Here is a 224,836-nt window from a genome sequence, read left to right as displayed (position 1 = left end):
GACAGAGAAAGAATTGTTGCCAGCACTTCGAGCATGAGTTGCCGGCATGAGAAAAAAAAAATGAACTGAACTTCGACTAGGATCCTTGTGGAGCGCTCCAGACATCACATTTCATTAGGTCAATGCAGTGAGTCAGTGACTAATAACAGGAAACGCATCACCCATGCCACTAGTCCCTACTCATTCTCTAACAAAATCAAGTGGTGTTAAACATAATTAAATATAAAGAAAACGAGCCATTCCTCGGGCATCAGATACGATAGGGACCAATCGAATCACTCGCCCCCAGCTGATAGGTTACTCTAATCAATTTGCCAATGAAAAAGAACACTTTATCTTCATTTGCTTGAAACAATGTGTCGAAGGGCACACAAAGCACCCTTGTCCCTTATCAGTTGGTCATTATACAAAAATATATTATCAGTTGCAGTGAGCTTGCTTTTTGTCTTGACGACCTGCCATGATCTACCCTGTGTTATGTCATTTATGATGTCAATAAGTGCCCACAATAGATTATCTAATGCTGAGCATGAAAATCGGGGGACCAAAATCACTTACCATAATCACATGGCGCTGATTAGCATCGCGACTTCTAAGCTATTATAAGGTCCGGGAACAGTTTTAAAAAATGAAACTGCCTTTGTGAAAACTTAAATAGCTCACCCTTGCCACAATTTTCACGGGAAAGCACGCTCCTGGCAGCGAAGGGCTGCACTCCACAATCCGTTACATAACATCTGTCGGGGTAGCAGCAGGCTATATGGAGAGCCGCGGCTCCATTAGTTCATGCCCCCTGGCGTTTTCTCCCGGTCACACGAATGTCGAGTGACAGCGAGACCGGCCTGCAGGCGATACATTATGCACCAGCCATGATCCTCTCCGGAAAGCGAAGCTGGTCGCGTCACGTCTCGCGCCCCGCGACCTTTTAGAGTCGGCATACATCTTCATCATGGTCAGGCGACCGGGAGACTGGTCAGCTATTGGCCAGGGGTGGACGGTTCGGGGGACGCCGGACGGGTCGTCTATTGGTCAGGGGTGAACGGTTCGGGTGGTGGTCGTCTATTGGTCAGGCGACCGACAGGTGGTGGTCGTCTATTGGTCGGGCGACCGACAGGTGGTGGTCGTCTATGTATGGTCGGGCGACCGACAGGTGGTGGTCGTCTATTGGTCGGGCGACCGACAGGTGGTGGTGGTCGTCTATTGGTCGGGCGACCGACAGACGTCTATTGGTCGGGGGTGGACGGGTAGGTGGCAGTCAGCTGTTGGTCGGCGGTGGACAGGTCGGGATGTATTTGTTGGTCCGGTGACCGGCAGGTGGTGGTCGTCTATTGGTCGGCGGTGGACAGGTCGGGGTGGACAGCTGTTGGTCGGCGGTGGACGGGTCGGTGGACAGAGCAAATGTGGATGGGTTAGGGTAGATAGAGCAAATGCGTAATGCAGAGTAGACATGATTGTGTTCGACTTGAGTTCGGGTCAACCATTTGCTAAACACAGGAAACAACATCAATCTAAGCTTCTTAGCGATGCAGCTATTCAGCAAAACTTTCGATGCAACGTATGGGCTAATGCTTGAGCGTCACAATGAGCATTGCTGCCCAGTGTCCAGTATGTAATGCGTTTAGCCGTTTGGACTATGGTTTAGATGCGTAAATGACAAATACCTACATGACATGAAAATCAAATTCTGGCGTGTAGCACATGCATGAATATATCACGGCATGAAAAGTTATCCAGAAAAGTACAACTAACTCAAGCCAAGACCACGTGACCCAAAGTCATGATGCAAAGCAGTCTATCGGATCTGCATGTCGAAATCAAAAGGGATTACTGTAAAACTCCTAGTAATCCTCCATGACGTCATGACCAGAAATATATGTAATTGCATATTACATGTTTTGCATAATGTAGGGCCGTGGGTGGAAATTTTCAATTAAGTATTCAAGAGCCAACTACTTCACAACTTTTGTACGAAACGGGCACAACGGAAAATTTCCACTAAACAAGTCGCAAAATTGATCTGGGCCTCGGCAAGCATATCGCTGTTCCCAATTTAATGCACCATGTGAAACTCATTAATTTCCAAAGAGTTATATCAATCGATCATTTATCCCGCGCCCGGCTGGGGGTCCTGGATTTCCACGCCCTGCTGGGGGGGGGGGTGTTTGAACACCCCCCCCCTTCTAACTCGGCTCCTGGGCCACGTAGCGATACGCGAAAGGCGGCGTTCGAAAGAGCGTCAAAAATAATGAGGAAATCACTTCGGTCAATTTTTTGGTCAGGTCAAAGGTCAGGTCACCAGAGGTCATTGAAGGCAAAATTTCGCCGATTTCCAGGTCGAATGTCGAAAATTTCCAAGAAGCCAACGCATAACTCGGGAACCAATAGAGCTACAGCGCCGCGGAAAAGCGCATTCGATAGCCCTATTAACGCCCTTTCTGGTAATTTTCTCAGATTTGACCTAACGTCAACGGTTTTGCCTGCAGGGGGCAAAAACTGCAAAAATAGCCGATTTTTTCGGAAACAGTTTTTCGGCAATAACTTTTGACCCAAACCTTGTACGAGCATACTTTTAGCGGCATCGTGTTCCTCTCGTCAAGACGCATCGAATGAACTATAACTTGACCTTGAAAGGTCAACTTGAAAATTTGACCTCAGGTCAAGGTCATGACCTGACCGAAAGGGTCATGTTGCATATCAGTCGATCTGTATCGTCGAGCTGAACACATCTAAGGCGTTTTCATCGCTCTAGCATGCCTCTATCGAAAGTTATTTGCGAAAAACTGTTAGATACCATTCGTGACCTAAGATGACCTCAGGGCATAAGCAGGGGTCACGGACACCATTTTCATGTTCATGTGTCAAACACTTGTAATTCAGTGTTTGGGAGTGTTTATAATGTCTTTCGTCCAAAAGAGGCGCATTTCAATTTTCTCCCATTGACTTATAATGGGGAGGTCGCAAATTGACCTGACCTTAGGTCATCGATATCAAAATTCTAAAATAAACATTTTGTACATGCTATTGCTCTTAGCAATCGCTGAAAGTTTCAAAGCGATCGGTCACTCGGTGTAGCTATGACAGACATTGATACTTTTTATGAGGTGAGGTCACTTCAAGTGACCTGGTGACCTGACCTTGAATGACCTTGGTCTGAAATTTTCACAACATGTGTAGAATTGATGTATGATAAGGTGTCCCAAAAACGGCGGCACTCCGCGCCGCCGTTTTTGAGATATTCGCGAAAAACCACAAGGGGGTGTTCAACACCCCCCCCCCCCCAGCAGGGCGCGGGTTATTGGAACCCTGTGTCTTATACATACGTTATTACATATTCTAAGTGAAGCCAGTGTTTCGTCACCACTTCCTACTTGGGGGGGGGGGGAGGGGGCGTCAAAGCTCCTGTCGGCCCTGGTTCCAAGCAAATGAATAGGTACAGTGGAACAAAAAAAGGCATAAGAACACTCGTAAAAGACGATTTTTGGAAAGTGAAACATATTGCTGTTAACAATTAACAGTAACATTTTACTTTAATGCTTGACTTCAACCCAGTCAACTGATGCAAACATACGCCAATTTCAAATGCTACATTTCATCGGTTCAAAAGTTCGCAATAAATGAAAAATATTGCTAAATACTTAACTTCGTAGCGGTGAACCCCTTCTACATTCTTGGAAAAAATCGTGGTCTAACCGCCTGTAATTACGAGCGAGCGAGCGCAGCGAGCGAAGTGAGTCTTTTCAATATAACGGAAAAATCTCAGTATGAGCGGCCCGGCCCGGCCCGGCCCGGCCCGGCCCGGCCCGGCCTGTAACGCTTTTGAGAGGCTTATATCTCAGCAACCGCTGGACCGATTGGCCTGCGGTCTTTTTTTGTTGGGTAGCCCCATCCCTTCTACCCCGTAATTGACTACTTTTGATACATCTCAGTGACCGTCGTGGCACGTGCCACGTGAAAAGTCAAGGGTGTTCAAGCTGTTTTGCAAAAGTAGTGATTTTGAGAGGCTCATATCTCAGCAGCCGCTTGGGCGATTGACTTGCGGTAATTTTTGTGTAGGGTAGCAGCATCCCTTCTACCCAAAATAGGATACTCTCGATGCATGTGGGTCACCCCCAGTGCACGTGCAAAATACAACAATAAGAGGTGCCAAATTTGTTCCCATTTCAGTAACTCGGTAATTACTGGGGCGATTTCGCTGAAACTTGGCACACAGGTAGGCACCCACCGGGCAATGCATTCCCATGTTTGCGGTTAGGGTGCTACTGCACGTGCGCACGTGCAGGGGGCGTTTCCAGATCTCGAGAACAGCTGGACCGATTGCGCTCAAATTTGGTACACGGTTGGGGACCAGTTAGTAGGGTGCCGTGCAAAAGTCATTTTGGACCCCGTTTGCACGTGCGCACGTGCAGAATGCCGCTTCCAGATCTCAGGAACGGCTGGGCCGATTGCGTTCAAATTTGGCACACCGCTAGCGACCGGTTAGAAGGGTGCTTTGCGCAAGCCCGTTGGAAGCACCCTCTCGCCCTTCCGCACGTGCAGGGCTCACTATCTCGCTCGCTCGTTCTTCGCCCAAAAGGCGTTTTACTGGTAATTATAAATAAGCGTGCATAATTCGATTATCGATACTGTTATTACGAGCGAGCGAGCGCAGCGAGCGAAGTGAGTCTTTTCAATATAACGGAAAAATCTCAGTATGAGCGGCCCGGCCCGGCCTGTAACGCTTTTGAGAGGCTTATATCTCAGCAACCGCTGGACCGATTGGCCTGTGGTCTTTTTTGTTGGGTAGCCCCGTCCCTTCTACCCCGTAATTGACTACATTTGATACATCTCAGTGACCGTCGTGGCACGTGCCACGTGAAAAGTCAAGGGTGTTCAAGCTGTTTTGCAAAAGTAGTGTTTGATAGGCTCATATCTCAGCAGCCGCTTGGGCGATTGACTTGCGGTAATTTTTGTAGGGCAGCAGCATCCCTTCTACCCAAAATAGGATACTCTCGATGCATGTGGGTCACCCCCAGTGCACGTGCAAAATACAACAATAAGAGGTGCCAAAGTTGTTCCCATTTCAGTAACTCGGTAATTACTGGGACGATTTCGCTGAAACTTGGCATACAGGTAGGCACCCACCAGGCAATGCATTCCCATGTGTTACGGTTAGGGTGCTACTGCACGTGCGCACGTGCAGGGGGCGTTTCCAGATCTCGAGAACGGCTGGGCCGATTGCGCTCAAATTTGGTACACGGTTGGGGACCAGTTAGTAGGGTGCCGTGCAAAAGTCATTTTGGACCCCGTTTGCACGTGCGCACGTGCAGAATGCCGCTTCCAGATCTCAGGAACGGCTGGGCCGATTGCGTTCAAATTTGGCACACCGCTAGCGACCAGTTAGAAGGGTGCTTTGCGCAAGCCCGTTGGAAGCACCCTCTCGCCCTTCCGCACGTGCAGGGCTCACTATCTCGCTCGCTCGTTCTTCGCCCAAAAGGCGTTTTACTGATTGATAATAGATATTGTTATATCATCATAGTGCATTTCTCGCACTGAGTCCACAGTTTGAGCCTGGCACACGAACTTATATGGAAAGTAATATTGCACACTTCGCCTAATAATTCGATACCAACATTAATATCAATTAAAATTAAAATGTAATTTGTAAAATTCTGGAGTCCTATCAATGACGCATTGCGATCGCCCTTATCAGAATGTATTTCAAATTTCTAATAAATCGTATTCTCAGCAATGCCTTTCTCAAAATGAAATGTAACTAATTCTCGAAATGAAATGTCATTTCCCGAAGAATCACAGTCAGACACCATTCACTAAAAGCCTCTATTAGAGCAGCATGTTCGCTAAACGGTGCACGCTGTCGGCGGGAAAAACCTGTCTCCCAATGGACACGATCTTATCTTCCTTAGGGGAGCGGGACCGGTGGAGTCCCGGATCTCAGGCATGCTGTCGGCATAGCAGCCTCGCTTTGCCCGGCGGATGGCGACAGCGAGCGCTGGACAGTGGACAGTGGACAGTGGAGTGGACAGTGGACAGTGAAGGGCGAGCGTTGGACGGTGGGCTGTGGGCTGTGAGCGGTGGACGGTGGGCGGGGGCGTGGGCGGTTATGACAGGCGTGGTAACCGCCGAGATTCGTGGAACCCAGAATATTGCTCGGGACCAGACGGCAGACAACAAACAGCCCCGAGCAGTAACCCACCGGCGGAAAAAACGTGCCCGTGATGACGGGCAAAGCAAATGGAAGAACACCGTTTCTGCAGACCACATACCTACATATTTCACTAATAAATGAAGTTTGTACTTACAGAGGAAAACAGTTTTCATTAAACTATTTCCTTGAGTTTACAACTAACAAAATACTTGACAAGGAAAACTTTGTAAATTAACATTGAAATTGCAAGCTTTCTGTTGCAAAAAGACCAGAGACAGAGACAGAGACTAAGAGAGTAAGAAAGATAGATAGAGAGAGAGAGAGAGAGAGAGAGAGAGAGAGAGAGAGAGAGAGAGAGAGAGAGAGAGAGAGAGAGAGAGAGAGAGAGAGAGAGAGAGAGAGAGAAAGAGAGAGAGAGAGAGAGAGAGAGAGGAGAGAGAGAGAGAGAGAGAGAGAGAGAGAGAGAGAGAGAGACAGAGAGAGAGACAGAGAGAGAGACAGAGGGAGACAGACAGAGAGAGAGAGAGACAGACAGAGACAGAGACAGAGACAGAGACAGAGAAAGAGAAATAAAGAGAGAGAGAGAGAGAGAAAGAGAGGGAGTGAGAAAATATTATATTCAATGTCATTCTAGGATGCATGCATAATTACACATACATAACTTCAATCCAAATGACGGCGCCCCGGATACGAGGAATGGTCTTTATACATACACATGCAATTGTATTATATAATGACGATCACGTCGGAGCCTCTCCTCGTGATCCAGCCTACAGCACAGCGACTAACGGTTCAGCATTGAGTCATAGGACGGTACCAGGGAAGACAGCGAATGGCGGTCACCCTATGGAGAACAGCGTGCGTGTTAGCGACAGGCTGGCCGAAAAGCTGACATTCTCAGCCGTCAGACGAGCTGACATCCAAGCCGCTGGACCAGCTGACATTCTCAGCTGTCTTCCCAGCTGATATTTTCAGCCGTCCGACCAGTTGTCATTGTCAGCCATCTAACCGGCGGACATTTTCAGCCACCCGACCAGCAGACATCCTCAGCCGCTTGACCAGCGGACGTTATCTGCCCATCTGACATTCACAGCCCTCTGACCAGATGACATTCTCAGCTCTGTCTTTCCAGCTGATATTTTCAGCCGGCAGACCAGCTGACATTTTCCAACCAGCTGACATTTTCAGCCGCCCTACCCTCTGGGAAGTTGTCACAGCCCTCTCACTCTCAGCGACACGAGCTGCCGTCTCTCCCGGCAGAGCCAAGTGATGACGTTCGACGCGACTATTTCCATCGACAGGTGCTGGGCCGTGTCGGCGGCGACGCGGGCTGAATTGCCGCTCCAATATCAGTCGCAGCCAGCTGGGAAGCTCGCCGGACGATATTTTGTAGAATCAATCTGCCAGAATACCTTGGCAGCACAGCCGCTCTGGGATACTCTCACTTATTGAAGCATACAGGGGGCATTCGAGACGATTTGGCGGACAGATCCGGGATTGCGCTCCATACGTCATCTCTTGCGGATTTAACCCTCGCCCTGGCAGGGCATTTTCATAACACGGCCTGGCAGGGGGGGGGTCGATGCGACCCCCCCTCGCGATTGGCTCCTATGGCACCTAGAAACACCAAATTTGGTAGGTAGGTGGGCCCCCTGGAGTTCTCGCCCTGTGCAAATTTGGTTGCTCTAGGTCAATATTTAGGGGGGTTTTGGGGGGTATAAATGTAAAAATTTCGCTAAAAACAGGTCAAAAGTTTTTCGCTTATAACTTTTGATCTAATTAAGATAGAGCAAAAAGAAAAGCACCAGTGAACTCAGCACGTCAAGGCGCGTCGAATGATATACTTTTTAGCTTGCTTAAGTGTACTTAAAGTTTTTCTTAAATTTTAAGTAAACTTAAATTAATAACTTAAGTTCAAGTTAACCAAATTGCATCATATCGCATATCATTCGATTCGGCTGATCACCAGGAACACAATGATACCATTTTTTTTTAAGCTCTAGCGTCATTATGTGCCAAGTTATTGGCAAAAACGTCATTTGACCTCAGTTGACCTCATTTGACCTGACCCATGGATAAGTACACCAAACAAAGAAGCACCAAGTGACCTGCTGTTACGTACTGTGGTTTCAAAGCACAAAAGTGATAGAACGAAGCGGATATCTCCAGTATTTTCCGAATTTAGTATTTTCCCATAGGCTTAACATTACGACGTAATGACCTCTAACTGACCTCAGGTCAGTGACCTAAAAAAAACCGGAATATATGTTATACAACTCGGTGAACTTAGCACATCCTGAAAGTTTGAAGGAAATCAGTCCAAAACTGTGAGTTGGACAGGTGCAAAAAGAAAATTGAAATTTGACCATGACCTTGTACCGGTTTTTCTGACCTGGTGACCTGACCTAAGGTCACCCGGACCTGAAATTTTCAGGTCATATGTAAAAAGGTTGCCCCATAGGCTGTGCCAAATTTGGCGGCGCTGCGCGCCGCCGTTTTTACGCTATCTTCGAAAAACCTTAGGGGGGGTCGCATCGACCCCCCCCTGCCAGGGCGAGGGTTAAATATTCACTTTTATCGTCACCAGCGTAAGACCACAAAGAAACCTAATTCAATGGAACAGCGAGCCGCCACTCTAAATTTGGATGGCTCGCATGCAAAATTTCAGATAGCACAGTTTATTCTCGTCGCTCCACTATTTGGAGTAAGAGATAAGCGGTTACCAAGTAAGGCCGATGCGAGTTGAAATAAACCGCACCGTACATTGCTCTTTGAAATCGGAGTCGGAAGGAGACTAACATGGCTATGTAATTGTAACATTATGTATGTAATAATCAAGAAAGAAACTGGAAGAAGGTGCTGCAATTAAGATTGCTTCTGTGGAGCGAGCAAATAAACTTGAACACAGGTAACCGCAGCTGAGTACGCCAGAATTTCAGTTTTTTTTCCACCACATTCTCCTCCAAACCTTGGACATTGGCGTTGCGTCCCACTTCCAAAGGCATTTTATCGACCACCGAATCCGAGCGAAATGCACTTCCTCCCGGACATGAATTCCAATAATGCACCAACCAAGGAGACCCGGCGGCGTTTCCCAACAAACTTTGACTGCGCCGCTTTCGCCTTGCCAGGGTAAAGTCTGCATCGCGCCGGCGGCAGAGGGGTCATCGGAGTTCCTCATTCGCAGTCCGGTCCGCATACATCAGAGGGCGGCCGGGTGACCGCGCCCACCGTCGAGGACGTGACCCCCTGCCGGCCGGGTCAGTGCGCCGCGCGGCCGCCACTGAAGCTGACTCCGTCACCGGCTTCACAGGGCTGGGGGCTTTCAGCGCCAGTCACGGCACCTGTCCTGCAGCCGGGCACGCGGCGGCCGCAATGAAATGAAATTACTCGTCGGGAACTTGGTGGCGAAGGCGGCTGAGACAGGAAGTGAAGGTACGACTGAATAAGTTTTGAGCCTGCGATCAATGCCAGGGGTTATGGAATGTGACGGCTGCTGGACGTACATTGAACACAATGAACAGCGCTGCAGCTGCTGGGGATATACTGATAGACAGCGCGGCGGCTTTACGTTGAGTCTGCGGATGAGCAGCCATGCACAGCATCAAAGGGCAATGTAGTTATGTAATACAGGATGCTGTCAAGTCAAGAACTTAACGTTCTACGAATTATTCATACACGATATAGACTGAACTTTCTGAAAACTGCACCACCGATAGCTACATTAGCTCGCATTAGATAGCGCTCGATTAGTGAGACGACATAATCTGCCACCGATTCGGTCGACTACCTGCCTTTAAATTTGCGGAGCCGAACTCAGAATCGATCATGGTTAACATTTAGGCAGGCACTGCGCTGGCTCACAGCGGTTGCGCTTCCGTATGATGCAAACCATTCACAACCAACTTCAACACCGTGCAATTGCAAAATGCGCATTACACAATGCACATGTCAGCGGTGATTTAACCGATATAAGACAGATCAAGGATCCAGATCAAAAGAGTAGATAAAGGCATGAGCTTGAAAAGGATGGAGATCGGTCGGCTGAATCGTCACTGAATTTTTCCATTCAATTTTACCCTTATGTCAGCGCGGATACGGTCACAAAAGGTTGGATATGACCATATGACAATCGTTTATCATTAGCACTAAGCCAACGTTATTCAGACTTTAAAACCGTACGTTTGGCATCGTAACAGAGGGGTGGGACCTACGTCAGCGGTGAACATTAGACTGGTCCTCATTCGCTGACCTACCCCCCCCCCCCTCCTATGCGTTGCCCACTCACTGACCTGCCCGCCTTGATTCAGCCATGTCCCCACCCATGACCTGCCCCCTTTGGTTCGGTTCCCACTACCGATCTGCCCCCTTCGGTTCGGTCACCACTCACTGACCTGCCCGCCTTGGTGCTATTAGGACACCACCCACTGACCTGCCCCCTTGGTGCTATCAGGGTACCTTCACTGACCTGCCTGCCTTGGTTCGGTCGGCCGGCCACGTCTCCAGCAGACGGAGGAAATTGCGGTATACGCTGGAACCCATTGACAGTCAGAGCCACCCTGTGGAGAAAGAGAGACACAGGTCATCGCCACAATCAACAGCCACAGTCAGTGTCAACGTCACAGCACCGTCACAGTCAGCATCACAATTACAATCACCATCAACGATCAACAGTTACCATCACATGAGTCACAATCACTACCTATCAACGATCAACAATGACCATCGCCGTCACATGACAGTCAATTCATTGCCTCGTACGTCACCGTTAGGTAGTATCTCACAACCATAGGTGGAGCATTGTGCTGGACTGGGGGTGCTCGAGCTCTCCCAATTCCACCCCGGCTTGGCTTTGGAGCCGCAACAGACGGCAGAGGTCAAGGTCATCGCTAGGGAGGCGGTTGACTTGCTGCGCCCGAGCACCCCCAGTACGGCACAATAATGAATTATCCACCTATACTCACAGCTTCTGACGGTATTTAAGACCAACGACTTTCCACTATGAGCACTACCTATACACAAGGAAACCGGGCATGCAGTATCACATTGCATAATGCACATATCCATCGTCTGCACTTCGACACTGCAGCGACACCAGCTGTGCCTAGCGCCGGTCAGTGTCTATACTCGCACGAATAAGCAGAAGTGTCACTGAGTAGCAGATCAGTCCATAATATCGTCGATATTGGATATACAAATGACGTCTTCGCGCAAAAAGGCATTGAGTCATTATTTGAAAATGTAGCCAACCCGGTGCCGTAACTGTAATTGCACATATTGAATGAATACTGCCTTTGCGCAACCAAAACTGTCGACTTGTGCTTAAATGTCGTGGCATTTAAAGGTTACCCTTGAGAACTTCAGGTCTGCCACTGACACAGGAACACTTTCCAAGTCATTTACTGCCTAACATTTTAAACAAGGGAACAAGGCGTCTGCAGAAAGCACTATAAATTATAAAACACTAACTATATTGGCTTTTGTACAGCAAAAAATCTTCTACCATGCTGTTCCTGATGAACGGTGATGCAGTGAGGTTTAGCTCCAAAAAGTGAGTTCAATAGAGAGGCATCAGTTGTTTACGAGGTCGGCCATTTCATCATAAATCCCGTCTATAAGGAATGCCAGTTAGACTCCAAACCTTGGTGACCCGTGCGGAATTGATAACAAACTCAGCACCGGATAGCAGCTAGTTTACTGATGTTTACATGTCGCGACCCAGCAACATGATATCAGAAATCGGTTTGGAAGCCCTCAAAAGGTGGAATTGCATTATGCAAAAGCAGGTAATATTCAGATTACATGCAAGTGAATCAGGCATAACGGTGTTGACGGACACGAAGAGAGGAAAAAATGTCCCTCCAAGCTTCTAAAACACACTTATTCATAGAGTTCCAACTGAAGACTGCTTAGATAGAACTCAAGAACGAAAAAAGAGTTACACTTCTTGTTCTGCGAGATCACGTTAACCTAATCTTCCCAAGTCAAGTAGCATGCATAGAATTCGGAAGAACTGGCTGATTTTCTTTTTAATTACTATCTTGTGAATAAAATGCAATATCAGAAATCAGAATATGCTCTAGCCGAAGACGGACGCCAAAACCACGTGAAAGTTTGACGATTGTCAACATCCCAATGACATTGGGAACGGGTAGGCGGTCGTCGAGAGTGGCCCACTCCTCTACTACTTTCAATACCCCCAACAGAAGCAGGGTTTCTGTTCACTGCCCGATCCCCAGAGACGAGACACGAGGAAAGCAGCAGGTATTAACCTAGAGTCATACCCACTCGAAGGTAAGTTCTAGCTGTTCGAACAGACAGGATCAACGCACGCTCCCACTTGGCGCTATGGCAAACAAGAGAGTTGGCTTCATCAGGTTTTGTGGAATAGTCGATACTGGAATGGATGGGTTTTGAAGCTATACAGAACCGTGTGAAAAGGTTGCAAGTTCAATGTACCTATGCGGTATTTAGTTGTGAGACTTTCTCATTAAACTGTGTGGAACGTGTTTGATGGAGGAGCATTGAAAGGTTACAGACGAACAAGTTAGTGTTAGTGTTACAGACGAACAAGTTAGATGTAAAAGGAACTGCGGGCAATAAGGAATTACATATCTCAGTTAATTACAGTAGCGTTAGTGATTATCACGTTGTGAACTTAAGGGGAATATTGGCTTTCGCGTAAATTCGACGCACAAAATGGATGGCAAGTTAATGGGGTTTCGTGTTAGCAAAAGCCCAAAACAACTATCTGTAACCGTCTAAATGAAATCCTAAATGGTGGTAAGGATCAACGTTGACCACCGCTCTCCGCCTTCAAGAGTTGAAACAGCGGCGCTATGGCACCGCAGGCGGACTAATAAAACATTTGCGCAACCGATCGCTGCTCGAGATCTCATTAGTATGACGCCGGCCACTCAAAGGGACGGACGAACATCACCGGATGTAGCCCAGGTCACGGACAAAGTGACTCAATCCAGAGCTAGTCTGAACCAAAGTCACGTAACTCCAGGTGAAATGCCACTCAAACGAACTTCTCGAACTCAATAAGAAGTTTAGAGCTTGCGAAAATGTTCACAAAGTGAAGAAAACTCCACCAATTTCTCGGAAAATGTTCTCGCCTTTTCTCCACAAACAACACACAAATGGAATGAATTCCCTTAGCGGGTTATTCAAAGTTCAAACACACCATCAGTATCATTTTGTTCAAAGACTGCTAACTTCTAATATTATATTTTATTTTCTATAGCAACTGAGAAAAAAAAACAGCTTGGATCAGCTCCTTTGATTTCTTCAGAAAAAAAAAACAACTCGTGGTAACGATGTAATGGGCCATTTATAGTATAGCAGCATCACGGATAATGAAAAACAAATCACATTTAACAATCAAATATAACTAATTTAGCCCCTGTTCTTGCCTACTGTCACCAAAAGACCAAGCCACCACTTTAGGGCACTTGAGGTGACCTCAAAGGTCATCGGTTGACGTGTGACCTCAAAAAAGGGTAAATACCTTTCGTTGCATTTCATAACGGCGTGTACGCTTGCTTTTTTCCGCAAGGTCTGCCTCAATTAAGAACGGCATGGAAAGGAGGGTTCCACCCCTTCCCCCCCCCCCCAACTCGACCTGAAAGGTAGAATATAGAAAGCCCATAGGTCTGGCCAGGGGTGAGTTACACAATTTATATGTCAGGTCGGTGAAATAACGTCTAACGTTATATCTGAACCTCTGGAATTACCGCAACTTTGCAACGCTCTCTGTGCTATAGGATCTCTCCCAAGAGGGGTGCAATTTTTGGAAAGCACTCCCATATCCTTGTGGGTAATTGCTGTATCTCGAATTTATCATACCCATCACCTTGAGTCAGGTCAGCTTCGTGACATCCCTGTTATAATTCAATGATGGTATAATTATGCAAACAGCTTATTTAGCGCCCGAAATGATCTTATCCTATAAGATAGCCTATTTCATCTTCAGTGCATCAGGCACGTGCCATGGAACCTCTGTTGAAGGATTAGTATGGCCTTGGATTAGCCGACCCTGCCGCGATACGCACCGTACAATGTACACTCAGTAGGGGAAGCCGGGGGAAGCCCGGCATAGTAAGCTCTTTTTGATTTTTATTACATACCATACGTGCTGTATAAAATGTTGACATCCTGCTAGCTAGCTAAGTTCATTGGCCGTGTTTTCCCAAAAATTCGGTTTCGTGGAATAAGTATAAGGTTGAGAAAATCGAGTTTCAAAAAAGTGTTGATTTTTCTGGGGTAAGCCCGGCATAGGGGTAACGCCGGCCACCTCCCCAGCGCTTTACAACGAGTTGATGAAACCATTATGTGTTTTCCAAATATTAACGGAAAGTGAAATATTAAGGTACTAATTAGCTCTGGACATCTTAGAGTTTATGTCACTACTGGTATTTAAGCTAGCGTCTACTACATATACAGTACAGGTCGATGAAAATCGTGATGCAAAATTGACAAAAAATGTGTATTTCAAAATTCCTTAAAATTTATTTTTCTTTTTACCTTAATGCATCATATTGCATATCATTCGACTCGGCTGATGAAGAAGAACACAACGACACCATTTTTGAAGCTCTAGCTTCATTGTCTGTCGCGTTATCTGCAAAAACGTAGTTTGACCCTAGTTGACCTTAAGTGACATGACTGGCTTTGTCTATGATAACATGTTTATTTTCGAAATTTATCTTTGATCTAGGTGTAAACCAAACATGCTCAGTACCTATTATCTCATGGAAAACAGTGGTTTAGTGGCCATGCTCTCGGTTGGGGGTAAGCTTGGCCACTCGCCCGGGGTTACCCCAATGTGCTAATTTTTATTTTAGAACAGCGATATTCGAAAAAATGTCATACTTAAGCCAGCCTGCCTCGTCACCCCTCACTACAAACACTTAAACGGTCCTTACATAACATTCGTATAAATATTAGTACTGTATGGTATAACATTAACAGTGCAACACATCTCACTTTTTAGCTAAAAACCCTTAAAATATCATTTTTGCGCTATAACTTTAACAATATGCATTTTTTGTCGGCCTTAACTTTTTTGCTCGCGTTACCTTAGCTGCCACGCTGAAAGGACAAACAGTTGAGCATTTTATTGTGAATAATTTAGCCGGAAACGGGGTGGCCGGGCTTCCCCCGCGCCCGGGCTTCCCCCGGCTTCCCCTATAGTTATGCGCACGTTATGTGTGTGCGGCGCGATATGACATCGATATGTCGGTCATACTTCATCCTGTGACACCAAATTACGGACGAGAATGCTCGTTTGCATCAGACTCAGACTGCGCAGACTCAGTGACAAAACAACTTACACGAAGCATCGTAGCGAACAGCGTTTGATCAGCACATGATTAACCCGCGACCTGGTGGGGGGGGGCTATTTTTTGCCCCCCCCCCTCCAGACTTTTCGATATATCTCCAGAACCGCTGCGCCGATCGTCACCAAACTTTCAGTACCCTCCCGGACATCAATTTTACACATTGTGACCAAAATTTTTTTTCTAAAGGCTGTGATAGGTTGGCCGGAAATGACGTCAGAGTGACGTCATGTTCTGCCGTTTTCGACCCAAAGAAGGGTTTCGCGGGAAGAGCTGTCAGGCCTATAGCTTTGCAAATACAGAAAAATGATAAAGACATAAAAGCCGTAGATTGGACAGGGCTACAAAACTGCTATCTCGGATTTTTGATTTTTTTTGGATTTTGACCCCCAAAAATCAAAAAATAGATTTTTTGGATAAAATAATAGAAAAATCCAAAAAGTTTTTTGAATTTCGCAAAAACCGGAATATATGTGATAGTCCTTACCGCCTTCCATCCACATACCAAATTTGAGATTGATACCTCTTTTTTTGGCGAAGTTATAGCGAAAAAACTGTTCAAAATTGATGACGTCAAATTTTCAAACTCAATTTTTAGCAATTCTAGACCCCGTAGCGCAAAACAAAGACCACCATTAGACTCCCCGTGACAAGCTGCATCGAATCAATACCCATTTTATGCAAAACTATCAACTTAAAAATTTGACCTTTTTTGGCCTGACCTTGACCTGACCTTGACCTGAACTTCACCAGAAAGTGACCTAAGCCGTACCTGATAGTCTTATAACCAACACCATTGAGTTGGAAATGAAAAATTGGCCATAAAACATGCATCACACAACCTTAGTAAAGTTGGGCTCATGTGACCTGACCTGTGACCCTTGGTGACCTGACCTGTGACCTGACCTGGTATTGCCAGTGACCTCTAATAGCAACATATCTACTAGGCAACTGACGCCCTACCGCTGATTCTCGACAAAATGCGTTTTCCTCGGTGTTATAGCGCATTCCCTAGAAGACCCGTGAACGGTGAAACATTTCATCTTTGACCTGACCTGTGACGTCATCGGTGACCCCGAGGTCAATGAAATTTGGTTTCCTTCGACAAATTGGACAGGCCTTTCGAACGCCGTTTGAATTTTGCGGATCCGTCCAGTAGTTTCGGAGATACGAGGGGGGGGGGGGCAAAAAATAGCCCCCCCACCAGGTCGCGTTATAAACAGACCCCACCAGGGCGCGGGCTAGAAGACCCGTGAACGGTGAAACATTTCATCTTTGACCTGACCTGTGACGTCATCGGTGACCCCGAGGTCAATGAAATTTGGTTACCTTCGACAAATTGGACAGGCCTTTCGAACGCCGTTTGAATTTTGCGGATCCGTCCAGTAGTTTCGGAGATACGAGGGGGGGGGCAAAAAATAGCCCCCCCCCACCAGGTCGCGTTATAAACAGACCCCACGGCGCGGGTTAAAAATGTGCCGGCTTCTTTGATGTTGCCTTAGTAAAATCAGGACAAAATGGTATGCTTCAAAGCACTTTTGCTTGGATGGCTAGATTTTCGTCCTTTCTGTGCCTGTTTCTACGGTATCTTTTTTGCGGTCGGTCCTAGAAGTCCGTATCGATTCAAAGAGTAGGCATGTCAAAATTTGAGTCATTTACTTCTAAAACGTTCTGGACAATGACGAAAAACCGTCAGGAAGTGTTAACCCGCGCCCCGCTGGGCTATTCAGCCATACGCGCCCTGCGGGGGCGGGGGGCAGATTCTGCCCCCCTTTCTAAATTCCGAACCGATGGTCGTAGAAAGACGGGGAAAACGGCAATCGAAAGCTCTCAACAAGGCGGATCTTAAGAGCCCAATTTTTTTGCTTAAGTAGGTCAAGGGTCAGGTCAAGGTCAGGTCAAGGGTACAAAATGCAAGTTTCTACAGTATCGGCCTTGCACCGTAGTTGCCGAAGAATGGGCTGAGACTGATTGCCCAAAACGTGTTCTTAGACTACCAAGACAATATTCGTTGCATACAATGTCATTCAAAGGTCAAGGTCAAGGTCAAGGTCAGGTCAGGTCACCAAAAACAAAATATAGAAAAGGGCATGTGCGACATATGTTTTATGGGCCATTTTACTCATAGAATTCAATAGGCACACTCAATAAGTGATATGGACCACCTCTGGATGAATTTCAGGTCGAGGTCAGGTCAAGGTCAGGTCAAGTGAGGTCAAATTTAGAAGTTGGTTGTTAAGGCCTAAAAAGGTGTCTATCTGATGCAGTTTTTTTCACGGAGAATCGAATGGTGCTATTTTTGTTTCCGTACAAGGTCTAGAACTTAAAAAAACATTTCTTTCAAATTTTTTGTTTGTCGTGACTTCATAAAATTTTCAATAACTCCCACATTTTTGAACCGATTCTTCTGAAAATTGGTATGTAGGTGCACATAGACCACTTCTCTTACATATAATCCGTTTTTTTTCGATACACCCAAAATTTTGGATTTTATAATTATTTTCCCAAAAAAGTCAGTTTTTTTAAGAAAAAAAAATTGGTCCAAAATCCAAAATTTTCAAAAAACCGAGATAGCCATTTGATAGACAAAGCATAATCACGTGTAACCTTTTTGTTACGTCTTGATTCCTTTAAAAATGAAGATGTTAGCAGCGTATGAAATTTTGCCGTTTTTGAGGCGAAAATGGCGAACAAGACGTCACTAAAACGTCAATTTCTCAAAAAATGTCCGATGGATTTTGCTCAAATTTTCAGGGAACGTGTCAAATAGATGTATGATAAGGTACTGAAAGTTTGACGTCGCTGGCTTAACGCGTTTAGAAGTTATTGGCGAAAAACGGGAGGGGGCAGATTCTGCCCCCCCCCCAGCGGGGCGCGGGTTAACTACCACCACTGCACCCTCTCGGCGGGGAAGGGGGGGGGGTGATCAACCCCCCTCGCACGCCCACAGCCAGCATCATAAACAAGCACCAAGCATCACTATTCAACATGACCTATTAATGACACCATAGTGAAAGTGAAAGACTCGCCAAAAGTAGAATATTTGAGGGTCCACATTCTTACCGATATATCTGCTGATCAGTTATTAGCTTCCGGAACGAAAGGGCACTTTTAAAGAACATTATCCGGATATTCTGATATTGTTGTTAATAAACTGGAGTGCGAGACATTGCGCTCGTCCTGACATTCTTTAAAATACCTACATTATTTATTCAGACCGAAGCTCTGCCAATATCGCAGACAGATATTGATACTCGGCAATTGTAAGCTCACAAAGAAGGCCAATGATTGTAGCGAGCGTGATTGTCCTAGCAACAGAGAGGTAGCCTCAAAAGCTTTGGGAGCCTCAACACGGGCCAAATCTACCCGGATTTGCAGAAACCAGCAGTGGTCCCGAAACGGCAGGGTCATTTTAAAAACTCGCAGAACAATAACGCTGCAATTTTCAATGCCCAAGCGTAAGAAAGGGTAGGTACCTATAATCACGGTGTATGAAGAGTAGGTACGTGATGGCTATTATTATACCAAGTTGTCAAATCAAAACCATTGATGCCATAAATTGAAGTTACCATGTTAACCCGCGCGGGGCTGGGGGGGGGGGATAAATTTTACCCCCCCTCGCGAATTTTTGCGATATCTCAAAAACGGCCTTTTCTTACATCAATTTGACACGTTCCCTGAAAATTTGAGCGAAATCCGTCGGAAAATTTTTGAGAAATTGACGTTTTAGTGACGTCATGTTCGCCATTTTCGCCTCAAAAACGGCAAAAGTTCAAACGCCGCTAACATCTTCATTTTAAAAGGAATCAAGACGTAACAAAAAAGTTTATACGTAATTTTACTTTGTCTATCAAATGGCTATCTCGGTTTTTTGAAAATTTTGGATTTTGGCCTAATTTTTTTCAAAAAACTGACTTTTTTGGGAAAATCATTATAAAATCCAAAATTTTGAGTCTATCTAAAAGACCGGAATATATGTCAGAGAAGTGGTCTATGTGCACCTACATACCAAATTTTAGAAGAATCGGTTCAAAAATGTGGGAGTTATTCAAAATTTTATGACGTCACGACACACAATTTTTTTGAAAAAATGACTTTTTTGGAAGTTCTAGACCTCGTACGGAAACAAAAATAGCACCATTCGATTCGCCGTGAAAAACTGCATCAGATAGCCACCTTTTTAGGCCTTAACAACCAACTTCAAAATTTGACCTCACTTGACCTGACCTTGACCTGACCTCGACCTGAAATTCATCCAGAGGTGGTCCATATCACTTATTGAGTGTGCCTATTGAATTCTATGAGTAAAATGACCCATAAAACATGTGTCGCACATGCCCTTTTCTATATTTTGTTTTTTGGTGACCTGACCTGACCTGACCTGACCTTGACCTTGACCTCTGAATGATATTGTATGCAACGAATATTGTCTTGGTAGCCTAAGAACACGTTTTGGGCGATCAGTCTCAGTCCATGACTCCATTCTTCGGCAACTACGGTGCAAGGCCGATACTGTAGAAACTTGCAATTTGTACCCTTGACCTGACCTTGACCTTGACCTCAAACTTTAAATTAAGTACATGTTTTTAGTAGTTCGTGATGAGAGCTTTCAATTGGCGTTTGAATTTTCCAAATCGGACCATTAGTTCGGGAGATAACAGGGGGGGGGGTAAAATTTACCCCCCCCAGCCCCGCGCGTTCGGCTGGAGACCCCAGCCCCGCGCGGGTTAACTGTCATGACATGCGAGACATTAAACCCGAACGTGATATACCTTAGTGGATTAGACTGCTAATGACAGAATCGTCCATGATGATCCTGATCAATTATCAATCGCAAAACCACTTAGAAAACATTGCTACGGACCAATATAAAAGATACACAGTTGTTACAAGAGCGTGCTTTAATTCATTATATGACGACTGGCCAAAGGAGTGATCAACTCCTCCTCAACGCATCAAAAGATTCCACCGTGACTCAAATGCCTTCATCGAACGACCATCTGCCAATGGACAATACGAACCAGAGACGTAGCTGACATTTGGCGTCTCCAGCCACAAGAATACTACGAAAATTAGTGGCCCCACGGCGCCACTGTTTCTTGCTTCCAAATCCCTGCTTTGCTCCGGATGCACATATCAATTAACATTTTCAGTAGATAACGGGAACGCACTGGTCGTCTACGCCTAGATCGATGCGGCTCGGATCCGATCCTTCGAGGTCATCCGAGAACTTTCCTTACCCAAAAAATCAGCTAATGACAGAAAAGTAGAGACTATCTGTAGGTATCCAATCGCAGCAAAAAGAGTTATAAGGAAAGCAGGTATCCGCGATTATAAGTGTTCCCTAAACAAAATTGGTACCCCGATGAACGTACAAGTCAGAGCGATTGGCGAATCTCCTCCCAAATATTCCGACAATATACCCTGTTGTCGTGCTGTCCATTCAGGCTTCACCACTCCTCGTTCATCGCCTCCGAGGGGCGGCAGCCGGCCCAGCCTACTCTGGGGGCTCTAGGGAGCAACAGCGAACTCAGCTCGGTTGTCATAGCAATATCTCCATCCAATCCTCAAACGCTCAGAGGAACAAAGCACGGCGCTCTTTGAACTCGCAACTCAGCACAGAGCTCGCTAAATTATGGTGTCACGGCGCGGCAGAAAGCAATCCGTGCACGCCCAAAGTTCTTGAACTAATTCGGGCGCATTATTCACACAAGTCGATTCAAGATCAAGATAGCACCTCAATGATAGACTTAGGCGGTTGGCGACAGTTAGATACGAAATTACAACGACCTAAACCAAGGTCAAAATCCTATATCGATTACCAGAACGGTAATTCCGCTAGTCAGAAGAAGACATTACACACCAGATACAATTTAGAACGTAACAGTGTATTTCGTTTGCGCTTGGTCGCCCCTCTATGTCACTTCGAATGATTTAAGACCAGTAAGTAAAACGCGTTTTGGTCGAACAACAAGCGAGGGTAATGGTTGGACCGCCAAGTAGGGCAGGCCTTAGGATAATTTGACCCCCAAAATTTTGCGACTGTGTCCTAGCCACCACTTGTACCTACTACGCCAATGTTTGTCAAACTTTGTAGGCTTCATACAGGTTCCAACAAACTGTATGTATACCAAGGATTTCTATGCTTACCTATAGGTTACATGTGACCTACGAGGTAAGCCACGAGGGAATCTGAATCATGAACTAACCGTAAGATAAGTAAAGGAAATGTGAAAACAAATTTATCTTACAGTTTTGGGCAAACGTGCCGATACGTGCCGATACCACGGCAGATATTTTCAGAACCATTGCATCTTTTCTCATGCATAGGCAATAACTAAAGCGCAGCTGATCACCAGGTAGGGCAGTCACACGGGTCAGCTGAGGTCATGTGAGGTCATCAGCCGTGATTACGTTTACCAAAAACCCTCAATAAAATCTGTCGCCACGGATGGTCTCCATGTGTTTGTCTCGCCGAGACCCATCGACTCATATGCAAGAAGGCATGGTTGCGACAGTTCCCAGCAAGAACATCCTAAGTGTTATTTTTTTCGAAATTGAGATTTTTATACCATTCGACTCAGCTCGACGAGCTGAGTCGAATGGCATAAAAAACTCAATTTCGAAAAAAAATGACACTTAGGATGTCCTTGCTGGGAACTGTCGATTGGATCATAACGCGATCTTACACCAATTTCATAACATTGTCAGGTTTACTCACGATATTGTGTAGGTACACACCTCTTCCGCCGAACTAGGCTCTGGAACGGAAAGACAAAAACTTTTATACCTATGTCTGTAATTAGTCCGCATCTTGGCTAGGGGGAGGGGGGGGGGGCGTGAACACGATGCCAGTTAGATCGTTGACGTTGTCGTTCAAGTTTTTGTCAGTTATTGCATTAAGTCGTTTCCTAGTTCCCATGAAACGTCCTTTTCACGACTTGTTTTCTGGAGGCATCAAATTTGACAAGGACAAGGTCAAATCTGAGGACACGCAAGCGACTGTGTTGAAGAGCTATTAGGTAAATACAATTTCCGTAAAATGATCTGGATCTTAGTTTAGGAGTTATGGCCTATGATCAAATGTCTCCAAGAATATTAAAATCACTAGTTTGACTTGGATGAGTTCTGGTGACCTAACATTTGACCTGACATAAGCATTGCTTTGAATTCTGTCGTGCCTTTTAGACGCTTAATTGAATGTCGTTTACTGCGTATCGCTACGTGACCCAGGAGCCCAGTTAGAAGAGGCCTGAAAACGCCCTTCCCCGCTGCTCCATATGAACGACTGGACCATGGCAGTTCAGTTCAGTTCACAAGCTGAACTGAACTGAACTGAACCACCGTCCTAGCGCGATTTAACATATGAATGAGATTCCAGACTAGATCTCCAGCGCCGAAATCGAGTGTAAGTGAGTGGATTTATCGTGGGCACACGCACTGAGGCGGTCTCATGTCAATTATCAATGGGCTGATGTTAATTTCACCGCATCCCCGCGCTGAACCTCACTAGGTGGCCGCAGCGGCAGTTTCCCATACCCACAGGTGGCGCTATGTGGCACCGGGAGCTGAGCTGGAGAGCAGCTCCATCTAGGTTACAGGAACTATATCAGTCGACAGTCTCCTAGTCACTGCGATACTAATTCCATGGCATGTTTGTTTATGAGACTAAGGTCCACAATCATCTAAATTGTACACCATACACCACTTACACAAAAAGCTAGCGTGTCTTCCTTTATTTGCGCGTTAGCCATCAGTTATACCATATGCTTGCACACTCCGTAGAATGCTCACGGACATTTAACGGAACAGTGAATAAATGCCCAAAGCAAGCAAATACCAGATACTGTTTACGACTCATAATACGTATGACAAGTGTTTACAATATTCCACAGCCCACCCGCTAAACAATAATCAGTACCGTAAGGTGGGGCTATTTGAGACAGTGGGGCTATTTGAGACAGTATTTAGAATTGTTATAAAATAAAAACCGTTTGAAATTGATGCTTAATTTTTGCTCAGGCGATTTACCGCTCGATTCCACACCTTCCTGAGCAAAAATATCACATAAAATTCAAACGCTCTTCATTTTACAGCCATTTTAAAAACTGTCTCAAATAGCCCCACTTTACGGTAATAATGTAAAATACGACGAAGCCCCACAGAAATAAGGCATAATACACTGCGTGAGATAATGATATCACAACAACCTCACTCCTTTTGGAAGAAGAGCACTGGTAATATATGAAAGCACGCCCCAATAGCATACAATATATGAAAACCAAAGTATCGATCCCTGTCAAATAAACACTGCTGAGTAATGCTAAATTCATACACCAGCAAACCGCCATAGTCACCAACCAGCCTTGCCGTGGGGCCACTCTGTTCACTGTACGAACTGGTCACTGATCACTGCGTGATTCACCGGGTACTGCGTGAGTGCCTGTAGCTAGACACTCAGTTATTCAGACGGCACAGCCCAAGTGACGGCGAGGTCACTCCAGCACAGTCCTTATGACGACGGGCCACTCAGACAGTCACTCCAGTCCATGTGAGTGACGGTGAGGTCACTCAGACAGCACAGCCCACGTGCACCGGCTCACTCAGACCGCACAGCCCACGTAGCGCCGGTACTCGGTCAGGCACTGCTCCGGAACGGCCGGCGGCTGGCAGCTGACTGCCCTCTGGTACACCTCGCGGGCGGCGCGGCTGGTCATCGGCGCGGCCACCTCCCTGCTCGAGTCCATCTTCAGCTGGGAGAGCTGCAGGAACCGCACCGGCCGCTGAGAGGTGGCCCGCAGCGCCTCGGGCCGGGGCAGCGGTCCGCGGCAGCCGAGCCGGCCCAGACCTGCGTGGCGCCGGTACACGCTGAGGTCCTGTTTCTGCGGCGGTCTCTGCTCGATGCCGTACTGGTCCCGTGCGGTGCTCAGCAGGGTGGCCAGGGTGAGCGGCGGCCGGGGCGGCGGTACGGCCGGCGCCGCGCCCGCCGCGGCCACCACCGGGCTGTCCTCGGACGAGTCCGAGCCCTCCGACAGACTCGAGTCGCCGTTGGCCTGCGCGGAGGACGGCGGCGTCTTGGCGGCGCCCTCGGGAGCCAGCGGCTGGCGCCGGGTGCGCACCGCAAACGGCGACTCGTCCACGAACATAGACGGCATGTAGTCCTTCACCGAGTGGATGACGTTGAAGTCGAAGCTCTCCGGGAAGCTGGTGAGCTCGTGCGGCCGGTATTGCTCGCGGTAGAGGTCGGTGCGCCCGTCGCCGGCCGCCACGCGCACCACGCTGCTGCAGCGCTTGTCGCGCTCGATGGCGGCGGCGGGCAGGTGGCGCATGACGCGGTCGTCCCACCACTGGGTGGGCCGGCAGCGGCCGGGCCGCCGGTCGGCCGGGTCATGGTGCAGCTGGTAGTCGTTGGGTAGCTCCCAGAGCGCCGGCCGGCCCGGCCGCGGCACGAAGCAGCCCAGGAACAGGTTGATGGCGTTCTGTTTGTCGGCGTCGGTGACGGTGTTGCTGTAGTAGCGCTGCATGGTCTGCACGATGTCGTTACCCTGGCTGCCCCAGTTGGCCGTCTTGCGGTAGGTGCGAATCCGGTGCACGAGCTGGGAGCCGCCGTACTGGAGAGCCAGCAGGTCGCCGTGATCCTCGAACATATCCTCCAGGATCGACATGCAGTCCGTGTCGAACTCCAGCCGCGGAGACGGGATGGCACCCAGCGCGAATAGCTGGGCCGCCAGCGCCGCCTTGCCGATGGTGAACTGGGCCGTGTTGGTGCGGTCCAGACAGTCCACACAGTTTACCCGCACAATGCCGTGCTGCTGGAGGCCGACCCCGGGCGCGTCTCCCTGTGCCACCGGTGACGTGTGCCGGTAGCTGGTGTTGAGCGGCGGCTGCGACAGGAAGATGCCCGTCTCCTTCAGCGAGGCGTTGGCGATCTCAGTCAGTCGCTCCATGACACTCTCCCTCTCGAGTTTGTTGGCACGCGCCATGTCGAAGCTGATGTACCGCAGACGGAACGCCGGTGGTATAAACTGGTTCAGGTAGGCCACCGAGCGACTGAAGGCGCCATGCAGCAGAGACTCGTGCGAGCGCTTCTCCCTCTTCTTCACCAGATTGACGACGAAGACGGGCGCTCCGTAGCGCGCCAGCAGGTCGTTCATGTGTTTTCCGGCGGTGATGTGGCAGGGGTCGGACAGCTCCATCTGAATGGGAGGCTTCGGAATCCGACTGGTGTCCTGGTACCAGTGGCACGGCACCGAGCCGCGGATCTGCACGTGCGAGCTGAACATGCCGTGCTGCAGCGACGACACACAGGCGTCGTGTACGATCTGCTCCGTCTCCACCTCGTTGGCCACGTCGCCCTTGAAGCTGGCGCCGCGCTTCAGGAACCGAGTCCCCGCGTAGCGGCTGGAGCGGCGCGCCATCAGCGTCAGGAACAGGTGCCGGCCGTGCAGGTACAGGGTCGCCTGCTTGATGTAGCCGTGTGTGATGTAGATGCGCCACTCCCAGCCCATCTGGTGTTCGGCCGGCTCCAGCAGGTGGTTGTTCCACACGAAGCGGCGCTGCGGCTCTGCGCGCACGCCGACTGTCGGCGGCCGGGCGCCGGTCCTGTCCGCGCCCGCCACCAGGCTGCTCGGCGGCGCTGCGCTCACCTCGTAGTCAAAGTCGGTCTCCTCCAGGGGACCCTTGGTGGACGTGTGGACGAAGTCGGCGCCGAACACGGCGTTGATGTCCTCCGGACTGAGGCGCGGAGTGGCAGCGTTGTACTGTAGCGTGTGCGTCAGGTCGTAGCTGTAGCTGAAGTAGAAGTTGCTGCCCATGGCGACGCTCTGGAAGAGTTTGACGTAGCGCTGCTCTTCAGGACTGAGCCGTTTGCTCTGGTTCGGAATGTAGATCATCTTGGTGTCCTCAATCTTGTAGATGACGTGGGGTCCGATGACGGCCAGTCGGCGCCGCTGCGTCACCACGATGATGTAGTAGCCCTCGGTGAAGCGGACGAAGCCGACGATGCCGAACGCCGAGAGGCGCCTGACGAGGCCCTGAGCGTGCGCGCCGCCCGCGCGCAGTCGGTTGCCCTCGTCCAGGCTGCGCATAATGTCCCTGATCTCCGAGGCCGAGTACTCGAGGGCGTCGTCGACAATGTGCAGCTCTCGCGGCTCGGTGCGGTCCACCTTCAGCACGCGGAACCGGTCCTGCTCGGTGTTGGAGCCGATCACGAAGAACCGTGCCTTTGTTTCATATATACCGACTTTCTGTATGGGCGAAACGAGTGTTGCTACTTTGATGCTCTTCTTTTCATTCTCCGGTGGCTTGCTCGCTTTTCTTTCCTCCATTTTTCCTTCAAATAAACAAATTTTTGTCAAGCTTACCTCAATATTATTAGTTGATGATAATCAAATAGTTTAGTTCCACAAACAATCCATACAAATACCAACGCTGTAGGACGACTTTACCGTAAACGGTGTGTGTATCGTGCTCTTCAAACGTGACATATTTTACGGCGTGCACTACCGCGCACCAGTGGATATAATTTTGACTCACTCTGTTTATTCAGACTGAAATGGTAATCTCATGGTACCTAACATGAGTGGAAAATATATGCACATCCAACACTGGGCCTGAGGTAAGTGTATTGTTACAGGGAAATGCTGTCACTCAAAAGATGTGATGCAGCACAGCCAACCATTCCAGGAACCAAACAGATTATAATCTGTTTGGTACCTATAGGTACCTACCTATAATAAATAGACCATTCTGTAGTCAACTGTACCTTCCTAGGTAACTAGTAACTACTGTACTACTCTATCTATCTAATGGCTTATGCAAGGAAAATATAATTCAGCTACTCTTCCTGTCAACTATGCATGCCTGCTTTGATAATCAAGCATGTTAAAAAGTGACCAAATAAAAATGAACAAATTGAAAAATATTCATACCATAGGGCATCCATTCCCACTTATTAGTGTGATATCTGGCTGCACACAATTTACCAAGCTTGTGCGGCTAATGTCTTATGGTTACATAAATACCTTGACCTACTCCCAAATCTGGATTAAGGATGAGGCTTTGGACATTTAGTAAAGAATAACTGATATACAAAACTGAAAATAAAATTTGTGTGCCAAGAGGACCATATCCTAAACTGTCCTTACCATTCCATTGATGTTCTAGCATGTCAGAAGGCTGAATGCAGTGGAAGCCCTCCATTAATAATTTTTTGGCAACAGGGCATGAATGATGATGACTAGGATCAGGCCCTGGCCTGTATTATGCATGACTTGAGGAATCTGGCAGATGACAAGTGTCACATTTTAGCTTGTTCATTTTGATTTTAATTGCTAGGCTGCCTAACCAGCTTAAAACATTGATGGCCAGCAGATTCATGTTCAGTAGGGGTACCCATTTTTCCCGATTTCGGAAATTTGTGGGTGGGGGTGGTTTTTCCCATTATTTCGCGGCTTGTGATTTCAATGATGCCAAAAATATTAAAATCAAAGGTGGTTTAGGGGTCGCGAATTGAGATTGAAATTTGCGTATTTACCTAGAAATATGCCTATTTGACGCTGATAATAAATCGCACTAAAGGCAAAGTTTTTGTTTTGAAAGTCGGGTAGAGGGGTCATTGAGCGCTCATTTCCTCATCCAGATCGATGTGCTCCATCACGTGGTTCCGGTTAAATGCTTTACTAGCGATCATTACGATGTCGATATTGTAACATTTGGTGAAAAGCGCCGGGAATCCCGGCGACCAACAACAGGAGCAAAACATCCCGGCCCGGGATGTTTTGCCCCTGTTCTTGGTATCATTCTGGTCAGCGTGTAATCATTTTTGAAATTTTCTGCCTCTTGAAGGTCATGAGTTGTAATGGTGACCTTTGATGACCTGTGAGGTCAAATTAAGATGTGACCTTTCAGTTGCCACGTCTCTGTTCATGACAGGCTATTTGTGTCCATACAATTAAAGTTTGTGCAAATGAGCTCAGGATACATCTCACAGATCATGGCTTCGAATGGATTTCAAATCATGTAATTAAAAAACGATCGAACCATTTTGACCGTATGCTTCCACAAGAAACTCCGACCTGATCGCTCACGGCTACGATGTAATACACCTATGAGACAGGGTAGGATAAATCTGGGTGTTCTACCCAAAAATATCAACTTCTAATCCGAAAACAAACTCGAAAGCGGCGATTCTTTCCATGCCCACCAATCATATACTATTCCATTTCTTCAGTGGGGACAGATACACACCGTTCTTGTGTAAGAGTTTCCGATACAACTGCAGATCATTTACGAGTTCATATTCGACCACAGGCGACTAGCCATGCGCTGATACGTGCAAGGTTGATATGTGACGAAGACCTTTCACAGCTTCTTGCACAGATCACTTGTGATCTCAGGTACCTAGTTGGCGTCTGAGTTTGAAGAAACTAATGTAGCAGGAGATTTTCATCCTGCATGGGCCGTATGGTGGTACCAGGACGCATCATATGAGGGAGTGTGCGTGCAGAGACTGAAGACGAGGAGAACCAGGTCCGCCACCTAAGGTCCATGGCCCACCCACTGTGTCGGCCCCCAGGCAATGCCAGGAGTCAGTAAACGGTTCTACCTCGGAGTTGGCTGAGCCGTCTAGACTTTGGCACCTTCCTAATTTCCAGCTTTAGGCAATGACATCTTCATCTTCATCTTCATCTTCGTTTTGCTTCTGTATATCTATACCGAGATAAAAACAGCACTAAGCTATGCCGGTATGCATGAATGATGACCTTTGCCAATTTGCTAGCCGACCTCCCCGAGTCCCGGAGTTGCAGAGACGGTTGACGGATGAGGGAGACGGATGGCATTCGTCGACTTCAGTTCAACATCAGCTGAGGGTTTGGACTGAGCCTATAGAGTGCAGTGTAAGGTCCGTTATCGTGAAAGGATACTGCTGGCAGCGGCCGTCACCAGGCACTGGTTCCATGACATGCTATCTGCACCCGTCTCAAGTCATCAGCTGGTATAGAAGTGACACATGCCCAGAATTGGAGTCACGAGCAGTCGTGCACGCGTTCGGCCAGGCCAGTGCTGTCCGTCATAAGCAAAATTGCAAACATATTTCTTTCATAATGGGGCGAGGATGGAGTTTCGGTGTTACTGTCCTGTGATGTTCTTGGCCAGCTTCCTTTCCATATGCTCAAACGCACATGCTGTGTGCGGGTTTGGGTGTTTGTGGGGGAGGGGCAAAGCTAAACTCATACAGCAGCCACCCGACGGTGGTGTAAAGCTTGCGCCCCTCCCTCATCCGTCTCTGCAACTCCGGGACTCGGGGAGGTCGGCTAGCGAATTGGCAAAGGTTATCATTCATGCATACCGGCATAGCTTAGTGCTGTTTTTATCTCGGTATAGATATACAGAAGCAATTGATAACTTCTTTATCTACTTCATGCCATATTTCCGTTAAAATACGGCATGCGAGTTATATGGTTATACCGTAACGGTTTTTAATGCCCCTTCCACCCAAATTGTATCGATAGGTCAATGTTCATGTCCTGAGGATTGCTCATTTCCTTTGCTGAATGAGACGACTCATTGAAAATTAGGTGGTTCCAATGAGAAAGCCTCGATCGCTGATTTTAGCCCCCTGACTACATAGCCATTCGTTCTAAGAGTTGCGGTCTTGTGTAGGTGCTAATGACGGTCTAAGCCAGAGTGAGTGTAAATGAGCATATGCTGTTCATTGACCAAAATGATATTTTTGGTGCTCTCTTTTACCGCTGCACGTCGAATATACCTACAGGCTACAACTAAAGCAATGTTGCACGGTGTCTAACAGCCATTAATACCACTGGAACACGTTGGCTTTGCATATTTATAGTCGTTCAAATGAAGTCATTTTTCCACTAAAATTAAAACTCCAATGCAAGCTTGCGACCCATAAAAGTGATCTAATATCGTTACTTCTGTCACTGCTATAGATCCAGAACAGAGCAAATAATGATAGAATCGACCCCGACCTGTTGGCATGGTAACCTTGTCCCAACATAAAATAATGGTAATTTGGTCGATTTTCTGCTAAAATTGACATGTTCATTTTGAATTCGTGACCCCCCAAAATCGTTTGCCTTCGTTATTTTTGGCACAGATGGAATCAGAATAGACCAAATAATGGGAAAATTGACCCCAACTTGTTGGCATGGTAACCTTGTTCCAAAATTAAATAGTATTAATTTGGCCGATTTTTCGCTAAAATTGGCATTTTCAATTTGAATTCGCGACCCCTAGAAATGGTTTGATTTCGGTATTTTTGGCACAGATGGAATCAGAATAGACCAAATAATGGGAAAATCAACCCCCACCTAAAATTTGAAAAATTGACCCAAAAATGGGTACCCCTAATGTTCAGCTTCACACCCTGTTGCTCACTAGCAGATCCAGGTGACATTTGCCCAAATGCCCCATGTAACATTTGAATTGATTAAAATTAAAGTTTTGAAGAATAAAAAGAAAACTTAACTTTTAATAAGAAATTTTTGTTAAAAACTGCACATAGTGTATGAGGAATCAAAGTCCAAGTAGGTTAAATGAATTTGAAGATTTTTTGGGTACCTATGCCCCCAGAGAGTGATATGATGGCTTTACAGTATATAGAGAACTTCCCAGAACTGGATGGATCTGAATGGCCTTTCTGTTCAGATTCTGCCAGGCCCAAGCTGCAAAGCGGGGCATGTGCATGCCCAAGGTGTGCCCAGCTTGATGGGAGTGAACGCCTGGCAAGTAGGCTGTAGTGTAGGAGTGCACACCTGTCACCTGTGTCCACAATTTGCACGCCTGGCACGCAGCATTTCAAATTCAAGATTACACGCCCCACAGTCCACACTGCACATGCCACACAACATTGCTGCTATGATGAGCTACCTTCCATCATTCACACTGCTGTCATTTGATAATGGTACCTACTTTAAATTCTACTTTTACAACTTCCTTCAGAAATACTCGACAAGCACTGACGATCATAACATGTTAACAGCATGAAAATTAGTTACCATCGAATTATTACGTAACTTTACTTACCTTGGCTTTCAAAAGAAGTCGACAAACTCGTCAACTCGTCTGGAACTGGATTGCAATTGGGATCGTCGGGCTGTCTCAGTCTCAGTCTAAATCCGCCACGCAACCTCTTCGATGTGAACTGTTAACACTGTGAGGTGACTGTGAGGATCAAAGAGCGATCGACCGCGATCGACAAGATGCTCTGCGCTTCCGCTTGACGGCGCACGTGATGTGACACGATTTGGATTTGGGATTTGATTGGATTTGATTGGATTTGTCGCCCCAGGATTTGTCTGCTGCGCAAGTCCAAGCTTAAAACGATGCAATATAATAAAACGACCATTTTGTTGGCATTGGTTGCCCTTTTTTACTTTTACAAAATGTCTTTAAAACAAATCCATATTGAAATCAACAAATTTGTTAGGAAGATTACTTCACAAAATGATAATAAGCTAACATTTTATTTCGAAAGAGCATGTGAGCTTCATTCTTCAGAGCACATTACTTAGCAGTGTTTTAACAAATTGCGCCGTTTTAGACTCTTCCGCGCCAGAAATTATCGGCACCTTGATCTGGCGACGGGAAGTTTATTTGAATGGATTTTATATTTTGAAATCTTCCACGTGGTTTAGAAAGATTTTACCGATTTTACTGCAGCTTTAAATCAAAGGTAGGCACTGATTTTTCACTATGTCAGCGTCTAAAAATTTTGATCTTGACGATATGCACTTGTGACTACATGGCTAATGGCTGTCAAATGAAATGGCTGGAAGAGCGTCCCACCCAGTCTAGCTGCTAGCACCCTGGAACGCTCTGTCTGGTTGATATAGCATTGATCGGTAGATGTTCTAATGTTATATTAAAGTGGCTTAATTTTGCCAGAAATAGGCACTTATTTCCGGCCCATACCACGCTGAAATTTCAGCGCAAAATTGCTTGCGCCGAATTTTGGCGCAAGAAATTCGGCGCAAGAGGGCCTCACAGTCACAGGCGTCCAGCGTAGTGTATGGATGTTTTCCAGTCTGGATGGTCCATTGACATGTCTGGCGTAACAGTTTGATTGTGCCGTAATTCTGGCTCAGCATCCAGCGTAACTCAGCGCACCAAGCTATCTGCACAAGAATTTTTTATAAATTTAGCTCAAATATTTGAATGGACAGATTGACAGAGCCGTAGCCCACGCTAAGCAGAGCTTGTTGCATAGGCCTCGACCCCCACCATCCAGGGCATATTTTAAGGATTTTTCACTGCGTCCCAAAGGTGGCATAGGGCACACGCTTTGATCGGAAAGGGCACATTGCAAGCGAAATAGTATATAATGCAAGTGAGATAATGTACATACAGATACATTGTGTAGTGTGCTGGTGGAGGGGCACTGCAAGCGGGATATTGGGAGCGGGCTGTGATTGCTTTTGGCCAGTCTCGAAATTCGCCCAGTCGTAGTGCGTTCTTTATCCGCATTCAAAGGGCGGACCGGCGATTTAATGACATTTACATTGTTGTTAGTCACTCGTTTTCCTGAACGGCGTTGGGCGTGTTTGACCTCCCTTGACGCACCAAATTGTACCTATGCTTAGAGAATAAAAATGAATATGCACATGATTAAAATGTGATACATACCTACGTCTCTTCATGCGTTTTTCACCCTTATCAATCGATTCAAAATAGAAGTTGACGTGTGAAACATTGCCAATTTGCATTGAAGATACTATGTGTTTGAAAAAATTAGATGACGTAAGGTCAAACAGTTTACAGTACCCAAGTTGTGACAAGAAATCATCGGATTTTAAAGCTACATAAAAAATCCATCATAGATTAATGCTTTGGATGAACGGATGCTTTGGATGCTTCGGATTTCGCTTCCTTACTGCCTATCACGTAATATAACCCAAACTTTTCCCAATGGAAGTTCCTTTGTTTAATTATTATGCCCAGAAATGTGTCGATTTTGTGCCATTTCCGGGCGCTTTGGGGGGGGGGGGGAGCATGGCCCCGTGGCCCCCTCTATATCCTCCTATGGCCAGACGGCCATGACGGCCCTGATCTGACCGTATGCCATCAAATGTCAAACTTCGCAATGATGCGATATTTTTTTTCGGAAAACGTGCCGGTGTCTCAAAAACTATGATAGCTAGGAGGGCGCAATCGATAGGAGAAAAGCAATCGATATATCTTGAACAGCTCTTTCGTCAATATTTCGTCAGAATTGAGTTCAGATCAACGGTTAAGGCTCCATAGCCAAAAACGGGTAAAATTACAATTTTTGTCAATATAGGTTTCATGAAAAGCTTTTAAACTAAAAAAAGGTAGAGAATTTTCGTTTGCACGATCGTTCTTCTCTCATTTTTACCTCGAAATGTCAAGGTCAGAACTTGACCTCACATTAAGGTCATTTCGTGACCAAGATAGATCATGTCGCATATCAGTCGATGCGTTTCGATGAGGTACCTCAAAACAATGATACAATCCACTGTGCATGCAAAAGCCCTGTAGGGCCGGATTTTGGGCCAGACTCCGGGCCTGCGGGCTCCAACTTGACATCTCTAAACAGGACTTTAGGGAAGGGCAGGACACAGAGTCTGAGCCCTAAGGACAGGGCAGGCTCAGGCCATGAAGCTAAGATAAGACGGATACTTGAGGGCTGGGTAGGATGCAGGGTCCGAGGGCAAGGCAAGGCGCGGGTCTGAGGCTATCATTACACAAGGCCGGAGAGCAGTGTAAGACACAGGGCCTTAGAACACCTGATGATCAACACACCTGGTGGCAGGGCAACACGCAGGATCTCAGAGCAGGGCAAGAAATAGTACCTAAAGCCAAGGTAGAGCAAGACATAAGACACAGGTATGGCACAAGGCCCGAAACACCGCCCACGTCTTGTCATACCTTCGGGCCCCGAAGGTATGACAAGACGTGGGCGGTGTTTCACGGACGCTGCTATCAAATTCCGCGAGCTGACGTCATACTTGTGGTAGTGTTTGAGCAATGGGCCTGTTGATGTCTCCATGGAAACCCAATTTGACACGTGTAATAGCAGCGTGCTGCTATCACCGGTGAAACAGGGCCAGGGTATGGGGCCTGAGGGCAGTGCAAGGCTCAGGGCATGAAGGCAGAACAAAGCACGGGTTCTGAGGACAGGTAAGGGCACGGGGCATGAGGACGGGAAACGGCACGGGACCTGAGGGCGGGAGACACCACAGGGCCTGATGACAGGGCAGGGCACAGCGCCTGAGAGCGGGCATGGGACACGAGACCTTAGGGCAATGCAGAATACAGGGCTTGAGGGCAGAGTAGGAGACAGGGTCTCATGGCATGGGACGGCACAAGGCCTGACGACAGGGCAGAGCACAGCAACTTAGGGCGAGGCAGGGCACGGGCCTGAGGGCGATATAACGCATAAGGCTTAATGGCAGAATAGGGCACAGGGTCTAAGGGCAGGGCAATGCACATGAGGCCTGGAAGCAGAACATGACAGGACAGGGCCTGAGGCAGGGCAAGGCATTAGGCTCGAGGATGGGCGCGGGGCCGGGGCATGAGGACATGGGAAGGCACAAGGCCTGATGGCAGGGCAGGGCACAGTACCTGAAGACAAGGCAGCGGCACGGGGTCTGATGGCAGGACGTGTCACAAGGCTTGAGGGCAGAGAAGGGCAGGGGCCCCAAACTAGGGTAGGGCAGGGCACGGGGCCAAAAGACGGGAAGGCAGCGCATCAAATTTCCAGGCAGAATATATAAAGTATCGTGTTTGAGGGCAGGGCAGAGCGGGGCACAGGGCCTGAATGCAGAGCAGGGCACAGGGCCTGAAGAAAGGACAGGGCAAGGTACAAGACCTAAGGACAGGGCACTGGGCAGGGCACATATCTTAGGGGTATAGTAGGGAAGAACATAATAAGGTGTATGACCAAGGGTAGGGCAGGGCACAAGGACTGGAGAGGGCATGTATGTGCTTAGGTACATAGTAAATCAGGGCACAAAGCAATCGGAAAGCCAACATCTTTTACACAGTAAAAGACCGAGGCATATTACTTATTTTTGCTCGCACTTTTCGGCTGAAACCGTGGCATTTCAGTGTGGGACGCAGTGGTCCAAATTTCGCGAGGGCTACGTCCCAAAGGCAGGGGGCTGCGTCCCAAAATGGGACGCAGTCAGTATGTTAAAATATGCCCTGCCACCATCTGATCGCGCAATTCCGGGTAATGGGAGAATTTAGATGCCAAAGTTAACCCACTAATGCCGGAATTTTTATTTTTTGATTATTTAGTTGTCCTTAACAAATGTTAGCCACACGGGTCCCAGTAAGAAAACTGCAAGCTTAAAAAAATTGTTCCATCGGTTCTCAAGTTATAAGTATGGGTCATAAATGACTCAACCGGCATTGGCATAGTCACAAATAAGGAGTTATCACGAAAACCGATTTAGCTAGATACCTTATTGTGTATGCTGTATAGCGGTCTCAGCCAAACAATATTAAGAGGCACTGCATTGCAATGCTTTGCAACGTCTCATTGACGAGGCCGTTGGTGCCGCTGGCAGGCCTGTGGTGCCCCTGTTAGGCCTCTGGTGCTCCAGAGGGGACACCATAGGCCTGACGGGCCTGTGGTGTCCCTGGAAGGACTGTGGTGCCCCTGGGCCCTGACAAGCCTGAGGTGCCCCTGACAGACTTGTGGAGCCCCTGACAGGTCTGTGGTGCCATTGCTAGGTTTGTGGTGCCCCTGGCAGGCCTGTGGTGCCCCTGGCGGGCCTGTGGTGCTCCTGCTATGCCGCTGGTGCCCCTGGGTCCTGACAGGACTGTGGTGCCCCTGACAAGCCTGAAGTGCTCCCGACAGGCCCGTGGAGCCCTTTACAAGCCCAAGGTGCACGTGCGAGGCTGGAGGTGCCCCTGTGAGGTCGATGGTGCCCCTGGCAGGCCTCTGGCTGGTGCCCCTGGCAGGTCTGTGGTGCCCCCTGACAAACTTGTGGTGCTCTTGCTAGGCCGATGGTGCTCCTGCAGGCCTGTGGTGCCCCTAACAAGCCTGTGGTACCCCTGACAGGCCCGTGGTGCCCCTCGGCCGGCCGAGTCGCCGGCCCGCCCCGCGTCACGGCCCCGGACAACCGGTCCGCTCATGATATCCCAACATCGCAACACTAGGCCTGTGGTGCCCCTGATAGGTCGGTGGTGCCCACGGGTGCCAGGGGAGGTCATGAGTGACCCATATGACCCCCCCCCCCCCTTCCTTTGGATCCGCCACTGTGATCTGATCACAACCCCCAGAAATAAATAATCGTATAGGTAATCATCAATTGCTTCCCTTGTATTCAACATACGAGAAAATTGACAACACTATTGCCGGCTGGGTCATTTATGACCCAAGGACATTTATCGAGGAAAAAAGTTATCCGATGGCGACAAGAAGGGCAAAAATATACATCATGTCTTTTTCAGACAAATTTAGATGCCAGGTGGACGATCATTCAATAGATAGTAAAGTGCAAACATAACATAATATTACTTTTTGGGACGGCGCGCCATTGCCAGTGACCGGCGGCTGTGCAGTCCCGTCGTCTTTGGCTCCAGAAACCTCAGTGGACGAGCGCACACGAGTTTTATGCGGCTCCGACGCTCGTCGCTGAACTCACAAATCCAACTAAACACACGCACAAGTTCCTCAAAGTGCCACTTGCCTCCATTTAGAAGAAATGTTAAGATGTTGCTTTTGGGTCATATATGACCCAATCGGCATTAATGGGTTGTCGGTAATGGGCATTAATGGGTTGTCGGTAGCCAGCCACCGTTTCCTTTATTAAACTCTGGTGTTCGTCGTCCTTGCAAAACATGTGGGTGCTCCCTTACATTTCTGGGAAAGGGTCTTACAAAACTCAAAAGTGCTATTTTTCATATACAGCATCAAATTTCTGAATGAATTAGCGGAAGCTGCTCCACCAGGGAAAGTCACTACCTTTTATCAGTAACTGTGACTGTCCTGTCCTTCAGTGATGCACCAAGAAGTACTTGTTAGTTCTCTTCACTTAGTGACCAACCAGATTAAATAGGCACTTCTCTGTATCTGTTCATTGTGTTCCCGTCCCCCGTACAACGATCGACCTATCTCTATTCCTTGGCCTTTGCTTACCTCTGCTGTTTGCCTGTCCTCAGTGACCAGCCATGAATAGCATGCTGCCATCGCCGGGGTAAGGTATCCCCAGTATCGGCATTCATGTATAACAATGTACCTGTCTCCGTTCATCTGCTATAACTATCGCTTCTGTTATCTGCCGTCAGTGACCAGTCATGGACAACATGTTGCCGTCGCCGGGGTACAGTATCCCCAGTATCGGCACTCCACTCCACCAGCCAGACGATGACATGCAGATCCTACCACAGGCGTTACAGCAGCAACAGCAACAGGTGCAGGATGGTAGTGTGGTAGGATCCAGGCTATTAAATATATGCAGTAGAAGCTAAAACATAATAATGCCAGTAAGTAATACATGGGTTGCAATGGTTAATGGTGGGGCGTTCTCTCTTCAGCGCAGCCGCCTTTATGCCGCTTATTTCTGAATTAATATATGAAAATAGAAATATGAGGCGCAAAAACAACGTCTCACATTGATTTTGTTCCTTATCGCATGTCTCGTTAGCTTACAATTGCTGTCCCACTGTTGGTCTTAACTTTATTACCTTCTATTCGTCCTCGTTGAACCACGCTGTTCTGACATCCCTCCCCGCTACCCTCTGCCCGTCCCTCCCGCAGCAGCAGCAGCAGCAACAGCAGAGCCAGCAGCAGCAGCAGGGGCCGCAGCAGTCGCAGCAGCCGACGCCCACGGGGCTGGGTAACTTCACGCCGCACAGCCTGCTGCAGCCGCAGACGCCGATGATGTCTCCCTCGCTGCACCAGCTGCACGGCACGACGCCTTCGCACGGCGGCCACTCGAGCCACTTTAACCCGGCCACGCCGGGGCCCATGACGCCGCTCAACCCGGCCTCCAACGACCCGGGCATCGTGCCCCAGCTGCAGTGAGTGGGGAGTGTGTGTGTGGGGGGGGGGAGGGGGGAGGGGACTGTGGGGCGTAACGACCCGGGCATTGGAGCTGCGGCTGAGGCATCGTCCCCCAGCTGCAGTAAGTCAGGTGGGGGAGTGTTGGGCGTAACGACCCGGGCATCGTGCACCAGCTGCAGTGAGTCGGGAGCAACGACACGGGGAGTGTGAGACGTGCCCCAGGCTGTAAGTTACAGTGGGTCGGGTGGGGCCGGGGGTCTGTGAGGTGGGGGGGGGGGGGGGGCGTAACGGCCCGGGCATCTTGCCCCAACTGCAGTGAGTCGGTGGGGGAGGGGGTAACGACCTGGGCGTCTTGCCCAGCTGCAGTGAGTCGGTGGGGGAGGGGGTAACGACCTGGGCATCTTGCCCCAGCTGCAGCGACTCGGGCGATGCGTGACGACCCGGGCAGCGGAACTGTGGGATGTGAATTGTTACGTTACGGGGAGCCACGTGGGATGTAAAACATGGGGAGAAGAATTTACTCAACCACATATCGACCCTTAGAATATAAGAATTTCGACTTCGTCAGTAGCGTAGCGGCTTGAATTTTCGTGGGTCAATTGTCTTGTGTCTGCCAATCTTATGCCTGTGCATGTGTACTATGTGTGTCCCGTTTCTATCATGCTCTTCAATCTTACCACGTTACGTCCAAATTGCTTGTGTCACACATAAGTTGTCTGATCTGAGCCTTCACTGTCGTCAGGAACATCGTCTCCACCATTAACATGCTGTGCAAGCTGGACCTGCGCAAGATCGCCATGCAGGCGCGAAACGCCGAGTACAACCCGAAGCGGTTCGCCGCCGTTATTATGCGTATCCGAGAGCCCCGCACCACTGCGCTGATATTCAGCTCGGGGAAAATGGTGTGCACAGGGGCCAAGAGCGAGGATGACAGTCGACTGGCCGCCAGGAAATACGCGCGCATCATCCAGAAACTGGGCTTCGACGTGAGTCAGGGGGATGAGATAAGACGGGGTACTGGGGAGCTGAGCGAGGATTCAGGAATAGGGGCGTGGTAGTGAGGGTGCTGGGAATGTAAATGGGGCTGAGACCCCGGTAGTGCGGATGGGTGGCCGGGGAGTGGTTTTGCTTCGATGGATTAGAGGACTGTTGATACTAAAAATGTATTCCTTTTTTGGCAATCTATTAAATTTAGCGGTTTGGTGCGGTCCTCAATGGTATTTTATGATGATGAAAACCAGGGGTGCGGGGCCGGAGCCGCCGGAGCCGGCACATTTTGCCCGGAGCCGGAGCCGGAGCCGGAGCCGCCATGACATTTCACCCGGAGCCGGAGCCGATTTTTTCTTCTCCGGAGCCGGAGCCGTCTGAAATTTTTACGGCTCCGCATCGGCCCTGATGAAAACTAGCTATGCTGTTTGCGGCCCTTTAGCTTAAGTTGGCATTATTCGTCAGTTTATTTTATTTATCCACTAGCATGCCGAAGCGCCCTGTGTTTCTACCTCATTGTGATTTGTGTGTCGTTCTCCAGGCCAAGTTCGCCGACTTCAAGGTGCAGAACATGGTGGGCAGCTGCGACGTCAAGTTCCCGATCCGGTTGGAAGGTCTGGTGCTCACACACAACCAGTTCAGCAGGTGCGTACATAAATGGTGACGTAGTTCATGCGGTCTGTCTGTAGGTGGCGCATTTGCTGCTCTGTGTGACGTGGTAGCGGATAAAGCTTTTTAACACTAGACATTGCTGGCATGGTATTTTTGCCATTCTTCATATCATATGTTATTCTACAGTTTATCAGCAACGTGCATTTTTTGAACTCGGTTGAGATAGAGTTACGTTGTTAAATTTTTAACGATAATTATTTTTGCATCATTATGATTAGCAACAGTGAAATATTTTTCCGGCATATACTGGTCACTGGAATGCTTAAATTAAGCCGCATCACTTAAGAATTAAATCAGGACTTCAATTAATTATGCAGATGCCGTCAATTTTGCCGTAATAGTAACGCCGACATACTCATCTCTATTTATTTGCGTTATTTTACGTCGGCATCTCTGTAATGTCTTACTCCGGTAGACAGGGTAGACAGACCTAGCTTCATGTGAAACGTAATGCACTTGTGCAGGTGCATGTAGGTGGCAAAACTGTAACTGACTCAGCTGAAGCGCTCAGATAAGTGGCGATATCTCTGTGGCTGCCCATTTTCGGCCGACTGAGATATCTGGGCGGCAGTGCGCGGCTGCGGCCTTGGCCGGGTCGGAGGCTGACATCCGTCGTCGCCATAACAGACTGTATCTGTCTGCCGTACTTTGGTCAGAGATAGTGTGTGATAGGGCTTTAAAGGCCGCTGTGAGAGACAAGCCAGTGAGCCGACAATCTGCTGACGTTGACTTCAGGGTCCGTCGAAGGAGCGAACCTCTTGCCCCGATTATGCGTTGCGTCATTTGGATAACAGGGCTCAACTCAGGGAATGGATTGAATGGACTCGCGTGAATGGATTTGACATTTATTCCGGGATGTTATGTTACATGAGATAATGAAAGTTTATGTAATACATGATTTGAGGTTATATGCCTTCGCGGTTGATCCAGTTTATACATTTGATGGCAAATTTAATAACCCTCTTTGGTCGAGGAGCGGGCTGGTGTCTGACCCCTGCCTGACGGCTTTCTCGCGATTGATAGGAACGCGTTTTCAATAGAGAGCTAAAAATCACAGCTGACCTTCAATTCAAGCCGAATATTGACAACTACATTTTAAGGACAGGTTAGGTCACTGACCTATGACGTCACAGGTGAGATTCGTAGCATCGCAACGCCTTCGGTGCCAGATTATCTTTTGCGGGTAGATGAGACTTACTGGAAGGAGTACGTTTACGAGCATTCACAACTTATGATTGCTTTATCAGGGTCACAAGCTGATGTCAGTTCGCTCAGGTGACCTCGCCATTTCAATAAAGGAATTACGGAAGGTTATTTGGCGCCGGGATTGACCTAAAGTTATCTCAAGCACATTGCTTCGTGATTTCATACTTTCGGTCCTTGAAAGGTCCCTTGTAGGTGTTTTGTGTTTGTGTTTTCCATGATGAATTTTGTGTGACGTCATGCATAACGTCAATAAGGTCGCTTATTTGTCAGTTTTCGTCAAAACCCAAAGGGACTTAGCACTGCTAGTGTTCCGGGAAAATCACTAATAGACCCAGAAACTCCTGCCAAATCGAATGATACCTGAATGAATGAATGAATCGAATCAAATGATATCGACTGAATGCAATGTGACCCCTTGGACTATCTTAGTGACCTGGACTATTTTGACTTAACATTAACCTGACACCAATATCTTAAGTCGAACTTCCTCAAACGAAAAGTATATCATTCGATGCGCCTTAGCAAGACGAACACGATAGTGCCAAAGTCACAGCTCATTGACCATTTTTGGCAAAGTGTTGTTTTGCAAAATGTAATGGACCCCTACCATAGGGTCTTTAACACGACCCCAGGAGTCAAGCCCTCGTCCCGTAGGGCTATTGCGGGATCTTGTTCGTTATAGGGGACTTTGCCATACCCCTGCTATCTTCGGAATCACTTTGCTGATAATAAACATTACAATGGCCATTGACGGCCATCAGAAATCCCAAGGTAACCTCATTGACCTCATTGCTATCCCTGAGAGTGAGGTCACAGGTCAGTTTGAAGTGTTTTTGTTAACCTTTAGCAGTGGCAAATGTGGTATCCCGGCGATGAGACGTCTCCTTAGCACTCTTATCGATAGACAAGCATTGTCTCAACGATGCATACTTCTATACCAGCTGCCCTCTGCAGGTAGCGGCCCCTCCAACAGGCCAAGTCATTCTGATTGCTCCCCCAGTCCCGTTTTCTCTGCGACCATATAAGGTGGTCTGTGCCTTCAGCGCTTCTTACCTTTTATCTCCCACGTTTTCAGTTACGAGCCGGAGCTGTTCCCGGGCCTCATCTACCGAATGGTGCAGCCCAGGATCGTGCTACTCATCTTCGTCTCGGGGAAGGTGGTGCTAACAGGTAGGTCGATCGTCGTACCCCCGAAGACCCCAGGGGTGGGCGGTGGGACTTGGGCAAATGGGTGCGCCTTGCAGACAGCACTCAGCGGGTGTGTTATATGCGGGGATGAAGTAGGTGTATTGTGTCTGTGATAAACAATTTGTCGTCAGTTTAATGTTTGAATCGGTATTGCTTTTTATTGTAAGCAATCCGTCTAAATTTTGGGTGGAATTGATATGTTTTGCTCAGGTGTTGAACTTTCGAAAAGGTAGGACATGGAGTACAGGGTTTGATCTTACTCAAGCTTTAGAGCTTTCTTTTGACTAAGTTTCTGACTTCTGAAATGTAGTGTCGTTCCCGTCTCACCGACCACTAACCAGCTCTGCCCTCGCAGGAGATTCTCCCACTGTCGATTGACCCACTCCACCGCCGTCCTGCAGGTGCCAAGGTGCGTCAGCAGATCTACGACGCCTTCGACAACATCTACCCCATCTTACGGAGCTACAAGAAGCAGTAGCGGCCGGCGCGGACCGGTACCGCGGCCCGCCGTCCCGCTGCCAGGCGGCCAGCCTTCGGAGCGGGCGGCATGGCGGCGGTGCGGCCCGGTCTCGTTCGGCCAGAGTGTTCCAATCGACTGTGTGTTTCTATTGTATTTGTGCTCGCCGGCGCCACTGGGATGGCCCAAGTGTCACGTGACGTCCTGCGCAGTGTCCACCGTTACTGTGGGAGAGCCCGGAGTCAGGTCACGTGGGGATGGTCAAGATGTTATGTTTTTGATAAGCGGCTTTGTAAGTTGTCTGTCAGTTCAGGGCTGCGTATGGGGGTTGTCAGGTGAGGGCTGCCTGTTGAAAGCGCTACAGCGCCTCCTGGGAAAGGGAGCAGTCGTGGTGGTGGTCCCACCCAGCGCAATCGCTCCACTCACCGGGCCTTGAAAGTGACTACTTACCTCGCAGGCCACCCTGACAGTGTATAAAACATTATCGTGTCCGTGTACATAGGCGATCCTTTCGCCGGAAGGTCGTTTGACTGAATGTCTAAAACTGAATTTCGATATGTTTCGTTGTGCCCTGTTAAGCCTGGGATTGAGGTGCGACGCTTGTGTGGGTATGAAGCTGAACATGGAAAACAATGGTGGCGGGTCTCACAAGATGTCCTATTTTATTAGTTTCACAATTCAGTCTGTCCAGCACACGCCATCATCGGCCAATCAACGATTCTTTGATATTGTTCTTGGTTAGAATACAGTCACACGTGTCATTTGAAAGTGCTGCTTTTTTGTCGCAAGGGCGTGATAGATTGAAGTGCGGAGCTGTAGCGTTGTGCCACGTATCCTTAGAACCATGAGTGAAACTTTGAGCACCTTGGAGAGGGCTGAAATGTGTCGTCGTGGACTATTTCCTCGCGACTGTCAATTTCTGAAATCATTTTCTTGAAACAAGGGTCTTTTGATGTCAGTATGTTTCTTTAACCCCTTTCCTTCAAAGCTATTTGGCTGTCCGAGTGCACCCACAACTTTTGCAAATATATATGTAATGTGTGTGTGGCACAAAAGGGAAAACAGCAGTTTTCTTTCATTTACTCCTCAAATTTCTGCACGTCAGTTCTTAGCCTATTCGCAGAGCCGCAAACAACCTTGCTACATAGGCGGTGCCAGCAAGTCTTTCCGATAGTGAAGCCCGTGACTATCGAATGGTTGGATCTGTTGTGAATCTAGGACTGCAACTTACCGGATTAAGAGCTGCATTCTTGATTATACCTATGTCGATTTTAGGAGTCTTTTGCGACATTGTTATGGAAACTTTGTCCAGGGGTTTGCCGAATCGCGTCAGGCAATGTTCCGTAAAAGATTCACCACTCCATTCAATGCTATATCAAATTTCGTCTAAAAATGCATGGAACAAATATATGCTCGAAAAAAAAACTAAAATCTAAGGAGTTTTGGGGGTTGAATAAACATTGAGGACAGGTAACTACTGCTCACCAGCTTCTAATGCCAATGCCGCGCTACTGGATCCGCCAGGTATGTACTGGTAATGGTCACAAGCTGACGAGCTTCAGTTCCTCAGCCATTTTCTAATGATTGGAGCTGATGAGGAGATAAGACAGTTCACTCTCAATTTTTGATTTGCCAGCACGAACCCAAGCGATGCTTGTTTTCTACAACATAGGTATGTATTGTATTGCTCTTTGTCTTTAGGAAATGCGCTCAAGCATAATCAAATCTTATCGCTCAGTAATCCATCAAACACAATGGAAAGAAAAGAGATGAGTTTTTTTATAATGAAGGTTATCATTCTTTTATAAGCGCGGCACAAATAATTATATTACAGCCAAGGCATTATAGCAGACAATAGTGGCTATTTGCATGAAGCCTAGAAAACTGGCAGGTCTATTTATCGCCTTCTTGAAGTCTGTATGAGCGGCCTTGTTGTTACAAATGTTGCCTTTATTTTCCCTAAACACTTTTGTCTTGTTTTTAAACAAATTCATACGCATTGTACTTATAATATATTTCACAACGGTAAAATCCTGAGGTTTGTTTTAGAGGTGATCGCTTATATTACAAATTAGCTACTCTGACTTTTCTACTTTTATGAAGGCTATGGAACAGCTGATCAGACTCCAAAGTAATCTTATGGCACAAAATAAAGGTTATTTCAAGTAAATGCTCTTTATTTTGATGTTTTGTCATTCAAATTTTTTAATTTGATGTTACTAAACAGCAAATGACTTTCTTTAAATCGAATTTGAACATAAATTGCTCGTTTAATATTTAGTCATTATTACTTTTCTTACTACCACGAAACACATATGTTTCCCTCATACTCTCTCTCCTCACGCATCCCTCTCTCTCCCCGGTTGTCGTCGAGGGCGTGCGGCCTGGTGAAAATGATGGCTGTGGGATCCCTGGACGAAGAGATATTATCACCTGATTTTGTGGATCATACGAGAAGAATGTGTGGTCCTTATTTCAACTTCGTTTCAACTCCTCACAAAAACAGCACAGGTAAAAATGCTACTTTTTCCGGAAGGGCGTGGGGCTCGTGCGTGGCAGCCTGCTGCCAATCAGCTGATCGGGGGTCGGACATTTAACTCCATAGAAAAACACCGTCTTCTCGCAATGCTATTAGAACATTCAATTGGGACATGCAAGGATATGAAGTGTGTTTCCTCATCTGAAGGTACTGTAGGTATTTTTGTTTTCATGATGGGGTGTGGCATTATTTTTTTTTTCTGACAGTCATGGTGGGTGTGACAGGAACAATGACCTTTTGCTGAAAATGTTGCATTTGAGTAGCCTCTTCAGTTTAACAGGAAAACAAGTGCAGATGTTTCCCTTGATTAATATTGCTCAATATTTGCAGATAATACTGCATGAGTCTCATGCATGATATCCACCCACTCACTTGATGTTTGTCAAAGGAGCATAGATGACATTTATCAGTGGATCTGGCTGGTACTGTAATTCCCTAATTGCCCATATTTATCTTAATGTCAAATGTTGATATAATTCATCTTTTTCAGATGCTGTCCTACACTTCAAGATATTGGTGCCAAGTGCAGCTGCTGGTGCTATTATTGGCAAAGGGGGCGAAACAATTGCCCAGCTTCAAAAAGAAGCTGGTGCTAGAGTCAAAATGTCCAAAGCCAATGATTTCTACCCTGGTAAGTATTATATTATATTTGGATAGATTATCCTTATACTTGAGAGAAGACCTTCAGAATAGATTCCTTCTTTCATTCTTGCTCAGTGACCAGCAGTTCAATTTACTTTCATGAAAAAATGGATGTAATAATTGCCTCATGACAAGTATGGATGATGATTCAGTCAGTTAATCAACTTGAAGCTTTGCTGCAAGGTGTAAAGTATTTTAACAGTTTGTGTTTTAAATGTTGCACTGTTGAGTTCTTTTAGTGGTTCAACTTTTGCTGTAAGGTATGCTGTCAAGACAGGAGGTACCAATGTATAGCTGAAAAAAAAATGTTGCAAGAAAAGAAAGATTGTCTTTACTAAGTCATAAGATGACACTTTACTAAGTAATAAGATGACAGTGTTGAAAAACAGCATTTATGAGATAAAAACTGTTAATCCTAGATAGTTAAATTGTTTTTCCAAAGATATCTGCTACTCAAAACTGTAATATAATCATTGTAACAGTGTTGCTCTGTTCTACTTAGTGGATGTTTGGGTTTTGGTTGAAAAAGACATTGTATGGTTGCTGGGATTGAAACTATCTGGTTTATTTTGCTTTGTTGTTTAACTTCCCTGATGCATACAAAACAATGGCTCTGAAATGATTTGAGGTCTAGAATAAGTTTTTCATGAGTTGGTTGTGTATTACAATCTTTCAAAGGATGTAGGTATGTTTCTTATGGTAGATACATATTTGTCATCTGGTGACATTTAATCCTTGAACTGTTCAGATGTTCTGGAAAAGTAAAGTCAGGTTCTTGCCCAATTCCATAACCATGAAAATTTGGTAATTGAAGTAGGTACACACCACACAGCTACTTCCTCAAATCTTTGCTACTGCCCAGGTGATGTGACTCTCCATGCTGAAGCTTTCAGTGAGCTCCTGGAGCATGTCTCAGACTGTCCCCTGGTGCTGTCCACAGGAACCACTGAGCGTGTCTGCCTCATCACTGGCTCCCCTGAGGCAATTCTGCAGGTGCTGCAGTTCATCCAGGAGAAAATCAGAGAGAAACCAGATCCCAATGGAAAGCCAGCCATTGACTTTGATAATAAGATGATGGCAGAGAGAGACAAGCAGGTGAGATGCTACCTTTTTAAAGCTGTGCTTGAGACCTATGTATATTGCTGCGTGTTGTGCGGGCTCTTTTGTGGATCACATTATACTTTTTGCTATTTTAATCAATTGTGTTGCCTTATAACTGATAGGTTCCATTTAAAGATGGGTTCCATTTAAAACAAATTCAATTCTTGAGTGATAAAAATGTGACACATGATTTGTTGAGTATCAAGGGCAGATGACTTCTTAGTATGTTATAAACAGTTTGTATGACAAACATGCTGAGAAGTTGCTCAACCTTTCTGGAAACCTATCACTAGAGAGCTTACCTAAAGCTAACTGGTTGATTTTCATTACAAAGAGTAAGCTTTCCTAACGTTTGGTCCCAATCTTTTTCTGTCATATGACATGTGAAGTTACTTATAATATTAGGCCCATGAGGTTTGTATTCAGATGGCCCAGCTTCCAAGCAGCCCAAGTCAGCTTTAAAGCTCTGCTATCACCTGTCCTTTCCTAACTCTGATCCACATTTATAACGATGCCTCTGCTGAGGTATGATGTCTGATGTATAGCTGTTTTTGTGCTATCCAGCTATTGTTTCTTCCTATTTATCCTATTGGATATACCTCATTATTTATATTGTCTCATGCAGTCAACATGAGCCCAATTTGAACATGCGTTTTTTTTTAGAGAAATGTCTGATCATCAAATGCTTTTCTGGAAAGCCTATCAAATAATTTTCCAGTAACAAGATGTGCCTGTGCTTGTCATTACCCTGTTGTTGTCATGGATTGCACTGGCAACTAGACATTGATGAATTCAGCAATTCATCGCGTCTAAGACTTGGACGCGTCTAACTAGACGCGAAATGGAAGTTTCCACCCCTAGGGAGTCAAAAGGCTTCAAATTGTTTGTGAACCACAGCACAGGCTGCAGGCAAAGATAATGTTGAAGACATGTGAAAACAGTGACTCGTTTTCATCTGGAACATGAAAACACTCTTAACGCTTGGCGAGCATCGGAACTAAATAGTGTTCACTCTGCATCATTCTTTCATTTTGACAGATTTCACTGTCATCTGATATCGAAAATCTGGCATCGCTCCACTCATGTCACCCTGCATTCAGCAACAACAGCCCAGCTAAGCCAGCCCAATAATTATTCATTCATTCAAACACAATACCTGTCGGCACTGCGAGGAAGGTTATTGCCGTTCTATTTTTCGCGGTTTATGAACATAAGCGGCTCCGAACAATGACGGTCGTCAATTGTGCGATTTCCAGGTAAAGATTCTGGTGCCAAACAGTACTGCCGGTATGGTGATCGGCAAGGGCGGCAACTACATCAAGCAGATCAAGGAGGAGACGGGCGCCTACGTGCAGATCTCGCAGAAGGCCAAGGACCAGACCCTGGCCGAGCGGTGCATCACGGTTATCGGTGAGTACCGGTTGCGGCTGGATGGGGTGAGCTGACCCGGCCGTCACATTCTCTGGTACATTCACCGTGACCCGTGCCGCCCGGCGGTGACACCGACCCACCGACCGGCCGGGTCGCCGTCTTTTAAATCGCTCGGGGAGTGCCGGAACTGTCTGCCGTCGACACGCTGATGCCCCGGGCCGCGAGTCGGCTTCCGCTGAAACTGAGCCGCCGTGGTTACCGGAGCGCTCGCTCGGTCGTTCCGCGGGCTGGACGGTGTGTGTGTGGGGAATCCTGGCCAACGGTGGCGGTCGTGACGGCCCTGCGGGCTGCCTGTCGGTGTCCCCACCGCCACTGCAGCCGGCTCATGACGCACCGGTTCTCCTGGAAATGGGAGGCGGTCGGTAAATCGGAGGTGTGGTCAGCCGGCTGGTAACTGTGACGTGCATGGAAGGCCGGAGAGGATGTTACGTGGTATGAGCGTGTGTCTCCTTCGGCCGCTTCCGCCTCTCTAGCTGTATCCCGGATCGTGACATTTGTGATATTTGGTCACTTCGAAAATCACCGCTGGTTGACGTTTGGCATGGGTTTGACTTGAGCATGGCTACTCAGTGTGACTCCGTAATGCATTCGCCCGTGCCTCAACTAAGAACCAGTCTGAGCGACGTTTTAAACCCCAGCAACATGACAGGAGCTCAACTGGGACCGGTGTCAGCTGGGAAGGCGTGACCGCCAGTTGGGAATATCCGGTGCCGCGGCGCCGGCTCCGCCAGCTACCTGCCCATGCAGCGTGCGGGCCCGGTTTTTGTGCACGCGCTGCCGGTGCACGCTGAGGTGATATCGGCGCCGTGAGCTGCGCCGGTTATCGCCCCGTCCAGTTCCTGTCTGAAACTGCCGCGACCGCTCTGAGCAGGCAGTTTTTATGAGGCGCTGAACCCGTGACACTTTTTGTCGGCTTTTTGTGCGTTCGATCCTGTGGGTTACTACGGCGATGCGCAGTTCGTCAACTCTGCCGCTTTTGGCAGAGATCCAAGTGCGCCATACGTATCGTCCGAGCTGTGTCGCGTCCTTCAGGCGCCGCTCCCGCTGTCTCCGAGTCTGTTGCTCGGTCTCCGGCCGGCGCCGCTGCCGCACCTGGCTCGAGCCGCAGCTCACTCGCTCGACCGGCGAGCTGCGGCGCCGGCCGCCGCCGCTGCTGGCGGGGTCACTGGCCGGGGCTGGGCGGCACCGACCTCGACCGGCCGGCCGCGGCTTCAGTTAATGGCGAGACGCAGCGGCCGCCAGAGGCTGCCACCGAGACGCTGAACGGGATGCGGCGGAGATTGCACGGCGCCGCTGCTGACTGGCACGTGGCTTCCTCGGGCCGCGGCCGGGCCGGCCGGGCGGACGCCATTCTGCGTACCTCCGCCTGCATGGTGCGTGCATGGCACGCGGTGACGTCACGGACAGCTGAGCCGAGCCGTGCCAGAGGTGCTCGGCGCCGTCGGCCGCCCCGCCGCCCGGATACCGGGCGAGCCGCCGGCGGCGGTATTTGAGGAAAGCGGCCGTCGCGGTCGCCGGGCGCCGATTGCGATCAGCGGCGAGCGGATTGTTCCGGGCTGCAGCTGAGGGGTGATCGTGCCGCCCCGCCCCCGCCCCCGCCCCCGCTCGGTGCGGCGGCCCCATCCCCACCGACGAGCCCTCGTGGCGTCTGACGGCCGCGTGGCACAGGTGAAACCGTTTCGGCCAGCTGCGTCATCGTGCCCCGCCCTGCGCCGGTGGAAACCGAGATAGTATCTTCACTTGCCGGCTACAAAAACGCTGGGACGTTCGCATGAACTGGGCCTCGCTTGGCGTCAGCCGTCGAATTGCTGATGCCGTATATTTGTTGAGTAAACACGGCTGGTTGTCCGTTTTTCGCGGCCTGGATGCCCGGCTGGTGGAAGGGGCCCGTTTAGCGGCGGTGTCGGCTGGCTCGGCGCCGCCGCCGCCGCTGGCCGGTCGGTCGGTGGGCGGGGGCGGCGGCGGCGGCGGTCGGCTTCTCTCACCTCTGCCGCCGACCCTGTGCGGCGGCGCTCCATATTGATTGGATGGCCGAGTGACGCGGCCGCTATCATCGGCCCTCCGAGTGAGAGCACCGTACCGCCGCCGCCGGCCGGCCGCGCCGCGCCCCCACAACTCGAGTCCGCCGAGCCGTCACGGCTGCCGCGAACGAGCTGCTGTCTTATCCGGCGGCCGGCGGCCAGCGACGGCCATTTTGGTTTGTCAGTGGCAGAGGTGGCCGTCTATTTTGGGCACGCCGTGCCGGTGACATTTACAACATGTCACATCTGCGCACTGCCCCCGATGGTGTGTGCATGTGCTGCCCTTGATGTTTGGGGCCAATCCGGTGTGCCTTTGTGAATGTCGCGCCGCCCTGCTCGGTCAGTGTTGTCTGCCGAGCGGCGCGGTGGGAGGGGTGGGGCACACCGGCGCAGGTCGACCGCCGGCGCCCGACGAGCTCTGCCGCGGCTAAACTGTGCGGCTCCCCGGCGCTGGGTTAATGGGCGGGTCACGACCAGCCCGCGCCCGCTCATGAACCGCTCGTGATTCGGGCCGCACGGGCCTGAAAGGAACGCTCATCCGGGAGACTTTCTCTGCCGGATAAATTCATGCTCATAGTTGATTACATCTTGGTAACGGTCGACTCGGGAGGTATGCTTTGCAGATAAACGCTGTATATTCTGGACAGGGAGTTTGGTCGCTTTCTTTATGACCCTGAACAGCCTGAAGTTTATTTATTGATCGCTCGGAGTCGGCCAACTAATATAACATTTTTAATTTCGCCGACGGCTGCCTGCGTTCTCCCAATGGCTGAACGATGGATGCAGAATGTGGTTAGTCCGAGCTCCAAAGGTTAGCCTTGTGAAGCTGAACGGTTATCGGCTGTTTGCTCGGTTTTCTTGAAATGCTCGCGCAACTCTTGCTGTTTCGTCATTTCGCTAGACTGAGCGTCTGCGGACATTTTGTAACTCCTGCTATTCCATGCACCCACATCTACCACGGAAAGGTCAAGAGTGCCCTGCGGGACGCCATGCAAGAACAACTTATTGAACTGTCATTTCCGGCTTTCCAGGCTGTTAACCATGCATAAAAATGACATCTCGGTACAAGAAAACGACAGTTAACGGATTTCAGTTCACCTCGCATTTTGTGATGCATGGCGAGAAAAGGAAGGACCTCAGTCATCATTCCGTCCCTGCCATTTGCCACGATAAATTCATCCTCTCGCCATCACCGGTAGAGGACATTTGATGACACTACTATTCTCTGAGAGCCTGGCCGGCCCGCCCCGCCGCCGGCCGCGGCCATTTTTCCGTGGCCGATTGTTGCGGCCGATCGGCGGGTGACTCGCCAACTGGTGCCGGGGCCGGGGCCGGCTCTGGACGGCTGCGGCGCGCCGCTGGCACCTCGCCGGCCGCCGCCCTCCCGCGGGCTGCCCCCGACAGCTGGCGCCGCCGCAGCCACGGCCGAGACCGGGGTGAAATCCCCGCGCACCGCCCAGCTGAGCGGTGCGTGAGCCCCGCCGTCGGCCGCTCGGCTGACCTTCGACGCCGTTTAAAGTCCGCCCGCTCGGCCCGGATCGCGTCGGCAGGGCGGCGCGGCGGCGGCGGCGGCCGGCGGAGCTCAGGAAGGGTGGGTTTAGCTTGCGCAACCGTGGCCGTCGCGGCGTGCGGCCGGTCAGCTGACGGTACCAGTCAGCTGACTGAGCCGCCGCTCGACCTTGACCCTGCGGTTGTTCACCTTCGGACGCGGCGGTAGCGTCCGGCCTTAAATGGCCGTCCGGCACCGCTGGGCTATCGGTGGACCGGGCCGTGTCTGGGCCGTGTGCCGGCCGCTTACTGCACCGACCTGCATCGAACAGCGCTCCGCCGCGCCGGCCGACCGGCCCGTAATTAGGTGCGCCGCGCACGGACCGGCCGAGCCTCCGCCGCGGGCCCCGGCCGGACATCGAACCTCTCCGCCGGCTCATATGCGTCACTTAATGAGTTTCGGGGGATATAAGATCGATTTGGCATGGATTGCCGGAGCGGAGATGGTGGCAGCTTGGGCGGCGCCTGCTCGCCGTGCACAGTGACACCAGTGGAGCACTTTCTCCGGCCGGCGCTGCTGCCATCCTGTTCATGCCCAGGTCTCGCTCTCTCGCTCTCTCTCAGCCCCGCCCGTCTTTCCCAGTCTCTCTTTCTGTGCACGCTGCTTTCGCCGATCGCCATGCTCTCACTATCTCCCCCCCCCCCGACCCGGCCCTGCCCCGGGTGCGTTGTTTTCGTCTGTATGGTAATGCTGTGAGCATGTCATTAGTCACCATGATGGCTAAACGAAGTGATGCATTATACATATGATCAGTGAATGGTATATCTGACGGGCGGCCATTTTTTAAACCATCCGTCCCCGTCGTTCGCCACATACCTACCGGATTCCATACGTCACGAGGTACCTGCTCGGCATCCGGTGCGGTCCGTTTCCTGATGGGACAGCTCATGAGCCGCGCGGCGGCCATTGCCGTTCCGCTGGGTGTCCTTGGCCGTGGCCGGCGCCGGTGACGCCGCCGCCGGCCGGTCGGCGGGCTACAGCGGCGCGCCGACACCTGATGACGTCAGGATGGCGTCGGCCGACCCGTTTTGCGTCATCGGCCGCTCTCCTGGCCGTCGTCCGCGGCGGCGGAGGCTGCGCCGCCTTTGTTACGACCACGCCGTCTGTTGTGCCTGATATTGATTTGCCTGACTGGCTGGCCGCGCCTGGCCTGCTCTCCGGTCGGTCGGTGTGGTGGGCGAGATGGACATTTTTAGCGGCGATGATTGCGGGTCTATGACGTATAACGTCTGTTTTTGTGTGTTTGTAATGACTCATTTGATTCACTTATAGCTTACGCGATAATGAACATTGAGAGATGTAACCGAAAGCGACTTGTTGCTTTGCCTTTGCCACTAAAAAAAAAAAAATAGTGGGCTTTTTTAGTCCTTGTCAGTGCACGCTGCTCGATAGCATGACCTGACTGCTTACCTGACCCGATAACAGGAGAATGGTCTCTGAACTCTGACCCTTCCAGAATACATTGCTCATTGACCGGACCTGACCTGGTCTGACCTTGGGCTAGGTCACCACCCTATCAATGCACACATTGCTCAATCACCTGACCTGCCCTGACGTCTGTGCCCCTTGTGCCTACAGGTGAGCGCGAGGTCTCCCAGGCGGCCTGTATGATGATCCTGATGAAGGTGAGCGAGGACCCGCAGTCGGGTAGCTGCCTGAACGTCAGCTATGCAGACGTCAGCGGGCCGGTGGCCAACTTCAACCCGACCGGCTCGCCGTTCGCCGTCAGCAGCTCCGGATCGCCCAGCGGACAGAGCAACGGCAACGTCGACTACGAGAACTGTGAGCGAGACCGAGAGACTAGGGTAGAGGGGAATAGGGAGTGGTCGTGGCGGGAGTGTAACGTTGGGAGATAGGCATTGGGATCATTGATCTTTGGTGGGAGAGGCAGCTGAGGCAGTGAAACCGATAACGGTATGGGTAGGACCAGTTATCAATATTTAAAGAGTCGAAAAGATAATGCAGGATTTTTGCTGCCTTTGTGACAATGGGTTTGAATGCAGAAGTAAACTAGGGATGATCGTATGTATGACACTGACGCTGACCGAGACTGACTTGTGCTTTAGTCACCCTGAACCCAACTTGTCGCCGACCTCTCGAACCCATCGGGCACAATCAATAGATAACCGCGTATATCTGAGCTGAGTGGCTGCCTACGTGTCCCCATTCACCTGAATGACAAGTGCTTCATCTCATATTGGCTTTACCGTGGATCCAATTATCAGCCGACTGAATGTAAATTAGATCCACAGCGGCGTGAATCCCATGAGCTGAGCTCCAGGCACGAGCCGACCCTGCCAGTCGTTCTGCGTAGTGGGACGTGTTAAAATGCATGCCGGGCAGCCGTACGAGTGTTTCCCGTTTTCGCCGCTCCCTGAACACTGTTGGGGCAGTTTATGACCCAGGGGAACGCACTTATGCGAGAGAGCGTCGAATGGACCTGTGATGTGGACGAAGGTAGTTATATTTCAACGGATTGGACTATCTGTATCCTGTTTTGACTTAGTGTCATGAACTTTCTCGTACCAGAAGAGTCTGGTTGGGTCCCCTCCATTCGTAGACGGTTCCTGATTCCATGCTCCATCCAGTGCTGCCCTGCCCAGTGTGCGCTCCCTGTCCCACTCAGTGCGTGCTCCTTGTTCCGCCCAGTCTCCACCTGATGCCCATCTAGTGCGAGCTCTGTCACGCTTAGTATACGCTCCCCGCCCAACTGCGTCCTCTATGTCCCGCTCAGTGTACGCTTTCTCCCCCGCTCAGTATACGTTCCGTGTCCCGCCCAGCGCGAGCTCCCTGTCCCGCTCATTGTGAGCGCCCTGTCCCGCTCAGTATACGCTCCCTGTCCCGCCCAGCGCGAGCCCCCTATCCCGCTCAGCGCACGCTCCCTGCCCTGTTCTGCCGTGCCGCCCCGCTGCAGTGAGCGCCCTCTGACCTGTCGCGGTCGGCCCGTGTTTTCCTGCAGTCGTGGCCAACCCGACGGTGCTGGCCAACGGTCTTCAGCTGGAACTGCACCCGCTGCCGCACAACGGGACGGGACACCACCTGACGCCGCAGACGCTCGATCACATCCACAATACGCTCCGGAGCAGCGGCTACCCCGAACAGGTCAGAGGAGCGGAGAGGATAGAGGAGCGGAGAGGGACAAATGGATAGAGGGACGGGGCAGCGGCTATCCCGAACAGGTCAGAGGAGTGGAGAGGGATGGAGGGATAGAGAGATAGAGCAGCGGCTATCCCGAGCGGGGCAGAGGAGCGGAGAGGACAGAGGGATATAGGGACGGAGCAGCTTCTATGCCGAACAGGTGAGAGGGGCAGCGGAGGTAGACAGACGGGGCAGCGGCTATCCCGAACAGGTGAGAGACGCCATGGAAAGTAGTGGGACGGAGCAGCTTCCATAACGAACAGATGAGAGGGGCGGAGAGGGATAGGATAGAGCGAGAGAGGGAGGGAGCAGGGACTTCACAGATGAAAAGGTAAGATGGAAGGGGAGGACGGAAGGGTAGAGTGCGGCTCAATGTTTCCGGGGAAAGGGATGCTCAGGGTCGCAGAAGGGCACCCTGCTGATACGCGGGATGCGTGAAGGTAGATGTCGCAGATCAGACATATTGGGTGACCCAACATTGTAGTTTTTGCCTTTACACGGCAGAACGACAGCAAGGAGAACGCAGAGCCTAAGCTGAACAGGTCATGGCCATGGAAGATGCCGTCCCGAGATACGAGGAGCTTACATAGGAAAGGTTGAACGCTCTGGGGATTCCCAACCAGATAAGAGGTGAAATACTGTATAGCCGTAAGACGCTGACATGTTGGCAGAAAGCTGTACTTACAGCTGGACGCCCACAATAGAGCACAGTCAGCCGTCATTACCAATTCTCAGTCGGACGTTAGATGATGTAAAAGCCTGTTGGCAACGTGGGCTATGTCATTGGGAAGCCCCGTTTGCACTCACTCTGCCTCTGTCCGGTAATGCATTGTGGGCGGGTCGCGGCCGAATATGTCAGACCATGTCAACTCGGTGCATTGCAACCGGCTTTTGAGCTCTATCACAAGGGACGGCCGACTTCTAGCGTGTACTGTTTGAAGCCTGGCCGACCGAACCTAAACAGAACGCTCTAATGCGTCCCGCTCTGAGCTCAAAGATCGCGGCGAACACGGCCGAAATGCACGTGTCGCACGGTCCGAACACGGGCCGGATTCGGCACGGCGCCACATAATGAAAACGTCCATGTGGAGCATGTCAGTGTGCAGGGGCGTCGGTTCAACGGCACGGTAATCTGGCCGCCGGACAGGCCGGTTTAATTTGGGCGCCGTGTGTCCCCGTGCCGTGACAGGACTGATGGTGCGCCTGATGGCATTCGTGCCGCCGTGAGCGGGTCATGAAGTACTCCGGATCGGTTGCGCTGTTACCAACAGCGTCCACGGACGTTCTTAACGGTTACTGGTTTACAGTAAACATTTTGAAAAGTAACTTTTCAAAACACAAAACACAGATCCCATGCCATGCGGTAAACCCGGCTTGTTGGGTTGCATTGGTATCAATTTGGCATCAATCCTCCATGACTACGACGTCGTATGATGAGGTACCGAGAGCTGAATCTCTGCCTCTTATTCAAGGCTCGGTTCTGATTCACCTCGTCCGCCACGGCTTGAAGTGCCCCAGGCTGTCTGTATCAGTGCACCGGAGCGGCGGCTCCCGCCGGCCTGCGTTGCAGCTCACCTCAACCTTTCATGCAGCTCCGCAATAGCACAGCATGTGACGTCATCGTGGCAGCGCCGGCGGCTACAAAATTGTGCGGACAGTCTGAGATTGGCCGGTCGCTGAGCGCTGGCCGGCGGTGCTCTATTTTAATCGGCCGGCCGTCTCTCGCCGCCGGCGGCTGTGACGTACTCCCTGTGCCCGGGGCGTGGAGCGGAGAGGCGAGTCTGTGGCCCACGGTCCCACACCTGACCGGGCGGCGAGCCTCCGCACGAGCTGAGCCGAGCTGACTGAGGGTGGGTGGGGTGTGATGGCTGGTGTAAGGCTGGTTAGGTGGTGCCTGAGTGAATTCGGCGTAAAGATGCCGTGTTTTTATGGAGGCTAGTGTCGTGTTTTTGTGTGCCGGGCGCCGGGTGGTTGTTTTATTTAAACAGGCTGAGCTGGCACACGTGGGATCTGAGTGATGCTGGTATAAACTTGGGAATACTTGTGCTGAGCTTATGTTCACACTTCTTTGCATTGAGCTTGTGAGGTAAAATTATTATTATTAAATTGCTATTAATTATTATTAAATTAGGGCGCAAAATGACCTCGCAGTCGGCGCGCCCCTAACCCCCCAACAAACAAACAAAGAACAAATTTGCCGTGTGCAGGAGAGTTCGTTCTTCTAAGGTGCAGTAATCTCGTTTTGATTACACTCAGAAGTATCAGTGATTGCAGCAGCTTTTGAAACACTCACAGGTTGTGACGGAGGGAAGACGGCACTGTCCCCAAGACGGCACCTGACATTTTTTAAAAATCATAATGTGGGTAGCTTAGATACCATGTCAATAGTTGTGCCAGGTTTTTTATTTTATTACAATCGTGTTTAATTATTTGCTCGCATTGTCTCATACCTACGTGACCATTGCGAAAATGCGAAAATTTCCGTACTTATGGAGCGAGAAGGCATGGAGCCGACATGCGTGCAGCGTACGCCAATGAGGTTCTGATATTGCCCGTAATTTTTAGCTCGTCGCTGATCGCTAGCGTTAGTATCTGAGTGGAATCTTTTGGCTTTGGCAGTCCTTTCCCCCACATGTGATTTGCAAGTCCCTTTTCAAAGATGTGCTACCTCTGGTGATGCAAAGTGAGAAGTTTGCCGGAAAAGCAATTAACACATTGTAATGAAATTCTCTCGAAGAGTTCTCAACCCTTCACATGACATTGCTTCCGGCACTTACTGATTCTGATAGATTCTGACGAACCGTGAACTAACTAACTATTAGCATATCCTGTTTTAAATGTACACCGTGCCAGCGCGATGAGCTAAAGCCCGCAGGGCAATGGACATCCGCAACTAGTTTGAACTCTCTGTAACCTTTCGAATTTCGTTATGTGCACAAGTTTCATGTCCTGTAGGCAAATGTGTCGAAGCTGTTCAACCACATGGACTATGAAGGCCGGAGGCGTGGTGTGCTGCATGGTCTTTCCGAGGATGTTCTCAAGTATTTCTTGTTTGGGGTGACTGTGTCTTACTAACCTACATGAAACTTGTGTGGTTTGAGTGAACCCTCTCAGTGTGTGTAACTCCAGTTTAGTTGATGCGCTCGACTCATTCAACGGCAGAACTAGGAAGGTTGCCAGTCCCACCCTCTGTTTCTAGCTGCATCATGTAGGACGTAGGTGCTTAGACACTGCCCAACCGTATTGGCCCTACTTGGCGAACGACTATCAGATGGGTATCGACATGATTGATGTAAGATAACATCTATCATTAGTGTCATGTTAACCACTTTGTGATATCATTGGCGGTGATTCGGCGATCGGCCACTTGTACCCGTCTGCCGGCCTTGTCTGGAGTGATGACAAGACAGGCTGGCGATTATTTGCAATGGGGCACTCGTTTTGACCGCCGAGCTGCTTGTCAAGTCTAACGCAACGGAAGAGATTCTTTTTGCATTTATTCTGCTCTGCTTTTAGATCAATGCTGCTAATTTGAGTAACAGTCGGGGCTGTGGTGTTTATGTCGTGCTGCTCCAGTTTGCTGAATTGACCCTCTGAAATTATGTTCGGGACTATGAGATTATTGACTACGATATAATTTAGAGGAGACGTACGTGCCATTGTTGTATGCATGACAATCTTCGGTCATTTCAGTCCTAGAAATCTGCTCCTCAAGTCTGATAGTCAGATGAAAAGATTGCGATCCGTGATTCTCGCCGATCACGCTAAGTTGCATGATCCCAGAATCCGAACCGTTCTGCCCTCTGCATTCGTCGCTCTGACCGGTGCTGCCATCTGTGTTCTCAGGCCGCTAACGAGATAACGACTGCGATCGATACGCTGGCCATGTACGGTATTCTGGGCATCAGCGTGCCGGGCTCTCCGATTTCGCCGGGCCAGAGCTCGCTGCCCGTCTCTGGAAGCTATCCGCACCCCTCGAACGCGCTGATGGCCGGCCTCAATGTCTCCACCAGGTGAGCCACCGCCTGGACTTCACTCTGACTAGAGACTGTGAGGAAGAGAGTGAGATAGTGGGCGGTCCACCTTTGCACTCGTCCCAGACAGGGTAAGATACGGTCATGAGAGATTAGATGATTAAGATCTTAGGTAGGATTTAACGCCTCTGTCGGGCATGCTGCTTGTTATTGTGCGCTGTGTGTGGTTTGTGATGCATGTAGATATCAGTCTATGATAGATGAGTACACCACTGACGGTTGACTGGCTGTCAGTGGCAACGAGAATGGATGGCGCCACTTAGTTGATTGCCGGCTATGATATGCTCGTCTGGGCGGCGGGGCCGTGCTGTGGGCTGGCCCTCGCCTCTGCTGGTGCCCCCGGTATCTGACGCCGTGCCGTCTCCCCGACAGTGAGTCTTTGAACGGCAACTCCTCGCTGTACAGCCCGCTCTCGCCGATGGTGGCTCTGCCGTCGTCGGGCTCTCAGGGCGGCCCGCCCGGCTCGCCCGGCCGCAAACAGGACCCGTTCACGTCCACGGCGGCCGAGGCGTACGACCCGTTCCGCGGTCCGGCCGCACTCAGCCCACTGCCCGTCAATAACAACTCGTACGGGCTGGGTACGCAGTCGGGTGGCCTGGCCGGCCTGAGTAAGAGCCCGCCGCCGCCGGGCGTGCTGCAGTCGGCCATCATCAAACAGGCCGAGACGCCCGACGGACAGCACAAGGTCGACCTGGAGGTGAGCGACGCGACGGGGGAGGACTGAGGGAGGGGGACCGGGAGGCGGCAGTGTCAGGTAAGGGTATGGAACGGGGACGCTGGCTGATGGGAGTTAGCTCGCTTACGACCAGCACAGGTCATAAAATGAACTTTTTACATGGAGAATGCTGGATTTTAGAGCTTGGTCTCAGCAAAATCGAAGAAATAAGCATGTATGACGTCAAACCCATTTTCGCATGTAACTACTTTTTCATAACTTCTAAGCGCTCTCACTTGTGGTTGTGTCTATTGAGTCGATTGAGATCATCAATGAATCCGACATTGAGTCGATCGGTGGCTTTTTTGGATTCCACGTGGCCAAACCTGGATGACACCAAGTCAGGTCATAGCCCTGGGCGGAACGATGACTCCTTTGCCTCTAAAATCATCCACCCATCGGAGAGCGATATTCTGCTGGACCAGCAGACGGTCCTGTCGATCGATTCCGGCCGGTCCGGGCCGCCGATGGGCGTGCTGACTCGGTAGTCACCGCCGCTGGACTGTTGATTATATGAGGGAGCTGCGGCGACGCTGGGCCGGTAATAGGCTGCTCTGTGGTGTCGGGGTGTCTGTTTTACCGCGAGACTGGATGGTCGCTGATGCTGGTACTCGGGCGGACTTAGGATCGTGATGCTGGAGAGCAGACACAACAGCGGGGTGGTCACTCTGGGTTCTGCGCCGCCTGGCTCGAACCAATAAGGTCCGTGGTATTTAATTATTTGGTTCATAAATTTGCCGCGCCTCCAATGTTACGAAGCTCGGCCTTATTTTTAGATCCACAAAGCTGTTCATGCTAAGTATTAACCTTTACATTTATTCTTGTCAATGACAGTTTTCTGGGAATTTAGCTTTCTTTTTGCTCTTGACATTTCATTTCTGAAATAGTTACCTATTCTAAGGCCTGATAATCGTTCACCGTATGTTCAGTATCCATTTGTTCTTGTCGTTCACCGGTTATGATGCTGATTGCATCGGCCCAAACGTTATCGTGACGCCATGTCAACCTAAAACTGGTGTCCTTCTCAATCCATGATAGCAGGAATGAAGGTCTCGAAAATACATTTCGTAGCAAATGTTCTCTGAAGCTAGTTATTTCCTTTGCTTCCTCTATGTGACCTCTGACATATACCAAACTGTAGCCAACAATCATCCTCAGTCAGTTTGAGTGGAGTTACGGCCTGTCTCCTTTTCCTCTGAGCTCGGGAGCGTTGATTTATGCCGGTTATATGTCAGACTTAAATGTCAATTCCAGAAATCGACGCCCCGACCTTCCCGCCTACGCCATATATCAGCTCGGGTGGCGTTATTTATATCTTATTTAGGATACAGAGTGTGCATGGCGAGTTTATCGGCCGAATGTATCACCCATGTCTCATAGTTAAGGGAGTAGCGGTGCTCCAAATCGCTTGTTTCAGATGATACATCGTCTGATGTCGTTGTCTTCTTACTTGGATATTATAATTTTAACAGTGTTGTTTGGGGCGACGAGATATGCTCATGGTAAATAGGTCGCATTATCGCTAACTGTCCTGTTCCTTTTAGCACGTTGATCTCTTGCTAATCTCAGATTTACGAATCGTCATCGGACTTACGTTCCATGTCCATACCTCAGTCGGCACAGTCTTCTACAGCTTGTATAGTGCTTAGATCGCCGTTCTTTTGACTCGTCATTTGTAGGCGCTCGCTAGGTCCCAGGCTTGGTAATGGAATTAACGTTGTGCCTTCGTCGCATCGTCGCGGCATCGAATTACTGTTATTGTATTTGGCTCAGACGACCAGCATATCTTGTTTGGCTCCAAATGCGTAGTTATTGATCCCGACTAACTTCCTGAAAGGGACTTCTGCGCCCATATTATTCGCAATATGCGTTGATTAATGTTGATGCCCCAGTAGTCGTCGCTCAATTTCGCTATTTGGTTTTCAGATGTTTCTTGTCATCCTTTGATTACGTGGCCCTTTTTATATGGATAGTCCGTTTTCATAGCGTCCCGCTTTGCTGCATTGATTTTCACTCTTGTTATGGCGTTATAATTGTCGATCTGTGGATATTGTGTGCAGGGATGGGCCGATAACTGGAGCATGAGCTCGTGCATGTCTTTTAAACTGGTGTTGAATTTCTTACTTTTTGCTGCAGCCGTTTTTGTCTCTATTTTGGTCTACCGTGTCTCTTTTTCTGTCTTATGTGTCAGAGATAGTATCCGAGTGTGGTGTTGGTCTGGCATCTGTATCTGTGAGGTGTTAATTTATTGTGTGTTTCGGTATCCACCATCTCAGATTTACAACTGTAGCCTGTGTCTGTGTGCTGCGGCCGTGCGTCTGTCAGTGTTCTGACGGCTGCCCTCCACAGGTGGGCGAGTACATTATCGGCGCCATCCTGGGTCCGGCCGGACGCAACCTGCTCGAGATCCAGCACCTGAGCGGTGCCACCATCCAGATCTCCAAGAAAGGCATGTTCCGGCCGGGCACGCGCAACCGGATCGTGACGCTGCTGGGCTCGGCGCAGGCCATCAGCACCGCCCAGTACCTGGTCGAGCAGAAGATCAGCGAGGAGGAGGCCAAACGGGCGCGCCAAACGGCGCTGGTGGGCACGCCGCACTAGCGGCCGCCGCCGCCCGCCCCGCCCCGCCGCGCGGCGCCCGCCCGCCCGCTTTACACTCTCATCTGGCGGGCCGCCGCGCGCGCCGGCGGCGTCGCCTCATGCGCTGCGCAGCTGCCGGCTCGCCCTGCCGCGCCGGCGCGCCGGCCGGCCGGCCGGGCGGCCGCACGGGAGCATCCTGGGAGCGCCATCATGTTATCGCTCGCCACCCGCGCCCCGGCCGAGCCGGTCCCGACACACATACACACATAGACACACACAGAGGAGCGCGACGCGCCATAGCCGGAGCAGAGGGAGAGAGAGAGCGAGAGAGCGACCGGCGCCACGTCACGTGTTTGTGTTCCGTCTTCATTTAGGGTAGTTAAGCTAACGTTCAGAAGCGTTTAACTGTTGCTCGTTGCGTGCATTCTCACTACACATACATGCATACACATACCAGCATTACATACATACGCGTATATATGTAGGTGTTTAACTGGAATAGCGCTAACTATGGGCTATGAGGTGCTGTGGTGGGAGTGGTCTGCCCCTCACTGGTGCTGGGTCAGATCCGGGCAGGAACGCGCCGCCGCCGCGGCCCGGCCGGCCCGCCGCGCGCACCGCGCCGCCCGGCCGGCCGGCCCGCGGCCGCCGCTCGCCGTAGGCCGGCCCCCTAGTCATGGGTCGGCGGTCGCTCACGGGCTGCCCGTCCGCCGGCGCGTCGCGCGCCGCGCGCCGGCTCATCTTCAGTCGCTTTCTCACTCGGTCATTCATTCTGGGAGTGCGCGCGCGCGCAGTACCATGGCTCACTCATTACCAAACGTCTCAGGAACGGGTCGGCGCGCGCGCCGCCGCCGCCGCCGTCGCCACCGCTCTCTCATCTTCACCATCTGGAGTGCCGCCGCTGCCGTCGCGACGGACGCCTCTCCGCTGTAACCGCCCGACCTAGCCGCGCGCGCTGCCCGCTCCCTTCCCGCGCGCCGTGCATGCCCTGGCGAATGGTGGAGCGCCGCCGCCGCCGCCGCCGCCGCCCCCGCCGCGCCGAGAGCTATGCATAATGGTTTGAGTTGGTGTGTGGTAGGGAGGGAGGGAGGGACTGGGGGAGTGGGGAGGGAGGGTCTGTCTGTCCCAGTGCCTGAATCATGGTTGGCAGTAGAGACTGCAGATATCGTTACTATCGGGACTTGATTGTCGCCACATCCCTGCCGCCGGCGTGCCGCCCAAACTTATCTCTTCATTTTCAAGCCATGGGGTTTGTTGCAATACGTGTAGTCTAGCATCGCCGCGTGAAAATGAAGGGTCTCGTCCCGCGTTTTACCATAGAGATCGTGTATTACTGGAGCTTAGCCGGTCTTGCGAGGCCGCGGCAGTCTGGTGGATCAATTTGAGCTGCTTTGCTCACTGATGAACTCGTATTTTGTAACTTGTCAATGAACTATAGTCTAGAGATTTATTATTGATTGACCTCGGTCGTCCAAGTTCATTTCTTTTCGTTGAAAGAAGTGCATTTTTTAGTTTTTAAGCCTTATGACTTTTCGACTTTCAATTGTGTAAAGTTGACTATGAAGAGGCAGTTTCTTTAACGAGTTCTAGCAGTTTGAAAGCGGTGCTAAACGGATCCACCGAAGTTCTGCTCAAACCTCCTTTCACCATATCTGCGCGAATGCAGCTGCCGAGGGCTGGCTGCTCCAGGCATGCATGATCTCTATGCGTTTTACGACCAAAACCATTTTCAGGCGTGCCAGTCCCCCGTAAGTCATTTCCGCATCCATCTCGTTTCAAGTTGTTGCGTTGTTTTTTATGATTATTGTCGATTTCCTGGTCGGCGTACAGATGTTAACTGCGCATGCGCTTGCGCACGCGCAGCGGCGACCCCTGTGCTCGGAAGGCCGCGCGCGCGCGCCCGTATGCAAGTGGCCGGCCGCCGCTGCCCTGGGCGACATCACGTGACCGGCCGGCTGTGATGCGCCGGCCTCCTGGCTGTGGCCACGTGACTGGTGCGGCGCCGTCCTCGTGACTACAGCTACCTTCGGTGCGCGGCTCGGTAGGATGTCTATCATGTGTTGTATACCATTCATTATTTACATGGTGTAAGCGAAACTACAACGCACCGAATAAAGGGCTATCTTCCAGCTGTATCACTCCTGTGTTTGGGACTGAAGATTGAGTGGTGGAACCTGCGACGGGCTGAGATGGGTTGGGTCAACACCAGCGGAGACGACGACGAGACGGGAGATGGCTGAAGAGTCCAGCCAAAATAACTGCTGCTGTCACTGACCTGACATAAGATGACCAGACGTTAATCAGCGATAAGCAGCCTTAGCAAAGGTCCGCATGGAGTTCCACTTGTCTCCTGTGCGTATATGTGCGCTTGCATATGACCATAAACAGTGAAATCTATCAATCGAGATCGACGCATTACGGACGCCGGTGAAAACAGGGCGCCGGAGGGCATATTAGTCACGTGACATTTGGAACTGCTCCCGCTTCATGGGCCTTCTATATGCCAAACGTCACGTGTAAATTTCACGAACCTTGATCAAATCGCCCCAGGCGCCCTGTTTTCACCGTCGTCCCGCATTACGTGTGTAAATCTACAGCGATTGCCCCGCGCAGCTGCGGAAAGTCGCTTTTGTACGATACAGTACTTATGAGCCTGATCATAGATGGCGCTAGTGGTATACGCCTGAAGGTAGGCTGTGCCGCACGACCCGCAGCCGCCACGCCAGCCGTACCGAGCGCTGCCGCTGCTCACTGTGCGAGTTGGTACTCTTTGCAGGGAGAGGTGCACGTCATAGTCATATCTTTGAATAATCAGCAATAACATAGTCATCTTTTTAACCCTCGCCGGCCGAGGGGGGGGGGGGCGGGTGCCGCCCCCCCCATAGGGTTTTTTCATGATAGCTCCAAACACGCTGGCGATAGAGAGCTGAAACTTGGCATACTTGACCTTTGATCCAAGCCGGATCTTTTGACACCAACCGCATTTTTGGGTCAGGTCAGGTCACTGACCTATGACGTCATAAGTGAACCTCTGCACGGTCTTCAGATGTCGCAACTTCGCAACGCCCTCACTGCCAGAGGAGATGTCACAGGGAAATGAAACTTGCAGGATCTAGTATCCATTATGAGTCCCACAACTTGTATATCTCGGATTTTTCCTAAAGGTCATATGAGGTCAGGTCATTTTCGTGACCTCACCATTATAAGTCAATGGGGAAAAATTCAAACTGCTATTCTGGCGCCGGGAACGATCTCCAACTATCTCAAGCACACAGAATCGTGATTTGATGCACTCCTTGCAAGGTTAGATGCGTCACTTTTGCAATGTTGACCTTGTGTGACGTCATTTATGACGTCATCAAGGTCATATTAGTTTTTCGTCAATAACTCTTGATCAAATTGAGCTAGCGAGTCGAGAAAGCCACCAATGGACTCAGGAAGACCTGCCGAATCGAATGATATGCGACATGACCTCTTTCGACCAACTTCGTGACCTGGGGGTGCTGACCTGACCTTGACCTGAGGTCAACACCCCAAGTTGACCTGACCCGGACAAAAAGTATATCATTCGACGCGCCTGAGCGAGACGAACACGATGCTGCCAAAATCGGCGCTCTGTGGCCGTTTTTTGCGAAGTTATTCACCAAAAACTGAACCGTACCTTGGGGCACTTGACCTGACCTCAGAGGTCACCGGTTGACCTAGGACCTTAAAATCGGGTACCAATCTCTGCTTCTCGTAACGGCGCACACGCTCGTTTTTTCCGCGACGCGCTAGCTCCACCAGGGGCGAAACGGCGAGGGGGGGGTCGTACCCGCCCCCCCCCCTCGGCCGGCGCGTATGTAGAAAACCAATAGGTCCGGCGAGGGTTAACCCTAGAACGCCTAGGGGGGGGGGGGTTGTATCAACCCCCCCCTGAGGTTTTTTCGAAGTGCATGCTAAACGGCTTGTCGTAGCGGGCTGAAATTTTTAATAGGGGAGAGCGGGGAGAGTTGTATCATGTCCAAGTTGTATCAGGGCGAATTGTGCCAAACTTATCCAATGGATGGCGCTCGCGACACGACCAGCCGACGAGGTTTTCCGGGCGCCATCTTTCCCTGTTCTGTCTTGTGGCTGAGTGGACGCGTCTCGAGGTGAGAGCCGATTTTATGTTTTTTTAATGTCATTCTAAAAAAATAAGTTTCAAGAAAATGTGTGTTCTGGGCATTTAGATGTGCACGAATTTGAAAGATCTCCGTAGCGGTGGTGAGGGCAGGTTCTAAGGCTGCGTGAGTGAAAACGGATTTCTCCAGCTGTCCGCTGTTTTTTGAGCACGAGGATGTTTTTTCCAAGATGGCGGCTAGGTACATGTTGTATCAGAGCCGGGTGGGGTATGTTGTAACATGTATGTATGTATGTATGTATGTATGTATGTATGTATGGGTATGTTGCTTTTGATCGCGAAAGCTAAGCCCTGGCTCGCGTTTGTAGGTAGCTAGTCAATGCTCGTTCCATTTCGGCACAATGTGTTGGCTTCTTTGCTCTTAACGGGCCACTTTTGCGTCTAGTCTGTTGATGTTTCGTTCGGGTTGCATTGACCTAAGTTTGGTCTAATAAAGTGAAGCCTTTGAGCATACCTATACATTGTATTAACCCCATTTAATGTTGTTGTTATGTTCAAAGCCAGTAGCAAGCATAGGTACTCCCTGAAACGTGAAATAGTGATACAAATTACCCCACCATGTGATACAACTCACCCAAGTCATGGGGCAAGTTGTATCAAAAACATTGTTCTATTCGGGAGACCGTAGAAGAAAAACTGGTAGAGGTAGCGGAAAAGTTACTTTGCACAAAAAAGCAGAAGAATCAAGGAAGGGGAAAGTATGGAAATAATGAGTTTATCACGGATAGTTACGAGGTTATGGTTCTCGGAGTAAAAACTGATACAACCCACCCCACTCTCCCCTACCCTCTGGGGCAACCTTTGCGCATCTTTTGCCGAAAAAAAATTGATCGGGTCATGTCAGGTCACGGAGTTATGACGTCATAAGAGGTACAGCCTCCGTCCGACAGTTACCAAACGTGTGCGCCGAATCCCTAGGTTTTCTGCCGGTGATACCCACATTGTTTGATGGATCATGATGAAACTTCCCATGCATGTTGGGGCAAGCATTGGCTATCGTGTGGTGCAAGAAAATTGACCGGGTCAGGTCAGGTCACGGAGCTATGACGTCACAAGCAGTGGCGGATCCAAGATTTTCACTGGGGAGGGGCTGCAGGTCATAATTGGGCGCCACGCCCCGGATGGGCGCCATAGTCGCATCGTATTGGCGCTGAAATATTGGCGCCCAGTGGCCCTGACAAGAGGCGCCCAGGATCAGTATGTACAGTGACACCACACGATTGGAAATATCGGTGCGGAGCGTACTGAAACGACGTTATTCAACTGATTTTTGCATCCTAGTCCTAGTATGCGGCACTCCGATGAGTTGCGAATTGAAAATTGGCGCCACTGCGCCTTCGGCGCAGTGGCGCCAGTTTTCCTTGGGTGGGGGCTGCCAGCCCCCGCAGCCCCCCCCCCTGGATCCGCCACTGGTCACAAGAGGAACAGCGTCCGGTAGGGGAAGCCGGGGGAAGCCCGGCATAGTAAGCTCTTTTTCATTTTTATTACATACCATACGTGCTGTATGAAATATTGATATCCGGTTAGCTAGCTAAGTTCATTGGCCGTGTCTTCCCAAAAATTCGGTTTCGTGGACTAAATATAAGGTTGAGAAAATCGAGTTTTAAAAAAGTGTTGATTTTTCTGGGGTAAGCCCGGCATCGGGAAAATCGGGACCTGTTAGAACGTCGTGAAGTGTGGCTGCTATGGGGTTTTTCGGGGTGCTGATCACGAATATCATGTTAGTTTTGATCACAGATGATGTCTTCATGCATTTAGGCCAGGTCGGGTCAGGTCAGGTCAGGTCAACCAGTAAGGGTATTCGTAGTAGGTGGCAACCGCCTCTAACAGCTTCGTAACATGTTACGAAGGCACCAAAACTACTTCGTAAATGTTCATATGGTTGCTAAATTCGAACGCCGGCCACCTCCCCAGCGCTTTACAACGAGTTGATGAAACCATTATGTGTCTTCCAAATATGAACGGAAAGTGAAATATTAACACGCGCAGTGGAAGGGTTGCGAGTACTACGCCCAGTGGAAGGGGGGGCGGATGTCGCCCCCCCCCCTAAGATCTCAGCTCCCAGTGGAGCTAAAAGGACGAAATTTGGAGAGTAGGTGGGGGCCATGGGGAACTCTGTTGTGTGTGAATTTCATGACCCTAGGTCAATATCTTCAAGGTCAAATGAGGTCAAATGTGGTAAAATCTGCCATATTAACGACTTTTTTTTGCGTTTACACGCCAATAACTCAAAAAGTTACCGGCCGATTTCTTTAAATCTTTCACTATACGAAAGAACAAACATTTGTGAGTATGTATGGTGAATTTCTAGATAATCCAACAATAAATATGGCAGTTAGAAGCCTTCTAAGGGTAAGATGTCGCCGGCTGAAGCGGCATCGGCCGACGCGGGAAACGCGGCAATCACAATTTTGTGTTTACACACTCATAACTCAAGTTGTTACCGGCCGATTTTCAAAATTCTTTAACCATATGATTGCCTGTACATTTCTCAGTCTTCTCACCGAATTTGACGCGAATCTAATATAATCAGCGGTAAGGAGCGCGATGTAAAGACGGAACCATCCCGCCCCGGCACAGTCTACAATTCAGGCGGCGCGTAACGGCTAGCGCCGGCCGCCGCGCCGTCGCGCCGCCGCGGCGGCAGGATGTTTGACTTTACACCGCTATTACTAGAAAAGTTGTGAACCGATTTTCTTACTTCTTGCACGAGAAGATCCGCAATTCAATTCTGGACAGGTAGCCGAAATTTCACATTGATATTATGCTTGCGGCGCGAGTTATTGGCGAAAAACAGGAGGGGTGGGCGAAATCCGCCCCCCCTTCCACTGCGCGTGTTAGCCCCCCTCGCCCGTATTGGTGTTTTTCCAGCCGCGAACGTATAAGGGGGGGTCCGTTGGACCCCCCCCCCCTTGCCGTTTCGCTCCTGATCGAGCTAGAGCTTCGCGGAAAAAACGAGCGTGTTGCTCGTGACGAGAGGAAGCCGATGATACCCAATTTTAAGGTCCTAGGTCATTGGTTGACCTTGCAGGTCAGGTCAATGACCCAAAAGTCGGGAAAATCGGGACCTGTTAGAACGTCGTGAAGTGTGGCTGCTATGGGGTTTTTCGGGGTGCTGATCACGAATATCATGTTAGTTTTGATCACAGATGATGTCTTCATGCATTTAGGCCAGGTCGGGTCAGGTCAGGTCAGGTCAACCAGTAAGGGTATTCGTAGTAGGTGGCAACCGCCTCTAACAGCTTCGTAACATGTTACGAAGGCACCAAAACTACTTCGTAAATGTTCATATGGTTGCTAAATTCGAATTCAGCTCCAAAAACTGGTCTAGAAACATGTAAAACACGAAAAAGTGAACCGAGGTCATCAAAGGTCAATAACCTGACCTGACCTTCAGGTGACCTTGACACCCACCCTAATGCATGGGGGCAACATCATATCACATGTTTGAACGCTTGAAACCACGAAAAGACTGCAAACGCGCGGCTAATGCGAGCCGACATACGCCGAATCGCGATTCCGGCCAAATATGGTCTCGAAAAGTAGGTCACAGGTCAAAGGTCATTTGGGTCAGGGTCATGAAATTTTCAGGGTAGGTGTAAAATTGAATAACGCGAGGGTACTGAAAGTTTTGTCGCGATCGGCCGCTTTTTACGCGAGTTATTTGCGAAAAACCATGGGGGGGGGGGGTCCGTTCGACCCCCCCCTATACGGGCGAGGGGGTACTGATTAGCTCTGGACATCTTAGAGTTTATGTCACTACTGGTATTTTAGCTTGCGTCTACCACATATACAGTACAGGTCGATGAAAATCGTGATGCAAAATTGACAAAAAATGTGTGTTTCAAAATTCCTTAAAATTTATTTTTCTTTTTACCCTAATGCATCATATTGCATATCATTCGACTCGGCTGATGAAGAAGAACACAACGACACCATTTTTGAAGCTCTAGCTTCATTGTCTGTCGCGTTATCTGCAAAAACGTAGTTTGACCCTAGTTGACCTTAAGTGACATGACTGGCTTTGTCTATGATAGGGGAAGTTGGGGCAATGCCGGAGTTGGGGCAAAGCCGAAATTCGAGATATTTCGAAAACCGTACGACATGGGTGCCACCTGTCAGTGATGCTCTGAAACTTAAGTGACTACAACCAGTAAAACGCCTTTTGGGCGAAGAACGAGCGAGCGAGATAGTGAGCCCTGCACGTGCGGAAGGGCGAGAGGGTACTTCCAACGGGCTTGTTCAAAGCACCCTTCTAACCGGTCGCTAGCGGTGTGCCAAATTTGAACGCAATCGGCCCAGCCGTTCCTGAGATCTGGAAGCGGCATTCTGCACGTGCGCACGTGCAAACGGGGTCCAAACTGACTTTTGCACGGCACCCTACTAACCGGTCCCAAACCGTGTACCAAATTTGAGCGCAATCGGCCCAGCCGTTCTCGAGATCTGGAAACGCCCCCTGCACGTGCGCACGTGCAGTAGCACCCTAACAGCAACACATGGGAATGCATTGCCTGGGACGTCCTACCTGTATGCCAAGTTTCAGCGAAATCGCCCCAGTAATTACCGAGTTACTGAAATGGGAACAAATTTGGCACCTCTTATTGTTGTATTTTGCACGTGCACTGGGGGTGACCCACATACATCGAGAGTATCCTATTTTGGGTAGAAGGGATGCTGCTACCCTACAAAAATTACCGCAAGTCAATCGCCCAAGCGGCTGCTGAGATATGAGCCTCTCAAAATCACTACTTTTGCAAAACAGCTTGAACACCCTTGACTTTTCACGTGGCACGTGCCACGACGGTCACTGAGGTGTATCAAAAGTAGTCAATTACGGGGTAGAAGGGATGGGGCTACCCAACAAAAAAGACCGCAGGCCAATCGGTCCATCGGTTGCTGAAATATAAGCCTCTCAAAAGCGTTACAGGCCGGGCCGGGCCGGGCCGGGCCGGGCCGCTCATACTGAGATTTTTCCGTTATATTGAAACCAGTAAAACGCCTTTTGGGCGAAGAACGAGCGAGCGAGATAGTGAGCCCTGCACGTGCGGAAGGGCGAGAGGGTGCTTCCAACGGGCATGCGCAAAGCACCCTTCTAACTGGTCGCTAGCGGTGTGCCAAATTTGAACGCAATCGGCCCAGCCGTTCCTGAGATCTGGAAGCGGCATTCTGCACGTGCGCACGTGCAAACGGGGTCCAAAATGACTTTTGCACGGCACCCTACTAACTGGTCCCCAACCGTGTACCAAATTTGAGCGCAATCGGCCCAGCCGTTCTCGAGATCTGGAAACGCCCCCTGCACGTGCGCACGTGCAGTAGCACCCTAACCGCAACACATGGGAATGCATTGCCTGGTGGGTGCCTACCTGTATGCCAAGTTTCAGCGAAATCGCCCCAGTAATTACCGAGTTACGGAAATGGGAACAAATTTGGCACCTCTTATTGTTGTATTTTGCACGTGCACTGGGGGTGACCCACATGCATCGAGAGTATCCTAGTTTGGGTAGAAGGGATGCTGCTACCCTACAAAAATTACCGCAAGTCAATCGCTCAAGCGGCTGCTGTGATATGAGCCTCTCAAAATCACTACTTTTGCAAAACAGCTTGAACACCCTTGACTTTTCACGTGGCACGTGCCACGACGGTCACTGAGATGTATCAAAAGTAGTCAATTACGGGGTAGAAGGGATGGGGCTACCCAACAAAAAAGACCGCAGGCCAATCGGTCCAGCGGTTGCTGAGATATAAGCCTCTCAAAAGCGTTACAGGCCGGGCCGGGCCGGGCCGGGCCGGGCCGGGCCGGGCCGGGCCGGGCCGGGCCGCTCATACTGAGATTTTTCCGTTATATTGAAAAGACTCACTTCGCTCGCTGCGCTCGCTCGCTCGTAAAGACTCACTTCGCTCGCTGCGCTCGCTCGCTCGTAATTATCGCATGTTTGTTACGAGTCGTCATTCGGAACACTTCGGCCGTGAGGGCGCCAAGAGCGTTTTCAAGGTACGTTTCCCTTGTAGGTACTACATGCGCCTTTGAAGCTGCATTTCTTACTCATCATGCTACCGTTTGTCTGGCCAATTCGGTCATGTTATCTTCAGCATCTCTTTGCATAAGTGTGCTGCCTATTTGAAATTTATACAGCACGTTTATAAGTTATGGGCCTGCAAATGAAAGTATGGCTGGCTGGGGTAATGCCGAAAACGTGCAATTACGCACGTTAAAGCACGCTACGTCGACTTTGCTGCTGTAGAATAGCAACGCGTATTTTTAGTCACAAATTACACTTTCAACCCACACAACGGCCTGTTACCTATAAGGAATGATTTACCCGGCATTTTCTTATTATATCACACAATCATAACTTCCAGTGTGCACCAAGCGTCCTCAAGCTCAAACGCGTGTCAGCTTTGATGAATTCTGGATAAAGTTTGAGATAAAATGGCAAAACATCAATGTCGGCATTCCCCGTAGATCATTTCTCTCATTTTCGGCTTTCCCCGCAGTCCGGGGCAACGCCGAAAAAGTCACTTCTTTGATATTTTTAGTTTGTGCGCTTAACGGTATGCGATTTCATCAAATGCGCCTGGTATGTTTGAAAGGCGAAAGACTGGCCTCTCGAATGACGCCAACAAGAATAGCTTATGTTGTCTACCTTGCGTGCTACGGGCGTCAGAAAAAAAGTATTCGGCATTCCCCCAACTTCCCCTAACATGTTTATTTTCGAAATTTATCTTTGATCTAGGTGTAAACCAAACCTGCTCAGTACCTATTATCTCATGGAAAACAGTGGTTTAGTGGCATTGCTCTCGGTTGGGGGTAAGCTTGGCCACTCGCCCGGGGCTACCCCAATATGCTAATTTTTATTTAAGAACAGCGATGTTCGAAAAAATGTCATACTTAAGCCAGCCTGCCTCGTCACCCCTCCCTACAAAATACTTAAAGGGACCCTCCCACCTTAACATTAGATTTGAGTTGAGATAACCAAATTGGTGGCCATGGCCTGAAAATAACGGTTTGGGCACTCACAACATCGAAAAATGCTTTAATTCGGAGATATCGAATTTCAAACTTGCAGTTTTCGGATTCTAAGGGGCTAATGCATTGGTATGCCCCCTTAGAATTTGTGACGTCAGCGGAGATCTAACGATTTTAAATCTTTTACTAAAACGTTTGGTAGCACGCGGTGGTATATGCTGCTTTGCGCGCAACAAATGCCGCACTTTCAAATAAAGTCGCTAGGAACAGCGGAGATCCCAAAAAGTAAACAAAAGTAAAAGTCTAATATCTTGAAAACCGGTGAATATTTTTCGATGAAATTTGGTAGATATTCGTTTTTGCTCTTTCTGAACCGAGCGACATCACTTTCATGCCAATTCGTTAACTTTTTTGAAGGTGGGAGGGTCCCTTTAAACGGTCCTTACATAACATTCGTATAAATATTAGTACTGTATGGTATAACATTAACAGTGCAACATATCTCACTTTTTAGCTAAAAACCCTTAAAATATCATTTTTGCTCTATAACTTTAACAATATGCAATTTTTGTGAGCCCTAACTTTTTTGCTGGCGTTACCTTAGCTGCCACGCTGAAAGGACAAACAGTTGAGCATTTCATTGTGAGTAATTTAGCCGGAAACGGGGTGGGCGGGCTTCCCCCGCGCCCGGGCTTCCCCCGGCTTCCCTACTATTTTTGAAAAGCGCCCGAACCACTATTTTGCTAATTCTTGTCACCTCAATGGGAATATGCAGCAATATTAGCTTCTATAGGGAGCAAATGGACCTCCCAAATCCAAAAATACAATCAGATTTCAAAAATTTAAATTTTGATTTTTCGAATTTCTGCCGCCGACTGTGACCTTGCCGACTTCCGGCGCTCCCAACGCGCCATTTTTAGAGCTAGGGAAACGAAATACATACCAAACGATAGAGAATTGATCAAGGAACACGATAGTGAAGGTTTCAAGTCGATATCTCCCACCGTTTTGCCGCAATCGCCGCGGAAAGTTGAAAAAGTTTGATTTTTTTTCGGAAAATTTGACCTTTGACCGGTCATAAGTAGGTCAAATGTTGACCTAGGACCAAAAAATATACCACCAATCGCGAGGTCTCGTTGAGAGCAATCCGTTGGTTTTTTCCGCTAAGCTCTACGACCTTCCGTTTCGAAACGCCAGGGGGTCGTAACAACCCCCCCCCCTGGTCGTTCGTGTTATGAGAAATGGCCTGGTCGTGCGAGGGTTAACCCTAGAACGCCTAGGGGGGGTTGTATCAACCCCCCCCCCCTGAGGTTTTTTCGAAGTGCACGCTAAACGGCTTGTCGTAGCGGGCTGAAATTTTCAATACCCTCTGGGGCAACCTTTGCGCATCTTTTGCCGAAAAAAATTGATCGGGTCATGTCAGGTCACGGAGTTATGACGTCATAAGAGGTACAGCCTCCAAGCGAGAGTTACCAAACGTGTGCGCCGAATCCCTAGGTTTTCTGCCGGTGATACCCACATTGTTTGATGGATCATGATGAAACTTCCCATGCATGTTGGGGCAAGCATTGGCTATCGTGTGGTGCAAGAAAATTGACCGGGTCAGGTCAGGTCACGGAGCTATGACGTCACAAGAGGAACAGCGTCCGGTACTATTTTTGAAAGCGCCCGAACCACTATTTTGCTAATTCTTGTCACCTCAATGGGAATATGCAGCAATATTAGCTTCTATAGGGAGCAAATGGACCTCCCAAATCCAAAAATACAATCAGATTTCAAAAATTTAAATTTTGATTTTTCGAATTTCTGCCGCCGACTGTGACCTTGCCGACTTCCGGCGCTCCCAACGCGCCATTTTTAGAGCTAGGGAAACGAAATACATACCAAACGATAGAGAATTAATCAAGGAACACGATAGTGAAGGTTTCAAGTCGATACCTCCCACCGTTTTGCCGCAATCGCCGCGGAAAGTTGAAAAAGTTTGATTTTTTTTCGGAAAATTTGACCTTTGACCGGTCATAAGTAGGTCAAATGTTGACGTAGGACCAAAAAATATACCACCAATCGCGAGATCTCGTTGAGAGCAATCCGTTGGTTTTTTCCGCTAAGCTCTACGACCTTCCGTTTCGAAACGCCAGGGGGGGGGGGTCGTAACAACCCCCCCCCCTGGTCGTTCGTGTTATGAGAAATGGCCTGGTCGTGCGAGGGTTAACCCGCGAGTTGCTGGGGGGGGGGCGTTAAACGCCCCCACTTTTTTCGCCGGGCCATAGCATAAAAACGGCGCGCCGCAGGCGCGCCAAATTATGGGTACCTGTAGGGAATTAATTGAAGTTTATTGTGACGAAGTTTCAAAAAAATCGGTCGGAAAATTTTTGAGATATCGAGGTTTTAATGACGTCATGATTTCTGAGTTTTCGACCAAAAACGGCATATGTTCAAAAAATCATATAAAATCACAGAATAGACATATAGACATGCCGTAAACGCCATTAGACTGCCAATACCATGATCAATCAAATGGCTATCTTCGATTATTGATTATCGTTCCGCATTCTCCATGATCTTGAACTGAATCTTGGCAATTTTTCGTGACTACTTCACGACCATGATACATGCATTTCTTAAATTGAAGTTTTTGAGCCAAACACGTACACATATGATAAAATGAATGTCACCATCGTGTTCTACGCCCCAAATTACCTCTAAAACATGTGTCACAGGCTGCGAATATCAGTTTTGATTTTCGGGGATATGTGCCTACCCGGTTGACCTGACCTTGACCCTGACCTATGCTTGACTGACCCCTACATGGAGCTGACACTCTTGTAGGCCTTATATGATGGATTGTGCACCGTTTTGACAGAGTTTATGACGAGAGGCGCCCATTGCGAAGTCCTGAAGTCCATGCTACTGAAAGCCCGATTTCAGGTGTTTGACCTGACCTTGACCCGACCTGTGACCTCAAAATTCAACTTTAAAGTACTCATCTGAAGCGTCTCGTCGCGCTCTTTCGTTTGCGGCCTCGTGCGTTTCGCTGCGCCTATTGGTTCTCGAGTTATCGGCTGGGGGCGTTTAACGCCCCCCCCCCCCCCCAGCAAACGGTGGGTGGCGAAATACCCCAGCAACTGCCGGGTTAATACACACATCGTTCAAATCGCGGCATAGATAAATGATGAATGGGAAATGTTTATTAATTATCCAGACGACCTTCCCAATCCCACCCTTCAACGACATATCCGATATTTTGATGGTAATAACGATGGTTTTTGTGGGCTACTAGTCTACCTGGCAACTTATAGCTGCCGTTTTGATACAAACAAAACAAATCAGTCATCGAGAACTTGCATATAATCTAGATAGACTACCGTACCGCGCTGCCTGTGGCGCGTCCGAATCTGATCTGTAGCATCACACGGTAAAGCCGACACGCTTTGTGCCGGCTATACCGGCAACTAATAAAACCAGGCACGCACGCGGCATCAATCAACAGAGCCAAGCCTCGCTGCCACTGAACAGTCGTAAATCATGGAAACAAACTTCGGTCGGCGATCGGGCGCGACGGGCCTCGGTCGCATTTACACGCGGTGTCCGGTGTGGAATATCGAATCAGCCGCGCGCGATGAAGCGCCGTGAATGAGCCGCACGGCTCAAACATTGAACCGGCGGCAGACGCGCGGCACACGCGCGGCACACTCGGCGCGGCAACAGGGTGGTGAAACAGTAACAACGCGACTCGCTCCGCCCTGATCGAGAGCACACAGACACACACAGTCACACTCACAGAGGCACACACGCAGACTGGCGAAGCGGCCTGAGTCGCTGACCGAAGAATTCTCAGTCGACACGGGGTGGGACGGGCTGTCTAACTCAGCACACAGACAGAAGTGACCAGACCAACTCCAGCCGTTGTCCAGTGGCAGCGTAGAGCGTCCAGTTCTGGCGTCGCACGGACACGGGAGAGTAGCAGATTGTACCACTGAATCGGGACCGTCACAAGAGCTGCGAGTTGTACCATCAAATCGCGAGCCCGGTCGCTCGGCGGCCCTATTTCACACGCACTCACTCGCTGACGGAACGCTTCCGCCGTCTTATAATAAATAGCTCACACCGAATCTTTGTCAACACGCCACATTCTCACACCACTTATAATACCACTTCTCTTATTTGCGTGTGGGCCCGCGCTCACTGCGATTCAGCCCAGCCGGACGAAAGTCGATACAGCAGGCTTCGGCCACCGCAGAGGGGCCTCGCCGCAGGGTCTCAGGGCCCCGCTTCACTCTGCAGAGGTCTCGTGAGCGCACCGGGGGCCGACAGGGCCCGGCACTAGCACACCTGTTCCGGCGAGGAGTGGGCTCGGTCCGATCCGCCGCCGTTCCCCGCCCGTGACGACGAGAAACAGAGCTTCATCGTGAACGGGAACTTGCTGCCTGTGAGACCGAGGGAAGACAGGGAGGGAGCGTCAAATGCGGAAAACAATATGAAAAGCGGAAACGAGAAGCAGGGTGAGGATGTAAACAGCTGAAACAGGCCTGTTGAAATGTGCTGTCTAAAGTGGCCCTTGACGTTTCGGCCTAGAAACCTTCTCACAGAGATACGCTTCAGAATAGTTGAAGTTTCGCGCGCTAAATTGTCAATGAAGTAGCTAAACTATGTGTCGCCCGACTTTTGGCGCTTCCTCTGCCTGTCTCATTTGGCCGTTGACGAAGTTTTACTGCTCTATCAAAGGAATGTCCAAAGTTGGGTAAGCGATGTCTGAATAAACACAGTAATGGCGCATACAAGGCTTAACTCGAGTTTTCTGCGACATCGGCCGGTAAAATCAGTGCCCGGTCATCGGAAAAGTTGGACGTTAGTGAAGGACTCGGGATGGTTGGGATGTTGTGACGGCCAGTCTGCGTTGGGAGACTCACTGGAGCGCGGGATCGACTTGTGGTTAGAGACGACCAGAGCCTCCACTGCCTCCTCGGTGCTCCTGAACTCCACCAGGCCGGAGGAGCTCCGCTCGGCTGCGGCACAGCGAGAGAACACCGCGTCAAAACACTGAACGAACACAACGAGAGAACACCGCGTTAGAACACCGAGCATGCACGTCAGAACAATGTGCGAGTCGTGAGATCACCAGATACAACAGAACACCACGTTCTAGCACCGAACACAGTGGCAATGCACCAGACGCACCGCGACAGAGCACTGAATACATGCGGAAGATTCCCGGAACACATGAGGACAGAGCGCTTAGCACGTAGGGAACGGGCACCACTTCAGAGTTCGGGGGACAAATGGTCACGGCGCATATAGGGTAGGAAAATAGACAACACAGTGCAGGTGCACAGGCTCGTCGGGATCGTGGTTTCATCTGGTCTGCCGTTTATTTGGTCTGTGGTCCGTGGTCCCACCCCGTCTGTCTGCCCGGTTCCTGTGAGAGCCGACAGCTGAGTCCGACAGGGAGCGGGACCAGATCTCCCGGTCCGACAGCCGGCTGTCCGCCCCCGTTTGCCGTCGAGCTGGCGCAGTGCAGGAGCGCGTGACACGGAATCCCTTTCTCGCCTGGCCCACCCGTATTTGCGCACACTAAAAGCTCTCTCGTATCGGCACTGGGATGGCTAAACGAGTAAAGTGACTTTCGTCGAGCAATCATGACGTCCTTTCGAGGTACCTATTTGTGTAAATAATTATATTCATTCTGGTTACTGGTAAATGCTGCAGGCAAATTGTACGCAGTTCTGACCGGAGTCGTAACACACGAATGAGTTTATTTTCCCAACTTCCCAATATTGGCCGAAAAACGTACGTACCTACACCAATGACAGCAAGACTTGAAAGCTGCAGGTGCATTTGCAACTAAGGGCACGACCGAATCACCACCCTCTCGCATGATCTTGCATGATGTCATCAATATAATGCGTGCAAATATCCCTATTGAAACGTTCAGTAATTGATCATTCAGAAAACAAACATTTTCAAGTAGAGATAAACGCTTTAAGTGACCTGATTTTACAGCGCACTACGTAAATCCACGTTAACTTGTTTTGAATGAGGCTGTGGCAGCCGGCAGCAGAGAGATGCTGGCGACAGCCGCATTTTTCGTCCGGGTATTTGTCGCCCATCCAACAGGCAAAACATTCCTCTTGTGAGCCAGCGATACGACAAAAAGGTTTATTTAGTTTGCTGAGTGCAAACGAGTCCCAACGGCGCGATTTTCAGTGGACGCCAGCTGTCACAGAGCTGCCAGGCGAAGATCAATACGCTGATTAGCATTTTATTTGGAACTCGTGAACTGGACGAAAATGCCACCCGTGCCACTTTATGGAAGCGATCTCTATCGGGTCGCTATTTTCTTCCTTCCTCGCGCGGCACGCAACGGAATTGGCTGGAGCGCTGAACTACCCGGCGTATGGGAGGGCACATTACAAAGATGTGCCGTAATGAAATGACGAGGGTGTAAAACGCTGGGAGACCGTGCAGAACGGGTATCTAAAAGGCGGCTGTCGGAGCTGATAAACACTGCAAGGGCGCCTCTGACGACACCAACATAACCATTAAAACTTTGACGCGCACCTGGGAGCGAAATAATGTTTGATGAGCCTGGTCTTTCTAATTACTTCGACAACTACCGAAAAACTACGACCGTGAGCCTCCAGGTAGTCTGAGAGGAAACACGTAAGCAAACGAGTAAGCACGTTAGCATTATGAAATTAATAAGCAAAGAGCCAACTCTGGAAAAATAAACACATAATGCTAAGGGCGTGCGTCCACAATTAAATGGGTGATGACTTTGTTCTTATCAGCATCCAATAGCACTTACATATACGCGGAAGACCAGAATACGATTTCATGCAGATGAAATTTTGAGTCGAAAACGGTCACTTGTTCTGTTTTCGTCTCTGCTCACTTACCAGTTACCACCCATCAGTTACGACAGCACCACAATGCCGGATTTATCTGCGTCATGCAAGCGGTATCGCATTGAATCGGCACAGACATCGCACTGTTGACGTACTTTTCGAGGGGAAAATGTTGGCGGAGAGCGGGGTGGCCGCTCCGGCGGACTGGAAGATTTCCGTCAGCTCTGACGGCGCTAGCTGCGGCGGCATGTTGAAGAAATGCAACACCTGCAGGCGAGACGAGAAACAGGGTCAGTTGAGCTGCAGGACCTGACATCCAGAATATCTTTGTGGATATAGTAATTTACTAACAGTTGTAAAAAAGAGGCACACAATCAATAGCATCGACAGGGTAGCTTAGCGAGGCACCTGGGCCTGGAAACACCAATTCGTTCATTCGGTTTACATTTCTAAAATAAGAATCTGCACGCCTTTGCCTTCGTAGGAGTGGGACAATCGAAGTTCGGTTCTGGTGACATTAGAGGCCCGGTAGGTCACCGGGTCATCGACATGAGCCGATCACCGTCCGACTATGTTGATTTAATAAAGGGCAAGAGAACACGGTGTCTGGCACATCGCGGAAATTACGGGCGGTGTCATAGGGAGACGGTTGATATTTTCTCCGAACAACAGCCCCTTAAACATTGTCCGACTATAGGTAACAGTGTTTAACACTTTGTTTTAATGAAATTGTTCGACTATCACCGGAGAGTGAACGTCGCGTGATGCTTCACCATTCAGTAAACGCAATCGTCCATGCTTCTGTACCTATACCATTCCTTTAGCCATACCTATGGGTCTATAGCTTTTGGGAATCAAAGCATTTTCACAGGTCGGAAAGTTTAACATCTCTTCTCTTCCGAACACTTGAGAACCATTTTTACACTTGACCAATTGAGTTGTTAGTCAAGTGTGGGTAAGTTCTGCTCCAATAAAATAATACAGCTAAACACAGCCAAATGCAGTTGGTCCTGGTTTAATGTGAGAAACTAAGATGTTATGAATCAGTACACCGCCAGCAACAGAGTTCGAACAATGTAGGTTCTCTTACAGACGGTCTAGCGAACCCATTTCTAACATAATTAGCGATTGCATAGAGTGAGTGATCACCTTATGAATGGGAGTGACAGGTACTATGCTGATATATCGTGGTTGGAAATTATGACCACGTAAAACACTAACGATCATGCAAGCATAGCGACACCCTTCGATATCACCCATTCCACTTCTAGCCATTAGATTAGCCATTAGATTAGAGTAGTTGAATTAAAAGCAACAAAAAGCCTGTCTAGTTCCGTCAAATTCTCACCTTTGAGGGTGCCTGGATGCGGTTCTTGCTCGCCATTCCCGGGTTGAGGAATCGGTTGTTTTTGCAGCCGGTGAAGTCTTTGAAGCTGGGTGTTCCGTCGGGTAGTGAGTAGGGCTGCTGCACGTTGTTCAAAAACGCCTGTTTGCTGTACCTGGGTGGTGGCGATGCGTGGGTAATATCAATTCATCGGGTGCACTTTCAGCCCACCTACGGCACCATGGCGTAACCACAAGTCTATAGTTACCGTGAACCACCTAAAGGATCGTAAACAATGCCTTTTAGAGAACTCTTAGGAGCACAATACGGTTGGATATAACAGAAACCAAACCAGTAACTCGAATACCTTCGGGTGGGGCTGAAAACACTTTTTTACCGAGTAGACCCACAGTAAAACAAAAGTGCAGCTCACCCTAGTTGGAGTTTGCTGCCGAAAATGTTGATGTTGTTGAGGTTGCCGATTGCCCTTTCGACCGCCAGCGCGTCGCCTAGTTGAACCATTGCACACCCCTCCTTGGTCTTCAGGAATTTGATCTGCAATACGACGAGTTGGTAAACGTGAATTAATTTTAAAAGGAATTGCTTCGGATTCACATGCAACAAATTCAATTAGCTTGATTGACACTGTTACAAAGTACCATCCCCATTGCATGTGTGACTTCCCAAACGAAATGAAGAAATACGAGTAAACAACATAAAGGCAATATCAAATTAACGATGACAAGTTTTCGATGGACGAAGATCGATTGATGAATGATTTAGACATTGTTCAGCGAGACTGGCGACAATATCAACCGGGTCGTTGCAAAGCGAATGAGCCCATAAATTCCAATGTTCGCGCGGCTGTTCGATTAACTTCCATTACTCGCGCCGTTTTGCCATCCGGCTACGTTTCGCGCGAATTTCGCCGGACCTCGCTCCCGCCATTTATCGATAACGGGCGAGTATAAGCGGCCGGCGGTGCTATTTTTCGCGCGCGCCCACTCTCGGCGCCTCGCTGCAGCTTCGGCGCGTTAGATCGAGTCGTGTTTGCCGGCAGCGACCGATGGCCAGGAGCGGCCTCTTCGACAGGGAATCTGTCTCGCCGGCCGTCGCTCCGTCCGGCTTCGGCACACAGATCGATCGGAGCCGGCCGCGGTGAAATAGACCCGGCCCTGGCCAGACACGCCTCCGCCCCAGCCCCTGCGCTCGGTCCTCACTGCGGCGGCAAATTTAAAATAGATATCTCACCCGCGCTAAATGTTTGATAACCCTGTACTTCATCACTTTTACGTATTTGACAAACTTTTACCAACAAACAACCTCCAGCCCGACAGCAAACGCAGAAGCGTCGTCCTGGTTGCAGACTCCCCACCACTCCCCCCCCCCCCTCCCCGGAGCTGTCGGCTCGTCAACTCAGCCCCGCGGGGCCAACTTAATCCACCCGGCGAACAGGTGAAATATTAACGCACGGTACGAGCCGCCGCCGGCAACGGTAGCACGTGCCGTTGCGTCACAACGTCGCTCGTCTGTGGCCAAACGTGGCGCAGTGGGAGACGAGGCCCTGAACACAGCCCTGGACGCAGTTGCACGCCAGGGAGCCCGACTTTAATCAAGTCCCGCACCAGCACAGGTAATGAATGAGGCGCGCATTAAAACAAACGAGGCGAGTGAGATTGCTCCTATCCCCAGGTTAATAGCACAACGATTGGTGTGTTTGGTTACGCTCGCGAAAAACAAACAGCGTAGTAGGCTTTGAAAGCATAAAAAGAAAGTTTGTGAAAGGCAAGTTGCCACCGTAGCCCGATTCTTGATGCAGGTCTAGGTGGATATTTGACATGTCCCGTGTAACAATCAGCAGTAGGACGGTACGGATATGACAAGTATGGGTGAATTCAAACACGGCCTAAGCGGCCATAATTCTGAGACCACTTCGTACAACGAATTTAAAAGCAAAGCTCTTAATTGCCATACATCTCGCTTACAAAACATTTGACCGTTTTTCATGCAGCAGGAATTATCCTGCAAGGAAGCAGCGGACAAAAATCGTAGCCAGCACAGGAGATGCCTAAAGTTGATAGAACGCATCTACTTTCTACAGTCCGGTTTCGCCCTGACATCATTGTATAGTAAATCCTACCAACGAAACGTACCCGGATGACATTTCCGTAGAGGCAGAAGAGGTTGAAGAGCCTTTCGGCGTTCATCATGTCCTTGTTGAGGCCGTAGACCATGAGCACGGCTCCCTGCTGCGCCAGGCGGGGCGACGCCGGGGCCACGGCCGGCTGGGCGGCGAAGCTGGCCGCGGAGAGGGCAGCGCGGGCCGCAGGAGGGGAAGCCTGCAGGGCCAGCTCGGCCGGGTTGAATGTTGTGGCACCGACGGCGGGCGCCGCCAGCGCGGCGGCAAACCTGCCCAGGGACAGACTGCGGCCGGTTAGAGACGGACTGTGGCGGATCAGAGACAGACTGTGGCGGGTCAGAGACAGACTGTGGCGGGTCAGAGACAGACTGTGGCGGGTCAGAGACGTCAGACTGCGGTGGGTCAGAGACAGACTGCGGTGGGTCAGAGACAGACTGTGGCGGGTCAGAGACAGACTGTGGCGGGTCAGAGACAGACTGTGGCGGGTCAGAGATATAGACTGCTGACAAACTGCGGCGGGTCAGGTCAGAGACAGACTGCGGCGGGGAAGAGATAGACTTCAAACAGGGACATATGTATATAATTTCGTGCATCATTCTCTCCTATGTATCTTCTCTCTCTCTCTCTCTCTCTCTCTCTCTCTCTCTCTCTCTCTCTCTCTCTCTCTCTCCCTCTCTCTCTCACTCACTCTCTCTATCTCTCTCTCCCTCTCCCTCTCCCTCTCCCTCTCTCTCTCTCTCTCTCTCTCTCTCTCTCTCTCTCTCTCTCTTCTCCCGCTCTACCCCCATATCCGGCACGACTCCTCTGGTGATAACAAATCTCCCTCCCGCTCTCTCTCCCACCACAGTCACGCCGAGTCGTGGTCAGTGGCCTCTCCGCCTCTGCCTGGACGCCGCCCGCGGCACTGTGCACACTGCACGAGTGCACAGGCGGTGCACTAATGTATGCACGGGCGGGTCGGACGGTCAGTGACCTGAACGGAATTGCTCCTTACCTCTCTGCGACTGGTGTGGCACCGTATAGGGGTGAGCCGCGCACCGCCTCCAGACCTGAGGAGCAGAGAGGGAGGCGTCACTTACAGTCCAGGCGAACGGTGGGTTTAGAGACTTGATCACAGCCCCGCAGCTTTTCGAGGGTGATGGTGCTCGGCGACAGTGAGAGTTATGCGCATCTCAGTGTTCGCATACATTTGTGGCTCGTTCAATGTCGATGCTGTACCTGGAACTGTTTGCATAAAGGAGTGGTCTGAATACGACCTGACAACGGCGGAGCTCCGACACACCGATGAATATTCAGCAGAACAAAGCCGTCATTTGATTCGCGAGCAGGAGTGTCCTTGGACTCTACAGATCACAGGTGACCGAGGGAGACAATACCCTGGTATGTCATTTCAGAAGATCGTATACAGTGCGAAACAGGTAACTTTTACATGGCCATTTAAACATGATAGTACTATGTAGAATCGACCACAATATCTCCTTCTTAGCATATGAATTGCTCATGCAATGCTTCATAGCATGTTTTAATAAAACGTATGATGATGATAACTCTAAGCAATTTCGAGGACAGTGGCACCTACGCATGTTCTTCGGCATAAAGGCGCACCAAAGACTACCGGTGGAGTAATGGTCCTTCGCTAGTACTACGGGACCGTTAGGCGGTCTGGAAATTATATTGTTGTTAACTGAAGTGGTTCCCAGAGGCACTTAGCGTTGCAATTTGGAGCACAGCTGAGAGGAAAAGGCTTCATTTGAATGCGGGAGCGTTGAAAGGTCTCAGCAGCGGCATCACAGAACTTATGATGTGCGCTCGCTGACACAATAGGGCTCCAACGCAAAACGCTTGCGGCTCGACTAAGGTGTGCATTGCAATGTCCATTACATGTAACATACTAATTCAGCATGCAATAATTATGTGCTGTTCAGGATACGGTTGAATTTGCGGTGTTTAATATAAATAGAAGATTATCTGCCCAATTATGGGGAATCTAGCTACTTTTTCCAAAAATTGGGCACCTATTCGAAAAGTATTAGCACCAAGTGTGGAATAGTTACCCCGGCCGCGCCGGGGTAGGCTGAAAGTTACCCCGGCCACGGCCGGGGTGGCCGGGGCAGGTTCTCCACCCATGATTAGCACAACAAAAGATGTATGCATGTGACGAAATGGTGCCACGATTCTCAAACAATAAAAATGGACCTGTCTTTCTCTCGCCGCTCGATTAATACCTGAATCAAGTAGGATCAGAAGTTTGCTGACGACCAGCAATTCCCTTTGATTCGTCGCTCAAATTTGGCTCAGTGTGAGCTCCTTGTAGCTGCCGTCTCCTATAGAGCGACGTTCCCATATCTTACCAAATTGCTTACAAATCCCCTCCAATCCGGCTCTCATTCGGAGCTGCATCCAATCCCGGTAAACAGCGCTGGATAGGGCACTTGGCGCTCAAATGAACTCCCATCGGGCCGCCATCACACTCACATCTCCGTCCGGGCTCGAGAGCGTTCATGCGAACAATGGCACAAGAAAGCTCGTTAATCCCTCGCCGTCGGACCGATTACACTGTCCGGAACAACTTCAGAAAGAGCAGCCAGGAAAGTTAAATCGTTAACTTACGCGATACAGGTCCGGCACACAAACGGTCACCCTGCAGTTCGTGACATTTTCAGCCGGGTCCGCAGAAGTTAGGCTGCACCCGACGTGGAGCTCATAGAAAGACGCCGGTCTAGCTTTCGCTCGAACTGGTGAAACTTCCGTTCGGGTCCACATTGACAATCTCATCAGGCGCCAGATGACCGCCCTTTGGTGAAGTTCCCGCCTCTTCTGGAGGACTCCTGCCTCGAAAAGTGTTAGGTGCGCTGCTGGTCGCAGGTGATACCAAAGATGTGCTACCACAGGTGTCTGTGACTTCAAAAAGCATCTGTACCGTCCACAGTCACATGAGTCATGCACGTGAGGGGGTGGAAAGACACTGCTGTCTGGTCTGCTTATCTACTCGGGTGTAGCAAAGCCAATAAATGCCCGAAGCTCATATCACTTGAATTTGCGTGTGATATCACAAACACATTGGTGAAGCCCACTTTCTACTTATAACATTTTACCTGCGAGTGGTTAATGGATCGTGTATGCACTTTGGTAGTTCTGGAAATTGGTTGGCGTGCTCTGGTCTCATGTAGGACCGGCTGTCGTAAATATGGAAAATGTTGGGTTCAGTTCCTAGTTCGACCCCGCCATGTGGTCGGCGGTTAATATTTAATCAATTCCCCGTCCAGTGCTGTCGATTATGGATTATACCACAAAGACAAAGGCAAAGCTTTAGCTAAACAGCCCAAACCCTGGTGGCGACCCATCCGTGTCGATAAACGTAAAACACGCGCGTGGTGCTGTACGTCAATGACAAATGTCAGCGTGTGTTCCAACACGGCTGATGCTCTGGGGAACAGTCCGTTTCGATACTAACACGGCAGTTTGCGGCCGTGTTCCTGCTATCGATCGACCATCGCTCGGCTATCTCCGCTGTGAAATCCAGCCGCCGCTCTGTCGGCTAACAGCTTCTGTTCCGGATCAGACGTCGACCGAGGGCTAAATCCGACCCCGGTTTAGGTCGTCGCTGACGATGGGACGGGTTCTTTGGCTGGTTTGAGTACCGGAGGGGAGAGGGCTGGGGCGGCGCCAGTGATGCCCAAACGTCAGCACAATACGAATCGAATCGAAATCGAATCGAATCGAAATCGAATCGAATCGAAAGCACTGATGTCTCAATCAGCATCCCATCATTATCTCCATTACGCAGCATTATGCAATAGAAAACCAAGACCGGCGGTGCAATTATGATGTCCTCAGCTAAAAGAAGCAACGATATTAGTGGCAGCAGGATCTTTCCCAGTTGACACCACTGTTTCCCCCATCACTTCTCAACATATCACCTCCTAACCCGACGTCGACACTCACCCTTCCCCACGCACACCCTCGGGAGAAGCCGGCACGGGCCGAAACGCGGCGCGGCGCCACATCGGGACGCCAAACAAGCCATTAGTCGGTCATCGGCGACTTTTTGCGGCTGTCTCGGCCGGGTGGTTGCTGCGCACCGGCGGAGCACGACCCACTGCGCGGCTCAGAAGCTCCCGCTGAGCCGGGATCGGCTCGGTGGCGGCGACGCCCCGTTCCGGCGTCACTCCATTGGCAGAGGAACACGCATACCCGACGCACCTCGGGCGGGGACGAGGCGGTTGTTTGGCATAAATAACAGCCGCGGCGGTGGGCGGGGTTTATCGCGGGGTCTCGGGACTGTGCACAGGGCGGGATGTGTGCAAAAAAGTCAACGCTGCTAATAATGCGCTGAAAACGGGTGGGTCGACTAACATGAATCAATGTGGTTGAATATCAGGAAACTGAAGCCTTCTTTGTAGACTGAAGGCAAAATGACCCAAGATAATGTGATGTTACGAAAGTAGGTAATGACGTTTTGAAACTGAGACGCGGTGATAAAACGCACCACCTGCACAGCGAACATTTGAAGAAACCAACTGCAGTTAAAACGCCACAGCAAAAGCGAGCTTCTAAAGTCTAAACGAAGTCTAAATAGGTAGTCGCTTACTTATAAGCAGCGTCAACACAGGAAGCTAACGTTGAAGTGCCCTTTTAGCTATGCTCGGATTTGTTTTTATCAAAACTACAGATTGAACGCAATTCTCCGGTTTCCTTGACTACGGCACATTGACATGTCACTCAACATCCATTGTCCATATCGCCTTTCAGGCCTCCTTGATCACTCTTGTTATACAACCGACTATAACTGGGTTTCGATTCGTACAGGCCATGTCCGGGGCAGAGACAGTTCATTAGTGCCTTGATGTCCCGGTGACCCACTCAATCCATTACCGCGGCCGACACGGCTCACCGGTCACGTGATCGGCCGTCTCGGCTGCTGATTGGCTGTCGGTCACAGCGCAGGACAGTCTGAACGATTAATTGGTATAGTTGAAGTTAGCTCCCGGTGGGTAGCATTTGATGGATACAAGAATTGTCAGATGACCGTGAAGACTCAGATAATGACGTATGTCGTGTCTCATATCGGCTCAGCTACCAGATGTTCAGACCTTATTAATTCTTTTTTTTGCGTAATATATACCTAATAATAGGTATAACTTCATAATTTTGATCTAACAAAAAAGAAAAAAGGATTGCTTTACTTACAGAGATAAAGATTGCACTTATGATGTTTTAGATAAAATGTCTTCGTTTACCAATAGATGCCAGCCTACTGACAACATGTCAGGAAGTGTAGCATGGATAGCACAAATAAAATTATTTAAAGGCATAACGTAAGGAAATAAAGCGAGACGCTCAATTCGCATGTTTCTTGTTACACATGTCATCCATGTGCGCAGTCCGACCAGCGCACATGCCACGCAGATTCGTCTTCTGTGATAAAAAAACGGCCCGACAGCTTCAAAGGCGAATTGACAAAACATTTTTCACCTGTGCTCTCTTTCTACATACATCCTGCTACGATTGTATTGCCAATTTTATCCCCTTTACCTATTCTGGAACCCATGCCTCACCCGTCCATACTCCTGGAAACTAAATCTTGTGAGCAGGGATCCCCGAACTCACCGTAGGGCAGCGCGAAGCCGGGGAAGTGGGGCTCCTGCAGCAGCGGAGTCTTGGCCGCCAGCAGCTCCGGCTTGGCAGTGACACCTGTGGTGACACACGCACGGTCAGTCGGTGTCAGTGTGTCAGTGTCAGTGGCTGACACAGAGCCGTCACTGCCAGGTCAGCCGCTCATCCCAGTGTGACATGTCACAAACAAACAGCTTTAGACCGGCACAACACGGTAAATTACCCAAACAAACACTCCCAATGGTGAATTCACCTCCAACCTGCCCTCCAACCCATAACTCTGAGCCCTCAACTGTCAGTCACAAGTCCCAATCAACTCTGCTGCATTTATTCCGCACGGCGACTGAAACGACTGGCAGCAGGCGACATTAGAGAGCGACCCCAGCCCGTTAGCAGTCGCAAAAACAGGCCGGGTCGCGACCAAAATACGCCGGCTGGTGTCACGGGCGGTTTATGGTGTCGCTGATCACCGTCATCCTCATTAGCTATCTCTTTATGACGCCTGATGTGCAGCTGTCGCTTTGAGGGCAGGCGCCGCTTACCGACGACATCGGCGCGACTGTCGCGACGACAGATTCGCGCGACTGTCGCGGCGATGGACCTACGCGACTGTCGCGGCACTAAACGCCCCAGCTGTTCTTCGCCAAGGCTTGTGAGTGAGCAGCATAGGTTCAGCAGCCCCTTACTGCGTCGAATACGGAGATCAAAGTCACCTCCCGAAGGTAATCGATGGTTCGCGTGAAATGCAGAAGTCTCCATTAAAATCATTGTCAACTTATTGGAAACGTCTTGACAAATCGTAAGAATTTTCCGATGGCTTTTGTTCCCAGAACCCAGCCGTATTGTCATGCTAGAAAACATGTAATTATTATGCAGCCAATATTAAATTGTCGTGTCACAATATCCCCCGTAATTACCTTGTTAAGTTTCAAAGGCACTGATCGATCGTTTGACCCAGCAGCGAAGGATATGGGATCAGACGACATCAGCGTCGGGGCTAAATTGAAGCCACCAGGCCGATACAAGGTCGATGTCAAATAATTTTGTAAACCATTAAAACAAATGTGATGAAAATATACACCGATGCACGAGAAAAAAACCACCTTGTAGTTCATTACACGTTTCTGGGGAATCGTACAAGCTTTTCACTAAGTGGTCAAAAAACTATGATGCGTATCATCTAAAAAGCTGATGATGCTTTGGAGCTTGGGGACGTATGAGTGCCTCCATTTTTAGAGGTATGAGGTAGCATTATAATGGCGTATATACGTGATGTTCATTATGGAGTAAGCGTGACCGTTTTAATAATGGAGGTAATGATAAGGTAGCACGTTACAGGTTCAAAGATTATTTCTTATCGGGTCACCTTATACTGGGGCCAGAAGCCAGACTTGATGAGAAGACAGACAAAAAAGAAGTTTTATCACACAGAGAATAAATGCTTGGGGCATAATCCATCATGAACTTCTATCAATGATTTTCGGTGAGAAAACACATGCATTCCCGATTTTGTCACCAGCAGAGCATAAAATGACCTCCCAGCTTTCCCGTCATTCGAGTTGGCTGATTGGCGACCGAAGTCCGGTCGAACTTATTTCCATTCGCCATAAGATCACGTCGCGGCGCGGAGGCGCTCTTTCACTTTCGGCACGCCGCGTGTGGGCACGTGGCGAGGTCGGCGGCGGAATACAAATGGACGGAGCGCGGGGACCGGTACGGGCGCTCCAATTTGTCGCCGCGCTGCCGTCAGAACGTGTCCGAGTGGCCACCCGTGTGGGACGACCGTGCTCGAGCGGCCCGGACAGAGGACTAACTACTGTCGGGAACTGTTGGAGGAGAACGGGAAAAAATACAATGGCCCGCGGGGATGGGAGGAGAGCCACAGAGCGTGATGAATAGCCGGGGAACAGTTTCCAGCTCAGCGGACTTCGTGCCACGCTCAACTTTTGAATTTTGAACTTTATGAATGTTTGCATTAATTTTCTTACATAATGTGTAAAGAATAAAAAATAAAAGAGTGAATAAAACTGGACCATTCGCATTGAGACACACCACCTGCTTTCAAGAGTTTTTAACGATGTAGTTCAAAGAAACGAAATCTCTTAGGGTGTTTTTTTTTTCAAAATAAAATCCTCTAACATCGAACAACTCAGTTCCCTGCTACATACGTAAATACCCCAGAACTTTTGATCCCGTCTCACCCCTCCCGTTCCATCATGTCCCATCCTTTTCCGTGCCGCCCAAACGTCCCTCCAAACTGATGTCACACCCTTCCTGCCTCTCCCTTTCCGTGTATTCCTGCCACCCTCCACCCAGTCCCGTCCCGCCTTTTCCTGACCTCTCGTCCTATGCTGCCCCGCGCCATTCCGCCCTCGCGGCCTTGCCTCGTCCCTCCGGGTATAGGGAGGACCGGGGTCCCCTGGGACTGACATCAATACCAGCAGCACTGGGTGAATTTATCGGCTCTGACCCGCCGCTGGCCACAGGGTGTATAGGCCGGCATGGGCGGGGTAGAATAGACGAATACCGGGGCCAGCAGAGACCCAGAGACGCCCGTCTGAAACTTGCTAACTACCATAGCGGATAACTTATCCTTTTTGTGCTACCAATTCAAGCGTATTTCTGTCTATTCTATTGGCTTGGTGGTCATATCAACAACTTTCATGCACAAATTTCAGTCGACTTTCAGGTTGAATCGGTAGAGTCACTGTAAATTCATTGGGTTCCTGACGGTCGTGGTCAAGGAAGTCACACGTATGTATTTCAGTCATCTAGATTACTTCTGTCTGTGATGAAGCGCGGGTGCCTGTGATAAGGCGCTTGAAAAGTATACCTAGTGCAGGTCGTGTAGGTGGTGTTGAAGAATAACACATATATTCTCAAATGGACTGTAAGAAAATGAAATGTCCCTTGTATGTATGTACAGGTCTCGCGAGATTAAGCGGTAGGTTTTGCACTTTTACATTTCCGGTTATATCTCAGAAACTAATCGATCTACGATGAAGCCATTTTACACGATCATGGCCGGCTTGTTACCCAACAAGTCGATCGCATCTTCAACACTTAAAAGCTTAAGACGACGAAGATATAGCCTGAAGTACACTAAATTTTCTAGGTGCAAAACCTACCGATAAAAACCCGCGAGACCTGTACTTCGCTTCAGTAGCTAATAAACTGAAAGATGTGAAACGGCGCTTACAGCAGACAGACGCTCAACTGCACTTGTCACTTGAAGTTTTTCTCACACCACTGCTCAGAAAGACAGCGGTCGCTAAAGCTAGTTTTTAGCCTGAGTGCAGCTAACAGGATGTACCGAATTAGACACATTCTGTATCGAAACGATATTGCGTATTGTATAAATTTAAATGAAAAAATATCACAGTCTCTGTTTATTTGCGGTTAAGTATTTGTCAGTCAAGCATGTTTCGCAATCACAAAAATCATTAAAATATTTATTTAGAATGGGACCAAGTCGTATCCGCTATCAAAATAACGGCAATCATCAGTAAATATTGACCAGAGAATTTCCCGCCAGATTCCAGTGAGCTGACGACACCAAACTGTCAATCTGTCACCGGGAGCCCGGTAACCCGTCAACATCCTCTCTCGCTCACTTATCTTCCCGTCCCCCTGACCCTCCCTCCCCTCCCCCCAGGGCTGGCAGCCGGCGACCGACCTGTCGAGACGGGACAACGTAACCGGGCCGCACGCGTCACAGTACCCGGGGTCGCCAACAGGTGGCTCTGCCTGCAACACAGAGAGAAAGAGGGCGCTGGTGTCGCGGCGCGGCGGTGCACACTGGTCGGAAACGCTCCAGCGAGAGGCCAGCGGCCTTCCCGCAAAAGTTTTTTGCTTGTTATTCCACAACTAGTCAAGCAAACTTCATAAAACTTTGCATACCTTCTCTGTCATATGTAAGCTATCATTTGGATGTCAAGCACTAAATATATGACGTGCATCTGTTAAGTTATGACGTCATAATTGAGTATAATACAGGATCTAACACCACTTTAAGTCAACAAGGGAAATTGGGAGCTGCTATTCGGGCACCGGGAATGGTTTCATGCACTTCTTGCAAGGTCCAGTGCTTGACTTAAGCATTGTTGACTTTGCGTGACGTCATGTATGACGTCACTAAGGCCATATAAGTTTTTCGTCAATAACTCCTGATCAGATGGAGCTAGAGAGTCGGGAAAGCCACCATTGGACTCAGGAAGACCTGCCGAATCGAATGATATGCAATATGACCTCATTCAACCATTTTCGTGACCTGAGGGGCTCCGACCTGACCTTGACCCGAGGTTAACACCTTAAGTTGAGTTCACCCGAACACCAAGTATAGCATTCAACGCGCCTGAGCTAGACAAACACGATGATGCCAAAATCGCGGCAGTGCGACCATTTTTTGGTAAAGTAATTAACCTAAAACCGAACCCGTGCCTTGTGGCACTTACGTGACCTAAGAGGTCACTGGCTGACCTAAGACCTTAAAATCGGGTAGTACCTGATTTTTGCGTCTTATAACGGCACACAAGCTTTTTTCCGCGAGGCTCTAGCTCAATTAGAGGCGAAACGGCGAGGGAGTTGTACCAACCCTCCCCGGTCAATATAGAAAACCAATCGGTCCGGCCAGGGTTAAATACCGGAATTGTAATCTAATGTAACTAAAGACGACCCAAGGTAACCTGACGTCAGTGACAGGTGTCCTATATTTGCAGCGTCTTATATTCACGAAGGTTTCAATTTCCACTTTCTTCAGCCGAGTGATGGTTGTCAATAGCAAGGCTCTCTAAATGCAAGCCGTAATCGCCACGCAATATGTGGAAGGCTTTTGATGTCAATACATACATAAATGCATACATAAAACGCGCTTTTCACAAAATTCATAAACTCAAGCGCATCTGTTTTTAATGACCAGTCAACTACGCATGGATGCGTGCAGGCCACACAGGTCAGCGTAAGCCGGGCGCGGCGGCCGAGCCGAAACTGGGGCGGGGCGGGCGGTAGTTGGGTAGGAAGAGCGGCTCCTGCAAATTTTGCGCAAATATGCGCAGTTAGCTTTTATGTTGCCCTGGTGTGAATTTAAATCCTACTTCATCTCACAAAAAATCAGAGTGGAACTAGATGGGACTACCTGTTGTTTCCTTACCTAAACTTTGCAGTTATATTCCAGAATCACTGTAGGAGAGCCTTCATAAAAAAGCTATAGTACATCTTAGTTAGGGATTTAATATGCCAAAAATTTTGCACTGACCAGTCAGCAACTTCATAACGAACATTTTGATGCATAATATGTGGGATTTCAATTTGGTGTCTATCAGCAATAAGACTCTGAATATCCGGCTCAAGAAACCTCCTGCTCCGCGTCAGTTTCCGAGTTCTGGGATACCCCATCTTCGGGGGCTGATTACAGTTATTTTTGGTCACCCGGATTAGTTTTTTGACCTAAGTATAATAATTTGATCAATTTCAAATCGATCTATATAAAAAATAATCCGAAACTCCGGAATCGCCCGTGGCCTCTCGTGAGGGCGTTTCCGACCAGTGTGCGGTGACCCGCGGCGCCCGGTTGTGTCTCGATTGGGGGCGGAGGGGAGGGGGTCGTGTGCGCGTGTGGCCCGGTTATGTTGTCCATGTCTGCGTCTGCTGCGGCCACCTACAACAAAACCAGAGGAGGCGGGCAGATAGAAGAGAGACGAGACAGACAGAGACAGACAGAGACGGACAGAGACAGAGGTGAGCTGCGGTTCGGCAGAGCTCGTGTCGCAGCGGCCAGCCGACCCGCGGCCACAGGTTATATGTTGTTAGGCAAGACCGAGAGATTCACTGCCAGCCCGGCGCCAAAACGGCCGAGCTAGTATACCGACGTATGTGTCTCATATGAGCTGTCACACAGGCTATATACACATGCAGTGTTAAATGCTCTCGCCGTCTGTTTTATATTATATCATGTAGAGATGTTGGCATACAAATATAAAGTGCAATCGGTGATTGATGAACAAATAATTCAAATTTATCCAACGAATTTCACTTCCTACCTATCCGCACCAAATTCACATTCTGTGCTTTCGTAAAAGAAAATCCCCGCTAGGAACACTCTTGCCATTCTTTTGATGATTAAGAATTACTTATCTTAATGAGCCTTATCAATTAGTATTTTGCATAGATGAGCACGCAGTATTTCACACCTCGGAGGTGAAGGTATAGACTGCGTTCACTTTAAGCAAATACAAAAACAGTTGAAGTTAAAATCAATTGGATCTTTCAAACAAATTCAGCGACTAAATAAGATATTACTCGATGATAACATGCATAACACTCGCGTTGTATTTTACAATGGCGTAACTAGCATTAGACCAGCTTCATAAGAACGGAATGTCCTTTACAAGGTATAGGCATGGATGATATAACACTGGATTGGTGTCTCGTGGAAATTAACATTGGGATCCGCGACATTGGGATCAGGCCTGCCATCTAGCGAGAGAATTATCGTAAGTTAGGAGCAAGCCGAGTGAACGCCCATCTCTCAGCATTATGACACACGTGGGTGTGGTGTGTTAGTTGGCTTGAAGTGCATATTCCCACGAGTTGGAGGTAATCTTACTTGACCTGAGACGACAAAAAATGTCTTAAATGCTTGAAAGCCAAAAACGTCAAGCAGCCTTTAGGTAATAACGAAAATAAAATGCGTAAGACGCGGTGTGTATTTAAACGCCCAGTCCGATCGGCTTGTACGACCTTTTATGTGGTCACTTACTCACAAGGGTACAGCAGTTTAATATGTCATACATATTTGGTAGGCTTATTCCTTCTTCTCCGAATTTCGTCCGATTTTCTTCATCTTAGTTGATGTTACGGCACGTGCCACGTGCCAACTTAGGGGTGTCGAAATTGTTTCACATAAAGTAACTCCGCAATGGCTGGGCCCATTACAGTAGAACTTCGTACTCAATAGTTAGGCACCCAGTGGCCAATGCATTTCCATGTGTCACTATGGGGGTGCTACTGCACGTGCGCACGTGCGGGGTGCCGCGCTTCCATATCTCAAGAACGGCTGGGCGGATAACACTCAAACTTGGTACACAAATGTCACATCGATGCTCGCACTGCATTGATTTATTTTATTTATTTTTTATTTATTCAAGCCTCCCTCCAACGGGCTCGTATCGTCCCAATTACAGGAGAGCTCCTCCTTTTCTGTTTCTGTTCCAGCAGCTGATTGATCCGCAACAGGAGATCCCTGTTTGTGAAGGCTTCGTCTCCCTTTTCAATTCCTTGTTTAAAATAACATAACAATGCACGAAGAAGATCACACATCAAAGTTGTTTTAGGCGGCTATCTTGGACCAGGGCTGCGGAATTAAAGTCAGAGCCAGCGATTCTGTTCCGACTCGGAGTCGGTTGATTTTTAAAAGCTGTAGTCTGAGTATTAGTAGTCGAAGGTCACTGAAAAGTCATCGACTCCACAGACTTACGAGGGCTGCAGAGTCGGAGTCAGATTCGGAGTCTGTGTGAATCGATAGTTCTGCCCGGAGGAGTCGGAGTCGATATTTGAATACCGGAATCGGAGTTGGAGCCAAAGTCACTGAAATTTCATCAACTACGCGGCATTGGTTGGGTCCTTTTCATAGAGCGTCTTGAATTAGGTACATATTAGAGATGTCAATCGGATACCAACTTTTTGGTATACCGATACCAAACCGATACCAACTTGGTATTTGGTATTTTAATCGTAATGTGTTTGGTATTTTGTTGGTATCATGAACCCTCACTTATGTGTAAGAGGCCAAGAAATCGGTAAAAAGTTGGTATTGCCCTCATTTTCCCAAGTTGGTTTGGTTTCGGTATTTCCCCATGGTTTTGGTTGGTATTTGGTTTGGTATCGGTATTCCGATTTTCCGTAATTGACATCACTAGTACATATTGAGCGGCAATGACGTTAGCAATTCCGTTTAACTTTTTCATTATACTTATAGATAGTACTTACGTTCGTTTTGTTCTTTGATCCGGACAATTTGTTTGATTTAGGCCAAGTAAAGGCTCATGTGAAAAAACTACGAAAACGACACGTGCTGGCGAAGTCTCCAATAACTCCCTGTTTCACGATTTAATGAGGAAATAACATGGAACTGCTTATCTTATTACTGACCCTGCACATAAATCTATTAATTTCTTCGCCTTTACTGACATATAAAGACATAACCTGTTGAAAAATTGCACAACAAGCCTGCTACTACACCACACTCCCGTGTGTCACAATGCTAATCAGCGGCGTTCACTCGGCTTGCTCCTAACTTACGACAATTCTCCCGCTAGATGGCAGGCCTGAGCTCAATGTCGCCAAAAACTGCGAAGACACCAATCCATTATTATCTCATCCATGGTATAGGTACAACCCTGCAGCAGCTATTGATCTACGTGTGAATGCTTGAAACATTTGAAAGATTAAATGGTTCTCACAATGTAACAAAAAGTAGCTATTTGAAACATGTCACAAGCATGCGTATCTCATATCTGTATTACATATAATGTGAGTGTTGGACTGCTTCAAACCAAAGTATTTGTGCCTGTGCATGAGAAAATGTACATTTTTTGTGTCGAGTCTTCATCAATGTTATTGCATGACATGCAACCATGAGTAACAAGATGGGTAATCGGCAACAATTTTACTGTCAGAAAAGAAAAATCTTATGCCTTGAAAACAATATTGAAACCAGTAAACCAATCTGAGAACATAAGGATCGACATTTATTGGTTGAACTAAACCGGAAGCAACTAACTTCATTTATAAAAAAAGAGTTCCGGGAGCTAATTTACAAGGTTAAGTTCGCAAAGTTTGCACGACCACACCGTTATGGGTCGGAGACGAACTGCGCCGTAAGGAGCAGTTCACGGCGGGTCACGGGGTTGCACGCGCCGGCCGCGGGGCCTTACCCAGCGCCGGGTTGGTGTAGTCCCAGCTCTCCGCGTCGTTTTTGTAGACGTTGAGACGCGCCGGCTGGAAAACAAAACATAGGTAAGCGAGCGGCCGCTACGCCCCGATAACCAGCACGGCGGGGGCAAAAACTCGCCACGGTCTCTCACTGGCAGCGGACGCCGCTGGAGCTCCGCCAGCCAGCAGGCACGGGCGCAGTTCAGGTAGAGTAATGGCAGCGTGCAGCGCAATGTCGACGATAAACTCGGGCCAGTCAGATCATTAACGTTTGAGAATTTGTCGTGTGATTTTTGGGCTGTACATAGCTGGGTGACTGGCGGGAAAGTCAGTCAGCAGGTCTGAGGAAGAGTGCAGGCGGCAGGCTGAGAGCGTAAGATATTTGCCAAATGTGAGCTTCAACATCCGGGTAATCACAAAATCACGTATCAGGGAAATTATCGGCCTGAAAAATGCCGAATATATGTTGCATGCATCCTAAGTCTGCAAAGGTTCGCTATCTCCCCATACATCAATATCACCCTCCTGTTCAACAGCAGTATTATTGAAAACATTATGAGCTCTGCAGCCTGGCAATGTTTGGCCAGGGCGTTGACTGACGGTCACATGGCTGGCCCATCCTCCTTCAGCTGGCAGCGGACCCCCTCGTGACGTCACACATCATGGCGGTGATGACGTCACGGACGCCTCGCTCCGTTAGTGGTCGGTCGCGGCGGTGACAGCAATATGGGATCGGCCCGCCGTCTCCTCGGCCGGGCGGTGGCTCCGGCTTGACGTGAGAGCCGCCCAGTAATCCACCAAACGGAGGTAGAGGCGTCGCGACACTCCCCGCCCGGCCGTTTTACATGTCGTCCGCCGGGACCCCGTTGACAGTATACACAAACGCGGCGCTTCCATACGCCAGCGCGGCCATTCATTAGCATCGCTCCCGCTGACAACGGGCGGCCGCTATCTTGGCGTCCGCTTTTGATCTTCACTGAAGTGAAAATAGTACGGCGCAGCGCGGCGCACTGTCTAAGCTACAAGATGTGGTCGCTTAATTCAACAAATGAGCTCGTTTGAACTGCGCCGATCTGCATATCCAACACTATTGATGGGTAGGGCAGATACAGGAGAGACGGTCATCTTCATAGGAACGTTTACCCCAAACGCATTAGCTATGTCGTCACTCATACCAGATATCGACAGCTACTGATGAGGTAAATAATGATGTCGCAAGACGCAAATAACCATACCGCGTGAAAATAGCCTCTGCTACGCCTTTCCTCTTTTTCCTTGCAGCAGAGGTGTCGATTCAGTATATAACACCTCTTCAGCCAGCTGCATGGCCTCTGGTTCTATTTCGGAGCTAGCTGTGACGCCAATTCAATGACTCTGCGACACGATCAGCTTGGCGCCAGGGGGCGACGGATGCCCTTTAGCCGGCGGCGCAGGTGCCGCAGCGGAGTCGCGTCGCATGCGAGCCGCTCTAATGCCGCGCTGAGAACCATTTGCCGGTGCATTAGCGCAGTACAAAGCCGCTAATGACCGGCTCGAGAGCGATCGGGCGCGGCGGCGCCGCTGAGGACAGCTCGCCGCCGCCGGAGAGCTGCCCCAGCCGCCGGGGAGTTGCCGCAGCCATCGCTGACGTCACGCCGCCACCGTGGAAAGATCGGCTGCGAGCTCCGGCTGCGGAGCCCCGGCGGACTCCCGGAGAATTCTGATGTCGGAATGGACATCGCAGGCATTAACTGGCTCAGCGGCATTTAAAATGGATTACTGGCTGAGCCACTTGCTGTGCCAAATCGCTTCCGAAAATTTTCCCATTGAGACGTGGAAGCCATTCAAGTCCTTTCACCACGTAGCTTTGAGGATCTAAAGGTCATATGCAAAATACGACATTTACACCATCATTGATATTATCAAACCCATGTGTTCATTCTGGGAACTCATAAACGTCCTGGCCTGTTACACACTAATCCCGCCGGGTGTGCGCCTATACCGAGACCGCTCCATTACTGGGGCGGGGGGGGGGGCAGCCGGCGGGGCTCCCACAGCTCGCTGATGAGCTGCGGAAGCTCACGCCGTTGGCTGATGACCGGAAGGAAGCTCCGCTCCAGAGCCGGAAACGGGAGGTGCCGTTAGAGCCGGCGGCCGTCTGGACGGCACGGAGCGGGGAAGGCCTATAGGGGAGGGACGGCTGCCTACAGGGAGAGGACTGCCTAACGGAGGGAAGATTGCAGAGGAAAGGGAGGGAAGGGATGACTGTCCAGTGTCCATGGGGACACCGTGTGAGGACGACTGCCTAAGAGAGGGAAGGTTGCCTAAAAGAGGATAGAGGCTTCTACCTAAGAGGAGGAAGGACTGCCTACCTAGCGGGGAAGGACTGCTTAGGGGAAATACTAGGGGGAGGGACGGTGCATAGACAAGCGGGAAATGCTAAGGAAGGGAGAATTGCTTGAGAATGTATAGGGACGGATAACTAGCCCTCGCCCGCACATGCCATTTTCCCATCCTAGAACGCACATGGGGGGGGGGGTTGCCACCCCCCCCCCGCGCCATTTCGTTCCTGTTGGAGATAGAGCTTAGCTTTAAAGACCAAAAAGATTCTTTGGGAAGAGACGAATCCAATGATACCCAGTTTTACCTTCTCAGGTCAGTCAGTGACCTTCCAGGTCAGGTCAAACTTAAAAATATTGCTGTTTTGGGTCACCGTTGGATATCAAGTGCGCTGCTTATCATATACCGATGACGATGCCGTTTTCTGGTGCCAAGCCAGCTAGAACCTCTTTGTCACACTACCCGACCAGGTTTTTGCTGCTGAGGTCATTTCAGGTCAAGTTAGGTCAAGGTCAATTATATGTGTTTGTATGTCTGTGTGTGTCTGTGTGTATACTGATGTGTGCACCGATTGTTTATGTGTCCATATTACATGAAATCATGATCTGATAAGCTTTTACCAAAAATGCAGTCAAAAAAATTCACAAAAAGTAAATTCCGCTTGCCTAAAACGCAATTATATTAGATGACCTAGGTTGACCTTGACCTTGACCTTGACATCTGTACATCGTCGAACAACATGTTCCATGATAGGTGGGAGGTAAGACTGGTAAAAAAGGCCGAAATCAAGGTGCCAAAAGCTCACAAGACCCATAGCCAACGCAAGATGTTGAGAATTGGCCATTTGGGTCATGACATGACCTGAGAAACAAGGTCATATCTCCGAAACCAAAAACCACAGAAACTTGAAATTTTCAGGGGACATCGAGAAAGGATAGAGGAGCAGCTATACGAAAAATCAGCCTTCTAGCTCTAAAAATGTTGAGTGCAGAGCAGAAAGACTACCTGGGGGGGGGGGGGTGGCAACCACCCCCCCCCATGTGCGGGCGAGGGCTAGGGGAGGGACGACTGTCTAGGGGAGGGAAGCTGCCTGAGAGGGGATAGGGGCGACTGTCTAGAAGGAGCAAAACTGCCTAAGCGAGGGACGATTGCCTAGGGGAGGAATGACCGCTTACTCAGCGGAGGTGGACAGCTTCAAGGTCTACTTATTACATGGCACCGATAAAACACATTTTCTTGACGCTCAAGTGAATGGTCTAGCATTGATTACCGATGTTCGTGACATGTAAGATGGGTCGACAACTGACGCGGAACTATGAAGCTACAGTCGGTGAAAACCGCACTAAACCACACTATGGCGTCGGTGAACCGTGAAGCTCAAGAATGACTTCCCCACTAAGTTACTTTCAGCGCCATTTAAGGCCGCAACTGACGCTGTTAATAGAGCAGTGGTGACAAGCTCGAATCATTCTGAACCTTCACGCTCACTGAAAGTGAGCTATGGAATCATGAATGTATGACAGAAGTTCCCATGCCTAAAAGCGCCAGGGGATATTTCTATTGCTGAATAGATAATTTAACACCTGTATCTGCAAACTATGGCGACAAGAGAAATATTTAGCCTCTATTCCTTTATATCATAAACGTGTTAATATACTTTGTTTTCCAAAAAGATTTTTTTGCATGAATAATATGAGTAGGAACTCCGGTCCAAGGTAAATTATGGGTACGTGCCACCGTTGTTTAAAAGACTTACTAAATACGCAATGGAAAACCCCGCGTAATGTAACGAGACGTTCTTCGTGGATGTTTGATGTTCAGCTGCGAATGTTTCGGTCAGATACCACGCCTTCCGCTCACTATCGTGCATTTTAGAGTCAAACGGTTCGTCTGTGTCGTGAATAATTACTCAAATATGTCACGTATCATGTCGGGAAAATTCCAGTGGGACTCGGTGCCTGTTTATGCGAAGACGAAGGTGGATGGATTAGTTCAATCAATAATACGCTAATGCGGAGTAAGTGGCATGCTTTTGAGAGGAGGGCATTGTCGTGTATATCTGGCTCCATAATCACCCTATTAAGTGGGTGAGTTGCTCTGACATTGTTTGTTGAGCCCACAATAACGATCTAAAGCTTGCCATTTCCCCGATAGTCTTGTCTTCACTTTGTGGCTTCTACGATCTTAGTGAGAGGCTAATGGCTCTGTATACCAGATGTTTTACGATGTAACCGTTCTCTGAGACAAAAGTCTCTCTCTAAATTGTGGAAAGTCAGCAAATCGGAAGCATGCATGCGCAGTGTACTTGATACATAGTTGGTTGGGTTAACTATGCATCATTATCTTTCTAGGGATTATTTTTTGTTTTCTCCATAACAAACATGCATGCCACAACTTTTCGGCGGAGCAACTTTTTTCAACTCCCGCCTGACTGACAAACCCACCTTGCCATCACTTCCTTTGTCACATACCCAAGCACATACCCGCACACGTCGTCCCCACCCCAGATCTGCGACCACACGTCCCTCTGCACCGACCTTGGCGAACTCAATGCGGAGGGTGCAGCAGCCCGAGTAGATGTCGGCTCCCGTGAGCGCCTCCTTGGCCCGGGCGGCCGCCTCCACCGAGTCAAACTCGACCATCGCCTGGACGCCGTTCTTCTTGAAGATGACGATGCGCAGCACTTGCCCGTGGCTGGAGGAGATGGTCTTGATGACGTCCTGCCGAGACATGGGCGTCGTGGGTTATAATAGCGAGGAAGTGGGGATGTAGTTCGTCACATGATCTACCTACCTTTAAAAACCTTAGGAAGTGTTAGCGGCCCATTGCCAATAACTTGTGTGAATACCCATTCTAAACAAGTCTCCATACGTCTTTAGATGATACTCATGCAAGCATCTGGACTCGACACACATTTACAAGTTAAAATCTACCCCTAAAATAGAAACATTGACAGATAGCTTAACGGTAGAGCTCCGTAAAATCCAAAAGATCTCTAAGAAGCATCAAATAATCGCCATGGGCGCTCTATCACGGTCAAGTCCAATGAGCAAACTGACCACGCCCCATGTTTATATTATCGTGCCACGACCCTGTCATTAATAAGCGTCTCGAGGCACGGGGAAGGGTTCTGTCAGCTCCATCGCCGGTCGTTCGGTGCCCGGTTTCTGGACACCATTTGTCCGATCCGTCAGCTCGGTAGTGCAACGGCCAGAATCCGGTGACGACGCGCGCTATGACAGATGTGACGGCTGTGACGGGGCGTGACGGACGACCGTGTGTCGCTCGGTGGAGCCGTGACGCCAGCTGACACCGGGACAGGTGTGACAGCTGGGGACACGTGACAGGCGGAGCCACTGTGACGGATTTGACAGCCGGAAACGGGCGATTCCACCCCGCGTGACGCATGTGACCGCTCTGATCTTCGGAGATGTGCGACGCGTGGCGCGCGCGTGGTTGTGACGGGTGTCTCAGGTGACCTATGTGGCTGATGTGACGGACGAGCCGCCCTCCCCCGGTTCCGGTCACGTCAGTGTGTGATGTCAGGACCTGTTTTCTTATTTTGTTTGATTGAAATATAGGGACATCTCTACTGAGCGGTTTTCTTTTGACGTCTGACGAACCCAGCATCCGGTCGCAGTCTGGCACCTAGGTCATTTAGGACACTGAACGATGAGCTCAGGAAATAGTTAAAAAATCGGCGCTCTATTTCTTATCCTAAAGTGCATCAAAGATGAAAGGATTCTTCAACCCCATTTGTATATCTCAGCTTACAACTTTCAAAAGTCAAAACTCGAGTTCGGTAGTTCTCGAGGGCGGACGCGGCCGAAGCCCTGAGCACCTGAGCGTGCTGCCAGCTCATCCGGTGATGGATGGGTTTCCCGATGTGCCAATTCGCCGCCCGGCCGACTAATGAGGTGAAGCGCGCGCCCAGGCTCGTGGTGTCGCCAGTGTGGGGACGCGCCGATCTGCGCAGCGACGATCAAAGCTGCCGGTATCTGCGGGGGAGGTAGCGCAGAGATATGGCGCCGACCGCCAAGGCCGACCGCTGACTACCTGTGACCTCGTCACGATATATGAGACACTGATGACACGGGCTCGGTGATCACGATCGTCCTCCGCTGAGGGATTGTCGGACCACTGAGCGTCTATTGCGGCGGCTCCGGCGCAACAGAATTCTATAAAAATAAGAAGAGCGATGGTGCATTCAGCTCGGGCGACCCACCATTGCTCGTGGTGATTGGTGATGGGCGTCATTTGGCCGATTAATGCCAGTTTTCTATCAGCGTTTCAGCTCACGTGACATCCGCCGCTGATAAATAGCCGGTTTATGTGGCTGTTTGTTTGTCTTTTTATCAATCAGCCAGCACCTGGCTCGGTGCCAACACGCTGCTGATGTAGGTTAGCAAAAACGTTGAAACAACGTTTGCCTGGAATGAACACGCAAACAGAGGTGTTTACTTATTATTTAACGGTGTACGCTTCTAAGTTTGAAAACAAAATGCTTTCCACAACACAGTAGAAATCATCTTAAAGAACAACTATATGTGGGTTTTCATGCATACAAGCATAATTGCATACAATCAGTCACTCATGTTTGTATTTGGATGCCTATGCAAATACAAATGGAATGCGGAACTCGCAATTGAATTGGGTAGTTATCACACTTACCATCATATAAAAGAAATTCTAAGAAATATGTGGCATACAACATTACATGTAAAACATGCCCTAATCCAATGCAGGTTATATAGGTACAACTGCCGCAAATATTTTCAGCTGAAAGCTCAAAGAAACCTGGGATATCCCCGTCATTTTCTTTGAAGGATGGAGCGCGCCAATCGGCCGTACCGCGCCTGCGGCTGCCATCCCGCAGTGCTCGCACGTATTGCGGTACAGCCTAACTACCCCAGCGGATCCGCCGCGCCGCGCAGCCGTCATCGTCAGTTCCAGTGCTGCTGTGTGTGGCTCTGTTGGATACAGCGAAAAATACCGCTATTTTTATGCGTCGTATCGTTTACCACACACTGCTTAGGACATCTATGTCGGCCACAGTTTGATCTTGAGCCCAACTGTGCTCTCCGTCTTTAGCGCCACGAACCGGGCGTTCCTCTCCCTCGGACTCTCACCTCCTCTACCTCTCTCCAAGAGTGTGTCGATCAGTTCCACTTACCACTGTGATCGGATAGACGGGGTTGACCACGGTCATCAGGAGGATATGGTTCGGCTTCTCCGGCTCAAAATCCCTCCTGAAACACAGAACGATTCCCAGTCAGATCAATAGCGGCGACGACGACGGCGCCAGAGTTACATTTAACGATTGGCATCAATCGTGTGGAATTTTATTTACGTTATATTTTAAAATAAGTTAGTTATAACATTAGACTACTTCAGGCGATTGCGCAGCTGGTTACTAATAAGGTCGTAGGTCGTCAAAAATAATTTGGCGCACATGAATGGAACAGGTGTCCACTGTCCATCCATACTTCATGCATAGATTACATTCGTTTCAATTGTGACAAAAGTATCGGGCTTCCAGATACAAGCGTAGGCCATGAAGTTACCAGTTCTGTCAAGTTGCATTATTATCTAGGTGTTAACCCGCGCCCGGCTGGGGGTCCTGGATTTCCACGCCCTGCTGGGGGGGGGGGGGTGTTTGAACACCCCCCCCCTTCTAACTCGGCTCCTGGGCCACGTAGCGATACGCGGAAGGCGGCATTCGAAAGAGCGTCAAAAATAATGACGAAATCACTTCGGTCAATTTTTTGGTCAGGTCAAAGGTCAGGTCACCAGAGGTCATTGAAGGCAAAATTTCGCCGATTTCTAGGTCGAATGTCGACAATTTCCAAGAAGCCAACGCATAACTCGGGAACCAATAGAGCTACAGCGCCGCGGAAAAGCGCATTCGATAGCCCTATTAACGCCCTTTCTGAATAATTTTCTCAGATTTGATTTAACGTCAACGGTTTTGCCTGCAGGGGGCAAAAACTGCAAAAACAGCCGATTTTTTTCGGAAACAGTTTTTCTGCAATAACTTTTGACCCAAGCCTTGTACGAGCTTACTTTTACCGGCATCGTGTTCCTCTCGTCAAGACGCATCGAATGAACTATAACTTGACCTTGAAAGGTCAACTTGAAAATTTGACCTCAGGTCAAGGTCATGACCTGAACGGAAAGGGTCATGTTGCATATCAGTCGATCTGTATCGTCGAGCTGAACACATCTAAGGCGTTTACATCGCTCTAGCATGCCTCTATCAAAAGTTATTTGCGAAAAACTGTTAGATACCATTCGTGACCTAAGATGACCTCAGGGCATAAACAGGGGTCACGGACACCATTTTCATGTTCAGTGTGTCTAAACCACTTGTAATTCAGTGTTTGGGAGTGTTTATAATGTCTTTCGTCCAAAAGAGGCGCATTTCAATTTTCTCCCATTGACTTATAATGGGGAGGTCGCAAAATTGACCTGACCTTAGGTCATCGATATCAAAATTCTGAGATATACATTTTGTACATGCTATTGCTCTTAGCAATCGCTGAAAGTTTCAAAGCGATCGGTCACTCGGTGTAGCTATGACAGACATTGAAACTTTTTATGAGGTGAGGTCACTTCAAGTGACCTGGTGACCTGACCTTGAATGACCTTGGTCTGAAATTTTCATAACATGTGTAGAATTGATGTATGATAAGGTGTACCAAAAACGGCGGCGCGGAGCGCCGCCGTTTTTGAGATATGTATTCGCGAAAAACCACAAGGGGGGTGTTCAAACACCCCCCCAGCAGGGCGCGGGTTAACATTTAACGGGAGCGATTTAAATCATCTGGCTGCACTCTGCAGTCCATCAAACTAGAGAATCCCACTCGGAGCGCTAAGCTGGATGAAACGGGAAACGATGGAAACCCGATATGCACTATGGACTGTCACCTATTTCAGCTGAAAGACCGTCGACAACGAGCACATAAGCGCGGTCGGCTTTTCCACTAGCCTGTGATAAGGCCTAGCCGTGTGGATATGTGGGAGAGTCGTGCCTTTTTTCTCTTCGCATTTGCTGAAGGTTGTTGCGCTATTACGTGTGACGCTGAACGATTTGACTGAGACTGTGTGTTTGTTGAGACGAGCTTCTCAGCATCCACAATAAAGTACTGCTAAAGCATTATCATTTGAAAATATCCTTCCCTTGGTCTTGGTCTTTGTCAGCTTCATGCTGCCTGTGTCTGGTGACAGATGGCCCCATAATGTTGCGTTATTACTGCAGCTATCCTAAACGCACATGGAAATACATCTTGCGAATGTCATGGCTACGCTTAAACTAATGCAATAATAACCTCGCTACAATTTATGAAGCTTAGTTTCCATTTTCCTTCCTATTTCACATCTCTCACGCAAAAATGCGGAGGCAGATGCAGACGCTCTTCACATCTGAAACGGACCGGAAGATAAACTCCAATTAGGCATTCGTTTGCACTATGCTAATGGAGCAAACAGCTGGCACCGGGCGCCAGCTGAGCACGAGGCGTGCAGCGGCGCAGCGGCGGCAGTGGCGCAGTTCGCCGCGTCACGATCGCCTCTGCGGGCGCTGATTGGCTCCCCAGACGCCCGGATTTACAGCTGTCAGCCGAATGGAGAGAAATGAGCGCCAACATTGGCGACGGCGCCCCTCGCCATACAGGCGACATAAACAGAATGAGAAAACGCGAACAGAAAAATGCAGACACGGATCATTGCTGGAAGAGTGATCAGCCTCAAATAGAGATTGATAGCTAGAACGACGAAGAGAGCATCTTTCCCAAATCTTACATAAGAGATGCAACTTTTCAGAAACTATGGAGGATATGGTCATTGGTCAACAGATCAACAGTGTTTTGACCCTCGCACTTAGGGGGTTTGGATGGTTCCCGTTCCTTCCTCGTTCTTTTTCTTGAATAGGTCGCGGAGGCGACCCAGCCGTTCCACCGCCCGTCACTGGCCCGTTTACCACTCTGACGCTCCAGTTTATCCCTCGGCATTAACAGATTCCAGCCTTATGGGCTCATATGGCCTGCAGCATGAGGGGATGCTGCTTGGGAGAGGACAGATGTTGCAGCAACGGAATAGTCGTTCATTGCTGGGTAGAACTCGGCCCCCGCCGAAGTTAGTTGGTAGCACTGCTGCTCCACGGCGTACATTTCCTACCAGCCCATAGGGTTTGCATGTTAAATGGCCTGTTTTCAGCGAGCGATATCTCGGTCAACCTTTGAAGGAATCAATGGTTCTTAGTCTCAAATGATAGATCTATGAATTTTCTTTCGATAATTCCTCTACCATTTTTCACGAAACCCAGCCGATCTTCTACGGCGTACAGGGTAAAGATTTATCTGCACGCCAGCACCCGCGATCCGCCTCTCCGATCGTCGGCGCGCGGTCCTCGGTAGCGCAGTCGGTAGCGTATCGGGCTACGGATGCGAGGGTCGTGAGTTCGAATCCTGGGAGCGCCGCATGATTTTGGCTAGAATTGAATGATTTATATTCTTGAATGTTTGCATAATCAATTATTAATAGCTAATTGAATGTATCTGCCCACTAATCGGCCCCTAAAACCTGTTATTTTAGAAATTTAAGAAATGAATGTCACGTGCGCGTCACAACTGCCAACCATAAGCGTTACCATATTCTAGTTTGAACTAACTTTTTGCTAGTCCCGACCACATATAGTAGGTTTTCTAGTAGATATACTAGAAATTCCTACCAAAGTTCGTCCTACCCTTCACTCAATATACCCTGGGTAGAACATCAGAAAGCTGCGTTCAGATAGACTGGACTGGCTGATAGTTGCCTGCAATTTTATGGCTTCTCGCTGTGCCATTTGGATGCGGTGATTTACCTGAGCCCGCTTCTGAAGTCCTTATGAAGTCCTTCGATTAGTTCTACATACATTATATTTGTTTCTTTCCAACGTTCAGAAAAGCTAACTTTTAAATAAAAATATAAAATAAAGAAACTATATCCGTTAAATTTCAATTTAGGTACTCGTTATATCAGGTGCTTCAGCTGCCGTGCGCTTAAATAATATGTGGCATTCAAGTGACAATAAAGCAAAGAAGAGGCTTATATGACTTTACGATAGCTGGTTGAGAGCTTGCATAAGTAAGGCCATCTTTCCTTGCACCTGCTTTTAAAAACATTGCTTTTAGCTTCGCAGTATTTCTGGTAAAATTACAATTTCTTTTGTTTCTAAATGTCTGACAAATTTCACTAAATGCAGCATTTATTCGTAGTTGGCGGAGGAGCGATGCTGACACCGTATTCTACGGGGTGCAGGTGGCAAAGTCTAGACATTAATGATGCTCCACTAGCTTCCTTGCAGGTGTCCCAGACACGTCTCTGGTAATTAACAGACGAAAAATAATTATATTTGTAATTAATTGTGAAAACAGGGACATCTATACCTAATGCTTTTATACCATCAGTTCAGTGCATTTCTTTCATTTCATTTCATTTTTTATTCACTAACATCACCAATGGCTCTCTTCATTTACCTTTCAAGTTTCAAAGCGAAGAAAGACTGGCCGGATCAATTTCAGGCCCTGTTCTGCTGGTGCTGGCTTGTTTGTGCTCACACTGACAATTCGACATCTTAGTAACCCACCGCACGAATGTCGGCTCCATTTTCCGCGTCCGTACGCCACATAGAACGTGCACTGTGTTTGGGATAGGCTCAGGGAGTGTCGGGTGGCCTCTGGTATTTCTGCGACTTCGCAGCGCGCTTTCTGAGCAGGTAAGGTACGAGCCAGGTCACATTAGCGCACTCAGATGTCTCGCGCGGGGGGTAGGACGTTCCCGGGTTCCCAAATCACCAGCGGTATCGCTGCCAGGGCGTGGATCAGGCCCACCGCCGCTGACACCTCTGTGACCGGAGCCGCCCCCCAACTCTCTCCGCGGGCGTCGATACACCTGTCCGGACCAGGTCCGACCGGCACTGGCTGGCAACTTGTTGTGATGTCTGCATTGAGTATATCAAACAACTGAATCACACGACCATGCATAAAACATCGTGGCGGAAAATCAAATAGCATCCGCGATGCATCCGTGGGTATTTGCTTAGTAACAGTCTGATGGAGATGTAAAACAACAAGCTCCACAGAGTCCACACAGTGATACTGTCATGAATATTACTGCGACTGGTCTCCATCTGACAATATTCCGCGCTCGGCCACCCACGGGTTCGGCCAACAGCAATTTATCGCCGCAACCACATAAATCTTACCGTTTACGAGGTGGGCCGGCATCCCGGATCGTATCATCCTGAAAAGAGGCAAAACGGTCGTAAGTATAATATGATCCCAAGCAGAATTTGAACAACTTCACAACAACATAACTTATTATATCAAAACAACTTGTAAACGTTTAACGACGCTGTATTTCGTGAGAATGTTTTTGCAGGTTTCGTTAATGATTTTATTTCTGCGATACTTGCCTGTGTTTGAGGGAGCCAGGCGATGCGTGCTTCCGCCCCTATTGTCCCTTCGTTTGAAGGTGCATTCAGCTGGGTGAGCTTTGGAGCTACCGGACGGGATTTCGACAACACAGGCAGAGGTGGCTAGTGGGCTGCTGAAGCTCAATATCAGGGGAGGCCGAGCTCAATAATTAATATACCGAGATTCATCTCCCGTCGCCGCAGAGTTGGAGCGCACCAGCTTCGGAAACCCACACCACACCCTCCGCAGCAACAGCTTCAAAGGGAGATTCCGTCCATAATGGAGAGCTGCAATGCCGCATTGAGAGCTGCATGTCTGCATTGAGAGGAGCGGCACCGCGCTCGGATCGTTCCTTTTGGGCTTTCCGACGCATCGGCGACGCAATCATCCGGTAATGTGTTCGGCACAATTCAGGCCATTAACGCGAGAATGATGCCACGTATGGGGACCGCCGCGCTGGGACGGCCGCGTGTATCGAGTGTCGTCCGCCGGCTCGTCTGACGCTGCCCGCCGCTGCCGCGCGCTGGGGAGACGCCCCTCCCGGAGGCAGCGGCCTTCCATCAACAGTCGGACCACCCTCGGGCCCGGCCAGAGGCGCGGCGGTCGTCCCCGGGCCGGCGATAAATCTGACCGGCCTCCAAACATTCCGAGTCAGCGCCCAGCTCTGCTCCCGAGCGGCTCGAGGCTGACTGGCCCGCGGTCGACTGCGGGGTCGACAGCTTTTCTGACAGACAGCGGCCCAATAGGACGGCCGACCGGCCAGGCGAATCCCCGTACCCCTGGGGTCGATTGATTCCGCGGCGGGGCCGTACGCTCGAGTGCTTGGTGGTGGGCGACGGTGCGCTGCTCCCAGGGTCGTCAGCGCGCGGCGGGCGATTTGGGCTCAGCCTGTCGGTCACCGTTTGAATGGGTGTCACGGAACTGGTTAGCAATTTGTGCGGCCGTGGGCGGGCTGTTCAAATACCAATCGTTCGGGGACGGGTCGCGCGGCGCGGACGGGCGAATCGAGGACAGCGCTGGGTGGCGGAGAACTGCTACGACGACCAGAAACGCCAGTCGGCCAACGTGTATTTTTCTTCGCCGCAAGGGCCGCTCCGGGACCCACATTGGTCTTTGGGAGCTCTCCTGCCTGCCTCTCAATCTTCCGAACGAGCACGAGTGCTCTGTGGCGCGCACATCGTCACAATCAAGCCACTAATGGCGCCCTTTCTCGAAGCCCGACCAATGGCGAAGAGGTGGAGTACGTGACTGATTGGAGGACTTTGGATAAAGGTGCTCCTGCAGGCTGCAGGCAGGATGGAGGATAAAATGAACAAAAGGCAGAGGCTCGTTAGTAAATAGCGACTCAGCGACTGAAAGTGCTCTTCGATATGAGAAAATCCCTAAAATGAAGATAGACAAAAACGTTGCTGAGCAAAATGTTACGTAAGTAGGGATTTCGTTTCGATATTTGAAGTTCCTTCCGAATACCGCTGAGTATTTCTATCACGGCATCAGCCATGTTGCTCAGTGTCGTGACAGGAGACATACGTCAGAGCTGCACGTTTCCACCGTGTGACGGCCGTCACGATGCTGTCAAATCCGAGCTCTGGCGTTTGACGCTGGCATGGCCCGACAGTCAAGAGTCTCATTAGCGTCCATAGCAGGCCGAAAGTTATGCTTAGCAGCCCAACGCTCGGACAGAAATCCTCAACTTTGTTCGTCAGAAGCGGCGCACAGAAGTTGCTGGGAAGTGGACTCGTGACGCGTTGGAGGGGAGGGGCTGCTGGGGGAGGGCTGCTGAATTCTGCACACCACTGGCGTGACCACCGCACCGGCCATCCGCCCGAGTCCCCCGGGAGGGCTGGCTGGCATTGATCCGAATACGGCAGCGCCGCAAGCCAGGTGGATCCGAGCTCCGGCCACGACAGGTGGATGGCGCCGCCGCCATGTGGATCCGCGCTGTGGACGGGCCAGGTGGATCCGCGCTGTGGACGGGCCAGGTGGACCCGTGCTGTGGACGGGCCAGGTCAGATGGATCGGTACTGTGGACGGTGGACGGAGCCGGTGGACTGGGTGAGCCAGCACGAGCGTACCTACTCGTATGAGCTAGGTGGAGCTGGATGTTTTGGAACGAGCAGGGTGTGACAAATGCCAGTCGGTCCAGGTCTGGCGTCTAGCGAGGAGGACCTCGCGTGGCACATGGCGATGCAGCGTCATGAACCTTGACTGCAGAGCAAGAAAGCCGTGCTCTATGCGAAGCATTGGAGTGCAGGAAGCAAATGAATTCAAGAGATGACATGTGTTCAGCAGATTGCAGCAACAGAAGGTTCCAGTGTCTCGCAAAGGCTGCAGAATGAGCCAGGAGCTGGCGGAAGACACAGCCATCTCATTGATGTTTCAGGAGATACGAGAGTAATAAAATCAGGGAACTTTGAATTGGATCGCTGTCCGAATGAAATGTCAGGAAGGAAATTCGCTTACGTGAATTGTGGTACTGTCTCGCAGCGAAATCTATGAAAAGGAAGGGCTGCGGGAACGGAACGGATTCCGAGATAACTGTCCTCTATGGGTCGTCAAAACGTCAATTTCACGGACCATTTCCTCTCTTCCACACAGCATATTTGCCAATCCTTCGATGGTCTTCAACTTGTGAGAAAGGCGCCATTCATCAGACCTGAAGCGGCTTGTCCCGATTTCAGCCTCTGCAAATGGTTCCGTCTACATCCCTCAGATCTGCGTCTACCACATTCGGAAGTGGTAGAGCATCTACTGTCATACTAACTGGACACTAAGCTGCCGAGCCAGTGCCCACCCAGCTTTTCTAAATGGTCCGAAACTACTCATAAAAAGCCGGCCGACATACCGGCGAAAAACTTGGCCGGCGCTCGCCGAAAATAAACACACATGAATCTAACAGTCGGCGGTACATCAGAGCGACACGTGGCGGACGGGGGCCGCTGCCAGCCGGCGGATGTGGCCCACTGTGCGCCGGACGGCCGGAGGACGGCCAACCCGACCCGCCCGGCTCTTAACTGCATCTGAACTGCTTATGAGCTGCTTGAGATACCAGAGCTGCTTCAGAGCTGCTCTGCTTTGGAGCTGTTTCAGAACTAGCTGTGAGTTACTACCGAACTGCACTGAAATGTTTTGCAGCTGTTTTAGCACTATAAAAAGCTCGTGGAACATCTTTCCTAGCTGTATTAATGAGTACCGCCGCTCTGTTATCACTCATAAGCATGCTCATCACTGACCAGTCAACTCACAGCCCTCTTTGCTGTCATATCCACTGCAACTTCTTCAGCGTTTCTGTCAATGTTGCTGAATCCGACAGCCCAGTTTCATAGGATTCCACTCGCTGTCTGCTTCAGTGGTTCGCAGCATCCAACCGACATATCAGCGTGGGAACGCGCGTCTGCTCTCTCGGCCGACTAAACTCATGTTCTACGCAGCGATCTCGCCGCGAAATGGCGGAACACCGTGGTTAGGAGACGGCCGACAGGGCGGAAATTGTCAGAGGGTCGCGATAGCACCGTGAGTGAATAATGAACCAGTACAACAGTCCAAAGCGCGCGCATGTGTATTTGAAGTAATATGAAATGACTTCTTATCTGGACATTCCTAACCGCGCACCACGGAGGTGTTACGCGGCACAGCATACATTCAGGCGTTACTGCTGCTGCCATCTAGTGGCAGGAGTGTGATCTAGTCGAAACCGGTTGGCCGCTCGTGACGTAAAAGCATGCCCGAGCAGCTGGCAGCTGGCGGCTCGTAGAAACGTGCCCGGCAATATATTTTCTGTCACACAATGCGGTGAGAAATACGTCTTTTGCTGTCGCATAGCAGATGCAGCCATTTGATCACGCAGCCCTACACCGTGCAATGTGCGTCACTGCTACAGTATTTACCATTTAAGTCGTGCGTTGAACGTCAACAAAGATTACTGTTTTCCTTAAGTGAATTTCCCCATCAAATTACCCCGACATTCGTAGTAAACACGCTGTTTGGCTCGGTTCGGACAGTGTAACTGAGCTCCAGCGGGCTCCCAAAGGAGCCATCCATTCGGTTCCGGACTGACCAGAGCCGTGTGATACACCACTCGTCTTTGGTTCCAAAAGCATACAGCCATAAGAGAGTTGCGCTCACTATCCCGAAAAATAGCTTATTTGACAACTGCAGCAGAGTGTATGCTAATGAAATCATCACAATGCAGCACGCCGCTTAAAAAACAAATTAACCTTCGGCATCAATTAAGAATGTCGTGGGTTACTTTGAACACAGCACGGCCCAATCCCCGGAGTTCACACTATTCGTCAGACTGTGTAGTCGACTTATCAGGTGACCGGGTACAGCCGGGATCCGTCCCGGCCCAGTCCTGTAACCTGTCAGTGGTCTCCGGGGCCTCGTCCCAACGCGAAACGGGCCGACCGTACCACCGTCAGGGCGGCATCTACCGCCCGGTGGTCCGAGAGACCGCCGGAACCGGCGCACTTCCGGCCGGAAGACGAAAGAAGGCGCAGAATGGACGGAGGGAGAAGAGGAGAAGGGGGAGAAGGGGTGGGTACGCCCACCGCATTGTGATCGCTTCTGTTCTCCCCATTGGGTAGAGGAGCACAGCGCGCGGGCAGCGCAAGTGCCCAGGGACGCATTACTTACACAAAAGAGACAAACAAAAGACGCATAGTCGCGTGAGATAACCACGAGGAACAGCAAAGAACATTGAGAGGATTGGATTTTCGTTTAGCAACAGGAGCTACAATGGAGCGTGACAGAAACGAAGGAGATAAGTTTAGCCGGTCTGTTGGAAAAAGTCGCCTGAGGACTTCCCCACGAGCCGTATTTCTGTTGCCACTATCAACCCCATTCCTCTTCCAATTCTTTCAGCTATTCGGAATCACTCAGGGCGCTCTCCTCTGAGCCTTTCAGCTCGGGAGCACCCAGCACAGCCTGGTGGAGCCACACAACCAACACAAGTGGCCCAGGGCGTCACCACAGAGGGCGGACACGGACCGGGCGGTGGGGAGGGAGCGGAGGTGTCCCAAACAAACGATCACAGAGGCGGCGAGTCCGGCGGCACAGGCGCCAGATATGACGTGCCGCCGCCGCCAGGACCTGAGTTTCATTGAGAAGGATAACAAAAGAATGGTGCCTTTTGCCTGGTATCGTGAACATTTTAACTGTAGAAAGCAAGAGATTAATCACCCATTCGTTTAATCATGCACCACTTTAAATCTACATCAAATAAGACAAAATAGACCCCACATTGTTTCGGGGTGTTCTCATTTATCAGCTGGCAATATAATTAATATATATTTCATTAAAAAGCAATCCATCATCTCTGAAGAAGCCGCAGCTATTCCGGGCATGTTGTTCACCAGAGGGCTGGCAGCGAACCAAAACTAGGATAGCGCTGCAGTGGCAGGGCCAGATCTGCGTCAACGGTGGCGGCGCAGGACAGATCTGCTGCACGATTGGCAGCCTCAGGACCCCGCTCCCGCCGGCGGACACAGCACGTCCCTCCTGGGGCCACCGGGGCGCAGCGCTCTATGATGAACGACCCACGGAGTCATCTGCCTGAGCGCAGCGCTAACCGGGCCGGCGTCAACCAGCGGCGGCGGTGGCTGACGAGACGCCGTCATCGGCCGTCTCCGCCCGTCGTCTCCGCCGCGGCGTTCATCAGTCGCGCGGCCCGACGCGCGCGGCCGGCGGTCGTCGCCGACGTCACCCGTCGACCGCGACGGACGACGGGCGATGCGCGGTCGGCGGCGGGCCGCAGCCAAAATAGAGCCGCCGTTGCCTCATCGCGCCGCTTCGGCCGCCGCTGCGCCATGCTTCATCGTCGCCGGCGACGGTCACAAGACAGCCCCGTCGGTCGGGTGGAAAAGAGGAGCCGCCGTCTGTGAGATAGGGGAGCCGCGCGCTGCGAGTTCGGGTCTGCTTGGACAGGTGCTGGGCTGCGACCGGATGGTGAGAATGATACAGATAAGGGAGAGAAGAAATTAGGTGGGAGGGCACATTGTGGGGCTAGAAGCAATTTATAAGACATGTGATGATTTATCACAAATATGTTATGCACGCAGAAATAAGTAGTAATGTTCAGATTGAATATCTGGGCATCTTGGCAAGAATGATGGCTGCATTCTCGGTCAGCAGAATCATCATGCCGTGAGTGAGGGCGGCGACAAATGCGATTGCGCATTTGTCACTGATGACAGGTGCTATTTACCTTATCCATTTATAACCTGACAACGATAACTGGGTTATCGATATTCGATAGATGGACGAATTTGGGGCCTACATCGACTACCCCACTAAGATTTTTGTAATTGGATCCATATTCCTGTCCACTCCACTCATAGAAATGACTCACCAGTGGTACAGTCTTTTTCATTGGGTAGCGTGTCAAATATGAACATGCGTAAATAGGAAAGGTAAAACTGGTGCCGCAAATCTATCCAAACATAATGAATATTTTCCTTTGTGATCAGACAAAATTTAAACATGCATAAAATAAAAACATGTCTAACACCCAGCATTTGTTTGCTGCTTATTTCCTTGCGGTGTTCCCGACTTTAAACATGCATTTTACTTGCAGAAGACACACTTCATCACACTTCTCTTGGATGGCTCCCAACACGACTCCCTACATAAGATAATGAGGCTCACGAGTGCTCTCCACACACTCACACATGACCGATTTCATATCAGCAGAGTCAGACACATCGCGGATTTTTCTGTTTCCCGACTCTCGTCATGATTTATAAGAGCACTATCTTGGCCTGTTCTTCTTCACCCCTTCATCCCTGTCATCCTGCGTACCCCGTCGTCCCCGTGTCGTCTCAGAAGGCAGCGGTGACGACGACGACGGCGCCGACGACGACAACGACGCCGACGGCGGTGGCGGCGGCGGTGGTCTGGTCGAGCGCACAATACTCCACGAGAGCTACATTACCGGCCGCCCCCCGTGGCGTCGTCGCCTTTTGTCGGGCGGCGTATTGTCCGCCACCACCGCCGACCGACCGCGTGCCAGGCCGAGAATCCCGCGGACCGGGAGGACGAATCCCTGCCCTGGCCGCCGCCGCCTGCCGCCGCCGCCGCCGCCGTCGCCGTCGCCGTCGCCGCGGCCGCCCCCCGCCTGACACTGAGGTCACCGGGGACGCGGCACTTCTGATTGCGAGGGGATCTCCGCTCGCCTGTCGTTGCGTCCTTGATTGGAACCCCGGTCCACAGCAGGCGCCGGCCAGTGGACGCTCCAGACTATCGCACAAGTGGAGATGATCTCAAAATCAAGGTGGGGATTCAGTCAGAAACGAAACCACTCGGAATTCAGAAAAATGGTGTACGGTCACCGTGTAACCAATGACTTCCGTTTTCTTTTTGTCATAGTTTTAATTGTGAAATGAGCAGAGCGAGCATGAGTATCAAAAGAAACTACTTAGGCTCACTGAGCTATCAAATTTTTGCAGCAACAAAAGCAGATGCCGTCAAGTGCAAGATGCATAATTATCAGGCGAGCTTTGCATTAATAACTTGCAACTAAGTGCCAAGCGACTTAGCCACTTAGCAGCAACTTAGCAGCTTAGCTGCTGCCATCTTGATATGATTCACCTGACGGACAAAGGCGAGCCTTCCCTGCAGGCACGGAGTACCGCCTGAAGGGGTAAGTATCAACAGATGAGAGACTGAAGTGTTGACCGTCTAGTTGACGAAGTGGGAAGCATCAAGCCGCAACCACCCTAGACAGGAGGCCATTCAATGGCTGGTAACCGCTATCAAACAGCTCTATTTGCGCTCGAGTGCAGCCGTCTCAGCCCAGCGTTGGTCCCATTTGGAGGGCAAGGGATGCCGCCGTATCAGCGACCCTATCAGTACCCGGCCATGGCGGATGTCTGCACTGAAGCGCCGGTGGTTGCCAGCGCTCCGCAGCAGACGCCAGACGCTCCGAGTAGGTCTCTATCTGAGCCACTCAGACATGATTGGGAACTAACTACTAAGCACTGATTAGCTCAAGAGAGCCGCCTCATCAGCAAGCACAGTCATAGCGTGCATTGATAATGATGTACAAATACAGGAATCTAACAGAGCAAATAAATTGGGCTGGTCATTGCTTGAGCCACCAGGCAACGTAGCTAAGAATATATGGTTGGAATATACATATCAACCCACATAAAAACTTCAGAGTATTGTAAATTCTTAAGGAAGATATGACGAATGGATGTTTGATGATTCCTGTTCTGGTGGCTTTGTCGGCTCAGTGTTCGACTTTTGACGGTCGATCAGATAAAGCCAACATGTATAACTATGTATTACGTAAAGCATCGGGACAAAACCCATTGGACGCTTTACATATGTGTATGAGCGGACGTTACCAGTAAGTTCAGCATTCTCAGCCTCTATGCTTAAGTTTGTGGCACCACTGCTAACATGTCAACAGAGGGTTATTCTCTGACACATTCATGCACTGAAAACAATTTAACCCAAGGCTGGCGAGTAAACCGGTGTTTTACGGGTACCCCTATCCGCAACCATTTTTAACCACCCTCCCAGGAGTAGTGCTAGGTCCCATTGCGGTGTAGTCGTACTTGCTCTGAGCGGATATAACCGCTGTCAGCGAACAAGTCCGCTGAGAGCAGGGACGACTACACTGCAATGGGACCTTACTGTACTCCTGGGAGGGTGGTTAAAAATGGTTGCGGATAGGGGTACCTGCAAAACACCGGTTTACTCGCGGGCCTTGGGTTAAATTGTTTTCAGTGTGCGAACCTTTTGATAAGGCGCCCATAGCCCGTGCTGCATCCGTTACCCTCACACTCAGACCGCCTTTCCGGGTCTCCATGCTCAGCGGAGGCCGTCCCTCGCGTCTCGACCCACTCCTGTCCGCCCAGCCACATGCCGCACGTGCTCCTCTTTGCGTGCGTGTCTGAGGCTCACCCCACCCCGGCCACTGTCTATTGGCGTGCTCCGACCCCGTTCATTGGCACCTGACACGTCCCTCCGAAGCAGAGCGCGTCAGGCGACAGGTTACACCCTCGCATGTCACGGTGTCACGCCCCAGGTCGACACAGGGTGTCTGTGGGACATGCAGTGAGAGTAGTGGGTGTGCGACTGTGCGTTTTCCTTAGATGCTTATCCAAGTCATTGAAAATAAATAAAGCGTCATGATTCAGCATTTTCGTTGTTGAGAAGGGTTGGTCCTCTGTTGTCACAAACATAACTATCATCAATTTATGACAGAAATTTAAAAGTCTTAAAAATTCTTTGAAGTCGGAATTTACAACAATTTATTACAGCACCTGAAGCTGAGAAAATGGAGCACATTTGTGAAGACCACCTGTCGACCCCAGCGGCATCTTATTGCGAAATATGAGGTCATATGTCAGCGGTCAGGTAAATTTCCTCGCTCGGTTCCGGGTTTGCAACACCGTCGATAAAAGCTAATGTCACCAATGAGGCCCACTGACCTTACGAAAAGGCACTTCTGGTCACAGATTGACCTTTTCCCAGGGAAAATCCACTTCTGGTAAGAAATACATTAAACAATCAACTCCAGCTTCCAGTTAGCCTTTCTAAAGGTTAGTTTCAACTGAAAAGATGTGCTTTGTATCGGTTCCATTTTTGACCGTGGGAGAAAATCGGAGTTCGAATCAACCGAGACTGATGAATCTACCTGCCGTCGGAAATAGCTTTCAACTCCGAAAACTGAAGCAACGTTCACGTTCGACTTGTGTCTATAAATAGACTGAATAGCAAACTGATGCGAGGACATCAAGGGCGGAAGCTGACCAACATTTGCCGGCGAACAGTCCATGTGATATACAAACGTCGTTCTGCCGCCGTCAGGGCCAGCTATAGGGACCGATACAACAGTTATTGTCGACAATAACCAGCCGAAACGACCCGTTGCAGCAGACATTATGGAAGTAGTTATTTCAAGCTTGGAATAACTACTTCCTTTCAGTCGGGCTCAAAACAATTTTGATAAGCCGCCAAACGATCGTTTAGCTTTTATCCACTGTGTTGAGTATATGATACCAAAGTTCACTCACCCCTCTGCACCACCCAAGTCACACTCAATGGGGGCGGAGGTCCCCCACCTGACGAGGCAATCCTCCATCACCCAGCCGCGTTATTGATCTCACATACCTCTGACCTTACGCGGCTCGCCCGGCCCGCAGCTTCCTCGCACGTCTGGACCGTGATAACGGGATGATCACCTGAGCGGCGCCCGGCTAACCTTTACCTATCGTGACCGCGCGGCGGCGCACGCGCTCTGCCCTCCTCACTGCCTATCGCTGACCACTCTGTCTTGGCCGTGCAAGCTTTTCCACCTAACGTCTACTGCCGTATATGTTACAGGCAATGTGTGGAATCAGGGATTCTATAGAATGCCTAGGCATTCTATAGAATGCCTGACCGACCAGGCATTCTATAGAATCCCTAGGTATTCTATAGAATGCCTGACCCACCAGGGATTCTATAGAATCCCTAGGCATTCTATAGAATGCCTGATTTTCAGGCATTCTATAGAATACCTGGGAAATATACGTATCTTACCAACAAATGAGTGAAGGCTGTATAATATTATGAGTGCGAACCGATATGCAACGTTATTATTTCTGCCAGGCTACCTTGCGGTCAGCTATGTTAAATTTTATTCAGTCAATTTTTCATGTCAGGTATTCAATCTAACCTTATTAGGTCAAGCTGTAGATCATCTTTTAGGCTTTCATTCGGAGAGTACAGAGTATTCGTCTCGACGCTAGAAAGACGATGGTGTTAATGTCATGATCGGAAACGCGCTTGGTCAAAAATTCGCGAAGAAAACAGTTTTCAAAAGCGTCCATTTTTGGAGGATTTGCCCTCTGGAAGACATAGCATCCATTTACGGTCAAACTGGAGAAAATGCAGCTTCTAGTCAAAAATGGCCAAAAATTGGCCTGACCTAAAAATGGCTTAACTACATAGTTGTTTTAGATTTGGCATCCTTAGGAACATTGCCAAAGCATTACTAGAGTCCAATTTCATTATTTTGATGACCGTTCGAATACCGCAAGGCTCAGAAGTCAAGTTGGAAGGGGAGATCGAACAGCACCTAATCCGGCTCTTGTTACGGCCGGGCCACCGCCCGGGCGTCGAATAATGAACCATTTATTCAGTTTATTCCTTGACATTGCAGTGTAGGTTAAGCTGCCCATGTATATTCAGAGTAGTTACACGAAGTGCTTATGACGATATAAGATGGTGCTTTTTTGTTATATTCCTCGCCGTCATTTCTAGCATCAGAACAAACCCATCGTAATTTGTAAGCACTTTCGATTCTAGCTTACGGTTCACCCACCCAGCCAACACCCCACTAGCGCAGCTTAGTATCCGTAGCAGCATAATTATCCGAGAGTAACCGTTTCAGCGACTAGGCCTGTCCCTTGCGCCGTGGCTCTCCCGTGCCAACGGGATTGGATCAGTTGCTGCTTGCGGCGCACCATTTGGTGGCTGGCATAGCCCAATTTCTCCTTCGCTTCCTCTCATCTCATTGCCCTGAAATGGTTTCAGGTGACGACCGGCCTAATTCAACAAAGAAAATTAGGTAAACAAATAGTATTACTGCCACTGACCCATAAATTTCGGAGTGCTGTTTGGGACAATCAGAATACTCGGGCAATCTATAGAATGCCTGGGAGCTTAAGCCAGGCATTCTATAGAATGCCTAAGCAGTCAGGGATTCTATAGAATGCCTAGGGATTCTATAGAATGCCTGGTCGGTCAGGTATTCTATAGAATGCCTAGGCATTCTATAGAATGCCTAGGCATTCTATAGAATGCCTGATTCCACACATTGCCTGTAACATATACACTTTGTATGGAATATATATGATTCACCGGCTACTCTCATTTTCTTTAGCGGAAGTAGAGGCAAAAGCTTGTAAAACAAAGACGGATTGATAATGGTTTGGGGCATTTGCTGGCCTAACCAAAATTACAATGAAAATTTACATTTCTGTGTCCAAGCCAATGACATGCACAGAATTCCAGCCTCTTGTAAACACTATGCAAAACGGCGGCATTTCCTAACAACCGGCGTCATCATTGGCAACACGCTCTAAACGATGAATGCAGTCGGCGCAAGACGCTGCGTCATCGCCCCTGCACTACCACCGTCTCTGCACTGCGTTGCGCGCCACATACGGCCTCCCAACACAGCCGCGCCGCCACAGCCGCCGCCGCCGCCGCCTCAGGGCAGGTGGTTGCCCTTTCAGCGGGCCGTTTTTGCAACTGCGCCGGCGGCGGAGCAGTGAATCGCCGCTCCGCGCTCCGTGGCGGCGCGGTGGCGCTCTGGCGTGACCGGCACACACGGACGGACACACAGACGGACACACACACACACACACGGACGGACAGACACACTGACGGACGGACACACGGACGGACACTCAGACACACGGACGGACACATACGCCGAGACACAGACGGACGGACACACACACGGACACACATGGACAGACACACGGGCGGACACACAGACAGACACACGGGCGGACACACAGACAGACACATGGACGGACACATACGCCGAGACACAGACGGACGGACACACACGGACGGATACACAGACGGATACACAGACGGATACACAGACGGATACACAGACGGATACACAGACGGACACACGGACGGACAGACGGACCGACACACAGAGGAACACACGGACACACGGACAGAACAGACGGACACACAGACGGACACACATGGACCGACATACGGACGGACACAGAAACGGGCACACGGTCGGGCGGTGGACCCAGGCCACTTGTGTGTGCCGTGACACAGGTGTATGGGCTCAGGGAAATCACGGGTGGTGGTGGGTGTGGTATGGGAGAGAGAGGGAGGGGTTGGGGGGAGTGGGGAAGGAGGCGGAGAATGAAAGAGAAATGAGAGGAGAATGTATGACATGCATGCAATCTAAGGAATAAATCTCATGACTTTTTATTCATTCGTGAAAAAAGCTTCGCTAAAGGGTCAGCGCGCTGTAATGAAATATTTGTGTGGCCTGCTTTGCAGCAAGGTGAAACACCGTTCGAGTATGTGGTCAACGAAGCAGCGTTATATTAACATTTGTAAAAGACACCACATTTGCCACTTACTAGATCAAAGCCTCACGAATTAGGGCGGGACGAAAACAAACATCAAAGAACACTCCTTCAGAATAAGAATTCCGACTCATCGGTCAGGAAAATAAAACAACAGAAGTCCTCACAAAACCGAACCGCTCCATTCTCGCCATTCTCATTGCAAGAGAACAATCGACGGTTTCCTTCAAGGCTGGTAATATTCAGCGCAAAGCGCCTCTAGCGAAGCAACATGGCGCGCTAGTTGGACATTTTACGGCTCGACAACGCCATCCCGTCCATAGCAATAACAAACAGCCCCCCCTACTCCCACCCCACCCCTCGGATCGGGGTGGGGGTGGGGTAAGGGTGGGGGAGGGGGGTCAAACTCCGAGCAGGATCGGGAGTCAGACAGCAGTGGCGGCAACAGCACGATCGATGGCTCAAACGGACCATAGCTGTCGGCATGATCTCCGTCACGGCGGTCCGAGACCTGACGGAGACGGAGACGGAGACGGAGACGGAGACGGAGGAGAGATGGAGAAGGAGAAGGAGAAGGAGAAGGAGAAGGAGAAGGAGAAGGAGAAGGAGAAGGAGAAGGAGAAGGAGAAGGAGAAGGAGAAGGAGACGGGAACCCGAGACAGAGACAGAGACGAAGACATAGGCAGAGACAGATCTGCTAGACTGAGTCTAAGGTTCAGCTCCAGAATCTAGCTTTCGAATCCAGCTCTACAGGACCAGCTGTCGATACAGCCGCTGAAAGCTCACTCCATAAATACTTTGGCAGAAAAACACCTCCGGTAAGGCGCACTGAATGAGCTCTGAGGCGTGACGCAGATGTCTCTGTCAGCCATCGAATTCAGGCGATATTCCATCATTCGGCCTTCACCTGATGGACCGACCTGTGACGGCCGCTCAGGAGCTAACATGCACGACACAGCAGGTTCGGACGTGAGGAGGCCGGACGTGAGGACGGCCATGTAGCTGCCCATCACGACGGACATATTCCAAACACTGGCTGATGCGGGGGTCAAGCTGTTGGCAGCTGCAAAGCCGGAAGAAAATCGTTGAACCGAGCAGGGACAACGAAAAATGTCGGCCAACAGCGCCTCACCCAGAGCTGTGGGCGCAATTGGTGGCAATGGAACATTTCTGAGGAACATAGTATGCACTGTTGTTAAACAGGGCACTTTGGCATGCTTTGGCACGCCAAGATGTGATTAAAATTAATAAAGTAACGGTACACTGAACCCCGTATTGGCCGTCCCCGTAACCCAATTTCTCAGCAACTCTTACTAACGCAACATGCAAAGAAATTGCACAAGAATGTCATTTACATCCACTAACATGAATCATTGATGGCGTTTCAAACCATCCGAGCAAAAAGATCGGTTTTGCAGGTCACCGGCTCAGCAAACAAACAGTTTGTTGTTTTTACCCAAACAAAACCACCGCATTGGCTGGTTGATGAATCATCACAAAACATACAGCGTAAAACCCCAACACGTCACTATCGAGCCGGGAAATGTCTTTGAGCCATTAGGTTGTGTCATTTGAATGTCTCCACTTTCTGCTGATAATCAATTAAATAGACGCAAATAACTATATGATATAAAGTGCCAATCTAGCAACTCAACTAGAGTCACGCACCTTGAGCTACTCAGATATAACATGGCAAAAACAGACCGATGCCTAACCTACATAGTCTTCAACTTCAAAATACACCAAAGAACGACTGACAGCTTCTAGCTCAGACCTCAATTCACTCCACTAAAAGCGATAATTTTAGCACCACACATCCCCTCTACATCAAAGAGCTCAACCACCACAGCTCCCCACGAATAATCACGAGCCATTTCTTAACGTCGCGCTTTGGCGATGTCACAATTTCTGGCCGCGCTGCGCTCATTAAGAGGCGACATTTATGGGTGTCGTCGGCGCCGACTCGGCAGTGGCCGTCGGACCATTGGCAGAGGGGAAGGCGGGGACGCCGCCGTTGGTCCGGCCCCACCCGGCGACATTGGCGGCTTTAACGGCGAGCGGTGTGGTAAACACGAGCTCATCACGGCGGGACACTGCGCTGCAGTGATCTCCCGGGGTCGACAGGGATGTCTGGGAGTCAGCGCGCGGCTAGGAACGGTATGGTGTCCCGCCCAGGTGCCACGTGTAGGTGGGGTTCGTGGGCGGTTGTCACGGTGAGACTGTTGACCAGAGCCGTCCCGTATCGGACAGGTGGAGCCCTGTTTGGCGGTCTAATTTACAGTGGCGCTGGCACGTCGTTCGTCCAAGTCATGTGTGATGATGGACAACTTCTCAGCAGTGTCAGCGATCAGAGGACGTGCCAAACAGCGGTGCCAGTCCACGGGTCCAGCTCAGCTGATCGGCCTGGTCAGACAGCCCCGCTCTCTGACCCGGCTCTTCTTATCTGCCCCCTCTTCCATGATATTTTCCGATACCCTCACACAGTTTCCACTACGCCGGCCTGCCACCCAAGGGAGCCGGCTCCTCCCTTCTCCTCGGCATCCCCTCTCTCCTGCTCTCTCCCTCTCCTTGCTCCCCTCTCCCAAGAGAGACGGATGTTCCGGGAAGGCAGCATCACAGCGCCAGGGCTCCCTCTGCGACCGGAGCTACCAACTTCCGCTCTCTGGCCCCTGGGGTCGCCCCGTCCCCCGGGCGCAAACCCAGCCGGCCTTTTCCATCCACAGCACGGGCCTCCTACGCATGTGTGTCTGTGTTTACCCGTCGGCGGTCGCAGTCGTCGGCAGTCGCTAAAAGGGACGCAGCTCTGCTGTCCGTCGTCTCAGCTGGGGCCGTCGTAGGTGACGCTCTCTCCGCGGCCTCGGCTCGCCGCTGACGACGGAGCGACGAGCGCGGCGTTCGGCACGCTGCGTGTTTGAGTTGGCGACCGCCGCCGCCGCCGGATGGAACCGAGGCGGTGTCACCGTCCCTCTGACGGGGCAGGGGGACACCGACAGAGGCCATCCCGCTCTGCAGTCAGGCGACGGATGCGATAACCGACGGTCCCGCCCTGTCACCCACCCACGACGGACGACGGACGACGGACGGGCGACGGGCGATGGACGACGGACGGGTGGACAGACGACAGACGACGGGCGATGGACGACGGACGACGGACGACGGACGACGGACGACGGACGACGGACGACGAACGACGGACGGCGGACGACGGACGATTGAGCTGTCGCCAGTCGCCACCGTCCGTGTTCGACTCGCAGCACCGGCAGAAGAACTGTCCGAAGAACTGTCCGGTAACACGGAGCCACTGAGCCGGACCGCTGTCACGGCCGAGTCGATAAAGTCGGGCCGAGACTCTCCGGCTGGCAGCGACTGGCAGGGAGAAATGAGATCTGACGGCGGCCTGCAGCCGGGTGGCGGAAGGCCCCCAAACGCCGGAGGTAGTCGACGAAACGATATTAACGCAAAATCTGCAGCTTATCACAGCTGGGTGTTGGAATGTGTCTGTCTTGCATTTGCAAACAAGGCGAAAATTATACCAAAATTATTCCCTAATTATCGCGCGATTTCTAAGCCACATTCTGGAACGACTACACTGATTTTTTTTAAGACAAATGCAGCAGGAAGAGAAGGTATTTGGATATAAAGCACTGGTATATCATCATTCCATATGTGAAATTGCTCCCTATAGTGTCAAGTGATTCATGAGCTTCCAGGTTCTTGACTCGTCTCCAAAACTTCTGCCTACTTGACCAAAACAAATCTAACAAAAGCCGCTCGAACGCCAAACCACCAGCAGTGTGGTTTGCTGCCGCTATATCGTGACTGGTAGGGATTACGTGACATTATCCGTTATTAACGTTCGTGACAACAGCCCAATGGGTCTTCAGATACCATCCAATCCTCGTACACATTCAGATTATATGGCGGCTTCTACCTCAGTTCCAAGCAGCTTGGACGTCAACCGCTCACAGAAGCAGCTGCATCGACCGCTAACCAGGTAAGCTCATCACGCACCCTGCAGTCGCGGAAGCCGACAGCCTTGCAGGTGCTTCTGCACCTCGTGCAGGCACCCCCAAACGAACGACCTACTCAGACCCAGGTGTGTGTCTGTATTGACGCCCGGCGCTCCATACACACGGAAGGGTCGCGACGGGGCCGTGCGGGGCAGGTGTCTGTCGAGGATTCAGCGGTCCTTCCGCGATGAATCAATGAATGGTGCCGATTGTGACTGGGGCTGACAGGGCACAATAATAAGCAACACCTGCAATCTTCTTCCAAGGTAACGTTAATTCTTTGATGTCAAATTATGATTCTATTTTTTTGTAAGGATTTGAAGCATTACTTACTTTAATGGGATGTCAAGTTAATCCAGGAGAAAATTGCTGAGGCGTTTATGCAATGCAATGTCAAGCAGCAACGCAAGAGCTTATGCTTATTGGAATCACCTGCAAGCTGTGTGCGATAGCAAATGAAGACAAACCCTGCCAAAAAAGTAGCAACATTATGTCACTTTGCAGCAACGGCCATCAATCATATCGACTATCGAATCACAAAATTGTACAACCATTTGACTCCTCTTTCTCCAAAACGCCATTGTATGATCAACAGGATGGGAGAAGGAGAACATCTATCGGCCTCCGCCTCTGCTCGGCACACCGAGTCTGCCCTCCCCGCTGACTTTGCAGTGCCGGCGGGCGCGGGCCCGATGTGTCTTCATTGGGACAAGGCGAGGCAACTTTGCAGAAGTTGATCTTCGTCGGACGCTTCGCACGCGAGGCAATAACCGAGTTGGGCCCCGTAGGGACCATGCGGCCGACCAGCCGGAAGTACTCCTCGGCGACCGTGGAATGAATTGGAGGGACGAATGGGACGCGGGAGAGTGCACAGAACAGAGCCCGGTAGGAGGCGGGAGGAAGAACGCGAGGTCAAGACGAGGCATGGTAGGTAAGTGGCAAAGGGAATATAGCAATGCACTATGCAGTGTTGTTTATAAGAGATCTGGTCCTCGATCAATTATCCTGTGCGATATCCTGCTTTTTAGCGCAACTGGTGAGGGCTCGGACCAGTTACCGCGGACTGGCGGAGGATGACGGAGGCCCTGACGCGGCCGGACAGCCGCCGTCGCCGTCCGGTGTCGCGCTGTCAGAGTCGGTGTCGACGCCGGGACGATGAGACGCCGCCGGTTGCCGTCGACACGACCCAGCTGTCGCGCTCTGACGCGGCTGTCACAGGCGGCAGCCGCGAGCCGGGTGCAGACAGAACGCCTCAGGGGAGCAGAGAGACCCGGTGAACTGTCAGTCGTCGCTCTCCGTCATATGCAACCCGCGGAGAGGATGCTAACAAAAACACTGCCATAAATCCTGGAGGCTACAGGTTGGACGTGAGTCGGTAGAAATGATAAGATAAGACTCAGTCTGGCCATTGAGGAAAAGAAAAATAAAGGATAAATATAGAAAGAAAATATTTGTTTTATTCAGAAAAAGTTCTGATATGAAAAAGCCATTCATCATCTATTCATCAGACGTCTAGCGATGCATTTTAGTCAAAACAAACATGCATGGGTAGAGCTTTTCCAGGGAAATTGGTGCGGCAATAAGTCGTCAAACCTACAATGTCCGATTGTCAAGGTGAATCAGATGCTACACTGAAAAAGCGGCAAAGTCATACAAATCGGCTCAAGTTGGTGGGACTAAACGTTTATTGGTGTGACAAATGGCAGGTTAGTGTGGCAGCCACCCCATCAGTTGTATAGAAAGCTCCGCCCCTGAAAACATGGCACGATGAAAACTGAAAACCTGCATCACACGGCCATTGCACAGCGTCGGTCCCCATTTTACCGTCAGCCCAGTGATGTAGTCTGTATCAGACACATCACACAGCGTCATCCGGTCACATTCGATTTGTGCCGGTCCCAAATGGTCGGTCCCCTCTGCGACCGACGTCTGCTCTGCAATGCATGAAACGCCCTCCGGCCCGCGCCGGACCCCTCATAAAGCTGCGGCCCCGGTCGCCGGGCCGTCTATCCCTGCACATCGACTAACGGAGACGACAGAGACTGGTCCAGACGGGATGAAACGGCCGCCCGCCAGAGCGCTGAGTGAGCAACCCCGCAGCGGCGCTCATGAATGGATGATGGCTCATGAGTGACTTAGAGACCGATGGTCGGCATCTCAGGAACGAATCATGAGTAAATGATGAACGATTTGAGAGAAACGTGTGACTTATGAGTAGTGCATGTGCCCAACTCAAATTGAAATGCCCAAAGGCCAACACTCTGGACATTTTAAGCGCAAATGCGAATGACTCAAGGATAGCAGTAGTCTTTTGAGGAACTAATATGGTAGATTATCTGATGACGATCTGACAGTGCAGTAGCAGGCTGCACTGTCACTGTCACACTGTCACACATAGGCACTGTCACACTGATGGACAATAGCAGGTCACTGTCGGTTTCGACAGCATCCCGGTCGTTTGCTAGCAGTCCGACACTCCCAAACAACCGTCTGCTGACGGCCGACAAATTCGTCGGCAGGTCGCCAGTTGTCCGACCAACAACGACGGCTCTCCGGGGGTAATGTTCCGACGCTTCTGTCCCTCGAGAATCGAGCGAGCCATTCGACAAACAACAGCTCCGCACACGAGCGCGGTAAGTACTTCAAAACAGGTGGCAGCCACCCGGCGGGTATCCTGGGGGACGGACTAGGCCACTTTGCAGACAGGCCGACGGTGACGGGTAAACAGACCCAGGTATCCACACTCCACATCCTCGGGTCAATTGGAGAGACGCGCGACCGGGATGAGACACAATGCAACAGCGAGCAAGGTAGTCAATGCGAGTAAAGAGAGAAATGAAGAAGGCATCCGCACTGCCGTTGCTGACCTCTTCACATCAAAAGTTTGACCGGTTCCGGCGGAGTCGCGGACCAGTTCTCCAGTAGCTGGCGGCGTCGGCGCCCAACACATAAAAGAACCGTTGGCACCCGGCGGTGAATTTACTCCGAGCCTCCAGCCTCGCAGTTCTCACAGTCGGCGCCTCTGGAACGACACTCAGCCCGTGGCGTGACCGTTAAACTGATTCGGCTCGTCGCCGAGTGGAATTTCTCCAACACAGCCTAAATGCCGTGCACTTCATACTGCAGCAGCTTCACAAAGACCTTGACGGATCCAGCGATCCGTCTACTCGTCATTCGCTGCTGCCCTGCCGACACCAAATTTAGACTAGTGATACACGGGTCATTGACCCAGCTCTCTTGACCACAACCTCAAAGTTCAGACGCAGCTACAATTTCCGTGTGAACGGATCTTTCAAAGGACGGCGCTGGACTTCAACAGACCTCTCTAACCGCCCAGAAAGTTTCCGTTTGGACGTCCTCAGCGCTCCGGTCCCAGCTGAGGGCACTCCGTCATTGGCAAGCGGTTCATCTGACAGCAGCGGGGTCGGACAGCACCGCGGTCGATTAATTCCTGGTACCCGAGTTTATTATGCAGTCCTCGGGCCTCTAGTGTCCCCCTGGTGACTGTGGTATCGAAATGGCACCGAGTGACATCCCGCTCCGGTTCCCGGGAGCCTCTGATGGACTTCCCCCAATGGCGTTTGGAAAGGGCGAGCCATGAGGTAACACTGCAAGCTGTGTTTGGTATGCGATGAGACAGCTTTGGACAGCACCAGTGAGTGGTGCCGTTTGTGGTCGGGTTTGTTGATTAGGAATATGTCTAAAGATCATGTCACGGACAGGTCGGTACTGATAATTCGTTTTCATCTCTCCTTTGATACCGCTGGCCCAAAGACAGGGTGCTGAGTCCAGAAAGCGCGGCGACCCGGAGCCTCTATCCGCTGGCTGACATTTGGTGGGATTTGGAACAGGTGCACTTCGAGCAAAGCTCACGCCTCGGCGCCACCGAATTTCAGCCGCCCTCGAACGCAAAGCCGGCGACGACGCCCGTCCGCCGGCTCCTCTATAAGTGAGCCTCAGTTGCACGTCCCTTTTTTCTGCAGAGAGCTCAGAGGACGGAAGGAGCAGCCACACCAAACGCTCTCTCAAAGGACAACGCAACGCGTATCTCCGCGATAGCCTATACCGGCACGCGATGTGGTGGACAAGGCCACGTTTTCACTACGCTAGTTCCCAGATCTCGCCCAATGGCACACTCTCTCCATAGCCCGCGGCTGACAGCCAGTGGCGATGCAGACGGTAGACATAAATGTTGCACTGGTACCAACAGCAGTGTTCAATCCGGGGCGGTCCGCCTCCCAGGTCAGCTCACAGCAGAGGAGACATCTGCACCACGGAACGCGTCGTCGACTATCTGCCAGCTTTCGGTCGCCGTCAGTCGCCGGACGGAGGGTGAGAAGGAGACAAATTGAAGCAGCGCGTGACTAACGGTTGTGCGGGGCGGACCTGTTGAATGTTGATGTTGGTTGGCGATGGTCCTCTGACCGTGGCAGCTCCCGCAGGGGGCGACGGCGGGGTTCTTTGCGTGAGTGGCAGGGGCGAAGGACATATTCTAATATTCATTTGGCTGTTTTTACAGACCGGGTTGAGCTGACTCTGTTGCTCTTTACGAGTAGTAAGTCAACTGTTCGTTACGTTTTTACGCCACTCTGCTTGACGTATGATAGCAATGTGTACAGATACGCACATCATTCCAACATTTTGCGCCTGGTATCTTTGAATTCACGAGGCAGCACTGATACCCACTAGCTCTCACCAAAGTTTGCCACTGAAATTTATAAGCGGACTCAATTATAAGTTCACTCTGCTTAGCCTGCTGTGCTAAACTTGATTCAATCGCTCTGCGTTCAGCGCAAACTGCACTCCCGCAAGTTCGCGGAACTGAGAGAGACAACTCCCATTGCAATCTTCATGCACAGTGGACTAGGCGTCGGCAGCGAGAATTCGAAACACCCTTGGTGCTCACGCCAAGATGAAATTGCACGTTGACAAACATAACTCTAACTTATGGTCTCGCACACCTAATTCATGTGCTACAAGCGTTGCAAAATTGAGCTTCCTCGCACACATTTTCATTACTCTGAGTCCCACCATATCAATAATCTACCACGGCAGGATCCACGTGGGAATAACACAACCCAAACAACACTCGCCACCTTATTTCTAACTGCACAACTTTGCGCCAAGGATGATGGACGGCACATAGCCTGTCACCGTCCGGCGACCGCTGGTCCATATACCTGTTATCGGCACCGAATAAATGATATGCGATCAATTACCCAGACAATCAGCGAGGGGTCGGCGGGCGGCCGGTGCTGTGACTCGGCAGGGTGTTCGGTAGGTTTTCTGTGGGGGGTAAACGCACGGTGGGGCAGCGCTGTGTTATGGCTCAATTTCGCACGGATGCCTGATGCATACAAATATAAATTGCGAACAGAATATTGGAGAATGATGTTGAAAAGTAAATAAGAGCGATAGATTCGATGATGAAAATGATGTGAAAAAAGAAAATATTTCTAGTTCGCGTACCACATTTCTAACCATTGGTAATGCGCTTCACCGAGCATTGGGTAAAACAGATTTATGGTAAAACAGCAATTGCAACGTTAGATGGCTCTTGTTTGGAACTAAGTCATCCAATAGAATGGCTGTCATTGCCGGTAACTAAAAAAGATAAATACGAGCAATCTAATTCGTAGACAAATACCGACCGGCCCCTGTCATCATGCTTTGACAAGGCAGCCGAAATATATTATGATATTACAACCTCGATGATAGCGTGTTCGAGAGCGCTAGTCAAGTTAATTGTTCTACAAGAAACCATTATTTCTGAATCGATCGGGTGGCTCTTCCACCTGAAAGTAGCTCAATTTGAGGCTTCCTTTATTATCGAACACACATACGGATGATATCACCTGTTTTTGTGATCTAGTTAATTAACGGGTTGCATGCAAGTCAAAAAGTGCCGCGCGCGGTGTGCTTTTGGAGACAAAAGCATACACGCGTGTAAAATCGGCTTTTGGTAAATTCGGACATGTGATTCCGAGCAGAATCCCATTGGTGATGATCATCAATGGCACATAAATCTCCCGCTTTCTGTGTTAAAATCTCATACCAGCTGGAAAATGGCTTCTCCATTGACACTTATTGCCGGCATCTGAATACATGGCTGTCAGAGAGGCATTAGGCGCTCCCCCCCCCCCCCCCCCCCGGAGGGAGGGGAAGCTCGGATCGAGGCGGGAAGGGGGTGCTGGGGATGGTGTGCTCGCTGGGCCGCGACAGAAGGGCGCCGCTCCCACCCTGCCATATCCGACAACATGACCGTAAGGGTTCAACTACGATCTTAGCACAGTAATGTTTTAAACGAATCGGCAATGCGTGCGCAGTAACTATGTGAATGGCGTTGACAGCCTATGACGCACTCTGATGCGCCTGTTTTCACTAAATCACGCACGCGATCGATGGTTTAGCGAGTCGTATGACACGCGCTGGCACGCGGTCGCTGTGACAGCGCTGTGCACCGTTTCTAAGTTGGTGTCTCACGGCCGTCAGCCTGGGGAGGGGGGGGGGGACAGAGAGAGGTCTGTGTGTTTCCCGCCGAACCGGCCGACTGGGGCGGAGGGAGCGGCGGTTTCAGGGGAGGGGTCTGTTCCAGAGGACCCTCCTCCGTCACCGGTGACCATCCATCAGTGACGCTGCATCGTCACCCTGTGACGCGCCGCTGTCCGTCCGACAGAGTGACTCCCTCTGCCCCGGCCGAGGCTTCCCGAGACCCCGGGGGTTCAGGTCGAAAACGTGTCACATGAAGGGACCGCCATTCCCCACCGGGGTTTATCGGACCGCAAAGTGGCTGGGGTCGCCATAAATTGGGCCGCCAACCGTTAATGCAATTTGCCCAGAAAATCGGATCTGCAAAGGCTTATTCTTCGGTTGAATGCCTCACCGAAAATGAATTGATGATTTGACAGAGCTAGAAAATCCTTTTCTGAAAATGTTCAAGGAGTTCTCAAATATTGCTTCATTTTTTTCATGGTTCTTCACGTGCATGAAAAAACCTTCCTGGTTCTAATGGACGTTTCTTGTGGGACATATCGTAAAAAACTTAGGATGGGAGGAACAACACGATCGTAACTATCTTTTTTTTTTGCACATATGTCAGGCCGAACCATCCCATGACGAACATCCCTTAGGTGATGAGTTAAAGTATCGCACGGAGTTCTTCAATCAAGCCCCTAAGGCGATTTCATAAGAACATATACCTAATATTTCTTCATATGTAGCACTTCGGCAACAATGGACCTATAAACACGATAAAATTATCTGCATTTGTAAACCTGTCGGCAATCAACTATGCTTACCGATAAGATACTAACCCATGCAGCCTCATATTCCCATTACCAGGGTGCACTGTTTAGCAATGATAGATCGAAAAACATCAAAACAGGTGACTGCTGGCTGTTGCTGAAAGGAGATCTGCAGTTTCCTTTTCAGAATCGAGGCAATGAACTCTAAGTATCGACGTCTCAATAAAAACACGCAAGTCCGGAAGCGCCGAGCTATTTCTGATCTATCCTTCGAAGAACGAGCGGCCGAGCGGCGGCGGGGAAACTGCCCGGTTCCAGACGTCGAAACAACGCCGGCGGGGCTCTGAGGTGATCCCCTCCCCAATAAAAGTACCGCGCCGCGAAACTTGATGGCGCCGAGGCGGTGCCGCAGTTCTCCAATTTGGCCCCGAAGTACGGCTCTGCACGAACAGCAGATCCATACCGGGTCTGTTTATAAATTTAGAGCCGCCCGGCTGATTGGATAGATGCTTGAGATTAGAATGACTTGCGGGACGTTTTTGATGTTCTGCCTTTAATTGGGATGCATAATAAGATAAACTTAGTTGATTATCTTTGGTAAAGATTAAGTAATGGATAAAAGTTGCGGACAGAATAAATTATATCCCTCCTTAGAAAACTGAGTGAAATGGACGGAGCTGCTACCTTTATGCCTGCTGTCTGCAGCCGCAACGGGTTCTCGTCCTAGGGCCATGCGCCCGATAGGCTGTTCGTCTGATAACCCGTCCCTACCCTCAGCAGCCCGCCGTAATCTGTCAGACGCTGTGCGATACGAACTGACTGAGGGCCGCGATATAGACTGCAGCGATGTCATGCACGCCGCGCGGGTCTGTTGACCCGTGACCCGGCCACTTGGCTGCGGTACCGGCGGCCACAGACCCACTCCCAGCACAGCAGGGCCTCTGGGGAGGTGCAGAAATGAACGGAGACACGGGAGAGAGGTGTCAACTCCGACCGACTCCGACTTCGACACCCGGCAGCCTTGTGCTGAGTCAGCACAGCAGGACAAGCCGGGGAGATACAGAAATGACGAGCCGGGGAGAGCTGCGATGTGGAGACCGAGAGCACACCCAGGTACGCCCTCCACCGAGCAAACTATTCTGGTACGGCGTCCGTAAAAACGACCTCAGTGACAGATTGCCTTTCACGCGCCGTAATGGACGGCCATAAGTTAAATTGCCTGTGCAGAACGGGGAGGAAAGCAGTGCTAATTTAATAACCTTTTTGAAACGAGCGCTACTGATGTTTTTGGAAATATGTTACTGTTGATATTAACTTTTTATCTTTCATAACAAACAAACTATCGACAAACATTGCATGATGTTTTAATGCCGCTAGACACCCATTTCGTTGTCAATATCGCTTACGCCGGCGCTCTATTGCATCATTTCACCGCACATTTCGTCGTCAACGACGCCGTAGAACGACACTCAACAAATGCCTCCGCCCAGTGACGGCGAGTTGGCCTGTCGAACGATAAGAGCTACACATCTCCGGGCGGCCAGCTGTTCGACAGGCATTCCCCGAGCATCTGGCAGCACTCGGAGCGCTGCCAGATCGGGACGGTGCCATCCTGGCCCGAACCGGCGCGGTGGCCAAGCCGCGACGCGTCCATCGTCGCATCAACTGGTCGCAGCAAAAACACGCCGCCGAGCCGGCACAAAAACCACCGCGCCGCATCGGCCGCCGCCGCGCCGGCACAGCCGCCGAGCTGGGTCATTGTGGCGCTCCTGCGGCCGTCCTGACGCGCCGGCTCACCGTCCGTCGCGGTCGACGATACCCCGTCGGTGGCGACTGGCGACGTCGGACGTGCCTGCGTCGTCGCGGCGGGCGGCCGTGCGGCTGTTTGTGTTTGGTTTGCTCTGAGCAGAAGAGGAGCGGCGCGGCCCAGATTGTGCGATTGCCGATGCGGAGAGGCACTTTGGACGCCGGATGTGGACCCCTTAGCCCCCCCCCCCATCCACTCTGGCGAGCGGGCCGAGTGGTTCCGCGAATATATCCCGGGGCTCGTCTCCGCCCCAGCTGGGAAGGGTTACGGTGGGACAGGCACGATCCTGGACCGGAGCAGGTCTGAGACCTGAGGCTCTGCGACGCACGAATTGTATAGTGTAGGAACCAAGAGGTATGACTCGTCACGTATAACCACCATTGGTTAGTGGTTACGCCGATATCGGTCACCCAGCCGACTGATAGTGCCACACTCGGACCTATCAGGGACCGATTGGCGCATGTATCGGTTCGATTAGCCTCGATCCATAGAGATATTGTTGTTATTGTACGGGCGCTAATGTCGTCTGGTGAGCAAGGCATGGGTACTGGCTATGAGATGGTGGTGAGAGGTTAGGTTTTATCCTTTTGGGAGGTATTTCAGCTCTGTCGGATCCCATGAAGATTGTGTCATTGAGATGAACTGTATTCATGACAGGAAGTGTCCACGGTCCAGATTAAATCTGCTTAATTTATAAAGCTATATTCAGCAGCTCTATAGTGCAGCTTGCATGTTTAGAAGGCACGGAATGAGCCCAATGAAAATATTGAATGTCTCCACTGTTGAAAAATGCAAGCTTTATGTGATATTGTTTCCAAAAATGACACTAATCCATCGGTATTTTCAATCAGCGAAGTCACTCTATGTGACGTGCCTTCTGTTTGTACGGGAGACTGGCGCCACAGACCCGCGATTCACTGGTGGGGCTGACGCCATAAAGGCCCGATTCACTGGTGCCGTCGGAACTCGGACGCAGTAATTTGCGGAGTGAGCTACGGTGGCGTCCGGACGCCGCGGCCATCCATCGTGCGTCGCCACATAGCGCGCCGCCCGACGTGTCCCACTGTCACAGACTGACAGACTGCGGGCGTCTGTGGGAGACTGTCAGACTGACAGATTACAGCGTGTGGAGACTGTCACAGACTGACAGACTGCGCCGTGATGTAACTGGCACAGACTGACAGGCTGCAGCATATCTCACTGTCACAGACTGACAGACTGCAGCGTGTCAGTCCGTCAGGCGGTCAGAAGCTGACAGACTGACAGACTGCGGGTGTCTGTCAGAGACTGACAGACTGACAGACTGCAGCGTGTGGGGACTATCAGAGACTGCGGCTGTCACTGACTGACAGACTGACAGACTGAAGCGCATTGGCGGCTGTCACTGACTGACAAACTAGGAGACTGCGGCTGTTCGTCACAGACTGACGGAGGCTGAAAGACTGACAGACTGCGGCGTGTGGCGGCTGTCACTGGCTGAGAGACTGACAGACTGCGGTATGTGGTCAGAGGCTGACAGACTGGCAGACGGCGACGTGTCGTAACTGTCACAGACTGACAGACTGACAAATTGCGGCGCACCGCATAAACCACTGGGGCAACGTTTGAGCAGAACGGGGACCAAGTCAGTCTTGGCAGGAACGAATTCCCTCATGTGACTCTCCTCCTCTTTCTTCTCCCTTCTTTCTCACACTTTCCCAGCTCCTCATAATTCTTCCCTCCACTTCCGCCGTTGTGGTCCACCATAGGCCACTGCACGCCTGGCCAACACACAAACATACAGACAGGTGCAGCGGCGGCCGGCAGTGTGCCGTTCACCCGACCCGGCACGGCAGCAAGGTCACATGACCGCGCCTCGTCTCCGAGCACCGCACTCGGCTGCAGGTCACGTGACTGCTGACCGCCCGCGGCTATGGCGAGGTGTTGCAGCCGGCTATGGCGAGGTGTTGTAGCGAGGCGGACATAAGCTCTGCCGTCGCAGTCTTGTTTGATGAACGACTAAGTAGGGGCTCAGGGTGCGCGGGGCGGAGGGAAGGGGACAGATTCCAGGCTAGAATGCAGAACACTGCAGGACAGCTTAGCCCAGGTGCCCGGGCGTTGCATGGCACATCGGATCGCATGCATAATGTAGGCACGCTGCAGAGAATATTGATTACGCGGCGATGGCCCTGCCGCTCTGCCTCACGATGCGAGCTCGGCTTCGAACGGAGGAACCCTGGCACAGCGGGAAGCGGCTCAGAGCAGCAGCAAACTGGGATGATGCAAGGAGCGGAGAAATAGTGCAGCAACGGGGAACTACCGTATGTGAAGTGAGAGAACATTAATTCAATCATTTGCATTTCAGAACGTCAAAAAGATTAACCCTCGCCCTGGCAGGGGGGGTCGATGCGACCCCAGGTTTTTCGAAGATAGCGTAAAAACGGCGGCGCGCAGCGCCGCCAAATTTGGCACAGCCTATGGGGCAACCTTTTTACATATTACCTGAAAATTTCAGGTCCGGGTGACCTTGGGTCAGGTCACCAGGTCAGAAAAACCGGTACAAGGTCATGGTCAAATTTCAATTTTCTTTTTGCACCTGTCCAACTCACAGTTTTCGACTGATTTCCTTCAAACTTTCAGGATGTGCTAAGTTCACCGAGTTGTATAACATATAGTTCGTTTTTTTTTAGGTCACTTACCTGAGGTCAGTTAGAGGTCATTACGCCGTAATGTTAAGCCTATGGGAAAATACTAAATTCGGAAAATACTGGAGATATCCGCCTCGTTCTATCACTTTTGTGCTTTGAAACCACAGTACTTAACAGCAGGTCACTTGGTGCTTCTTTGTTTGGTGTACTTATCCATGGGTCAGGTCAAATGAGGTCAACTGAGGTCAAATGACGTTTTTGCCAATAACTTGGCACATAATGACGCTAGAGCTTAAAAAATGGTGTCATTGTGTTCCTTATGATCAGCCGAATCGAATGATATGCGATATGATGCACTTTGGTTAAGTTGAACTTAATTGATTAATTAAAGTTTACTTAAAAATTAAGAAAAACTTTAAGTACACTTAAGCAAGCTAAAAAGTATATCATTCGACGCGCCTTGACGTGCTGAGTTCACTGGTGCTTTTCTTTTTGCTCTATCTTAATTAGATCAGAAGTTATAAGCGAAAAACATTTGACCTGTTTTTAGCAAAATTTTTACATTTATACCCCCCAAAACCCCCCTAAATATTGACCTAGAACAACCAAATTTGCACAGGGGCGAGAACTCCAGCAGGGGGCCCACCTACCTACCAAATTTGATGTTTCTAGGTGCCATAGGAGCCAATCGCGAGGGGGGGGGGGTCGCATCGACCCCCCCCCCTGCCAGGCCGTGTTATGAAAAATGCCCTGCCAGGGCGAGGGTTAAAGAACTCCTGCTCTGATTCCTTCCTGAAGCGCCGTTTCGCTTTCTGCCAGCCGTTCCATGTCAATAGAATAAATTGCTTTTCTGGTACAGAAATAGACCCTTCTTTTCCGGTTACAGTTGCGATCGACAGCGGCACACATATACTAAACCCTCACAGAGCCATCCATGTAGGACCGTATCCGAACTCGGCCCTGTGTCAACGCTGTCGATTTGTCCGAGCCTGCAGTCCGACGATGAGTTATTCGCGACAGTGCGGCGGAAGCGCTGGTCGTTGGCCCAGATACTATGCTGGAAATGGACGGCAACATTTCGCACGGTCGTAACAGAGGCTGATCCTGCAGAAAGGGGCATCGGGGCTCTGTGGCTACTCGAGGACATCTGTATATGTAGTGTATGAGCATTGTGTTCAAAATACATGCGATTGCCACTTGCCAGGTCTGCATAAGATCTGCCTAATTTAGCCACCTATTGCATCTGACAGTCAAACCTTGCTGACAACTGACCTCCTGACCTGACAGTCTGACAGTTGACAACATGTCTCATGACTGTCAATCACTGACATATAGCGTCGCCATATGGCACCACTCCTGACAGTTGACACTGAAACCTGGCCTGATGTGACACCGCTTCCCGACACTGACACTCAGATTGGCACGACGTATCAGTTTTGCCCCGCCGGCCGCCAAGGTCTGCTCAAACTCATCCCTTACCACCACCTGTGTGAGTGGAGCGCCAGTTAGCCCTCTGGCCGGGGGTCTGGCGACCGATTCGGCACCAGCTAGTGGTCGTTACAGTGCCGAGGAGCGAGCTGCAGCCGGCAGACGGCGAGGGCTCACAGAGCAGGAAATAGAGAGAGCTGCTGCTCCCGGGTGACTGCGGGAAGTTTGACTCGGGAGTCGGGGCTGACCGGGAGGAGCCCGCGGTCGCTGCAGTAGACGGCCTTGTTAGTTAGGTTGGGAGGAAGATTACCTATGTAGGTTAGTTGGTTTATTTAGCTAGGTTCGTTGTATAGGTGGCAGGGAGATCTAAAACACAGACACAAGACTCGGCAGAGTATTAAGAGTGTGCCCCGAAACGGCAGTTGTGAATAATACTAACTAAAATTCGTCTAACAAAATCTAGACAAATTGAATAATGTGTGTGGAATAATGTGTGAGGTCCGGAAAAGGACTATAAATGGGTTATTGACAGTCCAATCCGTTCAGAGTCATTAAGCTCCGTCGGGCATGGAATAGGGCGTGTGTATATATTTTCTCTGAACAGTGTAGCACAACAAATTACCCCTCAGCAAACCTGGGGAGGACGCTGGATAACAACCCTCGGCGGGGTATAGAGGAAGGGGGTCTCGGCCGATTCTGATGCTCTATCGCCCCTCTACACAGCCGGGGAAGGGGTCTCGGCGGGTTCTGATGCGCCACCGCCCCTCTACACAGCCGGGGAAGGGGTCTCGCCTCCGTGTTGATGCGCCAGCCGGCGGCACCGGAGCTCCATCCGGTACCATTAGTGCCGTGTCTACAGTCGGGAGCGGCGCCGGCGACGTGTGAAAAGCGGCAGCTGGCAGGACGGTGATCGAGACGGGACGCGACATCGAGACCGGACGCGACAGAGCCGGGGTGGGCGAATGCTCAGTCCCGGTGCATGTGATGTGGGGTATAGGAGACACAGCGAGCCAATGAGATATTTAGGTATGTGAGGCTTATCGAGAGATGAGTGGTTCAAGATCCGGGAGTAACTGCCTGCTATTTTGAAAACCAGGAATGGATCGCAGCACAGTGCAAGACAACGGTGAGCTATTGCTGCGATTTCTGATTGGGCCGGTAAGTGGCAACATGCAACATGAGTGATCTGTGACTATTTCTTCACTCATTGGTAAGATGACTGTGAGCTGTGACCCTGTACCCGTTCACCAGCCGTTCAGAGCGCACCTCTGGCGACACCAGGTCACCAACACCCCGACGTGCCGTGAGCATCACGCGACCTGCAGTGACCCGCGGTACATCAGACAACCGCGTGGGTCGTCACCTCTGACCCCTGAGGGCACAGTGAGCCGTCTGTGTTTGGGGTCAACAAGTGACCTGGATGTTGAACCATGCACCCACACATCTCCGCCAGCGCTTTTCTCTCACTGTTTAGTGACACTGTCTAGTCTCAGACAAAGTTTCAGTGGCTTAATCCGTGTTCGAGCTAGTTAACCGGATTCTCTCTTTTCACAATCCTTTCAACATCTATCGCCATCTTTACCGCCAGTTTTATTGCCGTCGCCATGGCCGTTTTATTGCTTTCATCGCCTTCTTCGTCGTCATCTCCGCTGTCATCTTCATCGTTAGATCGGCACTGCGGCCATTGGCTCCTATGTCGTCATGATCACCTCTGCATTCAGCATCCCTTGTCACTTCCCCATCAGCAAGCCCATCGCATCATCTCACCAGCACAAATTCACAACCGGCCATCGCATCTTCCTCTAGCGTCCCTGCTCCATCGCCGCCCGCCGCGTCGGCCGGGGCGGCCGCTGAGCTATGCAGCCAGCCAGGCCATTAATGCAACGGGACCGGGCGGCGGACGGTGCCGGGCGTTGCACCCGTGCCTCCCCGGTCGTGACGAGTGCAGTAAAGCCATGGTCGCTGGAGCCGCAACACAGTGTATGTGAACGAGGAACGCCGTGAGGTGCTGTGGTGGCTCTCAGAAGACGGCTGAGGTTATCGTTGGATTTGTTCTTTTTGTTATTCACTTATTTCAGAAACGACACAGAAATGACAGGAATAGGACATTGAGGCGTTACACACGCCTATCTTTGCGATCCTGGTCCAACTCTGTATCGACGGAAAGTGATATCATGACGGCCCTCCGAGGCCGAGCTAAGGAAGGTCAGCGTCCCTCAGGTCAGAACAGATCAGGTCAAGGTCAGGTCAGGTGGGCAGCACCCGGTGGGCAACTGGACAAAGGTAAATGAATCACAGTCCCTTCAGTATTGAATTATGCATTGCACGTAATGCATATCACTGTATAGACGGCTGTGCAAATACCACAGCGGAAAATCGCTTCTCGGTGACACATGTGTGAGGAGTCAATTGTTGGGACGGGAAACACCTGTGGACCCCGCAGTAACCGCACAAGTGTGCGCGACTGGGAGCCCTGCATGACGCCAGTCTCGCGTTATAAGGGGAGTGCTGGTCGGCCTCAATACGTAACCTTGCGAATGTGACAGCATTTGGATGAATAAGTATCGTCGGATGTCGAAAACGAGCCGTTTGTTCGCCGGTAAATATTGCATAGTTCTCCCGACAACACGTACCCAGTACCATGTGATAACGTCGGAAACAAACAAACTGCAGTGATGCATCCTTGAGTGTCCAATTATCCTAGCACTCCAGGTTCCAGTCCGCGCATGATGCGATAATCTCGGTATTTTGCAGCTGTCTCATGGTATGTAAATGCCTCAATGCTAGCATCGCATTCGCGATACCTCGTGGGCCGCGCGCACTGAAGGAAACGCTTCTCACTCGCGGAACGTTACGCCTTGGCGCCACGTGGTACCGCACGGTACAGCCATCACTCGCAGTACCTTGCAGCGTCAAGGTACCGTTGGGACCACACAACATTCATGGAGCTTGTGCCTCGAGGCTCTATGGTCCTGCACAGCACACCCAGGAACTCGCAGCTTCTCAGCACACGCATCCATTACGGTACAGCATTGCATGATACCACACATGACACCCCTGCCCCTCTGTACATACACTGGTTCAGGTACTCACCGGGTGGCCTAGCGCGTCGTCCGGCCGCAGCCGCTTCCCCGTATACCCTTCCACAAGCATCGCCATAGCCCGACTGCCAGTGCCGCCGGCGACGGGCGCCGACCACCGCTGCAACTGCCGTGCCCGGGGCGCCCCTCAACAGATGGCGCCCGCGCCGGCCGCGGCGCCCGGCCTGCAACTGGTGCCCGCCGCCCGAGCAGGGGGCGCCACCGCTCAGGTCACCAGGTCACGTCGCCGCGGGTGACCTTGACAGGTAGAGGATTGTGGAGCGTTACAGATAATGTTCATTTTGTGCTAACCCGCCCGTTTAACGTACCTAATTGAAAGCCAGGTTCCAGCTCTTTTTCGGCCATTAGTATTTGGTAGTTGCAGTATCGAATACAAATTCAACTTATCTAATTTTCCTTCTTCTTGTGTCTAATGCCCTCGCATTTGAAGCGTATTTTTCTCTTCACGTTAGGGAGTTTGGGAAAATAAAGAAGATACATGTGGCTATAACCAAATTATGAACATCGTTAAAATCTGAAAATTGAAAAAGGTACCTGCTAACAGCTCATGAAGACCCTGCTTTAAAATCCAGATACGTGTAGATGCGTATTCACAACTGAATAAATGACCTTGAGTGGCACTTAATCCGTGGCCAGCTGCCTTGAACCACACGATTACCAATGAGCGGTTCAGTATGTAGGTAATTACAGCCACCGTTAATTAGTGTGCCGCGGAGTTATATCGTGTTAGAAAGGCCGTGGGATGGGAATTGGGATGCACCGAGCTATGCTTGTAATTAGTTCCTCGCATAGCACTAAATGTCGCAGAATCATAATTTCCTTACATGATAGCCTATGTAATATATTGTTTGGGTTCGCATGTTCTGTGCTGTTTTTATCTTATCCGATGTTCCTACTAGCATTTTCGTTTTGTTAAGCAATAGTGTTATAATTGTTTGGTGCTGATGCCATTGACAAAATAAAGCGGGGAAAACATTCCCACTTCTAAGAGAAAGCACACTCAGCAATTATATTTGATGTATCAGATGACATGATATACATTCAAGGCGCATAAATGCTCACACTACATGCAATCATATTCTCTTAGTTCTTAAAGGGACCCTCCCACCTTCAAAAAAGTTAATTAATTGGCATGAAAGTGATGTCCCTTGGTTCAGAAAGAGCGAAAACGAATATCTACCAAACTTCACCGAAAAATATTCACTGGTTTTCAAGATATTAGGCTTTTACTTTTGTTTACTTTTTGGGATCTCCCTGTTACTAGCGACTTTATTTGGAAGCAATAATTTGGCAGCCTTAAAGTGCGGCAGACGTTGCGCGCAAAGCAGCGTATACCACCACGTGTTAACGATGGTTTTAGTCTAAGATTTAAAAATCGTTAGATCTCCGCTGACGTCACAAATTCTAAGGGGGCATACCAATGCATTAGCCCCTTAGAATCCGAAAACTGCAAGTTTGAAATTCCATTTCTTCGAATTAAAGCATTTCTCGATGTTGTGAGTGTCCAAACCGGTATTTGCAGGCCATGGCCACCAATTTGGCTATCTCAACTCAAAACTAATGTTAAGGTGGGAGGGTCCCTTTAATCGAATATTCTACATGATAAGTACTTGCCGGCCCGTTGATCAGTCTGCACTCTGCTGTCAAACCATTTATAGTTTAATCAGTGTTGTTACGCGTAAGATGAGATCAATAAACAGAGTATAGTAGCACATATCAGTTGCAACAACTGATGGATCAATAGATATTCGATAGAGAAGCAATCATACTGACACACTCTACATCTCCAAATTAGCAGGAAAAATCTGACGCAATGCGTGAACAACTGGACATGATGACCTTAAACAATAAACAGCCAGTAGGTAGCCTACGAATATATTCAAGAAACAATTAGATACAAAATTGTTTCTTGAATATATTCGTAGGCTTCTGGCTCTTTACTGCATACCTGTCCAATATATCTACAAACAATAAACATGTATGCCACACTGAGATCCAGATGTAGCAAGCTTATCCAGATGCATCACGCAATCACAGACCATGCAACACAATTAAGGATTAATTGACAGCGCGTGATTGTTTATACCACTAATGAACACATGACACTCTCCCGATAAGCTGCGATGGTTTCACTTAGTGCGGTGTCCCTAGCGCAGGAGCGCAGTGGTGGACCCAAACTGGTTCTGGCGCCGCGACCAAACGTTGAATCCAAACAGCCCCAGACCTGCCAAACAGACATCCCGGTAATGGGGCAGCAATGATAAATCGGCATGCAAATGGCGTATATGTTGGTAAGAATACGGTCCATCGGAGCGGACAACTATAGTCATAACGTTACAATACACTGTCCAGCGTCCGCTTAAGCATATAAACACGATTGGATCTCAAGAATGTCATCATGGACACGATAGAAAAATCGTCAGTTCTCTTCCATACATTTTATTGTAATCTTCTCTTGAAAGCAATAGTGACGAGCACGTTAAAATGTGTTTATCTCAATAAAATAATTTTATCACGATAAAACTCTTTCCGCGCCCGGTTTCGAACCCGCGACCCTTCTCACCGAACACCACCATGCAGACGATCACGGTGCTCAGCACGGCGATGAACGTGTCGTCGGTGGGATCGACGTCCGGAGCGATGTGTGTGAAGTCGATTCTGTCTCCCACCGGCGACAGGATCCGGCCAGTCACCTGCGCCTTCGCCGAGATAGCGTCCCGGGCCGAGAAACCTGCAGCAGCGCCTCTGGTGGTCAGTTGGTGAACTAATAGTACGGAATGTTTACGCTAAGTAAGTTCTTGGGCTTCACTCAGCACAGCTGTGGGCAGAAAACGAATGAATTTTGAAGCATCAGCGTTTTTTTTTACAATGCTTTGACATAAATGCTGATTATCATGATTGAGCCCAGAAAATAGCATACTCCAGCACATGCTGAATATATGCTATTTTATGCTGTTGCACGTTTTCGAAAGGCATTTGGAGCATTTACGATTTTGTGATGACGCTCTTGATCTAGATAATGAATACAGCATGCACACAGCACACTGACTGTTCCTCGACGTCACCGACTGTCTCACCGGTGACCAGGAGTCCGGTGAACTCGTCGGTGATGTCCTTCCAGTACGGGTGGCCCACCATCGACACAGGCAGCGCAACCTGACAGGCATCGGAGATTGTCGGTAAACACAGCGGACAGATTCGATGCTACGGGATATGCGACGGTGTGATGCAATAAGAGATGCAATGAGATTGGATGATGCATAGTATCAGACCTGTGGAACGGGTACGTCAATAAAAATTTCTTTACAAGTTTACACAGCTGCGAATAAAGATGCGAGTAATTGTACTGTGGCAGCCACAGATTTGATGTCACAATACCAAGTTGAGCCACTGACTCGCATCTGATAGTTCGAAACGGCTTTTCGACATCAAATCATTTTAGGCACCTCCAGCAATTTGCCTCTAACGGCGACTCATTCACCGGCACGTTTCAAGTAAAATAGTGTTATGCTTTTCCGTGCCTGGCAATCGTCAAACCTGTACGGATGGGTGTATTATGTGTGTAGTTGTATGTATTTGTTATCATAGCGATCCACACGTGGCGTGGCGAACAGCTGAAAACAGCTGAAAACACCATACCGAGTAGTTGCAGGATTTAGAGATGGACAGGTACTCTACCATACCGTGTAGTTCCAGGATTTAGAGATGGGCAGGTACTCCTGCGGGGTGCAGTTCAGGCACAGGTTCATCAGGTACTTGGCGCGGTACGGCTGCGCCAGGTCCAGGTCATAGGTCACCCGGACACCTGTCAAAACGAACGGCAGACGAGAGGTCAGCACGAGCGGTCTGGATATCAATATTAGATCCAGTCAGGTCAAAAAGGCAGTCGAGGCCAAGAGAAGCAGTCGCCAGTCCAGGACCGATTTGGGCCTGGTCGGGCCAGGCCTGCTCCGAGAAGAATTATGACGTATTTTTTCCAGTAAATGATATATAAAATGATTTCCGGCCTCTTATTTTTGTAGTTTTCTCCTAAGATAGCCGGATTTTTATTTCCTTAGTGTTAATGCCGACAGTTTTGCATCACATTTCTAATGATTATCACAAAGTACTATGTAAAAGCAGAGCATTCCAAACGAACTAGATATCCGCTTCCTGAATAATGAATACCACCTAATGTCGCCGACTAACCGGACACCTGAAGGAAGGTTTTCGATGACGACGCGTCCACTGTCATGTCTTCCACGGCGCGGGAGAAGAGCTTGATGACCGTCTCGCCAGAGGCGTTAGCCAGGGCCACCTGCTCGTCAGGTATGGTGGCGTAGAGCTGCGACACCGTCAGGCTGCCTGGAATAGAAGCGAGCGTTGAATAAAACAACTGATACGATATTCATTGTATGTCAGTGAAAAACAAAGAAGAGACTTTTGTTGGCTTGATAACGTCGCTAAAAGAGACGCGACATCTACCTTTTTTAACTTACGCTTCGATTTCTATGCATTTATTATAGATATGTATATTTATGTTTCTACAGACATTTCTGTAGGTTTACAGAAATGTTGAGTCAGAGTGCTTTCGTTGTCTAACCTTTGGGTATTTTGCCGGTGAGGTTTTGTCCGGGCCAGACGGCGATTGGCCGAGGCGTGATCCGGCCGTCGAGCAGCGCACCAATCAGCGCGGCGTCACAGATGACGTCACCGAGACTGCACTCGGTGCCGTCACACTTGTCCGACGTCAGTTCGTAGTATGAGGTGACCTTGGTGGCGTAGAAATCGGCCACCTGGCAGGAGCAGAGATGAAATGGATTGAAATATAAGTTAGTTTTGACAGTTTTATCAACTTAGTCCAGATTGTTTAGTAAAACAGCCTGGTAGGACCACTGGTTTGCCAACTTACCTACGCTAGATCTAGGACAGTCTTGGAGTCAATAAGGTATTCTTACTGATTCATAAAGCATCAGTCAATGTATCAAGTAAATTCATCGTCTTGCTCTGCGTCGATGACATACCCCCGTTCCTAAAAAAGTACCGAAACTCCGCAGTCATCTCTTGATGCTGTAACAGTCAGTTCACAATCCAGTCCAAAGTCCAGTCAAATCTACAGTCCAGTACAGTCTACTCTAGTACAGTCTACAGATCAGTCCACAGTCCAGTCCACAGTTCACAGTTTAGTTCACAGTCCACAGTCCAGTTCAGTCAATGGTCCAGTCCAGTTCACAGTCCAGTCCACAGTTCAGTCAACAGTCCAATGCCTATCCCACGCCCTCACCGCCTGCTGCAGCTGTGCGGTGGTGTTGGCCGTTCCACTGTCCTCAGGAGCGTCACCGTCCAGAGTGGTAACGTTCGGAGCAGCGGACGGGTTGGTCATGTTGAAGATGCCGATCGTAGATCCTGTCGGAGTGGACATAAGACATTATCTCCAAGGGACAATCAGACAGCACGTGGCGACGGACAATCTGTTGCGACGGATAGAAGCTGAATATGTAGATGGAAATCATCCCGCATGCGTCTTATCCCTCGCCGGCACAGGCCATTTTGCGTCCTTCGACGGCACAAGGTACGACCCCCTCGCGTTTGGCCCCTGATCGAGCTAGAGCTTCGCGAAAAAAAAAAAAACGAGCGTGCTGCCCGTCACGAGAGAAAGCCGATGATACCAAATTTTAAGGTCCTAGGTCATCGGGTGACCTTCCAGGTCAGGTCAATGACCCGAAAACCGGGAAAATCGGGACCTGTGAGAAAGTCGTAAAGTGTGGCTGCTATGTGGTTTTCCGGGGTGCTAATCACTAATATCGTGTTAGTTTTGATCAGACATGATATCTTTAAGCATTTAGACCAGGTCGGGTCAGGTCAGGTCAGGTCAACCGGTAGGGGTTGTGACGGGTATTCGTAATACGTGTCAACCGCCTCTGACAGCTTCGTAACATGTTACGAAGGCACCAAAACTACTTCGTAAATGTTCAAATGGCGCGCTTCTTCTTTATTCTCCGCACCCTGCACTCTCTGGTTGACACCTCTTCCCCAACATAAGGAAATTAGCAGTGGCAACTTCGCTGACTGCAGGGAGACGAGAGCAGCCGTCTTGGACGTGAGATGGGTCCAAAACCCATTTGATTATGGAGACCTTGAGGGCTCTCCCGAAGCGCTGCGCGAAATGTGTTTGTCTTAGCGGTGGTTATTTGAATAAATGAGCTTTTTGTTCTAATAAGTCGATGCTGTATCTCTGCTTCTTCATGGTCGGGCATGTAACTTGCTGAACGCCGGCTCGTACTGTCATCCTTTTAATTTGGCAAGCAGGTCTTTCCAACTATCGTGGTGTCTCGAGACCTCGTTAGTTGTCGAATCCTGCAATTGGCGTGGGTCTTCAAAGCCCCGCAGCCGTCTTTTTCATTCGGCTTGGGGCGGGCCATCAAAGCCGTTCCTGGCCCCTTTCAGCACAGCCGTCGGCGTGGGCCTCTTTTAGTATGACGTATATCCCTCCGACACTATTACCTGTATAACTGCACAGTGCACGTTTTGTGCATGGGGCTCGGTAAGGACTCAGACTTCGCATTTTTTTTTTAGATTTTGGTTTGTCGTGTCAATGACCAAGGCGAAAAAAATAAGTGGCCGAAATCCGATGAAAAAGACAGATTTGGGGGTACCCTACCTTGTAATCCACGTCACATATGTCCGGCCGCCGCCTTTGGGCCCTACCAATCATTTTCGGAAAACGACACCCCTGACCACAACTCCTTCTTCTTAAACCCGATGCTAGTTCGTGCAAAACCTTCAAAGGGTTTATCTTTCGCGCGTTTGGTGTGACGTAATATCACGTGACTAGGGAGAACGAAGAAGAACCGGTGTTGGTCGAGTTGAAGCCCCCCTGGGGCCACTAAGATTGCACGCGAAGAAGCAGCACGTGTCTTCGGTCTATGTGAAACACTGTGTGTGTTCTTCATGAACCAGACGTTCTGCTTCGCCTCTAAGCCAGTTTACCCTAATACCAAAAAAACCTAAGTGTGGAATATTTTAAGATGCTTTTGCATAACGTTCTTTCAACTTGTTTTCAGTGTTGCTAAATTCGAATGCAGCTCCAAAAACTAGCCTAGAAACATGTAAAACTCGAAAAAGTGAACCGAGGTCACCTGAGGTCACCAAAGGTCAGTGACCTGACCTGACCTTCATGTGACCTTGACACCCACCCTTATGTATGGGAGCAACATCAAATCACATGTTTGAACGTTTGAAACCACGAAAAGCTTGCAAACGCGCGGCTAATGCGAGCCGACATACGCCGAATCGCGATTCCGGCCAAACATGGTCTCGGAAAAGAGGTCACAGGTCAAAGGTCATTGGGGTCGGGGTCATGAAATTTTCAGGGTAGGTGTAAAATTGATCAATGCGAGGTTACTGAAAGTTTCGTCGCAATCGGCCGCTTTTTACGCGAGTTATTCGCAAAAACCCTTAGGCGGGTTGCATCAACTATCAACATCAACTATCAACTATCTTCAGGAATGATGTGGGAATAAATGGCAATAAGTGCCCTGTGCCGGCGAGGGTTACACTTCCATGCAGTAAATGGCTCAGTTGCGAAAGAACTCACCATAGCCGCCAGTGACGAGCGTCGTTTTATTAGCCTTTTGGTCTTGTGCCATCAAAGCCTTTTGCTTATCCTGCTTCGGGAGACCTGAAAACGATGGACAAATCTGTAGCCGAGCTGAAAAGGGGCTGCAGTCTGCAGCCTATCCAAAGATATGGGAATGCAGGTATAGGTGTATCTTTTGCAACCCCCAAATCCGTAAGATGCCCTCTAAGGCTTCAGGTATTTCTCTCTCTCTCTCTTTCTCTTTCTCTCTCTCTCTCTCTCTCTCTCTCTCTCTCTCTCTCTCTCTCTCTCTCTCTCTCTCTCTCTCTCCCTCTCTCCCCTTCCTCTCTCTCTCAGTCATGTCATCATTGTATTTTTTAATCAGCTTATCACTTTTCAGAAACCGCCGCAGCCTGCACATACGAAGCATGATATGCTTACCAGATATAACGAATGCTGTGACGCCGGTGGCATCGAAAATGCTGGAGTCCAGAGATGCAGCTGAGCCTGACGAAAAAAAACCGTTATGTGTTTACAAGACGTAAAGAACGATTGCGGATCGTCAGTGAGATATTGCGGTCTTTCTTCAGGAATTATGTGGGAATAAATGGCAAAAATTGATATCGTACGCCTAACATCAAAAAGGGACTATAGGTAGTGGTTCTTCGTGAAATCAGTGATTTACATATCATTACCGTCTTGCGAAGGCAACAGTACCTTCACCCAAGCAGTGAAGAGCGGCTAAAACATTTTCATGTATAAGCGTACGCGATGTGTGCGATTCCGACCATGCAACCTTTGGGAGCTCATGTACCCTATTCGCAACTTACCGACGACAACGACGGGTATCGTATTGTTTTTGCTTTGTTTGTTTATTATATCCTGGACACAGCTTGTATTCGACAGCTGAAGGTCTGTGTCCAGGGCGACAAAGTCCTGTAAAGTGACGCACAGTGGTCATAACCGCGATCCTAGTAGGGACATGGGTGGGGAGGAACACTACGAAGTTGATATTAAATTTGAGTAGCATTAAAATCCTATAGCAATCCATAAGGAGTAATCCATTGAACCGTGTCAACAGACCAGCTTGACATAAAGGCGTTAGTGGGTTGGCTCTTCAGTTTTCAACATCTAACTTAATCCTATTCCTGGCGGGGGGGGGGGCCTCCCCAGTAAACATGCCGACGTCGGCCCGACGTCGGGCCGAGGCTCGGCCCGATGTCGGCCCAACGTCGGTTCAACCTCGGCCCGACATCGGCTGGACGTCGGATATGCCCGCATGTTCCGACGTCCAGCCGAAGTCCAGCCGACGTCGAGCCGACGTCGGGCCGAGGTCGTTTGCCGAGGTTGACGAGATCGTTCGTCGTTGGACCGACGGGGCCGACGTCGGCATGTTTATTGGAACAACGCGCCAAAAATATCAACCGGCGCGGCGGCGGGATTTGAGCCACCCAGTCGCCGACGTCGGCATGTTTACGCCAAAAGCATCAGCCAGCGATGGGATTCGAACCCCGTGGCATTTGAACGGGAGGTTAGTGCGCTAACCACTACACCACGCAGCCAGATACCGAATATAGTTTGTTTTGTTGGGTTATGCCCTTTCGGTCTGACAAGACCATTTCAGAGCCGGAAGGATGATAGGATGGAGACATTGGTCTTCTTGGCGAGCACCCTGGGTCCAGTTCATAGTCCCTGGTCCCATTGCTGTTGTACGTGACACTTACTGGAAAGGGCGACCCCACAATGGAATATGGATTCATATAGCCACTCTTACAGTTACACACCTGCACCAACGTTTCCCAAAGTGTCCCTTTGATAAGTGGCACTTTGGCAAAGTGACACTTGCCGACTGGCCTTTCTATATGAACTGGGCCCGGCCCTGGTGAGTTGCCGGGGCTGAGCCTGACCAAAGGATAGGCCGAGCAGCCCCCAAGCACTCACCGCACCCGGCTACGGGCGAGCTCGGCTTACGGGCAATCCCAAATGGGATAAAGTTTCCCGTCCAGTCCGGATCAGGGGGTTGCGGCGTGGAGGAAGATTTGAGTTTCCTGAGGATATTTTGAATACAGAAGCTCTTTATGAAACATGAAACATGTATTTTATATTATTTTAACGGTCGAAACAGCGGCCGATGTCGGTCCGACGTCGCCCCGACGTCGGCCCGACGTCGGCTGAACCTCAGCAATTGATCTCGGTCCGACGTCGGCCCGACGTCGGCTGGACCTCGGCTGGACGTCGGTACATGCGGGCATATCCGACATCCAGCCGACGTTGGCCTCTGACCGCAAGGAGTTCTGGTCCAGCCTCAGGAGGTTCTACCTGGCGCCCTCCGCTTCAGCACACTCGACTTCAGACAAGAGTGCAGCCGAGCAGCGGGCCCGCGCTGACCGATTCAACGAGTTCTTCGCGTCGGTGGGCTCTCGCATCGCGGCCGACTTGAATGATGACGTCACTGCGGGCCTAGCCCCGCGGCCGCCTATAGTAGTCTCAGCGGCGTTCCGGCTCCAGCCTGCGACCCTACCGGAGCTGGCGCGAGCTGTGAGGCGGATGAACTCGTCTGGGGCGGTGGGGCTGGACGGGGTGCCACTCGGTGCGGTGAAGCGCTGTTTTGATGTGATTGGCCCCCACCTGCTGCGACTTGTGAATGTGTCCCTAACCAAAGGTGTTTTCCCTGAGGCGTGGAAAACTGCCGAGGTGGTGCCGATCCTTAAGCCACGCGGTGATGTACACGAACCATCTAGCCACAGACCGATCTCACTTTTATCTCACTTGTCAAAAGTTGTTGAAAAGGTTGTGTGTGACCAACTGTCGCGGTACCTATCGGACCACAACATTTTATTTTACAACCAGTACGCCTACCGATCATGTCACAGCACGGAGGACGCCGTGCTCGACGCTGTCGAATGGATCAGCCAGAACTCAGAGCGGGGAGAGGTCTCCTCAGTCACGGCAGCTGACCTCAGCAAGGCCTTCGACAGCGTCGACCACGGCGTCCTCCTGCGCAAGCTGGAGTGGTACGGGATCGACCCGACCTGGTTTGGTAGTTATCTTGGCGGCCGCGGGCAGCTGGTCAGGGGCGGCAGAACAGTCCTGCCGGTCCCGGGCCGATCCTCTTCAGCCTGCTAACGAACGACCTGCACTGCCATCTACCGGACTGTCGGATGATCGCATATGCTGACGATGCCCAGCTGCTCGATCACTCGCGTCCTGACCCTCAAAATTTAGCATCACTAAAACAACGTGTCGAAAACTCCTTGGATGTCATGAAACACTGGTTTAGCTCAAATTCTCTTAAAATGAACCCTCAAAAGACCGACTTCATTCTCATCGGAACCCGCCAGACTCTCAGCAAGGTCTAAAACTTCCATATCTGCATAGCTGAGTCAGTCTTAAAACCGTCACCAACCATCAAATTGTTGGGGGTGACTGTCGACTCGTGTTTGGCCTGGGACGCCAACATCAGTCACATCGTCAGGAGGTGCAATGCCCTCCTCATATCCCTCTCCAAGTTCCGCCACCATTTTGACCAGGAAACGCTAAAGTTACTCATTGAGACCCACGTGTTCCCTCACATTCTGTACTGCATTTCGGTGTGGGGCGGAACCACAAAAAATCAACTCACTCGGATCCAAAAACTCATCAACTTCAGTGCTCGGATCGTGACAGGCGTGCGGCGTCGGGAGAGGATCGGGCCGGCTCTGGCATCCCTGGGCTGGCCCAGAGTGGAGCGGCTGGTGTGGGAGAGGGACCTACTGAAGGTGTGGAAGGCGCTCCACATACCAGCTTACCCTCTCTCCATCCGCCGCATGTTTGTGTCCCGCTCTGAGGTGTCTGGCCGGGTCACACGCTCTGTAGAAGCTGGCGCCCTGGAGCTGCAGAAGTGTAGGCTCTCTTCCACACAGAGAACGTTTAGTTACCGCGCTGCTGCCGCGTGGAACCGGCTGCCGCCGGCCGTCAGGGAGCAGCCCACGCTGACCGCGTTTCGCCGCGCAGTGGCGGCCAGCGAAGCCTGAGATCTTGGGGTGCTGTGTTTTATTCCGGTTTTAGTGCAGTTAGTTGTCTTATTTTATCTGCCAGTGCCTATTGCCTTCTTGCATTTTACTGTATTGTGCATGACGCTGAATCCTGAAAAACCATGTTATGTGGATGGATTTTAGATCAATACATACATACATACATACGTCGTGCCGAGGTTGGACCGACGTCGGGCCGACGTCGGCATGCCGATGCCGAGTTGCCGACGTCACCCCGACGTCGGCCGACGTCGGGCCGACGTCGGCATGTTTACTGGGTCAGGAGCCCCCCCTGAGATTTTTTGGTTATTTCTCCCAAATGCTTTGAGCTAGGAAGCTCAAATTTTCTGACTTTTCATAAAAGGCTTTTACGCAACATTTCTGAAAATTTTGAGTTGCTCTGACCTCAGGTCAGGTCACCAGAGGCGGTTTGGTGACCCTACCTCAGAAAAGTTTGCAATCACGCCATAGCTAGAGTTTTTGACCAATCAATTTCTTCTCTTCAGGCTTTAGTTAGGGTACCAGTATGTGCAATTTGTATATCTCAGAATTTTCGTATCTGTGACCTGAGGTCAGGCCAGACTCGTGACCTTTACATTGCAAGCCTATGGGAAAATATTGAAACGCCTCCTGCTTCGTGTAAACGAGTCAAAACCACCCAATTATTTCAGTATTATGGAAGATTATCTCATCGGTGATGATCCTGGTGCCGCTAATTGACAGGGGCACCGGCAAAGGTCATCTGAGGTCATGTGACGTCATAAATCGTTTTTCTGTCAATAAATCACGACATGATGGTGCTAAAGACTTGTAAGTGGTACCAAACTGCTCGCCTGGTCAAGGCGCGTCGTTTGGTATGCAGCATGACCATACCCCACAACCTCATTGATGAATGACCTGACCTTGACCTCAGGTCAAATTTCAAATTGACCTGTGAAGGTCATCACATACTTATTTCGCATCGCCTCGGCGAGAGCAACAAAAAATGTATTGGTTTTATGTCTCTATGTTTCTTAGTTTAAAAGTTATATAGGTAACTAATTCCAAAACATTTTATCGTTGATGACCTCTGGTGACCTCAATATTGACCTGACCTGAAAATGTTTTATGTAAAAGTTGTAGATCTTTAAACGACCTATCAAACGCTGTTCGCCGTTTGTCGCTGCGATGTGTAGTTTTTGAGATCTGAAGGGGGGGGGGGGCCGAATCGGACCCCCCCCCGCCAGTTTCTTGTCCCGGCGGAGCCCGCCAGGAATAGGGTTAAACCGAAATCCACCTATCTAAGACACCCGTGCTAAATTTGAAAGACAAAAGGTGATGCTTTCGTCCGAGTACATATGAGTATACTTACTTACCGGTACAACTACAGGGTCGACTACACCGACAAAGAGGGTACCGTTAATGATGACATACGGTTTAATCAGGTCACCCAGGAGGTCCGACTGGACGTTGCAGGCGACGACAGTGGTCTGAAATACGAGAGTATTACTTTCGTCATGTGTCCAGGAGACACAAATCTTTGCAAAAATTCGAAACGTCAAATTTCATGCAATGCCACGAACAAACTCCGTATAGATTGAAAAAGAAATGCCTTACCGTTCATAATATTTGCAAAACTGTATCAACGTGTGCAGTAATGTGGAATATTATTTTATTTTTCCGGCGATAGAGTGATGAAGCCTTTGTCTGTGTGTGTGTATGTGTGTGTGTGCGACTGTATGCGAGTTTCACTTTAACCTGTCTTTTACCGTGACATTAATGACCCCTTTAGCCACGAATAGTCTGTGGAGTGTCTGCTGTTGTCAAATACAAATATTATACATTTCAATAATGTAACCGGAGCCACGCATCATTCATGAAGTTTAAGAGTATCGTCTTCTTATAGTCCGTTCACCATCGCACTTACCGGCGCGCTGTCGTTGATAGTTGTCAGAAACTCCCTCAGGAACGGTGTTCCACGAAGGAACTCTCCCGGGCCAAGGCCCTGAGAACAGAATCACCGTGCATCGCTTTAACTCTGCCGTCTATGAATCGCTTCACAATAAATCATAAATGAATGATTATGAAGGATGAAGCCACCCACCGCCAATGCTATATAGTTGTCATCACGATACATAAAGTACCCCTTACAGGCTCCTCAGCGGGTACAGACTCACCACTGTACCCCCTGAATGACTCATCAGCACCCCTGGCGGGCTGCTAAGCACCCCTGGCTGACATCTCAGCACCCCTCAGCACCCAGCAACACCCCTCAGCACCCCTGAATAACCTCTCAGCGCCTCTCAGCACCCCTCAACACCTTATGCACCCCTTAGCACCCCTGTCTGACCCCTCAGCGCGCCCCTTAGCACCGCTGACTGACCATGACATCGAACTGGACGGCAGCGAGGGCGGCGGCCGACACGTTGGCCGGCAACTCCCAGTCCCCGTCACCCAGGATGTTGCCACCAGTCACCAGGGTGTACTTCTCGGTAGCCGGCTCAAAGAACGTGGACAGCTGGCCGACCAGCCTGCCAGCCGCCCGACGGGACATCAGAGGAGGAGGAAGGGGACACGGGTTCGATTAGACAGGTTTTGAGGTGATTGGCTCGCAGCCAGAATACTCCGTCCTTGAAGCTACATAAGTAAAATTTCTTTAAAAAAAGTATTTTTTTCTTGTACATACATATTTTTAGTAATCTCAGAATGCGAAAGCTGATAAAGGTTATGGATATTACGCAACAACTACCGTTCGATATTTTTAGAGTTTGTGTAAAGATGTTAGGTACTTACCGGGGCACGCCACCGACCCCACAGTCGCCCCAGGGCAGCCACTGTTCCACGATCTCCTCCTCCAGGGCCAGCAATCCGTCCTCCTCCCCCTCCAGCTGCATCGTCAGAGGAAACAGGCCCCTCCTCGAGACAGGCTTCAGAGGACAGTCGTACAGCGACTCGTTGTACGGCACGTAGTGGCCGAACAGGTCGCTGCTGTAGATGAGCAGTTTCGCCGCCTGACATCTAGCGGAGACCGCCAGAAGCACGAGTGCAGCCAAGCACCGTATCATTATCTGCATCATTATCTGAAATATTATCAGTACCTATGTAAGATAATGGATAGGCACTTAAACATTTTAATTAGAAGATGCATCGCTAAATTGGATCTCAGTGCTACGGTTTGCCTCTCGCCGTACAGATCGGATCTACGTACAAACCTGACTCCACCGATAAGGTGAGGGGCCTTTCGCTTTCACAATCAAGTTGAGCTAGGACTTTGCGGAATATTCGGTACGAGCTATTATGTCATTACGATGCACAGATAAATATTGTAACGATTTTTTGCCTTGGGTCAACTAGCGAAGTCAGAAATGGCCAAAAAGTAAATATTTAGCCGTCATCATTTTTTGTTTTATTGCAACGAGACGATTTTTGTTTTGAACAGGCTGAATTGGCTTCAGGTCAAGGTCAGGGTAAGCTCTATTTTTTTTCGCGAAGCTTTATTGCTAAAGTAGCGGCGAAACGGACAACGGTGAGGAAGGTTGGGTCCTCCGCTTGCAGAATATGTATTACAGCTGTGTATAATAGATATAAAACTAGAAAGACAGGAACAGTTTACAGTTAAAGTGCACTTTTATATATTTATTTTGGCTGACTCACAGCAGTGTCGCCTGGTATGACACTGCTGTTTTCGGCAAGTTTTCGCACTTGCTTGCCTCCCACTTGTTTAGTGTTTACCTGTTTTTCGCTTGGGATGATGCTCACCAGTTCCGCCGTGTGACTCACTGCTCACACCTGTGTCCCGTGTTGCGATGTTCACCTGTGTCACTCCTCGGTCACATGTCCCGGTCACATCACATGCCCTACCTGGCTGGTCCTGCACAATCTCCCTGCCCTATCGGCCCGCGGTGCTATCGCTCCGGCACGGTACACACAATGTGCCACATATCGACTATTCACGGCAAGTGACCGCTCGGCACCTACGGCACGCTGTTATCGGCCGCGAGAAGGGCGCCTCTCGCGCGGCCGATAACAGCGCCAGAGTGCAGTGAAATGAAAAAACGACCCAATGACCGATGGAGCGGAAGCAATTTTAACAAGGTAGTTTTTATACACCCGAATGTGGTATGCACTCATGATATTAGGACGTATATATGTTGTTCGTTATTATTCGAATTCGACTAGAAAGTGATTTTTTATCTGAGAATCTAGGGAAGCCATTTAAATGTACCTAATGTTCTTACTATACGCTTCCATACATGTGCCGTGTGCGTTGTATTTATGACGCATTTCAGTAAAAACTATAGGAGAAAGTCCGAAGACTTTTTACTTCTTACTTAGTGCGAGTATGCGAACATGAAATATGAACGTAACTGCGATTTTATGTGTTGCATAGGAACGCCCGGAATCGCTCTTCAGGACGCCATAGTCCTTTCTGATAATCGGAAAATCTGTCCTACCCAGGATTGCAATGCCTGCTACCCTAAATACCTACAGATACAGGTTGTATCAGACATTACACCTATAGATATATCGATGGAACCGGATGGCAATGCACTTTTGGGTGTCAACTCTTTTTCGAAAGAGATAATCTTTGTCACGAATTGTACACGTTTTTTTCATTTTTAGAACGGCAGCCATTTGGTACTGCGTAAACGATTATTTTGCAGGGTTTTATGCGACGAAATAAATTCGTACGTCTGGCATTTATTACAACATGGCCATTGAAGTATAGGTTGGAGGATTGCCGAAAACATTTCATCTGTACCGGTTGTGCAATCATCATTCATCTCAGTTGCTACATTGTCCCTTATGTAACACGTCTATGCACGGCGTTTAGTCACTTGATCATCGAGAGGACGGGCCGACAGAAGTTGCTTTCGTATCGCGATTGCCTTGATATAATCGACGACGGATAGGCTCCATGTGGTTTTTTTTTCTTTTTGCTGAAGGATTCCAATGCCAATGAATGTCATTTCATGACATATATCGGCACACATGACCTCTAAAGAGTCTCACACCTTCATAAACAAACCATTTCGTATCGAGAAGAAAAGCGAACCTGGCTGTTACGCTCCAGGGTCCTGGCACGTATCAAATGGTCTCTGGCCTTGCTCTGGCCGCGCGGATGTGTCCGTGTGTGAGACTGATTGGTGGACGGTCAGACGGGGGGGGGGGCATCTGCGGGTAAACCAATGCGAGATGGTCGGTTAGTATTTGGAAGATCGCTCCTGCAGCCGGTCGTGCAGTCGTCAATCGCAAGTGGTCAGTCGATCGGACTGCAGTCTTGGCTGAGGGGTGAATTCGGCATTGTTCCTAACACGGCAACATGGAGGCAGGTGACGAATCGGCCAGCACACCCCAAGGTGAGGAGCCGGAATGCGGGATGGCTATCAGCACAAATGTCACAATGACTTCACGTTTTTTAACATCGTCATTTTTAATGCTGTGAGCGATAAAATGTGGTCAAAATGTGATTTAGCTATTGCAGTTAATAAATGTTTCTCCTCACACCGAGCCCAGGGAATGCCTGCGCAGATATTCACCTCCCGGCTCTCATGTTGCAGAAGATAAGCGTCTGTTCACACCGGGCCCGCTGAACACGCGGCTGGAGGTGCGACAGGCCATGCTGCGCGACCTGGGCTCGCGGGACGCCGCCTTTATATCGACGGTCAAAGACATCCGACGGGGCCTCCTGGAGCTGGCAGGTCAGTCGGAGACATAGTCGCTCTTCAACACGTGAAACTAAGTGCCTTGTTCTGGTGAGCGTAATGTGCTACCGTGCTTAGCTCGGGTACCTACGGGTGGTAATTCGCATACCAGTCGTTGTAAATATGATCCCAAACGCGTATGGACCCACTCCAGCATGCCAGCCATGTGGTGTCGGAGTGTCGCAGATCTGCTCTTCGTCTCAGTCAGAGTTATTTATTGATACTGTCCGTGTGTCACCAGTCATACGCCTAATGAGATACTGTTTCCAAGGGTCATTTACCATGCGTAGTAAAAGAAATTTCGCGCACACGAGTGCGAACTAACCGCGCTAGACTAGAGCAATGTGTAAATTTAACTAACTTGGCTTTTATTTGAATGGAAGGTATATGTTTTATTATTAAGATTTAGGTACTTAGGGGTGTGTCGGCTGCCCTATGTGCTATGCGTCTATGAGTGCGTTATTTTTTTCTCACTCGCAAGCCTGTGACAAAATCTTTCAAATAGCTGGATAACCCATACAGCAGCCCCTGGTGATCACACTTTTTCTCTTTATCCTGCAGGTGTGTCAGACGAAGTGTTCACAGCGGTACCGATGCAGGGCAGCGGGACGTTCTCAGTTGAGGCCGTGCTTCAGACGGCGTCACCCCGCGACGGCGCAAAGGTCAGCTCAGGTCACCTCAGGTCAGCTCACATTCTTGAATGGTAACGACTCCGTTACCATTCTAACGCAGTGGTAAAGGATAACATTGAAATAGGTCGATCATGCTCCTATTCTTCCCACTCCATGTTTCTCCGTACCTACCCGCCACGAAACCAATGTTTACCATTTATTGTAAGGTGATCGATCGTTAGGCGGCACGGGCGGACATCGATAGCAGCGCCTCTATCGGTCACTAGGGAAAGCTGGGCTGTAGGCGACGAAATACCGGCTGAGTTGTCACACGTTGAATAGGTTTATAGCCATCCGTCTTGTGAAAAAGTTGAACTTTTGCCTTTAATATTTCTACAGGCAATTTTAGAAGTGTCTTCACATGGATTACAAAACCGTTTAGATTATTGTATTCACTTCAAGCCTTCCCTATTGTTCTTGATGTTGCAGGAACTATTTCTAATTAGTGTTTCTAGCTTAGTAAAAGAACATACTGTGCAAACGATTGTGAGGAGGGCTTAGGCCGGTCCTGTAGGCCCTTCGTTACCTCCCCTCCAGATCTCTACTCTACTCTACAGGACCAGTGGTCGGCCGGGACGTCTCCCAGCCTTTTACCCGTCTGCCACCCGGGCCACTGTCCTCTAAACTAAATGTACTAAACTATGCATCGTGGTTCGGGTGAATCTATATTACTATTTGAGGAGGGTGCGTCTGTCCGTTACCGAGGTCCCGACTTGGTGCTGCTTTGCGTGGACTACAGGCCAGACCGTTGCACCTAGCCCGGTGAAATTTGCACAACTTATAGATCAAGGATGCGCGACGTGCCTTTGAGGTGTCTCAGCTCGATCGGATTGATAGGGAGCGCGTGGCGCGTGCTCAAAAAGTGCAAATTCGCGTCATAGACTTTACATGTATAAATCGGCGTGCGAAATCGGGCGAAAACGGCTAATTTTGGCCGACACGGGTCCAGTTCCCGTGCAATATCTTGGTGACCAGGGGTCCGACCGGCACGGGGAAAACAGCATCGTGTACAGAATTGAACGGGCTATTGAATGGTGTGCAATGCAGAGGATAGCACGCGCCACGTGCACCGGAGAGGGCACTTTTATTGGAAAAATTGCGGTTTTTGAGGGATTTTGGAATTAATTTTATTTTTAGGTGACCGTTTAATGGAGCGAGTTGAATCAACGCCTATTTGCAAGAGAAAGGTACCGCCTCTCATATAAAAATTGTGAAAAGCTGATTGATCCAAATCAAGGTGGTGCCAATCACAGGAGAAAATGGTGTTTGTCAATTTTGTGCCACTTTATTAATCACACGGGGTTTGCTGCATAACCTGATACCTTTGGCAATTGAATATGGTACCATTGGATAGAGCATTCAATTCTGTCCAATATTCACTCTTCATTTTTACATTATAAGCAACAGTATTCTTAAAAATGTAAATGTTCCAAACCATTACATTGTCATTTTTAGCGAAATTCATCGATGGCCCTCAAAAGACTTCACGCCAGTTTTCGAATCATTCTTAGGTAGAACGCATGATAATACGACACGGGCACCTCGATGCGATGTATCTTTTTTGTTTTGGCCGTCAAAAAGCAATTGAACAAAATGGATACCAACCAAATCGACACAGACCACCCAATACCCACGGCCCACGGGTAAAAAATAACCCCTCTTCGCGTTGCGGAGCACGCGGGTAACCCTAGTAACTCCGCCATTTTGGAGCACACGCGGTTTTTAGCGCGCCCTTCGTGGGTTTGGAGCTAAGCTCCTGAGCCATGATGACTAACTAAGGTACCGAGTGAATCTGACTCCGCTCAACCTCCGTTCTCCTTCGACTCATCTCATTACCAAAAGACGTTATCGATTCATCCCCCCGTTTATTCACATTTGTCAAATTGCCGAAATCAGTATAAAGGACTGCCGAATGAAATATTGTAATCGTAATTCTCACAAACCATAATTCTACCCTAACTCTACCCTACGCCACGCGAATCAACCTAACCCTCCTCCCGGTTGCTCCTACCTAGCTAAGGGATGTCCGTGAGCCCGCGACAATCCCTGCGTGACGGGAACCTACCTCGAGCCAGGAGAGCCAGCAGCAGAAGAGTAGTCGGGCACAGCGCAGCACAGCACTTCGGCAGGCCAACACTGAGCCCCGACTCCTCCTCCTGCTGTGCTTATGTACCGGACTCGAGGCGGGAACGCCCCCCGTCAGCCGGCCCGAGGCTAAGGCCGACCAACCGGCGCGCTTGGTTACCGTCACGCTGACCTCCACTGGTGTACCTCCCAACGCGGACGCGGGCGCAACGGACGAACAAGACGAACAAAGGATGACACACGCTCACATTCATACGCCTAAATTTCTCCTAAATATTATAATCCCTGATCAATACGACTAAATTCCTACAATCCCTGATTAATACGACTAAATTCCTACAATCCCTACATAATACCCCCTTCTTCGCCAGGAGGGAAAAATTCCCTTACTCTGGGGGCGGAGCGAAGCACGACACGATGGCCGGTGGCACGGACCGCGCATGGATGCGCGCGGGCTGACGGCACGAGTGTTCGCATAACACCGTGGGGCACACGGCTTCTGTCGTCCGACCGATGCCTGAGGCGGCGCGGGACAGCGTAGTCTTTAGCACGGCACATCACTGCGTGCGGGCTGGCGGCACGAGTAGCGTCCGATTGTCCGCCGACGCGGCATACGGCAGCGCGCTGAGCTGGCACCGCTTCTGTGTCCGTCCGCTGCCTGAGGCGGCGTGGGACAGCGTAGTCCCAGGCACTGTGTATCACTGCACGCGAGCTGGCGGCACGAGTAGCGTCTGATTGTGCACCGGCGCGGCACACGGCAGCGCGCGGAGCTGGCATGGCTGGGCACGGGCAGCGTCGAATGGTGCGCCGGCGCGGCACTCGGCAGCGGGCACGGACTGCCGCTTGGCGCGTGAGCATTCGGCCCTCAGGTAGGCGGTGACCGTTGGTGATCGGTAGCTTTTACCACCACGAAGATCGCACACGGCAGCGCAAGAATGGCGTCGTGCGGGCCGCAGTCGTGAGCAGCAGCAGGCCGTGGTGTCCGGCACTCCGCCACAGCCGGCCGCGGACGCCCGTAGCAGCACAGGTCGATCGTAGCAGCGCTCTGGAGTGTTCGCTGTTCATCTTCAGCGGTGTCCAGCCGGCGTACGGTGCATAGCGGCAACCGGCCGGGCTGGTCCGCTCATCAGCCCTCAGCTGACGCACACTGCAGCCACCGGCCGTAGTTGACCAGCAGCCCCTCAGTCGTCGCGCCTTTTCCACTTCAGCGCCGCGGGCTGTCGCAGCGCCTCATCCGGCGCCATCTGTAGTCGTGACACCTCCTTCAGCGCCACCCTTAGCTATGGCACCTCGCTCAGCGCCCCCTGTAGCAGCAGCGCTTTCTTCATCTAGCGCCGCCTGTAGCTGTGGTACCTCCTTTAGCATCACCTGCAGCAGCCATGCCTCCTTTAGCACCACCCCACTTCAGCTGCAGTCTCGGCGCCTGCTTCAGCACTACATTCAACAGCGCCTTCAGCGTTTCCACTTCAGCGCCGCGGGCTGTCGCAGCGCCTCATCCGGCGCCATCTGTAGTCAAGACACCTCCTTCAGCGCCACCCTTAGCTATGGCACCTCGCTCAGCGCCACCTTTAGCAGCAGCGCTTTCTTCAGCGCCACCTGTAGCAGTGGTACCTCCTTTAGCATCACCTGCAGCAGCCATGCCTCCTTTAGCACCACCTCACTTCAGCTGCAGTCTCGGCGCCTGCTTCAGCACTACATTCAACAGCGCCTTCCGCGCCATTTTTCAGTAGCGGCGCCTCCTTCAGCGCCCCGTCCCGTCGCGGCGCCACATTCACTTCAGCGCCACCGTCATTGCAGCGCGTATCGTGGGCGTCGCGACACTGCGTCGCGATTGATTCCGGCCGCTGTACATCGGATCTGCAGTCGATGTGCCCTGCGATCTAGTCTCGGGCGCAGCGTTCTCTGCAGGCGCAGCGACCTCAGCTGCCGTCGCGTCGTCTGTAAGTGCCAGTTCGCCAGTACGCCGTCGCGCCGCGGCGGCGCTGTCATCCAGTCCCGAGGCCGCAGCAACCGGTCCAGGGATCGGGACCGGCGCCGCCCCACGCAGGCGCCGTGTCGCCGCGGTGGCCAGTAAGGTGCGAGTCGCCCCGCCGCGCCCCGCGTTGTCCCCAGGTGTGCCGATCCCTTCCCGTCAGCTGCTGGCCCGGTAGTGCTGCGGGTTGCCATCTGTTGGCACACTAAAATACATATAAGCAGGTTGCTCCACTACAGGGTCACATACATACACGGCCGTACCCACTCATGCCGTGACACACAACGGATACGAAGGAATCCGTTTTTCCAAACATACACTTAGAAGCAGGGAGTGCTCAACACGGGGCTTACACACACAGCCATATCCACGCATACTCATTGCATGCCATGAACAATGAACAGAAGGGCTAGGCCCCGAGTCGGGTCCATCATCCCGTGACGTAGGTACCGAGGGCTGACCGGTACCATAGTGACCCTCTATTGTGTCGTAAAAACGGAGGTCCCCTTAGGATAGAGAAAAGGTTAAATATTCCCAATCGATACTAGCCGCGACGGCCTAGCAAAATTGGGCGCCTCTGGATGGACTGGTGGCACATCACTGCCGGGGTTTTAGTTACTGCTGCCATCGCGACTTGCACGACCGATCTGAACTCCCAAATAACCATCCCGATTTTAACGCTTTGGCCGTGCCGAAACTTGTTTATTTGATATCGAATATCCCAGATTTATGCCAAAGCTACATATATCTTACCATGTACGATGCAGTTTTATCCTATGCTGTTGAATTATACATGATGCAACGTTTCTTTGGGCATGATTGTAATCAATAATTAACGATAATGATTTTAATTTTGACCTTTTTAGAATTCCCATATATGATAAGCATAAGGTCAATTTTACCATGTTTACCTATTGATTACAATCATGTTGATACTTGCCTAAAAGACGTCCTTTATATTCACGGTGTAGTGGGTAATTAGGATGATAGAATTTAGAGTGCCATCATGGGGCCTTAGGCATTGACGGCTTTGGAAGAGTCATCATTCCTTCGAATGCAGTAGTAAAGTAAGGACTTTACAAAACTTGACCGCCTTATAGCCGGTCTTCGACCAAGATGATCGAGTGAAATAAAATCAGAGAAACTCGTAGTTAGATAGCGTTGTTCCAGTTTTAGAGAAGCGACGGGCGATAATAAACTTGTGTCGTTGCGCATACGCAGATATCAGGGCGGCAGGATTTAAACCCCATAACTTATAAACGTTTCACCGCAAGCGGGACCGATGATATATTTTGTCACTGAATTACATAACAATTTTGTCGTTGCCAACGTCGCGGTCAACTCGGTCCTATTGCCATCAATGTCGTATTTACGATATCTCAAATTCTTCAGACTATTAATGTTCACGATAATTCATAATGCTTTATTATAGGTTGACCAAATGTTGAACCGATGTTTAAATTAAAGGTAGTCTACATGCTTTCATAGTCATGTAAACCGAAACAAAACAAACAGAAAGTTACGTTAACTTCGCAGTCTTTGAACTGTTTAAAAAATTGCCACCGTCAATTTTAACCTGTTCTCCATGAATACTCCAGCGCAGCAATGCGCCGTCGTAATTTGTAAATCGCTTGTAAACCTTAGATAATGTCTAGTTTTCGTAGTTCAGCCCGAATGTCGTTACTAAGACTGAACATTAATTTCCCAAAGTCAGTAAGCTCGTTTCGTTGGAACCCGCATGCTTCCCGGGACCTTTTCAGCCGTTTAAATTTCGCCTACTGCGAACATTCCCGCCTGATCCATGGACCTTTTGTCTCCTGTCCTTGGCTCGTCTGCCGCGGTCAGGGATGTTTGGGCGGGGTCGGCGTCACCACGAGTGGCGCTGGACAGTTGGTTTGAGTTATTTACCATCGAGTCGGACAGACCCTGGAAATTCGATTCAGTAGCTACAATTATCAGAATTGTGTTTCTCTTTCCTTTTCATGCTCTCTCTCTCTCTCTCTCTCTCTCTCTCTCTCTCTCTCTCTCTCTCTCTCTCTCTCTCTCTCTCTCTCTCTCTTCCTCTCTTTCTCTCTCTCTCTCTCTTTCACTCTCTCTCTCTGTCATTCTCTCTCTCTCTCTTTCTCTCTCTCTCTCTCACATTCACTTTCTTTGAATCATAATTAGTTTACGTCTCCTTTCATGTTAATGTGCTGCCGAGATTCCAATTGCTGAGTTCGGGGAATTTGTAATCCCTATTTGCAAACAAACGTGAATGGTTAGCCATCGTCCCAATAATCCAAACAATGCCAGCCACAAACGTGCTCGGGTTCAGAGTGCACCGCCCTGGGCCCACTGTGTTTGTCATCTCAGTGTCTGTGGTGACCTTGGGTCGAGACAGCGCCCTCCAGTAAGCGAGCTACACAGATGAGCGATTTAAAGGGGCTGGACGCCACGTTAAATGATGACGTGGCATAATTAGGTTAGGTATATAACGACTCGCCAGCACCCCCACAATCGGTTCCTCTCGCACATGTCAATTATGCCGAATACTTAGGTAATTGGTCGCCGCATTACAAAGTCTAATTCAGCGTAATGAAGATCACGAAGCATTCATTGTTAAGTAATGATTTTTGAAATAAGATATTTGATCCGCCGTTAGCTTGTGTAACTCTAACTAGACCTCTACAAGCATGACAAATTCATGAGAATCGTTCCAACAATTATGAACTTCTTCAATAAATTTCATATAAATGTTATTTCAAATTATAAATGCATTTCGCAAATAGCTGCTACAAATTACGCATGTTGTTCCGCATGCTTCTGTTTCGCTCTCTAGTTATGACGTAATTTAGCCGGCTTATACCAATGTGAGCTTCATCAATCGCCTGCTTCATCTCGGTAATCGCACACGTCTGGTGAGAGCGTCGACCGTGGGTGGTGACCGTCTCTGTTTGTGTTTTACTTTGGTCTACCCCCCTTTTGCCTGTTTCGTCCTTGCCGTGAGAGTCCGGGTCTGGAGGTGACATTCAGGGTCAGGCTGAGTCGTGTTGGATCTGATCCTCACTGCCGTGATGCGTATCCTAAAGCCAAGGCCGACCCGCCTAAACACTTTACTGGTCGCAAAAAAAAAGCGTTGAGGGCGGCCTGCTGGCCGTGTCACCAGCGGCTGGAAGGTCACAGCATCACATCCCGTCTGTCTGGGGCGGATTTTTTTGTCGTGGATCTTTGTTAACCGGCATGAGGCCATGGCCGATTCGATAAAAAACGTCCTACCAGCCGCAAAAACAGCATCGAGAGCGGCCTGCTTGCCGTACAAAAAGTGGCGAGTGAAAGTACAAATGTGGAGGTCACCACTTCTTACCCCGTCTGTCTCGGGTGTTTTTTTGTGGTCGCAGTTCTCTGTTAACTGGCTGACACGGCTCTTTGTGATAAGAAGGATCGACACAGCATTTGATTATACCGTGTTTCTCCAGACGCGAATTTACATAGTATAATTCAATTAAGGCATGTGCCAGGAGCAAAACTTGTTTGTCTCCGGCCGCGGGAAGATCTAATTTTTAATGTTTCCCAAACCTCCGAGGAATCTAACCTTTATGAATTGTAATTTTAATTTTAATCTTTGACAACCAACAACATCTAAATCGTGCGGGGAGAAAATCTTTGTAAATCACGGTAATCGCGGTAAACTAAGCGTCAATTATAAGAAAGATCATCTCTCTAGAAATGAATGTAGAAGCTCTATATTGTGCAATTAATCCTTAACTTCGTGGGTACTTTAAGACATAACAAGGTTTCAACTTTGAACAGACTTTGATTAATTAAGGACACTTTTGTAAACGTCAAGTGGGAATCGTGTCGCCCGTTTCACTGCAATGCTTATGTTAGATTAATCGTTAAATCTTTCGGTACACTCGTAATTCTCAGACAGTCACCTCACCGTATCACAGAAGCATTCTCCTCTTTCACTCAGTTCACGCACATACATCTGCACCTTTCACTCATCCTTGCAATTACCACACAAGCAAACAGACTGACTAATTCTCATTTTTGATCCGATCTCACCTCTCATTCTACACTCTTACTCCCACACAGTTGCATTCTCCACATTTTAACTCTCACATGCCACACCTTTTTTTTTTACTCTCACATGCAATTTACACATCCTCAATTCCAGACAGTCACCCTGCACATCCGCTCTTCACACTTTACTCTATTACTTATTAGCCGTTTTCACGACGGGCAATCTGGCGAACAGACTTAAACTAACCAAATAGGTACCACCTCTACTTTACAGCCAATATAGTTAATATTTTGAATTCATGACAAAGAAGGCTTGCAAGGTATTAGCTCTACCTTAGCTAATAGCTACGAAGAAACACCTTTAATCTAATTTGACCATCAATTATGACCAATTGTGAACCAAATGTGTACCCGATGGCCGTGGCTATTGTCAACTATATCGTATTTGCTCATTCACACAGCATATTTGCAACTCGCAAGCTGCATTTCGGTTTTCTTAGTGTTGCTATTTTTATTGCAGTCATCGCAAACTTTTGTCTATCAATTTTGGCTGCTGGCTTGGCTCGTTTGTTCCCAGAAGTTCGGATATTGAGCGGAGTAAATTGAATAAATTTAGAATGGCTCAATCGACCGTTCTTTCAAGATCAATTCGGTGGGGGCGTCTAACAGCTGCAGCCGTCTGATTTACACAGTTTAAGATTTACAAAATCACGTACTGAGCAAGCGCACTGGATTTACAGCAGGCCGTTTCGCCAAATGCAGTTTAAGTCTTACGTTAGCGGCGTATCCTCATACCAGCAAGAATGAAAAACGTTTTTTAGACTTACTGTTAGCCGTTTGTTTAAACAGTTTAAGATTTACAAAACCACGTACTAACAAGCGATTCCGGCGACTTTACGGGCAGGGCGTTTCACTAGATAATGCAGTTTAAGGCTTACGTACCTAATGGCGTGCCTGACACCTACCGGGAGAAAAACGTTGTTCAGCCGAATTTCACTTGAAAGAACGTTCCCGGCCGATGCACCATTATGTGAGGAGGGCTTAGGCCGGTCCTGTAGGCCCTTCGTTACCTCCCCTCCAGATCTCTACTCTACTCTACAGGACCAGTGGTCGGCCGGGACGTCTCCCAGCCTTTTACCCGTCTGCCACCCGGGCCACTGTCCTCTAAACTAAATGTACTAAACTATGCATCGTGGTTCAGGTGAATAACTCCGCCATTTTGGAGCACACGCGGTTTTTAGCGCGCCCTTCGTGGGTTTGGAGCTAAGCTCCTGAGCCATGATGACTAACTAAGGTACCGAGTGAATCTGACTCCGCTCAACCTCCGTTCTCCTTCGACTCATCTCATTACCAAAAGACGTTATCGATTCATCCCCCCGTTTATTCACATTTGTCAAATTGCCGAAATCAGTATAAAGGACTGCCGAATGAAATATTGTAATCGTAATTCTCACAAACCATAATTCTACCCTAACTCTACCCTACGCCACGCGAATCAACCTAACCCTCCTCCCGGTTGCTCCTACCTAGCTAAGGGATGTCCGTGAGCCCGCGACAATCCCTGCGTGACGGGAACCTACCTCGAGCCAGGAGAGCCAGCAGCAGAAGAGTAGTCGGGCACAGCGCAGCACAGCACTTCGGCAGGCCAACACTGAGCCCCGACTCCTCCTCCTGCTGTGCTTATGTACCGGACTCGAGGCGGGAACGCCCCCCGTCAGCCGGCCCGAGGCTAAGGCCGACCAACCGGCGCGCTTGGTTACCGTCACGCTGACCTCCACTGGTGTACCTCCCAACGCGGACGCGGGCGCAACGGACGAACAAGACGAACAAAGGATGACACACGCTCACATTCATACGCCTAAATTTCTCCTAAATATTATAATCCCTGATCAATACGACTAAATTCCTACAATCCCTGATTAATACGACTAAATTCCTACAATCCCTACACGATGAAAAAAAGCATAAATGGAAGATTTTAAATGCCATTTTCTCTAACAATTAATGGTAAATTCTCTACATATCAAGGAAAAGGTGCATGCTAACTGATAATTTAAAGTTCTTGGGGCCAGTTGTTTTCTTCTTTTCTTACGTCGCCCCAATGGCCGCGAATACACTTGTGATAACGCCTATCGTAAAGTCGAATGCCTACTTTCGCCAGGCTTATCCCCGCTGAACCTTTTGGTTTTCCACATACGCCCGGCCGAGAGAGATGGAATTCGCTTCTCGCCGCTTCGTCCCTCATCAAGCTATAAGACGGTCGCAAAAAAGAGTGTGTGCGCCGTTACGAGACACAGCAATAGATACCCGCTTTTAAGGTCTCAGGTCAACCGGTGACCTCTGAGGTCAGGTCAAGTGCACAATAGTACGAGTTCGGTTTTGGTAACTAACTTCGCCAGAAACAGTCGCAGAACCGCGATTTTGGCACCAACATGTTCTCCATGCTCAGGCGCAGCAAATGATATACCTACGTTTTATTTGGTTGGGGCCAACTTACAGTGCTTAGTCAGGTCAAGGTCAGGTCAGGTCGGAGCCATTTAGGTCACGAAGCTGGTTGAAGGAGATCATGGCATAACATTCAACTGGGCATGTGTTCCCAAGTCCTGGTCGGTGACTCCTGACTCGCTAACTAAATATGATTGGGGGTTATTGGCGAAAAACTCATATGACCTTAGTGACGTCATAAATGACGTACGAACATAATGTCAACGATGCAAGAATGAAACACCGGACTCCGCAAACTTGCAGAGTGCATGAATTCACGATTCCATGTGGTTGAGATAGTTTAACCCTCGCCCATGTAGGGGGGGGGGTTGGTGCAACCCCCCCCCCCTGAGGCTTTTCGGGAATAGTGCAAAAACGGCGGCGCGCAGCGCCACCAAATTTTGGGTACCTTATGGGGCAGACCTTGCACATCTTTTGATAAAAAAATTGACCGGGTCATGTCAAGTCACGGAGTTATGACGTCACAAAGAGAACAGCCTCCGGCCGGATTTTCACAAACTGAGTGCCAACGCCCGAGGTTTCCTGCCGATGGTACGGACATCGGTTGATGGATCGTGATGAAACTTCCCATGCATGTTGGGGCAAGTATTGGCTATCATATGGTATAAGAAACTTGACCAGGTCAGGTCAGGTCACGGAGCTATGACGTCACGAGAGGAACAGCGTCCGGTACTATTTTTGAAAAGCGCCCGAACCACTATTTTGCTAATTCTTGTCACCTCAATGGGAATATGCAGCAATATTAGCTTATTTAGGGAGCAAATGGACCTCCCAAATCCAAAAATACAATCAGATTTCAGAAATTTAAATTTTGATTTTTCGAATTTCTGCCGCCGACTGTGACCTTGCCGACTTCCGGCGCTCCCAACGCGCCATTTTTAGAGCTAGGGAAACGAAATACATACCAAACGATAGAGAATTGATCAAGGAACACGATAGTGAAGGTTTAAAGTCGATATCTCCCACCGTTTTGCCGCAATCGCCGCCGAAAGTTGAAAAAAGTCTATTTTTCCGAAAATTTGACCTTTGACCGGTCAAAAGTAGGTCAAATGTTGACCTAGCACCAAAAAATATACCACCAATCGCGAGATCTCGGCGAGAGCAATCCGTTGGTCTTTTCCGCTAAGCTCTACGACGCTCCGTTTTCAAACGCCAAGGGGGGGGGGGGGGTCGCACCCCCCCCCCCCTGCATGGGCGAAGGTGGCAGATCGCCGTTTACGGGCGAGGGTTAATTAACCCATTTATGCCCAGGAATATTGACCATCATGAAAATCGACGAAATCAAAATATGTTATGCTCCTACCAGGGCCTTGTATGGAATCGAAAATAATTTTTGCCTGCAGCAAAAGTTTCTCGAGAAAAACGTAAAAAACATGCGTTGCGAAATCGCAACGAAGGGCACACCGGGCGCCATCAGCGTTGCGAAAACGCAACGACGGGCACATCAGACGGACATAAAGTACACTGAACTGCCGTATATGCTAATATGTTTTGACAAAACATCAATCAACTGTTGACAACTATTGCTTGAAAATGCGGAACCCACATCCGTCATGCTCTATAACCCGCCTAAGAGCCTCAGTGAGGAAGCATAACTTCATGATTCGCGAACGGGGAGATGGCAACACGGTCATTATCAACCATTTACGTTGTCCATTGCTGTTCATTTAAAGTTGTGGTCGACACGTATCCAGGGTGATGCTTTCTTTTTGGAAGCTAGACAGATCCATTACCTCCACCTATCAGACCCTACACAGTGCACACTGAATACAATTAAACGGAGGATTGGGAGTAAACCAGTGCCTCTCGTATGCGCGTATATCCGCAATCATTTTTAACCACCCTCCTAGGAGTAAAGTTAAATTCCATTGCAGGTTAGTCGTACCCACTCTCAGCAAAAAGAAAAAAGGACCGATCCGGCTCTAACAAATTACCCGCGTAAGGCGTAGCGCATCACAACAAATCGACTCCCAGTTTATCATGTTTACACCTAATCCAAAATTTTCATGGCCCCACTCTCAGCGACCTTCACGTGTAACCTCTTTCTCGAGACAATGCCAGGACAGAATGGTGATTCGACGTCAATCCGTCCTTTCCATCTTCAGGATAGTTGAATCCTCCTCCACGCCTCATCCCCCTGTTCAGGGCTGGACCGGCAACGTATATCGCAATCGGGCAGCTCACATAGGAGCGCGCCTGTAGCCGGGTGCAGTGAGTGCTTGGGAGGGGGAAAGGGGGTGGGTCATGGGTGGCGGCTGCCCACTGGCTGGGCTCAGTCTCCAGTCTACGATTGACCGTGTCCGGTCAGACAAATGTCTCCCCTAATTCCAATAATCCTGCTAGCTCTAAAAATGGTCTGATTAGATAAAAAGCCTATCAAAGTAAGAAAACAGGCGTACACTCCACATCAAGCAGCTTATGAATCTATGCGAGTTATGAATCCTAAAAATTATTATTTTCCCATGGGTCCGCCCTCATTACCCCTGCCGAAGGGCTCAGCTACCCTCAGAGGGGGCCTATCCCACTATTTGCCGACCCTGTTATCTTTTCTAACGTAAATGCTGGTAGTCAGCAGATTCTATCCAGAGAATGGCGATGCCTATCTGTCGCCTGATACCAGAATACATCCCCGTTATTCATTATTTATGCACAATGTACATAGTAGATCCAATTTCCAAAGGACCTAATTATCTCTCAGCTCCGTTAGCATCGCCGATCGTTTGATGCATGGGTCCTTTTCCTACCATGCGATTTTCAGATGCATGGGAACACATTGCTTAGTGAACGAACAGCCCGAGGCCGAAAATCTGCGAGAGAAAAAGAAAGGAGTGTTTGTGGCTGTTTGAGCCAGCAAATATGAAATGTGTCGCAACATTTTACGTGCGAACGCACCTTGCACTAAACATACCTATATACGTCCCTCATGGCATAGGCGGCGGAGCGGGGGGAGGGGGCACCGGGGCACCGTGCCCCCCTTGATTTTGCCATTTTAACATTATCCCGATAGGCGTTGCATGGAAATGGAAATGGAAAGAATGAGACCAAAAGTCAGCAGTGCTCCCCCCTTAATTGAAGATGTTCCGCCGCTACAGCCTCATGGCTACAAAATGAGAGAGAAAGAAAGAGAGAGAGAAAGAGAGAGAGAGAGAGAAGGGAGAGTGTTGGGGAACGAGGAGGAGAGGGAGAAAGATGGGGAGAGAAAGAGAGAACCCACAGCGTATCACGAGTGAAGTCTACTGTTGATATTCATACTTCCGCTACCCTGCCAATGTGCCCATCGTTGCGTTTTCGCAACACCGCTGTCTTTCCGATGTGCCCTTCGTTGCGTTCCCGCAACGCGACCGTAGTCATATTTGAAAATAGTCACAAACCCTTTTTGTAGCATTATTTCTTAACAAAATGCATATCTACGCTATTGTAGGGACTCTGCAGAATATGTTTACACAATTTTCATTACGATATTATTAAGCACTTAGCCTACTTATCTTGGTTTTCGTGACGTCATCACTCACAAAACCTTCGACTTCCCTCTGGGAGCTCTAGGCAGTAACTTACCGGCCGCACAGACTTGTAACTGCGTAGTATCATGCGCACAACCATGCTACACACGCTGAAACTTGTCTCATCGGTTAGTCTCTTTTACACACTTCTCAAGCTTCGATCACGTCGACGCTTGCTTGCGTTGCGAAAACGCAACGAAGGGCGTAAATGGGTTAAGAATCATTACCAGCGTCATACTGGTAGTTTATATACCCCCTCCCCCCTTGACTTTGGTGACGGTCTGCCGTCAGGTGCTGATACTCAGTAACGGTGCCTACGGCCGGCGTCAGGCCAAGGTCTGCCAGGCGGCCGGCATCCCCTACACCCTGCGGGAGTTCCCGGAGGACCGCGCGCTGGACGTGTCTGCCGCTGAGGAGCTGCTCGCCTCCGACTCCTTCACGACCGTCACCGCCGTGCACTGCGAAACGAGCAGCGGAGTGCTGAACCCGGTCCAGAAAATGGGGCAGGCAGTGCGCCGGCTTCAGCCGCACGCAGCGTTCGTAGTCGACTCGATGAGTGCCTTCGGCGCCGTGCCTCTCGACCTGGAGGAGGCGGGAGTGGACTACTTGGTCAGCTCGGCCAACAAGTGCATCGAGGGCGTGCCCGGCTTCGCGTTCGCCATCTGCCGGTTGAAGCACCTGGAGACGACCAAGGGTGAGCGCCGAGGGCGGAAGACAGGGGCGACTGAGGGGAGCAGGGATGGCGGAGACGTAACTGCTCGTGGGTATAGGTAAAGAAACGAAAAGACGGCATTTCAGTACGTGCGCCAAAGAGCCAAAAGTGGCAAGAGGTGACCGTCAAACTCTTAGAACTGAGAACATGGGTCAATCGTATACTTCCTGACGGCTATTGAAGGCTAGAGTAGTTGGGTGGGGTTAGTGAGCGCCGAGTCTCTCTCTCTCTCTCTCTCCCACTCACCCCACCTCCCTTCCCCTCACAGGTAACAGCCGTAGCCTGAGTCTGGACCTGTACGAGCAGTGGTTCAACCTGGAGTCGACCGGCCAGTTTCGGTTCACTCCTCCCACTCACACCATGCTGGCGTTCCACCGCGCGCTGCGGCACCTCCTCTCCGCCGGCGGAGTGGCCACCCAGGCGGACCGCTACCGCTCCAACAACGTGACCGTCAAGCGCGGCCTGACCGAGCTCGGCTTCCGTCAGCTGGTGCGCGACGGCGATGACTGCTACATCATCACATCGTTCCTGTGTCCGAGCGACCCGCTGTTCTCGTTCAGCAAGCTGTACCGAGGCCTCTCGGAGCGCGGACTGGTCATCTATCCAGGGAAGGTCACTGAGGCGGATTGTTTTCGAGTGGGGAACATCGGAGACCTGCACCAAGAGGATATGGTGCGACTGGTGGAAGGCGTGAGGGACGTACTGAAGGAGATGGGTGTCACCACGCCCGTCCGCTACTAGTAACGTAAGCCGGGGACAATGACGTCAGCGACAAGTGACGTCATCGGAGAACAATGAAGCTAGCTACGACTTCCTATGTCAGCCGAGGACAATCAGTAGCGGCGGAACACCTGGGGGGGGGGGGGGGCACTGCCGACTTTTGGTGTCCCATTCTTTCCATGAAACGCCTATATGGCTTACGTTAAAATGCCGAAATCAAAAAGCCAAGGGGGCACGGTGCCCAGGTGCCCCCCCCCCCCTCCGTTCCGCCGCCTATGAAGACAATACGTCGGTGAAGACGTCAACAGAACACAGTGATTGCATCCGTGGAGCCTAGTTCCGAGCCAAGAACCAATGTCGCAGACTATCGACGAAACGCGTACCTTCAACTAATCAACCTCCAACAGCAGGTTGATGCCAGACATCAGGGTATTGATCTATCGTAGAAAACAGCCTCGGCGTAGGAAGTTTATTGTTACAACGCCAACGCCATTGCTCAAATACACCAGTCAATTGTGTAGGAGTGCAATGTTGTCTCGATCGAGTCATTGAGAATGGCCTCTCAATACTGAAATTTGAAAACCCGTCAGCCGAGGGCCAGCTAATTAAGGGCGAATTAGTCCGCGGTATAGCTAGATTATACACAAATCGCAATTACCCACGCCAGAACTAGATCAAACGTTCAATTGAATGAACTAATTTACGGATATACGTAGACAAAATCGTCACAAATACTGAACTACTGGTCGCAATCAGCACCGAAAACACTGCGTGAGCACTGAGCATAGTCAACTGGATTGAAAGAACAGGACCTCAAACCTTCCCAAAATATCAGTCACGCCTCAAACAATCGACCTAAGAGCGTATGGTCACAAAAGCTGTACCTAACGTTACATGTCCCCAAGCAATAGCACCGATTAACAATAATCATTGCTTAATTACCAACTATCAGAACGCCGAGCACAATTCAATGGCACAGACCAAACCATGCGACAATAAAACTGAATGACTTAGGAAACACTCGGTCTTATATGTTCACCCCGGCGTCAATTCACTGAATCTAGCACAGGTCGCGCTTACCCTCTGACGTCTCTCCTCAGATCTCTGATTCACCCAGATGACTCGCTACAACGCCACTCCACGCGCCGTTTGCCCCCACACGTCAGGCACCGTTTGCCCTCTAGCAATACAAGTACCGACCGTCTTCACACATAGCCTCAGACGCCGGGTGCCCTCACATGTGACCAAATTTACAGGATGTCTTCCCAGATCACCAAATGTATACACCATCGTCCACGTCACTCGTACCAGGCGTCTTCACAGTTCACACAGTACACAATGCGTTGGAGACCCTGCAGCACCACTCCAAACAGCCCCGCGTCACTCCAGAAGCTAACTCGTCATTCCAGTCGCCCTCGTATCACTCCAGGCACCCGACGCCCTGCTACCCTTACACTCCTCGACCGCTACACACTGTCTGTACTGGAAGCCGTGCTCGACGAGACGGTACCGCGGCCCGCCCACGGGTCTGGCGACCACCTGGGCGCCGCTCACACCAACACATCAAACAACGTCACAACACCGACACCAACGGTCTACACACACCGGACCACACTGGCAGCTAGTCATTGCACTAGTTAGTGTACTTGTCATCGGGATTGCCGCAAACTACATCTGAACCCTTGTGGTTTTGATTTTCAAAGCCATATACAGCGCACAGTCAAACTACAAGGTTTGGTTATGGACATGCATGGTTGTCTTGTCTAAAGGGTTTCAGCCCTAGTAACGTTTTGACATTCGGGTATTACAATTAAGTGTACAAGAGGTCTACCAGGTAATTCACCAATGTTTCCATTAAAAGTACCGTAGGGTACGCCTGATAGTCATCAGACGGAGCTACCATGACGCTGGCATCACAAAAAGACAGCATAGGAAAGGGAAAGGCCCTACGATTAGCACTTGGGAACGGTGCACATCCCAAACTACAACACTAGAGTACTGAGCAAGTCAGGGTGATACCTACTCTATACCGTGATAGTGTCTCGCTAGCGCATAGGATAGTGAGAGGATAACCTGATAGAAGAGATGATAGGTGCTAGAAGATAGGATAGTCCTGACGTCAGACGAGGATATCATCCCGAACAGGTCATACCGGCGGGGTAGGTTGAAGGTTCAGACACTGCCAATATCAGTCCAGCTACACATTGCAACTAACAATCTCCTACTAAAGCCGCCCAGCCGGGATCAGACGCCTAGCGCGGGTAACCGAGCAACTTCTCGGCCACACCGAAATAGTAGACCATCTGCGCTATACCGAACAGCGGGGCGATCACGATCATTCGACACGCACCGCCCTTGAAGAACGCCTTGGGGCCCTCGTTCTTCATAATGTTCCTGCCGGGGAGCGTTCAGGGTCAGGTCACAGGCAGGCCGACGTATGTACATAGAAAAACACAGCAGGCGGGCAGGCAGCTGCATAAACATCTAACGGGACACCCAGAAACACTCGACATAGGGAGATAAAACAGAAATAACTCCGTCCCGCGTGACGACAAAAAGTTCCGGAGGTGTGGTCGTGGCAGCACTGCTGATAAAACAGATAAAATATAAATAAACAGGACAATGGATGATGTAAACGAGGCCAGCGGATGAAAAAAAAAACACACACACACATAGCAATAAACCAAACATACACGGGTGACGAAACAATGTTTAGATGAGCTCAACTGTCCGTAGCTACGCATGAATCAACCAATAATTTACGAGCAGTCAATGAATCGCATCACGTCTTATCGACTTCCCATTTCCCAAGCTACAGATTCATCCCCAATAAGGTAGACACCACTCGGGAACACTGCGGCCACACCAGATAGCCGCCCTTGCCTCCCCGCGGCCCGTTCAGCCATCTCAGCCACGGCACGTCGCCGGAGCAGCAGCGGTACTCACAGGAACGCATCGGCGATGCCCTTGTAGGCCGCCTCGCCCTCGCCCTTCTTGATAACCTGCAGTCGCGTCTTGACGACGTCGAACGGATTGACGGCCAGTGCGGAGAGCGAACCGGCGGCACAGCCGGCCAGGAACGAGCACCAGAACACCGCCTCGCCTGGGGAAAGGGGGGAGGAGGTCAGACAGAAAGGAGCACCAGAACACAGCCTCACCTGGGGAGGGGGAGGGGGGCTGACAGAAAGGAGCACCAGAACACCGCCTCGCCTGGGGAGGGGGAGGAGGTCAGACAGAAAGGAGCACCAGAACACAGCCTCGCCTGGGGAAGATGGGGAGGGGTCAGACACAGAGACAGGAGCACCAGAACACCGCCTCGCCTGAGGAAGAGGGGAGGGGGGGGGGGGTCAGACAGAAAGGAGCACCAGAACAATGCCTCGCCCGGGGAGGGGGAACGCACCACCGTCTGACATACAGGAGCACCAGAACACAGCCTCGCCTGGGGAGGAACGGGTACACCACTGTCAGGGTTAAAAAGCGCACTTCACTCAGGGGAACCGACTACAGGCACGTCAGACACACCCACAAGATAGTCTGTCACGACGGATGATACAGCTCAATATCGCATAAACCATCAGCCATTTCAGGGCCAGCAGGCGGTAACCACCCACAACGGTAGAGTCATCACTGCGACCACGTGCATAGCAACAGCAGACCACACTCAACTCAGAGTAAACTATCCACTGACCGCACATTGCTCTGTGACGCGCTCCAGCTCAAATGAAAATAATCAGACGGTCAAGTCTCAACGCACACACGTCCGGCAAACTTCCAGCTGGCGAGCGCGGGACCACTAACTACGCTCGACTCGAAGCACCCACTTCCACTCACCCGATCCATCGCCCTTCCTCGGTCCGAGCGCATTCAGGTGCGCAAACAGCGGGAAGTAGACGCAGCTGAAGCTCACGTCCCGGAGCATAGTGGCAGCCGTGCCGCGGTACAGGCCCGTGATGCCGCGTGTTCGCAGCAGGTCCATGGTGATTTGACGCGCCGAGACGCGTGGTACCTCGGCGCCCGAGCCGGCTGAAAAGGCAGCCGAACACTACATAGTTAAAAACGGAATATTGTTGGATATATTACAAACAAGAACATATCTTTCTGTGTAATCAGTAACAGGTAAGAGTAAACGAATAAGCGAACGACGAAATATTGTGAACGAGGCGTTTCTATAGTTCCCCTGCTGCAATTCCAGCACACCCGAAAACTAACACCCACAGTGGGTCCGACGCACACTGTAAGAATCCACCGTTCGAGGCGACAGCACCTGCAGTGACTGACCCCGCTAGGGGTAGCGGCGCTGACTGACCTGCCTTGGCCATGGCGGCCACCCGGCCGGCGTCCTGCAGCTGAATCTTCAGCAGCTCCATCGGCGTGGTCACGATGATCTGGCAGAAGCCGGCGCTGCCTCCGGCCGCCATCTCGCGGAACAACGTCAGCTTCCTGACGACGGAGGAGCGGTCAGCACTACAGCACAAGTGGATACTGATGGAAACGACAGGCCCTGCACTAAATGAGCTGATGCATTGTTTTGGCACGTCATATCGTCTTTAAACAACACCATAATGACGGTGTGCGTATACCAGAAATACACGCAAAACCAAAATTTTACCTCCCAAGAGCTACATTTAACTTTTTTTTTTAATATTTTTGTTGCCCGACCCGGGCTTTTGTCGTTAGTAGCACACATTCATACTGGGTTAGTACACTATTTACACGGCAGTGGTACGAAGCGTTTTCGGCACCCGCTACGCGGGACAGCCTTGACCGCACGCTTCCTGTCACGCACCCCAGGTGGCACCGCACTGGTGCGCACGCTGGGGCTATCCCGATTTCTCGGGCCCGGCAGGTCAGAGGGCTGCTCCGGGACATGAAGCGAGGCCGTGCCCTCGGGACATGTCACCGGACCGAAGGATCTGTTTAAAGGCGGATCAGGCCCGTGTACCTGCGGCCGGGGGCGCTGGCTGGCACAGCGGTAATCCCCACGACCGAGCGAACACTCCCCAGTTACTGCCATCTCCTGGGTAGGAGCCGGCCGAGGAAAACGCTGCCAGAGGTCAGCTTTAATCCAAGGACCTCCCACACCAAACGTGAACGCACTTGCCAACTGCGCCACAAGGGTGGTAGCTACATTTAACTTAAAATCGATGTATATCACAACTTCAGATGTCAGCGGCCATTTACATCAAGCAACCTGAAGCTAACCACGACAAAAAACTCAGCACTGCGGCCGACCCCGGTCTCTCGGTGGCACTGAACCCATCTCGTCCTGTTACTGCTAGACACTGACCCCTGTTTGTTTTGGTACTGGTAACGGAAGAAGTCGTTGGCCGCCAGCTTGATGGCCTTCTCGGGGGTAATAAGCACGATGTTGACGGCCGAGCCGCGGTACATGCCAAAGTAGCCCTCGGCGCGGTACGTCTTGCGGAAGCAGTCCAGCCTGTGGCGCCGCAAATGGAAGACGGTAAGTCAGTCAGTGGTGGTCGGACTGAGGCGTGATATGGTTACCTCGGGCGTCACCTTACATACCTTCTTATTTTATACATTCATTTCACTGCAAATGCGTTGATAACATACTATTACACCTAGCTGACTATGAAACTGCAAAATTCAGCATTCCAAAAGTTTGCAGTGCAGTTGCACTATCCGCAAGTCGGCGGGATACGGTCGGGTACGCACATCGAGTTGTACATGCGCTCGCCATTGGGCCCGATCTGCTGGTTCTGTAGTCGCGTCTTCACCAGGTCCAGCGGGAACACGCACGTCACGCCGATGATGCCCGCAATGCCGCCGTTCACGATCTTCGGCACGAGTCTGAGAACAGTGGCAAGGCAGAATGTAACGCCAGGCGACTCGGAACACGGCGGCGGAATGTAAACAGCGCGCAACAGGGCGGCGCAGGCAGCACCTGGCAGCGAGTTACGGCGTCTTTAGCAAAGCTGTAGAAGCACTGAAAAGTCAAAACTTACTTCATCTAATTCGTCACAAGACTGGCTTCGCATTTAAACCTACAGCATCAGATATAGGCAGATTTCAGTCAAACGAAGTAAAATTCGTTTTCTTTTTAGTTCCAGCTTCAAAAGCTTTATATTGATTATTAAGTTGCACTATAACAACATAATTATTCAGCAAATGAATACACAATTTCTATAACAGTATGTTTTCTGAAGCAATGTGCTTTTCCTCCGTTGAAAACTTACTTGAACTGTTGCGGAGCTTGGCTTGCGTTACCGGCAGTCATTGTGCCGCCTCTTTGGATCGAAAACTAGACGAATGTAACTGCCTGCGAAAAATAGTTAACACGGTGCTTTTGATATGTTTGAAGTACATAAACCAAACACATTCATCAATTTTCTCTTCTACACATTTCACAAAGCAATCAAATCAACAAGCAGCAGAGCCAATTTATGAAGACAAAACAGCTAATCAATACAATCATTCAGCACTCCAACCGCTATATTTTGGTTTCTAGTGAATAAAACCTCCCCTGATCATATACTGGAGCTCCGCAAAAACAGGCAAGCGGAATTCATACGCTGCACGTACGTCAAAAGGCATTAGGATTTAGGTGCGAAATTATTTATCAGCGTCTATTTCGCAGTAGTACTTTACTGTTCAATTAGTCAACATTTTTACATGCAATTCGTAACAGTGTTCGTCACAAACTTGTCACGCACAATTCGCGTTTATACTATTAACGTGCGAAGTCCAACCACGCCCGGTCGTGAAGGTTGCTCACGAGTTCACAGTATGTCACGGCGCACCTCGAGCGTCACGGTGCACGCGTGACCCGTCACGGTACCCCGGGCGTGACCCAACACCGCTGGGTCAGCCCGCCGCCGCCGGCTGGTATAAAACCGGCCACCGACCAGTCAGGGCCAGGTCACAGCCTGTTCTGTCAGCCAGCGATCAGCATGAAGGTCCTGTCGGCTCTGGTGGTGCTCTCTGCGCTCTGCGCACTCGCCCTGGCCAGCCCGGGAGGCTACGGCGGCTACGGTGGAGGACACAAGGGAGGCTACGGCGGCTACGGCGGAGGACACAAGGGAGGCTACGGCGGCTACGGCGGAGGCCACAAGGGAGGCTACGGCGGCGGCTACGGCGGAGGACATAAGGGAGGCTACGGCGGCTACGGCGGAGGACACAAGGGAGGCTACGGCGGCGGCTACGGCGGCGGACACAAGGGCGGCTACGGCGGCTACGGCGGAGGACACAAGGGAGGCTACGGCGGCGGCTACGGTGGCTACGGCGGAGGCTACCACTAGCTGGGCTAATGGGCTCCCTGGCTTGCTGGATACGTCCCACAGACACCACCAACTGGAGAGTCTTGGCAGAGCCAGTGGTGTCATGGGACCCAAGTGTGTGTTTTTGGGAGGGCAGAATGTTCCAAATGTAAATTCATCTGAATGTGACCTGTTTCTGCAGAGAATGTTGGGCCCCAGCCTGAATGGGGGTTTGACCTATGTCAATGGCCATTATATTTGTGTTTCCAGACTTCTTTGTAATAATAGATGAATACATATACATTCAGAATGTTTGTCCCAAATTACGGTGGCTGTCAAGGTCTTGTGGAGGTCAGACTCAGGTCAAGGTAGTTGACTTCTGGTCCTGGTGACCTCACTTGGCATGATCACATAACTTTTATAAGTTTTTATTTGTTTGGACTTTGGACCTAAGTTAGGCATTTATAAAGGCATTTGTGAACTGGTTTTTGATCCCATGGCAGTGGCACATTACACAGACTGTCAGTGGTGATCAACACCTACCAGTGACCTACCTTCCTACAAAACATATCCAATGGGTCACCTTACAGTTGACTTGACCTGACTTGGCCCAGCCTAAACAAATGCACAAACACACAATTATTGAATAAAACCAATGCTTATCATCAAATACAGACTAAGCAACCAAGGACAAAATATACAGTTTTCCTCGTGTAGGGTATCTTAGCATATCCAAATTTTCTTGACACTTGGGTCATTGACATGACCTGGATCTACTGGGACCTAACAGAAAGGGTCAAACCACATAATATTGATCTTGATTTATACTGTTTACAACAAACACAGCTACATGCTGTGTTGCTCTAACCATTGTCCATTAATTTCACTTCACCCAAATGCCTTGAAAAAGATGCTGAGGCTATATTATGTAGCCAGACTGCATTCAGGCATCAGCATGCCTAAATGCACCAGACAGCTGCCAGGTTGACAATCTGAACTGTGCGAACAGCCCAACCAAACCAATCATGCTGGACTGAAGAGAAGACACAAGGGAAGGGCCTGCACCAAAACATCTTTTTAACTATAAATTATGAAATATTGGTTTTTTAATGGAAAACTACAAATGTTGGAATTGCCCCTTGGCCTTCACTGACACACTGAACTATCCAGTATCCACCTTCATAGGCGTCGCCAGAGATTTTCGGTTGGGGGGGCAAAATCAACTTTTGTGTTAAAACTTGCCTTTCCCCAGTCTTTACTCACTCGTTTTACATATCATTCGACGCGCAATGGTGCGAGGAATACGATGGTGACAAAGGTGTTCTTCTAGCTATGACATGTAATTTTTTACAGAAAAATTCGAAATTTCGAAATTTCATGACAAAAACGACTGGCAGAATTGTATTATATAGTGGCTGCGATTGCCGACGCACTGCAGAGACGTCTACACTGCTGTGTAGACGCTCGACGCTCATGATCATTACCCAGAAAAAGTGAAAAACGCTCCATTTAATCGGATCACCCTGCTAAAATCTCCATTCACGCATGCATGCAGAGGTTTTACGTGAAATGCATAGGACTTATCCCAGCCACCGATCGTAGCTAAGTTGGGCATTCGGCGGAGAGTGAATGTCGGAAGTGTCAAGTGTGAATCGGAAGTAATTCATCTTTGCTCAAGTGAGAGGAAGTGTTTTGTTCACTCGAGTGTGAACAAAAGTATCTCGTTTTTCGTGTGAAGGGAAGCGTTGCAAACGCGAACAAAAACTGTTAAACGGAACCAAAAGTTACGCACGGCATAGCGGCAAGGGATCCCTTAGAGATAGGTTTGGGACTTCCAGGCCATTTCAGGCCACTCAGGGTCAGTGCTGACTCTCAGAAGCATGCTTAGGATCCCGGAGATCGGCGTGGGTCACCTCAAATATTTACGTGTACGTGGTGCTTTAAGGCTTTCCGAGCACAAGGTGGGGCCCTCAGAAGCCAGTGTGGGCGGCGGGCGCTAAGAGACTAGGCCCAGGGTGAGCCTGGAGCCCTCGGATAACAGTGTGAACCCTCGGGGTCTGTGTCGAATCCCTAAGGACCTTACGTAGGGACATAACAAACATGTGTTGCGGACCTCAGAGGGACACGTGAGCTGTGACCCCTCAGATGCGGCTTGGGGTTAGCAAAGTCTGTCGCGTCAAAAGTTTGGCTGAACTATCAGAGGCCAGTTAAGGTTCTCAGAAATGTTCGAAGGCCCAAAGATCCCTGTGTATGGGCCCTCAGAGAACATGGACACCAATGGGACTTTCAGAGGCCCGTTTGGGCCCTCTGAAAGCTTCTTTAGGGCTCAGTGGAGCTCCTTAGGAGCCTTTGTTTAAAGCAAGCTCATGAGCCCTGCGACACTTGTACGGTACTTGAGCCTTTCGCAGACATTTGACGAGAGTTGAGAAAGGCCTAGAAGATTTCGTTTCACGCTTTGAACGAAAATTGTCAGCACTCCAAAACTTATGAAAATCAGCTGTAAAATGTAATAAAGAACGAACTAGGAACATGGAATGAATCACAGCATTGACATTTCCGAGTCTGGACTCGAGATTTTGGCGACTGCGAGTCAGACTCTGGTTTAAACTGCACGCTCCAACCGAGTCTGACCTCACAGACATTCTCAGAAAGGTACCCCCATTTTTTCCCGACTCAAAAATCTCATCGGATCTGTATCGATCTCAGGGGGTGCCCGGTCCGAGGTTGGGGGGGCAAGCTGCCCCGCTTGCCCCCCCCCCCCCCCGTGGCGACGCTAATGTCCACCTTACATAGTTTTCTTCAACAAAAGCACACCAGCATTAGGATGATTGGTGGAAAATGTCTCACTAGCAAGCAGCAAGGTGCATTAGGCTCCAACTGTGAGTTGGACCTATAGCATCAATGCGTCATTCGCTGATCAGTAAATCACACAAAAGAATTTCTTGCTGCCAGTGGTATTTGAACTAGCAATCTCCATCACAACAGAGCCAATTGGTATCATGTAAAATCCCTCTTTTGCAGAATCCGGAGTCTCCTCTGCAGACCTCTCCAGGCTGCTTTATAAGGCTGCAAGCTTGAATTCAGTGGGGACTCAGTGGACTGGGGAGCAATAGCATCAATGATGTTATACAAATTACATTGTCAGAAACCTGATGATTTGATAATTTATTGCTTTCTTAGTTTTTTCTCCAATTTATTTGAAACAAACTTACCCGTCAATCACCAGAGCCAGCAGGAAAACCAACGGAAAACTCAAAAATCTCACCGCCCCCAAGTTTCTCTCATTCGACCCTCACGCGCCATATATGTCATATAATCGTTTAATGGCCTAAAACGATGCAAAACATAGACGCCGAAGCTTTCAAACTCTACAAAACAATTCAATGCTCTCAATCCTCACAGACCATTGAACATTGCATGAAATGCAACGAAACATAATAACTTCGAGCAAGGCCTTTAACCCTCGCCCGCACATGCCATTTTCCCATCCTAGAACGCACATGGGGGGGGGGGTTGCCACCCCCCCCCCGCGCCATTTCGTTCCTGTTGGAGATAGAGCTTAGCAGTAAAGACCAAAAAGATTCTTTGGGAAGAGACAAATCCAATGATACCCAGTTTTACCTTCTCAGGTCAGTCATTGACCTTCCAGGTCAGGTCAAACTAAAAAATGTTGCTGTTTTGGGTCACCGTTGGATATCAAGTGTGCTGCTTATCAAATGCCGATGACGATGCTGTTTTCTGGTGCCAAGCCAGCTAGAACCTCTTTGTCACACTACCCGACCAGAATTTTGCTGCTGAGGTCATTTCAGGTCAAGTTAGGTCAAGGTCAATTATATGTGTTTGTATGTCTGTGTGTGTCTGTGTGTATACTGATGTGTGCAACGATTGTTTTTGGGTCCATATTACATGAAATCATGATCTGAGAAGCTTTTACCAAAAATGCAGTCAAAAAACTTCAAAAAAAGTAAATTCAGCTTGCCTAAAACGCAATTATCTTAGATGACCTAGGTTGACCTTGACCCTGACCTTGACCCCTGTACATCGTCGAACAACATGTTCCATGATAGGTGGGAGGTAAGACTGGCAAAAAAGGCCGAAATCAGGGTGTCAAAAGCTCATAAGGCCCATGGCAAACGCAAGATGTTGAGAATTGGCCATTTGGGTCATGACATGACCTGAAAAACAAGGTCATATCTCCGAAACCAAAAACCACAGAAACTTGAAATTTTCAGTGGACATCAAGAAAGGATAGAGGAGCAGCTATACGAAAAATCAGGCCTCTAGCTCAAAAAATGTTGAGTGCAGAGCAGAAAGACTACCTGGGGGGGGGGTGTGGCAACCACCCCCCCCCATGTGCGGGCGAGGGTTAAACCCTGCATGTGAGCGTCCCGTGTGTTCCACCGGAAAGTGGTCAAAATAGCAGCTGATTAGTACTCGCTTTGAGATCGGCGAGAAGGCGAGAACGCGAGGAATGTTAGCGGGGGCGGCTCCGGAGATCACCAATCGACACAGGAGCGGAGCTTCCTATACAGTTGGTGGGGCGGCTGCGGCTGCCCCACCAACTTGGTATTTTGCCCCACCAATAAGCGTTTTGCCCCACTAACTTTAGCTGATTTCTAAGACTTTGTTGCTTTGCAAATTAATCTTTTTCGCATTGAAGAGCTTTGGAATGTCTGCTTGATGCAAAATAATATGTCTGTAATGATAGGAATTGATTCAGTCAGTGGCATTTTATTCAACTTTATAATCGGACATTGTGGGTTTGACGACTTTTTGCCCCACCAACTTCCCTGGAAAAGCTCCGCATATGAATCGACATGAAAGTTGGAATTAAGTTGACGGTACCATTATCATTTGCCTAATAACGTCGTCATCTCCTGCTCTCCGGCATAAGCACGCAGCTAAAAACAATGCACGGAGCTTGAACGGTGTCCACTATACCAAGATTCTCACTATACTTCACAAAAACTGTATTGTGATGACGCGAAAGGCGCGGTTGAACAGGATGCATTTGCATACAAAGTACAAGTTACTGAACACATATTAATATCACAGCAAATTGAGCAGCTGGGTAAGCGACGCCCGTCGTTTCTTTCATAACGACAGTTGCCTTACGAATGTCTGCCCTCGTCACAACGATCACCACCCCTGGGCCCAGACACAAATTCCACGACTGTCACTCAGCTTTGCTCTCTGTCTGAGTCTCGTGTACATCAATCACGTTCCTGCTTCGCAGCAGACAGCTCCCTGATCTACCACCTTCCCGATCGACTCACACGTTACTCGTCCATCCTCAATCGCCATAAGGCATCGCTGGTCCTTCGCTGTGTATCGCCGATGCTCGGACAACACAAACCTGATACCCACCTTACAAGTCCGGCTCCTCCTTCACGACCGTAAGCCTCCGCCGCAGCCGGCCTCCCTCCGACTCGGTCGGCAGCTCTTCCGTGTCCGAGTCCCGTTCTCGTTTAACCCGTGGCTGGCGGCGGGACCGGGCCAGCTCCAGACTGACAGTCGAGTCCGAGTCAGAGTCCGATTCGACCTTCAGCGGACGGCGCGTGGACGACACGCCCAGTTCTCGCTCAGCTGCGGACTGCAGGTAGACGGTGTCCTCCGAGGAGGGACTGTGGGCGGCGCCGCCGGTCTCGTCGTCTGACAGACGCAAATCGGTTTCGGCACCGCTGTCCACGTCTGCTTTGCTCGGCTCGCGTTTGACGGCAGCACTGCCGAGCCGCTCGGCCAGCGAGTCACGCTCGGCCAACAGTCGCCGCAGCTGACGCTGATTGCGCTCCAGCCTGTTCTCCATCATTTGCAGCAGCGGCATCGTCAGCAAGCCCAGCTGCTGGGTGATGTTGCTGACGAGTACTGAGAAAAGAAAAGAAAAGTGTTTGAGGTCATTGATAATATTGCATTGGGTGCACCAAAAAAACTGTAGTTGGTGCAAAAATGTCTTGACGATGCTAGGGGTCAGCAAAAAAGTGCATTCGGCTTATCATCTTAAAGTGCCTAATCATGTAAAAGTGTGTCACACAGATACAAAACAGTGTAACTTATTTGCTTATTGAACGTTCCCGTTACGTTTGTTATGTACCTATGTACTTATAGCCTAAAATCATCAGCAACATAAATCATACCAGCCTGGTTATGCATCTCTGTAAGCTGATCGCTATTAGAGGCGGGCCGAACTGCATCGTAGCTAGCCACTTCCTCTTCACGGAGAGCCTCAGGCAGTCCTGAGAGCGCGCGCAGACAATGGGGTGCGATCGTGCGGGACGGCTCTACACAGACGGGCACATCTTTTCGTTTCAGCGCTCCAGTTCCATCTGCCACTGACTGAAAGCAGGCCGCCTGCACGCCGGCACTCTGAAGACAGACCGCAGGCCACCGGTGTTACGGACAAAATGTGAGACAACAGGCAGTATACAAAGCGTTTTACGAACACCATGAGTGGCGATAAAAAAGGAAGATATTTTTGTTCTGTTCAAAACTCAGGAATTCAAGTGAAAGTAAATGATTGTACTCATATCATACGGCTTAATTACAACGAAGCGACAGTAGCAGTAGGCGATAGGCAATTAGGCATGCATGACATCTCCAATTTCATTACAACTTGTTGGTTTGTTTGAGTTTTACGGCGCGTCGGCAGAAGGTCTTTATGAGCCCATTCATTTCAACTTCACTAGAGTAAAATTCTCACCTGGTCTTTGGGAAATACAGAGAATATGAGGCCTGCGAAGCCATCGTCCATCATTTGGTAGGCGTGCTGTGTATCAATATCTGAAAAAGCAGTCAAACCAAGACGATGAAATAATGCAACAAATCACTCCTGCAAACTTAAAATTTCAGAATTATTGTGTTTTGAGTGGTAAGTTCATTCTAGAAAGCTGCGTGCAGCTCCGATTATCGTTCTTACCCACAGCAGACGGCCACACGGTGATGTGCGGGTGCGAGTGGTACCAGCCGACCACGCGCACCGTACGACGCAGCTCGACCGCCAGTCGCTCCGCCTCCGTCGCCCCTGACATCAACTGGTGCGACGAGATCTCCACACGGTCCTTCCGCTTGTCCAGTCGCACCAGTGCTTTGGCAGAGATTACGCGGCACACCCCTCCGTCCTCCACCTGTTGGAGATACGGTGACTGTGCGCACTTATCTCAGAGCTGAATGCACTGCAGGGAGCTGATGCCAGGAGAACAACAGACAGACATCCGACAATCAGCCAGGAGAACAACAGACATCCGATAATCACCCTACATTAAGTGCTAGTGACCGATGAGCCAGGACAAAAAAAACACTCAATTAAAAAATTACACGAGTCTGACTTCTAAATAACTACACATAAGTAATATGAGTCTGTATAGTTCAAGAAAGTAAAAGCCATCTGTGTTGTAGAAGAATTGCATTCCATTACAAGCAATACCTAAATACCTACCTCACTATTTTGGTGTTACTCATTAGGGAAATGAGAATGATGCAGGTGCTAGTAGACATAGAACTAATGGCTACTATCAAGCTAATAAATTTGACAGTTTTAGAGCTGATTGAATAAGCGGTTCAAGAACAAAAAAAAAAGACAAAAAAGCAATTAAAAAAATACTGTGTGTTTCAAGGTTTAATGCTCTAAATCAATGAGAATACAAGTGCATGTACCAACAAATTCTTCACAAGCATAGCATCACAACTCCACTTAATGGAGAACCGTGTAAAACGCCCAGGGTAGGTTGAACGCCCCATGCCATTATTTATGACACAGTTGTTTCCTTCCTTTTATAAACATTAGGTACAGGTGAAACAGATGCTGTGGAAGAAAAATGCTGATGAAGTTTGGTGGGCGCCATTATCATTGGGCTGATTTTATAGGGGAAAACATAATTTTATGAGATTTCTTAAATAATATCTATCATAAAAACGATAACAGTTGTCACTTAGAACCGAGATGCTTCAGTAAGCAAGACTAGTTCAGTGTCTACCAAAAACAGTACGAAATGACTGTTCCATGTTTGCTGATTTATCAGTGTCACCACACAGAGGAATTGTAAAATTTGTAAAACATCCAGGCACCTGGTTTCTAAAACGCCCATACCATTTTACAGGTTTATTGCAAAGTCTAAAAATGGCTTAGGTGCGATTCCAATTAAGCCACTTTTTCTTCCACAAGTGGCTTAACCCGCACCCCATAGGGCTATCGGCGGACCCTACCACCCGTAGGGGGAGGGGGGGTGGGGCGCTTCGGCTCCCCCCTAAGATCTCGGAAATTTACCGGCCGATTTTCAAAACTCAAACGCGCTCGATAGCCCCACCAGGGAACTACCTTGTGACCAAATTTCATTGACCTAGGTCAAACCGATGACGTCACGGTCAGGTCAAAGGTCGGATTTTCACCGTTCACAGGCATTTCAAGAAATGTATTGTGAAATCGAGTAAATTGGTAAGTTATTGAAAACTACCTATGGTAAATTGTTCGTCAAACAAATACTTTGCTATCTGAGGTCACTGATACCAGGTCAGGTCACAGAGGTCAGGTCACTGTGGGTCACAATATAATAGTGTCGTGTGATACATGTTTTATGGTCCATTTAACATGACAAATGCGATCATGTGGGTCACGCAGCTTTTGGGGCCAGCTTAGGTTACGTTCTGGTTAAGGTCAGGTCAAGGTCAGGTCAAGTTAGGTCAAATTTCAAAGTTAATATTTTTGCATAAAATGGGTATCGATTCGATGCAGCTCGTCATGGGGAGTTCAATTGTGGTCTTTGTTTAGCCCTACGTGGTCTAGAATTGCCAAGAATTGATTTTGAAAATTTGACGTCATCATTTTTGAAGTTTTTTTTTTGCTATAACTTGGCACAAAAAAGATATCGATCTGAAATTTGGTATGTAGATAGAAGACGGTAGGTACTTTCATATATATTCCATTTTTTCGAAACTCAAAAAGCTTTTTGGATTTTTTTTTATAATGTATCAAAAAAATTACTTTTTATTTTTGGGGGTCAAAATTCAAAAATTTCAAAAATCCGAGATAGCAGATTTGTAACCCTGTCAATTATACACCTTTTATGTCTTGACCATTTTTCTTTATCGTAAAAGCTATAGGCATGACAGCTCTTCTCGCAAAGCTCTTTTTGGTCGGAAATGGCAGAACATGACGTCATTATGACGTCATTTGTGGCCACTGGCCAACCTATCAAAGCCTGTGGATTTTTTTTTGGGGGGGGGCACATGTGTAAAATAAAAAAAGTTGATGCCAGGAGGGGTCCTGAAAGTTTGGTGGCGATATCTGCAGCCGCTTAGGTAGGAGATATCAATGGAAAAGGACAGGGGGGCATTTCGCCCCCCCCCCCTTACAGGGCGCGGGTTAAGTGGGGCGTTTTGGACGGTTCTCCCCTATCATAGCAAGCCTATGACAAATGCACTTACAGATCCGAGAAGGACGCCCATTACTTCTGTGCTCTCAGTTGAAAGGACATGTGTTAAACACACTAAATATGCATCAGCTGATATTTTCAACTTGTTGAGACTCATCTTCAACTTCAGTTCCAGCCAACTGAAATTTGACACCAGAGATAAAAGCAAGCCGCAAGAAAGGGGCAAGGGCCAATGCCAAGGACTCCATTCAGAGTTGGGAAAATATTTTTCACATATTCAAATCACAATGCAGCAAACATGATAGGTAATAGGGTAAGGTGCCTAATTAGCGACCCCCTTAATTTGAGCCGTCATTGCTCACGCTCTGTGGGTGCCACTGTATTACTGGCTTGATTTTCGGAAAGACCGTTCATTTTTCTATTAAAATATAGTCATTTTCTGCCCCAATATTCACTAACTTATTTGTAGTGAGCATTTTGGCAAACCATTGCAAAAAACGCTAATAGGGAACTCTTCCCGATTAGCGACCGGGGAGGGTCGCTAATAAGTCTATGGGTTTCCCCATATTAAAAATGGCAAAAAATGCGACGCCTGAAAAGATGAAATATGATCTCAAAAAGGTAACCTATACGCAAAGCACTCAATCACTCGAACAGGAACGTTTATCCAACACATTTACGGAAGTAAAAACTGATCACGTGATGCACCGAAAGGCGAAAAGAAGGCGGAAACCCAAATTTTGCGGGCTATCTCGTATGATATTCGAGGTCCGCGCTGAATTCGGCACCCCTGCAGTCGGTGACGACATTTGGCATCCCCTGCCACACATTGCAAGCTTCAGCAACACCTCATTTTCATTTCTCTCTTTTCCCCTTTCTTTCCCTTCTTGAGCTATTTGCGACCATGTCAGGCGCAAATAGGAAATATGAGTTTCGACACATTTTTAACCGCCATGCTGTGCACAGTTGAGCGATTCACTATGGGAAAACGGCAATCAATTGAAGAAGGAACGTAGATTCAGAATAAAAAAGGTGCATCATCCTAATGTGCATCGCTTTTCATCAGAGAGGGCACAAACACACACGTTTTGGATAAGAAACTCGTCATTTTTATTTAAACTCACCTGAAACGCCCCACCAGAAATATCGACGACCGGAAAATAATTTAATTTGATAACCAAAGTATGGCTGACCTTTTGATGATATTTCTACCCCGTTTTCTCCTGCCAGTTTTTCTGTAGGGAGGTAGGTCGCAAATCGGAAAGGGTCGCTAATTAGGCACCTTACCCTATAACCGAACAATGCTTGAAACACAACCAATTCATTCAAGTTCATATTCATTCACTTATCATTTTGATTTATGAATGAGAACATTGGATAAGGATTATAAAAGACGTCCATCAATTGAGCAGCAGATTGATATTCGCGAATATCAAACTAAAAATTCGATATTCGGACGGGGAACGCAATAACTCAAGAACCAGAGTGCTGTTCACGGGCACCTGCGGTAGCTAATTCTGGTGGATTTAGTCTCGACAGCTTTTCGTCTCATTCGTCTCACTCTGCCCGAGCGGCTTCCCACTATTAAAGCAAGATTCCACGGTGAGTCTGCTTTCCCTCCTCTTCACGTCTTCATTTTTTGTTGACTACTCTTTGGCAAGACTTGTAATTTCCTCACAAGATTATCTCGCTTTTTGGTGTCGTTCTCTCCAGCTATGCCAGCCATGTTCTCCAAGGCGGTTACCGCTACTGACGAAGGTCAGTTCCTTCCCACTGGACCTGCTTACCTCCTCGTGAGATTTAAGGAAAAAAACCAAAGCTTTCGGAACTTCAGCCCTTACAAAATTCGAGATGAGCTCCTGGACGTGATCCATTATGCAGCTGCTAAGGTTTCTGCACTTCGAAGCGGCTCTCTGCTTGTCAAAACGAGGGACATGTACCAGACCGAGGCTCTGCTAGCCTGGAGGTCATTCAGGGGGGAGGACATCTCTGTGATTCCAGCAGACCGCCTAAACCAGGTGGAGGGGATGGTCTATGCCCCTGAGCTCTCAATGGAGTCTCCTCAAACCATACTTGAGGAAAGCCGTGACCAGGGTGTCACAAGTGTCACACGCCTCCCTTCAAAAAATTCCAGACCGAACCCACTGCTCAAGGTGAGGTTTTCGGCCACACAGCTGCCTGAACACCTTTATGCAGTGTACATGCGCTATGAAGTCAGGCCATCTCACCAGCTGCCTCGGCGCTGTGGCAAGTGCCAGCGTTATGGACACGGACAAGGCACATGTAGGTCTCGTGCTGAAATATGCAAACGTTGCTCAGAGGAGCATCCGTCTACAGGGTGTGTCGCCCCTCCCCACTGTGCTGCATGCAATGGACCGCACCCAGTGACTGACAAGAACTGTCCCGTGTGGGTTGCAAAGGTGCAGGAGCTCCGCGAGGCCACACAACGCAGATCTGGACACGTGGCTGGCACCCACGGTGGGTCACCCCCCATGACCCAGCCCAGCACCTCCCACCACGAGGGAGTCCCGCGCCATGTGGGACAAACACAGGCTCAGATATCCCAGGCTGCAAACCGCCCACAGGACTGGCCAGAGCTCCCACCCCCTCGGGATCTGCCCCATGTCGCACGTCACGCAAAGCTGACGCCACCAGCCCGCAAAGACACGAGCCCGCCAGACCACCCAAGCACCCATGCTCGGAAGCGCACGGCCGCGACGCCGGAACTCGCTCGGTCTATCGATGTAGGCTGCGCCCGGTCGACACCGACACCCAAGACAGTCCACCCTGACTCTCCCACCGTGGTTGATCAGCGAGAAACAGGCCCGCACAAAAGTGGTGGGACACGACACCAGGCCCAAACACCAGGCACCTGTGAAATGTCCCCCAGCAACCCAACTGGCGTCTCCGTAGTTACACCACTCCACCGGACAAGGGCTACAGATTCCGACGACGACACATGCTATGATGCCAATACGACGAGCGAGGACGAGGAGACCCCCAAAATGGTCGCCGTGTCTTCCGTCCTGCGATCGCCATCAGTCATTGATGACAGCGATTCCGACACTCAGCTCACCCTCCATGCAGAAGGCCCCAAAACTCGCCTCCGAGCACGCTCAACAAAGGAGAGGAAAAATGTGGGCCTTCGTACCCAGGTCGTGACCAGACGATCCTTCATCCCAGAATAGCGCGCCAAACAAACTAGATAGCTGCTGCAATGGATTTTTTGCTTCAATGGAATGTAGGAGGACTTCTATCCCATTTGTCTGAATTTAAACAGTATATACAAAAGGAAGCTCCTCTTCTAGCGGCGATTCAGGAAACTCATTTTAAAAGCACAGATCATTACAATTACAATGTGGCTGGATATACTTTGTACAGACAGGACATAAATCTAGCAAATAGACAGGGTGGCGTAGCTCTTTATGTAGCAAACTCAGTGTCACAACGGAAAACAAACATAGCTTCCCCGCTAAATGTTGTAGCAGCTACTGTTTCACTACTAAACCGCGAGTTGTTGGTTGTTTCAGTGTATTTGCCGCCAAATGCAACTGTTGTAAACCAGCAAAATCTGAATGACCTTCTAGAGCAAATGCCAGAAAATTGCCTTCTGCTCGGCGATTTCAATGGTCATAGTCCACTATGGGGCAGCCGACACTTATCGCCGAGAGGCAGGATAATTGAAGCTGCACTAAACCGCCAGTCCCTTGTAGCTATGAACGACGGCAACCCAACGTTTGTCAGTAGTAGCTACCACACAACCTCTGCAATTGACTTGTCAATTTCTTCCCCGAGGATCGCACCGCTCTTTAGATGGACCGTAACATCGGATCCGCTGTTTTCAGACCATTATCCAATTCACATCATGCTTACCAGTGCAACCACGCTGTCACCAGCACCGACACTGAAGGTATGGCAAACAAATAACGCGGATTGGTCGGGCTTTAACGCAAAGGTCAACAGACATGCTCCCTACGGCCTGTCTCAGACCATTTCCAATTTTATGGGGGCTATGAAGAAATCGGCCAGTGAAACGCTAAAAGAAAAAACTATTAAGATTGGAACTGCAAATGAATCTAAAAATCTTGTCTGGTGGAACTGGAAATGCCAAAGAGCCAAAGCAATAAGAAAAAGAGCCTTCAGAAACTTCCAGAGATGCATATGTCCCAGACATGCCCAACTGTATACCGCTGCCCGTAAAGAATGTGCGGAAACTATATACAAAGAAAAGAAGGCGGCATGGCAAAACTATGCCGCTAAATGTAATCGTTTTACCCCGCTCAGCGAACTCTGGAGTCATGTTCGTGCTTTCGCCTCACGACGAACTAATTTAGGTGCCTTTCCGCAATTGCTTTCAAACAATATATTCGTAACTGACCCAGTTACCGTCACAAATATATTTGCCCAACACTTTGCCAACACATCGTCTACAGATATTTACTCCTTGAGCGTGCATCGAGCTCTCGTTAATAGAACAGTAAATCTTGATTTTTCTTCTGCAAACTCTGAACCATACAATGCTCCTTTTACCCTAAGAGAACTTAAACTATCCCTAGCAAAGGCAAGCACTAAAACTTCGGTAGGACCAGACTCCATTCCATATTCTTTTTTCACAAAATTGAACGAACTTAACCTTTCCACACTACTGATAGCATTCAACAAACTATGGACTGAGGACAACTTCCCGGATGAATGGCTTAAAAGTATAATCATACCTATCCTCAAACCCGGCAAAGACCAGCACGACGCAAATTCGTATCGCCCAATCTCACTAACCAATTGTGTCTCCAAGATTTTCGAAAGAATGGTAAACAGGCGCCTGCGATTTTACCTTGAGAGCAACCATTGCATTGATATATGTCAAAGCGGTTTTCAGAAAAATCGTAGTACGGCAGACAATATCATTCGCCTTATCTCGGACATCCAGGTAAACTGGGAACATAGGCGACCGACTGTTGCTATTTTCCTAGATCTAATGTCAGCCTTCAACAAGGTACACAGTTCGACGATAATTTATAAGCTGCACTCAATCGGAATCAGAGGCCATTTGGCTGCGTTTCTTCAAAATTTCCTAAAACCCCGAACTTTCAAAGTTCGTTGCCAAGCGACACTTTCTGACGACTTTGTAATGGAACATGGCGTCCCTCAAGGCAGCGTGCTGTCACCTACGCTGTTCTTGATTGCCCTGAACGATATGCTCCTACTCCTGCCACGTGTTCTAACATTTTCTGTCCGCTATTCGCTTTTTGCTGATGATATAGCAATATGGGTATCCCACAAAAACTACAAACAGGCTTATTCTATATTGCAAACAGTGGTTGATCACTGCGTTAAATGGTGCACAAAATGGGGATTCTTTTTGTCAGCACCAAAATCAGTCATGATGGTCTTCAAACGTGGACCCCGTCCATCGCTTGAAAGATCCCCACACATCGATGGGATTAAAATACCTTTTTCCACGTCACACAAATTTCTAGGGATCATTTTGGATACTAATCTAACCTTCCGTCAACACGTTGAGCACCTAAGAGCACGTTGTATTAAACGAATCAATGTCCTAAGATGCATATGTGGGTTTTCTTGGGGTGCGGACAGGAAAACATTGCAAATGTTGTATATTGGGCTAATCAGATCTACGATTGAGTACAATTGTTATCTGTTTAGCACACTGTCGCCCAGTTTATGCAAACGTCTAGAAGCCGTTCAATCAACGTGCTTGAGACTTCTAACTGGGGCTTTTCGCACATCGCCAGTTCTTGCGCTTCGTGCAGATACCGGCATTCCAGCACTTGATGACCGACGCGTCTTTCTTTTCCTCCGCTATTACTACAGAGCAAAAAGTGTTCGAAATCACATTGCGGTACCAGCAATGGAGGCGAGGAAACCAAGAACCCGACGCCCACTGCGTAGATCGTGCTTTCTACCCGGGTGCCTTGAGCAAGCTCATCAACTGCTAAACATTAGGCGCACTGAAGTTACTCTAAATCCTCCTATGATTCCATTTTGGCTCCTCAAAGACCTATCCATTGAATTTCTTTTTGATTATAAGAAGACCAGTATACCTCCGGTGGAAGCTCAAATGCTCTTCCAGGAGTATGTAGAGCTCAACTGCGACTCTGCTTTTTTCTTCACAGATGGCTCATGTCACGAAAATCAGATAGGTTCAGCAGCCGTCGGCCCTGGGCTTAGGTTTGGGACCCGGCTTCAAGAATTTACGACAGTCTTTAGTGCCGAAGTTCACGCAATCGAAAAAGTTATGGAGCACATCAAGGCAGAAAAGATTGATCGGGCAACCATCTGTACTGATTCGAAATCCGCTCTTCAAGCACTGGAAAGGACCGATAATGTTACCCACCACGGTATCTACAATATTCTCAGGATCACATCAGATCTCAATGAGGGCCAGCATGTGACCCTTCTTTGGGTTCCAGGTCATTACGGTATTGCAGGAAATGAACGTGCGGATGTCCTCGCAAAGGAGGCTGCAATGCGACCTGATCCAGTTGTGGAACCTATGGCCCAAGGGGACGCTATTCATATGATAAAAATCAAATTCGCCGAGTACCTTCAACGCAAATGGGACCAACATCATGCTGCACATATGTATGCGATCAAACGAGAACTTAGAACATGGGTCACATGTAACCAACCAGACAGGATACGCGAGGTGACCCTGGCCAGATTGAGGTGTGGTCATACTCGCCTCACCCATGGCCACCTTTTTGATAGGACGGGCCCTCCGATTTGCCACACCTGCGACACACGCATCTCCGTAGAGCACATTTTGATCGCATGCACGGCATTGCATCACGAACGAAGACACATCACTAACTATCTTGCGGTACAACACCTTAAAAACGACCTCCCGACGCTTCTCGGGGACGACACAACATTGACAAACCTGGTACTTGATTTCGTCCTAACATCACCCTACTCAGAGCTACTTTAACGGCCTTGACTGTTAGCAGGCGCCCGTTTCGCTACCACCAGGCTGACTTGTGATACGGGATGGGTCGGGTTTTTCGCTGGTGCCGAAACACAGAGCTTCGGTGGCAGACGGGTTTTCTCCTGCCGCTGGAGCAGGCTTAGAGGCTCAGCGGCCCAGCGAGCTACACCAGCGGACCCCGGCCGCTGAACAGCGGCGGCGGCCGGGTTGAACGACCACAGACAACCGTCGGCCGCCAACTGCAGCAGCGACAGATTCCCCATCCTCCAAACCATTCCTTTCATCGTGACGCTTAAACATTCACAAACCCCATCCCTCCCAGCGACATATCCCCCACTCTTCAAACCATTCCTGTCATCAAACTCTCGTAACCTTACCATTCACAAACTTCCTCCTTCCCTCCCTTCACAAACATCAATTTACCGGTAAGTTTCACTGTCATTTATGTGTCTTAACGTAAATTCATGGGTTTTTTCCCATATTCATGGCATAGTACATGGATATGGGTTTTCCCATGTTGTCTTGCTGTAAAAGTGGCCACCGGTCTTAGTTAGGACGGCCGGTTTGTTTTGCGCGGCGTAGTTAGGTCGCCGCCCTCCTCGCGAGGCCGGTAACGTAAGTTAGGGCCACTAAAAAAAAAAAAAAAAAAAAAAAAAAAAAAAAAAAAGCGGTAGCTGCGGCTCGGCGGTCAGCCGGGTAATGACGTCACAGAAAGTGGGGATGGGGCGGGTGGTGTGACGTCATACGGCTGCGGCCGGCTGCGGTCGCCTGCGTCTCCTGCGGTCGAAACGATCCGACCGCAGCGGCCGCAGGAACCATTTGTCATACAAAGTGGCGCGGCAGTTGCGCATTCGTGTTACTTGGGCGCAAAATTGACACAGCCGCCGCAGACGAACGCGTGATGACGTATACACAAGTGGGCGGGACTTACAGCCTGCGATCTACCGCAGCTACCGCAGTCACCGCAGGTGCCCGTGAACAGCACTCAGGGCCCTGTTTCACCGGTGATAGCAGCAAGCTACTATCAAGGCCCTGTTTCACCGGTGATAGCAGCACGCTGCTATTACGTTTCGCGAGCAGAGGCCTGGTCGGAATCGGCTGCTGTGCTGTTGTCAGCTGAGATCCAAGCCCCTGATTGGTTGAGATATTGATGACGTATCACGCCTTCCCGCGCTGTGACGTCATACCTCTGCTGACAGCCGGCTTTTCGGCTGCTGGGAGAAGGCAGCAGCACGTCAGCCGAAATTCGAAGTGGCTCGAAAGTGGCGCATGTAAGTCAAAGCGCAGCTTTATAGTGCAGGTGGTTAGTTTTTATATACGATGTTTTTGACGTATTTTGTATTAAATATTTTTCGCGAAAGATAGCAATTATTTCTTTTTCATGGCGCAATGTGCGAATCAGCCTTAAAACAGTACCTACAAATCGAAATGCCAGCACCGCCTCAATTATCAATCCTGTAATTTTTTCTATAGCCTCAGCAAATAAACCTCAGAAATATAATGTAACGACTAACGGAAGATAGTCGTTGAAAAAAGCGCGAAAATGCTACCTCTCCTCAAGTCTCAACTCTCAACCCTATCTGTCGAGCGCCATCTTAGCATCTCAGCGCCATCTGGGCTGACGTTTCCTGTCAGCCGATTATGAACAAGCCCATCAGCAGCGTGGTGTGGGCGGGGCTTATTCTCGGCTGACAAAGTTCTGTCAGCCGATTCCGACCAGAGGGCTGACGTCATGTCATGACGCCATACTGCTGACGTTATGGGCAGTTCCGGCGGCCACATGGCCGCGACCTTGGCTGCGGCATTAAAGGGACCCTCCCACCTTAACATTAGTTTTGAGTTGAGATAGCCAAGTTTGCGGCCAGGCTCAGAAACCACCATTTATCCTGGTCGCAACCCCCGCAGCTTTATGGTGTTCAAGAAATTTCTTCCCTTTACTTGCAGGGTGGGACCAGCGTGGTCCCTATCTCTTAACCATTACGGGAGTCTGATGACGTCATCAGGCTTTCGAACGTCCGTTAAATGTTTGACTAAAACGTTTTGTAGCACGCGGTGGTATATGCTGCTTTGCGCGCAACAAATGCCGCACTTTCAAATAAAGTCGCTAGGAACAGCGGAGATCCCAAAAAGTAAACAAAAGTAAAAGTCTAATATCTTGAAAACCGGTGAATATTTTTCGATGAAATTTGGTAGATATTCGTTTTTGCACTTTTTGAACCGAGCGACATCACTTTCATGCCAATTCATTAACTTTTTTGAAGGTGGGAGGGTCCCTTTAAGTGACGTATGAGCCTAATAGTAAGAGTTTACGCAGTCATTATAGTATATTTATTTTTAATTTATATTTTTTTAAATATGATGTATTTAAAAAAGTTGGGTTTAAGGAAAATTTGGACGTAAACTTCGAACATTAAGTTGATGACGTAAAACAATATTGCGGCAATCGTGCGCCAGAACTGCCCCTTACGTCAGCAGTATGATGTCATCACATTACGTCAGCTCGCGCAATTTGATAGTAGCTTGCTGCTATCACCGGTGAAACAGGGCCCAAATTGCGCGAGCTGGGCCCTGTTTCACCGGTGATAGCAGCACGCTGCTATCAAATTGCGCGAGCTGACGTAATGTGATGATGTCATACTGCTGACGTAAGGGGCAATTCTGGCGCATGATTGCCGCAATATTGTTTTACGTCATCAGCTAAATATTCGAAGTTAATGTCCAAATTTTTCCTAAACCCAACTTCTTTTAAATACATCATATTGAAAAAATATATATCAAAAATATATATACTATCATGACTGCGTAAACTCTTACTTTTAGGCTCATACGTCACTTAATGCCGCCGCCAAGGTCGCGGCAATCGTGCGCCGGAACTAACCATTACGACAACAGTATGGCGTCACGACATGACGTCAGCTCGCGAAACGTGATAGCAGCTTGCTGCTATCACCGGTGAAACAGGGCCCTGACGTAATGTGATGACGTCATACTGCTGACGTAAGGGGCAATTCTGGCGCACGATTGCCGCAATATTGTTTTACGTCATCAACTAAATGTTCGAAGTTTACGTCCAAATTTTCCTTAAACCCAACTTCTTTTAGATACATCATATTTCAAAAAATATATAATAAAAATAAATGTACTATAATGACTGCGTAAACTCTTACTATTAGTCTCATACGTCACTTAATGCCGCAGCCAAGGTCGCGGCCATCGTGCGCCGGAACTGCCCATAACGTCAGCAGTATGGCGTCATGACATGACGTCAGCTCGCGAAACGTGATAGCAGCTTGCTGCTATCACCGGTGAAACAGGGCCCAGTGAACTCAAGGCCATCTATAGTGAACTGATTTTTATGAAAAGGCCCTCATTCGATTACTCGACACCTATTCCAGGGCCCTGTTCATGAACCCCGGCGGTCGCTGCGGCCGCTGCGGCCGCTGCGGTCAGCCGGGTTGTTACGTCACGAAAAGGGGCGGGGCTCACGTAGTATTACGAATGTATGACGTCACCTTGCTGCGGCCGCTGCGATCTCTGCGGCCGCAATCCAGCGACCGCCGAGCCGCAAGAAAACTAATTGCACTCAACTTGGCGCACCGAAGTCAAATAGGCGCAAGCCATGTTGTCATGGAGACGATTTTGTAAACAAACTATCTAGCGGTGTGCGTCAGTCGTAAAGAATTATCGGAAACTATTTCGGCAGCAGACGCTGTTCATGGAATGCTGCTGCGGCCGAGTGAGTGATGACGTTTCAAAAATGGGTGGAGCTTAGAGCCTGCGGCCGGCCGCAGCGGCCGCAGGGTTCATGAACAGGGCCCAGGTTGACAGCGATTTCCAGGTCACTAGGTCATGACCTTCAAGGTCAAGGTTAAGGTCAAAGGACGGGGAACGCTCTACAGCCTAAAGTTACCGTCCGATTGGCTTGTAAATGGTCTCAATCGATTCCTTGACCCCGATTCCAGGTTGACAGCAATTTCCAGGTCACTAGGTCATGACCTTCAAGGTCAAGGTCAAAGGTCATGACCTAGTGACCTGGAAATTGCTGTCAACCTGGAATCGGGGTCGGGGAATCGATTGAGACCATTTACAAGCCAATGGGGCGGTAACTTTACGCTGTAGTGTGTTCCCCTTCATTTGACCCTGTATTCGCGAATCTGTTGTTAATGAAAATGACCTTGAAGGTCATGACCTAGTGACGTGAAAATAGCTGTCAACCTGGAATCGGGGTCGGGGAATCGATTGATACCATTTACAAGCCAATCGGACGGTAACTTTACGCTGTAGAGCGTTCCCCGTCCTTTGACCTTGACCTTGACCTTGAAGTTCATGACCTAGTGACCTAGAAATCGCTGTTAACCTGGAATCGGGGTCGGGGAATCGATTGAAACCGTTTACAAGTATATCGGACGGTAACTTTAGGCTGTAGAGCGTTCCCCTTCCTTTGAACTTGCATTCGCGAATCTGCTGTTAATGAAAATGACCTTGAAGGTCATGACCTAGTGACCTAGAAATCGCTGTTAACCTGGAATCGGGGTCGGGGAATCGATTGAGACCATTTACAAGCCAATCCGACGGTAACTTTACGCTGTAGAGCGTTCCCCGCCCTTTGACCTTGACCTTGACCTTGAAGGTCATGACCTAGTGACCTGGAAATCGCTGTCAATCTGGAATCGGGGTCGAAGAATCGATTGAGACCATTTACAAGCCAATCGGACGGTAACTTTAGGCTGTAGAGCGTTCCCCGTCCTTTGACCTTGACCTTGACCTTGAAGGTCATGACCTAGTGACCTGGAAATTGCTGTCAACCTGGAATCGGGGTCGAGGAATCGATTGATACCATGAACAAGCCAATCGGGCGGTAACTTGAGGCTGTAGAGCGTTCCCCTTCATTGACCTTGTATTCGCGAATCTGCTGTTAATGAAAATGACCTTGAAGGTCATGACCTAGTGACCTAGAAATCGTAGTCATCCTGGAATCAGGGTCGGGGAATCGATTGAGACCATTTACAAGCCAATCGGACGGTAACTTTAGGCTGTAGAGCGTTCCCCGTCCTTTGACCTTGACCTTGACCTTGAAGGTCATGACCTAGTGACCTAGAAATCGTTGTCGACCTGGTATCGGGGTCAAGGAATCGATTGTGACCATTTACAAGCCAATCGGATGGTAACTTTAGGCTGTAGAGCGTTCCCCGTCCTTTGACCTTGACCTTGACCTTGAAGGTCATGACCTAGTGACCTGGAAATTGCTGTCAACCTGGAATCGGGTTCGAGGAATCGATTGATACCATTTACAAGCCAATCAGGCGGTAACTTTAGGCTGTAGAGCGTTCCCCTTCATTGACCTTGTATTCGCGAATCTGCAGTTAACCCGCGCCCCGTTGGGCTCTGCCGAGCAACCCGCCCGGTTGGGGGGGGGCATTTTGCCCCCCCCCCCCTAAGATCTCGAGAACCACGCAACATAGCGACAAGTGATAAACGGCGTTGGATAGCCCCAGCGGGGAACTACCTTGTGACCCAATTTTATTGACCTAGGTCAAACCGATGACGTCACAGGTCAGGTCAAAGGTCCAATTTTCACCGTTTACAGGCATTTCAACAAATGCGTTGTAAAATCGAGTAAAATGCATTTCATTGAAAATCATCGATGGGGAAATGTTCTTCGAACGCATATTTTGCTATTTGAGGTCACTGATACCAGGTCAGGTCACAGAGGTCAGGTCACGGGGGGGGGGGCACAATATGAAAGTGTCATGTGATAGCTGCCTAATCTGGGGTTTCACAAATCCAACTTATCTCCACAAAATCGAAGTATTACAAAAACGAGCAGTTCGAATTATAGTAAATGAACATCGTCTTGCACATACTATGCCCATATTTCGTAAGCTCAATGTTCTTAACCCTCGCCGGACCTATTGGTTTTCTACATACGCGCCGGCCGAGGGGGGGGGGGGGCGGGTACGACCCCCCCTCGCCGTTTCGCCCCTGGTGGAGCTAGCGCGTCGCGGAAAAAACGAGCGTGTGCGCCGTTACGAGACGCAGAGATTGGTACCCGATTTTAAGGTCCTAGGTCAACCGGTGACCTCTGAGGTCAGGTCAAGTGCCCCAAGGTACGGTTCAGTTTTTGGTGAATAACTTCGCAAAAAACGGCCGCAGAGCGCCGATTTTGGCAGCATCGTGTTCGTCTCAGTCAGGCGCGTCGAATGATATACTTTTTGTCCGGGTCAGGTCAACTTGGGGTGTTGACCTCAGGTCAAGGTCAGGTCAGCACCCCCAGGTCACGAAGTTGGTCGAAAGAGGTCATGTCGCATATCATTCGATTCGGCAGGTCTTCCTGAGTCCATTGGTGGCTTTCCCGACTCGCTAGCTCAATTTGATCAAGAGTTATTAACGAAAAACTAATATGACCTTGATGACGTCATAAATGACGTCACGCAAGGTCAACATTGCAAAAGTGACGCATCTAACCTTGCAAGGAGTGCATCAAATCACGATTCTGTGTGCTTGAGATAGTTGGAGATCGTTCCCGGCTCCAGAATAGCAGTTTTCATTTTTCCCCATTGACTTATAATGGTGAGGTCACGAAAATGACCTGACCTCATATGACCTTTAGGAAAAATCCGAGATATACAAGTTGTGGGACTCATAATGGATACTAGATCCTGCAAGTTTCATTTCCCTGTGACATCTCCTCTGGCAGTGAGGGCGTTGCGAAGTTGCGACATCTGAAGACCGTGCAGAGGTTCACTTATGACGTCATAGGTCAGTGACCTGACCTGACCCAAAAATGCGGTTGGTGTCAAAAGATGCGGCTTGGATCAAAGGTCAGGTATGCCAAGTTTCAGCTCTCTATCGCTAACGTGTTCGGAGCTATCGCGAAAAAACCCTATGGGGGGGGGGGCGGCACCCGCCCCCCCCCCTCGGCCGGCGAGGGTTAAAGTAAACGCACTAGCTAGACAACAACTTATCATGTTCATGTATCGAAAATTCGCTTCACATTTACCATCGCAACTTAACCAATTGTTTACTACAGTAGATCAGGATAATATAAGAACAAGAAATAGACAACATTTTCACGAACCCTTCTCGGCAAAACGTTATCGTGCACAAATAGCATCATGGATAGGACCGCGTGTCTGGAATAATGTCGTTGCATCCCAATTCTCTATAACAACCATTAATCAGATATCTAAATCTCAGCTAAAAAGATACGTCAAAGCATACTTCATACAAAATATGTAAGCTTTTTCGAGAATTTCCTCTGGAATTCTCGCTATCCTTTCATTGCAACTTAATTTCAAATGTACTTGCCTCAAAACTGCACTAATTGCAAGTAAATCACGTTTCATCGAAATTATTTTCATCATCGTCACCATGAATAATCTCTGGCGCTGGAGCAAGGAGCCTGACCAGCAACAAGCTTCGCTTAGCTGGAAAGGCTTTTCTGCCCTCAGCATTGACCGGCCGAATTTTTGACCAGAGCGATTCCCCAAGTATGTTTGCATGACGTGTGAATGAGCGATTGTTTTTTCTACTCTAGATGAATGCATGCCCTTCTGAGTGAAAGTTGCTTTCGGTATCGTAGTAGAGAACAGTCATCTGTCTGGTTTCAGCAGTGGCTACTTTCGCATTCTGTTCTTGTCTCCGCCTAAACCCGCTACCCCTTCTCTCATTTGCTTTTTTAGTTTTATTTCCTTTCTTAGCAGGGAGTGCCGCCACTTATCAGTTTATTTTATCTGGTGTTAACAAAAAAAAGGTCAGGTCAAATTAGGTCAAATTTCAAAGCTAATATTTTTGCATAAAATGGGTATTGAATCGATGCAGCTCGTCACGGGGAGTTCAATGGTGGTCTTTGTTTTGCGGTACGTGGTCTAGAATCGCTAAAAATTGAGTTCAAAAATTTGACGTCATCATTTTTGAACAGTTTTTTCGCTATAACTTGGCCAAAAAACGAGATATCGATCTGAAATTTGATATGTATATAGAAGAGTGCTGGCACTATCACATATATTCCGTTTTTTTTCGAAATTCGGAAAAGTTTTGGAATTGTTTTAATTTTTCTAAAAAAAAATATTTTTTTGATTTTTTTTTGTCAAAAACCAAAAAGTTTGAAAATCCGAGATGGCAGTTTTGTAGCGCCGCATTTTGTCTACTAGACCATATAAAGAACTTTGAAATTGCTTGATAACTGTAGATTTGGTGAGCGCTTCAAGATTGCATGTTTTTTGCTCATTTTTGCTCGAACATGACCTCAGTTTGACCTCAATAACTCCTGACCTAAGGTGACCTAAGACTTGAAATTTGGTGTGAAGGTGTCAAATTGATGCCCGGGACGGTACTAAAAATTTGGCGGCGCTGCGCGCCGCCGTTTTCTTGCTATTCAGGAAAAACCACAGGGAGGGGCTTAAATGCCCCCCCCAACGGGGCGAGGGTTAATGCAAATGACCTTGAAGGTCATGACCTAGTGACCTAGAATCGCTGTCAACCTGGAATCCGGGTCGTGGAATCGATTGAGACCATTTACAAGCAAATCCGACGGTAACTTTAGGCTCTAGAGCGTTCCCCGCCCTTTGACCTTGACCTTGACCTTGAAGGTCATGACATTGTGACCTGGAAATCGCTGTCAACCTGGAATCGGGGTCGGGGAATCGATTGAGACCATTTACAAGCCAATCGGACGGTAACTTTAGGCTGTAGAGCGTTCCCCGTCCTTTGACCTTGACCTTGACCTTGAAGGTCATGACCTAGTGACCTGGAAATTGCTGTCAATCTGGAATCGGGGTCGAGGAATCGATTGATACCATTTACAAGCCAATCGGGCGATAACTTTAGGCTGTAGAGCGTTCCCCTTCATTGACCTTGTATTCGCGAATCTGCTGTTAATGAAAATGACCTTGAAGGTCATGACCTAGTGACCTAGAAATCGCTGTCAACCTGGAATCGGGGTCGGGTAATCGATTGAAACCATTTACAAGCCAATCCGACGGTAATTTTACGCTGTAGAGCGTTCCCCGCCCTTTGACCTTGACCTTGACCTTGAAGGTCATGACCTAGTGACCTGGAAATCACTGTCAACCTGTAATCGGGGTCGGGAAATCGATTGAGACCATTATCATCCCAATCGGACGGTAACTTTAGGCTGTAGAGCGTTCCCCGTCCTTTGACCTTGACCTTGACCTTGAAGGTCATGACCTAGTGACCTGGAAATGGCTGTCAACCTGGAATCGGGGTCGAGGAATCGATTGATACCATTTACAAGCCAATCGGGCGGTAACTTTAGGCTGTAGAGCGTTCCCCTTCATTGACCTTGTATTCGCGAATCTGCTGTTAATGAAAATGACCTTGAAGGTCATGACCTAGTGACCTAGAAATCTCTGTCTACCTGGAATCGGGATCGGGGAATCGATTGAGACCATTTACAAGCCAATCGGACGGTAACTTTAGGCTGTAGAGCGTTCCCCGTCCTTTGACCTTGACCTTGACCTTGAAGGTCATGATCTAGTGACCTGGAAATCGCTGTCAACCTGGTATAGGTGTCGAGGAATCGAATGAGGGCCTTTTCATCAAAATCGGTTCACTTGTTCTTGAGTTATTGCGTTCCCCGTCCGAATATCGAATTTTTAGTTTGATATTCGCGAATATCAATCTGCTGCTCAATTGATGGACGTACTCATGAGTAAAATTTACGTCCTTTGATGGCGCAAGAAAGAAAATGAAGCATACAAAAAGCTTTCTAGGACTTTTGTTCGATCTGAAAGGTGGGGCCAAAACATAGTATGGCCCCACCTTTCAGCACCAAAGGGGGGCCATGGCCCCCGTGCCCCCCCCCCCTGAGACCGCCTATGACACCTAGTCCATGGCACCGGGCACGCTGAGTTCGAAAATGGCGACATCTATGACCGTGGTAAAAAACATGGTCAAAACACTGCGTACCCTGTAGGCTGTAGGCTGTAGAATGCAGCGTATATTGAGTTGAATGCAGGGTAGGTATTGAGTGAATGCAGGTACTAGGTAGAATGTTTGTTTATGGTCCGATTTGAAAAAAACTCGCCACCAATGTGTTCGTCTCATCGAGAGGAAGTAACACATTCAAAGAATCCAAGGTCAAGGTCATAGGTCAAGGTCAAGGTCACTTTAAACGAGAATATTCGGATTCAAATTCGAGTAATGATTTCGCTCAAAATTGGTATAAAGATAGTCCATGGCACGCTGAGTTCGAAACTGGTGACCTTTTTTCCTAGGTCATACTGTTTGACCTTGAGAGGTCAAAACCCTGCGTACCCTGTAGACATGGGCGTCGCCACCACTACGGGCACTACGGACAGTGTCCGTACAAGTTTTGGAAGGTCCGAAAACTTGTACGGAGTGTCCGAACAAGTTGAAACGACCGAAAAAGAGCTTTGCAAGTAAAATGACATAAATGCAGCAAAAGTGTTATTGATAATGCTAGATTTCCGGAAAAGTGCTCAAAAGGTTCCAATTTTTGACGAGGAAGACAGCGGTCTTAATCACGCTTTTCGATCTACCAGTGAATGACATGTTCTCTTTCAAACTGCATAGTATACACTGAAAACACTTTGGAAGAACGCTAAGAACGTACGGTTCTCCAGGGTATTAGTCGTTGGTCGCTCGGCGAGCGGGAGGGCAACCAGTTCCGCCCCTGTATCGCGTGACCCCTTGCTCCGCCCAGTTACGCACGAGCGTACTCCACGCCGCGTAGTAGCGTGGGGAGGGGAGGGTTAGAATGGTGGCATGTGTAGAGGCTAGAACCGGTTTCCACCGCCATGCCACCGCCCAGCGACATGGAGCGGGGTCAGTGACCAGGGCGCAGGGAAAGGTCAGAGGTCAGCTATAACGTAGAACTTTGTGTCTCCCTCCCCTCCGCGTGTAACGACCGCACGACAGCGGCCGGCCGCCGATCAGGCTTGACATGTCAAGGTCACCCGCAGTCAACGGGCTCAGAGGGTTGGTCGAGTGCGCGTCCGTGGCCGACGACAGTCTCGACCATGTGCTATGGTGCCGATAGACTAGCGTGGGTAATAAGTTTTTGTTCAGTGCATATGACTGCTGGGGTGTGTCATCTTGATATGATGCTTTGTAACATGTATGATACGCTTAAAACCTCGCTGGCAGTGGCCGAGAGGAGAGGGGGAGGGGGGGGGGGCTCCACATGTTTATTTTTGTTGATAGCTGCGAGAGCTGAAATTTGGCAAGCCTGACCTTTGATTCAAGCTGAATTTTTATGACAGCAGCTGTATTTTCACCCTCGCCCATATTGGTGTTTTGTCAGCGTCTATCGTAAAGGGGGGGGGAGGAGGGTCCGTTGGACCCCTTTGCCGTTCAGCCCCTAATCGAGCTAGAGCTTCGCGGAAAAAGAGCGTGTTGCCCGTGACGAGAGGAGGCCGATGATACCCAATTTTAAGGTCCTAGGTCATTGGTTGACAGGTCAATATAACTCAAAAGTCGGGGAATCGGGACCTGTTAGAGCTTCGTAAAGTGAAGCTGTTATAGGGTTTTGCGGGGTGCTGATCACGAAATTCAAGTTAGTTTTGATCACAGATGATATTTTTGTGCATTTAGGCCAGGTCAGGTCAGGTCACATGTTACGAGGGAACCAAAACTACTTAAATGTTCAAACGGTTTCTAAATGCGAAATCAACTCCGAAATCTACCCTAGAAACATGTAGAACTCGAAAGAGTGAACAAAGGTCATCAAAGGTCAGTGACCTGACTGACCTTCAGGTGACCTTGATACCCACTAGAATCCATGGGATCAACCTTTCACATGTTTGATAGCTTAAAGCCACAAAAAGACAATAAAACGCGCTCTACTCGAAATACGCCCAAACGCGATTCCGGCCAAACATGGTCTCGGAAAACAGGTCACAAGTCAAAGGTCTTTTGAGTCAGGGTCATGCAAATTATAGGGTAGGCGATATATTGATTAACTCGAGGGTACTGAAAGTTTCGTCGCAATCAGCCGCTTTTTGCGCGAGTTATTTGCGAAAAACTGAGGGTAGGAGGTCTGTTCGACACCCTCCTACAAGTGCGAAAGTTAAGGTCAGGCCGTTGACCAATGACATCAAAAGTGAACCTCTGTAAGGTCCCAAAATGTCGCGACGTCGCAGCACCTTTCGTGCCAGGGGACTTTTCAACGGGGAATGAAGCTTATATGATCTAGTACTATCTCCCAGAGGCCTCACAACTTGTATGCAGCTATCTCGTATTTTCTTAAGAGTCACCTGAAGTCAGGTCGGTCACGCGGGTCACGCAACACAAAATATGAAAACTGTTATTTTGGCGCCGGGAACCATCTAAAGCTGTCTCAAGCGCAGGAATTCGCGATTTTATACAATATTTGCAAGCCCCAGCATTCACTTTTCCATTCTTAAAGTTAGGCGACTTCATTGATGACGTCACTAAGGTCACAGGAGATTTCACCAAAAAGCCTTCCCGATCAAATTTAGCTAGCGAGTCGGGAAGCCACCAAAGGACCTACCGAATCGAAGAAGCGATATGACCTCCTTGAGCCAGCCTCGTGGCCTGAGTGGCTCTGCCCTGACATGACCTGAGGTAAACACCTTAAATTGACCTCAACAAAAACAAAGCGTATAGACGCGCTTGAGCATGCAAAACTCGATGGTGCAATTATCTTGGCTCTGTAACCACTTATGATGAAGTTGTTTACCAAAAACCGATCCCGCGACTTGGAGCACTTATACTGACCTCAGAGTTTATCGGTGGACTTGAGATATTCAACTCGGGTACCAGTTGCTGCATCTCATACGACGCATGCGCTCAGTTTTATCCGCAAGGCGCTAGCTCAATTAGGGGCAAAAAGACGGAGAGCGGTCGTAATCGCCCCCTTTCCCCCTCGGCCGGGGTAGGGTGAATAGGTCAAAAACGCCCCCCTTAAGCGCGAAACCTTCTGACACTCAACCCAACACAGATTACTTAAACCTTTGGGCACCATCATGTAGCTCATTCTTTTTACTACGTTTTGAGACCAAGAAAAGACACCTGCGTGAGGTATTTAACCCCCCAAAAAGGTTTTCGCATACCCTTGCAAAGGGCGTTTTGCCCCATACCCTGGGTAATACGCCCACACCCATGTGCAAAGCGCCCCCACCCCATCTATCAACAGAAAATGATGAACATGGCAGAACTTGACGTCATTCGGACGTCATTTGTGGTCAACCTATCATAGCCTTTGGAATAAATTTTTGTTGCAATGTGTAAAATGGATGCCCGGAGGAGTCCTGAAAGTTTGGTGACGATATCTGCAGTCGTTTAGGATATATCAGCAAAAAAGGACAGGGAGAGGCCTTTTCGGCCCCGACCTACAGGGCGCTACCCTGCACTCTCACCACCGTGCAAAACGCCCCCCTTTCAGAAAACTGGGGGCGTCTTGCCCCATGCATCGAGTAGGCGTCTTGCCCCATCCACTCCATTTCCGGTCAACAAAATATTGCCAAAAAACGCGCCACTAACGCCGCAGCATAATATATTCAACAGAATGACAATAAAACGCAGTTTTGAGTGATGTGCACAATAGCAAGTTTTGTGATATAAAGAGGGCATCAAAATATTAGGAATCTTCTGTAAAAACAACAAAAACAACACCCAAAACCAACATCAGCACCTACCCACGCTGCTCCTCAAGACTCAGAACCGGAAATAGAGACTTACGTAAACAAGCAGCTGACTGTTCTGAAAGACAGGATAAAACACCTATCCGTCGATAAGAAATACGATTTTTTTAGGGGAGGCGTTTAACCCAGGGGTGCGTTTTCCCCATAGTTACCCTATATGCAGAAAACCCAAAATTCCGTTGAGGGTTAAGCACTGAAGTGATATATTATGATGCGAGAAGGTATAGGTCAAAACAAGTATGCACACGAGCGGATGTGAATAAAACTGTGTTTGAGGTATGCCTTTTTATTATACATTCGATTTGCTTTAGTTATTGGTAAGAACAGATACAACCAAGAAGAGCGCCCCTGAAGAAAAAATGGCGCACCGGACGGGTGCGCTTTTAAGGTCTAAGGTCAGTCGGGGACCTCTAAGTTCGGATCAAGCGCTGCATGTTAGGGTTAAAAAAATGGGGGCAAAAAGCATCCCGATTTTGGCAGCATCGTCATGCTTTGTCACGACACTCATCCACTCCCTCGGCCGAGATATTAGCTCCTTTTTGTATGAGTTCTGGCATAATCCCGCACATTATGCTGCATGTTGTTTGCCATGAAAAAAGCATGTTCAGCTACGTTCTACGCAGTACGCACTAACCTAACCACCATCCCATCATCCACCACTAGCCACCATCCCGTTCTGTGATCCCTTCCACCCCACACGAATCAGCCGAGATACTAGTCAGTCGGGCTAGCGCCATCCTCCCCTCGCTTCCTGACTGCACAGCGCTAAAACCCAGAGCCGAGACTTCCCGAGCGCGACCTCTGACCCCACGCGGTCCGAAGGGTCGGCCGATGCCTAAGGGCGCGCCGCGCGCCGGACACCCGGATAGCCTCTGCCGAGTCTCCCTTCCATACACCGTTTACTACGCGCTCGATTCATTCATGATTTTGTGTTTCCGCGTCCCTCTCGCTAGGTGGCACCATGGATGTCATAGGCGATCCCAGGAAGATTGCGGCCAGAATACCCCAAACGGCAGAAAATGAGGTTTTTGGTGAATATCTCGGAAAGTATTTGGCATACAACGATGCAATTTCACAGTCTCGTGGTAAATGTGCATACACATAATTCGGGTTGATACTTATGCATTTGAACATTATATAGGACCAGATATTTCCGAAAAAGCAAAACCAACAAGACTTTTACTGGAGAACCGTACATGGGTATTTAGACCCCTGTGGGGTAAAATGTTATGCCACCGTTTTTCAGAACTCCCATGGTTCTTCACGTAGACGGCTTTGCATTCTCATCAAAAGAATCCACACGATTCTTCCCATGGTGTGTCAAAGGTGGAAATAGCCGGTGCGCCGTCTGGCAACCCGGCAGCCCGCCGCCATAGGGAAATTCATGCTTTTTGTCGCTTTTTCGCTCCCTATGAGTCACTTGATCTAATTAGAGCTTAACTAGGAACGAGGCGGGTCAGTTGGACGTATTCGGGAGCCGAATACGGTGTTTTGGAGCCAATACCTGGGAAACCCTACCCGCCTAATGTGAGTTTTTAAGAGTCTGCATGCCCAAATTAACGTTGAGCGCGGCCGTTTTCGGTCGGTTTTCCCCGACCTTGTGGCGAAATCGCCTTATTTATTCAACCAGGGTGGGCTAATTCGCTTAACTAGGAATGAGGCGTTGAAGAGAATTATTCAAGAAATAGAGCTGTGCAAAAATATTTTTTGTATTGTTAACCCGCGCCCAGATGGGGTCTGCCGAGCAACGCGGTCTGATGGGGGGGGGGGGCATTTTGCCCCCCCCCTCAGATCTCGAGAACCACGCAACATAGCGACAAGCGGTAAACGGTGTTGGATAGCCCCAGCGGGGAACTACCTTGTGACCCAATTTCATTGACCTCGGTCAAACCGATGACGTCACAGGTCAGGTCAAAGGTCGACTTTTCACCGTTTACAGGCATTTCAAGAAATGCGTTGTAAAATCGAGTAAAATGCATTTCATTGAAAATCATCGATGGAGAAATGTTCTTCAAACACATATTTTGCTATTTGAGGTCACTGATACCAGGTCAGGTCACAGAGGTCAGGTCACTGGGGGGGTCACAATATGAAAGTGTCGTGTGATACATGTTTTATGGTCCATTTTACATGACAAATGCGATTATGTGGGTCAGACAGACTTAAGGGCCAGCTTAGGTCACGTTTTGGTCAAGGTCAGGTCAAGGTCAGGTCAAGGTCAGGTCAAATTAGGTCAAATTTCAAAGTTGATATTTTTGCATAAAATGGGTATCGATTCGATGCAGCTTGTCACGGGGAGTCTAATTGTGGTCTTCGTTTTGCTCTACGAGTTCTAGAATTGCCAAAAATTGAGTTTGAAAATTTGACGTCATCATTTTTGAACACATTTTTCGCTATAACTTGGCCAAAAAACGAGGTATCGATCTGAAATTTGGTATGTAGATAGAAGACGGTAGGCACTATCACATATATTCCGTTTTTTTCGAAACTCAAAAAACTTTTTGGATTTTTTGGCGAATATATCCAAAAAATGCTTTTTTGATTTTTGGGGTCAAAACTCAAAAATTTTAAAAATTCGAGATAGCAGTTTTGTAGCCCTGTCAATTCTACACCTTTTATGTTTGGATCATTTTTCTTTATCTTCAAAGCTGTAGTCCTGACAGGTCTTCTCGCGAAGGTCTTTTTTCGGTCGAAAATGACAGAACATGACGTCACTCTGACGTCATTTGTGGCCAACCTATCATAGCTCTGGAAAAAATTTTGGTCACAATGTGTAAAATTGATGCCCGGAGGGGTCCTGAAAGTTTGGTGGCGATATCGCCAGCCGTTTAGGAGATATCGACCAAAAAGGACAGGGGGCCGTTTCGGCCCCCCCCCCTACGGGGCGCGGGTTTTAAGGTGCTCACCTCGGTTCAAGGTCAGGTCAGAGCCCCTCAGGTCACGGAGTTGGTTGAAGAAGGTCATATCACATATCATTCGATTCGGCAGATCTTCTCGAGTCCATTTGTGGCTTTCCCGACTCTCTAGCGTAATTTGATCAGGAGTTATTGACGAAAAACCCCTATGACTATAGTGACGTCATAAATGACGCAAGGTCAACAATGCAAAAGTAAAGCATTGAGCCTTGCAAGGAGTGTATAAAAACACGATTCCATGCGCTTCAGATAGTTTTAGATTATTCCCGGCGCCAAAATAACAGTTTCCATATCTCCCCATTGACTTATAATGGTGATTGGTGAAGTCACGTAAACGACCTGACCTCATGTGACCTAAGAAAAAAATCCGAGATATACAGGTTGTAAGACCTCTGGAGAATACTACGTCCTGTAAGGTGCATCTTCCTGTGAAAGTTCCTCTGGCACTGAGAGCGGTGCGAATTTGCGACCTCTGGGACCGTGCAGAGGTTCACTTATGACGTCATAGGTCAGTGACCTGACCTGACCTGAAAATGCAGTTGGTGTCACAAGATCTGGCTTGAAGCAAAGACTAGGTATGCCAAGTTTCAGCTCTCTATCGCCGGCGTGTCCCGAGTATCCGGCCCCGGGGCGGTCATCCCTCCCCCCCCGTCGGTAGTAAGTTGGCGCAGACCCCCGTCGGTGTGTTAACAGCTGTGCATAAACGGCGGTGCTCCGCGCCGCCGCTTTTGAGATATCTGCGAAAAACCGCAGGGGGGAGGGGATTCAAACACCCCCCCCCCCCGAAGTCAATTTCGGTGCCCCTAGGGTATCTAAGCCATATATCAAGAAATGCGTAAACCAAAAATGAGCCTGATCGGACTTGTTAGCCGGCAGCCAGAGCCCAAACTGTGAACAAGCCAAAATGTTGATAATTTTTACTTTGGCCTGACCTGTGTCGTCATCGGTGACCCTGAGGTCAATAAGATTAAGTTTCGTTTAACAGTTTTTCCATGGCTATCCGACGCCGTTTGAATTTTAATGATTGGTCCATCAGTTTCGGAAAAAGTTGGGGGGGGGGGGGGGTCTGTAGAGCTTCCCCCCCAGTCACTTGCGTTATGGAAAATACCCTAGTCATGCGCGGGTTAAAAAATACATTTTGTATATTTTCCAAATCAACACTTGAACAGTGAGCACCGTAAACCAGCCATTAACCCTCGCCCTGGCAGGGGGGGGGGGGTCGATGCGACCCCCCCCCCCCTAAGGTTTTTCGAAGATAGCGTAAAAACGGCGGCGCGCAGCGCCGCCAAATTTGGCACAGCCTATGGGGCAACCTTTTTACATATGACCTGAAAATTTCAGGTCCGGGTGACCTTGGGTCAGGTCACCAGGTCAGAAAAACCGGTACAAGGTCATGGTCAAATTTCAATTTTCTTTTTGCACCTGTCCAACTCACAGTTTTGGACTGATTTCCTTCAAACTTTCAGGATGTGCTAAGTTCACCGAGTTGTATAACATATAGTTCGGGTTTTTTGAGGTCACTGACCTGAGGTCAGTTAGAGGTCATTACGTCGTAATGTTAAGCCTATGGGAAAATACTAAATTCGGAAAATAATGGCGATATCCGCTTCTTTCTATCACTTTTGTCCTTTGAAACCACAGTACCTAGCAGCAGGTCACTTGGTGCTTCTTTGCTCGGAGTACTTATCCATGGGTCAGGTCAAATGAGGTCAACTGAGGTCAAATGACGTTTTTGCCAATAACTTGGCACATAATGACGCTAGAGCTTAAAAAATGGTATCATTGTGTTCCTGGTGATCAGCCGAATCGAATGATATGCGATATGATGCAATTTGGTTAACTAGAACTTAATTTATTAAGTTAAGTTTACTTAAAATTTAAGAAAAACTTTAAGTACACTTAAGCAAGCTAAAAAGTATATCATTCGACGCGCCTTGACGTGCTGAGTTCACTGGTGCTTTTCTTTTTGCTCTATCTTAATTAGATCAAAAGTTATAAGCGAAAAACTTTTGACCTGTTTTTAGCGAAATTTTTACATTTATACCCCCCAAACCCCCCCTAAATATTGACCTAGAGCAACCAAATTTGCACAGGGGCGAGAACTCATGGGGGCCCACCTACCTACCAAATTTGGTGTTTCTAGGTGCCATAGGAGCCAATCGCGAGGGGGGGGGGGTCGCATCGACCCCCCCCCCCCCTGCCAGGCCGTGTTATGAAAAATGCCCTGCCAGGGCGAGGGTTAAACACCTTTTGATTTTTAATTCCGGGTCTTAGAACGCCTTTTCCGAACCAACAAGAATATAAAATTTAACAGTTAAATAATGTTTACGCTAAGGTCCTAGTTATAATACTGACGTCTCACAGCACACAAAAATATGCTATATTTCTCAACAAGAATAAAATATATACCTAAGTTATCCCCACACACAAACCAGTTCCATTCAGGGGCACACAAAAAGGTCCGCGTTAGGTAGGTATAGGTACGTCATGACATCAAAAGGCTGATTAGAGAAACTTTCACCATTCTCTCAGTCGATAGCTGACTTTTGACAAAAAGATAGCTCACATGCTTTGACTTTTTTTAGACAGAGGACTTTTTGGATGGGGTCTAGGTCGTCCTTTTCAAATTCTCAGCTCACTGCAGAACATTAAAAATCAGAGACCTCTTGACAGAACCGTAACCGATCCTCTTCAGCACGGGTATCAACTCCTTCAGATCTCCAGAGCGCAGAGAAACTTGGACTCGTAGCTACAGTCATAGTCGCCCCACTCGCCAGTCGAAAACAGTTCATCCTTCTCCAGACCATTGACCATGACACAGTCGTTCCCAGGTCCGATGTCGTCGCCGTCTGGCTCGGAGTAGGAGAGTTTCAGCCAGTTGGTCGGCTCCGCCTCGTCACCGTTATCCCACAGCAGTTTTCCGTCCACAGTCGGTGTCGAGTGAAGACCGATCCAGAAGAAATAGGCATCTTTCAGAGGCACGTTGGCAGCCAGCTCCTCGTAGTTGGTGACCTTAGTCAGAGAGGCGGTGGCGACAAGGGAGGAGCAGAAATCATTTGCCTCGGTAAAGGTCATCCTCTGATCCTGAAGCATGTAGCAGGCGTTGTCGTAGAGAAACCAGTCGTGGGGGCACCCGGCACTCGAGTCGTCCTGGGAAGAAAAATTATATACATATAGTTGATTGAATGCGTGAGGTAGATAACGACTTCAGAAATAAATAAATACGCAGAAACATATCATGCATACTCACTTTTCACAAACTGAATTTTGCGCTTAATATGGCCGTTCTCACGACGGCGATTTGGTACAAATTTGGTGCACATTTGGTGCACATTTGGTTAAATTAGGTTCATAGTTATAATAGGTTTCCAGCTTAGAAAGCATTCGTTGATTATTTGAATGATATTTAGTTATCAAACATCAATTTTCATCAAACTAGCTTAATGAACTGAAAAAATGCGTCAAAAACAAAATTTCCAATTAAACTAGCGTAGTTACCAATAATGTCAAGCTGCCACTCCGCACAATAATTTGATTGCCCTGCTGGGGGGGGGGGTGGGGGTGTTTGAACACCCCCCTTGTGGTTTTTCGCAAATATCTGAAAAACGGCGGCGCGGAGCGCCGCCGTTTTTGGTACACCTTATCATACATCAATTCTACACATGTTGTGAAAATTTCAGACCAAGGTCATTCAAGGTCAGGTCACCAGGTCACTTGAAGTGACCTCACCTCATAAAAAGTTTCAATGTCTGTCATAGCTACACCGAGTGACCGATCGCTTTGAAACTTTCAGCGATTGCTAAGAGCATTAGCATGTACAAAATGTATATCTCAGAATTTTGATATCGATGACCTAAGGTCAGGTCAATTTTGCGACCTCCCCATTATAAGTCAATGGGAGAAAATTGAAATGCGCCTCTTTTAGACGAAAGACATTATAAACACTCCCAAATACCGAATTACAAGTGGTTTAGACACACAGAACATGAAAATGGTGTCCGTGACCCTTGTTTATGCCCTGAGGTCATCTTAGGTCACGAATGGTATCTAACAGTTTTTCGCAAATAACTTTTGATAGAGGCATGCTAGAGCGATGAAAACACCTTAGATGTGTTCAGCTCGACGATACGGATCGACTGATATGCAACATGACCCTTTCAGGTCAGGTCATGACCTTGACCTGAGGTCAAATTTTCAAGTTGACCTTTCAAGGTCAGGTTATAGTTCATTCGATGCGTCTTGACGAGAGGAACACGATGCCGGTAAAAGTAAGCTCGTACAAGGCTTGGGTCAAAAGTTATTGCAGAAAAACTATTTCCGAAAAAAATCGGCTATTTTTGCAGTTTTTGCCCCCTGCAGGCAAAACCGTTGACGTTAGGTCAAATCTGAGCGAATTACTCAGAAAGGGCGTTAATAGGGCTATCGAATGCGCTTTTCCGCGGCGCTGTAGCTCTATTGGTCCCGAGGTCACTGAAAAAAGTTTTTACCATCAATTTACTAAGTTACTAGCTTTGGTAAATTTTACCATCAGCCTACCATCATATTACTACCAGCCTACTATGGTGCTGAATACTATCCTGCCTTGACATGTTGATATTACCATGGTTACGTTTATCAGGGGTGGTTTTGTACCCCAGTTTACAAGGTGGTAACCACCTGAGGCTAGTAGATACCCTCGTAAGCTAATATTCCCTACCATAGTAAAATCAACCTTTCCACGGGCGGATCCAGCAGGTGAATTCGGCGATCAAGTCTCCTCCAATTCCATAGAGGTGTTTGCCAATTTTTGATATGTTGGAAGGAGCGTCATCCAAGGACTAGCTGAGACCCTGAGCAATTAATAGTTTTATGGACGAAAGGCCAGAAATTTCTTGCAACAGTTCCCTGGGTGTGCTTCTGCTGCTATGGTAAGGTATACCATGGCAACACCATGACAACACTACACCCTTACTAACAATCCACGTGCGTCTGACTCTGCTGCAGCGGCGCCGCCATGTCAGTTCCGGCCGCGCGCCGGCGTTGTGAAGGTGCTCCGTGGTTTTAAATATTTGAACGGTGATTGTGTGGGTGGTTAGCGTAGCTGACGGTGGAGGATACTCGGAAATAACAAGTAAGTCGTTGTATCTTCAGCATAATAATACTTATCTCACGAGTGCCATTTCCAGCAAAGATCGCAGCCTTTGTTTCGGTTCATGTTGTTGAATTTCCTTGAGACCCTGTTGGACCGGGTAGGGGGAGGGTGGTGGGGTGGGTATCATTGCGGGCATTTCCCAGCGTCGGAAATCAACGTGTTTTTTTATTTGTTAACCCACGCCTCACTGGGGTATGTGCTCTAACGCGCCCCACAGCACGTTACAGCACGTTACAGTGGGGGGGGGGGGGGGGGGGCTCCTAACTCCGAAACTACTGGGCCGATTGTCAAAATTCAAACGGCCCCTGGTAGCCCTGGAAATATTGTTGAGCGAAGCCTAATGTCATTGACCTCGAGGTCATCGATGACGTCACAGGTCAGGTCAAAGTAAAAATATCAGCGTCTTGGCACTCTGGGCGCCGGCCAACAAATCAGATCAGGCTCATTTTTTGTTTGCACACTCGTGAATATATGCGTAACATAACCTGAGGGTACCGAACTTGTACTTCGAATTTTTCAGGTCAAGGCCATCTCATCCCAGGTCACGAAAGCTTTACCTATATCGTGCATCGGTGACGTGAGACATGTTTTATGGTTCATGTAGGCCATATATATCGAAATCAGTGTTGTATGTGTCAGTTTAGGCCATTTTAGCTGAATATAGCTGAGGTCAGGTCAGGTCACTTTAGGTCAAAAATGGTCAAATTTTGAAGTTGACATTTTTTAAACAAAAAAGGTGTTTGTCAGATGAAGTTCACATATATTCAACGCATATGTGTTCAAACACATATAGACCCCGTTTCCATGGGCATCACTGATCCGGATCAGCAAACTTAAATCGTATTATATTTCTCGAACTCTTCGTTACATGATATAATTCCAAGTGGATTAGGCTTATATAATCAGTTAATCCCTTATTTTCATTTTCATATTGTCTAACTATACTGATTAGCTAATCCATTTTTACTGATCCGGATCAGTGATGCCCATGGAAACGTGGTATTCTGTTTTTTCATTCAGAAACGTATATGTAAAAAAATAAAAAATACAATTTCTGAGTTTTTATATTATAATTTCAAATATTCAACATTTCGAAAGTCCGAAATCAGTTTGGTAGCCCTGTAGAGTCCACCCATGCAAAAAAAGGATCTAGCTTAACCCTCAAGGCGGTGGGGGGGGGGGGGGCATTTTTTGCATCCATCTTTAGTTTTTTTTTTCGATATATCTCCAGAACCGCTGCGCCGATCTTCACCAAACTTTCAGTACCCTTTTGCACATTGTGACCAAATTTTTTTTCCAAAGGCTATGATAAGTTGGCCGCTAGTCGGAGTGACGTCATTTCTGCCATTGTCGACCAAAAAAAAGCTTCGCGGGAAGAGCTGTCAGGGTCTATAAATT

The 224,836-nt window shown here is 49.4% G+C and overlaps 8 protein-coding genes and 1 long non-coding RNA gene across 27 annotated transcripts; 3 read left to right on the top strand and 6 right to left on the bottom strand.

Annotated features, from left to right (window-relative positions):
- Positions 1-10,606: 10,606 nt before the first annotated feature.
- LOC122370622 (polyphosphoinositide phosphatase-like) lies at positions 10,607-31,983 on the bottom strand. Of its 3 annotated transcripts, XR_006254586.1 has the most exons (3): positions 31,540-31,890; positions 22,211-22,250; positions 10,607-10,704 (listed from the first exon to the last, which is right to left on the bottom strand). XR_006254586.1 is itself a non-coding variant. In XM_043346366.1 (2 exons), the coding sequence occupies exon 2, from the start codon at positions 26,814-26,816 to the stop codon at positions 24,093-24,095; it is 2,724 nt and encodes a 907-aa protein (XP_043202301.1). In that variant the 5' UTR covers positions 26,817-26,821; positions 31,540-31,967; the 3' UTR covers positions 23,211-24,092. The 3 variants fall into 3 exon arrangements, 1 of the variants encoding a protein (XP_043202301.1); XR_006254587.1 differs by lacking the exon at positions 22,211-22,250 and having other exon boundaries at positions 10,613-10,704; positions 31,540-31,983; XM_043346366.1 differs by lacking the exons at positions 10,607-10,704; positions 22,211-22,250 and adding an exon at positions 23,211-26,821 and having other exon boundaries at positions 31,540-31,967.
- LOC122370623 (TATA-box-binding protein-like) lies at positions 31,534-43,769 on the top strand. 3 transcript variants are annotated; one of them, XM_043346368.1, is made up of 7 exons: positions 31,534-31,668; positions 37,774-37,899; positions 38,246-38,508; positions 39,234-39,477; positions 40,020-40,123; positions 42,432-42,526; positions 42,946-43,769. In XM_043346368.1, exons 2-7 carry the CDS (start codon positions 37,783-37,785, stop codon positions 43,020-43,022), a joined length of 900 nt encoding a protein of 299 aa, XP_043202303.1. In that variant the 5' UTR covers positions 31,534-31,668; positions 37,774-37,782; the 3' UTR covers positions 43,023-43,769. The 3 variants fall into 3 exon arrangements, with proteins under 3 accessions (XP_043202303.1, XP_043202302.1, XP_043202305.1); XM_043346367.1 differs by lacking the exon at positions 31,534-31,668 and adding an exon at positions 32,050-32,188; XM_043346370.1 differs by lacking the exon at positions 31,534-31,668 and adding an exon at positions 32,069-32,188 and having other exon boundaries at positions 38,249-38,508.
- A 1,580-nt stretch (positions 43,770-45,349) lies between these two features.
- LOC122370626 (RNA-binding protein Nova-2-like) lies at positions 45,350-64,889 on the top strand. Its single transcript, XM_043346373.1, has 9 exons — positions 45,350-45,512; positions 46,031-46,171; positions 47,123-47,277; positions 48,540-48,693; positions 53,863-54,066; positions 55,244-55,386; positions 59,269-59,435; positions 59,829-60,153; positions 62,521-64,889. Exons 1-9 carry the CDS (start codon positions 45,395-45,397, stop codon positions 62,770-62,772), a joined length of 1,659 nt encoding a protein of 552 aa, XP_043202308.1. The 5' UTR covers positions 45,350-45,394; the 3' UTR covers positions 62,773-64,889.
- Positions 64,890-77,053: 12,164 nt separating this feature from the next.
- LOC122370624 (heterogeneous nuclear ribonucleoprotein L-like) lies at positions 77,054-145,008 on the bottom strand. Of its 2 annotated transcripts, XM_043346371.1 has the most exons (13): positions 144,786-145,008; positions 111,302-111,339; positions 106,229-106,304; positions 103,593-103,775; positions 98,739-98,802; positions 89,800-89,883; positions 85,184-85,238; positions 84,203-84,473; positions 82,483-82,604; positions 82,074-82,224; positions 80,881-80,992; positions 78,791-78,886; positions 77,054-78,307 (listed from the first exon to the last, which is right to left on the bottom strand). In XM_043346371.1, exons 1-13 carry the CDS (start codon positions 144,849-144,851, stop codon positions 78,204-78,206), a joined length of 1,422 nt encoding a protein of 473 aa, XP_043202306.1. In that variant the 5' UTR covers positions 144,852-145,008; the 3' UTR covers positions 77,054-78,203. The 2 variants fall into 2 exon arrangements, with proteins under 2 accessions (XP_043202306.1, XP_043202307.1); XM_043346372.1 differs by lacking the exons at positions 106,229-106,304; positions 111,302-111,339 and having other exon boundaries at positions 144,786-144,937.
- A 780-nt stretch (positions 145,009-145,788) lies between these two features.
- Positions 145,789-160,300, bottom strand: LOC122370628 (snake venom 5'-nucleotidase-like). 3 transcript variants are annotated; one of them, XM_043346378.1, is made up of 15 exons: positions 160,076-160,300; positions 159,137-159,423; positions 158,727-158,874; positions 158,271-158,348; positions 157,720-157,833; positions 153,182-153,287; positions 152,793-152,858; positions 152,370-152,453; positions 150,057-150,178; positions 149,376-149,568; positions 148,982-149,137; positions 148,477-148,598; positions 147,871-147,949; positions 147,357-147,524; positions 145,789-147,017 (listed from the first exon to the last, which is right to left on the bottom strand). In XM_043346378.1, exons 2-15 carry the CDS (start codon positions 159,418-159,420, stop codon positions 146,941-146,943), a joined length of 1,797 nt encoding a protein of 598 aa, XP_043202313.1. In that variant the 5' UTR covers positions 159,421-159,423; positions 160,076-160,300; the 3' UTR covers positions 145,789-146,940. The 3 variants fall into 3 exon arrangements, with proteins under 3 accessions (XP_043202313.1, XP_043202310.1, XP_043202311.1); XM_043346375.1 differs by having other exon boundaries at positions 160,103-160,287; XM_043346376.1 differs by having other exon boundaries at positions 160,205-160,284.
- Positions 160,301-161,560: 1,260 nt separating this feature from the next.
- LOC122370627 (2-aminoethylphosphonate--pyruvate transaminase-like) lies at positions 161,561-178,342 on the top strand. The gene is made up of 5 exons (XM_043346374.1): positions 161,561-161,703; positions 161,905-162,045; positions 162,610-162,710; positions 177,075-177,477; positions 177,764-178,342. The coding sequence occupies exons 1-5, from the start codon at positions 161,667-161,669 to the stop codon at positions 178,234-178,236; spliced, it is 1,155 nt and encodes a 384-aa protein (XP_043202309.1). The 5' UTR covers positions 161,561-161,666; the 3' UTR covers positions 178,237-178,342.
- Positions 178,343-178,669: 327 nt separating this feature from the next.
- Positions 178,670-188,918, bottom strand: LOC122370621 (mitochondrial glutamate carrier 1-like). Its single transcript, XM_043346365.1, has 8 exons — positions 188,645-188,918; positions 184,413-184,495; positions 183,892-184,026; positions 183,503-183,652; positions 182,522-182,655; positions 182,047-182,238; positions 181,162-181,318; positions 178,670-180,609 (listed from the first exon to the last, which is right to left on the bottom strand). Exons 2-8 carry the CDS (start codon positions 184,451-184,453, stop codon positions 180,468-180,470), a joined length of 951 nt encoding a protein of 316 aa, XP_043202300.1. The 5' UTR covers positions 184,454-184,495; positions 188,645-188,918; the 3' UTR covers positions 178,670-180,467.
- A 1,469-nt stretch (positions 188,919-190,387) lies between these two features.
- On the bottom strand, positions 190,388-202,422 carry LOC122370620 (lys-63-specific deubiquitinase BRCC36-like). 12 transcript variants are annotated; one of them, XM_043346353.1, is made up of 7 exons: positions 202,411-202,422; positions 196,300-196,310; positions 194,850-194,976; positions 192,346-192,553; positions 192,130-192,209; positions 191,567-191,795; positions 190,388-191,297 (listed from the first exon to the last, which is right to left on the bottom strand). In XM_043346353.1, exons 3-7 carry the CDS (start codon positions 194,952-194,954, stop codon positions 190,801-190,803), a joined length of 1,119 nt encoding a protein of 372 aa, XP_043202288.1. In that variant the 5' UTR covers positions 194,955-194,976; positions 196,300-196,310; positions 202,411-202,422; the 3' UTR covers positions 190,388-190,800. The 12 variants fall into 12 exon arrangements, with proteins under 12 accessions (XP_043202288.1, XP_043202287.1, XP_043202299.1 ...); XM_043346352.1 differs by lacking the exons at positions 196,300-196,310; positions 202,411-202,422 and adding an exon at positions 196,476-196,507; XM_043346364.1 differs by lacking the exon at positions 202,411-202,422 and having other exon boundaries at positions 196,279-196,310.
- Positions 202,423-219,431: 17,009 nt separating this feature from the next.
- Positions 219,432-221,559, bottom strand: LOC122370625. The gene is made up of 2 exons (XR_006254588.1): positions 220,553-221,559; positions 219,432-219,502 (listed from the first exon to the last, which is right to left on the bottom strand). It is a non-coding gene; the product is annotated as an uncharacterized LOC122370625 (long non-coding RNA).
- Positions 221,560-224,836: the final 3,277 nt, after the last annotated feature.

Source organism: Amphibalanus amphitrite, unplaced genomic scaffold (genome assembly GCF_019059575.1).
Source record: "Amphibalanus amphitrite isolate SeventyFive unplaced genomic scaffold, NRLGWU_Aamphi_draft 001151F_arrow, whole genome shotgun sequence".
Taxonomy (NCBI): Eukaryota; Metazoa; Arthropoda; class Thecostraca; order Balanomorpha; family Balanidae; genus Amphibalanus; species Amphibalanus amphitrite.
The sequence above is the reverse complement of the archived record's forward strand: the minus strand, read 5'-3'. Positions and strand labels throughout refer to the sequence as shown.

Bases quoted from the DNA above. Each gene is read 5' to 3' on its own strand.
- LOC122370626 (XM_043346373.1), top strand. From the start codon at position 45,395: ATGATGGCTGTGGGATCCCTGGACGAAGAGATATTATCACCTGATTTT. The intron at 59,436-59,828 runs GTGAGCCACCGC...TCTCCCCGACAG, and splicing joins GGCCTCAATGTCTCCACCAG to TGAGTCTTTGAACGGCAACT. The intron at 60,154-62,520 runs GTGAGCGACGCG...TGCCCTCCACAG, and splicing joins AGCACAAGGTCGACCTGGAG to GTGGGCGAGTACATTATCGG.
- LOC122370628 (XM_043346378.1), bottom strand. From the start codon at position 159,420: ATGATGCAGATAATGATACGGTGCTTGGCTGCACTCGTGCTTCTGGCG. The intron at 153,288-157,719 runs GTAAGTAAGTAT...GTCACTTTACAG, and splicing joins TCGACCCTGTAGTTGTACCG to GACTTTGTCGCCCTGGACAC. The intron at 147,018-147,356 runs GTGAGAAGGGTC...TCTGTTTGGCAG, and splicing joins CGTCTGCATGGTGGTGTTCG to GTCTGGGGCTGTTTGGATTC.
- LOC122370621 (XM_043346365.1), bottom strand. From the start codon at position 184,453: ATGACTGCCGGTAACGCAAGCCAAGCTCCGCAACAGTTCAA. The intron at 182,656-183,502 runs GTCAGTGTCTAG...CTCCGTCGTCAG, and splicing joins CAGTACCAAAACAAACAGGG to GAAGCTGACGTTGTTCCGCG. The intron at 180,610-181,161 runs GTGAGTACCGCT...GCTCCCCGGCAG, and splicing joins GGCATCGCCGATGCGTTCCT to GAACATTATGAAGAACGAGG.
- LOC122370627 (XM_043346374.1), top strand. From the start codon at position 161,667: ATGGAGGCAGGTGACGAATCGGCCAGCACACCCCAAG. The intron at 162,046-162,609 runs GTCAGTCGGAGA...TTTATCCTGCAG, and splicing joins GGGCCTCCTGGAGCTGGCAG to GTGTGTCAGACGAAGTGTTC. The intron at 162,711-177,074 runs GTCAGCTCAGGT...GTCTGCCGTCAG, and splicing joins CACCCCGCGACGGCGCAAAG to GTGCTGATACTCAGTAACGG.
- LOC122370620 (XM_043346359.1), bottom strand. From the start codon at position 196,198: ATGGACGTCTTTTATAATCCTTATCCAATGTTCTCATTCATAAATCAA. The intron at 194,977-196,142 runs GTGAATGAATAT...GTCAAATTTCAG, and splicing joins TTCATAAATCAAAATGATAA to TTGGCTGGAACTGAAGTTGA. The intron at 192,554-194,849 runs GTAAGTGCATTT...TATCTCCAACAG, and splicing joins TGGGCGTCCTTCTCGGATCT to GTGGAGGACGGAGGGGTGTG.
- LOC122370622 (XM_043346366.1), bottom strand. From the start codon at position 26,816: ATGGAGGAAAGAAAAGCGAGCAAGCCACCGGAGAATGAAAAGAAGAGC.
- LOC122370624 (XM_043346371.1), bottom strand. From the start codon at position 144,851: ATGGCGATGCTTGTGGAAGGGTATACGGGGAAGCGGCTGCGGCCGGAC. The intron at 111,340-144,785 runs GTGAGTACCTGA...GCCTCTTTTCAG, and splicing joins ACGACGCGCTAGGCCACCCG to GATGATACGATCCGGGATGC. The intron at 98,803-103,592 runs GTCGGTGCAGAG...TTTGTTTTCCAG, and splicing joins TCCGCATTGAGTTCGCCAAG to CCGGCGCGTCTCAACGTCTA.
- LOC122370623 (XM_043346368.1), top strand. From the start codon at position 37,783: ATGGACAACATGTTGCCGTCGCCGGGGTACAGTATCCCCAGTATCGGC. The intron at 40,124-42,431 runs GTGCGTACATAA...CCACGTTTTCAG, and splicing joins ACACACAACCAGTTCAGCAG to TTACGAGCCGGAGCTGTTCC. The intron at 42,527-42,945 runs GTAGGTCGATCG...GCCGTCCTGCAG, and splicing joins GGGGAAGGTGGTGCTAACAG to GTGCCAAGGTGCGTCAGCAG.